Source organism: Streptopelia decaocto, assembly GCF_964273445.1.
Source record: "Streptopelia decaocto genome assembly, chromosome: 3".
Taxonomy (NCBI): Eukaryota; Metazoa; Chordata; class Aves; order Columbiformes; family Columbidae; genus Streptopelia; species Streptopelia decaocto.
The window spans coordinates 104,613,278-104,901,635 of NC_138656.1; the positions used below are offsets into that span (position 1 = coordinate 104,613,278).

General features: G+C 41.4%; 6 protein-coding genes across 13 annotated transcripts; 3 read left to right on the forward strand and 3 right to left on the reverse strand.

Annotated features, from left to right (window-relative positions):
- The first annotated feature begins 1,206 nt into the window (after positions 1–1,206).
- On the forward strand, positions 1,207–91,104 carry ASAP2 (ArfGAP with SH3 domain, ankyrin repeat and PH domain 2). 3 transcript variants are annotated; one of them, XM_082047512.1, is made up of 28 exons: positions 1,207–1,488; positions 25,072–25,144; positions 29,045–29,190; positions 36,474–36,548; positions 37,872–37,921; positions 48,456–48,585; positions 50,687–50,772; positions 51,684–51,759; positions 52,253–52,339; positions 57,773–57,876; positions 57,988–58,057; positions 63,384–63,471; positions 65,426–65,474; positions 65,584–65,750; positions 67,059–67,192; positions 67,920–68,014; positions 69,727–69,916; positions 70,361–70,446; positions 70,657–70,772; positions 71,251–71,318; positions 72,247–72,360; positions 76,043–76,298; positions 78,718–78,879; positions 79,784–79,952; positions 81,612–81,679; positions 83,411–83,523; positions 87,347–87,469; positions 88,475–91,104. In XM_082047512.1, the coding sequence occupies exons 1-28, from the start codon at positions 1,363–1,365 to the stop codon at positions 88,547–88,549; spliced, it is 3,096 nt and encodes a 1,031-aa protein (XP_081903638.1). In that variant the 5' UTR covers positions 1,207–1,362; the 3' UTR covers positions 88,550–91,104. The 3 variants fall into 3 exon arrangements, with proteins under 3 accessions (XP_081903638.1, XP_081903639.1, XP_081903640.1); XM_082047513.1 differs by having other exon boundaries at positions 70,361–70,395; XM_082047514.1 differs by lacking the exon at positions 78,718–78,879.
- A 284-nt stretch (positions 91,105–91,388) lies between these two features.
- Positions 91,389–100,133, reverse strand: ITGB1BP1 (integrin subunit beta 1 binding protein 1). Of its 6 annotated transcripts, none has more exons than XM_082047521.1 (8): positions 100,098–100,112; positions 97,955–98,055; positions 97,359–97,514; positions 96,990–97,068; positions 96,612–96,748; positions 95,320–95,412; positions 92,481–92,630; positions 91,389–91,759 (listed from the first exon to the last, which is right to left on the reverse strand). In XM_082047521.1, the coding sequence occupies exons 6-8, from the start codon at positions 95,365–95,367 to the stop codon at positions 91,688–91,690; spliced, it is 270 nt and encodes an 89-aa protein (XP_081903647.1). In that variant the 5' UTR covers positions 95,368–95,412; positions 96,612–96,748; positions 96,990–97,068; positions 97,359–97,514; positions 97,955–98,055; positions 100,098–100,112; the 3' UTR covers positions 91,389–91,687. The 6 variants fall into 6 exon arrangements, with proteins under 6 accessions (XP_081903647.1, XP_081903648.1, XP_081903646.1 ...); XM_082047522.1 differs by lacking the exon at positions 100,098–100,112 and adding an exon at positions 100,064–100,081 and having other exon boundaries at positions 95,320–95,408; XM_082047520.1 differs by lacking the exon at positions 100,098–100,112 and adding an exon at positions 100,064–100,081.
- Positions 100,125–120,183, forward strand: CPSF3 (cleavage and polyadenylation specific factor 3). Its single transcript, XM_082047516.1, has 18 exons — positions 100,125–100,267; positions 101,458–101,521; positions 102,156–102,253; positions 103,176–103,304; positions 104,257–104,434; positions 106,031–106,120; positions 107,159–107,309; positions 109,568–109,743; positions 110,127–110,285; positions 111,024–111,170; positions 111,660–111,812; positions 112,299–112,407; positions 113,156–113,254; positions 114,331–114,425; positions 114,986–115,073; positions 118,329–118,398; positions 119,009–119,105; positions 119,880–120,183. Exons 1-18 carry the CDS (start codon positions 100,197–100,199, stop codon positions 119,979–119,981), a joined length of 2,076 nt encoding a protein of 691 aa, XP_081903642.1. The 5' UTR covers positions 100,125–100,196; the 3' UTR covers positions 119,982–120,183.
- An 812-nt stretch (positions 120,184–120,995) lies between these two features.
- IAH1 (isoamyl acetate hydrolyzing esterase 1 (putative)) lies at positions 120,996–127,717 on the forward strand. The gene is made up of 6 exons (XM_082050010.1): positions 120,996–121,253; positions 122,763–122,815; positions 123,241–123,389; positions 124,009–124,170; positions 126,372–126,490; positions 127,462–127,717. Exons 1-6 carry the CDS (start codon positions 121,173–121,175, stop codon positions 127,627–127,629), a joined length of 732 nt encoding a protein of 243 aa, XP_081906136.1. The 5' UTR covers positions 120,996–121,172; the 3' UTR covers positions 127,630–127,717.
- Positions 127,718–129,550: 1,833 nt separating this feature from the next.
- On the reverse strand, positions 129,551–165,465 carry ADAM17 (ADAM metallopeptidase domain 17). Its single transcript, XM_082047908.1, has 19 exons — positions 165,187–165,465; positions 152,873–153,005; positions 151,286–151,419; positions 150,345–150,433; positions 148,279–148,447; positions 147,417–147,547; positions 145,581–145,670; positions 144,375–144,488; positions 143,699–143,843; positions 143,083–143,171; positions 140,820–140,972; positions 139,768–139,967; positions 138,676–138,779; positions 137,873–138,007; positions 136,659–136,789; positions 135,541–135,619; positions 134,307–134,395; positions 133,578–133,634; positions 129,551–131,842 (listed from the first exon to the last, which is right to left on the reverse strand). The coding sequence occupies exons 1-19, from the start codon at positions 165,281–165,283 to the stop codon at positions 131,492–131,494; spliced, it is 2,490 nt and encodes an 829-aa protein (XP_081904034.1). The 5' UTR covers positions 165,284–165,465; the 3' UTR covers positions 129,551–131,491.
- A 24,519-nt stretch (positions 165,466–189,984) lies between these two features.
- YWHAQ (tyrosine 3-monooxygenase/tryptophan 5-monooxygenase activation protein theta) lies at positions 189,985–212,534 on the reverse strand. Its single transcript, XM_082047594.1, has 6 exons — positions 212,376–212,534; positions 210,852–211,236; positions 195,145–195,268; positions 192,598–192,761; positions 192,131–192,226; positions 189,985–191,058 (listed from the first exon to the last, which is right to left on the reverse strand). The coding sequence occupies exons 2-6, from the start codon at positions 211,143–211,145 to the stop codon at positions 190,999–191,001; spliced, it is 738 nt and encodes a 245-aa protein (XP_081903720.1). The 5' UTR covers positions 211,146–211,236; positions 212,376–212,534; the 3' UTR covers positions 189,985–190,998.
- Positions 212,535–288,358: the final 75,824 nt, after the last annotated feature.

A 288,358-nucleotide genomic window follows, 5' to 3' on the forward strand; every position in this document is an offset into this window, starting at 1 on the left:
TACAACCAATAAAATAAATATAGTTGACAAGCTTCGTTGTTCATGTTAAAGAACTATATGTAAGAGTAACAACGATTGCAAAGGGCTGTAACATCCGGGCAGGCCTGCAGTTATTTACTTGGACATCTAACAAACTGCAGCAAAGAGTACCTGCTTACTCATCTGAATTCCCTGGGGAGTTTTAAATCACAGTAATAAAGAATCACTTATAGAAAGTCAGTAACTGTATCACCAGAGAGTAGTGAAAGAGCCACAGAAGAGTTCCTGGGCCAAAATAAGAGCCTTCCAAAGCTTTCCGCACTAACAGGCTGGAAGTCCTCAGGGCTTTGAGGCCAAGAGAAACCACCACCATGGATCCCGTCCCAGAGCCCGCACCATGGCCACTTGGTGACAACCTTCCTGCTGCATCAGGCACAGCCGCCACTGCTGGGGCTGAGTTCTGCACTTTCTGCCTCAGTTAATCCTTGTGGCTCTACACTAAAGAACAAAGCGTCTCCTCTGATAACAACACTTCCTCTTCCAGTACAAAAAAAGCTTTCTAAGAATTTAGATATAAATGCTACTTAGCCTAAAAGTATTTTTGCACGGACCTCTTGGGAATGACAGCATTTCTCAACTTTGTCTCCCTTGAAACGAGGCAGCAAACTCATAAAAGAGATTAAACTGTCAAAGTATAGATTATGAACTGTGAGGGAAGAGACTGTCCCTGGCAACCTTGGGCAGCGACGGAGGGGACAGTGCAAAGACCTGTCCTGTGGGCTTCACCCGTCCCTCCTGGCATCAGGCAGGCATCGCACCTCACCTTCTCCTGCCCTTGGGTGTCCGTGTTGTCGTTAAACGTGTTGTCTTAATTACACGGCCGGGTTTGTTCTGGCCGTCCCTGGGATTATCCGGCCACGCTGTCCCCCACCCCGACGTCGGGAAGGAGGGGCCGCCATCTTCTCAGGGCGGGCGCCGGGGGGCGAGTGCGCGGCCTCAGGTCTGGTCCGGGCGTGCGGAGGCTGAGGCGGGGGTCATGCGGCCGCGCCTCGGCCCGCCCCCGCCCTGCGAGCGTGTGTGAGGGAGAAAGCGAGAGGGAGGGCGGGGTGTGGAGGCAGCTCCCGCCACTCGCCGCTGGGCGTGTGCCCGGCCCCCGGTGCTGCGTGACCGCGCGGGGAGGAGTGTGGGTGCGGGGAATTTCCTTGTGTGGCGGCGGAGGAACAACACCGCTCCAGACGGCGGGACTGCGAGGAGGGCGCTGCCGCCGCCCGTTGCCGAGCGATGTGAGGGGGGAGCCCCCTGGGCCCTCCCCTCCCCCCGGAGCCGCCTGCTTTCCCCCCTTCCCCTCTCCCCTCCCCTCGCCCCACTCATCCCCGCCCCGCCATGCCGGACCAGATCTCCGTGTCGGAATTCGTGTCCGAGACCAATGAGGATTACAAGTCACCTACCGCCTCCAACTTCACCACCCGGATGGCCCAGTGCAGGAACACGGTGGCGGCCATCGAGGAGGTGAGCCCCGGGAGGGGAGGCGGGGAGCGGGCTGCGCAGCCCCCTCCGGCCTGGCTGCCCGCCGCGGCGGCAGAGAACAAGGCGCTACCGGCGCTGGCTCCTGCCGCTCCCTTCCCCGCCCGGCCCCGAGGAGCGCCCTCGGCTGCCGCTGGGGGGAAATGGGGCTGGCCCGGGTGGAGAGGGGGAAGAAAAGGAGACGGGGGGAAGGGCTGGGGCGCTGCTGCCCCCGGCCCGCGGGTTCGTGCTCCGCCCGTGTCCCCGCTCCGAGCTCGCCGCTCAGCGCACGGCGGGGCAGGGGCGCCGGCCGCCACCAGCCCCGCTTCTCTCAGCCCGGGGGCAGGGGAGCCCGAACCCTCGTTTCTCTCTCATCCTGGCGCCCGAGGGTCCCCTAGCCAGCCGGTTCCGCCCGCCCGTTCTCCCTCCTACCTGGGGGGGGAACTTGAACTCTCCAGCTCCCCGCCTTGTGCCCTCTGCAGCGACACCTGAGCCGTCTCGGCTCCGCCAGCTGCCGTGTGGGGCTGGGGCCCTGGTGGTGCGGGAGGCTGGAGTGTCCTTTCCCCGGTGGGTGGGTGTGGGTGTGTGTGTGTCTGCTTCCTAGCGCAGGTGGGATTTAATCTGGTCTCCAGTCACCACACACGGAAATTAAAGCACCCTTCTCCCCCGCCCCCCGGCATATGATTTAAGGTGGCCTTCCCCCGGGAACCGCATCTTCAGGGTCGGGAGGTGATGCCGGCCCTTCCCGGAGCGGCGAGGACCCGGCGGCGCGGTATGAGCCGCCCCTCGGTGCGCGGGAGCCCGGGCCGCCGCTGGTTCGCCGCCTCTTGGGCAGCGGGGACTTGGTGTGAGCCGCTTTTGTCTGGCGAAGAGAGGTGTTCGGTGTTCTTTCTTTAAAAGATACTCGAAACGTGCCGTTGAACCTGATGGTGAGAGCCCTCCCTAGCACGGAGGGTGGCTGCCAGCACTGGGGATTGAGAGGGAGGCTCTTTTCCCTCCTGTTTCGAGTCAGAGGGAAATCTGGGACAGGTCTGAACACAGTGAGAACACATTCCACATCCCAGTCATACATTCACAATGAGATGAGAAGCGTCTGTGTATCTTGATTCCTCTAGCAGCTTCTCAGAATTAACTTGTGGGAGGGGGGGAGCCTTACTTGTGATGCAGATTCATTTGCTCCGTCTACCTGTTACATCAGATCTTACAGTGTTGATTTCTTTTGCAATAAGCATATATTTTAAAAAGAGCCTCTTCAGCAAAAAAGAATCTTGTCAGTAGTTGATGTCTTTTCTTACAAAAGAGGTGCCACTAGCAATGGATTATTAACCTGTTTTAAGTGAACAAAACCCAGGTTAGGTGTTTAAACACCCTTTTCAAGATTTTCCTGTTTTGCCAGTTCCCAATACCACTAAAGCAAGGAGTTGAAGTCAAAATAATCTGTACAGACAGAATTACTGTTTTGTTCCTGAGGTAATTTTCTTCCCTGTAAGATTGCACTTAAATGCCTGGGTTTAATTATACCTTATTAACCCGATAGTGTAACAATTGTGTATCAAATGCAACTTTTTCTTACAGAATATTTAGAACAGTGAATTATTTTAGTTGTAAGATAGAGCTGCCTAATAATTCACTAGATAAAATAGAAGGTAGTGTAAGCATATGGGTCAAAAGCAGTTTTGCTAGATTTAGATTTTTTTTTATTACAAGCCTCACAAAAACTGGTCTTAGCTTCAATTTCTCAAGCTGTATAGTTGCAAAAGTGTCATATCGTTTCTCAGAAAAAAACCCATTTTTTTCATTTTCCTGTTTAATGATAAAATAATTCTATATGATGGCATGAAATTTAAAACGTATGTATTTTAAGGTCTTTTAAAGATTCATCTCAAGAAATTGTGTCTCAAAAACCTTTTTTTTGACATTAGGAGAAGGATATGCATTTAAAAATTTGAATATAGTGGATTCATTTCTTGTTTAAACTGCTTGGCATTTGTTTTTGTCAGTTCTCTCGTACACTGCTGTTTTATTTTTAAATAAACTTGATCAGTATGTTAAATCTTTTGTTTGTATCTCTGCATATTTCAGATATTAGACACTGTCTGCTAGCTTAGGTACAAAAATTATCTTTTATTATAATGATGATAAAGAATGTTCCCAGTGTCTTATAGGTCTAAATAAAGTTTGCAAGGCAGGAGATGAGAGATTGCACTGGCTATACCTGTTCTTAATAGTATCGATCTATCTAGCACTTTTGGCAAAATATCAGCAGTTGCTCTCTGTGCTGCTGTACTAAAACCTGTGTTGAAGTGAGTACTTAATTTTTTTTTCTTTGTGATTTATCAAGGGCAACAAACAAATTTGCATGATTTCAAAACGGAAATATTTTTTCAGACTTAGGCGCCTTTGGTTTGGAAATACTTGGTTCCTTTAAACATGATGTGCCTGGTCTTTCAGGTTAAATGTGATCCTTTGATAAAAAGCAGTCTACAAATTGTGTAACAGAGAAGTCAGTGCTCAGCACATCTTGTCTAAAAGGCTAGGCAAGAATCAGTTAACTAGCTTGTTATGAGCGAAGTAAGACTTAGTAGAGAATGTGCCTATTATAAAAATGTACAGGTAACACAAAGAACCTATTTGCGTTTCCAGTGTCGCAAGTATAGTGAAGCGTCAGTTCCCAGTGCGTGCTGCTCTGTTGCAGTAGACAGTACAGTGCTGAAAACTAGGAGGCCTGGCTGTGTGTGATTTAGGGAATGTGTTGCTCAAAACACTTAACAGGTAAGTTGAAGCCACTCTGGCTGCTGGCTTTCTGTATGCATTGACTTTAACAAGTGACTGTAAGAGCTGGTTTATTAACTGAAGACACTAAAGTTTTCATTTTCCAGGATATTGTGTACATGTATTAAATCAACAAACCAACTGGTTAATATTAAGACTTTGAGGATGTCTCTTAACTGCTTTTCCCAGCAGATTTGTTTCTGGAACGGGCTGTGCAGCTGCCTGCATGAAGCCAGCTTGAGTCTCCCAAGCCTGACCCTCCCTCGGAAGCAGAGGCAGAGGGGGGAGCAGTGTAAAAGCACAGGAGGTGGGGGCTGCTGTGGCTTGTCAGCTTGGGCTCAGCTTTGTGCAAACACAGCTGTTTCCACATCCCAATGGGAAGTCTTTTGCACTTATCGTTAACGCTGTTGGCTACCAGTTTTGTAATTGTCTTAGTTCATTAGCAGGTATCTAATAGTGTCTTAAAAGTTTAGTTAATGAGGCCTTGCTTTCAGTGATGGAGTGGAAAGAGCTTGTTAAGTGAGGAAATCAATAAGATGTTGGACGATTATAAGTTTATAATGTACCGATATGTCTCTGTGGGCAATGGTATTACCTTAAATCAGTGTTTTCTGAACTTGGATTAACTGACCTCTGTCAGTTGCAGAATATGGTTGAGTTTTAGTATCAGTTGAACATAGTATGAGTTTTACTGTTGTATGTGATTGTGCACACCAGTTACAGACTGTGGATCATGGCCTGTGAGATCACCAAAAGTGCCTGCATTGCAGTTTAGGAGCTGGTGCCTATTCAAACACTTGGAGAAAGAGAAGCTGATCCTTTGCTCTCAGTAGTGGAAAAGGGATTAGGAAAGGCATGCTCATGGAACACAACATGATTTCAAAGGAAAAGGAATCATGTAATTTCTGCATTGTTCTCAGATGAGGATGTTGCTTAGCAAAATGTTTGGCATCTTTAGCTTCTGCTAAAGCAAAATTAAAAGTGAGCAGTAGATGTCACAGGCCCTTACAGGTTACTGTTTAATCCTTGCATGTATGATAGTGACTAAGATTAAACAAGTTTTAATTGATGGAGTGCAGAGCATAGTCACACGATTGGGGGAGGGGTTGCTTGAAATCAGTAATCTAGTCTGGCAAATGCAGTCTGTTTAGTTGACTCTTTCTATTAAAGCTCCTAGAATCTAAAAACATGTGGTGACCATTCTTAAGCTATGAACACCTAAAAATTCTGATTTTAGTACTGCTATTTATACTATATATATACACACTATATAATATATATATTATATATTTATACTGCTAGTATCTTAGTATTACTACTAAGATACACTTCTATCTTTTATGTGTTCTAAGTTAAATAAAATAGTTCCTAAACTGTAATAGTACCTGCAAAGTGGTTCTAATAACTGTGGTCATTAAAGATTTTTAGAAATTATTTTATGGAGTGATTTAATGAATAGAATCCAAGTATCCCACTTTCTTTTGAAGCATGAATTAAGTTATAAATAATGGAACTGAAGCCCATAAAAATCTTACATATTTATTTCTATTCTACCTGTTTGTTGTGGTCCAGTACTTCAGGACCAAGAAAGAAGGGCGGGAGGCTGTTGTGCAGGCTACAGAGAGTAGCAGACGGTTCATGTGCTGAAGACATTTCAGTCTAACTTGGGACTGGAGGTGCACAGTTTAGTCCACCTACTTATGCTTCACTGCATGTGCAGATTTCCCTACAAAGCAAAGAGAATGGAAACACTGAGAAAAGTTTAATAGGTTACTGGAACGCCCTCCCCAGCACAGTAACGTTTGCTACTGGGGTGAATGTGTTGTAGGAAGTAGACAGGATGAATGTATGGTGGAAAGATGTAAAACATGCAACCAAAAGAAACAATATATTGATACCAAAGATGGCCTTAGTTCTCTGGATAGAAAGAGATTTTAATTTTAGGAGTCTATTTAAAAGACTCTCTCCAAGAATTTCTGTAAAATCTGTGAAATAAGTGTTAAAGCCATAACTTGTAATTTCAGGTCTCCACCTGCATTTGTTCTATAGGCGTCTATTCCATTACTATTGCACCTCAATGATTCTGTTATTTTATAGTTGGGTTTTTTTTTGTAATTTCCAATCCTAGGAATGTGGCATGTCATTTCTCATTTCAGTATCAAGTCCTTCCCTTCCTCAGGAACGGTAACAACTTCTCGCCACCTACTGTAATCCCACAAGTTTTCAGCTGGCTTGGAAGGGTGTGAGGGATAGATGCCTATGGGATTTCATTCCCTCCTGTAAAAATTCTGTGATTCTCTGTTCCATTTTGATTCTGCAAAGCTAATGAGGATGAGATGTAATAACAGCTTGGATGCATGCATATGCGTGTGTGTTTTTAAAATCTATACTTTCCCCATCATATGTGTTTCGCTTGTTAGGTCTTTAGGATCAGCATCCTGTCTTCTTGTACTACATGATTGTGACTTGCTTTTGAAACCTGTGTGAAGAAGGTGTTTTCATATACTTTGAAAAGCAGTAGGAAATGTCATATATTGTAGTGTTTTCTGGGTAATTCTACTACTATTATTTGTATATTTCCTTTTGATAATATGTATCTTTGTGCCCACTATAATGTGCTCTTTGGTAGAAAATATTTACATGCTTTTCTTACCTTGTTACTGAATACGGTTCCATAAATACATGTTGACTAAAACATGTTTTGTGTTCCACTTCTTCCTTTCTGGAATCGTGATTCTCTGTCATCGGCATCCAAAGAGGTTTCTGGAAAAGTCATTATGACACAAATGGCATGAGGATTTCAAAAGGAGTGTGGGAAATTTTTTTCTTTTTGAGAGGAATATAAAGGATGGAAGTTGCAGTAATACAGGAGGTCTTCAGCTGGAGCTTTGTGCATATTTTAAAATACAGAATTTAAACCTTAAACCTTTAAAGCACAAACAATGTGCAGTCAGTTAAAACAATTTCAAACCATTTAAGTAGATTGCTGTGCACCTTACCTTGGTGCATCGATGATTCATCTGTTTCCTATTAGCAAATGCCCCTATTTCCCTTAGGAGGATCAATGGAAAATACGTACATTTCTAAAGTATTTTACTAACTGTGGCTTTTGTCTTTTGATTTTTTTTCCCTAATGCCACTGCATTTCTCAGAACCATCTTATCTGGATTTAGTGTACTTCATGCTGATGCTAAAAGAGAGTAGGTGTGGAAAAAATTCTGCTGAAGTTTAACTCATTTCCGCTTCCCGTTCTTGTCTTCATATTGTTCTCTGTGTACCATATTTTACAGCAGTGGTAGGTAAAGGTGAGGTTTTTGTTTTGAAAGGTGTTATGAAATCACAGGACAAAAGCCTAATCCCTGCTCCAAAGTGCTTACAGTGCACATGTCAAGTGGACGTGGCTGAATAATACAGGTGGAAGAATCCAAGAGGACTTGGTGCACCTGACCAGTGCACTGTGTTTGCAGCTGGACCACTGTGGTTTCTTTCTGTTCATATGCATTAGAGTAGGGGTTCTTCAGCATTTTAGTTCAACTCTTAAATCTTTTATTTTTTATAATTTGTGCCTTCTAGATGTGTATGTATATACATGTGTATATATATTACATACAACCATTCCCTGTCTAAACTGCTGTACCCCAGCTTCTGAGCCTCACTCTTAACAGCCCACACCACTGTTGGCGGCGTTTCCTCAGAAACACATAACATTTGCACCTGAAGCTCCAGAAAAGTTTGGCCTAGCCCTATTTAGGTTATCTCTTCCCTCTGTTGTCTTGGGTATCAAGCATCTCTATACTTTCTCGATGTTTACAGTCTCCTTATCTCTTGTAATTTCTTGAAACTCCTTTGCTACAGAGGTTATTGGTGCTTTACCTTCCTCCATGGAGCCCCCAGCCTTGCACCCTCTACAGCAGCCTTGGCTCAGCCCTGCCCATGGTCCTAGAGCCATGGCTGGGGCTCTGGTGGGTTCTGTGCCAAGCTGGGCTGTCTCTCGTGGATGGGTCAGTGGCAAGAGTCTTCACTTGCCCTCAGCCCTCACTAGCTCTAAATAAACATTATATTCTTCATGAAATTGCTAGAAAAAAGAGACATTCTCCAGGTAAAATCTTTCTGCAGGTTCTCCAGCTGTGGAGATACCTTCCATCCTCACTCCATTCTATGTTTAGTCATGTGTATAGCTCAGAAGAGTTTGTGGATGCTATAAAACCTAAATGTTGGTAGGATAAGTACCAAATAAGTGTTGGTAGGAAAACATGAAGGTGTGATTTTTAAAAAAATTGAAATAGGTGTTATTGACCAGCCTTAGTCTGATTGGAGGGAGGGGAGTTATGAGTGAACAAGAGATGGTTGGTGTTGCCTGCTAATAAGTTAATAAGTGTTAGAATCAAAGACTTATATTTGATGCAAATGAGGGTGCTGTTTAAAAGTATAGAGAGAGAGATTCATAGCATAGAACACAAACTGAAAGGTTTAGTGTCATGAGTGGATGTGACTGAGATAGACTGTGTTTGTCAAGGCCAGACTATTGAAGTAATCAAGGTTAAATCATGAGATCATGGATAAAAACCTTAGCTTAGAGTGAAAAGCTTTATTTTAGAGAGACTGTGCAGAAGGAAGGGATCTGCATGGTTGATGATAGACAGGTTTCAGTTTAAGAGAACCTGTTGGTTGTGGTCTGATAAAGCAGGCTGTCTGCTGATATTGCAAGCATGGAGGAAGAGTGCAAGAGGAATAAATAAGAGCTGTTTTCAGCCACATTATGGTCAAGCATCTGTGATGACAAGCCAAGATGTTGACTTTTACAGAAGGAAGCAGAAGCTAATGTGAGAATTGCTGGTTTAAAGGCAGGAATCAAGTGGATGGGATTGGAAACAAGTGAAGCACTTGTTGAATGGTTGAGGCCCAATTCATTGTGTACTGAAAACAAAACAAAGAAATTAAAAGCCAGAACAAGGCAAAACAAGCAAAAAAAGTTATATTTATGGAAAAATCATTAAACTGAAAAGTGGCAAGGTCAGCGGAACTGAAGAGTTTTTGTACTAAAGCATGAAGACTGTTTGTGAAATATCCCAAGAAAGGGGAAAACGGTGGGGAAAAACTACAGACTTTAAACACCCCAAGAAGAATCTCACAAATGAGCAGAGCCTGTCAGAAATGGGAAGAAAAAGCCAGATAGAGGAAAGCTTGGCACTAAAGAGTATGTGTAAAGATAAAAGACAAATTTGCAGAAGTCAAGTTTCTTTAGAAATGACAGCAGGTAGTAAAGAAAATAAAAACACTCTTTAAACATAGAATTGTGAGGAGAAGAAGAAAGGATAATACACAGTTAGAATGTAGTAATTGTTAAAGATAATGTCAGTATTGCCAAATCTAAATGAATGCTCTGCTGCAGTTTTCGAGCTTAAAGTATGGGAGAAGGTAGAATGGATAGTGGGAATAGAGATTCAAGTAAGCAAAACAATAAACAAACTGTGAGCTTACAGCACTGTTTGTTGGGGCTGGTTAACTTATTTTCCAGGATTCTGAAAGAACTAGGATGGTAACTAGCAAGTACTCTGTACAAATCCTCTGAAGACTAGGATGACACCTGATTTAAGCACAGAGGGTTAAAAAGGCGAGGATGGAGAGAAGTATTTACAGCTAGTGAAAATGATTGCAATGGATGCAAAATGCAGACCATGATTGTTTAGTTGAGGAGAGATGTTCTGACTCAGATTGTAAGTATCCCTGGATGAGTGGCAGTCTAGCAAAGTAACGAGTGTCCCTTTGTGCTTTCAGAAATGCTTGTGCTTGAAAAATACTATAAACAAGTATTTACAGCAACTGCCACTAATATGCAAGAAGATGGTATTTTCACATTTGCTTTCATTTTTTAAGTTGTGCAAGTCAGATGTGCAAGAACTTCACATCAGGAGAAATCGCATCCCTCCTTCTTTACTCTTGCATCGATGCTAGCAATTCCTTATGGAAATACAGAGTTAATGAGAATCATGCTTGTAAAGCTGTATTGGGTGATTACACCCAGGTTCCATGGAAAGTTAAAATCTTTACTTTGGTCCATTTTAATTCAGATAGGTTGGTTGGTTGGTTGGTTTGGTTTTTCTTCCCTTAAACCCAGCTGGAAAATATAGATCAATTTATGGGACAAACAGAAGTTTGATGTTTGTAAGTACTGATTATATTGCCAGCTGATGTTTCTCCTTTTTTTTTTTTCCCTAGCCTTTTCCCCACACAATCTCACATTTATTAGCACCAAGCTCAAACTCTTCTGTATGCAAAATGCTTACTGAATGCAATTGCTCTCGGCTGGGACAGAGACATAAGCTAGAACCATATTAGATATGAGATTAAGATGACCACCAGCTTCTTTTATTTGGACTAAATCCAGAGTTCTTGCAAGAAGTTTACCTCAATGTAGGGAACAAGGGGAAGAGTAAATTTGGTTAGGAAACAACAAAAACTGGGAATACAAGAAAAATCAAGCCTCAGAAAGTGGTAGACAGCTGAAATGTTTAAGAGGTAATATAAGGATCAGTCAAAAGTGCAAGAAAATGGAATCTGAATTAAAGACAATCTGGGTGTTGAGGGAGTCATCCAGAGGCGTGAGGAGTGGGAGGTCAGGAATTAGCAAATAAGCAGAAGCATTAAGGAGGGGATAAGGAAATGCATAAAAATTCTAAGGAAGTTCAGAGGAATCAGAGCTGACAGGAACTGCAAAGGAAGAGGCAGTGAGGCCATGTTCATGCAGGAAGCAGGATGAAAATGGCAGGCAGAGAATGTGTGTCGAGGGTTTTGATTGCGGGGTGACAATAAAACCATGGCAGATGTATTGTTAACCTCCTGTCTCCCCCCCACTTCCCCCTTTTTCCCCTCCCTCTCCCCCCTTCCCACTAAGGACAGGCGATCGGGAGGGAAAGAAGGACAGAGAGAAGAGAGTTGGAAAAATTAAAAATGTTTTACTAGTGCTACTAATAAGAATAGAGAAAATAATACAAAATATATAAAACCTATCTTGAAAGTCTCAGCAACTGCAGAGCTGGCACCCAAAGTCCTGGATTGGACTCTGCAGCCAACTGGAGCTGGATTCAGTCTCTCACTAGGCCTCAGTTCGCAGGGACGACTAGCAAGTCCCTCTCCTAATGTCGGCCATAAGCAAAAGGGGAAAAGAAGGGACGAGATCCTCGTGATCTCCCACTTTTGTATGAAGTATTCACATGAATGGAATGTTATACACAGTTGGTCAGTTTCTTGGTCACCTGTTTCTCGTTGCCCCTCTTGCGAGATGTCCATCCATGCTTATCAATAACTGCAATCCATTGCTATGTTTACTAAAACATGTATCTGGTTCTCCAGGAAAATGCAGCTAATATGAAGGCTTTAGCTGACAGGCAAAATTCACTAAAAGAGAAACTTGTTTTTTAACCAAACCAGCACAACATGGAAGGAGGGCTAGTGTGAAAAGGATTAGCACAGTAAGGAGGCAGGGAGGGAAACAGGGAAAGAAAGGGTGGTGATGGAGGAAACTGCATAAGGATGGTATCATAGCTACCTCCTACCCTGTATTTTAGGAGAGTGGAAGGAGAGTTCTGCATGTTATATATCTAGAAAATAGGAAGTATGAAGTGTTATGCAGACTTTATTAGCCATTGTGCATGTCTCAATTTTATTTGGAAAGATAATAAATTCTGTCCCACAAGTTAAATTATCTTAATGGAGGAACTGAGGTACAGCACTGTAGCTGAATAGCTGTGTTGTGAGCAGTGCTGCTTTACAGGAAATAAGCTTTGGTAGTGCAATTCAGTACTTCTCATCTAGAGTAGCAGGCTTTGTTTTCAAGTGAGTAGGTGTTGAACAGAATTTGAAAAATTTGCCTCTTCATATATGTAAACTCTGTTTCACAAAAATATTTACTATGGAAGCGACATATTGTACAGTGAAGTGTATTTCTTTGGAGCATATTCTTTAAGAGGTGGCTGTAAAAGTTAATGTGAAAAAACCTATAACATAAATTCTAGCATCTGACTTGTTAAACTAAGAAGAAATAGAGAATTGAGAGCGAAGGCTGAAACTCGGTGCCTCATTGTCCCTGAGCAGTGTGGTGTATAGAACCACCTGCTGTTTGTGGACCCCTCAGCTATCCCTGATTAAAGATCAGATTATCAATGTAGTTCTAGTCTGAAATCTATAATTCTGTCTAGGCATTATGCTAAGTATGTGTGTAGATACATCAAAACAGCTGAAGTGATTAGAGCTGAACAAATTACTTTTACGTTCCTGAAAGCTTTGTTCTACATTTAGAAGGCATATAGGAAGGGAAAAAAAGTAGTGAAGTGATGTAAATATTGATACGGATTATTTTCTCATGTTTTATGGTTTATGTGCTTTGTTAGTGAAAGATTTCTTTCCTAGGATATGCAATTTTGAGGAAACTTAGACTGTATTCTGGAGAAGTCAACTTAGAAATAAATGCTTTTACTAATCATTTTAAGCCCCTTCAATCAAACAGGATTACTGTTGGGCTATAGTAATAGGAATGGAAATTTCCTCAGCACATGCAAGCACAGAGCCTCTGCTCTGTTGTCACATGCAAAACATGCAGTATAGAGTCTTGCAAAGCACATGTTTTTAATCATTTGTTTGTTTTCCAGAACTGTAGGTGTATGTTACACAACAACAGAAAAAATACCAGCAGAGTCCTCCTACACTTCTTGCTCCATGTAGACTAGATGCTAGCTGCACTGAAGAGAGTAGCATTGAACGAGCAATGAAGTAGTAAATCTTTTGGAAGCTGCTTTTTCTTTGGTTTTGTTCATTGTTTTGTTTAGTTAATTGTCTTCTGTTCTTAACTGCTCTGGTTGTGGATGGTGAGCTTTTCATGTAAGTATTTGCAGTCAGTTTTCTCTGTGCTGGTGATGAAGTGACAGTATTGACCATTACCTTCCCTGTCCCCCAAGCCATATGGAAGTGGCGATGGTGCAAGGACACATGGTGTTTGGTTACGTATAGATTCAGGTGTTTGTTTCTTCATTTGCAGTCAGTTGATTCACTAGCCATTTCCTGTTTCTTTTAAGAACACAACCAAAGTGCTGATAGGCTTGAACCTGCTTCTCTGTTCTAAACTACCTCAATTTTAAATGCAGAAGTTGTTCTGTGCTTTGTTGTAGGTAGCAGCTGTGTATGAGTTTATCTTCCTAATGCTCAGTGACATAGGGAAGTACTGTTTACTCCATGTTATAGGTATGCTCTATGTATGTGAACTCCCTAATTATTTTGACAAGGTCACCCTGGGGGGAAAGCTTTTATTTTTACATCAAATATGATGTAAATGGGTGTTTATCTCCTGTTTGGTACACCAATAATTGTGTGACTTAGGATTCACTTACACTTCTAGGAAGCTGTCCTTAGTGACAGGAGTGCCTGAACAGTTGATTTCAGTTGTACTTCAAGCTGTTGATGTTCCAGCAGAATTTAAGATAATTGTTTTCAAGATTCCACTAGTATGGCACGTAAAATGAATATGACAGTTTGGATGCATTCTTTTATTGAAAAACAAATTCCCAAGTGGAAATTCTTAGAGTAATATGTTTATGCATTTATACAACAAGAACTCCAGGTCTTTACCGATAGCTACAGCATGACAGTCCATCAACAAAATGAAATTAATGCAATTCCTTTTTTCCATTTAACCAAAAGAGGAAGATACTGATGTTATCAAATGTTTGATTGCCATAAGTTGGCTTATCTTATATTTGCATTAGCTGCTGTTAATTATGCCATCACACAGTTACTGTTTAATTGGGAAAAAATTGATTAATACCAGGACACCATGCAGAGATTTTCAAAGGTGCTATACTGAATTGTAGAGAGGTTGGAGTGAAAATCACAGGCTGAAATCTGGAAGCCACTATAGAACAGGAGTAATTTTTACAGTGTTGCAAGAGAAAATGAGTTGTTTCATTTGACACTGGGCTTCCAGGTGAAAACTAGCAAATGAAATGGAAAGGTTAACTGTACAAAATATTTTAAATTGTAAAAGGTAAAAACTTTACATTGAAGAGAACTAAGCTGTAGTAATTAATATGCCACCAGTGTTATAGGTAAATGCCTTTCATAAATTTCTGCCCTAATAATAGAGAGGTGATGTCTGATGTATTGCTTTACCTCTGCTAATCCTAATTTTGACAGCTGGTTCAGTGTTTCCCTAGGAATATGTGGTACATTTGAGGTGATTTGTCTCTTCTGGTGTCCCCTCTAGTTACCTGTCATTCTTTGTTATGGGAGTATGGTGTCCTAAAAGTTCCAGGTGTGTCATGAACTAGATAAAGTTTGTGTGCCTTCTATTCCCTTTCAGAGTGGCCATCTCATATATGTTTGCCAAAGATGTTTTTTAATACAGATTTTATTATTTTTTCTGTTAAGAGGCTCCCAGAGGCCTGTTAAGGCAGAGGTTTGATTGTGCTACATTACTGTAATTACTGTAGACTCTTCTTTTCTTGGTTTATTTCTAGTCCCTAGAATTACTGGATAAATAAAGAAGATAAATGAAGAAAAAGTCAAAGGAGTGTTGGATGGGGAGGGATAGGTCATTTTATGGCATCCAGTTATCTGTGCACTCACTACAAAAGTCTTCATTTTTAGGATAGAGTAAATGCACCATATATAGGGAAAAATACTATTTAGTTTTTCATCATTTTGTAGAAATTGCAACTGGGACACCTGCCTGGTTCAAGCAGAGGGTTTGAAGACTACTAAAACCAAATTAGACTGTTGATGTGGGAACTTTTCCGTGTCTGGAAAATGTTTCATTTGTTGATTACTCCCATAAATAACTAAAAATTCTCTATTCAAAAAGCTTGTCGTATGCAGAATAAAAGGGTATTATGTTCTGCAAAGATTAATTCTTGTTGGCTCTGATGGTGTATGGAAGGATTTAATACTAGGGAAAAGAGTACTGAACTGAGAAATCTGCAGAAGGAAAATCCCATCAACCCAGCTCATGGTAAATGCTGTTGAGTGATATGGAGTGAGGATCAGCCTCTCCCAGCAGCTGGGCTCCCAGCCATGAAGGGCTTTGACAATGCTGATAGCAGACAAATGCAAAAACATGAAGCTAGAGAAAAGTCTCCTGCAGGCTGAGGACCAGAGAATTTTGACACGGGTGAAAGGATGCTAAAGTCTCCTTGGCTGTTCGAGTCAGTTTCATTCAGACTTTGTCTTGTTATCTGTGTTACTTTTTTTAACATAGTGATATATCTTAGGATGTTGAAGCATGTGATAATAAATACATGGAAATGGGTATTAAGAATTGGCTAGAACAATTGGAAAACTAAACAATAATTAAATAATAATGGAATTTTATTTACACAGTCTTTGTTTAAAAATGGGCACTGTAAATAGTAAGTGCATCAAGTCTGTTGCATTGCTTATGAGATCTGTATTTAAAGTCTAGTCATCTTGTCTTTGAAAGCAGATAACTGCAATGTTGGTAGTGAAATTACGAAAAGAGAAGGAAAATATATTTCTCAGTATTAAAATTGGTTAATTCAGGAGGTGGATGTGTTCTGGAGAAATAGTTTGCATAAGTAGCCTCCATTCTTTTCTCTTAGGCAAGAGATTTTGTTACACAAAAATGCTTGATGTCTGTCCCCTGGCTTAAGTATCTGTTGCATTTCCAACTTTAGGTAGGGAGCGACGCATTTGGAGGGTGAATGATTAATACACAGACATAGCACCTTTTTGTTCAGTGCGTAACAGTGTCATGTAGTGACTTGTATTAATGATGGAACATTTTGTAGGCTCTTCAAGTGAACCGCTGATTTGGGGTTTTTCTTTACTGATGGAAGTGCTTTTGTAGAGAATTCTGATTTTTAGGCATCGCTTCTTTCTTTTAATAAAAAATGAATCATTGTACAAAGTCATCATGCTCAAGTGTGTTTGTGTATACAACATACAGCAGTGTCAAATTTTCTCATATTTTACTTTTGCAACAGAGCTCCCTTTTACTTACAAGTATTAATTTCCCAAAGCAGTGGTAGTACCTCGTTGCACTGTGCATACCCTTAGCTGTATGCACAGTAGTTTAGAGCCAAAACGTTTACTACATTTTTCTGCCACATAGACCAGTGCTTGTTCAAGCAGATTGCCTTGGCATTGGGCCCTCAAGAACCACAAACCCAGATGCTGGAGAAATAATGCTTTTGTGGAAAGGGACTTTGCAGAGAAAATTCTGCCACAAACGTTGTCCTTTTTATTGCTTATATGTCTTTGTACTTTCACAATCTCTTAAGCAGACAGGTCTCAAGCTTAAGAGCTTATTTATACAAATTAACTGTCATAGCTACTGTAGAATGTAATATTCTGAAGCATTTCTTGACATGCACACTCCAAATAAAGTAATTACCCAAAATTAAAGTTTTTAATATTATTTTTCTTCTAGAATATGTTCAGAGGCTGGAATGCCTTGCCACAGACTATACCTATGAGTTTTTTTTCCACCCTTTGTGTCAGTCCCTCCCTGAGTGTGCCAGATGATCAGTGGATGGAAACTGGAGAGGATTTAGAAAAGAAACTGATACATGAAGGGAGGAAATGAAGACATAACAGTAGGAGAATGGAAAGAGGATTTTGGAGGGGGATAACAGAATTTAGGAAGTTTTTTACTACCATCTGTAACTGAAAAGTGGATTGAGGCCAGCAGTTCATTTCTAACAGAAAAAGAACAAACTGAGGTAGAATGTCTGTGGATATCTCTGATCTTTTGAGTCAGAGAGGATTAATTACAGAAAGTATCAGATCACCTGTAAAGATACACAAGAAAAGCCAAGCGGTTGTGCTCGCTGGGTATGAGTATTCAAAACAGTTGCTGTTGTCACTGTTTAAACAAGACCAGTCCAGTGAGGCACTAGGGCTGATTCTTGCTCTGCTGTCTCTACAGCAATTTTTTGATCACTTCTCCTTTCCTTACTAACTGACCAAGTTTCTTCTTGCGTCCTTTTGTTTTTGGGAAGGCTGTTCCTATTTGTGTTCAGCATCTGCAGCAGCTGGCATTATTACTTCTCCTGAAATACTGGAATGGGTGAAGTACAGAAGAATTTATGGCTATTGAGTAGCCTGATATTTTAATGCAAATTGCTGAAATTGAGAGTGAGATTAGTTTTGAAGATATAATGGTTAAGATAATTGTTTGTATAGGATGTAATGTAAATCTATTAATATTTTATTTGTATGTTTGTCAGTTAGATGTTCAGTGTGGGGAAGAACACACAGCTTCCTGTCTCCAGGATTATTTTTCAAAAGACTTGAGGATTTATTTCCCAAAATTTTAAAAAGGTTCACTTGAGACTGTTCACAAATTCAGACCCTGTTCTGTGAATACTTTCACCAAAAACTCTAACCAAATAACCCAAAATGTGAAATAGTTAATTTTAGCCTTTCTAAAATGAAACTGCTTTGGGTAAGAAGAAAGGAATGTATTGGAGACTTTAAACTGTTTTAAATTAAAAAAAAAAAAAAAAATAGAGCAAAGCCGATGGCCGCCCCCTTCCCCTTCCCCCTCGCTGCTCCCACAGTGTCGCACGGGCAAGAAGGATCTCAGACTGAGCTCTGAGAACTCAAGTTCTATTTTTTTCTTTCCCTTGGCTGGGGTTAGAAAACTTGGGCTTCTTGTTTCTCTTGAGAGCAGCCTGGTGGGCCATGTGGTGTTTCTGGTTGAGAGTCTCTCAGTCTTTTCTTTTTAAACTGATTGCTGGAAATGGGGGAGATTATCCTGGGGAAGGATGTGTCTGTGCTTTGCTTTGTTTGTTGCCCTAAACATCTGCTGTTGGCCACTACCAGTAGAGGATATCAGGTTAAAAGGAATGTTGATCTGACCCAGTATGGCTATTTTTCTGTTCCTCTACAGATAAAAATTGATTTTCTGGGCCACAAAAAAATACGGCACTGGTGTAAGGACACTTGGATAAGATAAAGATCCAGACTTCTGCTCTAAGTTTGTCACAAAGGATGTTTAATGAATGTCAAACCACTAAGAGCATGGGGACTCTTCAGTTATGGTACTACTGCCCTGCTTTTCCCCAAACACTTTGGTTCTGTAAAAGGTGCCAAAATCATCTTCAGGATGTTCAGTTACTCATTTTCTGTCTTCCTGCTTTTTTTTCTTCTCCCAATTAAATATGATAAAAATAGAACAGTTTGTTTTCCCCTCACTCCACTGAAAAGAGCAAGTAATACATTCATTTTTTGTGCCGTATTAAACGTATTAAATATATTTATTAAGTTGAGCCAATACTGCTTCCAAAAGAAAGAAGCCTGTATATTGCACAGATCTGTTTAGACAATGTAAATTTTAGGTTGACACTAGTTTTGAAGTTGTTTTTTCTTTTTTTTTTTTTTTTGAAAGCAGCAATGAAATGTTTGAACATTGTATTTCCCAGTGGGCTTAAATCTTTATAGGCAATGTGAAATGGACTTGAACAGCTGCATTATTATTATTATTTTAAAGTGTCAGGGCATACAAAGTAGGATGTAAGAATAACATTTCAGGAGGTTTCAGTAGCTACAGACTGATTTCTTCCTGGTAAGATGGGTTTGGTTCTAATGAGCTGACATGTTTTATTGTTCAGAATAGAAACCTTTGAAGCAGTTAAAATGGAAATTGGCCTTTGGCAAGTGAAACTGGACCTTGTTCCTGCATGAGGAAAAAAAACCTTTGCTACTGATCACTGGTAGTTGAGTCTTTAGTGCTCATTTTAAAAGCTGAGTTTTCTTCTGTTTATTTTGGTGTGTTTGTCCCCCTCCCTGGTATACTTATTACAGACGTGTTTGTTGCTAAATTCTCACCAGGCATATGAAACTTGACAATATTTTGTGTAATGATTTGAATCACTTTTCCTACACTCTGTATGGGTCTGAGAAATGCATTTACTTCATTATTGGAATTTTGGAATTTTCAGCCTGCGGCACCCCAAATACCTAATGCTCGTATTACTGAATACCTTGTGAAAAATACATTAGCAGTGTGTCCCAAGCACATTTGTGATGGATGCCAAAATGTTATCCTTATCTTGCTAGGAAAAAGACCCATGATTTACAATTTCAAAAAATTTTGCATATTGCAGGTAATTCTAGAGTTGAGGTTTTTGTGGTATATTTGATAATGCACAGTAACTGCACAGAGAGAGAAACTGATAATACAGCAAGGAAAATGAAAAATTACAGATTTTTTAAGCATAGCAAATAAACACAGATTTCTTTTGTAATCATTTTCACAGTGTTGCCTCAGGTTGTAAGGTAAAACAATTTTAAAACTAAATTATGTTTCTATGCCATGTTAAGAGAGATTAGCAATGCATTTTGAAGAAGAATAAAGATATGAGCACCAGGTTTGATAATAAATTTCCTAACATTCATGTATTTTAATCCAATATTGCCATTTATTAAAAAGCCTTGAAATCCATGTCAAGAGAGCAACATCAATACAAGGTTGATCCTAGCATATTTCTTTTACACTTGTCAAACAAGTGATCTCTATGATCTCTAGATGCACTCAGCAACACCCCATAGATTCTGATATAAAAAGTAACTTAATTTTTTTTTTCAGAACATTGACGTTGGAAGTCACATAAAAGTAAATGAACACAGGAACAAGACATAAATACTGTGTTCAGAAAAATATTGCACTGAAAAGGGAACGGTCAAGAAGGTCACTTTTGAGTTTGTTTCAGTTCACGCTGCATAGCACCACTTGTAGAATAATGTAGCTTCTTTTCCAATGTACTGTATAGAATTCATTTTTTTTTTTCCCCTAAATCAAAGCTATATTTACTGTTTTTAACAAGAAGGAAGCCTGAGCGCTCATCAGTATATATGCTGAGTGGGACTATGAAAATGATTTATGTAGCTTTGACTACAGTGCACTGAAATAAACATATGCCAAAATAAACAGTCTTGCAATAGAGTTTTTTTGAGTCAAAACTATAAGCATTACGTGGAGGACAAAGTGATCCCACCATCTGAATTACATGGTCACTTTTCTTCTGGTTCAGAGGTTTACTGGACATTTTAAGTGGGTGAAAATAAATGCTAAAATATGCAACATCAGAAGCCATTTTAAATTTCACTGGTTCTGACCCTGTACTGGAAGTGCAGAGAGCAGTTGAATTAGGGGAGGGTAGTGTTTTGGCATGTGTGTGTGCGCATCAGTGTAATGTGTGTGTATTTATGAAACAATCAGGATTAAATATTCAAAGTATAATAAAGCTACAGCTGTATTTAAACTGATCTGTGAGTGCTAAGATCTGGACAAAGAAAAGAATGGAAAAATATGAAGAACAGTACTAAAGACAAAGAGCTAACATTTTCAAATTTGATGCTGAAATGATTCCTTTGAAACACTAGTTGTGAGTAGGCACCAATGTCTACCAGTTAAACGAAGGCGAAGTCCCTGTCCCCATTTTTGGTCTATAAGCAAGACTAAAATACAGTATTAAAGATATTAAGTTTTTCAGTATTTTGTCCATTCATCTGTAGGCATACATAGCATTGCAATTGTTAATGCAGCATCATCAAAAGATTTCACAAAGGAATGGAGGACTAGAAGAAAGCTCCTACAGGAGGAAGTTTAGTTTGCTAACACCATAGGAAACAACATAAAACAACAAATGATCTTTTATTAATTCATTCAGGTCTCTCTTAAAATGCCTAGAGGTCTGTTACCCTTTATCTCCTGTTCAGAAAGCTTTCCAGAACTGGATTTGTTTTTCCCAATTTCTAGTCATAGTTTGTTCAGGTACAGCTTTTACTCAGCTGTTCTTATGCTGCTGCTTTTTTTTTTTTTTTTTTAATAGCTGAAATGTATAAATGTATCTTGGTGTTCATCCTTTTTTTCTTTGTTGTTACCATGAAGAAGTAGTTAAGTAGGACCCTTTCCATTCGGGAGGCGGGAGGCTGCAGCCTGTGTGTCAGGGTAACTGAACAAGCACAGAGAACGGGCACTCAGTGCCCTGATATCCAAGCAAAATCCTATTGATAATCAATCCCCCAGTTAATAGCTGAAACACTTTGGGTGACTGTGGATCATTTCAGGATTTATTATTTTTTTTAATTTAAGCATTTTGTGCTTTCTTTTTATTTGCTTTTGTGTAATGGGCACATTCCAATTCCCTCTAGCTCTCTGCTTGAGCTAGCCAATTTTACACCTTATACCCAGTAATCTAATTACAAAACCAGAGCGGTTTAAGAAAGACTTTTTGTTCATCCCATACTTCAGTACTGGTGAATGAAAGCGACACCTACATTGCTTCCCATTTTGTGTGTGTAATTTTTCCGTAAGTGTTTATCAGAGTCAAAGATCCAGTGGTTCTGAGAAACATGTGAAATGTCAAGACCAGCATTTTGGACCTACACCTTTTTGGCATTTCAAAGAGTATGTAGCACTCAGTGGCTTTTGTTTGTTTCCTTGTCTTTGGTAGAGGGAAATCTCCTGTATCTTAATGTTTTTGTTTTTCATGGCTATACACTTTGGCACCCTGTGGTGGTTCTGCAGTCACCTGGTAAGCCAAACCCTTTTATTCTCCTTAGTTTTTTTTCTGACTGATCTCCCAGTTCGTATTTGTATTTTTCCCTTGGATACACAACTTTGCAGTCTTCACTGTTGAATTTCTTCCTTTTCTCATTAATCACATCAATGAATTGAATCAAAACACTCTTATTTTAAAAGAATGAAACACAGAAACACAGATTATGTTTGTGAAAGTTTGTCTATTTTTCTAATTACAATATTCTTTTAGGTTTTATATGCAATTATAATTGCATGGAGTATTGACTGTCACAAATTATTTTAATTCCTTTTTTTTTCTTTTTTTTGACTGGGAGAGGGAAGAAGTAAGTTGGGTCCATATTGCCTTGATACAAAGGTAGAATACTTTGCTATTGGGATAATTTTTCTCTGTATTTCATGGCTTTGTAGTGGATCATCTACCTGAACAGAAGCTAAGCTGAGTCCTCAGCTAGCAAAGTCAGTGTTAGTTGAGGTGGTATTTAGCCTGCTTCCATCATATATTCGTTCCCTGAATGTTTCTCAGACTCAGTGTGCACTATCACCATAAAAATGTGGTACCACTTCCCAAACTGAATTTTAAATGCCTATTCTATTGTGGTGAATGAATATCTGAAGAAATCCTGTGATGAACGTAATGCTAAGGGTTAAAAAGACCCCAACAAAATGTATCTGGTAGAGACAACAGCGTAGTAAAAGTGTTCGCCACACTCACACAGCTACAGAGTTCTTGTTCAGAAATAGCCCTGGAGGTTTCTTTAGCCGGAGCACCCAGGTATGTTGGTCCTCCCACTCGTTCCTGGTTTTCCCATCATCTTTTCCGTCGGGTTGTGTTGTATCAAGGGGCCGCCTGGTAGCCAGAGTTGGAAGGCTGACCCAGCTAAAAAGTATGTGTATATATATAATTTTTTCTTTTTTTCTTCCCTTGCATCGTTACAGACACAGATTGTTTTTCTCCTGTGATTTACCATGTGTCCCCGCAAACACTCGTTCTGGCCCAGCTGAGAAAGCTGGCAGGGGAAGAAGGGAGAGCCCAAGGGAGCCTGACCTGCCTGGTCTGTCCATGTTCACCACATTACAGCTTTAAGTTTTGCTTGTTCTTGTTCTCTTTCTCAGTGCTGTCTGTGGTTTTTTGTTTGTTTTTTTCCTGTCGTCCTTGTTTTGGACTTTTATGTCTACCACCTTGCTAAGATAGTAGGTGCTTGAATTGTCACTGGTGTGCCAAGGACATAAGCTGTCATTTCAGTTGGACCCTGGTTATGCTGTGCCTGTTGGGTTGGCTCTTCCACTGCTGAATCCCAGTGAAAGTGGGAGCTGGTTGAGAGAAGTTGCAAAACAAAATGATGGCTTTGGTTGAGGAAGAGGACTTAAAGATTTTCCCTTGCTGAGAGTCTGTGCTTTCTGACTGACGCAGTCACGAGCCAGAAGATTTTATGAATCTAGAGGGTCCTTGACCGCAGTAGCACAAATGGTTTGTAATTCATCCAATGCACTTATCCTCCCAACACTTCTTTTTTCTTCTCTCTCTCCCCCAAACTGAGGTGCAGAGATTTAATAATTTATCAGCTACACATACAGATCTGAGACTTAGCTGTGAACTAAATCTGTGACTTTTAAGTGTCTGGTCAGCCTTCTCTTTGGACTGTTATTTGCAATGCTTGCAGCTGGACACATTCCTTTTGCTTTGTTTCCAAGAGGGTAATTGCGCTTTGATGCAGTCATTGATGAAATTATCATTCCTCTGTAGTCAGCTGATCAGATGGTGCTTTTCTGAGGTTATTTTTAGAAAACACTGAATATACAATGAGGGAGTTTACTTTGTGTACTCCCATCCAGACAGGTGACTAATTTAACCTTTGAGATTGCACTGTGTACTCGTTTGTTACAGCAATTCAGATTGCAGTAGAGGGTGAATAGAGCTCTGTGTGACTTTTATGGAGCTCTTGGTGTTTTCTTTCTCCTTCTTCTGTATTTCAGAATTGCAGGTGAAAAGGCCTCTGCACTTCTTCTGCTAATATGTGAACTATAAAGATGCTGGAGGTAAAACTTCCCATGGATATAGCAGTACCATGACACTTTGTTAATGTTAAGGCAACATCTAAATCTATTTGTTTCCACAGAACACTGCAAAGATTTTGTTCAGCTATTTGTGGTCTGAATGGATTCAGTTTAAGAATACTCCCACAAATACGAGCGATAATACCTCTTTTTGCATTCAGTATGTTAAAGTAATTGGATAGGGTCTCAGGGACTGACTTTCTGCATAATTTCTCTTAACAAATTATTAACAATGGAACAATGGTAGGTCAGATGTGTAGCTGCTGCATTTCACTGAAATATTTTTCATTAAAACTGGCATTAGTTTGGTACTTTTTGTTTGCTTTTTTTAGCATGTATCATGCTAAACAGCTCTTGCAGTAACATAATTAATAGTGTTTGGTATTGTTCTTCAGTGTGGTCGAAAGACATCACCATCTCAGGAACTCATACTTTTTTTTTTTTGTAGTCTCACAAAGGTGCGGTGGTTTTTTTGTTGTTGTTGTGTGGTTGGTTTTTTTTTAATCATTTGTGTAACTATAATTCTGCTTCGCCATTCTGGAACAGTTGTACATTTTCGGGTCAGCCCATATTTCACTTCAGTAATTGAAATGATTGCCCGCTTCCACTTCTTTCTTTGAAACAAATTGGATATAATTGCTTGAGTATTGTGGACAGGATTTAAACTTGAATTTTATGTTGTATTGGTGAAAGCTTTGCCTAGTGATAAAATGTGTGAAAGATATTAGAGAGATATGCAATTTATTTTGTTCAGCATAGCAGTGAGAAAGTTCATATGCTTGGGAGTGCAATTAATTAAGTTAACCAGAAAAATTGAAATTAAATTCCATTTTTAATATTCTGCCTGGGGAAGTGATATTGCTTGTTTCTTCAGCAGTGTTAGAACATATGATGGGTTGAAACTGTTTTAACCTTCTTTAATAATTTAACATAGTAAGGAGATACTGTGTAAATAGTTACGTTTTAGATGGTGCTGGGAATACGTGATGCTGGTTACCAGCAGAAGAGGGAAGATGTACTCCTGTGGACAAGGGGACAGAATAGGTTGTATTGGATGAGTGTGAGAGCAACTGGCAAGTAATTTATTAATCACAGAAATAAATTTAACTAACGTAATAATGCTATAATTACAGAAGGTTTCCAGGGCACAGGTTTGCCAGAGGACAATCGAGTGTTTAACTTTTAATTTTTCTCTTTTGTTTTAGGCTCTCGATGTTGACCGCACTGTTCTCTATAAAATGAAGAAATCTGTCAAAGCCATAAACATATCTGGTCTGGGTAAGTACATAATAATTCCTGGTAGTTTATATTGGCAAAATTGGAGGATTTAAACAGTCAGTCATCTTACCCATATAATTCTCTCCGATTCAGTAACTCTGAGAAGAGAAAAATGTATGTTTTAAACAGCCATCTTGAACTAGCTACTTGATCACGAGCTCAGTAAGGATGAAATCTCAGCAGGCAGCTGAAGCTGTAATATTCAGCTGGTGTGCTGCTACTGAGTGTGCAAACTGTGCCAGGTCTGGGCTACCTGCTCCTTCTGGCACCCTTGGTGCTTGGCAGATCCCTAAATTAGTTTTTTAGTTCATATAAAGCTGCATATGCAGTGAAATCAACTTAACTGGGATTAGATGAGCACCTGAAATGGGAAGGCTTATGTGTCATTGAGAGCTGAGGGCATGGGAGGGGTGAAATGACTCTCCTTGGCAGCAACATTGGCTCTGCTGCTTTGTGAAACTTCACCTTTCCTGGTGGCTTCCAGTTACGTATAGTGAGAACTTCATGACAAGAGAGGGCTGATGAACTGCAATTCTTTTGTTGTCATGATGCACATAGTCAGATATTTCTTTTGCAATGCTGATAAAAATACAGAGAACTATTGCTGTATGTATTTTTATATGTGTGCCAATCTCATGGAGTTTTGTGTGTTTATCTTCTTTGAAAAAATAACTGAAGCTTTTGTTTTTGTGGATCAGCATTTTGTGAATAAGAAACAGCATTTGTTTTTGTTGATAAGAAACATCATTTTGTTGGCTTTTGTTCTCACTTTGCAGTTCATAGCAATTAGAGCCAACAAAACCTATATTGTATGCAAAACAGGCCTGGCGACCTTGGAGAGCCACCAGTATCTGACAGAACTTGTGGGCATGTTGGTGTTCAGATATAAGGTTATAACAAGAACTGCTGTTGCGGTATAATTCTTATCAGCTAATTGAAAGTAAGTTCGTTCTTGCCTAACCTAGTGAAGCTGTTATCTTTGGATCATGGAGGGTCCAATTTGAGGTTCATCTGGAGCTGTGTCATCTGTTACATATTTATTTGGCAGCCTTTCTTCTGAATTTTTTTTTCTTATATAATTTTTGAGTGCTTTACTCTGCCTCATAATCAGTGTACTTGTTAGAGCACTGTAGTAAATCACTACAGTTTTTGCATAAAATCAGTACCTTGCCTAGTATTTAAATTAATGCTGCCCAATATTGACAATAAAGAGGCATTTAGAGGCATTTGTATTCTGCCAGCAGAAATATCACTAACCCTGCCACATGCTAGCCCTTGGGGTTTCTTTTGAGGAAGAAAAACCCCTGTGGCCTTGCACTCTTAAGAACACAGCTACTGGATTTTTAATATAGGTCCCGTGACTATTAAGTAGTTGTGTTTTGGCTTTCTTTTTTAATGTGTGAATTTAGAAACCATTATGGAGGATTAGATAGTGAGTCCAGTGTGTACAAAATTTAGTTTCTTACTTAAAAAAAAGCCTCTAAACCCTCAAATAAACCTGTTTTGGATTTCTTTTTTTAATAGATTCCAAACCTTTTGCTTGTAAGAAAACTTTTAAAATCCATCAGTAAGAAACCATAGGACAGGGAGAGTATTTTGGAGGGTTCCATGAAAAAGTACCATTTTGTGTTCTTCAGAAGCACTTGCGAAGTACTAGCTCAGCTAATGGTATTGCTGCAATAACTACCATCAGGATTATGGGGAGTGTTTCAGAACTGCTCTTGAGCTGCTGGTTTGTTGGCATTGTTTAATGGGCTGCATAGATCCAGAAGAACAATCCCTAGGATGCTGGGCAATAGCAAACTCTTGGGGATGCTGTACGGAATAGCAAGCTTTTGTTTTCTAAGGTAAAATTCAGCGTGGTTCAGCTACTGATTGCACACCTAACTGCAACAGTTAATGGTAGTGGCCTTTTCACCTGGTTTTCATGTTGTGGCAGCTTTCTCTTCTTGCTGTATGAATTGTGTCCTGACCTTCACCCTTGCCTGGGTTCACATACACTAAGCTGGATGCAGGAAGCAATCTGAATGCAGAAAGCAGTATGGAAATAATTCACTTTACTGAGTAGCTATGTGAACTAGAGGAGTTGTGACCTGCCACATGCTGTCTGTGCCAGTTTGTTTATCACATCACGTGATAGTATTAGCTGAACATTCTTACTAAATCCTGCAGCGCAAGTGGCAAAAAGTTTCCTAAGTGCTCAGCCCCTGCTGTTGATGCTGAGGAAAAATAAATACAGTTCAGTGCTAGGACTTAGTTTTTAACCTGAATGGCTGTATAAAAACTGTCTTTTACAGGCTGCAAATTCAAGTGCTCAAGGTAGAAACTTGTAGAATTGACGCTGTTTGTGTAACTTCAGTTCTACATGTACATTATGACTGTTTTTAATTCCACAGTATTATACCACCACTCCAGAGGGGTTCAGTGTAATATGTTGGAAATTGAAGAAAATTTGTAGCTACTTGAGAAACAAAGTTCTTGAATTTCTGTCCAAATAGGCTTATTGTTAAGTTATAGCATGCTAGATTTAGTGAACTGGGTATTTAACTAATGGATAGAAATTTCGTGAAACAACATTGCATTAAGAATCCTTTGGATTTTCAGTGTGTTGGTGTCTACAGACGGGCTTGAAATTAAACTGGATCATTGCTTGTTTGAACAGACTAATCCTCTCTAAATAATCTTCAGGGTTTATGCTGGTCTCATGTAATGACCAAGAAAGGATCTTTGTTCTTATTAATGCATAATCTGTTTTCTAGGGTGTGTTTTTTTTCCCCGACTTCCTTTGAAGTGTTAGAAATTGGCCACAGCTAGAATAAGAGCTATGCAAAATGAACTTTCTCAGGTGCCAATGCAGTGTGCTTTGCCCATGTGCTCAAGCGTTACATGGTCACTAAGCTTGAGTTCAGGAAGACTTTTGGTTTTATTCCACAGATCAAATTGACAGTGACTTTTTATGCCTGTCTCCACAAGTAAGTAGTCTGGTGTCTTAGGAGTGAATCAGTAGGTTGAAGTAGTTAAGACTTAGGCCCCTCAGGTTTCCCTTATATTTGAATCAGGGGAACTTGCTGTAGGCCTAGATCTTATCTCATTCCCTGGGTTGAATAACCCCACAACATGTGCAGCTGAGGCTTTCTGAAGGGCAGAAGCATTGGGTGTGTGCTGGATGACTTGCGCTGGTGCAGCCTGCACCATGATTCAGAACCTGATGTCTCCATTAAGCACTGGATCACTTCTGGAGCAGAGCTGCTGGTTTTGTTGTCTCGGAAAGGAATCTACTTGTTGTGAACCAAAAGTGCTTTGAGAACTGAACTGGGCTGTGGTAAACGCAGGCTGCTAGAATTTGCTTCAGATCCTCCCTGTTGCTCTGAATTGGAGAGCTGACATAGGTGCAGGTTTTGTCCTCACCTGTAGTGTTGTTTGTAGTTCCATTTCGTAAGATGGCCCAAGAGTCTTATTTGATCTATTGTCTTCTATTGCAGAGATCTGGGACTCTGCCAACACACTCAGGCTCCTCTGTTTCTTTGTTCAGCACACAGTTAAAATTAGAGTCAATAAAATACTCTAAAAGTTCATTGTAGGAGGTATGTGGTCTCTGGTATGGTGCAGAAATATTGCGGGTCTTTCTGGAGTGGGTACCTGTCAGATGATTGTCTTGTCTTGGTGACACATTGTCCTTCGTACAGCATGTGGATAGATACACCTAAACCAGAATTAGTGAGGTACATCATACTTCTGGCATACCAGTGTTAAAATACCAATAATAAATGTTTATTGTATGAAGTAAACATTTTTAGAAAGAAATCTTTTTTTTTTTTTTTTTAAAGAAACAAAACTCAATTGTAATTTCAATTACATTTTATCTACTGATGATATTTTCATGTTTTGCTTTTTTTGAAGCTCATGTGGAAAATGAAGAACAGTACACACAAGCACTGGAGAAATTCGGAGGCAACTGTGTTTGCAGGGATGACCCAGATTTGGGAACAGCATTTTTAAAATTTTCTGTGTTTACAAAGGAATTAACTGCACTCTTCAAAAATTTGGTAAGAATTACTTAAGAAAAACATGTCAAAATTTTAAGACTATTACAAAGCCTATATTTCTGAATTATAACAGCTCTTTGTGTTGAAGACAACTTGTGTTTTAGCAACCACTGTTCTTGAAAAAATTCTTGGCCTAGGAAGATGTCTCATGCCCTGGCTTTTCCCCTTGCAACACTCCAAACTAAAAAAATGCAAAAAAAAAAAACCACCCAAAAAACAAAACAAAGGAAAACAAAAAAACCAAACCACTACAAAAAAAACCAAACAAACCCCTCTTCTAACAATTCTCACATCTTAAAGGTTCTCACAATAAAGTAGTTATAACAAGTATTATAAAACACACATATTAATGTGCTTTAAAATTGTGAAACCTGCAAAACCCAGCTTGGTTTTACTTTACCCAATGTTGCTTTTACTTCATGTTTTCACACTTCCTGTTTGTCTTTATAAAGGGAGATTTTAGTGCCCCTGGAAGGGAGAGTCTCTTGCTTCTGAGGGGAGAGAGTCAGGAAAACAGAATCAAACATAAGGCTATAATGACAATGGTGTCCACTGGGGACCAATCCTGCAACTGAAGCCAGTAAGGCTTAAAAGCACCCTTCAGTGAGTCAAATGGGATGGAGCCAAATGGAGTAACAGGAGTTTTAGTTATGAATGGAGAATTTTCAGCCTCAATTTCACATTAATCAGAGGGCACAAAAAGAGCAGATTCTGACTACATCCTCCTAGCTACAGCATTCCTGTGTCTGAATAAGCCCCAAACTTACTTGAAACCACAGAACTCTGAAACCAGAGGCTACAAAGGGGACATGACCCAGATTCCTACAAGCATTTAAAAGTCTGTGCTTGATGAAATCAATGAGATGGAGACACATCAAATGCTTTTGTGAGTCCAGACCAAATGTCTGTAGTTTGCAGCCAGCTGGTCGTAATCAGTTCTTTGGGGAATGTTTCCAGCTAATGGGATTGAGGGCAGTCCCATTCACTCCCTGGTGCTGTCCTCTCTTTTTACCCAGTTATGATATTGATGGGAGAGAATCTAGTCCCAGATGTATATGTCAGTGGTGAAATGTATTTCATATTGGTCCTATTGATTTGAATATCTCTGGATGTAGAAATACTATCAGAAGAGGCATCTTTATTGAATGTCAGTCAGTAGTCCTGGGTCTACCATATAGAGGTCGACTGCTCATGTGGAAGGGGAAATAGAATGGGTCTTCTAATTCATACCTTCTGTTGCCTAAAAAAACGTTCTCTATTATGAATTAATTGCAATATGGTGACTTCATTAAAGAAATGGATCTGGGGAATGTGATGTTTAGATGGTTTTAAAAAGCAATCTACTAAAAACTGCACCCCGTCCCCAGAAAAACCTTTTAATTTATTCTATTTCAAAAAGACTTTTAAAAGCTAAAAAATGTTGCAGTTTTAAAAAAAAAAATCTTAACTATCTGTTCTCTTAAAAACAGCAATGACTATCTTTTCAAAATGTTTCAGACAAGAACAACTTTTCTTCCAGGAACTGGAAAGGGGAAAATATGTATATATATATATATATATATATATTTGTAGGAAGTGAGATGTGTGTTTTTATTACCTTTTCTTATCCATGTAGGTGTTCTGTGTGTATTCTCCAAGGAATATTTCTAAAACTTCTTGGTCTGTACTGCTTTTTCACTAACAACTATGTATTGTTGCTTCAATTTGTTCCTATAAGAAGAGGATATATCATGAGATAGGAGCAGAGTCTGATTTTCTGTGTTTCTGAAGCGAATAATAATTTTGCATGGACATTAATGTAATTTTTTTTCTTTATTGCAATAGCATAGGCACTTTCTCTCTCATTTAGTACTGTCCAGTGAAGGCCAGGTCTCTGTAAGGTTCTGCTCTTCCCTAAAATGCTTCATATTGTTGAAGTTTGAAGTTTGAAGTTTTTTGTTGTCTCCTGACTAGTAGAGGAAAACTGAAAAAACAGCAGAACCTAAGGGTCCTTGAGTTTGGTGTCTCTCTAGGAAAATATTTTCCTCCAGAAAGAAATACGTATGAAAAAAGACCTAAACTTCATTATTACTTGAAAATACCATATTTATTAAAAAAAAATCTAGAACTATAAAAGAATTATTAAACAAAATTAAAGTTTTATGTAACTTTGCCTTTTGGAAATTAATTGACAGAGGTCTAGTTTTCTAAGAGGTTATAAGAGCATTGACTAGTGTAAAAAAAGTCCTGTACAGTAATTGGAAACAATTTGGGGTGCTATTTTCCTACAGTCATATAAGAAACAAGCCACATGCAGTTTCACAGTGTGATGAAGTATCAAAGTCTTCAAGCATGTTGGCAGTAAGAACATCCCTCTCCTCTGGTGTTTCCTTGTAGCACCCAACGTATTTTGGTTTTAAATAGTTTAATAAAAAATGTAGCCATGGACATACAACCTGCTGCTGTTAAAAATACATTCTGAAAGATACTATTTTTAAATAGACCTACGCCTGGAGTTTCATGGGGAGCTGAATTTCCACTGAAGATTTTAGCTGAAACGAGCAGGGAATGTGCAAGGAAGTGAGAGGACATGTTCAGACTGGAACAGATGCCAAAGCTGTTAACACTGGCAAAGCTTTAGGGCTACTGTCAAGTTTTGCTTTGTCATATATTTTGCTTTTGTTTCTAGAAGCTGATGTGTTCTGTCAGCTCTTAGCCTGGGTGGCATTTAGAGCTGTAGCTCACAAGTGCTTCTGCAAAAAGATTTTCTTTAAAATTGTTTTTAGTAAGGTAAAGGAAAGCTATTATAGAATTCTTCTACTTCAACATCTGTTTTCTCTAACATTTTTAAAGGTTTCCAATAACACTTTGATGTTTTTGTGGACTTATCAAGGCATCAGTGTTTTAAAATATTTCATTAACATCTGAAGCTTTTTTCCTTGGAATCCAATTATTCAATTGTAAACTATTCAAGTTAAAGTTCAGGTCTTGGGGTTTTATACATGTTTTGCTAAGCTTTTTTATGTGTGCACTTCTAAACAGTGCATAAATCTCAAAAAATCTTTGAAGAATTTTGATTCTTCACATTTGAAGTGAATTCTAGAACACTTTTAGGAGGAGTAAATGGATATTTTTTATGTATCAGGGTCTCATAATTTAACTTTAGCCTTTCTAACACATTGTTTTGATCAGTTTATGATACACTGGGAGTATTTTTTCTCTTGCAATAGCTCCAACACCAAGCTACAAATTTTCATTCAGCCTCTTTTGGATTAGAAATATTTTTAAGGAGATTGATGAATCAGTGTGGGGTTTTTGGCTAGTGAATTATCAAAAAACACTAGAGGGTTTTTCAGAGGTAACATGGTACTTTTTGCGGCATGTACAGTATTGCTTCTTGATGGTAATCTTGGTGCTAATTCCTGGCAGAATGGTGGCACCCACAGTGCTTAGGTGGGTTAGTTCTGTATGTCACTTACAGTGTTAATTACTCTGTCTTCACAATAAATCTAATGCCAAGTTATGAAGGTGTGAGTATTAATGTGAACAATGTTAGGACAAGGAAAGGCTCATTTCAATGTGTTTGCACTTCAAATATTTTTTTCCTTTTAATCCTATCCTTAGACCGTTAAGCCAAAAAGAAATAAAATCTGTCATTGCTTGTCATCTTTGTCAGCACTCCTTCAAAAGGGATTTGATCTGTGAAGATGAAGTAGCTATTTAACAAATTCAATTTTCTGTATTTGTTGTTCTACATACTCTTTGCCCTTTCTTTTTTGTTTATTTAAATTTAAAGCTCATGAAACATGCTGGAATCTGATGTTTCCACTCTGTGGAAGGTAACTGGGAGTAAGAGGCTCCATGTGAGAAGTTTTTCTATTAATAATCCTTGGATTATTATAGCCAGGAAAAATGGAAGAATAATGATAATATTTTTCTGACTGTATGCTTCTGTTTTACTTCATCATTTAAATGTAGGAAGGAGATTTGCTTAAATGTAAAAGGTAACAAATAACAAAACCGAAGGAAATAACTTTTCCGTATGATATATAATAAACATGCATATATAATAAACTTTAAATTATTACATACATATATAATAAGCTTAAGAATTTTACTTATGGGATAATAGGTCAAGCTGAGGTTTTAAAAAAATGTTTGGTGCTTGAACCTTCACAAGCATGTTTTGTTTGGAAGGAATCAGCTAAGTGCGTGAAAAAAAGCTACAGACATACATATTTGAGGTTGGAGTATTATATACGAAACTTAATGATTTAAGTTGTCTTGTTTCAGATGGTATGCTTCAGGAGAGGTTGGTTTAATGGTGAGAGAAAAAAAAAGTGAGAGTACTCTTTGATTTACACATGTGAAGAAATAAACCAAGATGTAATAATTTCTCCTTAGTGGCATGGGTTCAGCTCCACCTGGAATCTTATCTTTATTTCTTTGCCAAAAGATATTGATCCAGCTGGAAGAAATTCAGAGGACGGTAACAAGAAATGGTCAGGGTTTGAATAAATTGTTCTGTGAAGGAAGCTTACAAGAGTTGGAAGTGCACGGTTTGGCTCACAAATAACTGTGTTATTGTGGAAGAGGAAAATGATAAATTGCATATAAATGGGATCTCACTGAAAAATATTAGATGAAGTGTCCCAGAGAAAGTGGGAGAAGCTTACCACTCAGGTGTTTAACCTAGATTAGAAAATGTACAATTGGGAGTTCTCCTCCTCTGGCAAGGAAGATGGGCTGGAATAACCTCAAGTCTCTTTCTTCCTATGCTTTTAAAATTCTATTCTTTATGCTTTTAAAAATACCCTTAAACATGTATTTCCTGACATTTTGTGCTTGCGCTTCCTAACAGAGAAGTTCCCAGCCTGTAGTTTGTGTAGCAGGGGTGGTCCAGGGGCTGTTTCTGAACCGGACGTGGTGGCAACACCTGATACCTGGTGTGAAGGCTTTTTCTGGGCACTTCGTAGCGTTCAGCTGCTGCTTTGCTGGAGTCACTTTTCCCACAAGGGTGGTGGCTCATGTCCCACCTCGGCTGCTGGGACACCCCACCGGGCAGGGGGCGAGGGCAGCGGAAAGCCAGCGCTTGTCCTTGCTTGCCAGAGGGAGGGACGGAAGTTTGTGCTACAAATCTTTGTCACGTGATTTTCTGAAGCCTTGGGGTTAGATGCTAAAAGCTCCAAGTTGAGACAAACAAACATCTCATCTACAGCGGATGTTCTGATTTCCACTTGCTCCCTGCTGTGTTGATTGCCCTGCTGAAGCTCACATCACTGGGAAAACTTTTGGAAAGTATTCAATCCAATAGTACTTACCATAAAAAAATGAAAATAACTTAAACACTGATTTGTCAGCAGGCAGTGCTGCTGTCACTTGTGCATAGCTGAGCTCATTGGCGGTCGAGAAGCCCACAGCTTCCCGCATGGACTACATCTAGAATTTGGTAATGGCAATAGGAGGCATATCATACACTGTTCAACTGCTTGAATTTTAGTTTAAATAACAAATGTTTTAAGGTCCACTCTGTTTATTTGCATGCTAAGAAAACTTTTTTTTTTGCTTGGATTTAGGAAACAACAAAACCTATTAAAGTATTGCAGGCACCAGTATCCAAAGCTGTTCTGAGAAAGACTAATCAAAATAAACAGGAGGACTGGCAAATGAAGAACTTCAGTGTTTAGCCATAGGCTCTTAAACTACTTGAAAATCTCTTTCCCCTTCACAAATGTTGGCTTGCCCGTTGTCTCTGCCATCGCTTCTGGCAGCTGCGTGTTTGTTGATGTTTGTGTTCTCTCTCCTGCTATTTCTTCTTCCTCTTCTCTGAGCTTTCTCCCACTCAAAGTTTTAATTTATGACCCTGCCTCTGTCATCTTATCTTGTTGGAAGCTGTCAGAGGAAAGTGCAAGTCTGCCAAAGCAGCGGTGTTGGAAGTGGAAACCAGGTCAACTGTTGGGTTTTTTCTTTTTTAAAAACATACGAAACTTGGTAGTGTTCCTCTGACACAGGATGAGCTCAATTACTGGGAAGCTTTCCTGCACCTTTGTGCATGTCACTTTTAAAAGAATTTTTTAAAACATAAAATAGTCAAAATGAGACAGTTATTAATATATACATTTTAGGTGCCTGTATACACACAAAGTAGGAACTGCAGCATATTAATGCTTGTCTGCGTGCCAAAAATGGGTCTATATTTTTAGATAGTTCAGCTTCTCAAGAAAGCGGAAAAACATGTAAGATCTTTTTCTGTATATTGCTTGCTGGTTTATAAATATGAGCAAGTATGATTCATCTAACTAGGTTAATAATGACAAGTTCATGCATTATGTATGTTTACATTTGTTACAAATAAAACAGGAGCATAGCGAATACAATAGACTGATAGTAATATGCAGATGGCAGCACACAGAAGGAATTTATTTGAAGAACCAAACGTTGGCCAAACTTTTTAAAAGAGTGTTGGGCTTTTTCTCCTCTTTTTAAAGTTGCTTTGGACTTTCAGGCCCCATGACTTGAAATTCTAGGAAGCACCCAGAACTGTTTTGGAGGCTGATTGATATTTACATTAATATGTCTGGGATGGTGCTTGAGGGTTGACATTTTTTCTTTTCTGACTTAAGGAGAAAGCAGTTGCCTTGAGTCTGCTGTTGGGAAATACTTTATTTTTGCATTGTGCCTATTTATCTGGATTTGAAGAATAATTAAATGGAGGCTATGAAAGTATCGATCCTTAGGTTAGATCTTTTGACTGCATTACTTCTGTATTACTTCTTAAGAATACATGGAAAATATTGGCTTTTTTACAGGCCAGTGTTCTTTGTCTTAAAAACTGCTGTCGGAGTAAGATGCCGTGTATTGTGAGAACAGCAGATGTGTTTTATGGAATAGGTCTGAAGCCTGGAGAAGAAACAAGATTAATTTAAAATATGCTGATGAACTTAAAATATATAAATGCTGGAAAATCACAATAATTGTTTTCATAGGATTTAAACACTGAAATCAGACAATGTAAAATTAATGGTCCCATTTTGCATTAACTGTTGGATGAGATATTTATCATCAGCTGTAACTCAGCAGGTTGCCTGCTGTCTTGCGTGAAAGTGTTTCCAGAGTCAGCTTAATTAACTCATGTTGCCTCCATCTTTGATTACTGGCCATACTGATAAAAATCTTCATGAAGCAGTGTTAGGAAAATAATATATAAGATTTCCTTGTAAAACTTTCTGAAATGTGTGAATTGAGAGAATGTACGTTCTGCTTTAAAATATATTGAATGTTTCATTGTAATTTTCTTGTTATAGATTCAGAATATGAACAACATAATCACTTTCCCATTGGACAGTTTGCTGAAGGGAGATCTGAAAGGAGTAAAAGGGGTATGTTTATCTTCTTATATATATATAATTATTGTTGGTGTAATTAATACAGTTAGCTAATGTATTAATCTTATCTGATGGGAAGCATGGGATACTGAAGTAATGTGTTCGCTTAATAAGCAAGAGAATTTTTTTGTTGTTAATTGAGTCATCCCTTCTGTTTGTGGTTTCACATACAGAGTGCTCTTGACTGTGTATACAAAACAACATTTGAGAAGCTTTAAAAATAGCCCTGAGGTATAGAAGATAAACAGTTAAAGAGGTGTAAGAATTATTAATTTAGAAATATTTATTTAGTAGAGCGAGGGTAGTACTTTCTTTAGTACTTTCTTTAAAAGGATTATTTTTAACATATTTATTTAGCATTCTAAAATTAGCTGGAACTGTATGGATTATTAAGAAAGATACATCAGACTGCATGAGCATAAGGTTTTTCTTAACAAAGCTGAAATGTATTTGTGCCCTGAGGATATTTCCTTTTTGAAATAATAACAACTTAGGACTCAAATGATGGTATGTTTATAATAAATTTCAAAGCCTGTAGCCAACAAACTTACTTGGCTTGTGCTTCGTTTACTACTGAACAAACAGAAAGCGACTGGCAGCTATTGTTCTAGGACACTGAAGGAAGGAAAATGTACACAGACTAAATATGGTCTCTGTAAATTACTGGAGGATGAAGAGATTATTAGTGTGATAGGCTTATTATCTTTGTGTTCCTTGCTTGCCATATTTAACTCCTATTGTTCTTTTCTATATCAGAATAGATAGATTTATTACAATACAGTGTTGCCCCATGTTCCTGACTTAAGAAACTCATCAAATGCTATTTTAATTTTATAATTGTTGAGATAATTAGCAGAAATGTAGGAATTAGTTCCTAATCTGTAGTTGCGAAGTTTTTCCAGCATCTGACAGTTAATGGTATTATTTTGGAGTTGGCTGATTTCTGAACTCCAGAACTCACAGCTCAGGACAGGTGCTGCTCTCCAGTGGAGCCAGAGCTGGAATGATGAGAAAACAGCTGATTAATTGCATAGTGGGCTCTTGGGATGACATGTGGTTATACCTTTTAAGGAGTAAAATGGAGCTGTAAAAAGCATCCTAGAAATGCTTTTAAAAACATGACTGTGCTAATTCTGTGTACAAGCTTGTTTTTCCTGTGTGCAAGATTGCTTTTACACAATCCTTAGGTGAGCTGTTGAAGAAAGAGGAGAGTCCCTTATTCTAGTAGGTGCTACAGATGGCCGAGGTGCGTCCTCATCATTAGATCCACAGTATTTTCCATGTAAACAATGTAACTGTATTTTTTTTTCTTGACAGGACCTGAAAAAACCCTTTGATAAAGCTTGGAAGGACTATGAAACAAAAGTGTATGTATCTTTTAAATTTTCATTTAAAAGGGAAGTATAACTGAAATGTGTAAAAGTCATTGTTTAATGTTAAGGTCCCAGACAGAGTTCTAGCTGAGAAGCTGAGCTTTTTTTTTTTGTTGTTCTTTAAAACCTGGACCTGTGTGAAAGCACAAGTGCATGGACACAATCATTTCAAATTCTGTAATATACAACTTATTTAATGGGTAAATTGTTTTTTGTGTCTATGGGTGCCGTGACAGTTAGTGTCTGCAGTAGACCTCTTTGCTTAATGAATTCCAAGTAACAAGCATAATCTCCCAGTGCACATTTATCCACTGTATATTCTTCCATTTCAATTAAGAAAGTTTTGCTTTAATTGGGAAATAATTTTTTAAAATTTTTTAATAGGATCCATATTACTGCCTTGTAACCTACTACACATTAAATCCACTTTCCTGCCTTCCTCTGCTTTTGGAGGACACTATTATACAAAAGGAAAAGTTAGCCACCCTGTGTTTTCATCCTTAAAAGTGCAGCAACATAATTGTACTTGATGTCCTTTTAAGTATTTGTTGTTGTTGTTTTCTTTTCCTCATCAGTGACTAATTCACTATAATTAGCAAGTTTCCTTAGTCAGAAGAGCACAGAAGAAATTATATACTTCATGCCTAAGTGTTTTCAAATGTCTTAACAAATTATATCAATAATATGCAAGTCAAAATTTAGTTCTGGATTTGTTAGCCTACAACCCTCTTCATGACTCTGTCATGTCTCTGGCTCTGGTGCATCTTATGAGATGATGCCCAGTAGGAAAACCTTGTTTGATGCTGAGCCTTTGGCACAACAAGCTGCTAAGGCTGCTGAGGGTGTGAGTTTGCTACTACCGTTCCAAAACTGCCCATGGTTCTGGATCAATCCAGATTTAGTAAATCAGATTTAATTAGCGTGGTAGATTTAAAGATATGGATATTTTCTGTATTTCATGCCAAGGTTGGATGGCCTCAGCAGGTGTCTTGTGCACTGGGAATGGCTGAACACCTATATGAGTCTTGTCAACCGTGGCTCATGTTACATGTTCAGCTCAATTTACTATAAGCCACTTGTTTGACGGTGTCTAATGCAAAGTATAAAGAGCTATAAAATGAGTTTTCATAACAATTTTGTGTCAAGCTAAATGAATCAAATGAGTCAACAAAACTCAGCACCTAAAATCAAACATCATGGATTTTGGTACTTCTTAACTCTTCAAGTGGTTTAGTGTCCTACAGCAGGAATAGTTATTTCCTGGGCTAACAGAGTAAATTTTATCAGCACAGCTGATAGTCTCCAAATTACAATTTCTTAGTGAGTTTTATTCTTTATTCCAGTATTACCTGGGTTGTTACAGTTGGTTGAGTTTCATGTCACATATCCAGCATTTTTGATCTTCTGAGATCGAGTGCCACATATTGGACCCTGCTGATGCAAGTCCCGAAGAATCACATACCATGACACTTTTTAGCATAAATAGCTTGCAGATCCCCAGCTACCTATGTTGGCTGAGAAACTAGCAACGATTTTTTCGTTTTTTTAATTGCACAAAGGTGTAGGGATTCTGTAGTGTCCGCTGAGTTGGCCCATCTGAAGCTGTGTGCAGAGTCTTCAGAAATTATTTCTGCAGGTGGCTTGCTCAAAAAAGCAACAAGTTTAACAAGTTAGCTAGGCCTCATTATTCTTTTGGCGAATATAAATGAAAATGGTCTAATGTACTGCTTTCCAGGCTCAGTTTGTGAGGAAGACCTGAGTGGCTTTTGTTTTTTGAAACTGCCTAGCTAGAGCTGCATTTTGGTAACTAGACATTCTGAAATGTTAAGATAAACCTCCAGTCTGACAATCAGAATTCTTGGAAGGTTGTGATGGCTCTGGTGTTTCATGTTCTTAATACCAGTGAACAGACTCACTTTGTGCTGTGCCAGTTACTGGCTGTTGAAGTAATGAAGATTTCTAATCATTGCACATGGCAGCAGTTGATCTCTGAGGATGGGCCATAAAGAACAATCCGGTAATTTAGTCTGCTGTTCTCCACCTGTGCTTGATTGCGGATCTGAAAGCTTGTTTACTTACGTATAACTTATTCATACTGACATCCGACAAAGTTTGTGTGCAGAATTTAAAATACATTCTGCACACTGCTGGAACATACAACAAGAACACTGTTACTACTGGACCAAGAGCTCTGATGCTTCTAGAATTTCTGATAGAATATTCACCAGGATGAATATGTTGCAATGATGTAAAGATTTGTACTTTGATTCTCAGTTTGGTCTTAGCAGGTTGTCTGTTTCAGTGTCAGGTACTCCAGAAATATTTCCGTTTAAACTTAGTTAAGTATTAGAGTAGTAAAAATGTGCGTAGAAGATATATTTGGATCTGTATATTTGGCAATTCTGATATAAGAACAGTAGATACCTGGGAATGTTGTTGTGTATGTTATTTCATTTAGGACCTGAAAATGTGATGTTGATGTGTTTTTTTTCTACCTGTGGGATTGCTTGTATAATACCATGAGATTGGCTTTTCCTTTTAACCAACAGTCCATTAGAAAGCCTACTTTATGGCTTTGCTTTCAAACAAGACACTTGTTTTTTGATCCGAAGCAGAACCAGGTTATTTTTTCCTAGTGTAAGGAGATAACCTCTTTCCATGTTATCTCTGTACTTTCTGCAAGATTTTTTTCACAAGTGAAGCACAGCTCCTTGACAATGCTTACTTCTAAGCCACTTATGTGTCAAGTTATTCAACATGCAAAAACTGAAGGCAGCACATGTTCATCAAGAAATTCTTTCAGATCTATTACCATTTTCTCTGATATTTCCAAGTGGTGGGCTGGTACAGTTGCTACACACTCTAGTTTTCTTCTTTTTTAAGCGGTTAGATGAAAGCTTCACATCAGTATTCTAGAGTTTAAAGCTCTTAGTCTAACTTGTTGGACTCCTTCACTTTGATCAAGACCAAAGGATCATCTGCTTGAGGCTTGGGATAGGGAGCCTAGGAATTCTATGTACAGGGAAATTCTTTAAAACAAGGGGTGCTTTTTGTGTGTGTGTGGTTTTACAACGCCAGAAATTACGTATTGTGGCTTAAGTTTGCCAGTCAGGGAATATTGCTTTTCATAGCAAACTGCGTCACTTTTATGAAGGAGCAGACCAACTGTCCATAGTTCTGTCAGACTGGAGCTTCCCCAATACCCCCACCCCTGCAAGGAGGACTGTGGGATTTGTCAGCCCCCCTTGTGCGTAAGATGGGTTCCCGGATCAGTTGAGCTGTTACCAGCTGTCACTGTTCAGCGTTGGTCTTTACAAATCAGACATGGGAAGTTTAGATGTGATTTTTAAGCTAGGGTGAGAATATTCATTTGAGCCTGAATCTGTTCAGGTCAGCTTTACCATCTACTAGATTTTGAACACAGGAAAACAGTGAGGTTTTTCTGGGTTGCTGTTAAGTATGCCACTGAGATTTCTTGAGATAATTGTTTTTATTCTGTGGCTGTCCCAAATGGATCTGAACTTCTTTTAGCTGTGCATGTTGGTCATCTGTAGCAGTGCGTGGATGCAGAGTCATCTAAGGACTCTTAATTACAAACTGAATTTCTTTGTTGTAATATCTTCACAGTGTCTGCCTTAACAAGGGGCAAAGGGACTGGGAGAGGTAACCTCAGTCTCACCTACAGTCTGCATTGCCAAAAGGGGATGGTGGATGTAGGTGTTGGTAGACAGAGGTTTGCTCAGCCTTCTGCAATCTGTTACCTTAGGTGAGTGCTTGTTTGGACTGTGCCTAAAACCAGTCCTAGGTTTACGCTTAGTTAGCTATCTTTTCCTGTGCTATTTCCTCAAATATGTGAGTATCTCTTTTTATTCTGCTCTTTGTCTGCATATCCCTCTGTATCATATGCTTAGAATCACACCATTCATCTGCATTTCCTAGTCACAAGTACAGACCTGTGAAGCTAAGTGCCAGATATCAGAGTGGTATTTTTGTAGTCTATGGAGAAGTGTCTTCATCCTGATTTCTGTCTCTGTAGGCTGTCTTTATAAGGAAGAATTGGAGCTTATTTGCCGCAATATCTCATCTCTCTTACTTGCACCTTTGTGATTACATACCAGCTGCTAATATATCCAAGTGTGACCTATTTGAAAAGAAATTCAGTTAAAAATTTTGATGTGTCTAATCTTGTTTGGGAGAGTGATGTTAAGACCCATTTTTATGCTCTTGGATCACCACCCATCAATGTTGATTATATGCAACTTCTTCACCCTGTAGCTACCTAACATCTCGGAGTATTTTCCTGAAGATCACCGTAGCTGAAGTAAGTGAGGGAGCCTGGATCAATTTTTCTTTATACCTTGGGAATGTTCTTGAATAAGAGAGTAAGAGGAGCAAGTAACCCGTAGCTTTATGCCAGCCTACCTCAGTCAAAAATTGGGAGCATCCTGAGGTGACATTCATCAATAATTCATCTTTTCTCACCACCAGTCATTAACATGCTTCAGTTGAAGCTACAAAGATTTTTAAAGCTTTAGAGTAGTTAAAAGCAGCGCATTTCTCTGAGGACCTCAGTTCCAGTCCTTGTTTCCCATACACAAGCTGGGCGGTGCTGCCTGGCACCGCAGCACCACAGTGGGACTGGTCTGTCTGTGTCCTTTGGGTAGAACTGGTGCAGACTGGGCTGTTCTTGTTATGAGGTGATCGTACTTAAACACTAATGGCAGAGGCGCCGGGGGAGCATATGGGGAGGGAGTACACATGTCATACAAACTGCTCATTCTCCCAGCAGGCAGACCGTATTCAACAAGGCAGCGAGCCAGATTTCACCCACATTCTTCAGTTTAATAGGTCCTGTTGTGGTGGATTTTGAGGTAAAGACATTCTGTCAATTTTGCACAGGAAATAGAAGCTTAAACTTACTGAAGCGTATTATTTACTCATTTTTTAGTTGAACAGTAGTGTCTGTATTCCAGACATAAGCCTGTCTTTCCTGAAAAGAAATGTTAATTTTTTAAATCAAAGTGCCTTATTTTTAGGCCTGTAAATATATGTTATCTTCAGAAGTTCTCAGCTAATAAGTGTTGTGCTAATGCTATGAAACAAATGCTAATGAAAACTAACAAGCTTTTCCTGGGAAGGCTGACTCCCTCTCCTCCTTTGCTATTCTTTTAAAAGCTGGGTATGAGGTCTATTATGCACAACTGAGTGAGGAGAACAAGTTGTTCCAATGTGCTGATGGGATTATAAAATCAAAGCAGTAGGCTGAGGTACTTTACGTTACTGTGCAGAAACACAAGCGCTCATACCAAGATATAACTCTATCATTAATTATTTGTTTCTGAACCATTTGAAGTCAATGGAAGAATGAACAAATTCTTATTACAGTCTTCTGTAAAGATATCTGCATAGTTATTTGATTAACTGATTCTGTTTCCAGTTTGGTAAACTCTTTTTAAAAAAAAAAATATTAAAAAATTATCTGAAAATTCTGCAAGCTTTTCTCAAATTACTTCTTCAGAGCTCTAACTTGACTAAGTAGATCATTGATATTCATAGGTTGTAGGTATTTTTGCCATGTTTCCTTTTAAAGCATGTATATAAGACAAAGTGGAGGTCACATTTTGGAAAAAGTGGCATAGAATGAAAGTGCTAAACAAGACAGCTTTAATATAGAATCATAGTATAGAATCATAGAATCGTTTAGGTTGGAAAAGGCCCTTCAGAACATCGAGTCCAACCATTAACCTAACACTGCCAAGCACACCAGTAAACCATGTCCCTAAGCACCACATCAACATGTATTTTAAACACCTCCAGGGATGGTGATTAAACCACTTCCACACCCCTGGGTAGTTTGTTCGAATGCTTGATAATCCTTTCAATTCAGAAATTTTTCCTAATATCTGATCTAAACCTCCCCTGGCACAACTGGAGGCCATTTCCTCTCATTGTATGGCTTGTTACTTGGGAGAAGAGATGGATACCCACCTTGCTACAACCTCCTTTCAGGCAGTTGTAGGCAGCAATAAGGTCTCCCCTCAGCCTGCTTTTTCTTCAGGCTAAACAGCCCCGGTTCCCTCAGCCAGTTCTCATCAAACTTGTGCTCCAGACCCCTCACCAGCTTCATCGCCTCCTCTGCACTCTCTTCAGCACCTCAATGTCTTTCTTGTTGTGAGGGGCCAAAACTGAACATGGGATTTGAGGCGGGGCCTCACCTGAGCTGAGTACAGGGGGATGATCACCTCCCTAATCCTGCTGGCCACACTATTTCTGATACAAGCCAGGATGCTGTTGGCCTTTTTGGCCACCTGGGCACACTGCTGGCTCATGTTCAGCTGGCTGTCAATCAACACCCCCAGATCCCTTTCTGCCAGGTAGCTTTCCAGCCACTCTTTGCTGAGCCTGTGGCGCTGCCTGGAGTTGTTGTGACCCAAGTGCAGGATCCAGCACTTGGCCTTGTTGAACCTCATACAATTGGCCTCAGCCCAACAATCCAGCCTGTCAAGATCCCTCCATATGGCCTTCCTACCCTCCAGCAGATCAACATTCCCACCCAGCTTGGCATCATCTGCAAACTTACTAAGGGTGCACTCAATCCCCTTGTCCAGATCATTGATAAAGAGATTAAACAGAACTGTCCCCAATGCTGAGCCCTGAGGAGCACCACTTGTGACCAACCACCAGCTGGATTTGACTCCACTCACTACAACTCTTTGGGCTCAGCCCTCCAGCCAGTTTTTACCCAGCAGAGTTCACCCATCCAAGCCATGAGGAGCCAGTTTCTCCAGGAGAATGCTGTGGGAAACAGTGTCAAAAGTTTTACTGAAGTCCAGGTAAACAACATCCACAATATACTGCTTTGAGCCTGAGATTCCATATTAAGTATTTTTATTTTGAAAGAGATTACCTGCAAATTAAATGGAGAAGGTTTGAATGAATCTGCAGGTAACTGAATTAATCTATTTTGAATTAATCTGCATCCTAAAGTGCAGGATGAGTGAAAGCAAAAAGCATTCCAGCATTTCCAAAGGAATAAGGTGACTTCTTCATTCAGAACTTGGGTGATCAGAGAGTCATGCTTCACTGTCAGCCTTGGCAGACAGTAGGATAAAATAAGCTGGAGGTTGTTTCATTGAAGGGCTAGGGTGCCAGAGCTGAAGTTGGAGAGTCAGGCTGAAAAGGAAGACTAGACAAAGAAAGGATATTTGAAATGCAAATGTATACTGTTATTTTGTCAAACAAAATAGCCCTTGGAAGCACTCCATTTTCCAGAATGCTCCCCATTCAAGTCTGTGTCTGCCAGGTGCTGTTCTCAGTCTCTACACCTTCTCATGTCAGCAGCCAGACCCAGCCTGGCTCACTGCTGGCTGGGGAAGGGCAGGAAGAAAGAGTTGCTGCCCAGCCACTTCATTGCTGCAGGTACCCAGGATGTTCTAGCTGTTTACCTTTGTTTGCTGGCTAAAAATAGATACCAGTCTTTGGCATGTTAAACAGTAAAATAGGTCCTGTGCTTTTTGAAGTTTAAAAAAATAAAAACGCCTACTTTATTTATTTGTACCACGATCTGTATGAGAAAATTGATTTCTTTGAAATACAAATCAAAATTTGTATTGAAAAACAGTTGCTTTTCAATTTGGAGCTGTAAAAACAGTCATATAGTGGAAACTGAACAGACAAGACCATTTATTTTGTATGTGATCGACTTTTTGGTTGTACTTCAGCTTTACTTGTCTGTTGCAGAAATCTGATCTCACTGCGTATTAGTCATGTGCAGCTGTGTAGTAAATGGACTTAAGTGTGCTCAGATTCTAATCTTAGTCAGCAAAATCTATATATGTGATATGTGCTGCATGAGCTTCAGGAACAGCAGCTTTACAATACACTTGCTTCCTTCTTATTCCTTCAAGAGGATTTTTGTAGACTTTTTCCAATTTTCATATTAATTTTGCTTCACTGATCTGCCTAGAAAACCCAAATACCCTGCGATATTTGGAAGTCCCACAGTGGTGCATTGTAGAACTGTCTTTGCCAGAAGGATTTGGTTAATGCCACGTGAGATAAGGTGAGTTGGCCCTTGCATGTGGACAGGAACCAGGCCAACCTTTAGCACTCAGATTTGCCTGCAACCCTGCTTTATGGGATTTCTTTGTTTCCCTAGAAACAAAGCACCCTGTAGTATCAATTAGATAGGAGGCAGCATATTACTGTAGTCAAACAACAGGTTAAATTCTGAATTGTGAAGTTGAAAATGTAGTTAGAGATTAAAAGTATAAATAATACGGAAATGGAAATATGAAATGCTCCATCATATATCTCTGGTACTTGTCACCGAGAGATGGTTTGTGGTTTTTTTGGAAAGCACCTCAGAAGATTTTGAAGCCACTGAGCCGGAAGCTCCAGCAAACAGCTTCAAGGATGTCTTATTTCTCTGAATTACTTGGTAGATGCAGGTGTGCTTTGGTCTTGGTTTAACTACTTTTTGCCTGTGGACTGTGGTTTATCCTTTAAAGAGTAGAAAGGACTCTTTCACCAAAATACAACTCTTTCTTTAAAAGGAATTCAGCTTCTTAAAACAATGTATGCTGTAATTTTGTGCATAATGTTTGACTCTTTGGCAGTATTAGTTGTCTTTTGCTTTAACTAGCATTTGGAGACACCTTATGACATGTTAATAAACTCTTAAAATTTTAGAGGTGGTTATGTCATCCTATGTTTGAGTATTATTCTCTGTAAATAGTGAAAATAGAAAGCAATAGCAATTGATAGTTATTAGACTTGACTCACATTTCAGTGAGTTCTCTGGCCTCATGAATTGTTGACGTGGAATTTGAGAGAATTAAAACCGTCCTGGATCTTTTCTCTGAGGTTGGACATTTTTAGAACTATCAAGTATGACATAACGTAAACTCTCCTGTGTGTGTGCTGGAATGGAGCTGTGTATTTGTCGTTTTCTGTGAATCTTTTTCTAATGGTTTATCTTCCTTGTTCACAGTTGATGTCTGGTTAATTCTTGTGTTTGGACTCTGTATTCCGTGGCTATAAATGACGTAATTGGCAGTAAGTGGGTAAGCTTTGATTGAAAACAGAACATTCTGGAATTGAGGTTTTATTCAGTCAGGTGAAGGCTTTCAGAATATTTATGTCAAAGGAGAGGAGCTTCTCTCTGAAGGTCCACTGCTGGTGGGACACAATGGGCTGAGAAGGGGTGCACTGCTGCTGGACGTGTTGGCTGCTGGAACACGGCACCAGCTGGCTCTGCCGTGCCTGCCAGTACCGAGAGCACAGGGAAGCTTTTTGAATTGCTGTTCAAAATATTTCCCTGTGGAAATGTTGCAGGATGGGATTAATGGGATTAATTCTAGTTTTCCCTTGCTGCTTGAGGTGTAAGGGAGGCAGTTCCTCATCCTTGAGACGTGTAAGTACAGAATGTGTTGTTAACTGGGAGTCCTCAGACCATCATTTTTCCAGACGCTGTTAGGGTAATGTTAACATCAGGTTAAGAGAGCACTTGGGACATGTCATCTTTTCAGAGAGAGAGCTGAGAGACACTTGACTGCCCACGCGGAGGTAGGACTGTGCGGGTGCTATTTGTTCCCCTCGTCTGCTTCCTGTATTCCTGTGTAATGCTTCCTCCTGTTCAAAAGCAGTTCAGCATTTCCTCAGGAAGCTCTTTCCAGAATTTTCAGCTTCTAAACGGTACAAGTGGCAAACTAAAAGTATTTCTCCAAAAAGTAAACACCTTCATGTATTTTCATTTATTAATAATCTTTTATTTTCATGTCAGGCTTGTCTAACTGAGTAGTATAATTATGCTACTCCCTTTAGGAATAATACGGGAAATAGCTGTAAAAAAATATGCAAGTGTGTTTAGGGGAGTTATACTGTATGGCAGGCATTGATTATTCATTTATATTCTGCAGAAGAACCTGTTTTATTCAGAGCTTTTGGAAAATGTTCATGGAAACTTTTAGGGAATTAGGACAGCTGGTCTAGCAGACTTTGAAGTCTGCAACGCAGCCGGCTGGCCGGTATTCCCGGTGCCAACTGGCTCAGTAGCAAGTAGAGATGGCAACTGTGATTTTTGGCTTAGGAAACCCTGTATATATAGAAGATGACTTGATGACAGGCAAGACTCAATAAATCTGGTGACAGAATTGAACTCTGTTAACCAGTATTTGGTCAGTTGGCAATAAACATCCCCCTGCATTTTCAATTAAAATTCATTATTTTGTTTCTGGATTTTTTTTCTTCAATGCAAGAACGTAGTATCTCCTTCTCATTTAGTATCTTCTTTTGGAATAGCTGTCAGGACATTATTTTAACAAATGATAGAATTACATTTCAGCTACTGTATGTCATTGCTGATCTTTAGTCATTGTCAAATTTCAAATGAAATGTCATCTGGAAGTAAGTCATACGTAAAGCTGCAAGAGTTTGGCTCTGCATCTGTCAGTAGACTTTTTGAATAATCAGATTTCCTGAGAGGCTGTGGATTTCTCACTTCATTGACTGATTCTTTGCCTTATAGTACAAAAATAGAGAAGGAGAAAAAAGAGCATGCTAAGCTGCATGGGATGATCCGGACAGAAATAAGTGGAGCTGAAATTGCAGAAGAGATGGAGAAAGAAAGAAGGTTCTTCCAGTTACAGATGTGTGAGGTAAGATTCAATGTGAAATTCATATTGTTCTACTATTATTTTTAGGAAAATTATGGAAAACGCAATTGTTTAATGGCAACTATGATGTTAAAGGGAAATGCCAGGTTTATTAGTGGACGCCATTTGCTAAAATACATTTTTCTTATCCTGATCTGCTAGCTTAGCAGGAAATTTAGATATTTTCTAATTTCACTTAACAAGTAAAATGTAGAATAAATAAATAATGCAAAGCTCAGTTAAACACAAAGAGATTATAATGAATAAGCCTTTACACTACTACTTTGCTGGAAGTTATTTTAAGCCCTAGATCATTCCCTGAATTGTTCCCTGTGCTGACAGCTGTTGCGTTATTATGAGGAGAGACTCCAGTCTAGCACACTGCTGGGCTGGTGCTGAAAAAGAAGTGTTAAGGATGGAATCCAGCCATCTTTCAAGATGTTTCAGAATGTTTCTACTTTGAAATCTTTGTGATTTTGCAGTATGTTAAATCTGATGTGAATATTTTTGGTTCAATTAGTTTAAGTGCCTGTCAGGTTTCGAGGTTGAGAATTCAAGTTGCTGTGTTTGTTCTTTCCATGCATTAACTAATAAATAATCCATGAGTGTTTCTTCTGTTTGATGATTAGAGCTAATTTGACTCATATGCCAATGGAGCTTAACAGCAGTTGTCCTGAATACCACTTTTAGTAACAGCGTGCACTGATACTTACTGGAAAAGCTTCACATTCCTATGCCAGTCAGACTAAAGTATTCAAAACTGGTGAAGGGATTTGAGTACCCAATAAACATATGGATGTTGCCTGCGAATTGCTCAACTGTTTCCTTCCTAAGAAAGAACCAGGAACAGATGCGTCTCTTCCTGTGTCACAGTAAAGGAGGAGTTGACTTTAGTCAGTTGTAGTGGTAATAAAATGCAGGGTGAAGTCTGTGAAACGGAATCAAGCTACCTTAAATGTGGAATAGCTGAAGTGTATCCTGTATTTCTTCTGATTTTTGGGAAAAGAAGTTTATACCTGGTTACCTCTGACTGGTCATAAAAGGGGACTTTGTTTTGGTTTTGTTAGTAAATCAGAAGGGAGACATACTGAAGTTGTATCATAAGTACAGGCTAGTTCTCTATAAATTGTGAAAGTGAACCAAATACTAGATGCCTAGAGTTCCATTTTAAACTAACAGGAGCTAGAGAGATGATTCTTCCACACATCCACATTTAGACTAATCTTCTTGTCACCTGAACCAGCATAAAAAGCTCCAACATTGAAAACTGGCACCTGGGTACTGCTTTATTTTACTGGGTTGAAAACATTTAGGATGTACTGCAGGTAGGGGAAAACCAGACGCATCACAGCATTAGTTAGAAGACGTTCACTCCCTTGCTTGGTGGTCATTGCCTAAGCAGGAGTTAAAAATTGTTATCATTGAATGGACAGTTAAGAACTCCTGTAAATATTTGGTCAATCTTACTTCTGCTTGCATGGCTGACATCTTTTGTGCTATGGCATTTAGGGGAGGCACTGTCACTTAAAATGGACTTTGATTGTGCCTAATGCGAAAGAACATTAATTACACTTTTAGCTTGACAGCAGATTTGTCAAATCTCTTGCTAAACTGTAATTTGCTGTAATTACCATGTATAAGGAATTGATAGAGAAAGAAATAGATTCAGAAAGCAGATTTAAAAAATGGTTAAAATAATCCCTCACTTTTTTGAGTAAACTGCTTTCTTCCTTAATGACATCTGTTTAGCAGTGAATTTAACAACTAGTGAAATAGATACCTAGATGCGCTGTTAGGTTTAAGAATGGGTTCCTAAATGTACTACATGAACCATTTTATGCTTCCTTTAACACAGACTTTCACTAGGAGCCAGTAGTTTTAACAATTTGAACTAATCATAGTGAAGTGTACTTACAGGGTGTCAGAAATCAGCAGTGACAATTGCTTTTGTGATTAACCCTTGAGGCCACTGTTTGATGCATTCTCTTTTAGGTCTTCTGAATCTGCAACTCTTTAAGCTTGTTGAAATATAACTAAAAATAAAATATTTTTAAAATACTGTAGTGGTAATAATTCCTTTCTTTTGTGAATTACTGTTTAACAGTACCTGCTGAAAGTCAATGAAATCAAGATTAAAAAAGGAGTGGACTTACTTCAGAACTTGATCAAGTATTTTCATGCTCAGTGCAAGTATGTTGTAATTTTCTTTATGTCTACACAATAACTGGAGCAATGTTTTGTTTCAAACTATTGACATCATCGTAACAGTTTTCTAGATTTCTCAAAATATATCTAAGATTAAACTGTTCTTGCTGATGTCTTTTGACAAATCACTTTTGTCATGGACTAGTCATTGTTTTTGTTATTGTATTCCAAAACAAGTGATGAGGTTGAGTTAGTCCCATAGAGGAGTGCTACACAATAATTTGGCATATATTTCATAAACTGTTCTTGAAACCGAGCCATTAGTTTTGATGGGCTTTTTTGAGTGTATCTAGCAATAATATAAATTAATTCTGTGCTCAAGAAAACTAAATTGTATAAGCAGTGGGCTAAAAATATATTGAAGGAATCACTCTTTTTCTAATTAATTGGATGACTCGGTAATAAAACAGAGAGCTCTCATTACAATGATGTACTTTTTTATGGTAGTCTTACCGATCAATAACACAGCAATAAATTCATAGCTGTAAACTTGAAAGAGCTGCTGTTAACCTGTTTAAATCAGTAAGTTTTCATCTTAAAAGACCAGTCTGCATCTGTGTAGGTTTTTAACCTTTATAGTTGTCTTGCTTTTAAAATCTGTCTCACTTGTAGTACGCCAGTCATCTGTTCTGTCCATTTAATAAAACTTCAACAACACAAGTGCTGTGTTGTGTTCTCACTTTCATGTATGCTTCCCAGAGTGAAAACATTTTCTGTTTTCTTGTTTTCAATCAAATGTGCATTTAGTTGTGGTTTCTTTAAATTTATTTTTTAAATCCCACCTTTTTTCGTTCTCTTTTTAAGAGCAGGGAATACTTGGCATAATCTTCCTTTGCAACTTTTAAAACAGGAAATACTAAGTAAAGTTTAATAACACTTTGTTTTTTCTTTTTAAGTTTCTTTCAGGATGGGTTAAAAGCAGTTGAAAGTCTCAAGCCTTCAATTGAGACACTCTCGACAGATCTTTATACAGTGAGTAGCAACCTTTCACATTTGTGCTGTAAACTTAGTTTTTTACAGTCAAACTCTGACCATTTTGGTTCAGGTTGGTTGACTGTTTCAGTAGTTGGTATTTTAAGGTTTTGAATAGATTTTTGAGTAAAGTCTTGTTTTAATATCATATCCAGAATCCTTCGTTTCAGACCCCACTGTGTCAAACATTACAAAAACAGCCTTTGCTTTAAAATGTTTATTAAGTGGAAAATAAGATACGGTTTTAAATAGAACACAAGAAAGCAAGAACAGTGTGAGGCAGTATCAAAGTCTCAACCCAGCAACATCCTAGCCATTATCAAGTTTTCTGAAGATATAAAGGAAAATAAACTGATTACATTATCTTTTCCCTTGCTGTTTTAATTCTTGATTAACATTTCTCAGAAAAATGAACCAATTAAGTAGCCAGTTTGGAAGAATTGTGTTGAAAAGAAACAATGTTATTTTTAACCTGTGTTTTTCTTCCTTCAAGATTAAACAAGCACAAGATGAGGAAAGAAGACAATTAACACAGCTTAGAGATATTTTAAAATCAGCACTCCAGGTTGATCAGAAAGAGGTGAGCATGTAAGGTGGTATAACTTCGGAATACTCATTTTAATTACTTATAATGTAATGTTAGTATTTGAAATAGATTTATTTTAACTTTTATCAGCCATCTGTTTTGTTTATTCATCTTTGTTTTGATGCTGATACTGAATGTTTCTGACAACGGCAGATTTTTTTTAATGAATTCTCACTAGAAGTATGAGACTTAACTTCTTGTTACTAATATTGCAAAATACTTAAGATGATGCACTGTCTGTGAATTAACAGCCAATGCTGTCGCTGGTGCTCAAACTGAGAACGGAAGAACTTTGGCAGTATCAGGGAGACCCCATTAGTATGATCTTATGTCAAAATAGTATTCTAAACTGTATAAAGATTATGTAAAACTGAACTTCAAATCCCCAAACATCTCTTGGTATCATCTCCAAAAATGACAATTAAGTTTGCAGCTATGCTGCAAGACGCCACTTTTCAAACGTGCAAGAGTTGGGTCAGTCCAGCAATCTAACAAATAAGTATTTTTTTGAATTTTGGTTATGATTGCTGTTAGATTTAAGGAATCCTGGAGTAGTTTTGCCAAGTTCTTATCTGGAAGCCGCCAGCATCTTTTGTGTAATCTAATCCTAAATATTGGTTTTAGTTTTGTTTCAGATTGCTAGTGCTTCCTCTTCAAGTAAATAAATGCCAGCCAGCTTCCTCTGTGTGGCTGCTGGGCCAGGAGTAAGTGATAAATTAACCCCCTCCTCCCTTTTTAAGAGCAATCACAATAGAATAGTTTAGTCTGTAGAGCTCAGACTTCCTTGATCTTTTCCAGTCTTGCTTTCATCTTCCCATGAAGGTTATGGTGACTTCTTGCTCTTACCAGTGGCCAGATGATGGTGGTTGAGCAACCTAATCCAGTCAAAGATGTCCCCGCCCATGGCCTGGGGTTGGACTAGGTGATGTTTAAAAGTCCCTTCCAACTCAGACCATTCTGTTATCCTATGACTCTTTGAACAGTCTTCAGTGCTCTTCAACTTGAGGCGCCATTAGTTAACCATGGGAAGTTTGTGACAATGACCGTTGTGCACAAAGTCCCGTACAGTTTGCAGGCACTTTCTTAGGTTGTGTCTGGCATTTAGGACGCACTGAGGGGTGTGTTTGCTAAAAATTTCCAAATTGGAGCTCTCTGGAAGGAAGGACTAGTGATCCTGGTGGAAATGGTGACTACTTTGAATTCACTATTGGTTGCCCACTCTCAATAGCCTTTGCTGTTCAGGTTGTGTTAGCAGGCTTCCTATTGCATTCGTGTCTTTGTTCAGGAGAGGTGATAGAAGCACTTGGGTTTCATGGTTGCTGGGAATCTTGCTTCTCTATGTTTGCCTGTTTATCAGCGATGCTGATATTAAATGTATATGGAAGATGTGGTGAGCACACATCTTTTCACAAACTGAAAAATGTAAATATACACATAAATCTATTACTTGTACCGCTTTTGTTGCATTTAAAAATACAAGTGTAGAAAGTGCTTTAAGCTATATTCATTATTTATTAATTCTGCAAATTTAGGTATAGATGCTTACCCTGCAGAGCATGAGAAGTACTATAATTATTTTTAAAGTTTCTTGAAAACATCAATTAATCAGTGAGATGCCAGATAATCCTGGTGTAATTTACTGTACAACCCAGTAATATTATTCTTGTTGCACTGTAATTTCCTTTACTATAACTGATTTCTTTTTCCTTCCTGAAATGCATTTACATTTTGTGACCGAAGTCTAGGAGAGTAAGTGTTACTATGTTTTAATGACAATAGTTGGCATGATTTCCATTCAGATTTCAAGAAACTGGATTTTTTCCTCTGATCTTTTTTTCTCTTGATATGAAAAGACTGATTCTCTTTTTCCTCCTATTCTGTTTGTTGTATTACCAAAAAACAAAACAAAACAAAACAGGTGATTATTTCCTTTTTACTCTCTTTTGGGAATTAAATCCAGTTGCTTGATTTGATGTTCTTACAAGATTTTGAAGATGTGTATATGTTTAATTAAGATGGACTTGTATGAATATACATTGGCAAATATTGTTTCTTTTGTGTTTAAAAAAAACAAAACACAGACACTCATAGTGAGCCTTTTTTGTTGTGCCTGTATACAGTTTCCTCCTCCACAGAACTTACTCAAACCTGGTTTGTATTGAAACTTATTTTTGAAACATCATTGTGTGTACACCTCTGTAATTTTTAATTTTTAAACTTTTCTTTTTCAAACTGTAGATGTCCTGCAAGTTTTGGGGTCAGCCTTAGAGTTGTGTTGCCTTCACTTCCCTCTCCTGTGTCCTCCCTGAGGGCCTTACTGTAGCGGTTAGATTTGCTTCTACTTCTTCTCCATCTTTGGTAGATGTACATCTATTTAGGCCACTGCAATATAGGATACATTTTGTTTTTCTTGGTAAAAATTACAGTGGCTGTGCTATAGGAGAGGCTGCCTGTGGGGGATTCTGGCAGGTGTATCTGTTGCAGGCTCTGTGGGGCTGTAAGAGATAAGGGATGGATCTCGGAAACAACCTCCTGGCAGCGATCCTGCAAATGCAAGAGAAGCTCAGGCTCTTGGGGAACTGAAAAGGGGTTTTGGCAGCTTTATGCACAGGAATGATCCAGACAGTCTAAAATTCTGCTCTGTGGGAGCTGTGCAACGGCTAGCCAAAATCTGCTCTGTATCAGAGTTAAAGCACCTTGTGTGGAAAGTTCTGTTGTGTTCAAATAGTGGGGCCGATAAATAGGTTTTTAGAATCTCTCTTATCAGTAGTCACATACCACCTTTACAGAATACTGTTTTCACATTTCTTTCATTTTTAGCTATGCTATTCAGCTTGATTTAGAAGTCGTTTGGTCTTGGAAGAAATCCTTTCAAACCTCTTTATGGTCAGTGAAGCAATTCACTATAAATGTGCTGCAAGGAAATGACTCACCTTTTTTTTATTTGTATGCCTATCTGCATTTCAAAGCTGATAAAGTGGACAAAGTTCAGTTTCTAAGGCTGGTGTACTTGAGTCTGTTCTGATCTTGTTTTGTTCAAGAGATATTGAAAATGACAATACTCTGCACTAGGAATGTCCTATATCCTGCGGTGATGTGTGTCCTTGCATTGGTAATGTACGTTGTCACTGCTCCTCCGATGAGGCCCGTGGGTCTGACCCTGTTTTCTGTGATTTGTGCTCCTGTTAAATGCAATATGGAAACCAGAAATAAGGGAAGATCCTCTAAGGAGCCTGCATATGGAAATGACATACTGAAGTTGCCCAGAAGGATGTTAATTGTGGTGGTGATTTGTGGTAGGGGATCTCCTCTGTTAGGAACAGGGTCAGAATCATGAACTTGCCTGGCAGAGAGCTGTGGAAAGCCATCATCTGGCAATCACGTTGGACACTATTGATTTGAGTGTGGTCTGAAATGAGGATTTAAAATTGAAAATCTCCTTGTCTTGTCCTTAACTCCCTCTCATTTTTTTTAAAGATACCGTTCATAATAACGAATGTGTGGAAATACGTCAGCTACAGCAGCTTCCTCTGGGGTTGCAATGAGGCAGGAAGCTGCTGTTCTGAGCTTGCCAGGGCGGCCAAGCGCGGCAGCTGAGTGTGAACAGCAGCTGAAGGGAGGGAGATGAAATACAGCACAAAATATCCCACAAAAAAGTAGCAGCACATTCTGAAGTAATGGGAATAGTGCTATGGGCAGGTGTTGGAGGTCATCTGGAATCTTTACATCATTGAGGATGTGGAGAACTAAAATGCTTTTCCCTTAAGGGCTCTAACCTTTTTGGGAATGGAGTTCCCTTACTGACTGATGGGAGGCAGAGATCAAGGCACTGGGAGGACACAATAGGCAGTGTCAGGTCAGATTTTCTTCAGAAGTCAGTAAATGTATGTGTGCAGTGGTTCTTAATCAGTGACGAGCATTCTTTGAAAATGTTTTTCTGTTGGGCGGACAGAGTGCAAACCCAAATAATTCTGTGTAAACAGGCTGGAGAGGAATGATAAACAGACTGCTTTAAATCTGAAGGATGCTTTGTCAGGCACGGACATTTAAGTGGTGTTTTTGTAGTGCCTTTAAAAGCCTTGACTGAACGTTGTAGGCACCTGATGTGGCTTCCTAGATCCCCAGTGGAGAGACGGGTGGTGGGCAGGGGTTGCTTCTGCTGAAAAGGAGCATTCAGGAGCGCTGCAGCCTGCCCAGAGCACAGCTCCTGCTCCTCAGCATCACTGAGCTCCAGCACTTGTACGGGATGAGCCTGGAAACCTCCAGCCTGGTGGTGCGGAGTCCTGACTGCACTGAACAGGGCGGTGGGTGGGAGCTCTGTCCCTACCATCATGTTTCAGACCTGTTACGTGTTGTCATTTGTTAGGAACCTCTCCAATGCCATTACTGTTGAGGAGGATCCTGAATGGCTTTGGCTGCATTAGTAGCTTTGGTAGCAGGATGTGCTGCTGGAGCTTGTAAAGGAGCAGCATTCCATCTGAGCTGGCGTTCTCTGGGGAAGAGCACATCCAAGCGTGTTCTTAGTTGGCCTTTTTCCCCTGCTTCTATCCAGAGATGTCTTATACTGATAAAATATATGAAACTAATTGTAATTAGAGAGAAACTATCTTCTTAATTCATACTTTATAGATCACTGTACATTTTATTTTATCATGCACATACTCTGAAAACCCAAAATTATTTATCTTGTGGTCATACTTCTAGTTTATCTCAGACACAGTCTCATGTTTTTGGCAAAAGAGATTTTTTTAAATCAAATTAGTAAGTATATTTCTTAATAGCTCTTAAGTTTTTGCTTTCTTTTTTTGTTGTTGTTGTTGTTTTTGTTTCTTGCTGTACTTCTATTATCTGTCGTTTATAACAGAAGAGTTATTACATCCATAGAGCAGAGATTGTAGAAAATAATAAATATTAGACATTGTTACTGTGTGCATTGAGAAGCCCATCCCATCATGTTGCTGCTGCTAACACAGCTGGACACGTCAGATTCCTCTGTATCAGGTATTATTTTCCAAGAAGTTGGACCCTTGGCAGCAGTGGGTCCTGCATCTGCGTGGTTCTAAGAATAGTGAGAAGGGTTTAGTTAATCCTTGTCACTTCCTGTCCTGAAGTGTTTGCATAAGTTGGAAAGCCTGCTGCTCAATTAATTTTTGGGCTAAAAAAGCATATATGAAGGCAAATAGTAAAGCTAAATAAAAGCAAGTAAGAGGATTTTGACAGGTGCTGATAATGGCTACTTCTCAAATGTATTTTGTGCCCTCTGAAAAAACAAATGGATCTTGTTCTCTCTCAGTGAGGAGAAAAAAATGTGCTTAGTTTGGCCTGTAGGATTAGAGCAGGAAGGAAAGGCTCTGAAACTCATTAATTGGGGGATTTTTTTGTTGAATGTGTGGAAAGCATTACGAATTGCTGTTCTGTATATTGCAGGATTCTCAAATTCGTCAGAGTACAGCTTACAGTTTACATCAGCCTCAGGGAAACAAGGAACACGGCACTGAACGAAATGGTAGTCTGTACAAGAAAAGTGATGGGTAAGTACTTCCGGGTTCTACTGGAAAAAAGATAGATCCTAAGAGCTGAAGCAATGTAATACTATATATATTAAAAACTGAATCACTTTTTTTTTCCCCCCTTTAAACCAGAATCAGAAAAGTGTGGCAGAAGAGGAAGTGCTCAGTTAAAAATGGTTTTCTTACAATTTCCCATGGTACAGTAAGTATTTGTTTACAGTATTTTATGTACATGGTTGCTAATACAAAAAGTCAAGCTATGCTGGTCTATATTTATAATTTGGAATTAGCTAGATTCCTGATACAGCATTTTGAATATGATGGATACATTTTTTTTTTAAGGCAGTCTTTCAGAAAAATATCAAGACATACACAGTATCTAAAAATACCGCTGTTTTAATGCTCATGACTGTTAATGGGAAAAAAAGTTTTTTTTAATGACTCATTCAGTTCATATAAACTGTTTGTATTTTACCAGACTATCTAAAAATACAAATTCTAACTTCATTTTTTTGTAAAGATATGGTTGGGTGTTAACTCACCTTTTAGATATGGGTTAAACCATTTCTTGTATTTACAAGACAAATGGAGAGAATGCTGAGTCTCTTCTCTCTGATTTGCTGCCGTATGGTAATCTGTTTTGAAGGTGGCTTTCCTGGGCAGTAGCTGTTGGGGAAAATCAGCTCTGAAGGCAACTTCTGCCAGAATGACAAGCAAATTTTTCTTATTTACACTAGAAGTTTTAAATCTTTATACTTTGATATTTTGGACCTTCTACACTTGGCTTTAAACTCAGCTGGTTTTGCTTTCCCATAACCTTTCACTTTTTATGCTGCTTTTTGAAAACTTTTAAGAAAGTTTCTTAAGGCAAAAATCAACTCAATGACAGTATTTCCCATTCTTGGTCCAGTAAACAATCCTGTTTCTTCATCCTGTTATGAACCGTTCTGTTCTGCATCCTGTTGTGCCTGTTGCTATGACTACAGGTTGACCCTGGCAGCAAAAATGAATCAATCTCTCATTTGTGCATCTGACCACAAGCTGTGCAAAAACAGGCCTGCAAAGTGGAGTCCTTACTATGGCTTTGGAACTGTCCACCAGTTTATCCCTGTTCTCATTTGTGTGCGTCTGAGTGTGTCTTAGTTAGGGAAAAGTCTGAGTGTTTCCATACTGGTGTCTCCATGTGCTGTAAATGTTTTTGGCATTGGATGTCCGGTACTGGTATCAGTAGGAGAGCAGTGGGGGCAGCTCAGAGCTGGCAGAGGCTACAAAATCCACTTGTGGAGCAGAATTCTAAAGCTTTCACATGCAAGTACAGTTACTGAGTCTGTCAAGATACTGTTGTTTGTCTCTTTCTAAGCAGTCTACCAGATGGTCTAACAGTTTTAGAAGCAGTAAGTTCCCACAGAAGTCAGTGGAACTGTAGCTGGAAATCGGTTGCTAAGGTGGATACTTCAGCAATTTGGTCTTGATCTTTTTATATTACAAAAGGAAAACTATACCTTCTTGTTTTAAAATACACTCCTAAAAAGTATTTTTACTTATGCAGTTTCCCCTTGTGTATTGGTGGCAGTGTTGTGCAAAAAATTAATGCTTGTTTCATAGACATTGAAATGGGTAGACATGATTTTTGTTTCTTAAGAATTTCCTGGGCTGCTCTGAATGTCTTCTGAGACTTTTGAAGCAACAACATTGATTTCCAGGCTTTCTCAGGGTTGATATCTCCTGATGTCTAAAATATGTGTCGTTCTCTCTTCCCAGCTGTTCATCAAAATGAACCATCTCTCAGAAATTCGGTTGTCAGTTTTGTTTGCTTTATCAAATACAAATCTGTAAATGCTCTTCCTTTAAAGGCTAAGTGTTCTTCATGGATTTCTGTTCTTTGGTCATGTAGTCTCTCTTTGTGAGTGACTATTTTCTCAGTTAATTTCTAGAACGGGTATCTTGAGGCAGTTACAGATGCTGGATTCTGACTTAAACTTGCCTGCCAAGCACTTTCCTGCTATAGATGGGGAGAATGTGGTTGGTTTTCTCTCAGTGGCCCAGCTGTAACTCCGAATACGTGTGTCTGCATTGGCATATGTGCAGAAGTCAGACTTCTAGACATCTAAAAACTTCAAAGAAATTAGCATTCATAGAGCAACATGCAAGGTAATGGTTGATGGAAAAACAGACACTGCTCCTTTGTGTAATTGTTAGCAGCTGGAAATTTTCTGACATCTCGCTGACTGCCATTTGATGCGCATCAATGAAAAAACAATGATAAAAGCAGATTGAACCATGTAAATAGGAATTCCTAAGTGGTTCCAGATCAAGAAGTCACAAGGGAAAAGCTTACATTTGAGGAACCTCAGGTTCTTCTTCAAAGTTGATTTGTGTTTAAAGAGTTTAAATGGAATTTGCTGGTTGTTTGCAAAAAAGTGAATATGACAGACTCATTATTAAGGAATCTTTTTGGTGTTGTTCTTTCTTTACTGCTGGAAATTTTAATCTACCATTGTGATTAAGAGAACAATCTGAAGGCAAAAGAATCAGATTTAATCTTTTGCTTCGTAGGTAAATCACTGTGATATCCAGAAAAAAATGCACAATGAAATCAACCAACCAGTCTTTCAGTAAGCGGACTCATTTTTTTGTGCCATTTGTAAAAATCAGCTCTGTATTATGGCACTCCTCGGTATTGTCTTAGAAGTCTGACCTTTAGATTCCTACACTCACTGTTTGTTACCAGAAGAGACAAGAAATCACCTTTGGTGGATGAAGGGTTACGGTTTCTCCAGGAAGGAGCACAAGTTGATGCTGAAGTCTGCATGTAAGGCATCAGAGGCAGCAGCACATCTTTTCAGGGCGTTGGTGTGTTAATACGGATGTCTAAAAATTCACTCATAGTCTAAAATTTAATTATCAAATCAGAGATTCAATCAGGAAATGGAACCCAGAGGTTTCAAACAAATAGTGTAGGAGCAGTTACGCATTTGTTACCATTTTCTGCTTCTAGTGTCTCCTAATCCCGACAAAAGTCTCGTTCAGCCTCCAGCCTGATGTGGCTAAGGAATTTATACAGCCTTGTCTCCCTTGGACTTGAGGCTCTAACTTCTCCCCAGGCAACATCTGCCATGTGGCAGGAACGTGTTGGGGAGCCAGGTGGGGAGAGGCTGTTGTTCGGCTTTGGCCGTGGAATGAAAGTGTGAATGAGGTGGTATCAGACACGTGTAAAGTTGTCAGTTTTTTCGTACCCTTGTTAGTGCTGACTTCAGGTTAGGTCACTTAAAAGTTTTGGCATATGTTTGGATTCCAAGATCAGCACGTTGGCCCAGGATGTGGTTTAGGTTGTTGCAACCATTTCTTTGAGTTCTCATATCCTGATATGGAGTTCCTCAACTGCGTTCTCCTATCCAGAGAGATGAGTTCTGTGTATATTGGTTCTTTCTGAAGCATTTTAGTGGATCCATTTGCAATTTCATATTCATAAGTTACTTCAGTTAAGGTCCTGAATATGCTTCAGATTCAAAGTCCTGGGGCAGATGCATTCTTTCTTAATCTGAATTTATTTGATTTTTACGTTCTCATAGGGCCTGTGAGAAGGGTATAGATGAGTTGCCTAGTGGCTTGTTTACCAAATAGTTATATTGTGATTTTTGTTTGCCATTTTTTTTTGTATTTTCATTGTAGGCAGCTTCTGGACACTTCTTGGACAAACAGTTACATTAAAAATGTAAACAATGAAAACTTTAGTGCTATGACTTTTAAGTATATTTAAATGAAAACAAGAAAATGGGCCTAAACTGGCATTTTCAAGGTGTATTCTTATATGCTTCTAGTTACAAAGAGCTCTTGTCGATAGGCTGAAATAATGAAAGCTGTATAGACTTTTACGACTAAAGCAATGTGTGGAATTTGAAAAGCTATTTACCAGGCAAAGAATACAATGTGGTTGTCAATTAATTGTCATCTTGCTGTTTCCAAAACCTCTCTTGGATACAATTTATTTTACATTGCCCAGCAAGTGACCTTCAGGTTTGTTGTTTCATAGCACACATGACTTTGTTATGTCTGCCGCTTCTGCTGGACAAAGCATGAACGTGATGTTTTTCAAGGACGCCATGCTGCCTTTTTTTTTTTTAAAATCACACCAAAAAGAGAAAAACAAGACCAAACCAACAAACAAAAAATGGGGGAAGGGAGAAACTTAATTGTTCCCCTTCTTATGTTTCTCCATGGTTTTGATTTTTTTTACTGGTCTTCAGATATGGTGATGTTGTTCTTTTTTTTTTTTGGCTGGCTACATCATTTTATCAGGTCGTTTCAGGGAAATCTGTGCTCTTCAGACTTGTTCTCCCTTCTTTTTTCAGTGAAATGTTTTCATCAATAAATTGAGAGGAGGTTGAGAAAATGTACATTTCTTATGATTCATGGCAAGTTAATTACATTATGTGTTAGTTCAGCTTCTTTTGATAATAGTTCTTGTTTAGATGATTAAATCTTGTTTTAGCAACTTGATTAAAATTGTTAGAATGCAATAGTAAGTGTGGTAATGTGTTTATGTATATTGCTGTCTTTATAATAGTCCTTCCTTAATGATTTTAACAAATTATTATTCAAATATTATTGTCTAGGGCAGAGCATCTCTAAATCTGTTTTGTGATTTAATGATACTAAAAGCAGAGTGAAGCTAGGTATCAACTGCAGCAGGTGCAACTGTTCCTCATGTCAAGGTTGCAAACATAACATCTTACTAGGTCCTACCCCAGGTCTGTAGGGCAGACAGGTCAAGGGAGAGAAGAGATTTGTGCAGAGATGCTGTAAAAGTCTTTGTAGTGTTCATAAGACGTTTTCCAAATGAAGTTTGCTTGTGCATTTTGTTTTTAGTAAAACATTGCCACTTTTTATTCAATAAGGAACTGAAATAGCTGAGAAGAACTTAACTAGAAAATAGGTATCATTACAGAATATATTTTGTTTCACTACATGTTTTGGTAATTAACTATCTCAGTTTAGTTTTCCAAGGCTTCTCTGTGCAAACCTCTTACTTTCTTTCATTGTTCCTTTACTGATACAAAAATTGAGCATTTGTTCTAAACTGGTTATTTAGGCTCTCTTTAAAGAAGTTAGCAGCAGTCAAAGTATTTGATTATTGAAAACGTAGATAACTATTTTTTTAAAACCAAATGTCTAAGTGGTAGAGGATTAAGTTTACATAAAATGAATTTGTCTCTTTGTACCTGATTCCTTCAGATGTGTTGCTTGTAAGGTGATCATAGTAGTGATATTTAAAGTTATTTTACCTCTCTCCACTTTCAAAATTCTAGTGTTTATACAGTGATCAGTGAACAAAATAGCCAAATATAAGAAAATGTAGTTTAGAAAACATGATGCAGAAGAGAAAAATAAAATCTGAGTACCTTAAAAATCAAGTAACAGCCATTTGTCAGGTCTTTTTGGCCAGTGGGATGTTATCCTATGGTTTTGGACTGCAGGACTCAGTCAGTAGCAATGTACTAAAATGTATGTGTTTTATCTTCAAATAGGCTAACCGACCTCCAGCAAAGCTCAATCTGTTAACCTGCCAAGTGAAAACAAACCCAGAGGAGAAAAAATGTTTTGACCTCATATCACGTAGGTTTGTTGTTCAGGTCTTTTTACTTGCAGCTAATATCAAAAGGTTTTGCATTATTTCTGCAGATGTGTCAATAATCCACTTGAACGTTTTCACAGTTGTACAATGCTTCCCTTTATAAAAAGTCCTTGTTTTTAAAGCTGACTTTACTCCTTCATTCTATATAATTTTGTGTTACGTTACAGTAGATTACCAGTATTTTTGCTCTGACATCACTCTTTATATTGAAAGTATCATAGTTGAACATCTTGGAAAGTTATGACTTCCACAGAAGATTGAAAGAGGCTTTTATACCATGACAATACTTCTTAAAATTTAAGCATAGTGGTTGCTTTGTAACTGTGAATAAAATACTGGAATTTTTTTTAGTTTTGTTATCTCATAATAGATATAAAGGTAAAATAAAGAGTCTACACATTAAAACCACCAAAACTGAATGATTTTGGGAAATGAATAGGATGAATCAAAATTGTGTAGCAGAGTGTTTTATCTGTTTTCTCACTGGAACATTTTAGTATTAAATTTATGGACTCAATAAAAATACACTACTAAAATACATACTTCAAATTATGTGGGGAGAAGAACATAAGTTCATTCCTCATTTGTCCCTTTGTCAGAAAAGAAACTTATTTTTTATTTGTAAACATAAGATGTTCTACTGATGTTAATAGACTTGTACTCATGTTTGCAATATACAGCTTTTCTATTACTGCACAGACAACTGGTTTTCCATGTTTACTTTTGCACTTACTTTCATTGTTTATGGCCATGACACAACTTGCCCAGCATCAGCTTATCACAACAGTATCTTTTGTCCCATCAGACATATGGCAAGGAAGAACTGGTCTCTTAGCCTTCTCCAGATCACTTTTTCACTTTGTTTTACTATAGAGTTTAAATACATTCCTTGTTTTTTAAAAACTGAAAATTGCTGTATCATGGCAAGATAAAAATCTCTTACTCTTTATCTAGCACTTTCCTTTCTGTCCTTCCATGTATCCTCACTCCATTAACATTTTCTGTATTTTCTGTGTGTGATCTTTTAATACCTTTTTTTTTTCTGAAAATTATTCAAACTTTAGGAGTTTTCCGCCTAAAATATCATTTTACCAGTAGCTTTACCTCCGTTCTTGTCATCAGCTATTCTAATTTTAACTCCAGCTCTGTCACCAAATTGTATCATATCTGATTTGTTTCATAGACTTAAAATGTATTATGTTTTTGTTTTAATACTACACTATGATAACAATGCTTAGAATTATGAAAATAGTAGTAAATTGAAATTTTTGACCTTGATGTAATTGAAACAGCTTGGGGCTTATTATGATTGCAGTTTGGACTTTGTGTCTGACAGGGTTGTTTTGCCATTTTTTATTACTGCAGTTTTAAGAGCTCATTTGGAAACTTTAAATATTTCTTATATACACAGATTAATATGGGCTCAATATTTTAGTCACACACTAAACACCAGGACATATCCACAAGATAGCACTTTGGCCAAAGAAATATGAGCTGCTAATAATCCATACTCTGAGTCATCCAAGGGAAGAAAAGTAAAGAAATGCAGGCCTTGCACCTGAAAATGTTCAGGACATCTGTTGCATCCTTTTGTCAGCACCCCACCCCGAGCAGAGTTTTAGACTTATGTTTACTGAGGTTATATCTAGAGCATGGAAAAATTACTGTGCTCTCCTGCTGCTTATGTGATAGAAGCAGAGCGCTGAAGAGAACAGTTTCTGTTTAAAGAGCAACAAGCCACTTTGTGTAGACATAGATATAAATGTAGATGAACTGTAGGCAGGATGTGAAACCTGCACACAGTTTCACTCCAGCCATGAGACTCGAGACCTCAGGAGTCATACCTCAATTAATTTTAGATTTTTCTGAGAGATTTCTGCAAAACCAGTTTTTCAATCTTCTTTTTAATCAGTATGTGAATTATTTGTTGTGCAGACGACAGGACGTACCACTTTCAAGCAGAGGATGAACAGGAATGTCAAATGTGAGTTGCTTTGCTAATTTCATTTTTGATACTGGTGTTCTACTGAGACCTTACCTTGAACTTTAGAAGTGCTGAAACATTTAATAGCAAAATATTACTGCCATTTTAGATGGACATCTGTGCTACAAAACAGCAAAGAGGAAGCTTTAAATAATGCATTCAAAGGAGATGATAACACAGGAGAAAATAATATTGTCCAGGAACTGACAAAAGAAATTATATCTGAAGTCCAGAGGATGACTGGAAATGATGTGTGTTGTGACTGTGGAGCACAAGGTGACTCAATTAAGCATATTTCTAATTGGTAAAAATTCTGTGTCTCGTGAGAGTATTTAAGCTGATGTTTTATGCTTTCACTTTTTTTCCTTATCTCACAAAGATTGTACACATAGTGGAATATGCTAACAATTTAATTGCACTACTTTAGTAAGATTGATTTGCTATATGCATATTGCAGTGGGGTAGAAGTTACTAAGCAGCTTATTTTTCTCCCATGTATTTTGCTAATTGTAGCTGTTGCTTATACAAATCAATTGAGCTTATTTTATTAGCCCATATTTTCTGTAAGATTTATGTAAAACTGGATAGCAGTGAGATGCTTCAAGCATTTTCCTAAGATACCTCTTTTTTTTTTTTTTTTTTTTTTTCATTACTTTACGTGACTTGGCGAATGAGCCAGGGAATATTCCTAAGACTCTGCTCATTTGGAAGAGAATGCACCTGCTGACCACTGTTTGCGATGTTGCTTTTGTTGATTGATGAATTTCTACTTTATACTCTTCAAATTATTTTTTAAAATCCTGCTGTTTCCTGTGTTCTTTTATGGTACAGAGGCACTGCAGGACTTAGTTTTTTCTGACCTGAAACTGTAGCTGAAAATATCAGATCTGAAGCTGTATGCACTTTATAAATCAATAGTAACTTCCAGCAATAGATACTGTATAAAACTATGGGAAGAGTCAATCCTGCTGTCTTTAAAGGAGAAGGTTCTAAATAGCTACTCTCAACCCTTTATCAAATAAATGAATTTCTGAGCTGTGTAAACAGAATTATTTGTCTGGAAGATGAGGGAGTGTTATAGCAAGAATGCAAAATACTAGGAGAAAAGACAAGCGAGGATAACAAAAGAAGAGGAGCCTTAGTATCTTTGAAATTGTTGAGTGAGAATCAATCCATTGAAGTGTGGTGCTATATGTGTACTTCAGAATCACTGCTACTTCACTTAGTCTAAAGTCTATACTTGAAAAAAACCCTGTAGGCATTGTTATTTTAGTTTAAACTGCACCTATACCCCCAGTTGAGAATGTGGCACCATTATATTGGTGGTGGAAAAATGCAATTCCTGAAAGCTGTGTGGAGAATGACAAACTGGACTGTTTGACCAGCAACCTTAGAGGGTGATGTCCTTTAAAAACATCCTGGTTTGTGTTTCCCAATAGAATAAATGTAAAGACATAAATTAAAAAACCTGATAATTCACATACAGGAATCTTGGTTTACAGAATTTCATTTCTATATACTACATTTTCCAGATGAAATAATTACCTGAGAAAATGTTAATTCTGTGAGTACTTTCTGTTTCAGATCCTACCTGGCTTTCAACAAATTTGGGAATTCTAACTTGCATTGAATGCTCAGGAATCCATAGAGAACTTGGTGTTCACTATTCCAGAATGCAATCACTTACATTAGATGTGCTGGGAACATCTGAACTTTTGGTAAGCAAATTGCTTTTATTAACTTAAAAATAGTACTAGAAAATATTTCCAGCACAAGTATATATTTGGCACTTTAACAATATGTTGTTGTAATTTTGAAAGTTGCCTCTGGATAAGCATAATTTAAGAAAGCCCAATTCTTCAAGTTTAAGGGAACCTCCTGGAACAGTGTCTTACTGTAAACTTTGCCTGATCTTAGAATTCAAATTGATAGAGGCTTTGTATTTTTTTGTTTCCAAGTCTTCTTACCCTTGGTTGCTTTTTAAAAGAAAACAGCTGTTTGACACATGAATATGCCTCTCAGATTAAAAATTGAAGGACTTCACAAATACTTGTCCCATTAATTATTTAGTGTAATTTTAGAAGAGAATTTTAATCCTCAAAGGAAGAAAATATATTCAGTTTTGCTACAAAAAGGTGTTGCCACATCATATCAGCTGCTCTGTGACAGTTCATGTGTGTGTTCTTACCCAGCACAAAGTATTTTGCTTTAATTGTATGACCTGGTGTCTTGATTATTCTGCAGTTGCTTGTGTATTAAATCCTAGCTGAAAACTGACATCCAAAAAGGTACCTAATCTGTTCATGGTCACTGACATAGCGGCAGAACTAGGAATCAGAAACAAAGAGTCCCAATCCCCGTTTTCCGTTGTCCTCACCCTAGTATGTGTGTGTCCAATGACTGAACATATTTATTAAGTGAGCTGTGGATTATTTGTTTTAACAGCTTGCAAAGAATATTGGGAATGCTGGGTTTAATGAGATTATGGAATTCTGTCTGCCAGTTGATGAGATGGTCAAACCTAATCCAGGCAGTGATATGTAAGTAAAGAGCCACTACTTCTGAAAAAGGCAGGCATTTAATTTAATATTGCTAATGGGTTGTGACATTATGGTGTGCACCAGCAGGCCATTTAAGATCTATAATGGCTTGTATATAGCCTTATAGCCAAGGAGTAAACCTTTTTTTCTGATGCTTTGCATGTTTATTTTATTGAAGTTTATCTGATTGTGCCTTCCCTAAGAGTAAGGATTATTTTACCAAGTCTCTAAATTGTGATTTGTGGGACAGAAACAAATTAAATGTGACTCATTGAGAATTTTAAAGACACACAAGGGCAGGGGTTAAAAACAAAGCTATTAACTTTGTGCTATTTAAACCCAAAATAGAAATTGGAATAAGGTACACATTTTACCTGAAAGATACTGAACACCTAGTGTTTAGAAACTACACCTACCTAGGACTTAAGTCCTTAACTATGTGGAATAAAGACAGGACCTTAATTGAATTCCTTGAAAACACTGAACTGTGATGGCAGAGACACAGCAAGGACAGCTGCTTACTTGGCTGGATGCTGCTTCGTTGTGAAAGATGGTAAATGATGCAGAAACAAACCCAGAAGAACTGGCTTTGGCTGAAGCTGATTTTACATTATCTGGACTTTCACTGTTCTTACAGAACCAGTGTTAAGCCATGCAGTTTAAATAATTTTTGCCTACCACTATCAATAATAATACAGACTATTAGTAATTAAAATTACTAATAAATTTACTGAATGCTAAATCAATAGCATAAGAAGACTTCAAAAAATGGGTATTTTAAAAAATCATTTAGTTTGATACATCTGTGTATCAAGTTTGTGGTTTTTTAATGAAAAGAGAACCTGAAGACAGACACTTTTTAAAAGCAATGAAGGAATGCCATCATCTCCTTTAGGAACAAGAGCTATCTGTTGATTCGATCTATTATTATTTTGATTTTTCTCTTTTTGCCCGTTATATACCCATTTATCTAGACGATAAAGTATGGCTTTGTTAAATGTTTTCTGGGCAGCATTGTGTACAGCTGCAGAGTTGCTAAGGAGTTTTTCCCTTTGGGAGGAGCACAAGCTCCTGTCTTGCTGTGATGGCAAGAGGAGAAGTCATTTGTTCATTGGATATCAGCAGCAAAAGTGATAACTCCTGTGCTGATTCAAGTGTACTACACTTTCATCTCAGCTTAGAGCCAAAACTGAAAGCTCTACCACATCCTCCTTGTTGCGGTTCTGGTGAAGCGTTGCTTTACAGGACATACTCAGTGCTGCGAATACAGACCCAAGCCTGGGTTCTCTGTGCAGAGATGTAAGCCAGATTTTTGGATCCCAGACCTTCCATCCCTTTCCTAGCATGTGTAGGAAAACAAGTCAGGTAAACATGAACCTGCCAGGCTGCTGTTAGCAGAGCAGCGTTGTGGAGCTCTGATGTATCTTCTGTACATAGAGCTGAGTAGTCCTGAGCTCTTACTTCACACCAGTGTTCTGAGGGGAAAATTCATTGTCTGTCTTTGAACTGGATATTTGATTCATCTTCTGTAGCAACATTTCGTACTGAAAATACGAAACTGCATGTCTTGCATGCATATTTAAAAAGAAAAATTGTCATAATGGGAAATAGTCTCTCTCAGATTTTGTTTCAAATGACTTGCATGTATTTATGGAAACTGTAATGTGTATCTTCTGCTAAAAGTTATAGAAGTAAATTATATTCAATTTCAGGAATGCAAGAAAAGATTACATTACTGCTAAGTATATTGAGAGAAAATATGCAAGGAAGAAGCATGCTGACAATGCAGCTAAATTGCACGCTCTTTGTGAAGCAGTCAAATCAAGAGACATTCTTGGATTAGTCCAAGTATATGCTGATGGCGTCGATCTCACAGAAAAAATTCCACTGGCCAATGGACATGTAAGCATTGTAAATTTTCTTAGTTAAATTGTTCTAAGTGCAATATGCTTTCATTAATTAAAAAGGACTGGTTTTACTTATTTGAAGATGAGATTTGAAACACTGTCCTGAATGCTTGCCCTTTTAATGATGTAATTCAACAATAACAAAGTAAGATATTAAATAGTATAATCTAAAATTGTTTCCAAACACTATCACATTTAAATGTATTAAAACATTAAACATTAAATCATTCATTAATTTGTTTGTTTTTAACACATTCATTTTTTTACTTGAAAGGAGTGAAGGGGATGCAATAAAAGTCTTCACAAGAGATCTTTTAATGATAGCATGTCTGAATATTTTGAAATGAAATGTTTTCATTGATCTAATTTGTGTCTTAATAAAAATTCTGCTTCTATATAGTTCAGAAGAAACAAACATGTTCTTTTATTTTATTCTTAGGAGCAAGATGAAACAGCACTTCACCTTGCTGTTAGGTCAGTTGATCGAACATCCCTTCATATAGTTGACTTTTTAGTGCAGAACAGGTAGGTATATGGAAATCTATTACAATGTTATTGATAACTGCTTTTATGCTAAGGAGTAGAAATAATAAATGAACACAAATACTAAAACTAATTCTCGTGTTTGCAAATATAATTTTATTCCTGGAAAACCTTGTAACAAGAGAAATTTATTAATACAGGGTAGGAGACTAAGCTCAATCACCTTTCTTCTTCTTTCTTGCACTCCAATAGTGGCAATCTAGATAAGCAAACATGTAAAGGCAGCACAGCCCTGCATTACTGCTGCCTGACGGACAACGTGGAGTGCCTCAAACTGCTGTTGAGGGGGAAGGCTTCTATTGAAATAGGTAAAAGGGTAACATGTACTTCAGTTTCATATTTGTCACTGCTTCCAATAAGAAATCGGGAAGGTGGAATAAGTGGATTTTCTGCTCAATTTTTTATCATAATTCTGTGAATATAGTCTTCATTATATATAAAAAACAAAACAATATTCACTGTTTATTTCAAGTTTAAAACTGGCTTATCCATTACACTTGGTTTTAAAACAAATTTAGATAAGTACCAGCATTTTCAACTGATATTTTGTTTCCTAGTTATATATTGCCATTTCACGGCTATTATTCCATATATATGGTATGTTGAGTTGCTACTGCTTGTCATGTTCAGAGGGTTTGTATGAGTTGGGCCAACAAATGAAGGAAAGAGATGGATTTTAGTATGTTGGTCTAGTACTTCACCATGTACTTGTAAGTTTATCTTTAGTAATGGACATGTTAGTAGTAATGCTTATCATCGTAATTTTCTTTTCTTGATGTAATATAGCTAATGAATCCGGAGAGACACCACTTGATATAGCTAAACGCTTAAAACATACTCACTGTGAAGAGCTGGTAAGTGTCGTGTCTTTCTGTGTATTTGTGCATTTATAAGCAGACTCATCTCTGAATATATAACTGTTTACAGTTGAATATTCAACAAATGTATCCCAGATGGAATAGTTGTGTGCTTGTAAATAGCTGTATGCTTATATCAAGTTATATGCTTTTAAGAAGAAAATTATATTTATTTTTAGAGCCTCTAGAAATGCTAACTTCTTGGGGCCAGGGAATAATTCTGTTTGAGCTATTAGTCCCAGATCCACAAGTTTCTGACACTCTATTGAAATCTGATCACTGAAGTACTTTCCACGGGCGGATGCCATGGATTAAGGCCATTTTCTTGTTCCCCAGAGAAGCTATGGATGCCCCATCACTGGAAGTGCTCGGTGTCAGTTTGGATGGGGCTTTGAGCAACCTGCTCTAGGCAAAGATGTCCCTTCCTATGGCAGGCTAGGGCATGGACTAGGTGATCTTTAAAGGTCCTTTCAAACCCAAACCATTCTGTGATTCTCTGAAGAGAAGCCGGCTACCATCACTGCTTTTAGTAAGCAAGAATAATGAATTAGTGGGGTCAGGTCTTCTTGGTAAGCGAGTGTGATTCAAAAAAACTGCTGTTGCAGTTAATTTGACTTGCAATTTCTAAATCAAAGCAAATAGGATGTGGTGCTTATTGTCAGAAGATGGAGAATGGACCTACCACGGTTAATGAGAAGCCTAGTTGCTTTTGATTTATTTGTGTTGAGCTTAATTCTTTAAGCTTGCTCAGTGCAGTAACTTTCCAGATTACTGAAATCTGTTCTTAAAATAAAAATAATATTTTTATTTAGAAACCAAGGTTCCTTCTATATGGGAGGGTGGTGGGGTGGTGTTTGTTTTTAAATATGTTATTTTAAAATAAGTACTGCACATAACATGTTAACAGTCATCTTTTTTTCCTTAGCTTACTCAAGCACTGTCTGGAAGATTTAATTCTCATGTTCATGTAGAATATGAATGGCGGCTACTCCATGAAGATCTGGATGAAAGTGATGATGATGTAGATGAGAAGCTGCAGGTTTGTATCAATATATTATTATTTTTCTGTACACGTATCTGTGCAAGCGTGATGGTCATAATGATTTCAATAACACTCCGTTTTACTATAAGTATGAAGATGCTGCAAAATAAAGTTCTGTACTGAAATGTAGTAGTTTAATTTTAGTTCCTTAAATTATAGTTTGTCTTATTTTTCCTCTATAATATAAGGTATAAAACATATGACCATGTATTGATGATCAAATTATGATTAGCCAGATGTGATACCATTTTCTTAATGGAGTCAACCGTTTGTTTAAATACATCAGGGATGTTTAGATCTGCTGATCATGAAGTTAGGAAAATTGCCTTTCCAAAGAGAGCCACCTTATAGTATCTCCTCGTGTTTGTGAAACAGCTCCAGTCAACAGCTTTAATTTTGAAACAGTTTATGCATTGGCTTGTCTTAAGTGGAACTAAACTCGTGCATTAAATAGGCCACAGCAATTAATAGCAGGGTAGGGTCTTAATTCTTCATGTAAAAATATTTTTGGTTTTCTCCCCTTTCGTACCTGAAATTTCTGGTGGTGGTGTGGTGCTATTGAGTCCAGAATCACAGAATGATTGAGGGTTGGAAGGGACTTCAGGAGGTCACCTGGTCCAAGCCCCCTGCTCAAGCAAGGTTGCCTTGAGCCAGTTGCCCACATCCAGATGGCTTTTGAATATCTTCAAGGATGGTTATATTACAAGTGTTATAAAGCATTCCAGTAGTATAGGAACTTCATTGCATTTTAAAAATTAAATTCCCAGTTTGGGAACCAACTTCAGAAAGTATTTAAGTGCTTAAACATGCAGACAGGGAACAAACTACCGTATTTGATACCTGAACAACACTTCAAAATGGCTTGGATTTCTAGGGGCCAAGTAATTTGAAATGACATTTAGGCTCCTAAATACTAATGACATTCTGAAGCTTCATAATTTGAAGTATTCCTTATAAGTATTGAACATGTGTTTTTGTTCTTTTTTGTGTGTGTGCAGGATTATAATTGCTTGTGCCTTTTCTGCTTCCTTTATAAAGTGCAAGGAATACACAATAGGCTTTATATTAGTTAATCTTCAAATGTTAGCACAACCTTTTTTTTTTCTCTTGAAAGTAGCTAACAAACCCCCCTTCTTCTCTGGACAATGAAATTTGAGTTTTCTTTCTACAGGTTTTAGCTTTTTAATACTTCTTTTGCAAAGTCCCCCATCTCAGCTAGGGAATGAATTGCTAATGCTTAATTAATGATGTAAAACCAAATCTCATGTGCCGAGTTTTTCCTTTGTGTTCAGAAATATTAAAACCTGACAGTCATAGGTTCATTTTCTTTGCCTTCACAGAATGTCTTTTAAAATGCTAGACCATCAGACTACTGAATTGGCTTAATGTTTTGGAGCCTAATTTTGACATCAATAGGCTTCCTCAGTTGCAAAATGTCATTTTTCCAAGATCTTGTCTGCTTAGGATTCTTCTTCCCATGTCCTGTCTCTTTTTCCGCTATAGTTATGTACCTCTGGTGCCTGACTTGAACTAGTGCTAGCAACAAAGAACAAAAAATGTGTCACGAGCCATCAGTTTCAAAGCACAGTTACTACCTCCTCAGAATTTTCTTAAGGTTTTTCTTGAGAATCTTGGTATCTGTGCAAGAATCTGGAATCTGGGAGCTGCAAAATCCAGTTCTTCTGAGTGAGCCTTCATATTATATCCCAGTATTTATGTATTCCTATACATTGTATCACCATCCAGATAATAACAGCAGTAATGATGACCTTTTTGATAAACTATTTTCAAACTTCATTTTATTTTAGAAATTTCCATTTTTCCAGCTCTAAAACCTTTTGGGTACTTTACAACTAGATATCTAGCAAATCCCTTTCTAGGACACGCTAAAGTTGTATTTTTGATCTGGCTGTTTTCTTTTCACTTCTTTCATTGTTGCCAGTTGCCTTCTACAGTTGAGCATTCTTGTTTTGGCTGGTCCCTCAGCTCTACCTCATACAGGAAGTTCTCTGCTACTCAGCAATGAGGTGAAAGTAATGAAACTGCTACTTCAGGGCCCACTATTAATAGGCTTATACTACAGGAACTTTTGAAAGGAGATTAAAGACTATTAATCACAGGCTCGTGTCTGTGACTGCATTGAATGGGCTGGTGAGAAGTGCTGGGGCTTAGGATCACATCAGAGTTCTGTTTATAGATGTCAAGCTATTGGGCTTGTCTCTCTTTCTGGTAAAGCAATTGAAACTGAAGTTCTTCTAGTTCAGATTTTTTCATATAAAAGAGAGTCTAACGTAAAAGTAGGCTAAGGCAATCCAGCTCATTTCCGCTGCTGTCCCATGCCCCAACTGCCTGGTTCTATCTCATCTTTTGTCTCCGTTCTGGCACCCATTTGTCTCTGTATTAAGCTGTTTCAGTTTTGTAAGCCACTGAAAACCTAAATCAACAAAACAAAAATAATTTTCTGCTGGTTTAGAAAGCAGAAGCAAGTGTGGGCTGAAACAAATACCAGAACCAGGCCAGTGGAGAGGTCAGGGAATGGAGAATGTCAACCAGTGAGGAGTGAGGCTGCTAAGCCAAAGTAAAGGTAGGGATTAATGCGTCTGGCTGTCACGAACATCAGTCTGATAAATCTTTGAACTATTACGCTGTGCTGTAACATGTCTAAAGGCCCTGCATGATCAATCCAGAGTAAGCATTGAATATATTCAGAGCAAAATTGATAGCTTATTTGTGATACTGTTGGTGTAAGTCTTTATTCTGCCTAAATGCTATTACTATAAATGGTTATTTTAATTTTGTACAGGCAGTACATCAGCAATGTGTTTATCTAATACTATTTCTAAAGGTATATTTATGCTCTCTGAGCTGTGGGTTGTTACTACCCATTCCTGTATTAGCCACATGAATTTATAACTCCAGCTATTCTACTTATCAGTTGATAATATTTACTATGCTTGCTCTTGAAAACAGCAAAAATAATGCTGAGTGTGCATAGCAAGCAGATGATTTGCTGTAAATCTCAGAGACGGCTAATTAGATCTCATTTGGTAATGTGCGTGCGATGAGCAATGTCCAGTCCCACCTGCAAATTGAAATAATCCCTTGAACTTGTCTAGTAATGTTAATGAGCTAAAAAGAGCTCATGAGAAGTTTTGGCTCCTAACTGCTCGTAGGCTGAGCTACAGGTAGAACACTTAGATGCAGTTGTGTCCTGGTTATGAGATCATGATCATCTGTTTGGGATCTGACGCTGCTGAACTTCAGATGAGACTTAGGTTCTTGAGTTGTTCATTTACTTTTGAAAATACGACCTTGTATGTTTATGCAGGGAAACTTTACCTGATCCAGTGTGAGTATCTATATTGACTATCTATAGGAGTATAGTCCCATGTATATAAGGGTATAGTATTCTCTTATAAGAGTATACTACAGGAAAAACTGAGAAATTATAATTGTTTAAAAAAGCAATTCACATTTCATCTTTTTTTTTGTTAATGTGTGCAGTTACTTTGTCTTGAAGAGAGTGGAATGTAGGTTTTAGATTGCATATTAAAAGCAACATAAATGTATTTTAGAAGCCATTTTTTCGTTCTAGAAATGAATAACTTTCTATCAACTAATAAATAAAATGAGTACAACTCATGTGGTATCAGTGAGTACTTTTGTTATTGTGTTTAAGCAACCCAGTCCTAATCGGAGAGAGGACAGGCCTGTCAGCTTCTATCAACTTGGATCAAACCAACTTCAGCCTAATGTAGCGTCCTTGGCAAGAGATGCAGCGAGCATTGCTAAGGATAAGCAAAGAGGATTTATGCCAAGTATATTGCAGAACGAAACCTACGGAGCGATACTGAGCGGCAGCCCTCCTCCCCTTCAGCCCGCGGTACCTGTTACCAGTAGCGCACCTCCTCTACCTCCAAGGAATGTTGGCAAAGGTACTGACACCAGAAAATATCATTGTATGTCAGAAGAATGGGATCATAACTTTTTCTTATTATTACATTTTTAGGTTTCCTTTTACAGTTATTTTGTACAGGTAGGTATAGAAACAGTTTAATTATTACTTCATTTTATATACTTGAGGTGAATCTGCGCAGCCTTTTCTGAGTTTGATTTTCAGTAGACCTGCAAGAAAGTACACAATAGTATTTGGGAAAACACTGCCCAGGTAACCTCAATAGAGTTAAACAATTTATTAAAAGGAGGGCTGCAGTCAATTTAGTTCAGCAATTTTGTTTTGTTATATTCCATCTTTCCATACTTCTGTTTCTTGAAGGTGTTCAGTACAACGTATGATTTCTATAGCATTTGATTGCTGCGGAAAATTGTTTAAACCCTGGGAGAATGGAGAGTGTATGCAGAACATGAGAGATGTTAACCTTGCGAAGTTTTCTCTTAATAAATATGTGCTTCAGAGGTTGTTGAAATGAAAGTACAAGTGTCATGATGTGGACAACGGGATAATGTAGCAAACTGGTTGCTAATGGAAAGTGTTATTGCCAGTTATGGTCTTACCCTGATCAGCAGAGTAATGTAAAATGTGCAGGTGTCATTCCAGTTCAGAAGGGTTGTGTGCTTCCCAAACCTACCACTAAAGCTGATGCTGTGAACTTCATTCTTATCTTCATACATAATCTGTTTGGATCATATTAAAGAAGCGCAGAGAAGTCTGCATAGCTCATCTTTGTACAGTACATGTTTGGTGTGTTTCATTGTTTTAATACCTTTATTAATCCAGCAGCCTTTCATGGATGCTAAATTTATGTGAACTTAAATTCGGCAAAAATGACTCCGCAAACACATTATTTTCTATGGTGCTGTAATTCAGACTCTGTAAGAGGAGCAGGAGTGGGGAGTATTCCAGGCGCTGGTGAGCGGCCTCTGCCTTTGGGAGCGCAGTGCAGGGGTCAGAAGGCAGGACTCCACACACCGCTGATTGTGTCCGAGATGGCAAATTGAACATCTGCGTAACAGGAAAAGTCAGTTATTGGTCTCACAGGAATGGCTGCAGCATAAAAATTGGATTAAAATATGTTATTTTGGGGGGCAGAAAAACTGAAAACAATAGATCAGCATGGTATTGGGTTATTTCAAAAGTATGTATAAAACTGAACCAGGGTGGGATTCCTTTCACCTGACATTTTTGCATGAAGTCTAAACTTAATATCTAGACACTTTACCTGATGGAAAGGAATGTTTCCCCTAACAAACAGGAAAATTCACCCAAGGAGCTTGCGTTGTCTGTTTAACTGTTAGATTCTATCTCTGAATTCGTAGTAAAATTGGATAGTTAAAAAGACTGGTTTAGCCTTTGATATTATTTTAAACATAGCCAACCATACTATTTTACTCACTTTTCAAAGAGTGTCATTTTAATTTAATTCCCGACCTCAGACTTCTTGGCACCAGTGTAGTACAACTCATGCCAAGAAAGCATGCTGCCTGCCTTAGATTATTAACTTGTATTCTTTACTCTAGCAGTGTATTAGCCTATTATTTTATATTCTTAGTTAAAAGCTATAGAAGTATCCATCACTGATCTTAGATTCATGTTGATTGCTGATGTTGTTGATGTTATGCATATAGTATTATTAGTCTTTTATCATCTTCACTTTAGGCTTTTCTCCAAGTCTTCTGAGCCTTTTATCCTTTTCCCTGCAACCTAATATTTATTCATACCTTACTCTGTTTCATCTTTTCTTGGTATGATGCTCATGCGCTGAGTAGGGAGAAGTGATATTATATGTGCAAAATATTGGCTTTATGACGAAAACCTGTGGGTGTGTTTATGGAATGGGGAAGCAGCTTTTCAGCCTAAGAATGGAGTAATTTAGGAGGATCCAAAGAAGTAGTAATTTGTAACTGTTTCATGACATTATAGCTTCTTGTTTGGGTGAAATTCAGAATTGCAGTTTTTAGGTCAATTCCAAGTCAAAACTGATGTTTCGCTTTGGGTCCACAATGTCTGCTAATGATCACGTGAGAGTGAGGTCCTTTTCTTGGAGTACCTGAGCTCTCAGTCAGGGATTAAAGAAGGTACCAAGACTTGCCTTCTGTCTTCTTGTTGAGAAATTTCTGCTTTTTCAAGTGTTAACATATTTTGAAGTAATGGCTGGAGGCAAATTTTACTTAGGTAAACTGTTAGTAAGACTTCACCCAGAAACTGCTACGCGATTGATTTATTTTTTTATACCAGTCTGATTTCTGCTCTGGCATTCCAGCAGGATGGCAGTGGTTCCTATTGCTGAATGTAGTGCTCTAGCTGCACCATTTTTAAAAGCACGGGTGTGAATGTTAACACTTTGTGCTTAGGGTAAACAATAATAATAATACAGTATTTTCCTCTCTTTTTAGTTCAGCCTTCAGTTCTTGGCAGTGGTATTCAGACAATTTCTTCATCTAATGCAATGTGGAAGACAAATTCTTTAGGAGTGGAAAGTATAAGCAGGCAGAGGTCTTCATCAGATCCACCAGCTATTCATCCCCCTGTGCCGCCATTGCGTGTAACATCTACAAGTATGTTTCCACTTTCCCCTGTTTGCCCTTCTGCTGTATCTAATCATAGTGGGCTTATTTTTCCATTTCCACAACTCATGCTTCCTCTTTTGGTGACTGTAGCTTTGGCCTATCGTTCCCGTCTGGTAACTGTATGAACTGTCTTCTCTGATGCTCCAGTGAGGACTGTATGGTGCAGTGCAGGGTCAACAGGAATTATTATCTACTACTAGAGTGAAAGAGCTCCTCACTTGTATATACAGTTTTAATGCTGCATTTCTCACTGTTTGTGAAGATGGGTGTTATGTGTAGGCTTGGGGCTATGTCTCCACATTGTGCTTGATTCTTGCAGACCGTAGGAATGCAAAAAGGTGTTTTAATGCATTGCCAGCTGCTGTTGTGGTGGTTTTAATAATTCAGTAGAAATTTTAGTTAATTGTTAAACCTAACGTGAAGTTATTTAGATGTTAATCATAACAAGATTTTAAGAAAATACGTTCCTCTAAATAAAATTTCTCAGGTATTATTCACTTAGTTATTTTACCATAAAACACAAACTGAAGGCCTTGATTCAGCAAACAATATTAGCACTTTCTTAAATATATTCTGAACTACTATTTTCAAGAATGGGACTGTATTTGGTAAGAATTTTCTTTGTTTGTACTTTAATGCTTTTATGGATTGAAGTCCATATGAGCTCTCTGACCTTGACTAGGTGAAACAAAATGTAAACCTCTTCCCAAAGAGGTCCTTCTTCCAATGGAAGGATGACTGCTTTCTGTTTAACTTGTTGACTACATGTAGTAAAGCATTTGTCTTGGATGGAGGTAAATCCTGTAGCAGGAGAACATGCAGATGCAAACCTGAGAAACAAGAAGGTAAATAGAAAATTAATTCCATTTCGCTGTCTGACTTTCTTCCGTAGATGTGCTTGCTCCAGCACCACCGCCTCCCGTGGCAAAGACAGCCAGCATTATAGAAGCTTTGAACCAGCAATCTAAACAGCAGCCAGGTCCCCCACAAACAAAGCCAACCCCACCACCACTGCCCCCACAACCTCCTAGCAGAATCTCTCAAAGAAAGCCTATTACTGGGTAAGTGATGTCATTTTAGTACTTCATATACTTCATAATTTTTAGTAACTTTTCAGGGTTTTTTTTATATAACATGCAAGCTATCTCTGGAGCGTGCATACTTTTGCCAATTATGTGTTCTAGAGCATGTGAATGAAGAGAAGGCAGACACTAAGGCAGATTAGAAAGATTTCCACGGTAAAAACAAGACAGCCTAGTGATTTAAGATGTATGACTTGTAGAATATCTACAGAATGCATGATGGAAATAAGAAGCCACAAAGAATAATAATGAATAATCCTTTTGTAATTCTCATCTAGTAACAAAGAAGAGATAATGAGGTCTTCTGTCTGATTGTGTCATTTATTGTTCACATACTTTGTGCAGATTAAGCTCCATTCACTATTTTCATTCATGGTAGGAATAGAGAGACCTGGAACAGAAAATATCATTTTTAAATTTGCAGGAAACAAAGTTAGGAGGGACAAGTGTTCTGGCAAACAGGTTTATATCCAAAGCAGCCTTGAGAAACTGCAGTTGTAGTCAAGGGAGAAGAGGGGTGTCATTCAGTAAGCAACACTTAGTACTTAAGAAAAATCCACTACAAAGAAAAACGAAGCATGGAGAACAGCAGAGTATTGTTAAGCACAAGTCCTTAAGAGAAGGATCTGCAAGGACATAGTGAATCAGGAATGAAAGTAAGTCAAATGACTCATGCTATTGTGTAAGAGTCAAAAAGAAATAGTATTGTTTGATTATAGCCTGCAAAATGTGTGAATTAATCCTTCCAGTTGACTCAACATCAGTAGTGCCTCAGCTGGACTACTGTGTTCAGTTTTGGGTGTTGCAGTAAAATAAGGGTGCAAAACAGTGAGGCAGAAACCAGGGGAGATCAATAAGGTAATGAAAAGTCTAGAAAATATGACTTGTGAGAAAAGTTCAGAAGAAATAAGATTATCTTAATTTTTTTAAGAAATAAATTGTAGCATAGGTACATGTCTTCAAATATGTATGAAGTGTTGGATGATGCCATTTCTTTTTACGTCCCATGATGTTTAAGTTGTGGCAAGAATAATTTAGTTAGCCACTAGGAAAAACTTTCCAAAAGTAAGCATGGGGAAATATTGTAGTAACTTGTCTGGGAAGTTTTCGGATTCTCTGATACTGAAAATTTGGCAGAGTACAAGCCTATACAAACTTAGATAGTTATAAGACACAGGGATGTGTATGTGTATATGTGAGATAAATAATATACATGGTTGATCCTTTGTGAGTGAAAGAGCTAAACAACCTTTGACATTTGCGCTCCCTTTCTATTACTTTGATTGCAGATACCATACTGAATAAAAGGGAGAAGCAACTTGCTGAATGTACAGACTAATATGCATACATAATTTTATAGTAGCAGTGAAAGGAACTTCAGATCTTAGGAAAAAGAGTCTGCTCTACACAAATTGCAGTAATTGAACCTATATTATTATTCTGCCTTACATTTTTAATTTAAGTGCAAGTTATGATTGGTATAATCAAAATCACAGAAGCAATGTAGTAAGCAAAATAGCTGTCACCGAAATACACTGAAGACATGACAAGAATTTTATAATTTGGAAAATACTCTGTTGTTGCGGTCCAGGTTCTTGTTTGTTTTTTAAATGGATCAATTTCTGACTTTCTTCACAGGACTGAGAAGTCATCTGGCTTAACTAACAAAGGGCAGTCTAGAGGACTTGGGTCTCTACAACAAACTGGTAATTGTGGTTTAGAGATTTATTTTATTGTAATTAAGCAATTATTATAATGGCCTGAGAGAGAGTGTTTTTCTCCTTATTTACCTTGCATATTTAAATACGGTCATTACCAGCATTCTTCTTGTTACTCTTCTTGAGAGATGCCTCAAGCTCTTCTGCATGAACAGTTATCAGCCAATTAATGTAAATAATGGGACCATGTAATAAGAAACAGAATCACAGAGTGGTTGAGGTTGGGAGGAACCTCTGGAGGTCATCTGGCCCAACTCCTCTGCTCAAGCAGGGCCACCCAGAGCCAGTTGCCCAAGACCCTGTCCAGATGGCTTTTGAGGATGGAGACTCCACGACCTCTCTGGCCAATCTGGGCCAGTGCTCGGTTACTCTCATAGTAACAAAGTGTTTCCCCATGTTCATGTGGCACCTCTTGTGTTTCAGTTTGTACCCATCACCTCTGGTCCTGGCTTTCTAGCTGGGTGGCCACCAGCAGGTATTGGCACATGGGCTTGTTCATCCCCAGGTGCAGGACTTCAGACCTCCTTTTCCCCTGGTCTCTGGCACCTGGGATTCCTGAACACTGGTCTTGCTAGTAAAGACTGAGGCAAAGAAGGTGTCCAGTACCTCAGCCTTTCCTGTGTCTTATGTAACCAGATCCATTGCTCAACAATGGACCTGCATTTTCCCTAATTTTCCTTTTTTACCTATGTATTTACAGAAGATCATCTTGTTGTCTTTGGCATCCCTTGCCAGATTCAATTTTAGTTGGGCTTTAGCTTTCCTAACCTCACCTAAACCTGATTCTATACAAAGGATGCATTATGAAAACTTGAGTTAGTTTACTCTCTTGTTTGCATCTGTAATAAACAAGGTAGCAGATACACATTTTAGAACAGAAAAATGTGTACCTAGTTTGAAAATCATGTAGTGTCACTTTTAATTAAATTGCAAATCGATATTGCTCTTTTCATGATAATGAACAGAGTTCATTATTCAGAGTTCATTATTTGTTCTCTTTTCATTGTTCAAAGTAACTACTACTTCATGGTGTGAACTGTGGGCTTGTCATATGCAGGGACAGGAGTTGGCCTCAATGATCCTTGTGGGTCCCTTCCAACTCAGGACATTCTGTGATACTTTGGGACGTTACAATAATGTCTTCTCAATAAATGTCCAAAGTGAGGTTTGTTTGGGTTCTGTGGTATTGTAGTGGAATTTCTCCTACCTGGTTTCCCCTTCCACTGTATGTATTAGGTTTGTTGGTTCTTACTGGGATTCTTTTTTGTTTTCACTGGACAAACCCAGGGGGAATTTGCTAATAACTGTCTGCCATGTGTGTCAGGAGTCTCCTGTGAAGGATACAGCATCTTGATAATGATGATCTGTACTGGGAAAGAAAGGTCCTAAAAGCACAGAGTCTGTAGTGAGTGAATGAATGGGGAAATGGGAGTTTTGGTTCTGCCCTCATCTATTTTATAGGCTATTTTTCTCTTTTAGCATATCTGTAGTACTAAAAGCTTTAGGTAATTGTCTTTGAGAAAAAGGGCCTTTTTTGTAAGGAAAAGGATAGAAAAAATCTGTTCAGTTATTTACAAAGAACTATTTAAAATGGTATGCTCATGGGATATAAAAATATTTGTATCCTTTAAAGAATAATTTATTTGGTTTCAATTTGTGTCATCACTGTTACCTTTTTTTAAAAGCATGCCTAAAATGTACTTGTTTTACTTACCTTAGCAGCAGGAGAGTCGTCTTCTGTGTGCGAAATTCCAGTAACACAAACTGGTTCTACAACAAATACTTTGGCACCCATCCAGCCACCAGCACCAATGCCAAGGAAATCACAAATAGTAAGTAGAGAACGTGGATTTTGATTTTATTAAATCTTCCTTGTTCTGTCAGACACACTGTTGACATAATAGTGTATCCTGTTATGGAGAAAGTGTGAGAATCATGAAAAATACACACCCTGTATCCTCTGTTAAATATGTGCATGACTTGTACTAAATATACTAAATAGGAAAACTTTGCTTTTCTTGCATTTCTTATATAATTGTATGTTATAATAAATAAAAAGAAAAAAGAAAAATCAAAGAAAAGAAGTATGGATTCTTTATGGATTCTTTGCTTACATCCAGATGTGACTGACACAATCCACAGAATGTATGGTTTGACTTATTGAAGGTAGGTAGGCTTGATAAGTGAGTCACTTTTAGGTTGAGCTTGGCGAGTCACTTGTAGATCATATGTAACTTCATTCTTAACTTCAGTTAAGTAATAAGGGAGCTTTGGTACTTTTATAATGGAAGTAGGTACAGTTTTTCACACATGTAGATCAAATGGCTTCAGAGAAGACTAGTAGGAATCAAGCTCAAAACAAAACAAATTGCTTCTTTGTGCAGTTGGTTCTCTTTGCATCTCTTTGTCACACATTCACTGGGTGACAGGAGAGAAATCACATCTGACTTGTGACATCCCCAGCCAGAAGGTGACTGAAGAGTGAAGGGGAAGACTGAAAGTATTGTATACATTTCTTCTTCTCCTCCAGCCTTCAAATGATTGTTAGAAAAGAGATACTGAATTTATATGGACTCTTGATTGAGGACTCTTGATTAGATTGTGTGGCCTTTTTATACTCATATTTATTATTTATAATCTAGGGCCATGAATGGCCACACACACATTAGTGTCAATACCTGTATTTTTATACTGGTGTAGGTGAAGGGATGTATTTCCAGATGTCAGTCGAGCTGCTGCATTATGTGTAGTTGAGCTGGGTCTTTGGTCCTTGTCCTGATTTCATGTTGCTGTCTTGTGCAATAGACATAAAACATCCATATGCTTGCTCATGACAGTATTTCTCTGCAGTGAGCAAATCACAATGTAGAGTCCATACTTTGTGAGGTGCTGTGTGTGACTAGGTCTGGGCTGCTTCATGCTTTACATTCTGTGTAGCAGTGTGATTCAGTAGGTAAATAACAGAGTTAGGACACGTGCTGTTCCTGGCTCTATGACTATCTTATTAATGGGCTCTAAAGACATCCCTTCATCCATTTTTTCCTTGACTGTGTCTACTGAAATAGTAACTCTCTGGGACAGGCTTGCGTATGCTTAGTGCTCCTGTTAGCTCTTTCTCATCTGATAATGCTGAAAAGCCACAGAGACGTCTGGAGTTCATTTTACATTAGTTGGGGGTAAAAAAATTTCTGTTCCTGCTTCCCCACACTCTTGTTCAACCAAGTTACTGTCTGTCTTGCATCAAAATGACTTTAATGTTTTAGACCACAATAAAATTAAATGGTCTGATTAGTGTAAAATGGAATGTCTGTTCCTATTGCTTACATGCACCAAGGGAATTGCCATATTTACTCTGTGAAGCTGTTGAACCCTGATCACAGTTTCTGTTGTTTGTGTTGGGATTCAGGTGTGGGTACTGGCTATATCCTTTCAACACATCTGTCAGTTCTGGAACGGGTCCTTTCCTGGCTTTCTGTATAAATTACGTTGTAGTAGTTCTCTGTGTTGTGCTCTCCTTCCTCATTTTATGGGACATATTGCTTTACTTATGAGTGAATGGGGTATCCTGGCTGTTTTTTAGGAACAGTCACAGTGTCTCCACAATTTAATATTAATTGCACATAGTATGAAGAACAAATTTGACTTTCCAGATATCTCTAAGGCTTCAGTAGGGTGAATTTTGTGGGACTGAGAAAATCAGCTGGATTATTTTCTTCTGTCATAAGAGAAGGGAAACCTGGCTCAGGGAGTGTGTGCTAGTTAAGGTGCTTTAGCTAAATCAATCTAGCTAAAGCATCTTAGATCAGATTTAGTCAAGGGCCCCTCAGCTAAAGAGCTTTAGCTAGATCAGTCTAGCTAAAGTGCTTTGGCTAAATCGCTGCATTTAGCCTTATACTCCAGTCTTTTTTTCTAAGTCTTTACCCTGCTGGCGAATCCAGAGGCCAGCTGAGATTTAGGAAATGATTGCGGAAGTGCTTCTTGAGTAAAGAAAAAAAAGGGCTAGTTGTACATGCACATCTAGCCAGTGGCTTATCTCCTATATAGTGCATTTGCTCAATAGCCTGTTTTTCAGATGGAAATTCCTGATGCATATTTCTTTTTTTTTTTTTTTTAATGTATATTTTAGATTTTTGAAACCATATTGAAGATACTTAGGAAACTTTCTTGGAAGATACTACTCTTCTGGGAATGAGATCTATTTTAATTTCCTTGCCTTCTAAACAACAAGAAATACCTGTAATTACTGCACTTTGAAGTTAGTAATTGTGTCGCTGTTACACTGATGTGAAGCTTTTCCCTCTTGACGTAAAAGGTGTTTGTGGTTCAAACTGGAACTTGCCTGAGATGGAGCATGTGGTGCAATGGCTGCGCTGCCGTGCAGGGCTGCTGGCTCAGGGCTGTGCCCCACAGGCAGAGCCGAAGGGTGTGTGCCTGCTCTGCACTGTCAGGGGGTTTTATACTGAAATGCAAATGGATGCTTACAGAGGAGCACAACAATCATGGTACGGCCCTCCTTCCCCATCCACATCCCACTTTTTCTGCATGGCTCTCAGCTCGGACAAATTGGCACATGAAGAGGCTGTTGGGCAGTACTGTCCTCAGCAGAACCTTTTGCTGGTGGAGAGCAGACTTGCGGATGGAGTCTCTTCTCCTCTCACAAGCTCCTGCTATATGGCTGACCTGACTAGAGACTGGGACCAGTTTCTGGGGGACTTCAGGATGGTGATGAGACCTTCTTTTCCTCATCCCATCTGGAGCCTCTGTCCCAAACACCCACTGCATTAGCAGATGTCTTTTGAATTAAATGGCACTTATAGCTCTGCTCTGGCATCTTAGGGAAGAAGAGAGATTTTTGCTGGCGGTGGGTGGGCAAACTGGGGCAAAGGGTGGTAGAAAGCTTAAGCTCTGCTTCCAGGTCCTGTGCCTCTCCACTCCTTGCGTGGAAATGCTATGTAGGCAGCATTGTTGTTGGTCTGCAACAGAGAATGAGGAGGCTGCAAATAAATGCAGCAGCAGGCAGGGTTGCACTGACAGAGGTGTGAGATTAGGATGGTGGATACTGTGATGCCGGAGCAAAACAACATCGCTTCAAATAGAACGCAGTGAGGATTGGAGTCTCTCTGCGATACTGGAATATTGCGACTCCTTACTAAACTCTCCTATTGGAAGAGCTGACAAACCAGTTCTATAGCTGGTGGTCCTCAAAGTGCTAGAGAGAGGCAGAGGACGTTTTGGAGGGTTGAACGCTGCTGAAATGGGTTTAGCAAATAAGGAAGGGGCGTATTGGCAGGTGGCTCAGGCCTCTTTCTGATATCGCTGGTGCTGTTTTGCTTGCTGCATAGCACTTGATCTTGATCACCCCATCTTCTGAATTAAATCATACTTGCTGCAGTGATGCAGAGCTCTTGAAGACAGGTTTGGGTGGGCCAGCATGGAAGATTGCTAAGGGAGAGCTGGGCCATGTTGGTGGTGCAGTGGTTCTGAAAGCCTTTGGATGCCTGGAGCATGAGCACCCAGCATTAAAGTTGTAGCTGAACTCTAACCTATGAAAAATAATGGTTGGAATCAGTTCTGGAGCTTTCTCTAGATCAACTCCAAGTCTAATCTATCTCTTCCATGCTGTGTTATTTACATATACTTATTTTTGTATTTCAGTCAAAAACTAAACCCAAGAGAGTAAAAGCAATTTACAACTGTGTAGCTGATAACCCAGACGAGCTAACTTTTTCAGAAGGAGATATTATTGTAGTCGATGGTGAAGAAGATCAGGAGTGGTGGGTGAGTACTTTGCATTTTCCATCAGCACTGTGAAAGAAATAAATGAAATCTAGAGGTTGACAGTGACTTCAGAAGATCCCCCACTGGGTTTCCAAATGACAGGAAAAGTTTCATCTAATGGGAACTTGATTCCAGAAATGTATTTTGTTTGCAAAGCAAACTTCAAAGAAGTCTTCGGCTTTTCTCATTCAGAAAATAAAAAAAAAAAAAAATCAATCATGTTAGGGTTTACACTGTACAGGGGACACGGTCTGATTGATGCAGGAAATTCGGGGGGGGGGGTGTCAGCACTTTAAGAATCTGCTACTATTTCATCTGCTTTGAAGATGCTGTGTGGTGGGCCTCAGAAGACAACTTGATATTGTCCTAACGTTTCAGCTGACTGAGATTGAGAAATGCTTGATTTAAGCTGGGAAACCATCTCAACTATTTACATTCCAGAGTCTCATCAGCTGAAGCAAAGTCTTGGAAGATTGTTATGCATGAACACACTGCCTTACTCTGTTAGCTAGCAAAGAATAGAACTTCAAATTGCATCTAAATTGACAACAATGCTGTATAAATACAAATAGGTTCTTGTAAAACCTCAATTTGTTGAAGCTTGATCTATGCTGTTACCTTTCAGTGATTGTTAAGAGGGGGAAGCAGAAGGAACTTAAGAAAGGCAGAATATGGGCTTCCAGGCATTGCAGAATGTGCTGAAAAGATGCAGCAGTGGTACTGCATTAAGAGGTGGTACCTTCAAAGAACTGGATAAAACAGAGTTTGAAAAAAAAAACAAACAAACAAAACAGAAAAAAGGCTGTAGCTGAATAACAAAATCTACCTTGTGGGACTGAATTTTCTGATAGTGTTTCCCATTGGCAAAAGAAAAAGAACACCACTGCAGAAAAGATGTAGGGAGAGGCTCATCGTACTACAGGCAAGGAGGTCACTGGGGTTAATTTTAGTGATACTGAAATGGCCTTTTTGAGATTAACTTGAAAATTATCTGGACTCTTGCAGATTGGTCATATTGATGGAGATCCCAGTCGGAAAGGAGCTTTCCCTGTATCATTTGTGCACTTTATTGTTGATTAAGTTGCTACTGATAAGTGGAGACATTTCTCATTTCCAGCGGTCACAGAAATAAGTTTTGCTCTGTTTCATTTCATCTACCTATGTGCAGACACCTTGCCAGAGCACTGCCCAAGTCCTAGGTACTGTAGCTTACTTTTTTATTGCCATCACTCTGATTTTTGGGACTTCTAAAACTTTTTTCTATGTGAAAACTTCTCACAAGCAGTTTACACTTAAAAAAAACAAAAAAACAACTCTTCCTGTATTTTTCAAGGTGAACTGAAAAGCTTTAAAAATCACAATCCATGTAAGTGTGTGAACATCACATCATCATGAATGTTCTTATCAATCAATTCACTGTAGTTTTGTTCTGCCTTTTGTAACACGACAATCCTACAGTTCAGTGTTGCGTCCCCAGTCAAATTGTGTGTATCCAACAGGGCAGTGAATTTATCCAGTTCTCGATAGCGTTTCAAGTGTTGGAACCAAACCATGCAAGCTGCTGCGTAGTTCTGAATTGGACTCACTCAGCATCTTGCCATGCTGGCTGTCATCCAGGATGTCAACAGTTACAGAAGAAACTATTTTAATCGAGTGTCTTTGGCCAGGTAAAAGTGAAAAAGTATTTCAGTTTACCACAGGAGAAACTTCTTTCTTTCTTTCAGAATGGATGTAGATATTTGCTTACAGGTATCTGAAATCTGTGTTAGTTGTTGAACTTTCTAGTTCTAATTTTGTGAGCTTGAGACTGTTTCATTTTTCTATGCTGCACGCGTGTAGAACCTGTTTTTTGAATGTTCTTTACATATGTTACATCCGTTTTGGTCATTTAATGTGACTACTGCTGGTTACCTAAACTATGGCAATATTATCGAGTTACTCCATTAACTCAAGGACATGAAAGCTGCACTTCCTGAAATGTACTTAACTATGATGATGGATTGCAGAGCATTTCTTACATTCTTCTCATTATAGTTGTTTAGACTTTGTTTTTAAATTCTTGAATTTTCTTAAACCATCCAGCAGTGTGTTCACAGGGAACACATCTGGTGGAACATTTAGAAAAACATCCTTGGTCAATCAGGTATCTGACACCTCACAAATACACTACATTGTTCTGTTTTGTAAAATCTTGTGTGCCACTACCTTGCAAGCAATTCTAGTTTGCTGACTCACTCTGTATTTATATAATATATCCACATATATGGTAGCTACACTGTTGTTAAATTTGTTTCAATAATTTGTGAACAAAGGCTAGGCCATGGGTGGTTCCCAGTTGGCTCACAGAACACCAATACAAATCTGGCGTCGTTTTGATGTTTGTATATTGTGAAATTGTACCAGTTTTTGCTTATGCCACAGGAAACAACTGATGGCATAGGATAAGAAAAATCAATGTCTAGGTCACATTGGCTTTGATCACGTTTTGTGAATATCGTATCTCTAGTTTTATCAAGAGAACTTTGAATTTCTGACAAATGGTGTTTAAATAGGCCATTTCATATTGAACGGAATGAAAAACAGGCCAGCACCATATACGCTTATTGGAGAAAAAAATCACATTGCATTAGTGCTGGAAGAGCAACACTGATCTTGCCTTGGATCGCCTTCCCAAAATGGTACAGTGAGTTGACAGCCTCTCCGACGGGTACAGCCACATATACACACAACTTTCATTTTCTAGATGCTGTTGCTGCAGTATAAATGGGAACAAACTGGAATGTTTCAAGATATTTTTGTTGCAAGTTGAAGCAAATTAGTCTGTATTTTCAAAGTTCCCAGTAAAATGATAGAGTAATAGTTTAGCACTAGTTTTATTCACTGATATGTTCAGTTTGCAACACTATTTTGTATGTTTCTATCCCTGATAGAGTCTAGAGAGTAAATGGGCATATTATTTTGCACAGATCTCCTAATGTACAGTATTTTTAACACAGAATCTTATAGTGTATGTAACAACGATGCAAATTTTCCTTGAGTTCTGCTAGAAGAGGAACACACTTTGAAATGTCACATCCTTCTTCACTGGTCACTTAGGAACTAGGAAACCTGTAGAATACAACTTAATAGCACTAACAGTGCAGACAGATAAAATCTCGAGGACCATTAAAGAGCAGCTAAGCAGAATTTACCCCTGGATTTTCAATGTTTCTCCAAGTTTGCTGCTCTGGCAGAGGAAAAATAAATTCTAGAGCCTGTAGATATCTATTTATAATATAAAATTAAGAATTTTTAAGTCCAAAATTTTGGCGTATCTCATACAACTTTTCAAATCTGATTAAAATAATGACTAAAAAGCCTGTTAATAGACAGACTATTAGGTTGCTGTGTTAACTGTTTAAAAAGGAGCAAGTGACACTTAAAATGCAGCTTAGAATGCTATGAGATGTATAATATTCAATTCAGTTGTTTTTATTTTGTTTAGTTGCAGAGCAACTGTATATATTGTATAACCTAAAATCAACTCTTATTTTCAATGTCCTGGATGCAGTGATTTATAATTAGAGCATGATTAATAAATTTTACTCTTGTTAACCAGTCAAATGTCTGGAAAAATAAAACTACTTTTAAAATCACTTTGGCTACTTCTCTTCTCTTACTCAGCATTACTTAAGCAGTGTTCTTTTCAATGTGTAAAATGAGAAATGCAGACAAGTAGCACATGAGCAAAAGAAAATATGTACATCTCAGGGATTTTTAGTTGAACGTAGAAACTGCATGGATGGCAAACCTAGGCTTAAATTAGAGGTGTAAAGCACCGAATGACTACATATTATCACTCTGCTCGTTATTTTGTTCTGGTATCTATGTTCAGCAGAACTGGAATCCACATGAACAAATTGTTTTTTTCAGACAAAAATAGAAGCAAGTGTCAGTTTTATTTTACATTTCTACAATATTGACATTAATATACAAAACACGATTTAGGAAAAAAAAATATGTTAAATATAAAATTTTGTACTGTCCTGGAAATGGAAGATGGAATAATTTCTTCAAGTCATGGTTGGGGAACGATCAAGTACCATGTGCAAGGTTGTGTGGCTCTTTTTTGCACAGCAAGTCTTTGCTGGGTTTGTGCGGCTACAGCCAGTCCGTGAATCACAGAGCAGCCCACACAAAGGCCTCTTGTACTACACAGTCATGTGCTGCTGAAGAAAATCAGGACTTCTCCGACATTAAAACTGAATCAAAGGCTGTCGATAAGACTTTGCAAATAGCTTGTGCTTGTTCCTAAAAAAAACCAAACCCAAACACACAAATTAACACTTGCTGAAGAACGCCCAAACGCCTCAAGACTTACTTAAAGCAGAATGCGACCTTTATCATTCTTTTGGCAGAGACATGCAAAATGGAGCAGCACAAATGAGATTCAATTTGATTTCTGTGGTCTGCAATGACATGTGGGAAGCTGTTTTAAATGAGCTCTTTTGAAACAAGTCGGAGTTGTTAGCTTTCATCACAGCATGACATTAGCACTTAAAGTCAGCTCATGTGTACCCCCAGTGCTGCTAAGGGTGTGTCATATCATAGTATCTTGACATTGAATTCTCCTGCTCCTAAGGGATCCCTTATAAACATGAATGCATGCTCTGCTACCAGAATTCTTACTCAATCCCTCTCTGCTTTGTCCAATCTTTTGAAGTTTTTGTCTTTGCAAACAGAGGATTGTCCTTAGCAGCTCCGATAGCATGTTTTAGATTGCAAAGAGCTTTTTCAGGCATAGACACTCAGTGGCAATTTTAGGGAATGTAGGTATTTTTCCTCAAAAATGATCAAATGTACCCAGCAGGGCTTTTCTCCCCTCCTCAGCCAGGGCACATTTATCCTCTTTTTCATTAGGAGCAATCCCCCTTCTGCCAAAAAGCCTTCACAAGGGCCTTGGGTTTTAGAATTTCCCTTTGCAATCAAACTACCGATACCTAAATTAAATACTGTAAACATAAACTCTTACCAAACTATTGCACTGATATACCCAGAGGCTGCATTCTTCAGAGGCTGCATCTGTTGTCTTCAAAGCCAGTAAACTTTTTCCTGCTCCCAGACCATCATCATAGCAGACCATCCGTACAATTAAATAGAGAGCATGCCTATGTAACACATCCTGAAACCGTGTGGCAAATAAAAGTTACTCTGCAACAGCTACTCCAGTTTTCCACCTGTTTCGATTCTTACAAAAGAATACTTCAGATTTATTTACAGGAGAAAAGTATTCCTTGGTAAAACTGTAATTTTCAAGTGAGAGTTTAGTCAACATTTTAAAAAGTAAGTGGTGGTTTAACACAATTTTAGCTTTAATTTTTGCTTCTATTTTAGAATTGCATTCATATGTGGACTATATTCCTGGCCATACTACAAAAGCACATATTCATTTCCCACCTATCCTCATCTGCTCTCTGTGAGGAGGCCGGGTGGTGCACTCTGGGGTCGCTCAAAGCAACTTTTTGCTTTTCCAGTATTTTTGCAGACAATCCCATCTCGTTTCTGGGAAGGGTACAGAGGAGACAACTGTTCCCAGGAGAGGGTACAGACAAGGTTAGTTGCTTTGGGAGTGGGGAGAGTGGCCATGTGGATATAGCCAGACCACTTGTGGCCTGAGCCACCAGTCTGGGAGACTTCTCCTCCCCACCCCACTTGAAGGGTTTCACCAGAGTCCCAACAGTTCTGATCCTGGCCATTCCAAAAAGGGATTGCTTGATCTCGTCCAGTACAAGGTCTCTGCAGACCTACCCTATGCAAAGGCTTCCTTCTCAAGCTGCCCTACACAACCAATATAATTCATCTCATTTATTCCAGTCAAACCACCTCAAGGGTCTTATGACTTCAGGACAGCTCTTTTTCTAAGTTTATGGCATCAAACGCCTTGTCCCTATCAGTAGCTGAAGGGTCAAAAGAAACATCCACTTCAATACAGAAACTGTAAAAGCAGACATGGAGCTTAATGCCTGCTATGAAACCCTTGAGAGAGGGCCCTCCACCAGAGCTCATAAGGCCATATCTCCATCCCTGGCATTTGCTTGGCCATTGCTCACAGTTATTCACACCCTCACCAACTATCAATCACACCACACTGAAGGCAGCTGGAGCCAGCGTGGGACTGGATCAACCCTCCAGTCTCTGTATGAAAGATGCCAAGATTTCCCCCCAATTTACTTCTAACTTTTTAGAGTTACTTGCTTGAAACTTGCTACAGTGTTAATGTAGTTGAGAGAGAAATCAGATGGACAAACTGTGCCATACATGTACATATATATAATGTACAAATTAATGCCAACTGAACGTAAAGAAGGTCTAAGCCTCAGTGGGACCTCTGTGAATAATTTGCCATTGGTTTCTAGTGGTTGCATCCACAAACAAATGAAACACACCAGTAAATTACATATCTACATATTTCAGTCACTAGTGACAAGATTTCTCAAGTGTTGGCTAAAATCTATGAGGAAAAACTTTGTATCCTGCAAAGGTATCGTCTACAAAGCACAGAATTCTCACCTTTTCCCCAAAGTCATAAAAGACTGTATTCTTTGTATGAATGCAGAGAAAACCTTTCCATCTTGGAACTCTAGGAAAAGAGTTAGGTGGGCTAACACACTAAAGGACAAATTAAATGTCACCAGTAACACAGATGCAAGAAGCCAGAATTTGGGAACAGAATGCAATGCAATAAAATGCCAGTGCAAGCTAGCTTATCACAGAAGGCTTTATCAGCTTGTGCATGCTTTCAGCTTGGAGCCAGAAAAAAGATGGATAAAAGTCTTCAAATTACCTATTTGATCTTTATCACAGTACAAAGGAATTTAAGTAATAGTATAATCTATGTTCTTAATGAGAATTAAGAATTTAGGAGAAGAGCAAAAACAGAACGTAAAAGAATTCAAAGTTTGAGTAACAACTACTACACTTCCTCCCAGGCATTAGAAACAAGTGGTTTATTTTCTGAAGGGACTAAAGGAAACTTTTTGTCTTTCTTCAGAGTATTCAGCTATTGAGCAATGCTCACTGTTCTCATGCACGAGGCTTTTATGAGCAGGCATTGCTGGGTTGTTGATGGGTCATGACTTCATAAGGCCAAGTATTTATGGTATCTGGGGCTCTGAGGGCAACCAGAAGGAAACCACATGGCTGCAATACAAAGCGACACAAAGGCAACTGGAGGGCCCTAGAGAAGAGACCGGATTTTTATTTTTAGAAAGAAAGCTACTTGAAGTGCACTAAAGGAAAATAAACTACACGTAGGAAATGATGCAAACAAAACCTAGGCTTGATCAATAGAGTGAACTCATGAGGCTTTAATGCTGGAGTGAACTCACACTCTTGGATTATGAGTGCAAGGCTGGAACTTTAAAGAGGAAAACAACTCAGGTATCCCTGAAAAAAAACAAACATTGTTTTTTCCTCTCCACGATAACATCAACAGGAACTGCATTACTAACTCAGGCTGAGGAACCTGTGGGCTTGGCCACCAGTCATGTTACTTTTCCATGTGAGAGAATGGCAGGACAGCCACAGAAACAGGAAGGTGTGCCCAAAAAGCAAAAAGGCTTGCCTTTTGTCTGGTGCTCTGTCTCAAAAGGAAAGGATTTTTGTCATAATTCCAAACAGGAAAATACAGAAAGCCCTGAGGAGATACGACATGAAGCAGTGCTGCTGTGAGAGCTTTCTGGTGGTTGGTTTGTTTTACTTTTGCTTAGAGCCAGGAGTGACATTTTGGTCACACAGATCATCTACCAGAGAAATTAATGAAAGCCCTTTTCAACCCTCGCCAAAAAGACAGTTAGCTGTGAATCACTTACATACTGATCAGATGTTGAAACTTTAATGCCGTATTTGGAAACTCCCATAATAAACTCCTCTTCACTTGGAACAAAAGGTAACTTTCCATCTTGCTTTGGAGGGAAACAAACAAAAGCCTTTAGTGCAGCCAGAAGAACATGAACAACGAAGATACATAATAAAAAATGTGTTTATGTGTGTTTCAGTCTACTGGATCAGCAATGTCACTAATGCTGCTCATGTCTTGCTGTGGGGAGTCTGCCTGCCACTCCTGCACTTGTCCGATCGCATAACTTTATGTGAAACACATTCAGAGGAGGTTCAGACTAAATACTAGGCAGCATTTCTTTATCAAGAAGATGGTCAGATACTGAAACAAGTTTCCTAAATAGGTGGTTGATGGCCCAAGGCTGTCAGTGTTTAAGAGGCTTTTGGACAATGCCCTTAACAACTTACTTTAACTTTTGGTCAGCCCTGAACTGGTCAAGCAGTGTGAATAGATGATCCTTGCAGGTCCCTTCCAACTGAAATTTCTACCCTATCCTATCCTATTCTATTCCAAGATTCCGGAAAGGAATTTATCATCCCAGGGGGCAGTTTGGCCCTGTGGTCAAATCAGATGGGCTGAAAAATAATGCATGCCCTGTCATGCTGTGCTGATCTGGGTGATCTACGTTCCACACTGGCACCTGTTTTGTAAAAACAGTATTAGCATATATTCAGATAATTGAGATGTCAAGTTGCTATAAGATAAACAGACATTCTGTGCTTTTAAAGATATAAATGATCAGCTTCCTAATGAGAATAACCAGTTGTGGCTTTTAGTACAAAAATAATTACAAGCAACCACAGTTCGGCAAGGATGACCCAATATTACTCAGGTTCCTTGGTCACAGGTTCGTAAGTGATGATAAACAGACACGTGACATTTTCCTTTATGGGAAAACTCCTACAGGACTGAGGAAATCTGAAGGAGAAATTATTTTCCGGCTACTAATCCTACCAGTGCTGAAGACAAGACAACAACTTTCAACTGGATACGTGTTCAGTAACGACTCATGAAAAGGGCCTTCAATCTGAGCCTGCTTCTTCAGAACACATTTTTGGGCGGATCTTCTCCAGTTACTCAATAGGATGGAACTGAGCGTGACAGCTTTTGAGATTTATAGTTTAATGTTTTTTAAGGTAAGCTACTTTATTCTAGTAAGTCTAAAATTTACCAAGTTGACAGCTCACGTGATAATATGAAAGAAACACGCCTAAGTTTAAGATGTTCTGGTGTTGTTTGTATTGTCTCTTGTAACCCACTTACCTGTGCAACGTCTATGTAATTTATCAAGTCCAATGGCCCTTCGAGACTTTTGCTTTCACTAGATTTCAATTTTTCAATGGCACCAACATATTTAACTCTGAATTCTGCACACGTATCAGAATTACTATTGCTTTGTCCTGCAACAAAATAAAACAAAGCAATTCTGAAGAATTCCAGAACTTCAAAAACAGGGACTTCATCCTAGATGAATCATTAATAATACTTTAGAAGCCTAGAAGTATGCATGTAATAGTCAGCAGGCTAATAGATTCGCTTGCAGTTATTAAAGGTACATATTTTAATCTTTTCCATTTTCTGCTCTTTTATACAAACACACATCAAGTTAATCCTGCTCCATGCACTGGATGGATTACATACCTGAACTTTTTGTGGAGTCTGTATCTAGACTAGCCACAGTACTAGACCTGGAAAGTCCCCCAAGACTGGAATCTACAGACTAAGAGAAAAAACAGTATCATCAGAAAGTTACTGAGAACATAATAACAATTCACTTTTAGATGTCCTGCCTCGACTCTTTTTTTTTTTTAAAATAAACTAGTGTTTATGTTCTAATTACTTAAGCAGCACTGCAAAACGGGAAGAAAAAAACATCACCAGCTATTTCTTTCGTAAAGTTATCTTTCTGGTTCAATGCAGATTAGACTGACATAAATTCAGCAGGAACCATTGAGAAGTCCACAAATATTTTGAAAAGAGGAGGAAATAAAAGAAAAAGAGAAAATGAACCTTAAAGTTATGTCCAGACTTTTCTGGTATTGCATCTTAACTTGAAGAAATTGACAACTACATGCTTGTCACCAATGCTTGAAATAACATAGCAGTGCAAGGGAAGTGAAACGGCACCTTGGAAAATCCAGAATATTCAACTGATCATTCCAAAACCTATCAGACAAAATGGACACATTATTCAAAATGAAGAACACTTTTTAGAGATACTGAGTAACCAACTAGTACTGAAGAATATATTCATGCTTGGTACCTAGCACCAGGCACCTTCTTGAAGACAATATCTATCACTACAGAACAAACGTTATGACTTTTTCCTCCAAACCTTACTATGTGCTGCCAGAAACTCTTGTGTTCGTGGGCTTCGCTATGGAAGCAATTGAGCATTCATCTCAGAATATAAGGGCTTTACAATGGATAGTGGTTCTTAACTCTCGTAACACAATCCGAGGAATTGTAGTAGAAAGTTCTCCCTGTGGAACATGGCATTTTATGGAAATCACATCCTAACATCAATGTAACTGAACCACTGAACTGTCAACTTGTAACAAATGAAAGCGCTTCCATAAACAGAGATTACACCAAATTCAGCTTACCTTGCTTTTAGTACTGATTTCACTGCTTTGTGAGCTGCTGCTACTGTGTCGTTTTTTTCCTTTTCTAAACATTTTTTCATAATTGGATCAAGGAAGATCTTCTAGGTAGGAAAAATAAAAATTAAAGCTGTCAGATCATCAAGGGAAGGAGTTCTTGGCAAACACCAGAATCACTGTGTCCAAAGCAGACAAAAACTAGAAACTCATAAAGGACTCTGAGAACAGCAGTAGTAATGCTCCTCTGGTGCTCTTCATGTGTGACTGAGGAAAGTCCCTCAAGCTCTCTGTTAAAACTTCACCATCCTTCTGATTCATCAACAAAATGCTACTACCAACTTTACAGACTGTTGCAAAGATCAGTTTCTAATGCATATAAAGATACGAATTTAGAAACAAAGCAAAATTTAGAGTTTGTATTTCCACTTAAAAGCATTAGATGAATTTTATTTGAAACTACAACCTGAATTTCCTACAAAGTGCATCCAATGCACTCCCTGCTCCAAAGACCATGCTTCCATTAAAAAACAAACAACTACTTCTGAAGAACTATTGATTGTAATAGTCCTAGGAGCAGCCATAACTAATTCACATGCTCCTGAAAATTAAAACAAGAAGCATGTTACATTTACTGCCTTAGAGCTGAGTTTCTGAGAGTATTCTAGAAGCATTTTCCCTCTATCTGCCCTACTACTTCAATTGCTTCACTTAACATTTGGCCAGACAGCGTCAAGAAACGGGATGCTGGCTCCCAGCCAGTGAGTGCTGAAAGCTTATTTCCCAGCTTCAGAGAGGGATGATTTTAATTACAGAGCTTCAGAAATTTTGAGCAGGTGGAAGAAAGAGGACGAAGTCTAGACAACAGTCTATTTAAGACAGCTCACACTGCAGAAAATAATGGAAGATGCACAAGAAGGATCACAGAATCACAGAATGTTAGGGATTGGAATGGACCTCGAAAGATCATCCAGTCCAATCCCCCTGCTGGAGCAGGAACACCCAGATGAGGTTACACAGGAAGGTGTCCAGGCAGGTTTTGAATGTCTCCAGAGAAGGAGACTCCACAACCCCCCTGGGCAGCCTGTTCCAGTGCTCTGGCACCCTCACTGAGAAGAAGTTTCTTCTCATATTTAAGTGGACCCTGTGTTCCAGTTTGTACCCACTGCCCCTTGCCCAATCATTGGTTGTCACCGAGAAGAGCCTGGCTCCATCCTCGTGACACTCACCCTTCACATATTGTAAACATGAATGAGGTCACCCCTCAGTCTCCTCCAAGCTAAAGAGAAGCAGCTCCCTCAGCCTTTCCTCATAACGGAGATGTTCCACTCCCTTAATCATCTTTGTTGCCCTACGCTGGACTCTCTCCAGCAGTTCCCTGTCCTTCCTGAACTGAGGGGCCCAGAACTGGACACAATATTCCAGATGTGGTCTCACCAGGGCAGGGTAGAGGGGAAGGAGCACCTCTCTGGACCTACTAACCACCCCCCTTCTAATACACCCCAGGATGCCATTGGCCTTCCTGGCCACAAGGGCACAGTGCTGGCTTAGATCTGTGATGCAATGCTGGTTACAGTCCCCTCGCTGCTGCTGTGCCTGTCATTGAGCAAACCCTCGGTCCCTGGCAGACCCCAGGCCGCCCTCGGCGACAGGCAAATGGTGTCACCCGCACCCCCGGGGCTCCTCCCGGGCACCAGCTCGGCTCCGGCAGCCCCTCCTGCAGAGCAGCAGCCGCCACAACGCGGGCAGACCCGCTGGGTGCACCGGTAGTTAACAGACACCACTAACTTTTAAAATACGTCAGACGATCACGGAGCTCTCAGCATCTCCTGATTTGGCACCACTGTCCGGGGCTGCTTTTCTCCTTCCTGTTTTTACCCCCAGCCCAAACCATAAACCTGATGAATGACAGAACGATAAATCCGCTTCCCGCAGAAAGGCGGAGGCCCCGGAGGCCGCGGCCCTGTCACGGGAGGCAGCGCCCAGCGCCGGCTCGGCCGAGCGCCCCTCTACAGCCCCCCGCCCCTTCCTTCCCGGGAACGCTTCCCGGCAGCCCCGTCCTCACAGCGCCGCTGCCGGGACCTCAGCGCCCCCAGCACCCGGGCGCGGCCTCACCCGGCAGCGCCGCTCGCTCCCGCCGCTCCCTCACCTCAGCTGCGGCCCGCATGCGCCCTTCCGCTTCCGGGTCGCGGGGAGGAAGCGGAAGCGAGAGGCGGCCGGGTCCGGTAACGGCGGGGCGCGGGGCATCATGTCGGTGAAGCGGAAAGCCGAGGCCCTGATCCCGGCCGAGGAGAGCGACCAGCTGCTCATCCGGCCCCTGTGAGCGCCCGCGGCGGGAGCCGCGCCTCGGGCCTGCGGGCGGGGGGCGGCGGGGGCCGGCGGGCGGAGCCCCGGCCTGCGGGGCGGGGGTTGCGTGTCCCTGGCCGGGGCTGTGTTATCGCGACAGGCGAGGCGGGAGCGTTGCAGTCCCGGGCCGCCGGGTGGATTTTTCCCCCTCCTGGTTTTCCGTCCCTCGCTTCTCCAACGAGCAGTGGTCCTGCTCGGTCTGACAGGTTGTGTCTTTTCCCTGTGCAAAACTAAAGTGTTGTCGGAGCAAAATAACAGAGCAGAGCCACGAAGGTGATTAAGGGAGGGGAGCATCTCCCTTATGAGGAAAGGCTGAGGGAGCTGCTTCTCTTTAGCTTGAAGGAGACTGAGGGGTGACTTCATTAATGTTTACAAATATGTAAAGAGTGAGTGTCACGAGGATGGAGCCAGGCTCTTCTCGGTAACAACCAGTAATAGGACAAGAGGCAGTGGGTTCAAACTGGAACACAGGGTCCACTTAAATATGAGAAGAAACTTCTTCTCAGTGAGGGTGCCAGAGCACTGGAACAGGCTGCCCATGGGGGTTGTGGAGTCTCCTTCTCTGGAGGCATTCAAAACCCACCTGGACACCTTCCTGTGTAACATCATCTAGGTGTTCCTGCTCCGGCAGGGGGGTTGGACTGGATGATCTTTCGAGGTCCCTTCCAATCCCTGACATTCTGTGATTCTGTGAAATACTTAATTTCTTGACGTTTGCACTTCGACAGCATTGTGGGGTTTGTAGTGTTTTAAGTTCAATTTGCACTGGCATCTTTACTAGAGAAAAAATTCAAGGTGTTTCTGGTAGCATCGCCAGACTTTTCTGGGAAACTTGAGGATGTTCCTTAAAGCTTATTCAGCCCCCGGTAATTTGTTATTGAAGTAAGTGTTCCATTCATTAAACATCTCAATACTTTGAGACTCGAGTACACAGACATGCAATACAAACCAGAAGAGACCAAAACAATTCCCCCAAACATATCCTTTTTATTTTTACTGCATTAAATAGGGTCTCATTTCGACTGAGAGAAATATAGCTGTTCGGTTACATTAAATATCTGAGTTTAAAAGGACTGTGCCTTCATTATTTCTACACAGAAAAATAATTACAGCTACACGGGTTGCGTTGTTTTAATACTGATGACTTTGACATCCTTTTGCAGCGGTGCTGGCCAAGAAGTAGGAAGGTCATGCATTATTCTGGAGTTTAAAGGAAGAAAAATAATGGTAATTATTGCATTAATGTATTTGTATGCCCTCTCATTATGGTAGTTCAGATCATAAAAAGATGTGAGGGGTTAAATTCAGCTTCCACACTGAAATCAGCCACTGTGCTAGAAGTGGCGCGTTTTATAGCATATATGCTTGTAGGTGTTACAGAGGGATGCCCCGTCAAATAAATCCATATCCCCAAACAAATGCATGTTTCTGAAGTGTGGATTGTAAAATTTACACATATTAATTTTCAGTGGAAAGTAAGGCTAATGTTTACCAACGCTTACGTGTAAACGCTCACCTATAAACACATACATGTTCTCTTTTCCTTTTCCAGCTGTCTTCTCAGATGGTGGCTGAAATAACGTGTACACACTGGTTCTCTGTGTTCAGGTGTTGTTGACATGTGAATGAAGACCTGAATAAATACCAAATTGTAAACAAAGACTGGGAGCTTTTGAAAGGTGTTCAGTTTCCCAGTGGAGAGAAGTCATTTAGATAGAATCTCAATCAGCGTTTAAGGAAAAAATACATTTTTTGCATCACGCTAAGAGCTACCAGTCACTAGTAAATCTATTTCAGACCAAAATGGAAGAGGATTTTTTATATGTTCTGTTAGGAGCTTTAACTTTCTTTCATTTTTCAGCTTGATTGTGGAATCCATCCTGGACTGGAAGGAATGGATGCTCTTCCTTACATTGATTTGATAGATCCTGCTGAGATTGATCTCCTCCTAATTAGTCAGTAAGTTTCACCTAGAAGAACCAATATACTGAGGTCGTGGTCTGAGCTATGTTCACTTGTAGGTTATTAAGAGAGGCTGAAAATAGGACTTACACAGATGGTAATGGCATGGCAAAATTTTAGTTTCCAGCTTTTTTAAAATTAAGGATGTTCAGTCATTTGATATTACAGCTCTCTTCTGAGCTTGCCGTGATATCTGGCATTTTTGTAACCTGGCCTGCTTTGGTACCATTGTGACAGCTTCTAGAAGGGGCTTTCTGTGTAAAGACTGCTGAAATGTATTGGTTGGGGTTTGACTATTGGCTTTGAATGAAAAAGGTTCTGGGAGACCTAAGCAAGCTTTGAATATGGTTTAAATACTACTTGGTGGCTGCAAGACGAGAGGCAATTCTAAATTATTATTTAGCCACTCATAACTGTGTCTCTGTAAAGTCCTGAGTTCTTGTCGTATGTGCTTGTTCTACCTCTCTTTCAAAAGTGCTTCCTTAAGATAGGTCAAACTAGAAGTGTAGCCAAATAATTTTATTTTAGTAGTTCATGTTTTAATCCACAGTGTCCAACATGCAAACTTATGATCATGTTTGTTAGATTTCTTGTATCTTTGACATCTATTGTCTTCCTGGTTCCTGTTATTTTTCTCCCTCTAAATTTATGTGTAAATTACAAAAAAAATAATTCTGCGATTATATGGGTCGAACCTTTGCAATTAATGGAGAATTTCATGTATTGCTTTTACATTTTGTTGGTTGTGTTTCTAGTCACTAGGGTACAGAATAGAGACCAACAAAGTTAACAATAAACGTTAAAAATTCTGTTTCTGGTTTTCATGCTCTTGTGTGAAGTAGTGAATTACATGATATATATTATATGTTCGTGTTGTGTAATGTTAATGTATTAATCGGATTTGTGTGTCTATTTTAAGTTTCCATTTAGATCACTGTGGGGCTTTACCGTGGTTTTTGCAGAAAACAAGTTTTAAGGGAAGGACATTTATGACTCATGCCACAAAAGCTATTTATAAATGGCTTCTTTCAGACTGTGTCAAAGTCAGGTAAGCTGACACATTGGTTGTCTCTTCAACTTCTGAATTATTTCACCTTTATATCTAATAAGGAACTTAAGATGAAGCCGCCAAAGGTGGCTGGATGAACCTGGGTGTTGCCACAAGTAGCAACATTATACACAGGTTAAACTTACTGAACCATTTTGCTATGTCATGGATAATGTGCCTCTCAAATAATTTCCTATTTAAAAAAAAAATCTTTCCCATCGTTCTTTTCATTTGCCTTATTTGGACCTTTTATAGTATCCCTTTTTTCCCTGTCTGTTTCTCTTAAGACACTCTTTTGTTCTCATGCTTTTCAATGTGTATTTATTCTTGAGCTTCACAGAAGTAGTGAATTTTAAGCCCCTAAGGATACAAATCACTCTTCAGGACAAGGTCAGATTAAATATTAAATATACAAAGAGTGTTCTGTTACATACAGGTTGTTGGGGTTTTTTTCTCTCTTTTGTTTCTTTTTTTTTTCCTTGTGTTACATGCCATGACACATCTTTTCTATGTGAGCGCAATGGTCCTGAGCGCATCTTGGCTCAGGAGGTTCTCGCTTGGGTCAGAAACCTGATCAACAGTTCTCTTGTAACTTGTTTGTTCTGGGCTAACGGGAAGAGTGTGGTTAGTCTGGGTTTTGGGGACTGTTACCAGCTAAGGGGGAGATCTCTCTGCAGGGCTGGGAAACTACTGGTACTTTTAGACAAATACAGAGCAGATTCCAGACTGAAAAGGCAATTCTAGCATGGCGTTTGAAAAGAAAGATGCTTTAACTCTGCTTACGTGAACTACATTACAGTAGCTAGACATGATTTCTGACACAGGAGATGCAGCGTTACTGAAGGGAAGTCTTGCTCTCAGTGGGAGATAATCCAGGAAGTGTTTTTTCCAGCTGTTACATAGTCTAAGCTGGTCAAATGAGCTGATATTTAGCCATTTCACTTATATCCAGTAATATATCAGCGGATGACATGCTATACACAGAGACAGACCTTGAAGAAAGCATGGACAAGATTGAGACCATCAACTTCCATGAAGTGAAAGAGGTGGCAGGAATCAAATTCTGGTGTTACCACGCGGGCCACGTTCTGGGAGCAGCCATGTTCATGATTGAAATAGCTGGTGTGAAGGTATTTTCTTTTTATTACGAAGTTGAAATCAAGCCTGAGTTCTAATGTAATCACGATTATTGTCTGTTAAGCCCCACCAGTGTGGCTGGAGCTGTCAAATTAACTTGGACTCAAGCCAAGGCATGAGGCCTTGGCCAGAGTGTGTATTTTCTGATTGATTATCACTAGCGACTGATGTGTATTGAACCAGGTGGGATGTTTGGATTTTACCGGAGTGAGTTACAAATCAGACTTAGAACTAGTAATCATGTAGTTTTTCTTGTTGGTCTGCTGAGAGGTAGCCAATAGCTGAGGCAGCCTTATGGAAGTTACATCTTAGTAAAATCTATTAACAGATGTTTGGGTTTGTAAATCTGATTTACCATATCTGCCTGTCTTGAGTGCTTAAGTGGCATTGGGCAAAGTATGTGAGTTGTAATTTTCTCGTAACGCTCTTATGCTAAAGTACCTAAAGAAATAGGATTATTATTAATTTTAGGCACAGAGGGATAAAATAAATCATCATGTCATCACAGGCAGCACTGTGTCAAAACCAGGTACTTGTAACTAATCTCATGAATTGGAGTTCAGCAGGATAATCACAGCCCAAGGAAAGTTTCGTACAGCCTTGAAGAGGAAAGAGAGATGGTGGTCCTGAGGCTTGCTGTCCAGTAGGACTTTGTTCATGGTTAATAATGATTGAGAATTTTAAAAGTTTAAAGTTAAACCAACCAGAAGTAAAACTGAATTTATAGTTATTACAGTAAATTTAGATACCTTACTGCCTTTTTTTTTCTGATTAAGGCATGATGAAGAGTTTCTTTGCTTATTACGCATGACTCAAATGGATTGGGTTTTAATATCCATTATTTTCTTTAATTCCCTGTGAGGCAAATGAGGAATGTGATAGTAGGTTACCTGTAGACCAGTTTATCTGCCATTACTGACCATATGTTTTGTTATTATTCGCATTTTCATCAATGGAATGATGAAGTAAAAAATGTTCCGTTTCGAAACCATCACAGATTGCTGCATTCTACCCTGAAATTAAGAATCCATTAAAAGTTACTAACAGTTACAACTACTTCTTGGTGTAATGGGGAACATGATCATTTCATTTGGAAAATATGCTACATTACAGGCTTTTTTTTTTAGTATCAGAAAATCCTAGAAGACTATTTAATAAGTAATTTTATTGGATTATTTATTATATTTGCATTCTGATATATAAATGCAGTTTCATCTACTTTTTACTTCCACTTAGGACCCACTCAGTTATTACATCTTAGTGGTCAGCACATGTATGCACAAGGCTGCAAATGGCACCTTTATATTCCAAATGAAGAATAAAATCTTCATAATTTTTTACCTAGTTCTGTTGGAATTACGGTACTGCTTGAAATACCTTTACTTACTGTGGTTAAAATATTTGCATTGTAGTACTATTGACCTAATATTGTAAGCACTGTCCACATCAGAAGAGTCTCTAGTTAAAGTACAAGTGACCTTTTTATCATAAATTCCTTAAAACCATCTTTGTTCAAAGAATATCATTCCTATGCAAAAGCTTTTTAAGGACCTGTGGTCAGAATAACTGCTTCTCTTTGTCTCCAATAGCTTTTATATACAGGTGATTTCTCAAGACAGGAAGACAGACATCTGATGGCAGCTGAGATTCCCAATATTAAACCTGATATTCTTATAATTGTAAGTTTTACAAAAATATTTATTTATATTAGTAGTTAAATATGTATAGGGGCATTACTTATTTAAAGCTAAGATGAAATGAGAAAGGCAGTGGAGATTTAATGGTAGTACATAATTTGTGTTAAATATTCAACTGCTTGAGTGTTTAGAACACTCCAACATTTGTTTTCTCTGTATTAAAGTCTAATTTTTGTTTTATTATTCTTCTGATGAAGTTCCTTAAGCCTTTACACAAACCTTTTCAAGATGGGAAATTTATTAGGTTTCGACTTGTGTTTGCTAGATGTGTTGTACAAACCCCAGTATCTTTCTTTAGTGGATCCTCACCTACTTCCGACTATGTTGAGAAGCTGTCCAGGTGGAGGTGACCTGAGTGTGATTCCATATTTTTGTTTTGTTTTGCTTTGCTTTCTGAGCAAAATGTTTTTATTCTCAATTAGTGTTTGGAAAATCAGAAGCTCAGGGGAAATGTTAAAAGTAACAGTTTTATCTAGAAACAAACAGTGAGATCTTTCAGAGTGACACTTAAAATGATTTTCTTTATTGTGTTCCATCTAACTGCTTTCTGTAACTGATCATTTCATTTTAAGTCACATCAAAATCTTGTATTTTGTGTCATTCCTATGTTTCAGGCTACGTGTTTCTAAACTGTGGCACTAGTGAGCCATGTTAATGTGATAACCCCTTCGTCAAAGCAGTAGCAGCATTTCCAGTTAGGAAAATAAGTGTGTTAAATTTGAAACCTCTTAAAAGCAGCATAAAATTTAATTTCTGTTTTTTTTTTTTTTTTTTTAATAACAGGATCTGTCTTTCCAGATTGCTGGGAGGGATTGGGGGGGGGGGAATTTTGATTATTTGTCTTGATGGATGTGGTTATGGACATTTAGGGGAGGATTTGATTTTTCCCTTTATCTCCCTCCTTTCCCCACCATGTTAACCCCAGTATGTTTTTCTGCATTGTCTTGTTGGATTCAGAGGAGAAGATCGAGAATTAGTCTCTATGGCAGTACTTTCAATGTTCAGTTTCTCTCTACGTAGGAATCCACGTATGGTACTCATATTCATGAAAAAAGGGAAGAGCGAGAGGCACGATTCTGCAATACCGTTCATGACATTGTAAATAGAGGAGGTAGAGGTCTTATTCCTGTGTTTGCCCTGGGTCGAGCGCAGGAGCTACTTTTAATTTTAGGTACGTACCTTCCCAGCTCCTCTTAATAAAAAACACATAATGTTAAATGAGAATGTTTTCATGTGCAGACTTTCAGATGTAATGATTTTTTTTAACAACTCTTCAGCTATTTTCCAGCATGTTAATTACCTGAGAATATATAACGCATGTGTGTTCAAATGGAAAAAATCCAATAAACCAAGCAAATCATTTCTGCTTTGTGAGGTAGGACAAAGACCTAGAAAGGAAAGGGTAGTGGCATGGTAATATGTGCTTGACTTTTGCATCACGTTGAACCAGGATTTCAGCAAAAAGGGTCTACTATTACAGATGGAACAGTGAGCAATCACAACAACTGTTCTATTTCAACTGTAATGCTGAAAAAAGATATTTTTTATTCCAAAGTTTCACTATCTTTGTCCTTTAATTCACAAACCTATATGAAGAAGTCTTTATAGGGAAAGCTGAGAAGACCATTACAGACACTTGTAGCATTCCTAAACTCTTAATGATAATGGGAAAGCAAATCAGGCTTTGTTAAGAAGAGCAAGGAGGGAGGAATTATAACAAGCCACTTCATATAAAATATATAGGTAGTTGTTACAAGCTAATTCAAGTAAAACAGATGTTAAATAAATTATTTCCAGGCTTCTTTGCTTCCTTTTAGTGCATTTAATCTGTACTACGTTACATGATTTTTTACTAATCTTTTTGTTCATGCAAATGCCAGCAAGATCAAAAGATAACTATCTTAAAATTAAAATACTTATTTTTAGGGGTGTTGAATCTAAAGTGTTACCTAAATACTTGAAATTCTTCTCTCTTTCCATTTCAGTTTTGCCAGACATTAAAAACTAGTTTGTTTTGAAAACATGTTACTGGTCTATTCACATGTTAATAAGCAATTTGGATCTAGGCATGGGGTAGCACTCGATGTTGTAGGGTTATTTACTACTTATCATTGATTGAGGGTTTTTTTATTTTGTAGAGGAGATGAAACCTGAACATTTCAAATCTCGTGTGCCATTAGTTTGTAATTTGTGGGCCTCTCCTTACTGTGTGTGGATATTAAAGTGAATTTCTAAAGAGAAGCTTGAAAATACATCTAGTAAAGCTAGACATGCAATTGGATGCTTAATTAGGTAGAAAATGCAATTGCATCTCACATGCCTTTACAATTGAGCCCACAGGCTTCTGTGTTTGTTTTTCTTCTTTCCATAAGTGTATGACAAAAAGGCCTCAAAATACTGTGTTTCTATAGAAAATTGTGATGATGGTTGCGGTCTTGTAATGTCACTCTACATCCTGCTATAGATTATCTTTTATTTGCTGTTGCCACCTTACACTGACCTTATTAGGATAGTCCTGGCCGTGTGTCTCTGACATGTTCTGAAAAGCCTGGTCTGCAAATCAAAAATGTTAGGTTAAAGCCTTATCGTTTTAAATGTACAAATACAGCCAAAAGAGTGTACGTCTCTTTTTGGATGATTGTTCCTCACTTATGGAATAGAAATGTTTTAGACTAGCAGAACTGTAGCCAAGTGGGAAAACAAATAAGTTCTATTTACATAGCTGCATTCAGATCTCTTCTTTGTGTTCAGTAAAAGTCATAGCTACTGTTCATCAGTGATAAAATAAGTTGTGGTTAGTGGAGGCTTTTTTCCTGTTTTTTTTTGTTTCGGTTAAGCTTGTAAGATATAACTTGGTGATATGCCAGAAGCCAGGCTTGATAACTGGGTGATCCCTTCACGCCTTGAACTCTGTGGGCTTGTTTTACAGAACTTTGATATCGTGAATTCTCACCAGCACATCTATGTGCAGATGTCACTAGCTGTTAGGTGTATAATTGATATTTGACAGAGACATTTTAGCTTTATTGAAGTGATGTGGCAAAACTTGCATTGCTGTAAATGTGCATTTTTTATTGTGTAATATAATGTATACTTTATTCCTTGTAGCTGAAGTTGGTGATTCTTTGGTATTTGACCTGTCAAAAATACTTGAAGTTCTTCTTGTTTGTTTGCCTGTTTGTTTGTACCAGTTGTATACATTTTTTTAGGTGCTGATTGTTTTTTCTTTAGTAGTACAGATGAAAAAGAGTCTGTGATTGTAGTTTTCTGTAATAAAAATGAAAAAAACACTGCTAAATCTGTTCTACAAGAAGTATTAACATTTCTGAGAAGCACGTGTTTTGGAGATAATGCTGTGGGCACAGTCGTGTGGTTGTTTGGCGTTTGGTTTTTTCTTTTTTTCTTTGTCATTGTTTTTGGTTTTTTTAGATGAATACTGGCAGAATCATCCTGAACTCCATGATATCCCTATATACTATGCCTCCTCTTTGGCAAAGAAATGTATGTCGGTTTATCAGACATATGTCAATGCCATGAATGACAAAATCCGCAAGCAAATTAACATCAACAATCCATTTGTTTTCAAGCATATTAGTAATCTGAAGGTAAGCTTGAGATTAAGGTTGTCTTACAAAAGAGGAAGAGTGACAGAGGAGTTCATATTTGCTGGATAGTCTCCCCATTCACTGTCCTAATAGATTGATTAGGTACAAGTTTACATCAGAGTTATCTGCTATTCCAAAGTTTAGAGGGCTGGTTGAGGGGAGCTTCTGCCCCAACTTTTCTTCCACTAGAGATCCCTATGCTTATAGTTTGATCCTTAGGGGTATCAGTAGGAGGAACTTTCCTGCAAAGGGCACTTTTTAGGAGGGTGGGGTATAATCTGTGAACACAGGGCTCTACTTGCATGTTTTTCAAGGGTGTAATGATGCTGTCCTTCATTTCAGTGAGTTGTGGTGACGGATATTCTTGCTGTTTGCCCATTTAGAGTATGGATCATTTTGATGATATTGGCCCCAGTATTGTGATGGCTTCCCCAGGTATGATGCAGAGTGGCTTGTCCAGAGAGTTGTTTGAGAGCTGGTGCACAGATAAGAGAAACGGAGTCATTATAGCAGGGTACTGCGTGGAAGGAACGCTTGCTAAGGTGAGTTGCTAATGTACCAGAGTAGTATTCATGCTATGTTTAGAAAGAATTGGCCAATAGCAGGTCTCTTTATTTAGATTTATTGAGAAGATGCATAATTATGTAGTCAGAACTAATTGCTTCTGGCTAATACTAATGAAAAGTACAGAAATTTGCATGTGGCCATTTCCAGTGATGTTATACAAAATAATCTTTTCTAGGAGCAGTTATCTTGTCACAAGAAAGAATGATCGATACTTTTCTCCATCTTTACACCCACCATTTAACTTTTGGAGAGGGGAGCCCTAACCCTAATTCTAGAGGACTCAATATTAAATCTAACACTACTTACCTGTCAAGAGATCATACTGCCTTGCACATGTTTTCCTCTTTCAGGTTGTAGAAAATGAATTCCTTCCTTCTGAGTTCCTGCACCTAAGGGCAAACAGAGCATCTAGGTTTGCCTTTAGGGACAGAAATCACACACTTGTTATAATTTCAATGCAAATTTGAGAGAAATGTATCTGGAAGAAGAATGAACTCTGAGATCTGTTGGGGATGCAAACAATGAAATGGTGTGTTTTGTGCATGCTGTTTTCATTTGTGAGTGTGTGTTTTGTGAAATTTGAGAGATTTTTTCAGTTCTTTACATTTAGCCTGGCTGCCAATATTAAATTGCTTTTTAAAGTGTAAAGCAGTGGTTATATGGCATCTGTAGCAGGCTTTTAATTTTTTATTTAAATTGCTCTTTTTTTCTAGCACGTCATGTCTGAACCTGAAGAGATCACAACTATGTCAGGCCAGAAGCTCCCAATGAAGATGTCTGTGGATTACATTTCTTTCTCTGCTCACACAGATTATCAACAAACTAGTGAATTTATCCGGGCCCTGAAACCTCCACATGTGGTTAGTATGCCTGCTGCCCATTCCTCCAGAGTGGAGTTTATCAAACCAGTTCACAGCCTTGAATCATCAAGGCAAGTACTGGTTTTTAGCCATAGCCAGCATCCCTAAGCTTTGAATAACAAAAGGTGGAGATTTTAATCAATTTTCATTGTGTTACCTTAGCAAAGTAAAGATGAACTTGCTCTCAACTGTCTGCACGTGGGATATCTGGGGATGACTTTCAAGAAAGCAGTATGATCCATAACCTGGGTTTTTCTACTAATACTCAGGGTTGTGAAACCCAGGCCTTTGAATAATGCATAGAATTCAAAGACAATCATAGAACTGCATGTAGTATAACTGAGCTAATGTTTCATACATTGTGATCTCATGAAGTTACATTTTTATGAAGATGAGGTACAGGATGGCAGTTTTCTTGGATAATTTGCTTACTAAACATGTCTGTTTGGACAAGCAACTTCTGCTAAAAGCAAAACTGTATTTCTACAGATTTTAGTTCATGGTGAGCAGAATGAAATGGCCAGATTGAAGGCAGCGCTGATACGGGAATATGAGGATAATGACGAAGTTCATATAGAAGTTCATAATCCTAGGAATACTGAAGCTGTGACATTAAACTTCAGAGGAGAAAAACTTGCCAAGGTATAAAATTAATATTATCTCTACAATGGTATTTTCCTTTGGGATAAAAGCAACACTTTTTCTTTCAAGCCTCTATTTTTAATTGGTTTTGGATTGTGTATGTTTTCCAGGGACTCAAAGTATATGAATGTTTTGGGTTTAGTGTTGTATTTGGGGGTCAGTTTGTGGGGGGTTGTTTTTTTATGGGGTTGGGGTTTTTTATTGTTGGGTTTTTTGTTTGGTTTTGTGGGTTTTGTTGTTGTTGTTTTGTTTTGGGGTTTTTTGTGTTGTGTTTGTTTTTTTCCCTTTCTTGGTTTTTTTGCTGTTCACTCCTCCAGCCTTTTGTTATAGCTCAGAATGTTTGTTGGTTACTCTGACTTCCCTTTATTTTCAGAGTTAATTTTATAGAATGTTTCATTTTTCTGAGAAAACTATATTTCATCTCCATAGTTAAGCGATGAATATTAAAGATCGCATTGTTACAGTATGTGTGTTTTTTCTTTCCAGGTGATGGGATCTTTAGCAGATAAGAAACCAGAGCAAGGACAGAGAATTTCTGGAATCCTAGTTAAAAGAAATTTTAACTATCATATCCTTTCTCCCTGTGACCTCTCCAGTAAGTAAAGACAGTAACGTGCTCACTAGGTAATTGAAACTTACTGTATCCTCCCTCTTCTCTCATAAAAACACATATGGTAGTGGGTTTTTTTCTGTAATTTTGTGTTTGATAAGTAAATAGTGAACATCTTAGTTTTAGTTTGGTGTAGTCTTGCCAAAAATTCTGAACTGTTGGAGTGAGAAGCAAGGCATTTGATTCTTTGTCCACTGAAGTTTAAAAAAATAATTTCTGTAAAAGAAAAGAAAGAAAATTCCATTCCCCTTATAGTTACTTAAAACTCTTCCTCTGTATGACTAGGCATAAAACATGCCAGCGAGAACAGAAAAGCACCTGGATCAATTGTCCTGCTAGTTTCTCAAATGTCATTAGTTTTTAATGTAAAAAGCTAGAGTACAGTGAAAATATTGTGTATCGTTCCTGTGATGTTTATTACTAAATAAATTGATCTGTTCTTAAAATGGAAGAATAATTAAATGGAGTAGTAATGTCAGAAGAGCTTGGGGGAAAGCAATTCTACTGTCCTAGTTCACTGTTTGCCTTTAATGGGTGTGATAAAGTAACAAGCTTTTGCTGTTTTCCTAACAAGGATGTTATTTATCTTAAAACAGACCCTCCACCCTCCTCTTTACAAACTGTCCTTTTCAACCCTCTGTCTTGAATGCATTGATGCCATTATTTATCTATACTGACAATTTTATTTTTTGGGAAGCAAATTTTTAATACATACTTTTAACAATTCTTTCAGATTATACAGACTTGGCGATGAGCACTGTAACACAGACACAAGCCATTCCATATACTGGCCCTTTTAATCTGCTTTACTATCAGCTACAGAAACTTACCGGTGTGTATTTGGAAAGACACGTTCATTCTTTGTAGTGGTCAACTTTTAAAACAATGTAGAGTCTTCAGAGGTCTTCTGACTGGAAACTTCTTTGCCACTAACTGAAGTGCCACAGTTTGTTTCATATTTTACAACTTTGATTAGCTTATGCACACTCATGAGTGTGACACATCCGTTTTGGGGGATTCTACTGTAGTTGTGCTACAAATCATAAGTATATAGTAATAAAGAGCCTAGGCTGATGTTTGTCTCCTGTCAGCCCCCAAAGTGAGTGCCAGAGGCTCTCGGATGCAAAATTTTGTAATTGATGTTTTATCTCCAGCCTGAAAATAGAATGGGTAATGCCATCCAATTAAAAACAAAACCTCTGTCCTCCTTTGGGACAGCCAGCCTCTTTTGTCCCTCCCCGAGAGGCAAGAATCTGACTTTGTTGGCTTTTTCTGAGTCAGGAGCCATTTAAATCTGCCACTAGTGTGATTCCCTGTGCTTCTGTCTGGCTTTCTTAAAGCTTTGTTGGAGCAGCTCCTGTCACAGTTCACTAAAGGCTCACACACTTTGCAGGATCCCTTCCCAGATTTAAAGCTGAGGATTTGTTTTTTCTTCTGTAGTGTCAGAATCTAATTCATGTCACTAGTGAAGAGAGAAGTTTAGTTGGTGCTCAGGTCTCATAGCCTGAGCGCTACCTGCACACAAATACTTTTGTTTTATCCTCTGTGCTTATGCAAACTATGGGTTACCCTTTAAGGGGTGCAAATGGAGCACTAAGTTTCTCATTTGTTTTCTTTTTCATTGGTGTACACATGTCAGTGTATTAAGCCAGTTAACTATGAGAATTCAAAACAAGTAAAATGGCCAATATTACATATTAATATTAAAAAACTCCAGCTAGGCAGACCAAAGAAAATAGTTTTGTCAGGCAAGGGAAGAGAGTGTGCACTTAGACTTAAAAATGAAATATAAGCAGTTGTGGTGATGCTCACAGCGTTCTTAAAATGACCTGTGTTCTTATGCAGATAAAATTAGTGTTGTTCCCAGTATAATTTTACCCTTGCTAACCATTTGTTATCACTTCTTAGGTGATGTAGAAGAAATAGAAATCCAACAAAAACCAGCCTTGAAGGTTTTCAAAAATATCACTGTGATCCAGGAACCAGGCATGGTGGTCCTTGAGGTGGGCATTGGTGGGGGAGGAAGAAGTATTTTGTTGTCCAGTTTCTGCAAAATAGTATTGGATAGATGCTGTGCAGAATTAAATATTTTACGTGGTTTTCTGTTGGTTGACAAGTAGAATGAAAGTTAGAACAGGGTTCCCCTTGAGCTGTGGTCCTGTGTTGATGGATGCTGTTTCATTTAGCCACTACTAGTTTCTTTTTTGCCGTGACTCAAGAGTATTATGGCAGATTTGGTACCCTTTTTTATTTGGCAGATAGTAATTAAAAATAATGTCAAATGGAGTTCCCTCCTTCCCCCAGATAGTTGTGATAATTAATGACTATTTCATAAATGTGTTGAGAAACATTCAAAAGCTTGAGTTTTTCATGGGAAGTTACTGGAACATACCAGGTTAAAAATAGTTTGGTGTAAAATGTGTGACAGTCATTTGAAGCTAGAATTCAGAGAAAAATAGGAGAATGGAATTTATCTCACATTGTTTTTATGTTTCATTATTCATTCAGCCCAAATAATGGGCTCAAATTATGAATTTTTGTTGTTTTGTTTTTTATGTTACAGTGGGTTGCAAATCCTGCTAATGATATGTATGCAGACACCGTGACAACAGTGATACTGGAAGTTCAGTCAAATCCCAAAATACAGAAAGGTAGGAAGTTTAGTGTATGCTTATTTAACTGAGGCATTTCTTCTTATTTGTTTATATCACACTTATTTTTTATATCACACTTAGAGGGATATAATGCCTTGCAATAGATGACAATCCCACTATTACACTTCCTGTCCGTATGAAACTTTTTAGGGAGTAATGTTTGCTACTTAAAAACAGAATTACAACTTGGTCTTCATTATTTGTAACACATTAACTGAAACTTTCTCTTACATGGCAGATGGTAGCTGACTTGGAAAATATTACCTTATTTAAAATAAGTTAAATATTACTCGCTTTAGATATTTGAGTGTAAACAATTTATGATATCTCATTTAAATATTTCAGTTCCTCATTTGGAAGTTATGATTACCATTCATGAGTGGTATTCCTATGACCGTACATCAGAAAGAGTTTGGTAAACACTGCTGAAAAAAAGTCAGATTAATTTCACAGTTACACTTATGCAGCCCTGTAACCACATCGTATTATTGGGTAGTGACAGCATCATCAGGTACTGGGTTTGACGTTGCTGTTCAAGAATCACAGCAATGTTGTTTGGATTATTAGTGATGGTAGTTTGTATTTTTTGTTGCACCATTTCGCTTTGAACATGCTTGTCACTGTGCTAAGAATCTGAAGCACCTATTGAATATGGGATTTGCCACAGAGGATAAATGTTGGCAGTTTGGCAACACAGTAGCACAGATAATTTATGAAAATAAAATAAGGGATCATTTTTCTATTTCCTAAGGTTTGAAATCACTTCTTTGCCACTGCCTGCATCATTATTTGGAATATATGTTATTATTTTACTTACAAAGATCTTAGTAAATTCTACTTTTGTGTACCATTGCTCACCTAGTGACATAAGTGACAGTTGTGTGTATCCATCTTAGAGCATTATTCATCTCCAGTTTGGATGTGGTCAGGTGAGCAGAACCCAAAATTCTATTCCCTGGCTGTTATATGAAAGTAATGTGATTTGGGATTTTTTTTAATATATTACTCAGCAAAAGGACAATATGAGTAGTGATCATATTAAATTAATCCCAAGTCACACCTTAAAAAATTAAAATAAGCTGTGGCTGTAATGCCCAGCACCTAAGTTCTGTGCCCTTAAATAGGGGAGGGGTGGCACAGTGACCTTTGTGCCTGTTTTTAATTTGTGTGGAAAACAGGGTGGTGGGGAGGAGGGGATGAGCCCCTTCTGCCGCGACACCAGGACACGGCTGAGGTGTGCACGGGTGCACCTGAGCCCCGGAGACCTCAAAGCAACCTGGCATCTGAGATCCTGGGCTCTACCTATCGTCCCTTTGGCCTCTTTTAACCCATTCTGTGATCACCCTCCTTTGAAACAGTTCCAATGGTAACAATTCTGTCCTGTTCAGCACCTTCTGAGCTTATCTAAGGGTTTTTCATGTCATTCTGTATCAGATTTTCTACTGAAGCCTGATGGTCTAGGTTTGTTTTTAAAATAACTGATGTTTTTCAATTATTGGAGACTGATAGTGAGGAGTCTGGCTCGATCTGTCTCTTACAAATTTGCAAGAATTACAGTAGATTTTTCTTTCCCAACAAGCATGGAAAGCACTAGAGACATATGGACAAACCTTCCCTGGATTTTTCCTCCTGTCTTTTTATTATTTATTTTGTAATTACATATAAAATAGCAGTCACTGTTTGATAGGTGTTTAGCCCCACACCTGAGTCAAGAAATCTGTTATAAATTCTTTCTCCCAAGTTTAGAAATTCACATGGCAGTTGTTCTTTTGTTTTAGGAGAAAGCTTCTCCAGTCCCCCTGATCTAAGCAAGTTCAGTGTCATTTTCTTATCTTGGTTGTGATCATTTTCAGTATATATCAGCCCTTCTAGCCACACCCTCGTGTTCTGTTCTACTGAAACTAAACAAAACCAGAAAAATTTACTTTTTTTATAGTACTTTGACCTCCTTCTCCCACCCCCCATCTTTTTTGATATGGCTGGAAAAGAAATCTTGTACTGTTTTGTTATTTTTTATTGCAATTTCTGACTTGGCCTGACTTTTGGTAGTCCCCAGTTTATCTGTACAGTCTGCTAGTGACAATATCTAGCTATTTTTCCCCTGTAATTAATTCCTCTTTCTATTTTTATATGCCTTTTTGAATTATGTCTCACATTGTTTCATGGTGCTGATTCTATCAGCTAATCTCAGGTGTGGCTACTTGCAGGATTTTTTCCCTTTATTTGTTGTTTTGTTTTGGTTTTTTTTAACACATTCCAAATACTTCTTGCACTTGTGTATTTTAGAGTACGCTGACAGAACCGCAAGTGATTGTATTTAAATATCTGAAGTTACTGTTGCTTACTTGAGCATGTGCCCACTCTTACCTCATTTCCAATAGAAAATTGATTAGCTTAGTACATTCGGTCACTGCACCTATGTAAGTGATAGTAGATTTTTAAGATGCGCCTGCTTGATCTCTTGCAATTATTAAGTTCTTCAAAGAATTTCTAAGTTATTCTAACTACAATTGTGTTCAGTTCTCTGAACTCTTCAGATTATTTAGAAATCTTGAAAACCAGTTTTTAAAAATCCTAGTTGCAGATCTGTTTTATTTGTTCGTCAGTGAAGCGGGTAGTGGTTTTCACAACTAGCTCTTCCTATAGACTCCTTACTCCTTTAGTGATCAAATACTTCAATTTTGAAAAGCAAATTACTTGTTTTAAACTATTTCTTTATCTTAAAACCAAGTATGAAACCAGTATCATTATTTTTATTTCAAACTCTGTATCCTAAAACAGATTCCAGAAATGTCTGTCCCTGTTACTACTGCTCACATTTCTGTGCAGTTTTACTTCATTTCTGCTCTGTGTGCTTCTGGCCTCCGTGATGTAGTATTTTCCTATAAAAATAGAAAATTGAGGGATTATTAAAAAATTATGAAAATGGATTATTTTCACTTTTAAGTAAATGAAATGTGAGCAGTAATGAGCATTAACAACAAAAAGGAGAACTGAGACATGAGAATCAGACTTGCAAAGTTGTCTATTTTAAAATGTGATAAGTACAAGGAATATAAATTTTAAATGCATGTACTTCCTTGACTTTTCCATCTTTTTTAATACATTTTTATAACATGTTTAAACATATATATGTCTGCTATAGCTCTTAGTTTTTTATCATGAAAGTGAATTAGGAACCAGATTGTATCCATTAGCCTATTTTTCCTCCTAGCAAATGCCTGTGAAAGTAAAATGACTTTTCCTTTTCAGCTGCAGTACATAAAATTTCCAAAACTGTAGATATGGATGTGTATAGGAAGAGAATGGAGATCATGCTTCAGTAAGTTGGCATATATTTTTCTAAAGGAAAATGATCATTGTTAATCATGTAAATACAATAATTTTAGTATAATACAGGTCAAAGATACAGTTACTTAAAAGTACTTCATGCAAATGTAATTCAGTCCAATTTCTCTGAAGGTCAGAAATGGACTGAAGAAAGAGGTACCGTAAAAAAAGTTCTCAGCATCATTAAGATGTTAAATAAAGGGGCCAGTTATTTCTTCCAGAAACACATTTTTAATTTGTCTCCCAAAATTATGCTCTGAATTCTTATGAAAATACTATTTTGGATCACTTGTCTTTTAAAGCTTTCTCTGGTGTGTGTTCTGTTATTTAGGTAGAACTCTTACCTTTTTAAAATCAAAGGGATCTTTCCCTTCAGTTATGATAAGATTTCTTTTTTTTTTGGTAAAATACTTACTGTTATGTGACACCCACTCATAATAATTTAGATTGGTATTTTTTAATTGTATCTGAGTGGTTTCAGTAGTAATTGCTGAAAGGAGATACTCTGCTAACAAAATGCCTTTGGAAGCCTAAGGTTAATAGAAAGAAAAACATAATTTTGCTGTTTGGCCGCGTCTGACACGCATAGATCTTTGTTTTAGGGACATGTTTGGAGAAGACTGCGTGAGTTCAAAAGACGGCTCCGTCCTGAGCGTCACGGTGGATGGGAAGACGGCAAACGTTTCCCTGGACACGCGGGTACGTACCACAAAGCGCTTTTGGGTGTAGCAGAGGTGAGTCTCCAGTCCAGTACACGATGCTGCCCCGAATATTGTGTGCCTGTTTGCTGAGGAAATGGTGGTGTATTTGGTATCAAAACAGCTTGAGCTGTTTTGCCAGAGAGTTCTCTTCATTAAAAAAAAATGCTAGCAATGTTTATGTAGCAAATACTGCAGATTTGAAAGAAAATCCAGTAGTTTTCAGCAGCGCTCTGCTTGTACAAAAATGAAGAAAGATTGTAGAGGAGAAAATGATTCAACACACAATTTTTAGTGCTCTTAAAAGGTAGGCTCTGGTCTGAATAACTGAACAATCACAGAGCACAAATGGTGCTAATAGGGTTTTTTTTGTCATCTTCATGCTTTTGTAGCTAAATTGAAAGCCTGAAATACTCGCAAAAAGAAATACTTTATTAATTTACTAGCTAAATTGAGAATTGGATGTCATGCATGTCAGAAGGCTGCTTTAAGAAGCTATCACACCTAGTTATTCAAACAATGTGGTACTCCAAAGACTGGTTAAAACAGTGTCCTTAATCGTTTTAATGTATTGACTTTCTGTTGTTATTAATAACATATTCAAACTATATATTATATACTCACTATCCACAGTAGTAATGTGTTCCACTAGAGTCATCCTCAGATGCTCTCCTCTTTTTCTGCATGACTGCTTTGTCCTTTCCCCATTCTTCACGTGCTGAAAAGGAATATGAAGTGCTGGCTGTTGTAACGTGCTCTGGTTTTCTGTTCGCAGACAGTTGAGTGTGAGCCAGGAAGCGAAGATGACGAATCCCTTCGTGAAATGGTAGAACTGGCTGCGCAGAGGCTTTACGATGCCCTCAGCCCAGTGTGCTGACCTCTGCAGATACCATCAGAACAATCTTTTAAATGTTCCATTTACTTGGACTATTTTTTTAAGAGTAAATTTTTTTCTTCAGCAAGTCAACCATATCAGTTCTGTGACTGTGAAACTGCCGGGTTATTTCAAGTAATGGATGAGCAACCTTCTAGCAACTATATTTGTGCATATAGATGATAATAAAGTCAGGCAAACTATGTATATGTTCTTTTGTCTTGTATATATACAAGAATTAAGAAAAAAATTCTTAGCCTAAATGTAGAATTACAAAAATTAAAGTGAGAAAGTCTTATATTTTTGAAGATTAATGACCAGCTGGAGGATAAATTCAATGTTTTAGGTTTGTATATGCTCAGAATCAAGCTTCTATGTAAATTTTGTTCCTACCAGGGAAGCAATTACCTGCATGCTGCGATCTGCTTTTGTCTGCATTTAAAATGGAATCCATGTTGGCTTACTGGGGTTAACTGGAGCTTTGAAACTGTACATGGACTAGATGAACAAACCCACCTCCAAGTGTCAATGTCTCCCGTCGCTGTTTCTGTGACAGTCAGCGCCCACGGGCCCTGTCGCTGGTGAAACGGGATCAGAACGGAGAGGAGAATTTAAAATACTAATGATACACCACGTCAGCTGGGGCTGGTGCCAAGCAGTAAATCACGCTGAAAAGCGTCCACAGAAAGTGAGTTTTCTACAAAAGGACTTTCTCTTGTAGGCCAACTTTTCTTCATTTCTCAGCAGATTAAATTGGCACCCAATAATCTTATAGCTTTCCTCCCCAAATTGTATGTCATTGGCAAACCGAGAATGAAGTCTTTTAAAGGACATAATTGCCTTTTTTAAAACAAAACAAAAATCCCGAAGTATCTCATTGGAACAGATAAGCTGCTTATTTTTGAACTGATGCATGTTTTTTGCTGTCTGTTCAGGCCGGGGTGACGCTGTGTGATGTTACCCGGCCGCTGCCCCGGCCGCCCGCAGGGGGGCGCGCTTCACTCCCCGCAATCAGCCTTTTAAAGAGGGGGGAAGGAATAGAACCCCGGCGGTGCTGGAACCTGGGGCCGGTTTTTGCCGTGGGGGAAGGAGGAGCCTCCCCTCCCTCCCCAGCCGCAGCGGCCCCGCTTCCCGCCGCAGAGGAAGCGCCGCGGCCGCCTCTCCCCGCTCCCCGGCGGACGTCCGGCCGCCGCCATGGCGCTGGCGGAGGCGGGAGCCCGCGGGCGGCACCTGCTCTGGCCCCGCGTCGTCCTCTTCGGAGACTCCATCACTGAGGTACCGGCCGTGCGGTTCCGCCCGGAGCTCCAGAGCCCCGTGAACATCCGTGTTCCTCGTACCGGGAGCGCCCTTCCCCGGGCCTCGGGAGGAGCGTGTGGACGGCGGCGACCGCCCCGTGAGCCGCTCTGCTCAGGGGCTGCCCCGGGGCCGCCATGGGGCCCGCCGTGAGGGGGCGGGAAGGAGCCCGTGGGACGGGATGGCAGCCCGGCGGTCACGGTCCCGCTGCATCTCCCACCGCAGCGTTCCTGGAGCTTCCGGCCTGATGCTCTTTTGTGAGATTTAGAGCTTTAGACTTAAGGTTCCCGTGTGGTGGTTTGTTGGCAGTGGTGTTTCCCAGCCCGCTGTCTGTCTGTCTGTCCCAGCCCTGTCCCCGCTGCTGGGGCAGCCCCCCCGTGTGCCGCTCCCTGCGCGACATCCCCGCCCCGACACGCTGCACCGGTGTGACCCCGGGGCAGGACCAGCTCCCCCTGTTCGCTCTGGGTGCCCGCGTCCCGCTGCACGGCGCGCTGCTGCGGTGCAGAAGGATTCGGCTGGAAACAAAGGTTGTGTTTAATGAGATATTGGTTGTCTGAACCAACTCACTGTGCAGCGCTGAGAACAAGTGGGGCGTTGTAACGGGGGTGGTGCAGGACGAGGGATTGTTTTTTCCACAATTAGGAGAGGTAGGTATCGAACTGCAGGCCAAAGCAGCGTGTGGGGAGAGGGTTTTTCAGAGGTGCTCTCCAGAATGAAGGCACAGTGAAATGGTCTTAGAAATAAAGTACAAAATGGGGAAAAGCCTCATCAGCCAAAATGAAACCACAGCCTGCCAGCTGTCAGGCTTGGTTACAAAGGGACCGCAGGGTCTGTCCCTCTGCAGGTACAGTCCTGTGGAACCATTGAATAGTTGGGGTCGGAAGGGACCTTCAAAGGCCATCTAGTCCAACCCCCTGCAATGAGCAGGGACATCTTCGACTAGATCAGGTTGCTCAGAGCCCCATCCAGCCTGGCCTTGAATGTCTCCAGGGATGGGGCATCCACCACCTCTCTGGCCAGTGTTTCACCACCCTCACTGTCAAAAATTCGTTCCTCATGTCTAACCTGAATCTCTCCTTTAGTTTAAAACCGTCACCCCTTGTCCTATCGCACCAGGCCCTGCTAAAAAAATCTGTCCCCATCTTTCTTATAGGCCCCTTCTAAGCAGTGAAAACCCCAGAGCTTTATTTTACACTTTGCTTGGGTAAGATTTGGACATAAATGACACCTGGCGATTGAGCCGTCAGTGAAGTTCTATCTTCAACATTGCGGGTGGCTCGGCGTGTTGGCTCTGGCGCGGGTGGTGCGTTCGGGCAGCGCCGGGGCTGTCGGGCCCTGCGGGGACAGCGGCTGGGCGGGAGGGAGGACGCGCTGCCGCAGCGGCGCCAGGGCCCGCGCACAGAAAGCCTTTGAGACAGGAGGGTGCCAGGGCTGGGACTGAGCTGCGGGGCCAGTTCTGCAGCGAAGGTCTGACGTGTTCCTTGCCCGCAGCATTCCTTCCAGGGAGGCGGCTGGGGGGCGTTCGTGTCGGAGAGGCTGGTCAGGTAAGAGCTTACATTTCAACCGTTGTTTCTGGCATGCAAGAAGTCATGCAGCTTTTCTAAAAGCAAACCAACACAAGTTAATGAAATGAAATAATGTATATTTATTTATTAACATCGATGCTTTTGTTGAAGTGGAACTGCCATAGTGGTAACCCGCCCAATACTGGCGCGTGTTTCTTTCCACTTAAAGCTGAAAGAAAAAAATCCTTAGTGATCATCGAGATCGTTGTTCTGGTTTCATAGTGTAAGTGACAGGTGACACATGCGGTCTATGCGTGCCCTTTCAGAACATAAAGTCATAATCCCACCAAAACCTGCCATATCTCATTGTTTCTGAGAGGGACAGGGCAGGTATCCTGACAGAATGGTTCAGACTTTCCCAGGTTTTGTTCTGGTGTTCGTTTTGATATGTGTTTCTGTTTCAGAAAGTGTGATGTTGTGAACCGTGGATTCTCCGGGTACAACACCAGATGGGCTAAACTGATCCTTCCAAGGCTGATCACTAAAAGTACTGGTGCTGAGAGCACTGTTGCAGTTACTATCTTCTTTGGAGCCAATGACAGTGCTTTGAAAGGTACCGTCACGTGTTTGGGTTTTTTTTAATCCCATGACCTGTTCTCTTAGTAGTGTTACAGAGTTTAGCAGAAAACTCAGAACATTACACAGATTTTTGATTCCACTTCTGTATGAATGGGTTGCTTTCTTTTAATTTTCACAGTGGATTGTTTTCAATCATTTTATTAATATTTAAACCATGCAGTGCCTTCTATTTCTCTCTCTCTCACCAAGTTTTAATATTAAAAGTAAATTTCAAAGTGCTCAAGAATTAGTCATATATCCATCACCTAAAACTGGAGTTGGGCATTTAGCTGATTTTTCTGCCCTTAAAGCAGCCTGATAGTTCTTGACAGATGACTTGAGGAAATGAGTGAAGGTAGACCTTGGATTATCTTTAAGATAAGCATGGCAGCGTGCAGAGCTGGGCTAATCAAAACGATACCATCAGTGCACAGAGGACTGACTGTACGTGATTTTTCCAGAATTTTCTCTGCATCCAAGAGAGTGAAAAATCTTAGTTTTTGTTCCAGGTGAGATTTGATACGGAGTTGTAAGAGAGAGCATCTTAAAAATGTCGTGTAACAAATCTGTAAGCAGTTTAACATCGCGGCTGCCTGTGCTCCATCCCCTGACAGATCTGAACCCCAAGCAACACGTTCCTCTGGAGGAATATGCCGAGAACTTAAAGAGCATGATACAGTATCTGAAGTCAGTAGACATTACTGAAGACAGGATTATTTTGATAACGCCGCCACCTCTTCATGAACCAACTTGGGAAAAGGAATGTCTTGCCAAAGGTAAAAAAATGATACGGATGGTGGAATTTCTGCATTTTACTGGCAGAGTGTAAGTCACTCATCCCAGGCTGGCAAATGATTCAGCTTTGTGCTTGTGCCAGACTGCAGTTGTGTTCTTTGAGCTGATGGAAGAGGGCTGGTGGCTGTTGTGCTAAACAGCTTTAGGATAAGCTCGTGGAGTAACTACTGACTAATTAGAAGCATCCTTTCAAAAGTCTTGATTGATCTGTTTGTGCATAAAACTGACAGAAGTGGCTGCCCTTTGAGAACGCAGGTTTTGCCGAGATGTCCTAGGCAGACTACGTCATGTGCTGCTCGCTTCCAAAATAACATGAACAATGGAAGAAATTTTGGCTGCGTGTGCCTTAGAAAATGTAATAGTCACAGCATATTTCACATCTATTTGGATAAGCAGTAATAACCGAGCCAGGTTTATTTTAAATTAAACCACCAAACAATAGAGAATATAATATTCTAAGGATGCTAATAGAAGTACCTGAAAAAGAAGCAAGAGGTGATTAAATTACTTCTCATTATGTTGTTCAAGCTAACTGTAAAAATGGAGACATAACAGCACCGCTCACTTCGTGTTCCTCAGCTGGTGGAAATTGCCATAATCCCACTGACTCCAGCAGCGACAGTTCCACCTCCGCAGAGCGTGTCCTCCTTTCCACTGGGACAGCTTGTCCACTTCTTGCAGGTTTATTATGAAAGACTTTTGAGTTTGATTCAGGTGAATACAGAGCTGTCACCTTAGTGTTTGCAGGGTTTTCTCTAACACAGGTGGTATTGTGTGGCCTGAGTCGTGTACTCAATCAAAGCGGTCACATTTTGAAGATGACCTCATATTTAAACTGCATTAACTTAGACTATGTTGTTGCATGACTTTGCATTGGGGGGCTTTGGTGTGTGGCAGCGATCACTGTGCAAAACAGATTTTGGACTGTGTGGTCTTTCATCCAGCAGGGTAGTTTTTTATATTTAATTTGGAAAAGGAGAGAAAGTCCTAGAGTAATACTCAGAAATTGTGTAAGACAGTAGCAGCTGTAGCGGGTCAGATCAAACATGTGGACGTATTGTCCTTTTGAAGATCTCTTAGGTGAGCACACCATGAATGCTGCTTATCTGGCTCCTAGCTATCAAACAACACTTGAAAAATGTTGTTAATTCATTTATGTTGTAAAGCTCTCCTTTTTTTATGGGGCAGGGAGGGAGGAAGTTTGCATTTACAGAGTTGAATCTGTCTAAAGGAAGTTGCTGTCCATGGATGGAACAAAAGACCAGGCGATCTCAGACCGTGGACCACAAATGAAGTATTGTGAGCCCAGTAAGCAGCAATATCAGATCACCTACCCTCTGTCAGCATCCAGCAGAAATGTTCTGCTTATTTCTGGTTTTGTCAGATAGATACCAGAGCAAAGGAGAGATGTGCAACATGAGGGTGATGATGTTCACAGGAACATTCATCCAGGTGTGAAAAGAGGCATGAAAAACTCGGCTTGCAAATGAGAGCACTGTGGGAGACAGAGTCAAAGCCCTCACTGAGGTCAGAGCTGCTCTTTGTTGTCTGCACAGAAGGCAGTGACGTTGGTGACAGAATGTCAGGGATTGGAAAGGACCTCGAAAGATCATCCAGTCCAATCCCCCTGCTGGAGTAGGAACACCCAGATGAGGTTACACAGGAATGTGTCCAGGCAGGTTTTGAATGTCTCCAGCATAGGAGACTCCACAACCCCCCTGGGCAGCCTGTTCCTGTGCTCTGTCACCCTCACTGAGAAGAAGTTTCTTCTCAAATTTAGATGGATCTGTGTTCCAGATTATACCCATTGCCCCTTGTCTCATCATTGGTTGTCACCGAGAAGAGCCTGGCTCCATCCTCGTGATGCTCACTCTTCACAGATTTATAAACATTAATAAGGTCACCCCTCAGTCTCCTCCAAACTAAAGAGCCCCAGCTCCCTCAGCCTCTCTTCATAAGGGAGATGCTCCACTCCCTTAATCATCTTTGTGGCTCTATCTCATGGCATCTTTGTGGCCAGGCTATAGGTTGCAGCCACTTCAATTGAGATGTGTCAGCTTTGGTTTGTAAATGGTTGTTTCTGTGGGTGTAACAAACTGATAGGCACCATGGACCACAGAAGACAGAAATGGAGCTGTATGAGCCACCATTGCTAAATGCTTGCTTTGTTTCCCATTGACAGGTGACAAATTAAATCGCCACAATGCCACCACCGGGGAATATGCCCAGGCCTGTGTTCAGGCAGCTATGGACTGTGGAACGGATGTAATTGACCTTTGGACATTGATGCAAAAAGATGGGGTATGATGTCATGAGGAGAACTGTCATGAATTGTGAAATGCATCATTTAGCATAGAGGAACCCATAGTGCTGTGTTATCACTGAAATGATACAAAATTTATCCAAATTGCACTTTGGGGAAGGAAAAAAAATAATCCAGAGTGCTTCATAGTGGGCTGTGAAAAATAAAGCTTAATACAGCCTGGCTACTATAGTTGGTTAGCAATGTTCCCTGGGTACATTGCACATAAATAACCTTTTGTTTGGACTTTGAATCGTGGAATAGTTGAGGTTGGAAGGGGCCTCTGGAGATACCTGGTCCAGCGCACTGCATGGTGCTGCGGTAACTTCAGTGCACGGGTACCTCGGTGGTGCCTCTGACCAAATACCCAAACCCATCCATGTGCTGGAGATTGCAAGTTTTTCCATAACTCCGGTTCAGACTCTGAAGCTGCTCTCCCTCCTGCACTCGCTGCTGCAGGAGACTGGGCAGCAGTGCAGTGAGGCTTCAGTGTTCTGTTTGCATCACTTAATCCCGTGATCTTTTCCTGCTGAATACCAGTGACTTCGGCCATCAGAATATTCTCTTAATATTTTAGTATCACAGTATCACAGTATGTTTGGGATTGGAAGGGACCTCAAAAGATCATCTAGTCCAATCCCCCTGCTGGAGCAGGAACACCTAGGTGAGGTCGCACAGGAACATGTCCAGGCGGGTTTTGAACGTCTCCAGAGAAGGAGACTCCACAACCTCCCTGGGCAGCCTGTTCCAGTGCTCTGTCACCCTCACTGAGAAGAAGTTTCTTCTCAAATTTAAGTACAGATGGTGAAGACCAAAACCAGTGTGTGTGTGTGTATATATATATATATATATATATATATATATACACATATACCACAGCTGGCTTCAAAAAACTTACTTAAAAATTACTGAAAACCTTCTAGTAGCAACTAGGCAATACATTAATACATGGTTTTAACCTCCCCTGTAGGATTTCTCTTCCTACTTGTCTGATGGTCTTCATTTATCAACACAAGGCAACAGCTTTCTAGCAGCACAACTTTGGTCACGCCTGGAAAAAAAACTGTCAGCTTTTCGGACTCTGCTCCCTTACTGGCGCGACGTGGACCACGCCGACCCCGCGGCCAGCCTGCTGTGAGACGCCCAGCAGCACACTGGGCAGGCCCTGCCCATACTCTTCTGTGTCCCCTCTCCCTGGCCTGTGGGAGAATAAAGATGAGACCACATTGAGAGTGCCATGGCGTGGTTTGTGCTGCTTGTGCAGCATTTTCCTTGGAAGACTTGGAGGAAAACGACAGTCCCAGCTGCCCTGTGTCCAAGGGACAGAGGCTACCCTGAGCTTTGGGGCCTACCGCTTGCTTAGTACCATCTACGAGCTTTAATCGCCCAGGAGCTGTAAGAGGCAGCATCATGGAGTTTGTCAAGAGCCATTAATGTCAGTGCACATTAATTTATTTGGATGTAACATAGCAGTAAAAGCAGTTATCTGAGCTTAACAAGGCTTTTAAAAGTGAAATACTGTAGCTCAGAGCAGGGGCTTAAAGTTTAACTTATTCTGGCACCAGCAGCAGTTCTTTATGCCTGGCTCTTGCACGTAGACACATTATAAAGCAGTGCCTGTTTTTTTTGACAACATAAAATGTGATGCCCATGCTTATTTTGAGAGGCTTGGATCTTGAAGAAGGGTCTGCGTCACTGTTGACAAAGCTGCACCATGGCATTTGACATCAAGTTCAAGCTTTGGTATTCAGCCATAATTTATAGAATTCATAGAATCATAGAAAACCAGGTTGGAAGGGACCTCAAAGATCATCTAGTCCAATCTTTCTTGGCAAAAGCACGGTCTAGGCAAGATGGCTCAGCACCCTGTCCCAACGAAACTTCAAAGTGTCCAAGGTTGGGGAATCCACCACTTCCCTGAGGAGATGGAATAACAGGTGATTGTTCTCAGCATGAAAAATTCGCCCCCTTGTGTCCAATTGGAATCTCCCCACAAGTCACTTGTACCCACTGTCCCCATCATCCCAATCATGTGATTCCTTATAAAAAAAAGGGAGCCTGCATCTTCTTTGTAGCCACCCTTTAAATACTGATATAACAGATGCTTTTGGCCAAGAGAACACGATTATACTACAAAACTACCTTTACAAACTGCAAAGAAAAAGCTCTGAAACCTAGATGAAATTCAGCAAGCACAGGAAAAAAGTGGTTTGAGAAATAATTAGCAAGCCAAGCAGATGGCATCAGAAATGAGCACACTACCAGACCACTGATTAAGAACAAATAAATAGTATATCACTGTAAATAAAACCCTTCCATAATTCCAGGCTGTATTAAGCTACATTGGCACAAACCTGATGAGGCCAGTACTGGTGTGTTTTTTATGCACTGGGGGAGACAGAGACTGAGGAGATCATGAAGATGTCCAGTGGTGTTAGTACCATGAGGCCACCTTTGCTTTGTTAAATAACAGTTGGCCAAGACCTGTCATCTACTATAGAAGAGTGTTATAAACTGGAACACATTTTTCATATGCCTGGAGCTAGACCAGAAGCTAGTTTGGTTTATAAATATTTATGAATATCAAATTGGACTGGCCTTTCTGTAATAAATGCTTACAGTAAAGACTGCCTGAAGAGCAGCAGGGGCTCCCTGGGGGTCTTCGTGCACAAGATGTTACGAACAAACTGTGCAAGTGCCAGTTCTGTAGTTTCTGGAATAGAGCTCATATTGGGGGATGCACTCCCCGATTCCTAAGGCTGGCCCCAAACATGTTTTCCTGCTCCCAAGTGCCTGCCACTGCCTGGTTTTCATCTGGGAAGTAACCACCTTAGTGCCAAGAACATGTACTTAGGCATTTGCTACCTGAGAAGGCATTTGAGCACTCGCCCATACCTTAAATATGAATTTCACCCTCAGAACCAACTGTAATCCCCAGGACACCTGGTGACCCAGGAGGACACAGGGCAGCCCCACAGGCGCAGGGCTGCACTGCGGGTGCTCCAGGTCTGCCCCCCAGCAGCCGAGGGGAGCAGCGAGAGAGAACGAGCTGGACTTCTAACTTGGGGTTTGGCAACTGAAGAATTCAGATCTTTCAGAAAAGGACTTCACAGAAACAGCTCTTGTTTAACTATTTTTTTTTAATATAAAAAGTTCTTATTGTATTGGGAATTAAATTAACTCTTCACACACATACTTTGCACTGAATCAAAAAAAAAAAAAAAAAAGAAAACCCAAATAAACAAAACCCCAAACAAAGTTCAAAACCAGTATATAAAACTCAATACCTAGTCGGATAGGAACACTATAAGGCACACGTTCAAGTATTAGTGTAACAAGTATCCTTGGTGGGGAACAGGGGTGGGTTCCCCACATCCTTTCGGCACAGGTTTGGTTCCTTTTCCTCACATGTAAAACTACGAAGGCTCCGCTGCTGCGGTTCCCCTGAGACTGGGCACAGGCTTCCCACCGTTAAAAGGGTTCTACCCCGGTCGTGTTTTATGTCAGTTTTCTCAACAGATTATTATGGGAGAAAACAGCTGCAGAATTCAGATGCTGCTTTACTGTCACTACAGCTGCGCTGTGACCCCGCCGTGTCAGTCCATCTGCTAAAACTAAAGCAAGGCTCAGGTGCCAGCCCCAGCTCACCTTACCGCATCTCCAGGCCTACCAGAGGACACCATTCAATGACCAAATTGTAACAGCAGGTTGTTCTGCCTGCGTGGGGATCTGAATCCATGAAGTCTCCTCCTTATACTTGCTCTGTAAGTTTAACAAAGGTTTATTTATTTTTTTATTAAATTCACCATTGTTTTGAAACAAATGCTCCCCACTGCAATGGAGTAAATTTTTCCCCTCCCATTAATTTATGCAGTAGGAGCTTCCAAAGGCCACACAGACCTGAAAACCAAGGCTCAGCTCTTTGAACATCTCAACAATAGCGTTACCTATTTCAAAATAACATTTGGAGAAACATTTCTGCACTGAAACAACCACTGTAAAAAGCTGGTTAGAACGGCCCTCACCCACAGAAATGATTTCTCCATTTAGACCTCTTTCTCCTACCAGACACCTGTGGCACACCAGCCTCTCACCGCAGAGCGGGGAACTCCCAGAGAAAGCCCTTCTCTGCAAGGAAGACACAAAGACAAGACAACCTCACTGTGAGAGGCAAAAGAGTTTCATGCTAGAGGAGCATCTCCATGCGTCATGTGAGGCAGAGGTGTCAAACTCATTTGCATCGGGGCCACATCAACCTCGCAGTCTCCTTCCAAGGACCAAATGTAGTTTTAGGACCATATAACTGTAACTACTCCTACATTTATACATTCAGCCTTTGGAAGGTGACTGCGAGGCTGATGTGGCCCCGGTGAACAGGAGTTCAGCGCCCCTGATGTAAGGTCTAACAACCTCTGTATGACCCTTCTATTTCGTTAGAAGCTGCGTATCTTGAACTTCTTTGTTCTGATTATGCATCTCCATTTAATGCTTTTATCCATTTCATTACTCTCATTTTGTTCTCAAGGCATCTGTTTAGACTTTTACTTACATGTACCTTAAATTACTAAATAATCTACTCTACATGGAACACACTGCAGTGTTTTCATTTTGTTTTTAAAAGCCCCTTAATTTTATCAGACTACAAAATATTAAATTATAAAAAAGGCTGATATACACAATCCAATATCCAGCAGGATATTTGGTTTTGCACCACAGGTTGAAGGAAATGTTAAAGGTCAAGGAAATAGAAAAACAAAACCAAAAAGCTTCAAAAACAAGCCAGTTTTAGTTTGTATTTTCCTTTTTAAAAGATATAATGCTCTAATAAATGTAATTTAAGGAAGGTCATACACATGACCAGCATCTGCAGTAGGTCACTTCCTTATTTCTCCCGCTCCCTCACAAAAATATATATACATATATTTATATTTATATAAATGAAATGGTTTTAGATCCTTATTTTGCAGACACAAGTCATACGTTTAGGAGGCAGCAAGACACTAGCATTCTGTCTCTTTGCTGTCCACGCGGTTCTGGCGCTGTAGTTTAAAGGACGAAGCTTTCTCGCTCCTAATGACAGGATGGTCTGTCAAGTCCTCGAAAGATTTGGCAGCTGAGCTGCTATTTGGGAAAGGGTCCTTCTCAAACCCGTCCTCGTCAATGTGCGAGTCGGTGCTTGGGTCCTCCTGAATAGTGTCCATTCTTTGGTGGTCCTGTTTGGGCGCGGCGGGCACAGCGGGCACAGCGGTGATGGGCTGCAGTGGCTGGTGCCGGCTCGTCGACTGCGCCGCTGGGAAGGGCTTGATGATTCGCACAGAGGCAGAATCCAGGCTGCTGAGCATCTCCACGTTCTGCAAGACACGAGCAGCCATGTCACGGGGGAAAAGCAACCAGGTTCTAGTCCTGAGTTCAGCTTTTGCACTATTTTCAAGGGGAACAGACAACAGGCACCTTCTGAGGGGCACCCACACTTGTTACTTACACTTACTTCAGAGCAAGGGAACACCCAAGAGAAGTAATTATTTGTTTTTTCTTCAAGAAATCCATTTAGGCTAAGCACTAAAGGCAGAAAGGCCTTTTTATCTCTGCTTGTTCCTTCATCATATAAAGCACCATGAGCAATGGCCTCACGGGACAGAGCTGACAGCTCAGCCCCACCTCCCCTGGGCCCAGCACAAACCTGGGACTGGAAACACAGCGTTAGGCCAGATGACACTGAGCTCAGTGCAGGGAAACAACCAAAGTTACAGCTTGTGCCACTGCCCCAATCTACAGACTTCCCTTGTTCCATGTGCAACAAGCTGCACTGAACGCAGGGTCAGAGACTGGAGGGACCACTGCGATCACACCCAGATTCTGTAGCCCAGAGAAAGTTAAATTGCATTGATTGCTGCTGCTATTTGAGAATGGTTTGGAAGATAGCCAGAGATTTCTGAGCATAAAAAAGTCCCCACGAACCTGAGCAAATGCTAACGCTGGGCAGGATGAGAGGTTTACCTGCTACCAAGTACACCACTTCCTAACTGCTCAATCCTCAGCAGAACCAAAAGATGCAAGATTTGTTCGTTGAACTGTTGCTGGTGCAAGGAGACCATTAACTATACACCTGTGCTCTGCTGCTACACCTGCGTCGGGGATTTTATTGATCCAATTCAGGTATAAAGCTTTAAGGTGACTTTTCTTATGGCAATCAAGACCAGCTACGGGGGACTCAAACTAAGATCACCCTCAGGTACATCAGAGCAGGTGACAATCCGCCTCTGCAGTCTTTGACCGCTTCCCCAATGCTCGTACAGGAGCTCTGCAAGGCTTTTTTCCCACTCCCATTACTAAATGACATTTCCTGAATGGAATGTTTCAGTCAGTAATAGGAATCAGGCTGTCAAAGCACTGAGCAGGATACTCAAAACTATGTCAGAAGGCACCCTGTGCTGGACCGTAATTAAAATTTATCTAGGCACTTTTTTGCTCTTCCCCTCTCCCAAATCAGTGTCTCCAAGTTGAGAAGTGTCACTGACAGGTCCCAGCACCCTGAGGCCAGCTCTCCCATAAGCAACTGGAAGGCTTTAGCACACCTGGCCACTAGAAGCTGACTCCTGCAAGCAACCACTCTGCAGCAAAGACACCACATTTTGCAGAGATTTTTCTGCAGCGTCACCCTGCTGAGCCATGTGCTTCGCTGACACTGCTTGGCTGGGAACAAGCAGTCTGGGGTTGGAGCTGCTGACTGACGCGTGCCAAGGGGAGCCCGTACACAGGCACCTGCTGCTCCACAGGGCAGAGCCATCTCCCGCCCCACGAGCTGCGGCTGCTCTGAGGAGCTGCTCTGTCAGCAAGGCCAAGGCACAGATCTCACAGGAAGGAATCAGACCCTGCCAAGCTGCGGTGCTTGGTAGATGCAACACAGGCTTGTTCAAGAAAACAGTTTCCCCTCAAATTGATTCATCCATCTACAGCGTGAGGCATGGGGCTCCAGGTCTGTCTGCTATCGCTTCTTTGATAAACACCCTGCGCACACCTTAGGTTCAGATTTTCTAAAATAAACGGGGCAGTGTTCTGGCAATTCACATCCAGATAGCAACTTACACTGGGGCAAAACAGGGACTTGGTATTCTCCTCATACTGCTTGTCCAATTTCTTGTCCTATTGGAAAAAACAAACAAACAAACAAAAGCAAAACAAAACACACACACACACAAAATAAGAAAGTTAGTTTCCCAATCTGAGGTTCCTGTCCCCACTTCTCTGCAGGGACACAAGAGAGCGTGGAGCTCTTTTCCCTTCCCCTACCTCCCAGGCCTTCCCATCCATCCCAGGGGTGCCCGTGGGCGCAGGAACTCTCTGCTCTGACCCCACACTGCTGTCAGCACCATGCCACTGGTCCACCCTCTCCGTTGCCGTCAGCTTGGTCTATTTACCCATCCACCCAAGCTCAACTAAGACCACTTTCTGCCCTGGCTCTCCCCACAAAATGTGGGTGTCTTATTTCCTAGCAGGGCTTGAAAAAAACTTTGACTCTAATGGAAGTTACCAAAATTATACTTGGGTAGAACCAGGGAGGCAGAGGAAGAAAATCTGCCAAGGAAAGAATGGGAAGGGCTCCAGAGAACAGCCACAGGAGCACTGGGTCTGCCAGAGCCTGGCAGGAGTTTTGTCTATTGAAGGAGCAGTAAGTCTTGCATGTGCTGGGGTCCCCCCTGGGGTTTGCTAAAAGCTTCCCAGCCCCTTCTCCCACAGACATCTGCCATTTCATAAAGAAAGGGTGTTTTACAGCTCAATCCAACAGAGCAGGCATCTCAAAGACAGCTGACTCACCACGCAGTGCACAAGGATGCTGAGAGGAATCCAAAAGAGCAAGGAGAAGACGAGCACAGAGCCCACTATATTGTCCGCTAGGAACTTGCCTGTGAAATCAGTTCAAATCTGTTAGTTACCTACCAAATACAGTTTCGTGAGCACACACATCTGTCCTCATCCTGCAGCCACTGCTCATGCAAGCCAAGCCACACAACTGCTGCAGGACTATGCACAGACAAAAGAAATTATACAATTTCTGAAAAAGATGTTAGCAATAACAGGGTTTTTTTTTCCCTCTGTTCTTCTCTGATGACAAATACTAACAAGCTGTAACATTTTATAGAGCTGACTGGGAACCAGCTATATTGAGTTAGCCAAGCTGCCCTCTCGATTATCCAAGATACACTGTGAGTCTGTTACCAAATTCAGATTCTATAGTCAAGAGATAACTACCTGCCTCCACAAACAAGGTATACGAATATCAAAGAGACACAAACTGCCTCTACCTGAGCAGGCTAAATAGCTTTAACAATTACCTAAGAAACAAGTTTTTGACCCTGGAACTAAAGACTGAAAGCCCCAAGCCCAGATAATTACACTGTGTAAGCACAGCATTACCGTGAGCATATGGAGTTACCCAGTCATTGTCCAGCACCAGCTGTTTAACAGGTTTGGGATGGTTCCAGTAACACAGAGTGAGACCCTGGGGGTTGCACCGAGGGGCTGCCTGCTCAGGTTGCACGGGGGCATCGGCACCAAGGAGCCCCATGCACAGTCGCTGGGCAGTGACTCCGGACAGGCACACAGCCTGAGGCGCGTGACCGCAGCGGTTTGCTTAAATAAGGGAGAAATTAAGTTTCCCTTTCCCAGTCTGTTGACATTCAAATGCCACTGAGGCCCCTTTATACTACGCTAAATCTGGCTGACCTCTAAAATGACTTTTCTCTAATTGACCTACTTTGTGGTATTCAGACAAGAAGCTATCACCTCCTTTACAAACTTGGAAGATGCCTAGAAAATAACAGAGTGGAAATATGCAAAATTATCTGCCAGGTCACTATTGTCAAACTTCAGGGGAAAAAAAGAATATAGAGAGATACATATATATATATATATATATGAAACACAGCTACTAGCTACCCTTGCATACAGGTTCAGGTGAATAGAAACAGCCGACTTACTTCCCTCTGAGGCTTTAGAGGTTCATGTCATGAACTAACAAAACCCCAATGGATATGGTTACGTCTCTTACCAAAAGTATTGATGCTGAGTTGGTCGATGAAATCCCAAAATCGTTCAATCACATCCTGTACTTGCTTCTCGCATTTACCCTGCAAAAGTAAAGACTTATTTACAAAACGATCTTACGCTATCTAAGCATAAGATGGAGAGGGAAGAAGACAAAGATTATGATGAGATAATAACTACAGACACAGCAGCACCTGGCTCACATTCAGAACACAGGTTTACACTCATGCCCAGTAGCACCAGTCCATTTTGACTGCCTTAATTTTTGGCAAAAGTTTCAATTCTATTGCTGTCTAAAACAGATGGAATTTTAATATCCAAAATACGCAAAAACTGCCCCACCCTCACTCTGTGTTAGGGGACACGAAGCTGAAGTTTCTGGAGAGGTTTAAGCACCAGAAGGCTCAGCTCCCTCTACCCACCAAGAAGGCAGCAGCTCTCAGGAGCCCAAGGTTACAGACACATTTACTCACAGATCTGGCTGTGCTGGTTTAACACAGCACATCATCAGCCTTTCAGTTTTGCTGGCAGAAGGGCTGAGGCATGTCCTCCCAAATTCACTTCTGCCAACACCCAGTTTAGCTTCAGTCCTTGGGGTCTGCAGCTGACATGACTGTCCGTGCAGCTGTACCATGGATACGGTCACCGAGAGCCCGCAACCCACCAGTCTCCGTGCCATGGGCTCGCTGTCCCATCAGACACTGCCAGCCAGATCTTCATCCCACTGCTCCCTGGCCTGCACTATTTTAGTGAAAATTAATCAGGCTAACATGAACAACTGAAATAGCAAGCACTGCAAAGCCAGCTGAGCTTACAGCTCATTCACCTCCCCTGCACAAACTGCCGGTTGGCTGAGCTGTGGGGAGCAGCAGAAGAGGCAAAAAGCAACAGCAGAAGGTAACGGCTTCACCTTGCACGGGTCTCTGCAGAACTAACTGTCATCTGCAGTCTCAGACACCCATTAATATTTACCCCGTGGAGAGGCACTTACACAGTATCACCCTGCTCAGCAGCATGTTAAGCTTTGGCTTCTCTCTACCAGCACAGCCCTCGTCACAGAGGCCTCAAACATCCCGCCACAGCAGTAGAGCATGCAGCACGCTGACTTCTGGGAAAACTTACGTTTGTATCACAGAAGCCCACGGTGCAAGGCTTCCCCTTCCGCAGGAACAGGAACTGGTCGTTAGCATCGACATACGGGATGCACCTATCCTGCTCGTCCCGGCAGCACACCTTGCAGGAATTATCTGTTTCTGTAATTTAGAATAATTTTGGTTGGAAGAGATTCTCAAGATCATCAGCTCCAACTGTTAACCCAACACGGCCATTAAATGATGTCCCTAAGAACCTCATCTCCACATCTTTTAAACCCCTCCAGGGATGAATAACAAAGCAACAAACTCATTCCTCGGCAGCACCAAGAGTCACCTGCAATCCATAACCAGGCGGACGCAAAGCCCCATGTGTCCCCTGGCTGGCCGTGTTCCTGCCCAGCTTCCTCCTGGGGAAGGCAGGACTGTGCAAGTCACCTGGTTTCAGGCACACTGATGACCAAGCCTGAGACTCAATCAGATGCCCTGAGCCACACGAGGGGACACAGTGGGACCAAGCTCTCCAGGCTGATACCTCAACACCACAGGAATCAACAGGTAGAAGAGGTTCCAAACACATCCAAGACACAGATTTAAATATTTCTTGGACTTGGGTCCTCTAGGCACCCCTCTCCTTGGCTATGCCCTCACCTCAAATGGTGGGGCTCAGAGCAGTTCCCTGTGCTGTCCTGTGGAGCTTTCCTCCTGGTCCCAGTGGCTTCACCAGATTAAAGAGCAGGGATGAGAGCAAGTGAACAACCAAGCTTAGACAGAAATATATGACAGATGGGTTTGCAGTACCAGGGGACCAGACTCGGGGATTCTGTGTTTTCATGACACCTTAACCTCTTTGAAATCTTTCTTTAACCACTTGTTGTTGGAGGCCACCACTCCTCTGCCAGATGCCCAGTCCAGAGGTTGGTTTGGATCTCTTTATAATCAGAGAACAGCCAGACTTTCCCTCCCATCTGCCTGCAGCAGGAGATGGAAGGTGGGAGAGTGCCCTCCCCTTTCACTGAGGTGCCAGACCATCAAGTCTCATTTCAATGTCTTCAAACCCAGACCACCAGACGACATTTACATTCCTTTTCCAAACAGAAAACACCAGCCCTGAAAAAACAACAGTTTAAACTTCTTCAGCAACCAGAAACTCTTCCTTCCAACAGGCAACCCTACAGCGAGGCCAGCGCTCTGTGAGGAGCAGAGCTGAAGCAATGCATTTCAGTTCAGTCCCACGTCACCCACCGTTGCACGCACACGACCGGAGGTTCTTCTCCCTCTCGCAGAAAGGGACGCACTCCCCATCCTTGCACTTCCCCATGTCCACACAGACTGTGTCGTCTGGAGCATTCCCTGGAGGAGGGCACTCACTGCTGTTCCCTGCAGATGGAGGTCAACGGGGTGGGAGAACTGTGTTAGAGTGAAGGGCAGAAGGAAAAAGGGCAATAAAGGCCATCCGGACTCATCCAGGGGAGCCCCAATAGCTTGTTCTTGGCGTTCATCTGCAGGCTGCCTGCCAGCTCCTCCCAGAGGCAGCAGTGGCTTTGGAGGCTTTCAATAACTGAGGTGACCAAGGAGCAGGCAGCAGAGCCTGGGGGCACCAGCCGCAAAGCAGCAGCAGCTCTGACTTGACTCTTTGCCTCCAGGAAAGATTAGGAGGAGGAAGCAAACAAGCGGGGGAGTGAAGGGGAATTGCAGTAATTTCACCCTTTCTATGGCAAGATTCAGCTCATTCTTGTTCCCTCACAGTGACACGCCCTGTTCTGCTTTTTTTTTTTTTAAGGGAAAGAAAGAGGGGGAAAAAAAAACAATTTAAAAAAAAAAATCAACATTTTTCATATTTTTCATGTTCTACTGGGCAGTAAATCACCAAGTGACTCCTGAACTACAATGAAACTCATTATAGGGCAATTTCGTGATGCTTAACTGGTCTCTAAAATTACATGTACCGGATGAATAAAGGGCACTAGTTTGAAAGCAGATTGAACAGGACACTGAGCCTGGAGCGCTTGGCTGGTTGACGTAAAGGGGACAGAACCGTGTCCTACCAGTGCAAAAAGACTCTCCTTTGCAAGTGGCATTTATGGCTTCCTGGCATTTCTTCTGTGCACTTTCAAACTGGCAGCCTTTACAGCAGGGACTGTTCCGATCACTGTGGAAAGATCAAAATGAAAGGAAGAACTATTAAAGAATTTTTTTTTTTAAAGAAGTACAAGCATGACACAGCTAGCAAAAACACATTTATTGGAAAAAGAAGCACTGCTTCTTGGAGATTGACTCACTGATTCAAAACCATTGCCCTCTCTGCCCCCTCCCACAACCACCTTTCCACACACCCACTCACTCTTCATTTCCCAAAGGTAAAAGCATGTAGAAAGTACAACGTATTGAGATAAAACACAGGATCTTTACATTTATTCAAGGCACTTGGATCCCCTTGTCACTTGCTGTGCAACTTCGGAGAAGATCTTGCACTGTTTTCTTCCCCACATATCTTTTCTCTACTACTCTTTATTCTGCACTCTCTTTGTCTCTGTTCTGCATGTAATGCAAGACCCTTCATACAAACACAGTCATTAAAGAATTAAAAAAATTCTTCGAGTTGCACAACCCCTCTACTGCTACATGGTGGGGAGAGCTGAACTCTGAAAAACCAGGATGGACATCACATTGCAACAGTACCAGGAACACCGCAAAGATCAAGAACAGAAAGAGAACTCATTCAGTGCAGTCACTGTGTTGTCTGCTCAAACACATTTTGCAGCACTCTTGAAAATACCAGTACGTGATTCCAGTTTAAAGCCACCTTGCAATGCAAGCAAAAAATTGTATTTGCACAGGACATTTTTAATATTGAGTGCGTCATTGTGCTCTTAAATATAAAAACAACCACCACTTTCAATCCTGTAGCTCTTGGCACCTCCCAGAAAAAGTAACAGAATGCTATAAAAGTTAATGTATGCAAACAGTGCATGCACATAGCAGCCTTTGCTGAAATCCTTTACTGTCTTCAGCTCCCATGTTTAGCCTTAAAGCCAAGGAACAGGTACGTCTGTGACACTGCAGGTGGCAATAGGAGCTTTCAGCCTGGCCCATTTTTCTCTCTTGTGTAAGAGAAGTTGCAGATTGTGTCCCCTTACCTGCACTTGGCACCATCTTTCAGCTTACAGTCTGCAGAGCAGCAGGGATCAGCCTGCTGGTACAAGAGGCCAGGATCGCATTCCTCCCCTTCATCCACCCTGGAGTTCCCGCACACTTTGTTGTTGCGCTCTTTGAAGCACTCCTGGGCCTTGATCTCTATGGTCCTATGGATGGATTTTTTGCTGCAGCTTGAGAACATCTAGAGAATCACGAGAGGAAAGAGCAGCACTGAGGAATGAGCCTTTCTGCCAACAAGGCACCTAAAACAGTCTCAACCTCCTTTCACCTCCAAATTCTAGTGTCTCAGGAATCAGTCATTCCCTCTGTACTGCCAGCTCCGATACCTTGGAAAAATTCTAGGATGGGAAAGTAATGATTGGGTCCGTAAAGGACAGTACAAGGTGACAATGCAGGGACACCCACATGCAGTCTCGTTCAGGGTCACAGAGCCAACTCCAGCTTTCCCACAGCCCCAGGAGCAGCAGCAACCGTCCCCGGGAAGGGCTGAGAAGTTGTAGCAATGGGGAGAGCCCACACCGCTGCTCGGCAGCAGGGCCAGGCAGGAGCCACAACAAGTCAGACCAGACTGCACACCAGTCATACCCCTGATGATCTTGATTTCTCATCAGAACAAGCACAGCCCCAAGTGCCCGCTGCCAGTGCCAGCTGCTGGGAGCACCACAGCCATGGCACCTGGCAGTCCCTCCCCAACTGTAAGAGCTCCCAGCCACCCCAACACTGCCTGGTACTGAACGACATGTATTTGCCTCTTGCTGATGACTTGCTTTAACGAATGTGTGGCCAGAGCTCATTACAACAACTAATTAAAAAAGCACCTGGACATGCCATGAACTCCAGGTGACAAGCAGAATTCAAATATGAGTTTATCTTGCAGAGAACCCAACAGCATGCCAGTTATGTTTTCTTCTTATGGCTAATCCATTACATTCCTGACCGTTTCAAGCTACAGGAATCATTAACTAAATAGACTTTCCATGCAAAGGGTCACTGACCATAGCAGAAACCTGGACGGAAAACTATGCAACTATACCTTGTTGTTTTCATGATCTCCACTGACAGCAATTGGATACATAACGTATTTCCCTCCCTGGTCTTCAGTGGGGGCACATTCCGGCAGACTATCAGGATCATGCTCTGCTCCAAAGTTATGTCCGAGTTCATGCGTCGTAACCAGGTCAGCCTCCTTTTCCGAACATGAAAAAAGCAATGATGAAAAAAGTTAGACCGAGGATGACAGGACAGGAGATCCCAGCTACTTCCAGGCCACCAGCAATTCTACGATACACTGAGATGGAAAAGGATTTCTCTATGAACAATTTTTTTTTTTTTTAAAAAAAGAAGTAAGGAACTGAAGGCAAATCAAATCACAGTCCTTTACCAAAGGCAAGTTTCAGGACTAGGTCTGAATACTAAACCACTGCTGAAGGCAAAATGCTGTCCCAGAATACTGATTCAATCTTGTTTTCAATACAATGTAGATACCTAAAATATCAAAATTTGCTTTTAAATAGCTGGAAGGCATAAAAAGTTGAAACAAAAAACAACCCAAACAAAACCAAGCAACTATAATTAGCCAATCTCTTGTTTACCATATCTTACCACTAGAATTATTTCTTCTAAATGGATGATGACATTAGAGTGCTGACTAAGCTCTTCTGTTGCATTATTACTAGGAAAGACATGTACAACTGTGGCCCAACAGGGATGGATTTCCAACATCATTATGCAAGATGGGACTCTCTGTGCTGTGGATCCTGAACGGGCTTTGCCTCACTGCGTGCCTGCCCACAGTGCCTTGCTCAGCAGCTGCTGTCGCACTCACAAGGTGACAGCCACAAATAAAACTGGAATAAAAGTTAACCACAAGGAACCGAGCAGTTCATGGCAGAGAGAATGAAGTTTGATGAGCCAACTGTCTTTTCTGATGCTGTGCAGGGGAAGAACCAAGCACTGCAAGAAGCAGCAGCGGTGCCCAGTGCAGGCACGGCTAATGTGAGAGCCAGAGACAGGAGAGCTGCCCAGAAGCACTTCTGCGCTTCACCATGTTTAATTTGGGGAAGGGGTTTAAGGTTTTTTCTTTGTTTAAACCCAAGTGGACACCACGCAGCACTTTCCCTGTGAAATCAATCTGTAATGCTCCCGCTGCCTCATCCCAAGCTCTGCGCCTGCCACTGGAAGACAGCAAATTCCATTTCTTTTGTAATCCAAGGCAGAACTCCAGCTTGGAGACTAAACAACAAATGCAAATAGCATGGCAACGGCTTGAGTTCTTTGTCAACATCCCTCTACACAAAGCTTCACTGTCTTTTTTCCTAGCTTCTTGACAGCTTCTGTGCCAAGTTTTAGCCCACACATCAATTATGAATTCCCTTTATTGTCAGGCTACAGAAAAGCACAGCTGAAAAGTCAGCAGAAGTCAGCAAAAGAGAAATATGCCCAACTGCAAAGATTTGGTAGATGCAAACACATGCACTGCCTTGGTATCCATTGAGACACTGCTCATATTCAGGCCCTTATGTATTTACTATCTCATCAAGCATGAAAAAAAAAAATCCAGACAGCATCAATTTACATTACACTTAGTATTAGCAGTAATAAGCCCTGTCTATTATACTGTTCTCTGCTCTGCTTGTTCAGGACACACAGAAAAATCAGGGCAGATGAATTCCATTAAAAGGCTTAGACTAAACCTCCTACTTTCCCTCCTTTATCTTGCAATTGGAACAGACCAAGCATACACAATCGCACATCCACATGTTGGAGGTGTATGTAATAGCAAACACATTACTTTTTTTCTTCTTTGAAGCAGCAGAGTAATTTTATTCTTATTATAAGGCTACCTGTTGTATAATACTGCTTGTTCTGTTCAAGGGTTTGTTTTTGGTTTGTCTGATGAGGTTGGTTTTCTTTTGTTTTGTTTTTCAAGCAAAGTACAGTTAAACTCATCTTTAGACATCAAAATCCTGTTTATATGTGGACAACTACAGCTCTTACTAGACACTAGCTATGTTTCCTCATTCCCGTTGTGCAGTGAATTCAACCTTGAGTTCCATTCAGTGGCAACTCCCCTTGCCAGCAAGAACAAAAACAATGGTTTTGTGACCCACGTCCTGTCCCAGGGATGTGACTCAATTGGGAAACCAGCAGTTTGTTTCCAAGCGAACACGGGAGCTTGTCAAAATCCAGAGGCACACAGGAGCAATCTGAATGAGCAGTCCAGGGGCACACAACACCATCACACACACACACGTACACAGAAAGTTCACGCTCCGCAGAGCAGGAAACTCTCCTACCTTTGTGAGGATGGTCTTCCCATAGTTCTTGGTGCTGGTTAAGCCACTGTTCAGATAGATGTCCTTCTTTGCAATTTGACTATAATAAGCTATAGAAGTGAGAAAGTAAAATAAAAACTGACAAATATTTTTCTGGGTTTCATGTCTTTTTAAGGGAGAGAAGAATCCTTGCTTGGGGAAACAAACAGCTTTACTGTTCTCACAGGCTCACCAGTAAGACCCTGCCATTTGCAAGTTTTTGGAGTGGGGAATCTTTCAAGCTCAGCACCAGCAGCTCACATATCACAATAAAGGGGAAGACATAAGAAATTTCCAAGAAAAAAGCGTGTGTCATTCCAGAACCGCTGCAAGATGCGCCCACACAAAGCAGCCCTTAGTCTAGGGCTTGCTTCAGCCAGCTTGTTCACACCAGAGAGCTTAGTGACTTTTATCCTTCCCTCCCTTCTTTTTCCAGCTCCAGCCAAGAAAATGCCCATCTATTCTATCCAAAAAACAAATACTAGAGTCTAGGCAAAAAACACATCATGCTCCATGAAAGCTGGAGAAGATGATTAAACACATGTAACATAAATTAACTTTCAACCCACAACTGGGACAGAAGAAAAAGAAGCCTTGCCTTTAGGACAAATGCCACCATGGCTGTTAGGTCTAGGAGAGCCAACATAGGCCAGTCCAAGCGTTCCCATGTCAAAATCTTGATACGTGAAGAGATGAGCAAGGCACACGTGAGCTGCTTTCTCAGCAATATCAAAGCTAAATTGCTTTAAAGAAAAAAAAAAAAGGTCAGATCTTTCTAAGACACTTCACAGTGCATGTTACAAGTCTATAGATAAGAACAGCTATCTAATGAGCCAGATAAGCATCTTCTAGATCTGGTTAAGTCACAAAATGCAGCTGGTTAGCTGTCCTACAGAGCTGTAGAAAATTAAATGAATACTCGAGTACACTGTATGCATTCATTTACATAACTTGTCTATTCATTTCCCCTTTTCACAGAGAGAGGAAAACCAAGTGCTATAATTTGATGAGGTCACCAGGCAACCAGTCTCAGGGTCAGACATCAGAACTGCCTTTCTGACTCAGGCCACATATTAATAATTCTAATTGGTGTGTGCTCTGTAGTTATGCAATGGAGCCCTTTACCACGGGCTACAGGGCATATCAGCCAGTTTGACTTTGTATAACATCTACACGTCACGCAAAGGAAGCAGAGGAGTTTCATCTGTTACTACAGAGCAGCAGAATGAGTAATTCTCTGTAACACCAGTGATTTTTCAAGGGTTACAACCTACCTCTAGCAGCATTTTCACATCCCAGGCATCTTTCTTATCATCTGGGTAACTTTTTGCCATATTGTAATGCTTTTCTCCAGGTTTTACAGCATGTGGCTCATTGTGGATGAGAATCTACATTTCAAAAAGGGCAACAACAATGTAGATAAATTTTGATCAATTTTACAGCTACAGAAAAGCTTTCAATGTAATCTTAAATGTCTCAACAGATCTGCAAGAAGAAAAATTCAGACTCAGCATGCTTCCAATATTAACTTTTCAGCCTTTGCTAGCTAAGATACACTGACTACACACAGGCAACTACACAACCCATTTTACAGAGCAACATCAACAGTTTTCTATGTAATACTCTGTTTTGAGATGCATGTTACTCTACCAAAAAAGACTACCCAAACACAACCAGGATTTACTCCTTGTATAGACAACACCAAACCATTTCAGAGTTCTAGCTAACCAAAACATATTTTAAAGGATTGTTACTTTTCCAGTAACCTAGAACTAGTGCATCGTGTCCTCTGCCCTCCCTGCCCAAATAATCCTCTGTCCTTGTTCCTGCAGACCTTTTTCCAGGAAAGGGCCTCTAGCTTGTACCATGAGACCCTGTGCTCCACATCATAGCTCTTGCAGTACTCCAAGCCAAAGGATTCCTCTTCCTTTTAATGACCTTTCCTGGATTCTGTGCACTAACTTTGAGGAGCCACCATATAAATTGTAGTCACTGCACCTCCTGTGGTCACCCTATACCCATCTCTACACTATCATGACATTGTGATGTCTAAGGGGAGTTATTAAAGCTTTTCGGGCAGGATTTGTGCTTTTTCATCTGTGTTCGGGGTCCACTCAGGCTTTGTAAGCTAAGCACCAGTCATAGACACACACATTAAATATGTGTGTAACAGTATGTCTGAGAGAAACAAGAATTGCTCACATTCTGGAAAAAACACCTTTAAATTGAAGCTTAATATAGAAAGATTCTTCCTGCAAACTCCCATCTCAAAAGCTGCAATGAACTGAAAATGGGCACACTGTGTCAAATCATTACCACCACCTCTGGAAAGATGCTATTTCACCATGCTCCTGGTTAGAGTTAATAATGTGGGATTTGATTATTTTAGCTCTAATCCAGACAAATAATCAGAAACCCTAACATACAAAACATGTTCTTATCCTTTAAATTAAAAATGCTTTGCATAGTTCAGCAAATACCTGCTCTATCTGTATGCCGTACCCATTGAAGGCTCCATTGTCCCAGGAAGTATTTCGGTAGATGTCATCTACTCTGTCTATCAATTCAATCTATGTAGAAACAAAAATAAGCTATTTAGTTCCGAGCTTTCATGTAATTAAGTTCAAGACACTCAGAGAAGCTGCAACATACTTATCTAGGAACATTCACTTCAAATTAAAACTGAACCTCACATAACATAACAGACGTACTCACCGATCCAAAAACAACAGCATGTGGATCCAAAGAGAGTTATCAAATATCTCTGAAAATTTTCCGTCATAAAAAAGCAGTACAAACTTTCCCATTTATCACTTTCATTTGTGTAGTAGAAGAATGGTAATATTAAGAACAAGACATTTTGGGAAATGCTTTGTTCATACACTAGTTTTCCAGGTTCCTTTGAGGGGAAGGGCAGAGGAGGGAGTTGTGTTTACTGACGCTTAACTAGCTTAACTGACCCCTGAGCCTGCTTCCCTTTTGCAGCCAAAACCCTATTATTTTCCTCATTATGGTTCACCCACAAGGTTCCAGAGTGTCTCTCTTCAGTGCTCACTATCAACACCTCCCTTTTCAAGCTGTTCTCATCTTCTTAAAAATCACCTTCTGCTAAATATAAACCATCAAACTTGCTCACAATGGGAAGTAACATTCAGAACCCCTGGGTAGTAGTTTATGCTTTAGTTTTCCAGCCACTGTGCTGTTTACAGTACACATCTGCCCAGGAAACACAAGGGTAGGTGAGCCTGGAAGAGTCATGTGTCACACGCAGAGATAAGAGCATCTCTGCTAATGCAGGAATTGAGGCTCTGTTACCTGGGGAGTGTAAACATTTCTGGGGACAGAAAGGTCAAAAAGCCAAAAGCAGAAGGGAGTGATTGGCATGTCAAAGATTCAGGCTCAGAAAAAGACTCTTGATAAACAACAGGCCTCCAAAATCAGTTTCATCTGGTTTTATCTTGAATCTCCAAACCTACAGTCTCCACTGCTGCTTAAAGGCTGTGGGCAGGTGTTTTATTTCACAAAAACTTGTCAGGTAGAGAATCCCATTGTACTGGTTTTGGCTTGTAATCAGTACATGTTATAGAGCCCTGCTTTCCTGAGGATGGCTGAACACCTGCCTGCTCATGGGAAGCAGGGAATTAATTCCTTATTTTGCTTTACCTATTAAGCTGTTTTCACCTCAACCCGTGAGCTGTCTCACCTTTACCCTCCTGATTCTCTCCTCCAGCCCACCGGGGAGGAGTGGGCGAGTGGCTGTGTGGGGCTGAGCTGCCTGCCAGAGTTAACCGCAACACCCATGTACAACCAAACAAATTGTTTACAGCGCCTGCTTCAATTTTATTGTTCTGGACAGAGAATCCTGGAAGAATTTGGGGAAAACAAACAAACAAACCAACCCCACACAAACCCAAAACGCTATACAAGTTGTTTTTGCTTCTCACATGAGCTTTAAAAATGCTTGAACTTTAAAGATGCTTGGATCATTTGGAGTAGAATTCAAAATCCAGGAGATTCTAAAGCTCTGACTGAAAGAAACAAATTTCTTAGGCAGAAAATAGCACAGCCACAAGAAGTGCATGAAGGGAAGGGACTGGTTTATAAATGAAACTTGAAGACTACCTAACTACAGTATCACCATTAGAAAAATATTTTTAAAGCATGATTTAACACTTCTCCAGGTTAAAAGCATACACAACCATGAAGTGAATACATATACTGTAGAAAAGTAGTATAATCTGTTGTTTTAAGTACTGAATCACTCTTTTTTTTACTCCATTTACTCCAGTAAATTATAACAGAGTACATTTACTTACCAAATAGTTTATAGTAGTACTTTCTTCCCCACGGCCCATATACTTGAAAAAACGATGATCTGCCACTACCAACATCTTGCACGTGTTTTTGGAGTTCTCTGTAACGGCTCTTTTCTTCCGATGGACGCTTGCTAATGTGAACATTTTAAATATAATTAAATACACATTCCGTAAAACTGCCACTGCTGTGTTTATTATCCTTATTTAAAACACGAACATGAGTTTAGTTGAATTTTTGGGGGGAGAATGGAGATGTTTAGTTTTGGGGGTCTGTTGTTGTATTTTTTTATGGTAACTATTCTTAAATTTTGTCTTCATAATGGTCCTCAAACTTATTGTAAAGAAAGGAACCTATAGTAGCAAAATTGAGTTATTCAACAGTTATTCAAGTTCAGAGAAGGGCAATGAAGCTGATAAAGGGTCTGGAGCACAAGTCTTATGAGGAGCAGCTGAAGGAACTTGGAGCTGTTTAGCCTGGAGAAAAGAAGGTTGAGGGGAGACCTTATTGCTGCCTACAGCTACCTGAAAGGAGGTTGTAGCATGGAGGGGGTTGGTCTCTTCTCCCAAGTAGCAAGTGATAGAATGAGAGGAAATGGCCTCAAGTTTTGCCAGGGAAGGTTCAGACTGGATATTAGGAAAAAACTATTCACAGAAAGGGTTGAGCATTGGAACAGGCTGCCCAGGGAAGTGGCAGAGTCACCATCCCTGGAGATGTTTAAAAGATATGTAGATAAAGTTCTCAGGGACATGGTTTAATGCCAGTGTTGGGTTAACTGTTGGACTCAATGACCTTGAGGGTCTCTTCCAACCAAAATTATTCATTTCAAATATGCTGCTCTCCCAAAGTACAGACAACACTCACCTTCATTTTGTGTCCTCTCTTCCAGTCCTTTTGGCAACAGTTCTTCTTCGTTCAGCTTTAAATAACCACACACTTTGGGGGACTGCAATCTTGAGACATCTTTAATATCTTCAGATCTGTAGACTAGTAGTCTTTCATCTTGCACATCATCTACAAATCTCCACAGTGGCTGACAGCACAAGAACAGAAATGCAATTAGATAGGAACACAGTGAATGCGAAGACCTAAGTCTATATAAGTAAAAAATTATATTTATTACCACCAAATCTCCAGTTTTATGTGTACACACACACAAATACCTTAGACCACAATAATTTCACCCACAGCAATACTGATACAACACCCCTGAGAAAGCCAACTGATTTCAACTCTTTCATGCTGCACAGATATCCAAAAAACTAAAATAATCTCAACAGAGCAGCAGCCGCCACCTGACAAGGCTGTAGAAGAGACAAAATTTTTCTTCCTTTCCAGACCACGAGCAAGGGGAGGAAGCACCTCAGGCTTCTCCACTCCCTCCGTAACAGTCTGAAGACAGGCACAGCCAGGGAGGAGATGCTTAGGCGATGCTAACAAATGCACAGGAGCTGGCAGGTAACACACGATATCTAAGTGCACAGCAGAATGCAGTCTTCACAGCAGAAGGCAGGCTCTTCAACATGCAACAGCTACACAAGTCACTTATAAGCATGAAAATTTCTCCAAAAGCAAAGAAAACAAGAAAACCACGAAGTCACACAGTTTTCCAAATTCCCATAGAAGATGCATACTGATGATATTTTTTTTTTTAACCAACGCTATTATTTAGCGTACTGTGCTTTTTGTTCATGCCAAAAAGGCCCTGCAATGCAAAGGCTGTGCTGGCCCTGCAGCCCTGTGTCTACACTGGGAAATTAAGGGCACATGTTCCGTGTCCTAGGTCAAGGCGTAAGGAACCAGGGGTTTATATGAAGGTCCACAGCCTTTCTGAACATTGCAAGAGGACCGTGAAAGCAAAGGAAGGCAATGACCGAGAGGCTTTGGCCGCGCTGCCTTTTGGGAATGGTCTACGGCACACACGGTCTCTGTCTGCACACGGGCATTATCTGATCCAGGGCTGGTGTGGGGCCAAAGCTGACGCTGGGATGCCAACAGCTCAGCAGTGTGGGCAAGCTGGAGCCTCCGAGCCACTGCCCGTCCTTCTTTAGCTGTACAGACACAGTCAGTGAGGAGCTAAGGGGCTGGCAGCCTGGGGAACTGAGATGTGCTTACATTGCTTCAGACCACAAACACAAAAATGCTTTAAACCACAACCAAGTGGCTACTATCTGCTCTTAAGGCAAAACACAAGCACCGCAGTTTGGGTATTCCAACCACATTTTCATACTTTACCATGACTGGATTTCTCCAGTTTACCCATAATTCTGCATATTCTTGGGTTTGAAGACAATTGCAATATCCATATAACACTCAGCTGTAATTACTATTATTCAGCTATTCTAATACAGCTTGTGTCTGGGAATATACTGCACTGAACAACTCATTAGGATAGTCTCTAATTATATACTTGCTGAATATTTCTTTTAAACCAATAGTTAAGATAACACAAGCAATGAAAACAGTGAAAAACAGAAACAAGGAAGCAGAGAAAAATACCAGATTTTGAAATAAAGCTCTAAGAATGGGAAAAATTCCAAGACACAGACATAGCCAAAATTTCAGAAAGCTCAACAGACCTCAGCTCTGCTCAGATGGCAGCAGTTTGTTATTCTAGAGGATATGATCAACACTAATTACTAACGTTATACCATTTCTGTTTCTAAAACCCTTGCCTGTTTAAAGCATACCTTCTCCATGATGTATCTAAAACATGCAAATACCAGAGAATGTCATTCGCTAATAAAACTCAACACTTGCGAAAGTCAAATTGGTTTCACATTTCTCTCCCTCCTCCCTACTCACACCAAAACCACCACCACCAAGTCTATTCTGAGCTACAGAGCTGTCAATGTGACTAGCTAGAAAGAGAAATACTCACAGAGAAAAGAGATGATTGTTTGAATATTGCTTTCAACAGCAAAGCGTACCTCTATATTGTATTCTTCTCCATCAGTATTGATTCTTACTGTAAAGTCCTCATTCCCAATATGTGCCACAACCTTGGAATTATGCTCTCCTTTAACATAAGCAAGGAAAAATAAATTAATTCAGCTTTATTTGCATCCACTTCCACAAAGATGCTGTTTGTCTGGGGTCTTTTTAACTGCTTTTAATCTTCAAGCTAGATTACCTTCCTCAGTCCCTAAGAACACTATACTGTCCCGTCCAAAGAAAAAGTGAAATGAACTAGCACTCCCCCCACCTTAACTTCTCAATGGTCATAGTCATCAAGCCTCAGAATTCATTGATGGTTTTGCAGAAGGTGTTGCATTCTAGTGGAAAAGACTTCCACCACATCACAAAGGCTGTGTAAAATTCAGAACAACTTAGCAAAAGCATCAGTGTTGGACTAAAGTGGAGCAAGAGATCCCTTCTTTACAGAAAAGTACTCTGCAAACAACCATCTAAAAGTCTTTTAATACAACAATTTGGGCAATACTGTATCACCACTAACTATAATATCCGAGCTGTGTGTTCTGGGACAAGGAACATTCAAGTCCTACATTCCAGTTGGAATTAAAGCCACCATCATTATTTAAACAACAAAAAAAAACCAAACGTCACAAGCTGCTGCTTGAGTAAATTATACCTTTGTGTTCTGCCAAATTAAACAGAAGAGTCCTATCTTAGAACCTTGGTGCAATAGCTCAAAAAAACCCCAACAGCCTTCAAACCAAAAAAAAAAAAATCCCCCAAAACCCACCACAAGAATTCCACAAAAACAAAACCAGAAAACCCAAGGGGCATGATAATTAAGTGTACTTGTTTATTTGATAAAAATGAGGACAATACACCATTTACTTTGGCCAAGAGACTCGTGCAAAGCTGTGATTTCTCAGCACTGACACACAGTCTAGTCCATACTAACCAACGACATGTCCAGTGAAAAAGTCCTGCCATTGAACACGATACTCCTTTTCCTTGCCTTCACCATCCACAATTAATGCTTGAAATTTTTCTGAAAAGTGTTCAGCAGTTGCAGTTAAGTATAATTTAAAGTGCCTGTAAAAGAATTTACTTACATTTACTTTTAAGCAAAGTATACACATAACAGATACATCCAGCCTCCACTTTATTGATAGTCCAAAATAATTTAGAAGGCATTAATTCTGATAAGCAGGCTACAAAAACATATACTGTGTAATTCATAACTGTAAATATTTTCAGAGTGAAAAATGTTTAACTTAAAAAGTAGAAAATAAACCCCAAAATCCAAAACAGTCACAGTTTGCTCATGATGCACCTTCTCCATTTGCAGTAAAGCAAAACCAGTAACTGGTAACTATTTGACGAAAATCAGACCAAGGAATTTGTTAATCTATTTTAAATTAAATTACCTTAAGGTTCTTATTTTCTGAAATAATACAGTCAGAAGACCATAAACAGACATCTGAACTTTGTAGATTTTTATGATATATCATCACAAAACCTGAAGACTATCCCAAGAAGTAAGTAAAGAACCTTCTCTGGAAGGAGCTCATGTACTCTTGGTTTATGTGGGCTTTGGGTCAAAGATTTTTGCTATGCCACTCTACAATTATTCTGTAATTATCATTGGCAGTATTGCAACCTCACCATAAAGTTAGGGTATATGATGCAGTGCAAAGCAGGGACAGACAGGCATTTGATCCCATTAACCTTTTATATTTGCTACTTACAAATCACCCCCTCCAAACATTTAGGGATTAAAAAAACATGCCCAACAACTTGCATGACAGCTGTAGTTGTGGATGACAGATGGGGAAGGCACATGAGACCACAGCAGACAAAGATGTCAGATGAACAAAATCAGCCTACACTTGTTAATACAAAGCATTATTCTTTCTCACCCTGCTCCCCCATTTCAGATTCACAATTTCAGTACTCAAATACCTGTAAGGCACTTTTTTGACACTCACAATAAAATCCCTACAACCTTCATGCCTGCTCTTTTCTACTTCTCCTTCCTCTTTCACCTGTGCTTCTATTTCCTGTCTGATTAAAAAAAAATATTAAAATAAGTGTTCTATTGAATGGGACATTTACGCTAAGTATGAAAAGGATTAAACCTCCATGAAAAACCTACAGTAAATCTCTTGGGCAACATACCACACACACTCCCCAAACTGAAGGCAGAGATTTTCAAGAACCAGAGGACAGTCAAGAAGTACAACAACGTTGCCAGAAGAGGTGTAAGTGGGATTCAACCCTATCAGTGGAAGTAATCTACATTAAAGTAATGAGCAAAGCAAAAGAAATCTGAAATCACTGCCACTTCAGCAGAGTAATACAATGCAACTTATTTTTCCGTTTCCTCTGAGCCTCTCTGAAGTCATATAACCATGGAGACCACTAACTGAGAAGAACTGGCCAGTCATGACAGGAAACAAGACAAGTATTACTGGGTTTGGAACTGTGCATTATTCATCACAAACTGAAGGAAAACATGCTATTTCGTTGCTTATGATTTAATTACCTCTGCAGGGCTGAAAAACTTAAGAGCCTCTCTACATGCGTCTCTGGCTGGAGGTCCCTCTTCTTCAGTGAGTGTTGCTGGATGCTCGACTGAGAGAGGATGTCATAGTTGGAAAGCATGGACTCAACTGCATCTGGAAGAACAAAAACAAACATTTTAGTTTCAAGAGACTCTCCACCAATACACACACAAAACAGAGCCTCTTAATTCAATGGCAAGACCACAGTTTGCTCTAATTTTAGGGTAACTATTGTACATTTCTGTTAAGGTGCATTTTGTGTAGGCAAGTAGCAATTATAGTGCGAGACGAGGCACGATCTGAGAGATGCAAACAAACAATTTAGTTCACTTCTTATAGCAATTTTTGAGCAACAAACTCATCACTTCTACTGCCACAGCTGTGCAAAGCCAATGCCCTCCCTGGCTGCCCCTGGAAAATAAATGGGGGAGAAAGTCCCCAGTCCTCAGGAGTCAATCACTCTCCTCCTCACCTGCTGGTCTCCATCTGAGTCTGAGAAAGAAAATAATCTAATTTTGGAAACTTCTACCAAATTCACTGCAGAACAGGACTGCATTTATTACCTTTCTGCCCAACAGTAGCCAGAAAACAGATGCCTGTGTAGCATAATCAATTAGAAATAACTGAGGCACCTCATATTAGGCACCTCCGGATATCGTGGTTTCCCAATACCATACCAGTACACAAAACTCCTTTGATTTCCCAACTCAGAACATGAAAACTTGTTCGGAGGAGAGAGAGAAACAGCCTGAACACCTGTGGGGAGCTGCACGCAAATTCAGGTCAATATTCTGCTGATGCTTCCACCATTAACAAGTGCACAATGCCAGCTGCAAGCAGCGTTGGACTCTTGCTGCTAAAGCCTCCTGCTGCTTCGTCGGCATCGCTTTGCCAGGAGCGCCCACCCACACTCCTCCTCTCCAGAGCACCCACCACCCAGCAGCACACCTGACAACCACCTTTGCTACCATGAGTGCTCATCAACTCGTTTACTATTTATAGCCCTAAATAATGGCCCTTATCCCCACCTTCCTTCTCTGCCAGATGTGTTCACTCTTTCCACTGCACCAAATGAGGAGTCAGCTGTGTTTTGTTACAGGAAGCAGAAGTGCTCATCCAGTCATTCTTTATTTAAAAAACAAACAAACAAAACACACCACTCCTTTTTTTACCCCCCATTTCCAGTTGTGCTTCTAAATCAGACAGGATAGCTGCAAAAGTGGGCTTTCACCAGCAAAGACAGCCTTCCACTTCTCCAGAGCCCCTGATCACGACCTTACACCACCCAGCCAAGTAACCTCATGTGTTTTATTGGACTTTTAAGTAAGGAGCACCACTAGTAAGCTGAGTTTTACTGGCTCTTGTGCAACAAGCTGAGACTGCCAACTTGAAATCCAGACTGGTATAGCTCCTGATTTATTTTTTTAAACCTGACACTCAGTACCATCATTTATCCCCAAATACATCCCTCTAAAGCCCAAGAAAGCCCTTAAGAACAGGCATGGTTTGGGCCAAGGCAAGCACCTTGCTTTTTCTTTTGCAAGGGGCTGGGTGGGGAGAAATAACCACCAGCATATATGCACACAGGTGCTTGTGTACGCTGGAGGTGAGGGAGCTGCAGAAGTAAAGATGACCCTCAGAGCCTTCTTGGCCCCGATCAGACCTCCTGGCAAAGTGACGGACGGGTGACAGGGCTGCCTCCTACGGCAGCAGCCACCCAGCAGCGCCCCAGGCTCTCCCTCCCCGGCTGCCGCTCCCTGGCCGTTGAGCAACACGGGAAGGGCTGAACAGTTGCAATTTCCTGATTTCTGTTTACAACCCACAGGTCGAGAGCACCTGCAATCGATTACCATGCGTTTCAGGTGATATGCAAAGGTAAGTTTCTACCAACTTCCATCATGTTGTGGGTTTTTTGCCCCCATTCCGTGCCCAGCTGCTGCACATGGGGCAGTGCATGAATCCTTAGCCTGCTGCATGCTGCAGAGCTGGTTCACTGAGCCACGCAGCAAGCAAACCCCTAAACACCCCCGAAACATCCCTTTTCATTACTTATGGTCTGGTAATGGCCCTCATACAGAAACACCAGAGAGGAAGGTATGGAAAATAAATTCTGAAAAAAGCCCCAACTCATTCCACTGTCTAGTCCTCAACTCTTTTAATTAAACCTGAGATTCTTTCAACACACTCCACTAGAGCAGACCCCTCAATTAAGGTCAATGTTGATATGTGGGATTGCAAACGTTGCTTCATGTGGTATGTGGGCCATGAATCAGGAGAGGTGTGGTACCACCGCTGCGCTGCTTGGGGACTTGCCGACACCAGGACATGTCAAGCACAAGGTCTGCCCGAGAGGCACAACCCAGCTGCAAACATTGCTCCTCCTGCCCCCTTCCACCTCTGCTTGCAAAATACAGCCCAGAACCAGGGGAAGGTCCTGCCAAAGAGCAAGATGCAGCTGCCACTACAGCCAGACAAAATCTCGGTTTCATGGCAAGAAAACTCAAAAGTCTGCTAAAGAAATTAGATATTTTTTTATTTGGTAGGCAAGGAGCACTTCAGAAGTCCTGCTCCACTGCAATGCACACAAACACCCTCCTGGAAATGCCCCACAGAGACATGAGAAGGGTAGCAAGAACAAGACTTACTGAGTTGGTAAAGATGACTAAGATGATTCTGTTAAAGTAACAAATTAAACACAGGACACTCCTAGTTCCTGTAACCCTGAAACAAGAATGCACTTGTTTGTATTTCCTCTTACCCTTCCTAAATTTGTTTGCTTTTAATTTTACTTGAGAAATAACTGAAGACTTAAGACACACTGCTGCTAGACATAAATCCGTGAACTAATTCAGGTATCAGATGGATGTGGAAAAAACATATTGGCAACACTCAAACCAAATTTTTTCTGTAAAATTTACGAACTGAAAAATGAGTCCATAGTCATGGCTTATTGAAAATAAAAGATGAACTGTCATTATTTTAAACAAAATGCAGAACTGTACGGAGTCCAACTGTACAGCAGTCTGTGGATGGGAGCCACAGCAAGCATATACTTGACTAATCTTTGTTCAAGTTTAATAATCTTTCTGGCATTCCTTCCTCATTATCTTCACTACGGTCCAAGACCCATTCCCCATGGGCTTCAAGAGCCAACTCAGCTCTTCCCAAACCATTTTCCTGAATTTCCTTCCCTTCCAGCCCCTCCTAGATTTCTACATTCCTCTCTCTTTTGAGAAGGACACCTTAATTTAATCCTGTTATCCCAAACATTTCTTTATGATCACCAGCCTTCACCTCACTGCACCTTCTCCCCTGAGTGGGGGGACCTCACCAGAACATACACATCTCAGGTAAGAGAAACAGGGAAGGAACATCAGTGACAAAGATGACACCCTAAAGTCCTCAAGAAGAAACCCACAGCAGTGACTTTACTGCTGCCCCCAGCTTTGAACTCACCAATTTCCTCCTTTTCTTCCACCTTGTTTCAAGGCTAAAAGCCTAATGACACTAGACTTGGCAACTTAGAAGACACAGGAAAGTTTCTTATAGAATAAGTAAATGATGGGCCAGTACGCGTTGCAGCTGGCTACTCCAACAGCGAAGAGCTCAAGAACATGGTGGGCAACAGCTTAGCTCACCGAGTTGAAGGCCGCACCATATTTTTTAAAAGAGGAGGCTTCTCTTCAAGTGCTCAGCTACCAATTCAAATACCAAGGGCATCCTTCTCCAACCAGCTCTGCCATCATAAGCAGAACAGTGAATTCCCATGATCTCACATCCAGTCTACTGCCCCAAAAGCAGCAAGGAAATGTGGCAACTCAACCATTTCATAAGCATTCTTTTGAACTGCTTTATTTATAGAAAGGTTAAGCCTATCTAGAAGCATGAAGTTTTAATCTAGAAGATACAAACACAAGATCCAACAATATTTAAAAATATTACTTTCAGGATTTAAAAATGACCACAACAGCATCAGAGGGGTTTACAGGCATCATTGCAGTTATTGCTCCAGCCATCCCAAAGGGAATAAAAGCAGAAATAAATATTCTGTCAGAAGGCACTAGAATGAGATGACAAACATACAGAGTATCACTAGAGGAAGCACGGCAAACAGGCCTGGGGAGGAGTTTTCTGTGTGACTGTTAAATCATCGTCATTGCCAAGTCTGAAAAAGGCCTCCAGCCTGTATAATGTGTGGCACTCATTGATTCTAACCTCAGCGCTGATCACAAGCTGGTTTTCAATGGATATCAAATGCTTCACAAAAGCTTGTGAGCAGCTAACTAATAACCATTTTTCTGATAGAGCTGAGGAGTGACTTAATGGTTGAAGGGCTCCATATACTTCATTGTTATTATTTTTTTAATTATTCTTCAAATTAAGTTCCTCTTCATACATAAAAATATTTTAATTAAAGTAACCAAATATAGTAACTTCAAATATAATTCACAGCCCCAGTCAGAATTTGGACCAGGAAACACAGACTGGAGTCTTTCCAACCTTAACCATGTGAGCAAGTCGCCATCACCCTACATAAAACAGCTGCCCTCATGTTTGTGGTAACAGCCGGATACCAGCTGCGATATTGTGGGATCGTTTGGAGCACCATTCCAGGGAGTGCTAACAGAGAAGGTCAATATATTCATACCTCAATGTATTCCTATCTCAACTGGGCACACAAACGGTCTTCACCAGGCAGGAGGTGCTGCAGCCATGCCCACATGTGCATGGGTACCTTCTCTGAACAGTTTACGCTGCATTTAGGAGACTGTTGATGAAGAGGACACATTGAGAAGATCCATCTGTGGGAAAGCTGTTCCGTAACAGCTCGTAACACGTGCTGTTACATCCTTCTCCAGTACATCTGGTACAGAGTCATTGCCAAAGACGGAAAACTAAGTGAATTGAAACACTTATCCCACGCTAAACAGCCCATGCTTTTAACAGTTTAGATAAATTGTGTTTACTTGTTTCCAGCAAAGAGTGGCTGCTGTTTTGCTTATTGAATATCCGCGAACAGAAGAACTTGTGTGAGAAACACGTTCAAAGCAAGAACTGAATTTATGTCAGCCTGCTTATAAACTGTAGAAGGACAAAGGTTTACACTGTTTAATCACATTTCTAGACAAACCTGTTAGTAAGAATGGCCAGTCACATCAGCATTGCTAAATGTTTTAAAGGGCATGTTTTTGACTCGGTCCCAGCTGCACCAAACTTGCTAAACCACGTGAGAAAACAAGGTGCCCGAATTCAGTTAGTCACAAGGCAGCACAGACAAAGCCTCGGGGTACGGTTACACAGACCTCGCACTGGGAGGTGAGGCAGGCTGCCGATTTACTGTCTACCAGCTACTTCATGATATATTTTTCCTGCAGTTACACAGGGTAAACTACTCTGTACTTACCACATGTTGAGAAGTGCCCAGTGATAGATCACAGTTTTTTCCCTATAGTAAAATAGACATATGTTTCTAGACAGTGCAAATATTTCCTTAAGGGTGCAAATTCTGTCTAACAGAAGCTGTACAGATAATTAAACTGCTCTTTCTGGTAGCTTTACATACAGCTGAATACCCTCAATGGCTACTACATGTTAGTTCACTTTCAACCTTGCAAATTTTCTCCTTCACTAAAACGAAGCTTAAATAGGGACCAGTGAGGAAAAATATTTATTCTGTCAGCCCTACGTTATTTAGTAACTCAGTCTGTTCTATTAGTGAAAGCAGAAAGCACTCTTGAGGAAAAAAAGAATGCAATATCCTGCTCAAATATCAACATTATAAAAAATAAGGAAGCGCCCTGAGTTAATATCCTCACATTCAAAGTGAAACAAGGGCAATACAGTCTCATCTTGAACCAGAACAGCATCATATGACTCAATGCACCAAAAAAAAAAAAAAATCCCCTAAAAATCACATGTCTTCATATATCCTGCAGACAAGATCAGCCAAGTCACAGGATGTAGTCTTCTCTGGAAAGAGATCATCTGTCTGGCTCTCAAAAGCTGTCAGCCTCACTACTGTGCTTGGACACCACACCACAAGATCCTGCTGTGTCACGAAATAATTGAGTGGAGCTGATTCTAGATAGAGACTAATAACTGTCTGGGCTACACTCCTGAGACCAACCCCTTCTCCCCATTCGACTGCATCCCTTCTCCTTGTGGTTATGACTTTGGACTCACTCAGACCACGACCTTCCAAAATTCAAGGCGTGTCACAGGTACTGCGGGGCAGAACTTTCCAATTTCAGTAACAGTCTGAAAGGTGAGAAAGGAAAACAGGGAATGCAAGGGCAACTGTGTTCTTTTTCAACACCTCAGTAATTATGGATCAGCATCGAGTGGGTGGCAGCTACAGGTGCCTCCCTGTGTAACACAGCCCCCTTCCCTTCCACCTCCTAGACCGTGTACCAACCTAGGTTAAAAATGCAAGTACCGGGGAGGAAAAAAATGTACAAATAATTCATATTAAGAGCAGCACAGGAAGACAAGGATGGATACTGAGAAGAGATGCAGGGCACAAGTTACAAACATGGCCTAAAAGCACACAAGCTGCCGTCTGGCAAGCAGTACGGTCACATATACTGCAAGAATAAAAGACATCAGGAAGCCCATCAGAGCCATCGAGAGGGTTGCCTGATATGCGCAAAACAAGCAAGTTGGATTGCAGCAAATGAAATCTGCAGAACAGAACAGCAGAATGTACTGCTCTTTGTTTAAGAAACCTGGTTCTTGGTTAACCTTTTATTACACACAGCAAAGGGCCTTCCTTCGTCAGTCTGGGAAACAGGCAAACTCAGACTCCTGCAGTTTCTAATCAAACTGGGGGGGAGGGAAGGGGAATCAATCTGTTTGTAACAGAAGTTAAATGTAAACTTCTATCTCAGAGATAAATCTCTACTGACTACTAAACGCATAATTAAATCCTGGTGTAACGTTAGAGCGCAACCAGGAGAACTCTGGCTGGGTTTGTTTCCATGCTTGGCCCTTCCCGCCACGGAGCAGAAAACTACACTGGGCTTCTGCATACACACACAGAAATTCCAGAGTAGCAGAAGCACGAAACCGAGATGAGTCACTACTGCTATCAGCAATGAACAGCAGGGGGGAGTTGTCTGTTTTTACAATGAGGGGATAAGAAAATAAATCCACCCCACATCTTGAATGCAAACAAGAATTTTACTCTTTGGCTGCTTTGAGGTCAGACCAAATTGGCACTATTGAAAACCAAACTCACACTGAGCACTTGATTATGTTCCCACTACAAAAATATTGCAATAGTTAAGGGTAATTCTTAATAATTAGAATTTAATCTAGTGTTGACATTCTTCACTTTCTTGACTTTGAGTACTTTTCTCAGGAATTACTTTTACCACTTTGTTGTTGTTGTTGTTAGAAATTGAAACACTGACTGATTCATATGAACAAAAGAGAATAATCCTGAGAAAAATACTTTAAAACCTTGATATTAAGTACCTCCATAGAACAGACCACCAATCCACAACACAAAAATCACACTTATTATTTGCACTCAGTAAGGCCATGTCAACATGAAGTATTTGCTGCTTATATGGAAACAAAATGTACAGAGGACTCTATTACCCAGCTTGTAATACCACCTACGGAAACACCACATCTACAAATTCCTGCAATTATTTTGAAATAATCCTGCAGCATCCCAGGCAGGTGTCACACAATGCTATTAGGCTTTGCATTCTCAGATTCCTCTCCACATGGGACATGGTGAGATATACACTCAACCTTCAGCTTGGAGTCAAAGTGCAAAACCATCTCAATCCAAAATAATAATCTTGCTTCAAAGGATATTAACATGGGATAAGAAACAGTAAGAAAAATTACAGACTACAGTATGAAAATTAGTAATTTGGCCCTTACCTAGGTCTTGCCTTAGCCCAACATATCCTTCAGTCCAGAAGGACAGAGTTCAATCTTGCATAAGGATTTTGTCACTAGTTATCTCACTGCACACTCAACACTGAGCTCAACTTCCAGTCCCTTAACTCTTCGTCAGCCGGTTAAATTCCTGGCTCTATGGACTTCAGGGGCTGTGAAGCACAATGCAAAACTCACTGCAAATGATCTTATGCTGCCCTCTGTACCACTCAGATACCTCAATTCATTCATCAACATTATCATTTGGGTTTCTTTCACTCAAGAACTTTTAAACTATAGTATTTTGATATGCATTGTAGGTTTCTACTAAACCGTTTATAAGGGGTGTGGGGGGGCGAGTGCATCCTCTACAAATGAGTCATTTCTTCAGGCAATGCAGTTTGGTTTGAGGTCTGCCTGGTATCTGAGCAGCGTGGAAGAAAAACAATTCAAGCCCAGGTTACCTGCCTCAGATTTTAGTAGCGCAATATAGCATGTAGGAAAAGAACACCATTCAAATAAGCTCTTCCTATCCTGGGCAGATGATATATCTTATTTCTTTTCGTTCCCTGACTAGCTTGTGATAAAAAGGTCTAATTCAAAACAGATAACAGTGGCGTATAAGTCACATTTTACATATAGACTCTATTGTGGGCAATCCTGGATACATGCGGCTTAGTGGCAGCACCCTACTACTACCGCTGTGCTGTTAAACAGATTCAAGCTGTTATTTAGATATACATATACACATATATATGTGTATATATTCAATAGCACTGACACTGGGTATTTACACTGCTGTTCTTTTCAAGTACATTAAGCCCTGTTATCATTCAGATATGTCTGAGCTCCAAGACAAACAGCATTAATATTTAATAGTTATAAAAGGTTATCTTCAGAGATACACAGCTGAGAATTTTTTTCTAAGTTAACATTAATTTTTCAGAGGAAAAACTATAGTAACAGTCATTGTCTGGACTAACAGAGTCACACTTCTCCCAGAAATTAATCCCTGCTGTCAGTGTTATTAAAAAGAGCATTGTTTCCGGGTCATCTAAAGGCAACAAACTGGGGTTGATGTCATCCCTCACCTTGAGTACAAGAACTACCACCCCGCAGCACACGGGGCAAGTACATGGACAGTCACAGTGTGAACTAGGCCAGGGAGTGGACTCCACAAACAGAAAACACCTGAACGCAGACATTCAACCCCTCGATGGGAAAAAAGAAGCTATTAGCTCCCAGGCAGCTTAGCGCCATGAATGTGCTCACAGGAATGGGGAAGGGATCAGAAAGCTGAGGCTACGATTGTGGCAGTCCCAATTTAGATCAGTTTAGATGCTGGAGCACCACACCCTACGATTACTTCAGCTGAGAAATGTTCTGAAATTATGCACATCACATCTTTTTATCTTCTTATTCTATTCTTCGTCAAATTCTATTTTTCACTGTGTAATCATTTTTTCCTTCCTGAAAAGCTGAACTTTTAGAGAAAGAGGCAAGAAAGTTCTTAATAGAAATCACAAAATGGTAATCCTTGAAACTTCCTTAAAGATACTGCTTGCCAGAAATCTAATTTCAGTTCACAAAACTCAAGCTCTGTGGTTAAACAGAGCTCTCAAAATAGCAAAGTTGAAGTTATTAGAAGGAAAATATGATATTTCAGAAAACCAAGCTGTATGTAAAATGAGGACAACAGAACTCCAACAAAAGCTGAAGATACAACCAGAGTAGGCAAAGATATTTTGAAGAGCAGCTTGTAAAAGGCATAAAGCTAATACTTGAAATAGATTTTATTGTATCAAAAGAAACAACCAAATAATCAGAGGGCTTGTAAAACAAGCAAGCTGCAAAGATGACCCCAAGAATAGATCTTAAAGGTCAGTACCAAAAAGTAAGAAAACAATTGACCTTAACATTCACTGCAGAGACTCAAAAGATCCCTGAAAGCTTCTCTTGACAGGATTAATCTAGAGACCTGCCTCCAGGACTCGAGAAAAATGGGGTTTAGGGCAAGGCAAGGAAATGGGTGGTAAGTCAACAGGTCATGAATGTATTAACCCAATAGCTACAAAGCACTGAAAAAACTAAATTGGTCAACTACTAATTGTGGTGTGCAAGTACAGTGCCACTGGTCTTGCTGCAGGTGGCCTGAAAGGTGGTGAGAGCAGGAGCAGTTTCCATCCCAGGTATCATCGAGGTGCCTAATCAACAACTATGCTCCACGTCCCCACCTGACAAACAAGTAATAATGAGAGTGTGAATTACTAGACCTGTGGCTAAATAAGATACTAGGGACCTAGTGTGTCATCTGTATCAGCATTCTGAAAGAATTAACCGTGTGGATAAATGTAAGACACTCAAGGGAGCACACCTGGATTTTTCAAGCTCCCTCACAAAATGCTTCTATATATATTTAGTTTATTGAATTACAGAACAAAATGTTTGATGAAATTCAGTGTGTGGAAAGACACGAGGAAAATAAATCCTCACAATATCTATGCAAAGTATTTCAGTATAGTTATTACCACGTTAAAAAAAAAAAGTGTAACTATTGAACAACAAAAAAAGGCCAAAAAACTACTCAAAAATAAAACAAAACCAAAAGCATTCATCACTATACATCCATGGTACCTTTGTATCACACACTGCCTTGCAGTCCTTGTCATACATCTCAAATAAATAAAAATCTGATACAAATAGAAAGTGCATAGACAAAAGTAACAAAAGGCCAATAAAGTAATAATTTTTTTCCCATATTAAGAACTATTATATAGACTAGGATTTCCCAAACAAAAAAAGGGGGGGGATTACAGAGACAAATTACATACATCTGTCAGTCACTAAAAGTGTGAACAGAATTAATCATTCTTCCATACTGACCATTTCTGACAACAGAAATTGTCAAAGTTTAGAAATAAAAGAGTTCTTCCTCCATGCAGTATTTAATAAAATCGAAGAGCTCATAGTGGTACAGAGGCCAAGAATACAAAAGCGATCAGATAAAGATTACACAAATTCATAGCAGCTATGTCCTTTAGAAGGCATAAAAATCTGACATCCCAAGGTGCAACCTCTGTTTGAGGAGCTCCCTGACCTGCCTGACACTGAAGGCCCACACTCTGTCTGTTCTGTTTCTGTTACACTTCCATCCACCGCTCAACCCCGTCCTTCCCAGCTTCCTGCAGGCACCGGCTGCTGAGCGCTGCACAACAGCACCACGAGTGCACCTTAGGTGCAGGTGAGCAGGACAGAGGCACAGCCTGGACATCCGTGGGGAAACCTGCTGAGGGAGCTGAGCAAAGAATCGAGACTTGACACAGTTGCCACCAGCCATGGTAACTGCAGACGAGACAGCTGACTGGGTCAGACATGACCATGGCCTCTCATAAGAGCTCCTCTGCCACTTCAATGATATGCTTTTGCTTATCGAACAGAAGTTTGTCACTTCTTCACTCTTAAATAAAAGTTTAGATGCAAAACTTAAGTTTACAGAAGTTAAATAAAGCAACAGTTCTCCTCCATGTTAAGCTTTCTACAAGTCACATTCAGACCCAACAGCTCCAGGCTCTCTCTGCAGTGGTGACTCTCCAGACAGAACTGTGAAGGGAATCCATTTATATGATTATCTTGCCTTAATATAACCCAAACTCCTGTGAGGAAAACTCTTCAGCAGCACTCGAGTGTGAAGACAAAGTGGCCTCCACAACCCCTGCAGAGAGCAACAAGCCCCAAACGCCACCCAGCAGCGGTGCCTTCAGCTGAAGGGGGATCAGCCCCACACCGGGAGGGGTCGGGGCCTCCAGGGTCCCCCGTGGCCCGGGCGCTCCCCAGCGCACACCCACCCACCCAGGGCAGGCCGGGGAGCAGGAGCAGCCTTTGCTCATCGCCACGGGCCGGCCTGCAGGTGGGTGCTCAGCCAGGCCACAGGGGGCTCGGCTCCTTCCCGTGCCCCACACTCCTCTCCTCATCCCCCCACTGCTACCCCTTGGCAGAGGCGGGTGTCCCCCCACATGGATGTGGTCTCTCTCTATCCCCCCCTCAACTCGGCAGTGGTCTCTCCCCATACCCCACACACTACCCCACCAGTACTCCATAGCAGAGGCGGGTGTGCCCCTCTCCCCCCGACCCGCAGCAGTGGTGTCTCCCCAGTTTCCCCCTCCACTACCCCTCAGTACTCTCTCCCTCACCCCACTGTTCCCTTTCGGTAGCTGGGAGCCCCTCTCCTACCCCCGCCCCTCGGCGGTGGTCTCTCCATTCCCCCCCGCCCCTAGGCAGTGGTCTCTCCCCACCCCACCGCTGCCCCTCAGCACAGCCGACCGTGCCCCTTTCCCCTCGCCGCGCAGCAGTGGTCTCTCCCTCAGCCCCCCCCGCGGTGCCGTGGTCCCGCCCTGCCCCTCACCGTAGCGCTGCCGGCGCGGCGGGCGCCCCAGCGCCTCCAGCCCGCTTGGCCCCCACAGCAACACTAGGGCAGGGACCAGCCACAGTCGGAGCCTCATGGTCCGGACGCGGCTCCCTCCTGCACCGTCCGCCCGCTCGTTCACATCCGGTCGAAAAAAACTTGGCGCTCCGCCCGCCCCGCGGCCCCTCGCACCGCGCCGGGCCCGCCGCCCTGCTGGGCCCGCACCCGGAAGCGCGGCGACTGCGCGCGCGGTGCATTGTGGGTGCGGACGGGGCCGCCATGTTGGGCAGCGGGGGCGGGAGGCGAGGCTTGGCCGGGGCCTGGTCCGGCGGGGTGGCCGTGGGGACAGCCCGCCCGCAGGGCGGGCACTGCGGGTGCGCTGTGACGGCAGCGGGCCTTGCGTACAGCATTCCTTCTACCAAAGGCGCTTCTCTCTCGGGGCATCCTCACCGCGGCTCCCTTACAGGTCTCCTGGAGGGGGAACAGGCGGCCCGTCCCCCTGGGAGGGGAGGGGGTTCGTGTCTCCGCAGTCCCTCGTCAGGGTGATACCGGCCGTGGGCGGGTCTCCGCTCTCACATCCTTTCACGCACAGCGGTGTCTCATACATTGTTGTTTGCAACTCGCAGGACATGTCTCCTCTCAGTACACGCGAGTGACTTCAGTAGAAAACGTTACAAGGTTTTGTGCAGTTTTCTTGGCACAATTGGGGATTGTCTGTGGCACCGGCTACAGATAATGAATGATGAGTCCCTGAGTCTCCTGTTCACAAGTAGCGTGCCTTATTGCGATGAGAAGGTGTGCAGGTGTTACCTGTGTTACGGCTGTGCTGTATGACAGTCAGTGTCTTATGAAATCTGCTTGATCTTGTGTCTATTTGCCGGTGCCTCTAGCAAAGATGGTTGCAAATGGTGTACTCAGCAAAAATGGAGGAAACCTTCAGCATTGCCCATCCTGCTTTTTGCCACGCTGTTCATTAGTTAACCTGAAGCACTTAAATAGCAGTAGCACGAGTAAGGAGTCCTTATTCAATTTTTTTCATAAGACACATTGCTTAAACCTTGAGTGTGTGTCTCCCGGTTTCTTGTCACCAAAGATGGGAAGATTATAAGAGGCCAAACAGCTGGTGAAGCTTCCAGCACATCCATTTTGATTTTCCAATGGTTTGCATCTATTGACTCCCTAGATCAGTGGTAGTGTCTTCTTCCTTAGCAGCTCTCAGTGTATCTGTCTCCTCCAGATGTTTGTCCAGTTGACCCTCTACTGCTTGTAAACTTGTAGCATCCATACCATCATGCCGCAGAGAGTTCCAGAGAGTAATCACATATATGAGGAATCACTTTCTCTGCTTTCAACGGGACGTTTCCTGACACCATGTGATAACCCTTGCTTCTTGCTTTGGAAAGGACAGTGTATGATTTTATTGTCTCTAAGCCAGTCGTCCCTGTATAGTGTCTATGAGATCTCCTTTCAGTCTGACAAGGCTTCTCTTACAAACTGACAAGTCCAAGTGAAATTTAGTTGTTCTTTCAATGGAAGGTATTTGTTGCTGCCCTATGAACTTTTCTGATTTTACTATTCCTGTTTGTGGTGGTGGGACTGGAACTGCACTCAGGGTTCAAGATAGGAGCATACATTGGATTTGTAAAGTGGTGCAACAATATCCTCTGTCTTGTTCTCAGTATTGTTCCTAATATTTCTAACATTCAGTGTGCTATTGATCTCCACTGAGCTGCCATTGAACTACAAATGGCATTAAATTTCCAAGATCTCACCCCTGAAGTGTAATGGTCAGTTCAGACACCGTTACTCTCCATGTCATGTAGAGCTGTGTCTTCCCCACGTGCGTTACTTTGCACCTGTCTGTAGTCACAATCACCGTTGTACTGACAGTCACTGAAGGCTGAATTCTGTTGCCCATATGTGGGTGTCCAGTGCTATTTCAGGTGACATGGGGTGTCTCACCAATGCTTCAGCAGAGCATAGGTCTCTATTAGGTCCTGAGCTAGGACCACTGTCTCCCATATTGTAGAGCCTGAGTAACTGAGCCCGAGCATTGAAAGGTCTTTCTGCAATTCTTTGCAGCCACACCTTATCTTTCCTTCCATGAATAACATGATATCATCAGCAAGCTTTGTCTCGTCACTCCTCACGTCCTTATTCAAATTACAAACAAGCACAGGGATGTGAAGTTGCATTAGTGAGTTTCTTTCACTGTCAAAACTGACTGTTTACTCCCAGCCTGTTTCCTATCTTTTAACCTCATTTTAGTCCATGCAGGGATCTTCTCTCTTATCCCATGGTTGCATAGTGTCCTGAGGAGCCTTTGGCAAAAAAGTATTGAAAGTCATTCAGAAATCTCAGCATACTGTATCTTTCCAGTCCCTCTTATCCAAATGCTTGCTGACAACTTCAGAAAATGTCATACCTAGTTTATAAGGCAAGATTCTCTTTGCAAAAGCAATGTTCACAAAACCTGTGTTGACCTTTCCCTGGTAAATCATATCTGTCCATGTATGCGTTAATTCTGGTTGCTACTAATCTGTGCAGAACATATGTCAATTTTAATGGTAGTAGTTCTCCAGCTTTCCCCTCAAAGCTTTTTTTTAAAATAATGTAACATTTGATGCAATCCAGTCCTTACATGCCAAGGAAATTTTAAGGAAGAATTTACACCTCAGTTAGAATTTCAGTTATTGCATCATCGAGTTTCTTGGATGAACACCAGCTAGTCTTGAGAATCTTTTACTGATTGTTTTGTCTACTCTTAATTCATGAACATTTTTTTAAGTCAACATTTCAATTTGAAACAGATCGGAGAGATGGCAGATGATGAAGTGATCCAGCAGAGGAACACAGACACTGGAAGCGCTGTTATGTTTTCCTCTATGGCTCTATCACATCCAAGTGCTGCTTTAATACCCAGTTCAGTTGGTGGCTATGCTAAGTTTATTGAAATCCTCTCGCACCCTCTCAAAAGTGATTTATTATTGAGTTTTATGCCTTTTATAACTCCTTTGATACAATTCAGGAGTTCTATGGTAATCTTCTGAGCTTTTTTTTTTTTCCAAGTGAAAAGTCTTATTTTGGTCAGTCTTCCTGTGTGTGGAATTAATTCATACTTGTGCTTATTCTAATTACCTCTTTCTGTATGTTTTTAGATATAGTATACCCATTCTGAAGTATATAATATACCCCTTTCCTCTGCTTATGTCTTAATTCTAGTGACTTTCCAGTTTTCTGACCTCAGCCGAGTGCAGAGTTGAGATTTCGGGGAGTAGGTGCTCTACCAGCTGTCCAAGATGTCTTTCCAAAGTAGTAACAACTAAACAAGTGGTCATCACTGTATTTGGTGAAGGTTATACTTGGCATTTATAAACTTTAATTTCCATTTGCCATTTTATCAGATGTCATTTAATATTGTGGGACCTTTCTGCAACTCTTAGAATTGACTTGAGACAGAACTTTTTGGAGCAGCTGTGTTTTATTCTGCAAGCTATTCATCCATATTTTCAGATCACATATTGAACAGCAGAGGTCCCAGTACAGATACATTTTTTTGTTGATGGGTGGACTTTCTTATCTCTCACTGTTTTGTAACTTGTCAAAGCAAGATACAGAAAGCCAGGTAAAAGCTTTCTTTTTTTGTTACCACTTGAATTTTCCCACTGAATATGTTTGTTTCTGTCATTTACTTCTTATCTCACAAGGACACCTTAACAATAAAAGATAATTGCTTTTAAATATTTTTCGAGTTATTGACTGTTTGTGATTTGTATTTTGAGAGAGCCCTTCACAATGGAGTTATTAGATTAAGGTGTTTAGACAATATAATAGCAAAACAGTAAAAAGCAATTAGGAAAAGTGTAATTGATTTAGCAATGTTGTTTACTCCACAGTAAAAAAAATAATTTCTTTTGTATCAGTAGATTAGTTCAATGGCATGTCTGGGTGTGATTCTTTTTAAATTTATTCATACAAATGTATCTTGTGTCCAGTATGAGAAGACTTTAGGAATGTGTTGATACCCAGAATTGATAGGAATTCATTCTTCTCCAATTAAGGAGTTTCAGCCATTTTATTGATGTGATTAGGGCCTAAACAAGGATATGATAAATACATAGGATATTATTAGAAATTAATGGAAAGCAGCATGTAGTGTGTTTTGGTGAGGAATAGCACAAGTGCAGCACATTGAATAAAATAAAAAAAGAAAATAATTCAATACATACAGCTAGTAAAAAGTGTTTTCCTGTGTTAACAGTAAAAGCTAAGGTGCAGAGACAGCTGACTGGACAGCTAACCCTGTTCACAAGAAGAGCTCCTAGAAGAGCAATATTTGATAAAAGAGGTTATCCCCCTAACCAGAGTGATTCCTGAAATATAGAGTTTAATAATTTGCTTAGAAAGGACGGTAGGGTTTGTGGCAGGCCCTGGAGGAGGATGGAGGATATACCTTTGTTTTGTGAATGTTTGAATAGTACATGATGCCCCGAGGAAAGTGGCCTGATCTTGGTTCTTGAGCTGCAGAGATAAGCAGAGCCCCACCCATGTGGGAGACGGTCGCTGCGTGAAGCTGCATATTTTCCCATGGGAATTATTTGAATCCCTGTTACTTGTGGCTTTTGAATCTAAGTTGGGTAAAGTCCTGGGAAGTGTGGTGTCTTATACTGAGCATTCTTCCTTTGGGAGGAGGATGGAATGAATGAGTTCATGAGTCTCTTCCATTTTCATGATCATCTGCAAAATAATTCCGTAAAAGCTGCTGGGAGTTTCTCAAAGTACAATAACCTCCAAAACCCGAAAAAAACCCAACAAACCAACAGCAAACCATCATCCATGGTCGTGTAACACAAGGAAGGCTTTGTGTTTGTTTAAGACCAGAGAACATGGGGCCTAACATCAAGAACAGCTCTGGAACAGTGAACAGACAAGAAGACTGGTATGTTTAGGTCATGATCACCGAGGTTAAGTCTTCTCCCTCTCCTGACTGAGACTGTTCTGATAAATGGGATCTGGACTCCTGTGGCATACCAGTTCTGTATTGTTAAAGAAAAAAATGTAGAGGTTTCTAGAATCCCCTTCTTTGTCTCCTTTTTCTTTTTTGTTTTCTCCTCTCTTCTCTTCCATGTCTGTCTTTCGCCAACTTGTCTGACTTAGTCTCCTCTCTTTTATCTCCATAGAAGTTTTTTCCCATACCGCCTTTCATCACTCCAAAGGCCTCACCCTCACTTCGTGCTCTTTGGCCCGTTGTCACTTTCTAAGTATGTATAACAGCATTCCACGTTAACGATCCAGCAGTTTACGGTATTAACAGTCTTTTCCCGCTATTTCTCCTACCTACTCAGCAAGACAGAAACTTGGCTACGACTCCTGAAATATTCCATCATTTTCTGGCTACAGGGAACTTCCGTGGTCTTCCGAGACTACACTAATACCCTGCAACTGGACTAGCTTATCTGCTGTGCTAATTTTGAAATCTGCTATTACTACAATGTATGGGAAAGTTGAGAGGCCAACATGAGAGAGCTTTTTAAAGGCAGAAGCAACCTGAATTTGTTCTTCCTAATTGTATGTGTTCCCCATAATTATAATAACACATAATGCTTTTCTTCCCTGAAGCATATCAAAGCTAATCTTCCTAGGGAGGGAACACATTCTTGTGAAGTTACTTCCTGTTACAGTCTGTTTTAAATCCACAAAGAAAATTATTTGGCCCTACTTTCTGACACAAAGTGGTCCCTGTTTCTAATATCTGCCAGGAGATGGTGCTGCCAGTCTTCCATCTGTTCCTTTCCAGTTCTTAGGAAAGGTGGCACCTCTTTATGTAGAACTCCATGTATAAATAATGAAGATACTTCTGCCATCTGACTGGTTCACTTTTGTCCTAATAGGGATCTTAAGGGAAACAGAAAACACCTTTCTATATTTAAAGCTTGCCACTATCTTAGAACTGGACATACCTACTCAAGGTCGGTAATACGCCACTGACAACGCCGTTCAGGAGTTTTCCTGAGTTTTCTAGTGCTCTGTGACAGGATGCTGAATGTAAACCACTCATCTTTTATGATTTACTGGGTAGTTTCCACACCTGCCTTTCTCACCTTTACAGACATCTCTGGATGTACCCTGGCAAGGTGGTTCACACTTTCACAGGCATCCCAGCCCTGTTCAGAGAACCAGAGCTTTGACACTGTTTTAAATGGAAGCAGGAAGGGGTTTTAAATCTCATCCTAAATCACTTTCGGCAATTGAGGCAATTCTCTTAGCATCAATGCTGATGTAAACAGGTCCCGTGGCCCCTGGTTCCACTGTGCACACCTCTCAGAATTTGTCCTGAGAAGACCTTGCAATGTGTAATGGAGTGATGTATTCTGTTCTGTTTGATCATTGCGAGAGCTTATTTGTAATTTTTAATCTACTGTCAGCACTGGGGTTACATTTGTAAATATGTATACATGTCATAGAGCAACATTCTTCCTTTTAAGTTCAAAGGATCCATTTTTTGGCTTTGTTTGGTGTCAGATATTCTTTTCACGGGTGTAATTGTTTGGTAACACTCATGGCTACAGTAAAGAAAAAAAAAAAAGGAATAAAAAAAAAAGAACTGTCTGACCTAATTTCAATTTCATCAGTATTGTAATATTCTGCTTCTAAAATACATCCTGGTGATTTAACATATATCCTAGTGATTTCTCTTACACACAGAACAGCTGTCACAGACACTGGTAAAAATTAACATCTCTGCTACCAATCTCCTGCTTTTCAAATGACATCAGATATTTTTGTTGGTTCTCTTCTCTCCTAAGAAAAAGCTTCTCTGATTTGAAATAGAATAGAAGAGAATCTAAGTATTCCATAAGATAAAATGTACTTCTTCTGGGCAATATTTTTGATCAGGCTAATAGATCTCCAGGAAGTATTGTTAATGTGAAGGCAGCCTTTGGGAAGCAATGAAATGTGGGGTAGTCTCCAGCTGTACTATTTTGATTTATGAGACACAGAGGGAACCAATTGCCAATATACTCCAGCGACTCAAGCAAAACTTGGCAGCTGGACAACTGAACATCTACTGAACTGAGGGGGAAAAAAAAAAATATATATATATATATAAGTTTTAACTGATTCAGTTTGCACACAATTGGATTTGGAAAAATCTGCTGGGAATCTACCTTATGCTCTCTGCTTTGGCCATGTATTTGTGTGTATGGATATGTAGCTGTGTTTATATATACACATGAAAAATCCACGTATAGGCTTAGAACTGTATGGGAAACTCTTTTGAGCAAACGCTGAAATCAGTGTTCAGTGGCTTCACAAGTGAGGTGTTTTCTCATGAGTGAGAGTTGCAAGATGGAACTCCTGTTTGTTGTTTGGGTTTTTCTGTAGTTTGTTTTGAGGTTGTTAGTTTGTGTGTTTTGTCTCTTTGTTTTGGTTGGTTGGTTTGGGGGTTGTTTGTGGTTTGATTTTTGGTTGGTTGGTTTGGGGATTTTGTTTGTGGTTTTGTTTGTTTGTTTTCACAGAATCACAGAATCACAGAATGTTAGGGATTGGAAGGGACCTCAAAAGATCATCCAGTCCAATCCCCCTGCCAGAGCAGGAACACCCAGATGAGGTTACACAGGAAGGTGTCCAGACAGGTTTTGAATGTCTCCAGAGTAGGAGACTCCACAATCTCCCTGGGCAGCCTGTTCCAGTGCTCTGGCACCCTCACTGAGAAGAAGTTTCTTCTCAAATTTAAATGGAACATCTTGTGTTCCAGTTTGAACCCATTACCCCTTGTCCTATCATTGGTTGTCACCAAGAAGAGCCTGGCTCCATCCTTGTGACACTCACCCTTTATATATTTGTAAACATGAATGAGGTCACCCCTCAGTCTCCTCTTCTCCAAGCTAAAGAGACCCAGCTCCCTCAGCCTTTCCTCATAGGGAGATGCTCCACTCCCTTAATCATCTTCGTTGCCTTGTTTTCTCACAAGCTGTATTGGAAATATGGGATTTAAGTGTAAATGGGGACCTAAACATTCTATGAAAAATAAATGTCTTGAATGCTGTACAATCTACATTACAAAGAAACAGAAAAAGAGTGGGCTAGGGAGAGACTGTGCTGGAATGGATTAATGCCATCTAGAGTTTTTTGGCAAGATCTCCAATAGAGAGAAATTCATGGAATACATGGAAGGTAGCACTAGATTTTGCATGGTATTCCCCATTAGAGCTGTAGTACACCACACTTGTGAACGTGGCATTGCTGAGGGCTGCTCGAAAAGAGAACAAATGATTCAGCCAAGCAAGTAAGACCATGCATCTTCCTTGGGTTCTGCGGTGAACGCAGGAGCACAGAGCCTCTTGCAGAATCAGGTGCTCTTGAAAAAGATCTGCTGTGATGGGATCTTGAAGTGATTCTTCTCCTGTACAATGAGAAGTTGTGTGTCTGTCTTAATGCTTCTCTGGGTACCACCTTGAAAGACATAATGGAAGGACAAGACCAGGACAAGACCAGGACAAGAGGAAGAAGAAATTCTGATCTCCTGTAGCGACCTGGAGGCTTTGCAGCAGAAGCCTGGGACAGATTTACCCTCACTTGTGCAACTGTCTGAATGAACCCATGCACCCCAGAACTGTAGGAATGCAGGCAGCTTTTTGCTGAGCTGATGCAGCCCTCAGTGTCAACAAGCTATCAACATGTTCAGAGGTTTCATTCTCCTTATTTGTTTTTGACCTGGTCAACTCATTAGTATCTGAGCAACATACGTGTTAAGCATTAGTGCTCCAAGCTGGCAAGTATTTCACACTCTGAATAAGTGTGACTGCACTGAGGGGCAAGTCTGGATCCAACTCCTCACAGGTCTTTCTCAGACAAAACAGTCCTGCTGCCTATGTGAGTGAGACCAAGGGAATTTATTTTAAAGTCACTTATATGCCAAGAAAAGTTCCCCAAATGCCTTGGGTTTATGAACACTATACCAAAATCTTCGCATGACCAGGATCCACACATGCCATCTATTTCCAAAGAGAAAAGGAAAGCTCTGTGGGAGCAGGCTGCGTCAGGGACACCAGCTCACCACTGCAGAACGGGTCTGTGCGTGTCTTTGACTTGCAGGCAACCTACCCATGTCAGGCAGGGGAGCTCCAGCTGGCTCACGTCATCCAGCAGCTGGCGTTCAGCTTACCCACACTGGCCATCTTCGTGATGGAGCTTTGATGCAGGAGCCACCCTTGAACTGCTTAAGACCTACATGTGATTGAAGAGTCACCTGCCCATCAGCCGATATTTCAACCATTATTTGTATATGTCTTTGTATTTATATGCCTTTGATCTCTCATTTTCATGGTGCCGCATTTCTATCTCCACTGCAGGCCTTTCAGTTCCGTATGCAGAAGATGTGACTCATACAATTGCCACTCCCCAGCCCTACTTGATTACACCCCTCTGAGGTGTTCTCACCAGCCAGATCTGATATGGGACACACAACAGGAAGACAAAGAGAAGCGTACTGCAAAGTACACTTCTGCCTTGGGACAGTGCTGCTGGAAGGCGTGTTCCCCTGCTACAGCTGTGCAGACTCTCATCCTTCTGGAGATTTGATTGGAAGTATACTCTGCATAGTGGTTGTAAAAAACCTCTCGAGAGATCTGCCCTCTGGGTCAGCAAATAAACCACTGAGCTGGCTTATTCATTGAGCTGTGACTTAGATTGCACTGGTAATGCAGCTGTGCCATCACAAGGCACTTGGGAGCACTTCAGTGATTCTGTAATCACAAATGTCAGACTAGGTCGGTAGTCTCCAAATAGTTTGGGCCACGGGAGTGTAGTCAACTCTCAGAACTTACTGTACCCAGTTATTAAAATTCTACCTCAAAACATGTTTTTATATGGCTCTGCAGAGCACATACCAGTGGCTCATGGGGCACAGTAAGGAAACCACTGGCCAAAATACTTCTTCAACTGTAGGTAACTCAAGGTACCTCCATAGAAGTGGGGAAACCTTTGGCTAAGTCTCTTTACCTTTTTGTGTGTGAATTAGTTTTCCAGTGGTAGAGTGTGGATACCGATATACGTTAAGTATGCAATATAAGCGCCAAGTATTCATAGTTATTAAACACCTGCTGACCTAAAGCACCAGTTTAAAAGAACTGGGAAATAACCTGAAAATAAGCACAATGCTAGACCCATTTTTTAAGTTATTATCTTAGAGAGAAGAGATAATTTTCTTTATGAAAAGCAAGATTGATACCTAGAGCTCCTGTTTCTCATGTGACTGCATACTGTTAATGGTGAGGAGCTGGTAGGCAGGAAGTTTCTACGGTCCCTAAAGCAGCAAGCACAGGCACAGAGTTAACTGCAAATCTGGGACAGAACTCATACTCTGTTATCACTCTTTTAATGTTTTTGATCTCAAAAACTTTATATTTATATTTAACTAGAGATGTTAATATGGCTGTTGGTAAATGAAAGTATTTTTGCACTTGAGGGAAAAGATAATAAAGGGAGCGTTTGAGTGAATGTCTGTTCTGGGCAAATGCCTGTTAGTTAAGATAGTAGGTAAACAGCACTGTAATCAAAGGACTCAAACTCTTTTGAAGTTGCTGAGGAAGTGTGTGACAAATATCATCAAGAATGCAGTTCAAAGGATACAGTTCATATCTCTAAGACACACACAGAAGACCTGATTCTGATCTTATGCTACTTGTATACCTGGCTTCAGCTGAATAAAACTTATTCTACTGTCAGAAACCAGCAGTAGGTAACTGGTCGTGCCAGGGCAAAGGAGGACTCTGAAACAGGCCATAAGGAGGGTCTTGAAAGTTGAGGAGGTCAACAAAGTGACCAAGAAAATGTTTAAGAGAAAAAAAAATAAAACTCTCTAATGCCATCAGAGTTTTTGCTCTTGCAGTTGTTCCTTTAATACCTCCTTCTCCTCTGCCTTTCTTTTTTCCTTTGAACTTCATGAAAACTGTCCTAGTTTGACCAATTAAAAGGTGCTGAATATGGTTTGTCATTGTATGTGTTTGTAATGTAATTGTATTGAACTCTTGGGTACATGCACAGTTTATTTCATTGGCTGGTTGTTTTTTTTTCACAAATTTGTGTTCTTCACAAATAGGGGAAACAAAAAGGAGGGAAAGGTGTGAACAGATATGCAGAATCAAGGTCTGCAGTTGTTCCCATTCCTGGGTTGTCTGGAAGACTCCCCAGAGACAGCTGGTTGAGAAAAACCAAACAGGGGTTGTAACACTTGTGATGGAACATCATGGGCCTCCCCTTGCCTTTTACATGGGAGTTGGTGTTCTCGATACAGCCTCTCAGGCAGCCGTGTCTGCGTCACAAAGCCCCTAAACTCCTAAAATGATGGTCGTCTCTGTTGGGTGTCTTCAGCAGGGTCACAGACTGATGGACGCACAGGCAGCACCTTCCAGTGGTGCTCACAGGGGCCTTGCTGGAGGACTCATTTTCTGATAGGAACTGGTAAGTTTATCACATGGTCCCCTGCAAATTAAACCATCCTTTTGGTCCAAAAGCCTTGTCTGTCTTTTGATGAGAAAACATCACTGGATTCAGTGTATGCAAGGATTTGTTGCTACTTTTTTGATGCAATTATACTGAGATGCAAGAAAACATCACTTCTCGGGACCTTTTACAAACACTAAAGTGATTAGAACAAAATTAAACGAGTTGAATTTTAGTGTGTTGCTTTTGGACATGTTTTCTCATTTACCACAACTGATACAAATCCAGGTGTCCCTTGAGAATGCAGATTATTGGCTTTTATTAGTACCTGGGTAATAGCAGTCTAAAGTGTAATTCACCAAGCCCTGCTCTTCAGAATGCAATGATAGTTCACCGAGAATAAAAACACCAGCACTGACTATACAAACATATTTGTACTTATCAGCTTTTTGCAATAAGGAGTCTAAAGTAAAAATAAGATAGTATAAAAATGAAAGCAGTTAAGGTCTTGAGAGAAAAACCGCTAAATTGCTGTTTATGTAAGATGAAATAGGCATAGTGGCTGAGTTTTAACACATGATAAATCTAATGTAGCTGTTTGTTAGTGGATTAGTGAGAACAACTGACTGTGTTAATGTTTTTAATGCTATGTAGAGTATTAGGACTATTTAGCATTAAGTGTGTTTCAAAGACAAGGCCCTGAGGACCCTGTAACTTTGAAGTTGGACCTGCTCTAAGAGTTGAACCAGGTGATTTCCAGAGGTCCTTTCCAGCCTGAATGATTTTATGGCTCTAAAGTGTTAGTGAAACTAAGCTGCTTTTGTAAAATATTTGCCCTGTTAGTGGCTGACAACGTTGTCTAATGATAAGAGCAACGCAAGTGTAATGTTAAGCTATAAAAAGTTATAATCAGTAGCGTATAAAAACATTAACCGACATCTGTATTTTATAAATGCATATGAAATTTGTTCGATATAGAGCACAGTTTAAATATGTGATGTTTTTGTAAGATCTCTAAATGTATATTACTTGTCTTGCTCCTATTAATGCAAAGATATTGTGTATATGATAGTAAATAAACCTAAGCAGTTTTTTTTGTATTCTATGAGTTTATTTGACTTCTACATTGTTGTTTTTACTGTGCAAGCCTCTAGTATTTCCTATGATAACTTAACCAATGTTCAAATGAGCTATTTGAAAAGTTAAATTTAATTAAAGAGTAGGTATTTAACTGGCTATTCTTATATAAGTCTACAAGAATATACAGAAAATAGGAGTTTTATCTGTCTCTAAGGATTTATATTTCTATTTCTGTTTTTCCAAACAACACTTCTAGTAATTACTGTATCAAATGTGGTTTCTAAATAGTTTTCACCTAAGATGCCATAATGAAACTAATGTATTTGGTACAAAATTTTAAGTTTAACAACATTTTTCTGTCCCCCTTTGAGTCCAGAAATATGAGTTATGCCAAGGTATGAGTCTCTCAGAGGACTGCAGACTTACAGCTGACGATGTGTAGTTACTGGCAGGGGTTCAGCTGAGGACCTTAGTAACCAAAAGCTGTTACCATCTGATTATAACTAATTTCCAAAATAAAACGAGTCAGTCTTCTGCAAGCAGACATGGTCACATCTCAGAAATAAATATATATAGACAAATACATATAAAATATATACAATATAATATTTAGAAATAAAATAGATATTTCAGTATACACCCACAGCACAACTGAAACTAGTTGGCGTACTACTTATTATTTTGCCACCCTTTTACTTCCCACAAATTTGGTGCATCTTTTAGGTTATAATTTTAAAGTGGGGATTCCAAATGCTCTTGACTTCTCAACTGAGATAAATAGAAGTCTTGCCCTAGATTGTTTCATTTTAATCAGTTAAACTCTTTTAGTGAATTACTTCTCTGTGGGTAATTATCAGATCATCTTGTTTGTTGTATTAATCCCGTATTCTCCTATTTCCTTGATTACAGGCATCAGAACCAGGACATTTCATTCTGGAACACTACAGAAACAGCCTCCCACACAGTAAAGCATGGGAAGACTGGAAACAAGGTTTGTCTTTTGATGCTTAAAATTGTTTTTTAACCCTAAACCCAACTGCAAATGTAGGAAGACATTTGGATAATACAGAATACATGAAAACTGGAGTAAGACACATTTGCTTACCATGCCAGTGTTCTTCTAGGGTGTCATTTGGATTGATAGGTCTGCTAAGGATATGAAGGCCCTTTCCTTGGCGAATAATGTAATTTTTATCTTTTAGATATAACTACTCTTTGGGTGCAATTTACTTTTGAGTGTTGGGAGCTTTCACTACTGGAAAATATTACTCCTAAAGAGATTTTTACCATGCAGCCGTAATGGGTGTGAATCTGGTATCACTTACTTTAAGCCAACATAAACATTATGAGACCAGACTCAGAATCCAGTGAAAGCCAGACAAATAAACCTGCCTTGCATCTGACAAATAGCGGTGTCCAAAAAGACCTCGTACTCAGGTTTTTGTTATGTTTCCACATTAGTCCAACATAATTTGCATTGCCATGGGGAGCGGAAGTTCTCCTGATCTCCCATGCATTTCACTTCTTGCAGAACCAGGCTGATGTGGGTCAGCACATGACTAGGGAACTGATAAATGAAAGGTGTCCATCATCATGTTCTGGTTTGTATTCAAGCTGCCTGAGAAGAGAAGGCTTCGGGGAAACCTTATTGCGGCCTTTCAGTACTTAAAAGGGGCCTATAAGAAAGATGGGACAGAATCTTTAGCAGGGCCTGTTACGACAGGACAAGGGGTGAGGGTTTTAAAATAAAGGAGGGGAGATTCAGGCTGGACAGGAGGAACAAATTTTTTACAATGAGGATAGTGAAACACTGGCCCAGGTTGCCCAGAGAGGTGGTAGATGTCCCATCCCTGGAGACATTCAAGGCCAGGCTGGACAGGGCTCCGAGCAACCTGATCTAGTTGAAGATGTCCCTGCTCATTGCAGGGGGGTTGGACTAGATGAGCTTTGAAGGTCCCTTCCAACCCAATCATTCTATGATTTCTCCTACAGGAGGCACTAGGGACCAGAACAGATGATGCAGCCGAATGTTTCAAAGTCAGTATGGATTTATGTGGGACTAAACGGATGACATAACTATGGCCTCAGAGGGATCCTCCAAACATGTACCCAGTGCAGGAACTGGTTGTCAGCCCAGGTGGACAGGCTGCCACTGGAGCCTTGTACCGCAGCAATTCCCATTTAACAAACAGTCCTCAGACACCACTGGCAGCGAGGATGAATCAGCGTAGCTTTTGTATTGCTCTAATTTGTAAGGCTCAGACTGATACGTTTCACCCCACAACATTGTTTAAAAGCAACATGTTGTGGTTTTAAGCCAAGGATCTTTGAAATAAGAAAACAAGTAAACAAATTACTAATAGCAAATAAGAGTTTTGGGAGTGGGTGGATGCAAGTGAATATGAGAGCTGAGTGACAAGGAAGAAAAACAAAGAAAAATACATCAAATTACATCTACTAGTTACTTTTGTTTCAGTCAGTTAGGTCTCTGAGGCATTTTGCCTGAACAGCAACCATCTCTCTATTCCATTTGTAAAAGGAAAACATGGAAAAACTTCACAAGTCAAGGGAAAAAACAAGCAGTGACAGACAGGAAATATGCTGTTAAATGTAGGATTTTGAATTTGTGGTCATTTCTTCCACAAAGGGCCGTCAGTAGTCAGACATTCCTCATTTCTAAATGCTAAACTTTCTTCATTATCAGAGTACTTATTAACCAGTAAGATTTGTATGATCCCCATGCTTTTGTTTATTTATATTTTTTTAAGAGCTTGAAGTTTTTTTTTTGTCCTCATTGTCTGTTTTAGAAATTGGGATTGCTCTGCACAGAAAAATACTTTAGGAAGAGGAATACAGAGCATGGAAAACAATTGACGTCCCTGTACCTTGTCCTTGTCTCTGGCTGCACAGGTGGCAGGTGGAAAGAGCTCTTCCTTTGGCCCACGGGAGGAGAAAAGAGCCGATCACCAGTGCCAGAGGAACACAGGACCGGTCCAACCTTTTACATCCAAGTAAGCATGTAGTAGACGTCAACTTCAGAAGGCTCCACAAAACATTTGGTCCATAAATCTGGGCTACAAAACAGGTTTTCAACATCCTGTAACACAAAATACCTACAGAAAAAAGACTGAAAGCCATGACTATTAAAAAAAAAGAGAAAAGTTTAATTCTTCTAAAACGGATTTGAGAGGCCAAGTCCTCCTGGGCCTCAGCTGGCCTGGTCAGCATCCATCTCGTGTTTGCAGATCACACTGTGAGGAATCCCAAGGGTGAACCTCCACTTTCAGACAATAGGGTGGTTTTGTATAGTTTTGCATCAAAACAACAAAGGTGTATAATACACTGGTCAGTGTATTCTGCTTTTTGAAGTCCTTCTTCTTGTACACTCTCACCTCTCTTCAGCTAGACCTAAGTCTTTCTAAGTGCGTTCTTGTAATCCGTTCTCATCTTAATCCTTCATTCAGGATTCTTTGGCAGGTGATTGTGTTTGTAGGTATAACATGAATAACGGAGAATGATATAGATGCGATACATGAGGTGGAAATAAAATTTCATGTACAAATTCTCCAGCGTGAGGATATGCTAATAACATATATTTCAAAGACATGCCCAATGGTAATGGTGTACGTTATCTGAATGCTGATTCCAAAATTCTTAATATCCCAGATAAGATCTGACACTGCAAGGCCACAGGCTCCCTGGCTGAGGGAAGAGCAGTCGGTCAGCAAGAAGCTGAGTGAAGAAGTGATGGGGAAGGAAAAACTTGCAAGTGGTCAGGGAAGATTTTACTTGCCAAAAGAAAGAAAAAGAAATAAAAGAAAAAACTAATTCTTTGGATCACAACAGCCAGCTCATGGCCAATTTATGAACAGCAGCAAAAAGCTGTCTTAACACCAGTTTAACTAACAATGCAGGCAGTGATTTCACACCCTGGTGTGAGTTGGCACAGCCAGCCCAGGGCATTTGTGTACAAGGCAAGATAATGTAGAAGCAGTGAGTGTAGTGCTGCACTTCCAAAATCTCATTGTGGATGCGTTGTGTGGGATATTACTAAAACATAGAGCATATTACCCCTGCAACTCCTCTGAGCTGTTCTTCTCAAATCTTGCTTATATTCACCCATCAGCTGCATCAAGCAGATGTCTCATGCAGCTGAGAAAGCCGTTCTGAATTCCAGGCAGAGCAGATGGCAAGTCAGTTCTGAAGGTTTCCCCTAAAAGACCGGCATAAACATAGAAGATTGTATGGTGTTCAATTAATCAGTGCTTACAAGATGATGGAATGAAGAATAGCAGGCTTTCTTTGTTACGCTGGGAGATACGTTTTCCATATTTTTGTATCCTTATTGTCAGTCATGTGCTCGCATGACTAGCTGGGGAATCAGGGACAGCTCTAATGGAAAAGAGAAATTAGGTCATCTGGTCCATCCTCACTGCCAGGGCATGACTGTTCCCTGCAGTGTATCACTTCCCACACAGTTATCTTTCCAACTGTCTTCTGTAAGATGGAAATGCAATTCAAACTCCCATTTGGCTATGACTACCAGAGCTTTTGAGGACTTTTTATTTGGACAAAAATGCTTACTGGGAGACTCAGAGCTAACAATTTTAAATGTATTTCAAAGAAAAAATAGAAAAGCAAATCTCAGAATCTGATTCTCAGTAAGAAGTTTTTAATAGAAAAATTGTGCAATATTTGGGATAATTGAGCACACTGTTTTCATTCAGACAGGAAATTGTTTCTATGACTCAATTCTACAAATTAAACAATAGGTTTCCTGCTAAAGAATCAAATGGCTAGTTCAGAAAGTAGTTTTTAGGAAGCGGCCAGTACTCGTGATGCTCTGAGCAGACTCTCCTCAGGAGCCGCGGCACTAGTGCTGACTGCAGGTATTCCAGGTTGCCTTCAAGTGCTTGGATCCCTATCCTTCAGCAGAACATCTCAACGTGCAGGCACACAGGCTCTACAGAGCAAGACTGGTTTATTAAGTAAAAATAGATGAACAAAGGCAAATGGAAAACAGTGATAGGGCCTACAAGTAAGGAAATAGCAAACTGCTCCCCTTTCGGCAGCTTCATTAAATCTGCAAATTAATCCACACAAAATTTTCCTTTTGTCTTAAGCAAACTGGACTCAAAGCTACAAACAGATGACATGGTCATTCCATCTCTACTCTAAACCCAGAAGTCATTGCCAAGTTCTTATCATGCTACTTATCTTTTAAAGTACATGAGAGCACTTTGTGTTTCTTTCTTTTACATAAATAATGCTTGACCTTGTGTTAATTTTAAAGGGCTTTAGGGCTTTTACCCCATGTTTTTAGGTGGTTATTGAAGCACCCAGCTAGTTACCATAGGTGGTCAAAAAGTCATCATTCATGAAAGCAGGGTCAGCATTTCAGGTGCAGGGTCTTTGGTATATGACTTTTCTGGATGCTTGTGTATGTAATACCCTCCACAGCAAGGTTGTGAAGCTTTGCTGTAATAAAAATACTGATTAGATCCACTCTGACATGACAGTTTTCGTTGGTTTTCTTGAAGTAACAGGTTTCTAGACTCCATTTACTGAGGAAAGATGTGATTATTAACAGAACAACATACTAAATTACAGTGCTTTTGTGGGTGTAGCAATTTCATCCTGTTACAGAAAACCAAAGCCCATCCCAGCATTACAAACCCAGTAAACAGTCAACTTGTTTGCTTTTACAATGTTTTTCCTGCTGCACTGTTTAATTCTAGTGATTTATTAATTAGTAATGAGGCCCGCCTAGTTGTCTCAACAAGTGAAATTTAGAGAGTCAAGGAATAAAATATGAAGTTCCAGGATGCTGATATTGTTGATATTACATTTGTATATAATGGTATTAGATTTGTATCTGCCTGGGGGGAAAAAAATAAAGAAAAGTTTGCTATGCTACATTTAGAAGGCTTGAACATGTTTTAAAAATCGAAGTATCTTTGGCAAGAATGATTCACCCTTTCTCCTCTGGTTCTAATTGGACAAAATAGTATTTGTAGTTGACCCAATAATCAAGACAGAGAGATAAGTAACATTTCCTGTCAGTAACTAACAACTTTCTCTTTTACAACAGTGAAGGAACAAGTGAGCTGCCTTCACAAAGAGCAGCCATTTGGAAAAAGAAAAGAAAATGTTTATTAATTTCAAATGTCTGTGCCCAGGCTGTTAAATATCATTCTGTTGGGCAATGACAATTTAGAGACTCCTTCTTCCTCAGCTTTTTTTATTCCTTTTGCTATATAGATTCTGTGCACACACAAACGAAAATGCTCTCCTTGTCTACCAAATAATAATTGACAAAATACCACTTTAACTATTGCAGACCATCTACAAACAGAATCCCCACTCAAATTGTCAACACTGAGCAAAATGACGTGCAGCATCAGGACCTCCCTCTGAAAACAGGTTCCAGTTACAGGTCTGTCCAAACTCTGCAATTGCTCCCATCCGTGCACACGGTTCCTGGAGCACTCTGAGCTATTAATCCAAGATTTCTCTCTGTGCATCCCTCCCGACAGCTGATTGCTCACTGGGTTTTAGCCAGTAAGCAGCACTGACACAAAAACAAGTGGGTATGAACTGGCTGAGAGTAAGCTTTTTATTTGGATTTCTAGCTATCAGCAGGGTGAGGACCTGGCACAGGCTTCCAGTAGCGAAGGAAGAAAATAACCCAAATACAAGACCTGTGTAGTGAGTGGGATGTGATGATCTAGGGGGTCTCCTCCAGTCTTATTTTAAGTACTTAAACCACAGCATACAGTGCCCCACTTTGAAGCAAAACTCACTAATTGGTTAAGTTGGCACATTAAGGCTTTCTTCTCTATAGGAACCATTTATGTTATTACTATCAATATTTTCTGTTATTTGTCAAAGCTGCTGTTTTTGAACCACATTCTACAGCTCCACCAGAGGTAACCATATGCCTTTCATACAGAACAACACATAAATGTATCACCTTGTTGCTTGTAGAAAACTGGAGTGCCACATACATTGGGTAATAAACATCTTTTCAGCCTTGACACAGAAGAGACCTTCATGTCTCTGCACATCCATGCGTCATTGTGTGTTTAAAGTGACAAGATATTTTAAGTTCTTTCCACTTTAGAGGTAATAATGAAGCAGTATGTTTGCATTCAGTACCACTCTGATCTGCGGGCTCTCTTCCTTTTTTATCCTCTTTCCTTACAGTGCACTTGCAGCAGCAATCATCCACCTGTATCTTCTCCCCTCCAGGGTCTTACACATCTTGCACTTGGGTGCAGAGACAGAATGGTTGGTGTTGGAGGAGACCTCTGTAGATCATCTAGTCCAACCCACCTGCTAAAGCAGGTTCACCAGAGCAGATGGCACAGAATGTGTCCAGGCGGGTCTTGAACATCTCCAGGGAAGGAGACTCCACAACCTCTCTGGGCAGCCTGTTCCAGTGCTCTGGCACCATCAAAGGAGTTTCTCCTTGTGTTTAGATGGAACCTCCTGTGCTTCAGGCTGTGCCCATTGCCCCTCATCTTACCCTTGGGCACCACTGAAAGGAGTCTGGTTCCATCCTCTTGACACCCACCCTTGAGATATTTATAAACATTAATAAGATCCCCTCTCAGCCTTCTCTTCTCCAGGCTGAAGAGACCCAGGTCTCTCAGTCTTTCCTAATAGAAAGACGCTCCAGACCCCCTAACCATCTTCATAGCCCTCTGCTGGACTACCTCCAGTAATTCCTTGACCATCTTCTCCTATAAGTATTTTCAAGGTGCAAGATCTTAGAACCACTCATGCCTTCAAGAACAGCATCTCTTCAGCAATCACACAGCGTGCCCAGCCCTTGCTCTGATCCTAGAGGGACAGGGGAGAAGGGAAGGGCAAGGCAAGGACAGCTGGAGCAGACCAGGAGAGTGAGTGGAAAACTAGAAACATATTTGTAGGAACAGAAGTTTTATGGAGTAGTTCTGAACTCAGTTGGTAAGATGGAACAGCAAAAATGTGGATTCAGTTAAGCTGCCTCTAGCTGTAGAACCACAGTACACAAACTCCTCTAGCGATGCTTAGGTACCACTTGAGAAGCGCATCCTGCTTCTCCCACTGATAAAAATCTCAACCCTCTCTCAAGCACAAAGCTCAACAGCAACAAACTGGCATGAGAGTAACAGAGTTTCCACTTAACACAATATTTACTGAGTACTAACATTTATTTAATGCATTTGGGCATGGCTACATATTACCATATACAGGATGTTTCAAAAAGATGGACCCAATTTCAATGCCATAGTGACTTCAAATTGGGTCCAGTTTTTTGAAACACCCTGTGCTTCGAGGCCTCAGAATAACAACATTTTGCATGGGTACCTCTAAAACTAATGCTGTTTGCTTAAAATCCTTCTTAAGACCTGATCAATGAAAATTGAGTTATATTCTCAAGGTCCTCTATTTAAACTGATTAATTCTAACATTAAAGGTGAATTAAGTGATTAATAAAGTTCACCAAGTACTGAAATGTTTTAAATCAGATAGCAAGAACTTCTTCAGACCGTTTATTCCAATCAAATTAGCTGTATAAATGGAATTTAATCCTCTTACACACTGAAACCAATGGAAATTACACCAACAGAGCAAAACCGGCTTTTTATGCCAGTCTGGATTTTTCAGAAGTGATGAGAGAGCAGCAAAGCCTTGATTCTGCCATTTCATAAATTAGCCCCAAAGCATCCTGTTGCCTCCCCTTTCACATTGGCATAATTTGTTCTGTGAGTAGAAACTTAAATATTTCTAATCTAAACTTAACTGAGCCGATTCACACATCCTGTGCTGCACAGGCTAGAGTATATCTAATACACGCACAAAATCTCTTTGGAAGACTGAGTTATGTGAAGAATGTTCTCAGCTACAGCTTTGTTATTGCTGTCACTGCTGAGACCAAACTTTATCAGTCCCTGGCCGTAAGACATCAGGAGCTTTCCTTGGAGAGTTCAATTTAAGTAATTTAGAGCACAGAAACAAACTTGTCCCTCTCCTTTTCCTCCCTCTCTTACAGGGCCGTAACAAATCCCTTTTTATGGCTTTCAACAGATTTATGACAAATCTCAAATACCCAGCATCTGCTCATCAATAACAAGATCAGCAGCAATACATAATTTGAAACCAATGCCTAAAAAAACCCCACCCTTCTTCCCCCAAACAGGTTTTAGAAACTGTCCTTTTGTTTCCAGAAGTAGAGGGATTTTACAATGATGATGACAACAGCAGGAAGGAGCATTTAACTAAGCGAAGAGATTGAACAACTGAGAATACCATGGGCGATAAAAGAGCTCATGAGCCACTTCTAATGGCATTTACAGAATCTCAGCTCAGGGATTCCTACACTCATGTCAACTCACAGATCCTACACTACAGACAAACTTCCCTTAAACAAGTTTGCATATACAGAAATTTAAGTTTTATAGTACTTGATCACATAGTTTGAGGCCACACTTCATTATCAGAGTGTACTTGTGCCTGTTTATCGATTTAAGGATTCTGGCGGACGGTGACAAAGACATTCCTCTAGCAAGTTGGAGCCTCTGCAGCATAGTGGAAATATCATGGCAGCGATCCAAAGCTGGTACTAACATTTCACCCTTCCCACACTGGCATTTTATTCATCTGAAAGCAGGCCAAGCTGTAATGGCTGGAGCTTTCACCAGTCGCGTCATCCAGCTCCGCTCACACAAAAGAGGGCAGGCAGTTCTTGTTACAAAAGTCTGGGATTTCATTTGCAGCAGTGGGATCTCGGGGTTGTAGTCTTTCAGTAGTATCGGGACCAAGGTTCAAAGTTTGTCCTTTCCTCTATATGATCTATTGGCCAATTTACCCTCTTGGTTTGATACGGGAGATGATTTTAGGTGGCATCAGACCCTTTCTCAGACATATTTAGGATATTACTATTACTCTGGAAAAAAAAATCAACATTTCTGCGGACCCAAACTTACTCCGGTCTCTTTACACTGATTTGTACTGCACAAGAAATAAAAATCAGGTGCAAAGCTGCAAGTGCTCTATCAGTTTTACAGAATCATAAAACAATTTGTCTCCGGGTATAACAAGTACCCTGCTAACAAACCCAGAATACTGCAGCTGGACCTGGAGAAGAGGAAAACTGTGTTTATTGACATTACTCATTTCAGCAAAGATCCTGAGAAATTAAGTACAAAACTTCATGTTTTGCTGCTGAACTGAATTATAACACTAATACCTCAAAAGAAAGTGGCTTAGTGTGATGTACCATCTCTACTACCAGCACCTATCTAGCAGAAAAGTGAGAACTTTGTTGTTAATATTCTGAAAATACTAAGTTGAAATGATTAATGCACTACTGTGAAATTTGTTGTGGAGATGAAGATAATAACACCGTCCCCCAGAATTTACCGCATACGGCCACATTGAACAGATGAAAATCCCGCCCTTAAAGCAGACACTACTGTTGTACTGAGGTGTCTTAGACTGTGCTGTGAATTTTATGTCCGGCTTGCAAAGGGTGAGCACAGTCCGGAACAGGAGGTGTCAGCCTGTCCCGTGTTTCCCAAGCTGTGGGGCAGGTCCTTGGGCGAGGTGGGGCAGCACAGAAGTGCAAATGATCACCGGGAGCTGGAAACCACCATACCGCATGCATGCACCCAATTAGCCTGAGTGTTGTACTAATAATGGAATTTAAATGGGACTGGGGGACTAGGCAAAGTCATTTAGGGAATTATGGTCTATTCCTTTTTCATACCATCAACCTATTCCCCTACACCTATCATTCCCTTCCCCTTCCAAAACAATACATATTTGGCCAAATTGTAAAAGTAACAGTGAGGAAAGATGATGCTGCATTCATTGTTATTGAAGTTCAAGAGCTGATGTTGCAGCTTCAATACTAATTTTTTGTGCAAAATGTAGATGCAATAAACAATGCAAGCTACAATTTGCCCAGCTTGGTAGACATTAGAAAGAACACTTAATAAATTAAGCTATAATCTAGATACAGGGCCCAGTTACTGTTCCTCTGAGGAAAACTGACAACTCTCTTGAAAAGCTGCAAACGGAATGAAAGGAGAACAGCATTAGCTGACAAGGTAGTGCAAGCTAAGACCGTTCTCCAGAAGATTGCAAGGCAAGCAAACTCCTAAATGAGCTGACAAAGCTGACTGCTAACATGTCAGTACCGACACGTCTGTACTACAGAATGAGACCACCTAGGAGTTAAAAACCTTTATGAAACAAATAAAGAATCAATAAGAACTGTATTGGGGAGGGGAAGAAATTATGAAACCAATACACCAATTAAGAAGCATATGAGTTTATGTAGAATCCTGCCACACAATACTTTGACAGCAATTCAAAGTGACTGCATGAAGAAAATGGAATTGATACATTTTTTTTTTCTTTTTAAAGCAATGCATGTCAATTGAAGCACATAAACTGAACAGTTTTATTGTAGGAACACTCATTGTGCACATTCAAAGAATGAACAAAAACATGGAAGGTGGAAGATGTACCATCGGAAGCCTGCAAGGACTAGTAATACGTCCTTTTTCATCATGTCATATCCTGTCTAGGCAGGACACTAATAGGAGTTAAATAGTTCCAAAAACCCACCAACATGGGAAACTAAGAGGTAGAGGTTTAAGAAATAACTCTTAAATGCTCTAAGGGGGAGAAAGGGGAAGAGAAACAAAAAAAAGCAGAGCAATGTATTACTACTAAAAGCTCCAAAAATTGGGGACAACAGTAATATTAAAAGCAGTCTAAGAACAACAGAAAGCAGGTTATGATGTGGCAGCACACAAACTAATGTTCTAGAGCAGGACAAATTCCTCTGCATTTCTAAACATGTAGCCGGAATACTGTAATAATAATGATGACCATCAGTGAAAAAATGCAACATGAGGAGAGATCGGAGAACTTAGTGAAATTACCAAAGAAAAAGGTATCATTTAGATAAGATTTGATTTGCTAGCCATGGAAGAATATCAAGAAATTGGCTACTTTTTCTTAGGTCATTATTCAGGTGAAGCCATTAGCTCAAGTAGATTTAGTTATTGAGAAGTCCACATGTCAGGTTAACTGAAAAATTATCCAGGATATTTTCATAAAATGCAGTGTTCAAATACGAAGTCAGTTCATTTAAGAGCAGACTTTTAAAAGTATGCACTAGATTTGAGAAAGACACTTTGAGCACAAGTTACTTACATTTAAGTTTAGCCCTTAAGTGATTACAGGGAATTGTTACAAGTCAACAGTAAGTGGTTTATAAAATGTAATTTTATTTAATGTTACTTTGCTGTTACAGAGGGCATAACATTTTCACAAGGCTTTTTTGGGACTACAATCAATGATTAGCAACACACAATAGTGGTCCAAACTCTCTAAATAACAATCACTGGACAAACTTGACACCTTCTCACATGTGCACAAACCTGCATGGAAAAGTACTAAATTTTATACTTGGACATGTGAACTTCAATTGGTTTTCCCATTCCAGTGTATTAAGAAATGACATGCACTTTAGTCCGCCAAAAAGCACTGCCTGTACTCCGGCAGTAACATGCTGCTTCTAATACATAGTAAAGTGAATACCAGAACTACGAAGGCAGGAGTGTAAGTGAACTTTTATTGGGAAGGGATATCAACTTAAACAGCAGCAACTGAAGATTAAGAGAAGCTCCTGTTGTTGAACACACAAGCTTCTGTATTACATGATACAGGAAGCAACTCAATTTGTCACTTTCCAAACTAGAAATGCTCAGCTTGATCTGGCCCAATACTTCCATGTTCCTACTGAAAAGAATACACAGTAGCGTGTGAAAGTCAATTATGGAAAGGAAACCCTGCAGAATAAGAAGGGAATGTGGAGAATTAAAAGCTAGGTGGAACACTCTTTAGTTGCAATTAACTACATTTTCATATCTTACTGTAATACAAAACACATTCAACTGGCAGGAACTGGTTCAGATTTGTTTTTAAATACCAGGTACACTTTAGTCTGCTACATAAGTGTTTGGAAGTTACTTATGTTTATATGAAATGAAGCTATTAATACTTTTCTACAGCAGTAACCGCACACCAGGAAGGCCAGGACAAACACAAATCAAGGAATGGAGTTTTCCCAAAGCTGCAGTGTGAAAAGACTATAAATTGATTTCCATACACATGGATGGGTTTTCTTTGCTATAGGAAATCCAAGTGGAGCTATAAGGAATGGAGACGTGTAAAAAGGTTTCTTGAGAAGGAAAGGGAGAATGACGCCCCACGTGCAGTTTAGTTTTCTGCACCTTCTGCAGCATCACATTCTTCTCCTGCACTGTCTGATGTCCATAACTAGAAAGAAAAGAAAAAGTGTCAGCTTTCAGAAGTTCAGCTTTACTTCCAAAAAGGGACAACTACTGACTGTATAGAAATGATAACGAGTTAGACTCAAGGATGTCTACAAAGTACCAGTGCACTGGAGCTGTACAGCCCTGGCTTCCAGTACTTGGTCAGAGAGAGGCAACTGGAAACAGTTCCCCATGCGCAGGGCACAACCAGCCATGCACCTCGGGTATTAGAGGCCGAGCAGACAGTGTTCTGACCAGGCCCAGACGGGTGTGCTCAACAGCGAGCTATGTCACCCATCCTAGATCATTCGACAAGTCTGAATGGTAGTGTCATAGGCACCATCAATTTCAAAAGCTGCAGTCTGAATCCTGAAAGTGGAAATTACCACTTTCGTTATTGAAGCTAAGAATTTTATAGTGCTAATAAAAGACATTTTTACTGAAGGAATATTGCAAAATAATAAATGTTGCTGTAACCTTAAACGCAGTGAATATCCAGAGAGGATAATGCCTAAAAAATTGCGTTAGTTACATGTTTTAATAGAACTTAGTGCTTCCATTAAGCAATTGTTTAAACGGTTAATCATTGTAATACATGCTCAAACATGAACGGATTTTATTCTTAATGTATTGAAATTCCGGATCTTTTCTTTTAAATGAAAATCGGGAAAATGAATAAAGCAAGTTGCACTGGATGTACAACAGGAAAGGTGTTTTGTTTCTAAGGAGGTCACCAAAAAGTCTGAGTAAGCATCCCTGACAGATCCTCGGCTACTATTTTTCAACTCCTTGTTTTATCTTGCATGTTAAAGATAGCCTTCTCCTCCTCCACTGAAAAGGGCAGCAAACAATGAAGAATGTGAACTATCTAAGCTAGATTACACAGCATGAAGCCGCCGACATCAACTTACACTACATTCGAACTACGTTATGAAAATGTATAGCAGCGCAAGTAGCCCAAATCAGTGCTATGTTTTGTGCTAGAGCAAAATAAAGGGTTTATTCCATGACAAATTCAGTCCAACTAAGCTAATACATGGTTACAGAACCAGACAGCACATGAAAAGGCAACTTACTGTTAGGTTGTCTCTAAGCAACTGCATGATGAGAGTACTGTCTTTGTATGAGTCTTCGTTCAGTGTATCAAGTTCTGCAATAGCCTCATCAAACGCCTAGAATAATTAAACCATCTTTAGTCTTTCTGTTAACTGATCATTAAACAACCAGAAGCTAAACCCATTAGTAAAGGTAGCTTAAAAAAAAAAAGCAACATTACAGCAGTTCAGGTCATTAACTTCTATTTAAAACAGAAGCATAATAAAGGCATAATAAAAGCTTGTCATGATGCTGAAAATTTAAGTCACATTGTAAATACAAACTGCTTGTACCCCATTAATCCCACTAACAATATGAGCTTGGAAACTAGATCCATTAAATAGGATCATTTCCTGCATAAACTCTAGGAAATAATAGTTCATATTATTTTGAGCATAAACTCTCTTCTACTGTCCCTGCAGGCATACAGAAGAAAAAAGTAACTTACTGTCTTTGCCAGTGTGCAGGCAAGCTCAGGATTGTTGAGAATCTCATAATAAAATACAGAGAAGTTAAGAGCTAGACCCAAGCGAATTGGATGTGTTGGCTGCATCTCCTTCTTGCTGATATCAAATGCCTCCTGATAAGCTCCCTGTGAGTTTTCTATTGTTTCTGTTAAAAGAATGAGAAACATTAAGGTTTTGGCTTAAGATAGGACTACTTAAAGTACTTCACCAGTAGGACACTGAACAGTCCTCTGTTTAAGCCCACTCTTAGCAAATCACTGCACTTACTTTAATCAAGGTAATGACTTTAAACCCACTTCAAGTACAGCTGCCACAATGACAAAACACAGGGAGCAAATTAAGCTACTATAGAGCAAAGGTATTCAGAGAGATACACAGAAGTTAGTCAATTCAAACATCCAAGATAACTATATTACTTCAATGGCCTTTGATGCTTTAAGTAAAAAAAAAAAAATGGCCCTACTACTTCTTGAGGAAGTTTGGAAGGCACGTCCTGCATGTTCCTGACAAACTGAAAGTCTGCCTCCAAAAATTAAGTGTAGAAGGGTCAAGATAAAAAAAAAAAAACAAACAAGGTTGTGCCCAAAATAATTGGGAGAAAGACCACAGAGAAAAGCGGTTACCAGGCCAGGGTGAGTACTTTAAGAGTGCTACATACAGTCTATTCCAGATTGTCTTGTGGTAGATAATCAAAGGGCCAACAGCCGCCCTAAAGATGCCTGCAGAATGGAATGAGACTGCAGAAAAAAAGCCATTGTCAGAGCTCAGAATACAGCTCTCCAAGGGAGCTAATGCCATAATTGCTCTAGAACGTGCTGGAAAAAAGAGTTTGGTAAGTAAAATCTGTTAAGTATTCAGAAGAGTCACAACACACACTTGGGTTTTCACAGTTCACACTGTAAGGAGTGCTAATGCCTAATTTTTGTTGAAAACAGGTGGAAAAAGGCAAAAAAACCCTAGCAAACACAGCAAATAGATTAGCTTGTAAGTATATAAAATATATTTGAAGCTGAGAAAGTGAATAGATGCTTAGAGGCAGAACTTCAGAAAAGCTTCAGGTAGAACTCCTAGAAGTTTGTGAGAAGTCAAGCACAAAATATATGTGTGGTGTTACGCATAAGCTGTAACTTCCCAGGAAAACACTGAAATCTGCTAATAAGGTTGTCACTCCCTCTTCTCCAGTAAGCACCCGTATCAGCCTGCATATCACTTCAAATTCCATCTTTTTAGCCAAGACAAGCAGGTATTTCTCTGCTCAGACAAGCCCATGTATTTATAACTACTGCTTGAGACAAAATATAAACCAGATTATCTTTGTGAAAGCTAAAGACAAGTTGTCTCTACTACACTTGGACCTGCTGTTGTCATTCAAATCAGGCAAAGGGTTAAGAATTCCTGAAAGCAACGCATCAATGCAAAGACTTTTCCTCCATTTTGTATATTTTCATCTTTCAACTTAAATGCTCTTACAATACACAGAGACTAACAAAGCCTTTATTTAAGTGACAATCAGCTCTGTCCTCCCACTTTGCAATTCAATTGGTTTAAACCAGCCAACACTGCCAGATGCTGACCATGCGCAACCCAAAGGGACAGTCCCTGCAGCGCTCCGCCCGCTCCAACAGTCCATCTCCCTTCTGTGTCCAATCACCATTCCAGGGCTAATTTTAGTCTATTATGTAGAAATGTATCACTAGTTTTTGCCACACTAAGAGTTTTTAACATCGCAACAGTACCCGGGCACCTTGCAAGACAGTTCTAATACTTAATTCAATACATCCTCTGAGCAGAGATTTAAAATCTTCCCTAGGTGAGCTTCCTGAGGAACTCAGAACCATCTATGCACATGTTCTAACTTCCAGGAATGTTCTACATTCTCAGGACGCCCAGTAAAGGATGTCAGCTGTAAAGTTTTCCAGGCCTTTTGTGCTGGATCCAAAGGGCAAACTAAAATTACAGGAACAGTATTATTCCAGTGAATATCACAACCACTTCAAGAGTGCAGCTCACACTTCTTTGGATAGTGTACTGACCTACTAATTCTGTTGCTTCTTTATAAACTTAGGTAACTACAATGAAGTCTGCTTCACACTGATATAGTTAAAACTTATAGATCAACAGGACTCCATCATGGAGTAAAAAAAGTTATAGAGATCTGTTTACTTTTCCTCACCAACTTTATTTTAGTAAAGAAATACAAATAAATACATTAAATATGTTAGTAGACCTTCACCTAAATTCTTGTCCAGAAATCCTCAATAAGCATTATGGAATGACTATTCAGAAATTTAGGACAGATGACAGGAACACCAGCTAAAATTCCATGGCATACTATGCTTAATGTCTATTTAGAATTTTACTCTCCATTTGCATGAACACTGGAGATTTCCAATTGAAATGTAGTTTTTCCCACTCAGCTAACTCAGGTGAATTCAGAACAAGTCACTTGCACGCGCTTGTTCCCTTGCTCAGGGCTGAAAACTGAAGTTCATTGGCTATTAAAAGGCTGAAGACCACAAGGTACTTACGTTTTCTGTCATCACCACATGCAACTTCAGCAAGGTATCGGAAGTAGTCTCCCTTCATCTTCAGGTAGAATACCTTGCTCTCTGGATTAGTTGCATTAGCTATTAAATATTTGTCCAACAGCTCCTGAAATAACAACAACAGAAGACATTGAAATATCAGATACACTGTTGCATTTAAGTTCAATGTAGTTTTCAAAGAATCACAGAATAGTTTGGGTTGGAAGGGACCTTCAAAGCTCATCTAGTCCAACCCCCCTGCAATGAGCAGGGACATCTTCGACTAAATCAGGTTGCTTAGAGCCCCATCCAGCCTGGCCTTGAATGTCTCCAGGGATGGGGCATCGACCACCTCTCTGGACAACCTGGACCAGTGTTTAACCACCCTCATTGTAAAAAATTTCTTCCTCATGGCCTCTCTCCAGAAAGTTTAGATGGACTCAAATGTTTGCTAGAAGAAAAAAAAAAGTTTAAGAGCATTTTGGATAGATGCACGCTTATTTAAACAAACTATGTAAAGGCATAAAGCTAGAGAGTGCATTGAGATGATCAGTCAAACACATCTGATCAGACAACAGAAAAAGTACCAAGAAAAGGTTTACTACTGTGTAGTTTCAGGACCAAGTTTAGTTTCAGGATATGCACTTTCATTTCAAAAACATTGTTGCAAATAAGTAAGCTTTTACCGGAAAAATGAAACTTCATGCAGAATGTATCAAAGCTATTTATAAATAAGAACTAATTCCCACTTCACAGGAAAAAAAAGAAAAACAACTCTGCTATTTTTTTGTGTAAGTTGCGTTGATTAGACTTGTGATAAGGACTCTCCAGCTCACCTACCAGAGAGCACCAAGGACTCCAACCCATGTAGCTGGTAGCCAGCCCCACCAAACCGCGCCAGCCCTTGGCTGGGCAGTAACCCCCGCTCCTTTGTGTTCGCTGCTCCTGGAGAGCTGCACAGAGCTCCCACGCTCCCTGAGCTGCTGCTCACAGCTGCCCCTGCTCACAGCTCTCCTACCTGATCACCAGAGGGACAGGGAAAGGTTTACAAGCCTCCGGCAAGAGGAGATAAGTCTCTCTCCAAGGCTGCAAGGCCTCCTAGCACTTCTGAGAGAGGGGTGAAGGTGAAGGAGAGAAGAGGCACAGGATTCTACCCCAGGAAAGGGGGAACTTCAGAGAGCTGATGAGGAGAACAGCTCCTGGCTGACCTCCTTGTCCCTGAGCCCCAGCCAGTTCACCCAGTTCACTACCACAGCCCACCCATGTTCTCTGGAGTTGACAAAAGATATGAATAAGTTCCAACACACTCAAGGAAACCCCATGATACTGAGCGCAACTTTACACTAAGAATTTCAGTGATAAAGATCTGCATTCAGTTACCTGGAAAATAAACAGGTCATAAAAGCAGTAGAAAGTTTCCACCAAGCCTGCAAACCGTAGCTAGTTAAGTAAGATTTCTGTTACAGGAACGTGTATCCAAATTCACGAAGCAGCTACGAATAAGATGTTTAAGGAACTGTAAGCTTTCAGGGCAAAAACCCTTAGCATTTTAATTAGCGACTGCAGCACTATAATCAAAACGAGCTAATTTTAGACACAAATCTACTCCCTATGCATACCATCATACCATTATTACTTCCTTTAATAATCAACAGTAGCACGGCAATCCAGCTGAAAGCATTTACTCATTCCAAGTCCATTTGAGGTGTTGGCAACTATTCTAAACCGACACTTGTAGTCGGGTACTTCCAATTGGGTGAAAAAAGCATTTTTGCATCCACACAGCGTGCTTAGCACGGATGCAATACTGCACACAGCTCCACAGACATGTTCCCTTCAGAGATCCCCACACCGAGGCATTAAGAACCAGTAAAGGGTTACAAGAGTTCTTATTACCACCCCAGAGAAAGCAGTGGGAGGGTAAGATGATACCGAGCCTGACATACCCTTCCACTTACCAAATCAGAAACAGACATTTTTAGGACTTTCTGTAAGGCTAGAAAACCACTGCCAAAGACTAGACACTGGTTACTATGGCATAGGGATAAGTAGGGGATTTATCTAATGGTGTAACAGTGAAGTATGCCAGGGCTTGAGCAAGCATTTGAATGGTACACCTCACTGGTGTTATGGAAAAAGCAGCAACACCTTAGGTATATTTTAAAACAAGAGTTAAGACATAGTAGGCAGAGTGATAATACAATCCCATATTAATAACTTATTTTGCATGAGTGATTCCCATGTTACAAAGAGTTATTCCCACCCTACAGGTTTCTGCAATGAGTAAAACTTCACATTTTGGCTCAGTGTTTTCCTGATGCTTTTCTCCCATGACAGATGTCAACGCCAGCCACAACAGCACAATGCTACACAAACCAGTTTCAAGTCTCAGAGATGATAATCCAGTAATCTTAAATTTAACACCAAAGTTACATTTCACAAGAAACTGCCCAGAATGATGAAAGTTGACATGTAATACACCCAAGTTTAGAAAGGTTCCTTAAATCAGTCACGATCAAAGAGTAACTACCAGCCTCTAAAGCAATCCTAAGGCTGGGATTGCATTAAACAGCAGAGATCTGATTTATCCATGTACTCAGATGTGAAAAACCATGCTAGTCTAAAAATCACTGACCAGACAAAAACACATTGTATAGGATTTAAAAACCAAATATTTGACAAAACTATCTTCATCCTGAAGGTGCTGCCTCCAATACACAGGGTTGAAAACTAGTGGTTTAGTGCACATTTCTAAGAAACTTAGAGAAAAAAAGTGGTTGCTGGGAGTCAACTATAGTTTTTCAGACAGCCGGGAGTGGGTTACATACACTGTGTTATTTCCCAGGCACCCCTCAGCCAGAGGAGCTGAGCTGCCCTGTCAGCAGCTCCCACTCCCCGTTCCTCTCCAGGGCCCCAATCCTACCACAGCACATGGTACAGCAGAGATCTGCGCCTCTGCCAGTCAGGGTGGAACATCCTCGTTCTGGACTTTATGTACCCGGTTTGGGTTTTTAGTAGCCTTAAGTGGAACAAGATCTCATTTAGGATCAGGTAGGATAGAACGGAATATAAACAGGGTTTGAGTAAAACTAATTATTTATCTAGCCATGTGTTATCTTTCAAATCAATAATGTATTTGGTACATTTAGTGAGCCATTCATCTCAGGACATCATCATCGTTTCTTGGACGGCATCTTGCCCTCCCTCTAACAGACAAAATTTTGGCGGGGCAGTGAGAGCAGGCAGCACAGTAAGCTCAATGATTTACTTCACTGTATTGTGAGTCAGTAATAGCCAGGATAACTCAAGATTTCCAACATCTGTTCTCTGTCTTTCCCCACTTGGGCTTTCCACCTTTCCATCTGACAGCAGGCAGCCAGGAATCCTCATCTGAAACATCAGCTGACAGGAAGCAAAATGAACAGAGGCAGCCTGAGCAATGAAGCAGACCTCAGCTAACCTCCGAATTCATGATGATAAATTTCACCTAAAGAGTGACAGGCACTGCCACAGGTGGGATTCTGTGATGAAGTCAGCTAACACAGCAGACTGCCATCCATGTTCACACGCACCAGACATGCCCACCACCTCTTTTTTGGTCAGAGAAATTTATGTATCAAAATACAGTTCCCACCATCATAAAGAATTGCAACAGTTGTTACCACCTTCTAAACCAAGACATGAACAACCAGCAACTACATGCTCTACAATGCCAAACACGCCTCAGATGCTGCCATGAAAAGACACAAGATGTTCAAGCTGCTGGCCTGCCCTGGTGACCCCCAAAACGACGAGCAGTAGGAAGACGCAGGAACCAAAGCTCTGTCCTTAAGCTGGTCCCTTCATATCCTGGTGCAGCTCCATTAGAGCAGTTTGCACTCTGACACTCTGTGGTTGGTATCTGCTGCTGCCCCCACACCGACAGGCTTTTCTCAAGTGGTACACAGGTCCTCCTGTAGCGTGACAGGTTTCCCCACCCACTTCTCATTAGTGTTGCTCATCCATCTCAATTTATTTCTACCTTCACAGTGTGCTAACACTCTTGCCATCCTAATAGCATCATATTCTCATATATGATATTCTTTCCCCTCCTACAGGAGATGGACTTATTTATTTATCTATTAAAGAAATGTCAGCAACAATGGGCTACCAGTCCCTGGACAAGATCCACATCTGCCTGAAGAAGTGATGGGGAGCAGCCTATGGACCTGGCATCAGTCTACTTCCTCGCCCTTTAAAGCTGAAATTCTGTTTTCTTTAATTTTTCCTCTCCATTGGCAGACTTACTCATTTCCATGCCAAGAGAAAGTTACATTTCAATTGTGGTTTTGGATCCCTTTCCAGTTCCACGTTTGTTCTTTCCCAACTGAGTACCTGTCCATTCTTAGTCTCTTTTCCCCTCTGCTTAAGCAGGAACAAGGGCTGGACACGTGGCTGTAGCATTAGACCACTGCAATTAACCTGAGCATTGTCTGCTTTCAACACTTCCCCATTATTTCAGCTTTATGAAAGGCAAGTCCTAAAGCAATATACCAGACGTATCTTCACTTGAAGTGCCTGATGCAGACAAAGCAGTTCCCTGAAGACACAGCGCCTTCATAGTTATTTGCTGAGTGTGCATCCAGCCAGCTTCTTAGATCCACCGTGCGCATATCCATCCCCTCCAATTCACGTACTGGTCCCACTCCACATGTGCTGTTACCTGTTTTCAGGACAAGCCCTTCTTTTAAAAGCTGACAATAAAGCACGAAGTCCCACCAACCTCTCCCCATCTAAGCCTATTTTAAAAGGCAAGACTGACAGAGACATCAAGTTCAACCACAACATACACTAAATACTTTCTGTACTATTTAACTACGTGGTAGGTTCAAGTGGCAGAAAAATACCACCACTATCTGATCTGTGCTGTTCTCTCTTCCCACTTATTCAGCTATAAAAAAAACTGACAAAGATGAATTGAAAGGAAAAAAAATTGAATATCAAATTGACCTTTGAGCTGCCTTCAGCACTTCTGCCATTTAGAATTGGACTTCAGTAAGAAAAGCAAATACATAATTCTCGGCATAAATTCCAACACCATTAGGTAATAGATATATTCTTCACATTTATCCGTTCAATACCAGAGGATGAACATGAACCAGGTCAGCTCCCGAGATTATCTACTGATCACAAGTAGTCTAAGGTCAATTTTCAAAGGAAGCTACAGATATATCACATGCCTAGGTACAGACAAAAGTTCTCAATGTGTTAAAGTGAAGTAACTCAAAATATTTCCAAAGCCACCATTACTCAGATGTCGACACTTATGACATGTTTGGGTCATATCACCAGCACCAAGTTATTTAATGTTATGATATCAAAAGACCGATCTACATTGCCATTTGCATTTCTCACCAACTTAGTATGGTGTATCATTACTGTTATTCCACCAGAAGGAAAAAAAGTAAATACAAAAGCAACCATCATAAGCAGCAATGCTCTCCAGAAGATTGCCCCAAAAATACAAACTGGTTAAGTTGCTGCATGATCTTTAGCAAGGTGTGTGCTGATGTTCAAAAATGCTGGCACAGAGTTTTGTGAATAAAGTCAATATAAAGTTGAATTTTCAAGTCTGACTGTTTCAGCAATATTCTTGAGCCTAAAAGGCCCACACATCTTACTTCAAGTTGTTTAAAACAAACCATCTTTCATCTTGTAGGCATACAATTTTAAATGCTTTTCTTTAAAAGCAAACATCGTAACAGTTTGTGGGAAATAAACTGTATTTGCAGATTTTAGTAATTTAAGGGAAAGTCCTTTGCTGGACTTTAACTCATATGACACAAAAAACATCTAGAAAAAAGAATATGCAATAGTATTATTCCTTTCTTATACAAGATCAAGCTAATCAATATCAGTGCATTTAATATAAAAATATTTTATATTCTTCCTCACCCCATGATGGAAAAAATTCAATGATAAATCAGCTATTCAGAACCTCTCTGCTGTCCAAGTGATGGTCAGATCTGCCAGCAGAGGAGGTGCTACCATTCCACGGATTGTCACAGATGTTTCAGAGACCAGATTAAGTTCTTTTGCCATTTCCTAGGTGTTCCTTCCCTTCCTGAGGTGACACTGAATGTTCCCTATTTTGAGCTTTTAAGTGCTTTCTTGTGTTTTTTTTTTTTTTTTTTTTTTTTTTAGGGTGTATTGAAGCTAGCCACCAGAACAGATATTACATGGGTGACAGCAAGGAACTCTGACTACTTAACGTTGTACTTGCTCATAACAGCACACACTTTTTGGCCAAACCCCACAGAACTAAATGGTCACATGCAAGTGAAGACCATGTTTCGAAACAAACCTATTTTGAGACAAGGTTCCTTAAAAATAATGCACATGCACAGAGTGTAAGTCCACAGCACTTCTTTTAGCAAGTTAACTCACCACCCTGTACATGGATTCAACGTCACAGTCTCATCTAGAAGCTGAGCAGCTTGCACCCAACAGACACTCTGCAGTGTGTGACACTACAGAAATTCAGCCAGAGCTGCAGCGTGCAGAATATTTGGAAAAATTCTTCAGTCTCAAGTATTTCTGAAGGTCCATCCAGCTCCTATATGAGAAAAATGACCTACAAGCAGCATACAGGGAAATGGTTTCCACCCTAACTGTAGTCAAAAAGTAAAGCTAAGAAGTTGGTGAGGCAGCTCAGAACAACACATTCCCTTAATACTAACTGTTAAATGATAATTTAAACACATTAGATGTTCCAAAGTGTTTGACAGCACAGATGATCGGTGTAGGCTCAGACCTTTCAATAAGGCTTCTACTCTCAAATGACTGCCTGCTTTAATAGTCTAGTAAATTGGCATTAAGACTTCTCGACTATTTCAAGTATAATCAGTCATTCCAAAGTCCACAGTATGACTCACTGCAACTTAGGTGTGTTTTAACATTCAGTGGTTGTTTTCTTGACAGGAAAGGGAGAGTCCCCTGCTGCAACAGTAAGATCACTTTACTTTCAAAAGTGTAATTCAGCAGAAGTAAGTTCTTCATCCTTCTGGATTCAAGCTCTATTAATCAACTCTTTTTGGAAGAACATTAGTCTTCATATAGACCTCTTAAGACCATTAGTATTTCAGTTTATACATTGAGGAAAATATGTGTGCGCCTTTCCAGAAATGGCATGGCCTTAAGATAACCTGATGAAACACTGTCAAAAGCAGAGACAAACGTACCTGGCATGGAAACGGAGGGGGTGACCTAATTTGTCTTTTCCATTTGGATCTGAGTCTTGGTCTACATAGTTTTAAAAACTGGCAGTCAATATTTAGGATTGGCCCTGAATGAAGTATCTGGAATCGCACTTAACAGACGCATTGGAAGCCTGAGCTGCAGCACATCTGCCCACACTATTCCCACCTGGGGCTGAGATTAATTTCATCTAGAATTTACATTCACCAGTTACATTTCTCCTAAAACAGAAGTTAGAAAGTTCTGTGGTCCCCAAAGCACTATGTAAGGCAGGAACTAGAAGTCTGTGGAAATGCAAGTTCTCATTTATATAGATTTTCAGACAAAAGAATTTAAATAAATAAAAATCAACAAACCAGTGCAAGTCAAAGAATTATTCAAGTTTTTACAGAAAAGCCTGAAGTTTTCAAGTTTCCCTGTGCCAAATGTAGAAATGAGTCTTCAAACAAAAGTAATTACCCTTTTTAATAACTACAATTTTTTGCTGAAGTAATGGCCATACAACACAGCCAAAGGCTTTCAAGAAAATTTTCTTGGTATCAAACAGATTTATCTCAAATTGATTCTACCTAACGTTCCTCCATAGTTGCATTTTCTGTATTTCTAATACCTGAAAATGTTATTTTCCTCTTAGTAAACATGCATTATTGACATCAAACTCTTCAGAATCCTGACTGCCTACAGTTTCTTCCAGCATCCTCCATTTGTGATCTTCTGTAATACAATAGAATCAAACAAAGAAGTCTAAATTTGCATTTTAAAATATTTCTATGCTCTGCAGCTACCAAAGCCCTGAAGGTATGATTAAATGATTGACTGAGATATATCTAGACTAACAATACTCAAAATGAAGGAGTTATGTGAGTTTAAGGTACTCTGCCCTCGTTCAAATAAATTATTTTAAAGCCAGCCTTTCAACTCTGGAGGGCCTAGAAGTTTCACTTGCCCCAGTTCTGCTCTGTTCAGGAGACCTAGATAAGAGGTTTGTGAACCCCCAAATCCAAAAAGGTAATGAAACAGATGCACTTTCTTCCCATCGCTTAGTGCAGCTGGAAGAGCCTTTTGCACTGCTCGACTTCACCTTGAAGGAAACCCAGCAATTATTTCATTCACTGTATTAGGAATGTGCCAATAATTTGTTATTCTGCAAATGAGACAACCTACAACAATAAAGTCACAAAAACTACAAGTCAACGTTTTGGATAACCTTGTTATAACAATTTCTCATAGCAAGTGAAACTTGACTTTCTTGCTAAGGCCCTGCTACCTACTTTCATTTAAAAATATTCTGCTTACAAGAATCTTACAAAATGTATTCAACTTCAGAACAGAACTTCCCACAGAAGTTTTATCCAGGAAATATGAGGCTGGCAGTCTGATAAGAATGTATGTAGTATATTCAGAAAATTTATTATCAGGGCAAATGGTAAGTTTTTCGTTTCCAGAGCCTAACATGACTCCTATATCCATCTACTTTAGTTTATGGACCACATAAATTAAAGGACAGAATAAGTGTTGCTAGAACAAAGAATCAACTTTTATAAATGTTAGAAACTGGCAAATCAAACCCTTGATTTCTTTAACAAAGTAAAAGAAAGTAATAAGCAAAATCACAGCTAATTCGGGTCTTTACATCTGGTGTTTTGGTGGGTGCACATATGTGTGATGGGTTTCACAGGATGTGAAACTCTGCACTTAAATTATTTTTACTGACTCCTATGTCTAAGTGCCCAGCACACATTAACCGTTATTCAGATGTACAGAGTGAATTAGCAAATTACAAGCTTACAAGTCAGCTCTATGCTCAACTGGAATGTTCTGATGTTGGTTCTGACAACCTGGGAAGCAGAAAGGACAAGGAGGAACCTGTAACCATCAGGCCAATGAACTCGGTAGAGATATATGGACTAAGTGCCTCTAATGTAGTGTTCAAGAACACTTGTACTTACCTTACCTAGTTAGTCCATGACACAATCAGCTTCAAGTTTATCGTCAAGTACAAAAGCACTTAAACAGTAACTAACATCTAGGGGCACTAGGCCATCATTCTCAAAAACAAAATGTATAAAACTAAAAAAGGGACAAGAACTACACAAATAAGAAAACACTGATTAATCAAGCACACACCTTCACCTACCGATCTCACAAAGAAATTATATCCATGCACTTTTACCAGCTCCCCCCCGCCATTTACCTCACTTCCCACAAATCAGGTATCTCCCATCACTGAAAACAGAATACTACGCTTTTGCATCCATGCAGAAATTGGTACAAACTACTGCTTTAAGAAGGCGCTGAACAACCCCAATCTGTGCCATCATAAAGAAATCAACCACTAATAAATCTTCGAGCTCGACTGTGTTCTTTCTTCATCAAGTTCTGTCTCTCTGATACACAGCCTTCTACATTTTACTTCAAAAAGGTATTGAACATATTAGTATCTAAGGTAGCAGAAATGCCTGCGAGACAACTGTCTAGCAGGTAAGCATGATGGTGATTTACAAAATCTGTTAAAAGCTTCACTACATTAGCAGAAAAATGGAATTTGTGTCTTTGTTGTCAAGTTCCACCTAGTGGGTACATCCTCCTTTCTCAAGGCCACCAAACCAGTAACCATGTACATTTAAAATTATTAAATTTCCTCGAATACAAGTGGACTGACAGATAGATGGAGCTTTAATAGCCCTGACTACAATCAGACTAGTTAATCTATAGCTTAACCTCATCAAAAAATTGATATTGACACTGGAGACAGATGAGGCTTTGGCCACCCCATTCTCAACAGCTGGTCACCTGTATCAGTATTACCATCTCCTACTTGCAGTGACTCCACATCCTGCTTCTCACAGGATGTTAACATTCAGGACAGACCTTGCAGAGCTGGTAGGAGCTATGACTTTGCAGAAGCGCAATTCTCTGGTGGTCATTTCTTTAACTTTTAAGAATAAAGAAGACATTTATATTCAGGTTTTTCTACTTCCAACAGACCTAAGTTAACCCTATTCTCAGTTTTACCTCAAGATGGAGATACCCATGCAAATCCAATCAGTGATCTAAACTCATCCCAGTAGCTTCTGAAAAAGAAAAATGACACCACACACACAAATAACATAATGGCACGAGTTTTCAGAACCTCAGACTGAAAGAATACCTTGCTGCCGTTTGCTTTACTAGCTTGCTTGCACATTTTAGAAATTCAGCATCCAGTTGCAGATGGAGGGGGCAGCAAGCAATGACTGCATGGGAATGGAGGCCTCAGCTACCAGCAGAATTCTTCAAACTACTTTTAGTTGGGCTTTAACAGTTTTCAGCCACCTCAAGAACCTCAGTGCATTCTAGGATTTGCTTCTGCAAGTGCCAGTCCTTTCTTAGAAAATGATTCAGTTTTTCTTGCATAAAAGTGTAGTACTGCAGCAGCAGAAGACAACCAAGGGCAAAAACTGATGTAAGAGAAGTTAGAACTATGAATAAGTCAAGTTCAGATAGTGAATTTAAATTTAAGTTTCACGCATATTAAACTAGAAAAGATTAACGCATTAAGTTCCACAATTCTTATCATTACTGTGTTGAACATTTGCTCGAAGTTGTGCTAAGAACACCGAAGAGAATCAACTCTCTCCCCACATATTACATTTCATCAAATAGATGACTTATTCAAAATTACCACATTAATTTAATATTCATTCCACAATTCTGGATTTGCCAAGAGGCAACGTTCCCAACCTAAGGTCTGGCTTTGAGTCATGAAGCAGCTAGTCCTTTTAGTCTTACTTTAAAAGGATGAGTCAATAGCATTTGCTTTCAATTTACGAAAGGTAAAGAAAGTGATAATTGAAATGTCGTCCACTGAAAACAGGAAAGCAGAGAAAAAGGATTCACAAGACATGAAAATCTAGTAAATTGTTCATAGAGCAGCATCAAGAGGATGCTTACTGAATCTGCCAAATTTCTGCATGTAAATAAAAATAAAGATTTCCATCTTCGGTAGGTCAAAGGTAAAAGTAGGGAAAAAACAGGGCTATGGTCAAAGCTTATTCATCATCTGACATGAGATACTTTAATTGACATGAGGAATCTATCTGCTGCTGCAAGAAAATACCAACTTCACTTTCAATGAAGCTATGAACCTGTGGTGTTGAAAAAAGCTGCTTTGAACCTTACTTTCTAGTATGGAGATTTTTTTTTGTTTAAGCGGTTAACCTTAGAACAACATCTACAAAAATTGATAAAAATCAGCAATAGACATACATTTTTGCTCTTGTTTTTATTAGCATTTATTGTTTCTTAATTACGCAAAGCAGAAGTAGTAGTAACACTGCAACCTTGAGGGGGGAGGAAGGAAGGAAGGAAAGGGGAGCTGGCAAGAGCAGCACACTAATACATGCTTTCAACAATTAACACTGCAATCTCACAGAAGATCAAATGTTTACAAGCATCCTCTCAACCTTGAGACAGTAAAAACTGAAATAAGATACACCTTACAGCTCACGACTATTTCATTGCAGGCACTGCTGCACGGTACAGAAAAGAATCCACAGCACAAGTCATGTTACTGTTGGTCCATTTTTAAACGTTCATGATGCCCTTGCTCATTTCTAGAAAACCAGACAGAGTGCACTCTAAAGCTGTTCACAGAGGACACTAAAAATAGATGTTTGGAAACAACTGAAAAGCCTCCTATATGTAAGTTTTCTAAGCAAAAGCTTAAAAACATATTAAAATAAGCTTTTAAGTTGCAGCTAGAGACATGAGGAGTAAGCAACCACCAAGATACAATTGTTTCCAAGCCCAATGATTTTAGCCACTGCACCTTCATAAAGTTTTAAACTGTGGGCAGGTAGTTACCAAATCTCATCTCTACTGGTTTGTGAAGAGCTTCAACAACATCGGAACCTAGAAACTCCACATATGCAGAGTCCTACAAATAATACATGGAAAAACCCTCAAGTTGCAGGTGGAGACTGAACTGCTCCCAGGCCAAGGGCTGGTGTCCCTCCTTCACACTATTTCGCTCCAAAGAATGAAGGAGATTGAATGGAACATGAGTTATCACTATGCAGAGGGACTGAGGCTCTCTGAAAACCCAGCAACTGGATCTGCTCCCCCAAAGAAGTTTCAATTCAAAAGTTACCTTTTTAGAAAATTTGATGTCACTGAACAGCAGGGTATATATACAACCAAGCATTAGTCTTGTACATTCCATCTTCAAAGTTTTACATGTTATTTCACTAATTACATGAAAGTTGCTGCTGCACCCATCCCTTCTATGTTATCTATTATCCCTGTCTTGAAATCACTCAGAGAATAAAAAGAAACATGAACTTCGTGCTCAGAGTATATGAAACAACATAGTCCAACTTTACCTTGAAAAAACAGTTAAGTTGCCAACCTATTTCTTTATTCAAGGACAAGAGAGTTTCAAGAACAGTTTCAACTATGATTCATAAGGGGTGATTCAACATTAATTTTCTACGTTGTCAAAGAATTAGTCAATCAATACAGGGACTTCAATAAAACCTCCTAGTGTACCTTTCAAATAAAAGATTCACACAAGATGTTTGACAAAGTCATATCATTTCTTCATTAAAGAGCTACTCCCAGAAAAAAGGCTGGGCATTTAAATTAACAGTTAAAAAGGGTTCAGATCACATCAACCCCTACGTGCAAGATAGGCGGTTAAAGAAATGTCTTCACCCCTTGGCACGATGGAATATCTCACTGTGACCACTGATGGTGGTTGTATGCTAATTAAATGATTAGTAAAAGTTTTATTTTTATGTATGTATGTATGTATGTATGTAGGTATATATACCTATATAGATATCTCAAGATAATAACCACTAGAATACATACATCCAAAATTAAGTTCCTTATCAAACCATGCCCTAAAACAACACCGTACAGGCTTGAAGCATTCTTTACACGAAAAAAAGTAAATGCAGATCTAGTGTGGTTGCCTTTTAAAAATCAAAAATTACCAGTAGTTTGTAATGCTAGCACAAGTATTGCCAAATGAAGGTTCCTATAACAGCAGATATACTTCACTTTGAAAAGCTCTGCCAAACCAGTAATAAAAAAAAAAGGCTTTTGAAAAAAAACTGTTAGTAGTATGACTAACAGCAGTCACACTCCACCCAACGCATCCACCCTTGCTAAATCCAATTACTCCAGATGACAAGCAACCTTTCCATACTACTTGCCAGCAGTTGTTTCAGTTTAGCTGCCTTCCTAGAATTCAAAAAGCATCTCTGAGATTCACCTTAAGAGATCTAAAAAAACTACTAGCAGTTACTGTAGTATTAGTAAAGAAAAAATTATCAAAGGACAAGTCAAAAACACTTTGTGGCTCAGCTTTAGGAAACCTGTCCTTTGTAGTGCCTGCACATTGTGAGTTCCAACAGCTCAGCTGCTGACTCACGGGTCATAGGAGTGGTAGCTGGAGGAGGAAAAGGAGAGAAGCAGAACAGAACATAACTGGACATGGCCCTAGAAGGAAGAATGAAAAAAAAATAAACCAAACAAAATCGGAAGGCCTGCAGCTGATAGCTTGCATCTCCTGCCAAAGGAAGGCACACCTTGGCCAGCAGCGCAGAGGAGGAAAAGCAGGCACAGCTGTAGGTTTTGGTCCTCACTACCGCCTGTTGCCTTCCAGGCCATCGCTGAGAACAGAGAAAGACTGGAATGCAGGCACAAAATTGTCTAGCACAGGAAGATCTTGCTCTTCCTACATCAGCAGTTTGCATTAGCATGGCTACCAGGCTACCTGCTGTCCACCATTTGATGAGACTGGAATAATTTCAGTATAGACACTGCATGAAATGGCTCGCTGCCTTTATCATCCAGACATGTTCAATCCCTCTGTGGAAGCATGAGCTCCCTGTCAAAATGGCAAAGGAACCAAAGTGAGATTTTATGCCTTTTATACTTTCTCCTTAGGAACTAGATTTGGTAGAAGGACAAAGGGAGATTAAGAAGTCTGAAGAGTGACCTTTATGTTGAGGTCCCAAGACATTATTCCTAAAGTGGGACGCTGAGTAGAGGAGATCGAGAGCAGTGACAACAGGACAAGTGCTGGCACTGAATCACACAACTCTTGTCACAGGAAACAGGAACCAGCCCCCTAAACAAGTCACATAATTTTCACAAAGGGGAAAGTTTTACAACTTAACTACACTTATGAGTTAAAGGAATTAACTCAACTAAGCTAATAGATTTCCAAATGATTTTTCAAGCAAAGGTTACTCATTTTGACTGATTTAGAGGAAGAAAAAAAAAAAAATCTGGGTGGCAGGCAACATGCAAGGAAACATATAGGTATTTTCAGAACCACCCAAAGAGGTACTCCCTTGTATGTGAGCCAGAACACCTAATCAAGAAGCAAATTCAGTTACTTCCAAACCAGTAAGCTTTAAATTCAGGTCTCTGAAAACAATCTAGGATACATTTACCTCAAAATTATTTATTTCTTTGTAGACTTGCTTCTTCCTGTTCTCATGTTAGCAATACTGAACACATACAAAAGAAGTGTAACAAAGAGGAGCAAATAAACCGCTGAAGATTACCCGCCACACAATTACTATTGCATTACGGACATGCAGCTTCCTGCAGCCACAACTCCCTGGTCACGTAGAACAGGGTCCAGCAGCCTCCACGCTGCTGACACGCGTCTCTTCAGCTCCCACTACAGTGCAGCGCGGTTTCGCTATCGATAGCATCTGGAATTCTGCTGCTTGTACAGAAATGTACTCCTGGGCTTTGATGCATGCTTGGGGTGTCACGCCTGTCTTCACACCTTGGTTTTACATTATTCCATAATTACTGCAACTTCACCTTTAAGATTGCCCTGAGAAGTCAGTTTGGATCTGACAGAACCCATTTCTACATATCTTAATTTCCCATCTTCCACGTAGGTGTCTTATTTTATAAAATCATATTTTATATTAAAATAATCCTCAAAACGTCTCTTAAAGACCCCTTGAGAGTATTTTTCTTCACGAGAAGTAAACGAAGTGCACACCCAGTTACTTTAAAAGCCTTAACAGGTTATTAGCTCTTGTCTAAAGAAATAAAGGGGTTTTCTCATTTTCTTTTCAGCTTATCTTATAGATAACCTTACTAACCACAGCAAAACAAGCATGAGGCTAAATTCCTTGCATCTCTGCAACTACCTCACGGAATACTGCATACGGATCGCCCCATCCAAAAATGTACTCCAAATATACCCTCAAAATCGAGCATGTACCTCAAATACCTCTACACATATGGGGCCCAGACCATAGTGCTGATGATCTTCATCCTCATAGTAACCCACACAACAGTTGCAGAAGTTACTGCACTGACTTCCCCTATCCAAGAATAATAGTTCACATTATATTCCCCAGTCAAGTTCCCAGTCTTATTCTCCAGTACAGAAGCACAAATTATCTTAAAAGAATACAATAAAACACAAAAGAAAAAAGGAAGTCCCCACTTACCAACACAGTGGTGCAGATGGACCTGAGCTCAGACTCCACCTTCTCCCGATAGTCCTTGATAAGCTGCATCTTCTTGTCACTGGTGTCTGTCTTCTGCTCAATGCTAGAGATGACCCTCCAGGCAGAGCGCCGCCCCCCCACCACGTTCTTGTAGGCTACTGAGAGCAGGTTGCGCTCCTCGTTGGACAGCTCGGCACCTTGCTCAGTTACTGCCTTCATGCAGGTGGCCATATCATCGTAGCGCTCAGCTTGCTCAGCCAGCTTGGCTTTCTGGATCAACTCGGTTTTATCCATGGTGGCTGGCAGTGGGGCAGGAGCAGTATAGTAGCAGAGGCAGGAGAAGCTGGCGATGTCACACTATCAAAGCAAGAATGCACCTCACGACCTGCCCGAAAGAAGACGGTAACCATGACGCTGGCATAAAGCACTACATAACATGATCTTACACCGCTCCTCGCAACCCACCAAAAAAATCAGGGATTGCAGCGAGCCCCACCTTCCCTTCCCCATCTTCAGGTGCTTCCCATGGCAAGACAGAATGCAGCATCCTGCCCTTCCATGCAGGGTCATGGGGTGGCACTTATCTCAAGGGTCCCCCTCATGGGAAAGCATGGCCTAGAAACCCAGCTGGGGAAGGCACGCTCAGCGCCAGCCAAGGGACAGCAGACTGCACACCAAGCGCTGGAAATAGCTATTTTTCCATCAGCGCGGACTTTCCGTCCTCACACTGCTTTCCTTCCTTGCCTTACGTGAACATACTAACATATTGTCTACCGGCGGCCTGGAGGAGGACACGCCGCCACCAGCCAGCCTGGGGACCCTTGTCCAAAGCCCCGTGTGCCACAAGCCGTGCAAGCAAGAGCTGAAGAAAGGTGGATACCCAAGCCAGGACAAGCGGGGAAAGAACAAATGATAAAGGATCGAGCCGAGTTCGCACCAGGGGAGGCACATAAGGGGCTGTAACCAACGGGCTGGCCGAGCGCGCCCGGGATCCGCCTCCCTCGGGCGCCCGCGCTCCGAGCGGGGCCGGGGGAGCCCGGGGCGGGGCGGCCCGGGGACAGCCCGGCGGCACAGGCCGCTTCGCCTCCTGGCGGCGGGGCGCGGCGGGGCCCGGGCCTGCCCGTCTCCCCCCGGCGGCTGCGGCGGGAGTGGCCGCAGCTCCGGCCTCGGAACGCCGACCCTCGCCGCGGCGGCCCTGCACTGCCGGTGGGGGAGTGCGGCGGCCGGCAGTGGGTGGGGTCTCGGCCACGGCGAGGGCGGGGGCCAGGGGCGGCCGCGTCCCCAGGGACGGCGGGGGACGCGGGGCCGGATGGCGGCCGGCGCTGCCCCCGCGGCGGCAGGGCGGAAAGAGGAAGCCGGCGGCCCCGCCGGCTGCGAAATGGCGGCGCTGGATGGCTGCGCCTCCCGCTCCCCGGGGCTGCCGAGCGCTCCACGCCGCGATCACAAAATGGAGGACGCGGCGGCAGCAGCTGGCAGCGGCCGAGCGGAGCGGCGCCCGCCGCCGGGACGCGGCACCGCGCTCACCTGAGTCCGCTGCGCTAGGCCGGGCCGCGGGCGCCACCCGATCGGCTGCCTCGCTCGGGGCTGTGGCGGAGAGAAAGAGCCGCTCCCGTCTCCGCCGAGAGCCAGCGCTAAAGGGCGTTGGCACAGGCAAGCCTACCCGCTGCTCAGCCCGCGCCCACGCGGCCAATCGCAGCCTGGCCTGCGAGTCCGGCTCCGCCCCCCCGCGCCCAAACAGCCAATCCGAGCAGAGCGCGCTGCCGCGGGGGCGAGCGCAGGCAGGGCACAAGCTCGGTTGGCCCGTGGGCTGCGGCTGGGGCCACGGGGTTTCCTCCAATTAGATCCAGGGTGAGATGACGTCACTGTCGCCATGGTGATGCTGCTACAACCCCCCCCGCCCCCCTTCCCCGGCAGCGCGGCCCAGGCGCGGGAGGGAGCGCCCCGGGGGAAGGCGCCGGCCGAGGCGCTGCCGGCGGCGGGGCGGAGGGGGCGAAGAGACCTCAGCGCGTACGTCGGCGGCCTTACACCGCCCGCAGGGGCAGCGGCCGCTCTTCCGCCTGCCGGTGGCCGCGCCCTCGGCCCGCCCCTCCCCTCGGCCGCCGGCGGGCGGGAGCTCTGGCAGGAGCCGGGCGGGGAGCCCGGGCCGGCAGCCGCGAGTGGAGTGGGTACGTCCGGTGCCGGCCGCGGGGCTGATGCGGAGCGGACCGGCAGTTCCCAGCCCGCCTGCCCGCGGCCGGAGCTCGGCGCGGCCTGTCCTGTCCCTGCTGTGCCCCGGCCCGGGGGGGCGGCAGGAATTTCATACTCTGCTCCTGACACGGTTTTTTTTAATTTCCCAATGGCCGGTTCTGAAAAGCCATTTTCAAGCGAGGGTGTCAGCGCTCGGCCCCTGGGACAGGGGTGACAGGAAAGCGTTCCTGGAGAGTCCACATTCCCGAGGCCCTGTGCGGGGGGAGGCAAGAATTTCAGATGAACAACAGTCAATATATTCACTTTTCCCCCTCCCCCTCTTGATTGCACCTTTATTTTCAAGAGGCCAGAGATAAGATGGACACAGACTCGAATTTTAAGCCCATACTAGGACATACAGGTAATAAAATGTTATCCGTCAATTAGCAGATCAACACGAGGCGCCTAATGCTGTGGGTATGTCCCAAACACTGTCTGAGTGGGTGCAGGGTTGTGTCTGCACTCACGTTGCCCGGCTCCCAGAGCACACGGTGGGTTTGTGCTGTTTGTCCCAGCGTTCAGCATACAAACCCCAGGCATGGGATCAATGCATTGGGTCTGTCAGGGCTCAGTCTAGTTGGGGTTCTCTGGTGTCTTTGTGCAGTACTGAGTGTCTGCATGAAGGGATGAGATTCCTCACCTTTGCTTTCAGCATCACCAAATATAGTCATGCTGAGGAACTTCAGCATCCAGATGGGATGATGAATTCTCTTAATCAACCCCAGGATGTTATTGTCTCAACTCATAAAGCTCTTGATCTGTGTTTGGACTGGGACTGGGATTATGTACGTGGAAACTTCACCTATGCTGTGAACAAGTCATTCTCTTTGTCATTAGAGTTTGGGAAGCATTCTGTTATAAAAAAGGATCCGTTGGTAATACCCTTTTCAAAGTTAATGAAACTCTTTCTGAAAGCATTATGGAAATTTATTACCGTACCCCAGAAATTACTGTCTTGGTAACTTGCTACCGTTTAGATTGCCTTTTTAATCTTCTTTGTCAGTAGGATACTCTGTCATTGTCACCAAAGTCCTGAATTATTATCTTCATTTATACGTTAAAGAAAGACTAAAATTGACCAATTGTGCAACAAAACCTTTTTTGATTAACATCATGTCTCCATCAGAGATAAAACTAACCATTCCACCTGTATGGCATGGATGAGCAGATTTTATTTGAGGAAGGACAGCTGATCTAACCAAGGCCACCCCCTCAAAAATGGGGAGGACATTAGGATTAGCCTCATGCAATTTAAATCACATCTCCCACCTACTGAGAAGTTGCATTAAGAAGCACAGAAGCACCTTAAAGTTGGGAAGTGCTGGGCACAGCAAATCTGTGTGCACAGAGCTGTGAGATGAATCCAGACTTAACCACATGCGTGATGTAGAGTCTGATACGCTTGTGCAGAGCAGCTGCGTGGCCTGAGCGTCCGGCTTCAGAGCTACAGCGAGCGGCAGCTGCGCGCTTTGTGGGTTTGGATCCTGTGGGCTTATGTGCCTTAAGGCTGCACTGTGATATGTTTTTTAATCACAAAGCCGTAATCTTGTTTTCCCAGAGGAACCCTATTGCTAAGTAGGAATGTTGTTCTTTCAGGAGCTTTTAGGAGAGCAGGCTCAAATAATTTGTTGTGTTTAGTTTAGCAAAATAAAGGTTAAGAGGAGATTTCATGTTGTCTCGAAAGGAGGGTAGATGACATGGATGTAGAATTGTTATTTAAATGGAAGACAAATGTGTGTAAAATGGGTGTTAATTAATTTAGACCATGAATTAGAAGATTCGGAATTTTCAGAGCAATGAGGCTGTGTAAAAACTTCCCAATGCTGAGAGCAGAAAGCCCAGCCGCTTGGAGAGTGGAGCCTGATCAATTTGTAAAAGTGCTCATGTGATGTAGTTGCCTGAGTAGCAGGAGACTAAACTCCAGAAGCTTTCCAATTCTATGTTTTCAATTTAATGTTTCTTTTATTGCTTATTCCATGTAATGAAGAGTTTACTGCATAGCATTATCCTTCACTGAATAAAAAAAAAATTAATTTCCTTTAGAGCGTTTCAGGAGTGCTATCATCCTACTAAGCATTAATGACTTTACCCTTGTCACACCATTATGAAATGGTTGGCATTATTTTGTCTTGTATCCAGGAAATGAAAAATATCAACATTTCTGGATACCTATATGGAGAAATGTAAGACCTTAATTTCCAGAGGGCTAAGTACTAAATCACAGAGCTTCATTTCCAGGGTGGTAAATGCTTTATGCTACTCAGCATGTACTGAAAGTCCACCTACCACTGACTTCAGATGCACCTACTCACATTCAGCATCTTAGCAGCTCACACCACAAATTACTCAATTGAGGTGTGGGAGAAAAGTGAGGATTAATGCAAGTTCCTTAGACTTACATGTGAACTTTAGGACAGAGTTAGAATCCAGTTTTCTAGACACTCAGTTATTTGTCGTAACTGCAAGAGTCTCCTTTCTTTTTTTCAAGCAGAACCTGTCTCCTCCATCACATGCTTTTCATCTCTGCAGCAAATAAGGTAGAGATGGTGCAGCCAGCAGATTCCTTCCCAACAGTCTGCACAACAGCTACGTGGCAAGTCAAGGTAGAATCTCACAGAAGAGGCACATAGCACAGTGAATTAAGGAAAACACACAAACCAAGAACCCCCAAAGCAGACTTCTGTCACGGGATTTACACTAGCTGCCACTGAACATCAGTATGACTGAGCTCTTTGGGTCCACAGCATATTCCTGTACTGTGTGAAATAGCTGTGTCATGGATAGTGGTAGAAAAACTCACGCATTTTGTGTCCTGCCTTGAGTGGGATAGAGATTCTTTACAACTAGTCTCGTGTCTATTTGCTTCATGGTGAGGGAAAATAGTTCTAAAGGCCCTGTGTTCTGGCAGTTACAGGACTTTTCTCATTTGCTCCCAAGCTACTTCTTGCCCTCCTCTTTGCCTTATTATCTGCACCTTAATTTACATTGCTATCCCATCTCCTCCCCTTCTGCATCCTGCCCTCTGCTCACCTCCTGCCCATATACTCCCCACCTTGTTCCCTGCGCTATTATTCTTTCTGTAGTTGTACCCCCTGCCCTTCTTCTCTGTTCCCAACTTGTAGAGAAACTTCTGGGCAGAGAAGGGGACTTGCTTAGGAAGACTGAACACTTAGCAGTCTTATGTGAGAGTTGGAGTCTTAAGGAGATACTGCCAGCAAATTTTTAGATGTCGACTGAGCATACTAAAATTACGTTTTCTCATTAGGTTTTTCATATTTGGGTAATTTTCCATGAAACCAGCAAAATGCTTAACTTCCAACTGACCAACTTCTTGATAAGTTTAAGTGTGCCACTCTGGTGGTTATAGGTGTTGAAGTTCTTCAACAAAATGGTAAAAAAGTTTGGTAGTCTGGGCAAAACTGGAATTGCTTCTGGTTTTCTCTGTGAGAAACAACTAAACTCTTCTAGCTGAAACAGGAAAAAACATTCTAATTGTGTTCATATAGACTGATCTGTATTTAAGCCTTTGGAGAGGGACTAAAAGGTAAGCTACAGCTTCCCTAGATAAAGTAAGGTATTACATAGATTTGTTTATGTCACACTTGGTTTGGGGACTCAGGAATGAAGGGATAAGAGGATATTTTGTTCCCCTATTCTATTTGATGTTCATGTTGTGAAGATGTTAGAGGTTGGCATGACTGCTGTTCTACTTACATTAAAAATAGAAAGTCGCCCATGTAACAGGCTAAGGCATCATCAGAGTCCAGTAAGTAATAGATTAATGCGAACTAGTGGGATCAAGCTCTTTAAACGTTATTTAGCCTGATTCTATATTATATCTGTGTGGAAGGCCACAAGACTTCTTAAATTTTTGAAAATACTTGCATGGCTTGTTCATTACTGGGATAAACTAACCGTTTCAGGGAGGACAAGCCTCTGAAGGAAGTTGTTGAGCGTGTAGCTAAGGATGGGTGCTGTTTCACTCAAACTGTTTTCTTCTGGTGGGAGAAGAGGAATCAGGGGATACCTGGGTTAGGAAGAAGACTGCCAGCATGAGAGAGTGGTACCCAAACCTCAGTTTTGCTGCTAAGTGCCATTTGTCTGGTTTAACTCACTGCAGGATAAGTGTATCTGCATGCTGGGAGTATTTTAGTCTTTGCTGATGAAGGATGGTCTTGATGAATATTGATATCTGCTGCAGGTTAAATGCTGCTGTAGTCTGAAACACTGGAACAGCTGCTGATCATGCTTGGTAGTAAAATCTCAGCCTTTGACACTTTTTCTTCCCTCCTACCACTACAGTAGTTGATGTCAAATTCTACTCCTCTTTCTGGGGGTGCAATATGCATCACCGTCTTGCACTTCACAGTGTTTCTCTGCATCCTTTCCTGTGGCATATGGTTCTAAAGAGTGGAAAAGGCTCTGGTGAGCAGAACCTAACCTGTGTTCTCTGGGTTGAGCTGTCTCCCTACCTCAGACAGCTTTCCTTTCCTCCTGTTGGCCTGTGAGGGAGGGAGGATGCTGGCTAAACAGAACCTTTCCCTTCTTTATGCTCTTAGCATTAAAAATACAGGTTTGTCAGTTCTGGTCCTAGGCAGGTCCAGCGAACCTCTTGTGAAGTGGCCTCAAAGCCCCAGGACCTCACTGTGCTGCAGCTGCCAAGGGAGGCTGGTGGTGGAGTCCCTTGGGAGATTCCTCTCCAGGAGCACCATGCACTGGTCTAGTTGGACAGAAAGTATTTGCAGATCTCTCTTGGGCCTCTCCTTTTCCCTGGATCTGTCCCAGCAATTATGACTTGCAAGTGGGAGGACAGAGGAGACAGCTGGAGCTAAATGCTATCCCTGAAAGTTGAGGTGTGTCTTTTTTATGCAAATGAAACAAATAGCCTTTTATTGGCTTTTCTTCCGTTAAATGCAACTTGCTCTGCCAAAACATGATAAAGGGCAAACAGGAATGGCAGAAGTCACTGCGATTGTCAAGTAAATTTTATCCTCCTGAGGTGTTTCCTATCAGGAGGCAAAAGTGGGGCCCCTAGAATTAAGATAAATGCAGCTAATTTCCCTTTGATGGTGATTTGATTATTCTTTCATTACAAGTAACTAGTTCCCTTTTCTAATTATATGTCTTACTTTTATCTAAGAAAAATTACCCAGTTTATGGGAGTGGACCATTAAAGTCGCTCATCCATGAACAGTTTATTGTGATGTTATGAGATTTCTGTTTTCAGAAAATGTCTATATTGCAATGGATATGTATAGATTTTTGGCTCTTCTGCTGTTTTGCCAATGGTCATGATAAATGCGAAAGCAGGTAGTGGGAATGGATGTGCAAGGCAAAAAAGAAATGCAGAGGGCACGGAGTGCAAACCCTGCACACATTTAGCATGTCTTTAAGGGACTGAGAGGTATTGGAGGGGAAGGGCGTACTGGGGAACAAGACAGAAATATGTAAATGTGCACTGGTACTTGGTTTCATCAGCTGGTTGTTCAGTACATTCAGGGCAAGCTCTGCCTGTTATGCCTTTGATCTCTGCACTTCTTGCTTTTTTACCTCTATCTTCTTCTCCTTCCCCTGCAGCTGTCATATGAGAACAGTACCCGAATGGGAGAAGGGAGATCAGTGAACCAGATTGCACAGCGGGGGCTGGAGAGGGGGCATTGGAGGTGTACTTAGGAGCATGGGGAGGTTGTGAGAAAGCCTCAGGTCCCACAGGCGGGTTGCTGCAGGACACTCTGTTTAGTTTATCTAAACTGGTGTAGCTGTCATGGGCTAGGGATGTCACAGGAAAAGCTGGTGCATATGTAGTATCCCTTACTAGATCAATTAACAGATGGAAGAACAGACAAGCATTTGATCTGAAAACACCCAGTGTAGTTTCTCTGTGTAATCTAAACATACTTTTCTGTTCTATGCCATATAATATTAATGCTGATGGGTATTTGAAGGTCAAGTGCTTGTCTATACGGGGATACTGAAGGGTAAACGAATCATGAATAATTATACCTGCACACTGTAGGTAAGCTGGGGTAATTCCCCACATGGAAACTCCATTCTAGGAAGAAAAGCACTTTTATTCTGAAGTATAGTGCCTGCTAAGGGAGCAATAACAACAAACTATAATTATCAGATTATTTCCAGTGTAAACAAACCGTAAGAATGAAGGAAGGAAAGGGAGAGGACAGAAAAGACAGAGCTGGAAAGAAGGCAATCAAGCAGTTAACCAGAGATATCTGTGGGAAGATGTGATATAACTGTCCTTCCTCATGTGAACTTTATAGCCTAAAATTAACCTTGTAGAAAGTCTCAGAAGTTTGTTTAAAGCTAAGGTATTTTTTCAGACTCAGTTTTGAAGAGTTCTTGTTCTTCCATTGGCTCAACATGGCAGTAGGATGTGTATGTGTTGAATTTTTCCTTACAACTTGTAATGACAAGGTTCTTGGTTATGAGTTTAATTAGGACGGAGTACTGTCTTCCTTGTACAAAGATCAGAAATCTGAGGACTATAAAAAGTGTGTGTTAAATCTGTAGCTAGTTATGATTACATACCTGGTACACCATTAATAATGATTTATATATAGAATGAAATAATCCTTCAGTGGAAGAAGACGATGGCATATGCATATATATATATATGTACATTTGTACATATTTTAGACTGAAGTGCTCTTTGGCAATCCAGGAACAGGACACTGTACATGGCAGTTAACATACTGCATCTTTGCTTTACCAAAATATTTATCACTGTTGTACTTAGCTGCCATCATTACAAGCAAGCTGCTTAATGATGGCCTGTGATAACGCAAATTGTATCATTTAATTACTTGCATTAATGTTGTAGGAAGCCTCAGATCCACACGATGAATGTCTGTGGAGCTACAAGCAAGGGAAAAAAGCTTCAAACTAGTGAAAGAGGTATCTAGGCAAGGGGTTGCCTCCTTACCAATGGGAGGTTTTGCCTTCTGGAGAAACCTAAATGAGAGAGACATGCCCCCCTTTCCCTCATCATGTTCTTCTGCTAATGAGAGAGCAGAACTTACAATGCTTACAACATACAGCCCAAAAAAGAGCAAGCTCACATGCTGCTGTGTTGGTAGGTAATGCCATGTCTGCAGTGGGAGATACTTCGGAATGGAGAGGTTCACATGTGGTCCTGATCCATGGATGGGTACAGGAGGAGTTTAGTCTGAAGGTGCTGGACGTTCATGACGTTAAACAGTGGTGCTGGAAGGAGTTTTCAGATCTAATTTCCATGTATTTGAACACTGGAGACTTTCAAATAGAACACACAGAAAAACTGTAATTATGACCCAGTATTTATTTCATTCTATTTCTTTATGGGATTCCTCCCAGGGCAGCTAAATGGCCCCTGTTCTTCTCAAGTTATTCTTGTTTGTATAACCTTCAGTAAAGTGTTTATGGAAGGTTAGATGTTATTGTTATATAGTTAACATTGCCCCCCTTCTTAAGAACTGGCAATTCTATGAATTGATCTAATTTATTTAAGTTTAAATACAATGTTTCTGTTAATCTTTGCCTGTGCTTAAAAGCCATGCATGGATCGCTAAAATAATAAGATAATTGAGGGGAAAGCTTTAGTATAAAATGTTATGTTAAATGTATCAAATATTTGATGAACATTTTTTCCTGTTATCAAAGATTATCACCTTTCGTAACTATTTTATGCAAATGTTTGCCTGGAGAAATGGTGTCTTATTTTCCTGGGTATGATATTGGAGGAGTATTGGTGGGCCCATTTGCTTTATTGTTCCCATGCTGCTGTCATCAGAGCTGGGTAGGAGATGAATGTCCTGCTCTGTCAAACTTCAGGAATACAGACTTCTTACCCAGCAGAAGAAGGCTGCCGAATTTTTCTCATGAAAAAAGAAATCATGTATCAATGGTGTGAATGAAAGCACTCGCCTGGTATGTGAGATCTCTTTTCAAGGTTCCATTTTGCCATTTTTTAATTCATTGGGTTATTTTAAATGTGGAGTGATGTCTCCTGTCTTTTCTTTATCTCCAACACAAGAAACTTTTCAAAGTAGGAGTTTTGTTGATCATTAATTTTCCAGCAGCCTTTCCTCGTGTTTCAGCAGATAACTCTGGACGAGGACCAGCTGTTGTTTCCTGGCCTCAGCCCAAAGTTTCCCCTGAAAATAAATACATAAAATCTCCATACTTCCCATACTATGTTCATAACATAGAAGAAATGTCTGGCTATACAATATCATGCAGAAAGCTAAGCTTTTGATATTAGTTGTAAGTAGGTTTGCCTTCTTAGCATGCATAGTTTACAAAAAATGTGGCTGTTATTGTGGCTGTTGTACTATCCCGTACTGGAATTTGTATTGGAATAATAAAAAATGAAAAAGTGCTGTGTGAGAAGAGAACCTGGAAAGTCGTTTTCCTAGAACATATCAGAAGCAAACTTTTTATGAACAAACTAATAAAATTCATCCTTCTCAAAGCAACAGTCAATGCCTCTTTCTTAAAAACCATCAAAATCTGTGCCTGGCACACATTGTTTCCCCAAATATGATATATATCCTATATATATCATATATATTTTGTCCAATGTGCCAAATGCATCAGATTTTGCTTCATGAAAGGCAGTTTTTGGTGCCCTTCTCTCTATATCCTCTCTCTCTTTTTAATTCTTTTAGATGGAGGGTGGCATGAACGATATGTCTCAAGCCTGAAATTTCTGCTTGAAATGGTGTCAGTGGGACACCACACAAAGCACTGTGCTTCAGAGTTGGTATCATAATGGGCCAACTTTTTCTTTAGACCAGCACCCTGTTGTGTTGAGGTTTTTTGAACTATAAGATAGTGCCACCATTTTACATAGCTCGTCTCGATTTCGAATATTTTTGTAAGAAAATGATCCTTTGGTAAAGGTGATCGGAGTTGAGATTCTTCAGAAAAATCTTAAATGAAAAAGGTTATGTTCATATGAGAGGATTGTAACTGATGGCTTGGCAGCTGTCCAGATAATATTTAGGCATGGTGGGGACAAACAGAGTCAATATAGTAGTGATGTGGAATAACGAAGACTTTATACAATGAGTAATCATTTGAGAAATAATTAATTCTCCAGCTTTATGATAAGTTTACAGAGGAATCAAGAATCCCTTTTGGAGTCTTATGGAATGCTTTAATTGAGTAATTAGAACTTTCATTGGATATTTAGTGAATATTTATTTATTTTTATAGAATCATACAATCATAGAATGGTTTTGCTTGGAAGGGGCCTTCAAAGATCATCTAGTTCCACCCTCCCTGGACCATGATCAGGAACACCTTCCACTAGACCAGGTTGCTCAAAGCCCCATCCAACCCGACCTTGAACATGTCCAGGGATGGGGCATCCACAGCTCCTCTGGGCAGCATGTGCCAGTGCCTCACCACCCTCACAGTCAAGAATTTCTTACTGTACAAGTTTCATACTGTATAAAGTATTATTTGTTAGGGGGCTGAATTCTCTTGATTTTTCCACTTATACATCATATACTTTCATCAAAGTGATACTTTTTCAGGTGGAGAGGAATATTCTGTATTGATGATGTAATTGGTTTTATTGTTATTCTTGGCACACAGACGTTTAATTTGTTTGAATGAACAGTAGTTGCAGGGCCTGATAAGTAGAATGATTGTCATCAAGAGTAATTTAGCGCTTGGCTTTCACAGAACACAAACTCCCTTTGATTCACATCAAAGGATAAGGCCAGATTGTCATCTGGTGTAAATCAGAGAAAAATGCTGCCTGTTGTGCATGTGTGTCTTTTGTATTTAATTAATTGCTTGAAGATTTTTCTTATAAGCCCATTGTAGGACTTGTACAATCGCGTTTAGTCCATCCTTGCTTCTGAAATTCTTGTATTATACCTCCATGGTCACTTTCAGTTTCTTGTATAACTTTGTGATGGGAGACTTAAAACTGAACGCTGCTTGCGAGGCGAGACTATATTGATTTGACAGTGGTTTAAAGCTTTTGAGACTTTTCTCAGTCCAGTGCTTCCTCATATTCTGTCAGCTTTTAGAGTGATGCTGGACATTGTGAAAATGTTCTTATTTTGCTGACCTTATCAATACTTAAATGATTTCAAGACTGTATTTGGTAACACACAGTTTCCTCTGTTTTATGTTGTCCTTTCAACCAGCATTTATTGGGTCTGTAGGCAGTTTTTTCACCAGCTTATCGCAGGTTTCTGTTTTGATTGTTGAATAACATTCTGTCACTTGTAAACCTGCCCTGCTCACTCTCTTTTCCAGATCATTAGTCAGGACATTGAGCAGTAGCCTGCATCTTTAGGCACTGTGCAGTTAATCTTTGGCCTGAGTGAAAAGTCAAACCTGTATTCCCACTTTTTTTGTCTATATCAGTGACAAAGGCAGAACTTGATGCAGCTGACAAGGCAGCTAAAAAAATCTTCTTGTCCCTGTAGACTTTAGCATAGGTTGAAGTTTGAACCAGTTTGGGTGAAAAATTATGCTGGGAGCAGCTGTGGTGGCATCAGAATCTCAGGGTGGTTCCAAGAACCCAGGAGGAGCTATAGGAGTGGAGCCCATGGGTGAGTGTTTGCTATGGAGCCATGCACTTGTTATCTGGGGTCCAAGCAGCCCATTCTGCTCCAGCTGGCAGCTGATGGCTGGGATGGGAGGTGAGGTCTGGGCTGAGGTGATGGGCACGTTCTGCTCTCTGCAAGGTGCACAAGCCTGGCTGGTGCTGGGAGATTGCACCCAGCAGACGCGGTTGCGCTGGGATCAGTGTAAGGCGCTCTGTACTCTTTCTGCTCTTTCTTTCTTTCTTGTCGTGACCAGAAAGATGTATTTCTGCACAGAGCTTGTCAGCACTGTGGCTCATTCAACAAGCATGGGGTAATATGGAAGTCCACAATCCCTGGAAATTCTGTTCTCTTTGCTATGTTACATTCCCAATGCTTTAACACAGAATGACTAAATCCTGGCAGCTTTTACATTCCCAAATGATTACCTGGCTCCTGCTCAGCTATGGGCTCTCCACTCCTCTCATGCTGCTGAAATATTGATGCTGCTTCATTGCAAAAGAGCTACTTAATGCCCATGTTTAAGTACACGAGCCTGATGTGAGACATTCCCTCATCTCATCCCTTGGATGCACGTAGGCAGCTTGCAGCGGGAATAGCTTGGGGTGCAGCGGGAGAGAATGTGTGAGCCGATGGGGAGAACTGGGATCAGATATCAAAACACCAGGATAGGAGTCCCAGCTGAGAAATCTGAACAAAAAGAAGTGTTTCATTAGTTGGAAGGATGTGGTTATGTCTAGTCCAATTTGGCAGGGAAAATCCACTTACTTTTCAACATTTCGCTAAAGCAGCTTCTGAGGGAGTCGTTCCTGCAGGCCTGTTTGCCCTCTCAGGTTTGTCTTTAATTATGAACAGTAGAAGCATGCTGGGGGTGCCTTTGGGAAGGCAGTACGAGGGATGCTGGAAGGCTCTGTGCTTGTTCACTGAAGCACAAGAGCAAATTCTGTGCACGTTTCAAGGCAGGAGCAAGCCCGGTTGGCTGCGTCTGCCTCCAATGCTGCAATCATACCTTATGATTCACTCACACTGCCTGCAGAAGTGTAGCCTGAACCTCCTATATCCCAGCCTCAGTACCTCTTAAGCCTGAGTTTGTCTTTGTTTAACACAAAATCCCAGTGTCTTAGAGTATCCCAGCAAGATCCCAGTAGGACTTTTGGTGCTAGTACAGGCACTTTGTTACTGGTGAAAATGACTCTTCTCCTGGCATCAGATTTGGTTTCTCGACCCTGTATCACATTGACAAGGGTTTGTCAGACTGTGCTTAGCTAGAAGTATCAGGTGCTCCTATTTTGCTGCTAAATTATGTGCTGCTAAGTTTATAGCAGACATTCTGGTGCTAGTCCCTAAATACAAGACTTTGTACTCCATGATCTTCAGTTTTATCCTGCCTGTTTTACTCCTAGCCCACCTGTATAATACTCTGATCTTCCTCTGCATTGACACAGCCTTTGAATCTTGTGATTTGCTCTGGTTTCATTAGCATGTTTTAATTTTCTTGTGCCAAGTTTGTTAATGAAAGTACTAAATAAGATCAGTTCCAAGGTCCCAAGCTTGAAGAAGCCTTAATTGGTTGTGCAGGGTACATTTTGTAGATAAACAAAGGACACAGCACAGATTCTCACGGGAGCAAATCAGCCTAATCCTGATGACTTCTGTAGAGTTATTCTGGTTATTTAGAAGATGCTGCTTCATTTCAGTCTTTTGTCCAGCACACAGATAGCAAAACAGTTCCTTGTCTATGGCCTGAGTAGCTTTACGAGGACAATGAAATATGATTTGGAAGAAGCATGGTTGGGTGGATCACACTGATATTGAGGTGGAGGCAGGACAGAAATACTGGTGTCTTACTCCTGAGTGCATTTTGCAGCAACTTTTTAAGGAAAAAAAAAAGCGAGAGCGTCTTGTGTAGATGTGGCAAGAGGCAGTTGATACATGAGCCAAACGCCCTGAATAGCCAGATAAAGAGCCTCACAGAAATGCAGTGTGTTTGGGGGCACAGAGTCAGAAATGTGTTGTGCTCCTGGCAGGACTCAAAACAGCCACTTGCAAATAACAGATTTGTCTTTGCATAAAGAATTAGCCAAACGTATTGCATGTCTTCTTGTGTATACAATACCATTGCCGTGATTCAATGTGTACCTTTTACCTTATGTTGTGCACAGAATTAATTGCACTTCATGTGGAATGGGAAGATATTGTCAATGATTTTTTTAATAAATAGCAAGGAGTACATAAAACTAAACATTGAGAGACAAAAAAAATACTAACCATCTGAAAAGCAGTTAGGAGTATTAAACACCATGGTCTCCAGGAGGGTCGTCTGCCCCTGCGTGATCCCCAAGAGCTGTTGTTCTGCAGTGTATCAGCCTTTTTCCCGCCCTCTTCTAGCTCTCTTCTCTTTATTATACCGAAGCTCTGGGGAAACATAAAGGAGAAGAACAAGAAGCTATTTTGGAGCTTACAGGCATTAACCTAGTGCAGATGTCCCTTTACCTTTTCCACAGGTTTGGCTCTTCATTCTGACAGACTCTTTCCAGACCTAAACAAACCTGAAGTTACAAGGATTTAATCTTCCCATCTTTTTGCTGGTCTCCTGGGCCTGTAGTATAAAGGCAGTGCTTTTCCAGTAACTCAAGGAGAAATTTATTAAACACAGCATGGATTTTAAGATATCCAGGGAAGGAGCAGGAGGGTAGAAGGCTGTTAACTGGAGAGAGGCTTCAGGGGTGTGTGTCTCTGTTAGGAGGGTTGATGGCTGGTTTTGGTACAGGGTAGTTAAGTACATGAGAGGCAAACTAGTAACTGGTCACCTTTAGGGCTGTCTGCACTTTGAAGGGTGTTGCTGTCAAGCATGTTGCCAGCAGGCAAAATCGCTTGCTTATTTTATGAGAGTAAGGACAGGAGGAAACAGACATCCAGTTGCCCCAGAATACTGGCCCCAGACTAGCTGCGAGCACGCTGCCTCCCAGTACAAGTGGCACCAGAGAAGTGTGTCGATGCACAGTCTCCATGCTAAGGGAGAGCACTACTTTTGACAGAAGTTCATTTAATTCTGCTGGGTAAGCATGAAGTACACTGCAAAATGACAGAAAAGCTGCAGAAAATTCCCTATAGCAACTGTCAGAATGGCTTTCGTTTGGCAAGTGTCTGCATAACCTGAGCTCAGCAATTTCCCTCATAACAATAATTTATGCTGGCTCAAAGCTGAGGGCATCAATTAAACTGCAATTAAACAGCAACATGTCTCTGGAAGTTTTTTCCCCATTGTTTAGTAAGCACTGTTAGAGTAAAAGAACTTTTCCTTCCAATTGATGTGGTTTTCCTTCAGCTGTGGATTTTTTTTGACGGGTGTAATGCCCTATCATCTGAGCAATCATCTCAGTGGAGGAGGAGGCAACAAGCTTTGCGATGGATGTGGAAGGGCGTTCTGGGGGGATGCAGCAGATTCTTGTTGTCTGCAGTCTTATTTGTTTTGAAGAGAGGTATTTTTATCATATCTGAACATGTGCTGTGTAATGTATCATCTGATATCCTTTGGAATGGTTCCTTTCCAGTTTATAAGGTAGAGCAGTGCTCCAGCTGGGGTTCAGAGAAAACCAGAGCTGTCAGGTCTTCAGTAACAGTATGGAGTAGTGGGCCATGTTATAATACCTTTTATTGATGCCCTGGTACCATTCCCGCAGCCTAGCTCTATTTCCTTTATTTTTATCATAGTGAGGGTCTAAACTAGCATTGCACCTCTCATCTGCTGTAGTTCCATGGTTGTACCAGTCCTTAGGCTTGAGCAGCTCATTGAGTGCACTGGAGAAGGAATCACCATTCCCAGCTGGACACAGTTATTATTCTTTATTGTGTATTGAGTGTTCACCTCAATGCTGTTAAACTCACAGCAAGCTTGTGAAATGCACTATACGTAACTCCTTTCCCTCTCACATCCATCCAGCTGTAGTTAGGCATGGAAAGGGAAAGACAAAAAGCCCTCTCTTGGCTCATCCCTTACTGTAGATCACTTTTGTTGCATTTTCCCGCATTCTTTGCATTCTTTTGCAGTTGGAGCTGGGTCTGGAGTGAAAACCAGACAGACCAGGAGCCTCCTGCAAAGCCACAGGCCTGGGGCACAGAGATGAACCTTAGCGGACGGTCACCTGCAGGAGAAGAGGGACTGTGACTTCTGGAGCATTGTGCTCCTTCCACTGAAGTATTAGGGATCTTTGTCTGCAAAGGAGAGGGAGCATCGGGGACAAGCATCTTCTGTCCAAATCTAGCCCTTTTCAATGACAGAGAGAGGAAAAGTTCCCTCTCTCTGGTGAAAAAGCAGGACCAACAGTAGATTTGGTCCTTGAACTTGGGACATTGTATTACCTACCTTCCCACATGAATTTTAGCATTTGTGTTCCCCCAAATCTGGGCAGAAGCTTCCTACCCCACTTTCAGGAGGATGTGACACACATTTTAAGGTACACTACAGGAAGTACGCCCTGTATGTACAGTAACAGACTAATTCCCATTTTGATTGCAAGATTTCACTGCCAAATATTTAGGAGTAGCTTGGTTCCTATGGTAATGCAGGTATATGTATGCCAGGATGGATCTGCTTCAAATGGTGTTTGATTTCTCCAAGCATTTGTCTTTTGAAGCATTTGCCTTCCTTTGTGCTGCCCAGCAAAGAACAGCTTGAGAAACCACAGCTACCTGCCCCAAGCCAGCTTCTGAGCTGAAAGGAGGAATATGGCCAAAACACTGCATCCTACCATTAGGGAAAATAAAGCTGGGAATGTTGCTTTTTTCCTGCTCAAAGAAAGCGAAGAGAAACAGAAGCCTCACAGCCTTTTGTATCAACCTAATTGAATAAAAAATGAAGGACATCGAGTAATCTGGACTTTATAGCTGAAACCTAATCTCTGTCAAGGCATTTCTGGGATGTGCATCGTACTTGTTAAAGGCATTATAATCCCAGTAACAGAACTTGCACGCTAATTTGTGCTGCCCTTGCCACAAAGTACCCTGGCGATTTTACTTCTGTCTTCATTCTGCATGGTGAGGGAGGCTGAGCCCCCATGCAGACTTGCAGTGAGAGAGTGTCTGCCTCACCCGCATGTGTCAGTTAGCTGTCAAGAGACATATAAGCAACTTAAGACAATAATTTAAGGTGGAGTCCTGTGTTTTCAAGCATTTCTGTGCATCAAGCAGTGATGATCTGCTCATAGTATCTTCAAAAACTCCCATCACTTTGTCATCGTGACCGTACTGGGTGCATCCCTGTAGGTGTGCGGTTACTGCTGCATTTGTTTATTTAGTCCCTTCCATGCCTCCATCCCAGCCCTTTCCAGAGTTACAGAAGCTGGGGAAGGCATTAGGATCTTTCTAATGAAGAAGTGTTTGGAGCATAACACAGAACTGCATTTGTGCACACAGGAGAGCTTTGCTCAGCCTGAGCAGCTGCAGGTACAGGAGGCTGTTGGACACAGCCCCTGTTCTCCTCAGCTTCCACTGCACGGATGTCGCTTGTGTGCTGCTAATAACCTCCATCTCAAAGTAGTATCATGTTTCTCTCATGGAGTTTTTCAAGCTCTGCCTGATTCATAAATTAGATTTAACCCCTGCTTCAAGCACTGCTTGAGAGCTTGTTAAGACTGAACATTAAACATCTAAGTTATTTTCCAACACTTCCTTTAATTTCTTTCCTTTTGCACTTAATGCAGCATCTTCCTTTTCTTTAAGGTCCGTTTCCTTCCCTGTTTTTAGGGTGTATGCCCACACAATGATTGAGATTACTGTGTGACAGATATTTAAAATATTTAAATTGCAAGTCAAAGACTGATTTATAACTCATCATTACAGCTGAAATAATTAGAAACCATGAAGTACTGCTTGAGCCTTGGGCCTGAAACACTGCTCAGCTCCTTTTCATGTTTCACAAGTTCAGCTTTCACCCACAGATCTAAAGTTCCTAAATGTTACAACTGCCTTGGTTTATGAAAAATATGAAGGTTGTATTAACAGATGACATGCAGTTTAGACTTTTAATTCCTTGTTAAATACCTCAAAAGCATCATCAAAGTCAGTGGGAGCTGGGTGCTTACTCAGGTGCACTGACTGATGGACCCTGATGCCAGGAAGGAAAGCGAAGCCAGGGCAAGCCACAAGTGAAGCACGTTTCACTCTCCAGATCATTTTAGCAGGTCCTTTCCTAGGGCACAAGTTGTTTACAACAAAGGAAATATTACAACTTAAAACACAGTCCCCAGGGGGCACTTCCCTGTCTCCATTAACTGGAGGAAATAAGGCACAACTTCCATGTGAACTAAGAAACTGCTTCCTAACGTGCCACACGGACCTGAGGTAGGTGGAAATGCTGACACCGCCCCTAGGCTGCTGCTCTATCTTTTAAAAAGCTGCAGCATTTGTTAACACATGTGAGCTCCCAGACACTGAGATCTAAAAAAGCAATGCAATGCTTTTGAAGATCCCACCAGGCACCTTCTTCAATCTAAAGGTCACGTATTGCTATGATGTGTCTTGAAATAAGAAGAGGAATCCTTCTTGACAATTTCAAAGTGGTGTTGCACACTGATACAGATATGCTGCTCCATTTATAATGTGGATCGTTTCCCACCAGTTGCAAACTAGAGCTCTGCTTTGTGGAGATGCTTCACGAGCCCATGAAGCACTTTGGCTTCGGTGGCAGCTGGGGCTGATGTCATCTTGTGAGGGGCTCTCAGCAGTTTGCAGGAGCAGTTTTCAAGGGGACAGCAGGTCTTTCTGTTCCTCTGGATTATAAATTGTGTCCTTAGGTTAGTCTCTATGTTCAGAGTTGTGTTACTGAAAAGGTTAATATTTTATCAATGCAGTTGTCTGCATCCCAGTTTTGAGGACAACAATATTTCAGAAGCGCTCAGCATCCATGATTCCCAGGCTTCTGGCAGTTCTGAGTTACAATGTATATATTTAACTATGATATTCATCCTGCATTGCTTTGGCAGACCATGAAATATTTTTTAATAAATCTCTTTCATTAACAATAGGTCAAGTTAAGTTGCAGTGCTTTTTACACCAAATATTTTGTTCAGAACCTGCTTTTGACAAATGCTAAACGATTTGAAGGAAGGAGACATCTTCCATCCCTTCTAAGATAATCGTCAAGCTGCCAGTCTTATGAGAAGACTACAAGGGAATCCTACACCTGGACTTGTGGCAGCTGTGGGTCTGAGCAAGGTGCTCACACCAGGCCAGGCCATGGCAGCAGGACCCTCACCTAAAGGAAACATCAAAAATATACCAGTTAAAATAGTCTTGCAGAATGGTGCCCAGCTCTAATCAGCAGAGGCAAGTGAAAACAACAGGAAAAACTGGTAAAAGCTTGAGAAGGATTCTCCAAAGGTGGTGGTTTTGAAATCTGCCCTTATATAACTTGTTGAAGTCACCAAATATGAACTAGGTCCAGCAAACTCATTCAATTTTTTATTCTATAAATAGTTTCCTCTCTCCAGTGGCATGAGTTTAAGGCTTGATAGTGGTTTGGCAGTTTCCAGGGAAAAGTCTGAACGGTCTGCCAATTCGCAGCGAGGGAGGAGCGCAGCGATGGTGAAACGCCCTGCGACTCATTCCCACCGGAGCATACTGACTTAAGGTTTGAACTTAACCCCTTTGAGGTATTCAACACATCTGATTATTTGGAAAACATAAGAAAATGCAAACCTGAGGGGAAGCTGCCTTCCCCAGTGCCCTGCTGGCCAGCCCGACCCAGCGCTGGAGCCTCCGCCTCTGTTCACGGGGCTTCAGCACCGCGGCAGCAGATCCCTGCTGGTTTATGCACACCACGTTCTGCAGTTTTTCAAACAGGAGAAAAGCACCCACAATGTGTTGTGTGCTTTTTAAAATTTTTTTTTCATGGTTATCCCTTATGAATTGCTTTCCCAGCTCAGTTCTCTGTTGCTAACTGGAAATTCAGAGTTAAAAGAGGCAGAACTGGAGTTGCTACAGAAGCCAGGCAGGAAAGAGAAAACAATGGCTTGCATAAAAACCATTCTCCAGACAGAAACAGATAACGAGGCTGAGAGGGATGAAGAGGGATCCATGAGCTCAGTCACTGTCTGGGAAGCTGTTTTGGGAAGGTTTGGGAGGTGGGCAAGCTGAATTGTGAGTGTAGGAGCCCCGTAGTGAGGGAGAGAGCTGGGGGCTGCCGGGGTGTGTTGCCGGGAAGCTGGAGCCGGAGGGAGACGGCGTGAGCGATGCTGCTCCTACCATCCCTGAGGATGAGCAAACGCGACTTGCCTGGGCAGGGAACAGAGAGGATACATGTAGGTAAGGGAATATGCTGGGAGAAGCATGTGTGTGCCTGGGGGGCTATACCTTTGCCATGTGTCACTTCTGTTTTTTGGTGGGGATGAAAAAAAAGGATTATTAGGGAAGCTGCAGATTCATAGCAATCAACTGGCAGAAAGCAAACCTTTTTCTGGGAGAGCTGAAGTAGGTGTAGTTGGTCACAGCTTCATGTGAGCCTTAGCACACCCTCCCAGGAGAGGAGGGAACTGAGCCCTTCTGCTCAATGAGCATCTCTGCTGAGACTCCAGCAGGGAGGACAGAGTCTGTGGCCCAGGAGTCACAACAGGACCAAATTCTCATTTATTACCTACTGTCTTTAGTCTTCAGTTCAAAAATTGTACAAACTCATCCGAGTCATCCCCAACTCTGCTGTGGATCCTCTGCTCAGCAGAGGCCCCGGAGGGAGGTGGACCCACTCCAGTTGCAGATCTGTTTTGTGTCACTGGCACAACCCTGCATGCAAAACAAATACACTGAGGGGTCTGTACTCTGGCCTGACCTCAAAGCACCTCTGTGCACAGCCTGTGCTTTCCTGCACAACAGGGAGAGCTGTGGGGCTGATGCTCTTTCCCACCGCCACTGCAGATGCAGCCAGCCCTTTTCTTTCAGCATTGTACCCTGCCCAAACAAGAAAGGGGGGAATATCCACTCCAGGAGACACCTGAGAGGATCAAATGAAGAGAAAGGAAGCTCTCAAGAGTCTCCTTATGGGAGTTTTTCATGGGTGCCCCTGCCATGACAGGACTGGAATTCACTCCTCAGTAAGTCACAATACCAATGCTCACCTCCCACGGTTTTGTGTGGGTTTGACTGTGTCCTCATGCAGTAGCATGGCCCAGGTGATCCACACAATATGTCAATTATCCTGGCTCTTCTTCCTGGTTCCAAAAGTGTTTTGCTGTTGTGTTTCAGTCTCCCTGTGCTTTTGCCCTAGGATCTCACCTCTCCTTAACAGTGTTTTCTACTCCAGGGTAGGGCATTCTTATGGTACTCTAGCGTTCAGGTCTCCATCCATGTTGTGGGGCACCTGTATGATGCCTGTGGAAATAGCATTGGCATCGCAGCTGGCCCAGGTTTTACCTGCTGCCCCTTGCCTGCCATGGGTGCCCTGCGTGCCCCATGTGCGGTGTAAGGCTGGGCAGGGAGAAAAGGTCTTCTCCAAAGGCAGCGTCCCGCATTGCTGTGGTACAGTCCTTGGGCAGGCATTTCCACTTCACATAGAAAGTGCAGTCCCTGTTCTTAAATATCTTAAGAGTGAGGTGTTTTCCATTCATATGGAAGGATCATCTGAGATCCTTCACCATTTGCTTTTTCTCATTTCCAGTTATTGTGCAGAGAAGAACAGTTTTTTCCTTTTAAGAAGATAAGGAGTATGTATGTTGTTAATGAACAAATGTGTTATATATTTCATCAAGGAAAGTGTTTTAACAAGCACTCCTGGTTTCAGGCACTATTTACTTAGGATAGCTTAGGTGAAAAGTGTTGCTCAAGGGAACATGTGATATTCTTATGCCAAGACAATCATAGAATCAAATGTCTCTCAGCCTGTCATTACATTTACTTGGCCATGGCCCTGATCAGAAGAGTAGTGAAACTTGTTCATAAATGGACATTTGTATCAGTGACCCGATGAAAGCCCGGAGTCGCAGACTTTAAAGATTGTGCATGGCACTATTTTGCATAAGTTGGGCTGTTAATATACTGTCTACATTTTTATGCAAATAATTAAAACTTGTCATATGTACTGTCCCTTGCATGTGTAATGGAACCTGGTCCTACCAAAGGCGGGGTTGAACTTCACAAACACTTAGGTTTAGATTCTCATTTGGGGTAAATTGTGTTTGATACATTGACTTCATTGTGCCTGTATTTGAGATGTCTTCATGGGAGTTAATTGTGGTTTGGGCTGTGTTTAGACATTTACATATGACTTAAGTTATGCTATTTACATACAGAGTATAGTATGTAGGAATACAGTATGCTCTTTGTAGTCTGATAAATTGCCAGTGAGCTTGTAGGTCTGATGCAACCTATCTGTGATCAGGGACAGCTGAATCAGGGATTGAAAATGAGCTGTCAGAGATGTCGTGAAACCAGGCTCGGCACACAGTGCCAGCTCATCTAACCTTTGGCTGCAGGGGGAAGAGGCAGGTTCACGTTTTCTGTTCTCCCATGGTTTAGTATCTAAAATGACTCCATTAGTGCCTGAAAAAAAGATTCATAAAAAGCAATCTGTTTCCATATTCTGTTTCAGCCATTAATCAAATAGTATTCTGCAAGGATTACAGTTCTGTAGAGTAAGTGGTTTGACATCAAATAATTTTGTTGTAAGTTGTGAAGTAAAAAGGGGAGAAAGAAAATTTCTGTTATTTTTTCTTTACCAAAAACTGTTGTCCTCCTTCTCGGCCGTACAGAGACGATAACTCAGACACAATGGGCTTGTTTCCCTCTCACACACAGCACCACAAATCAATAACTCTACTACAGTCAGGACGCATCTGCATGGGAAGTCAGACCACTGTAATTATAGATATATTGCTGCAGTTATGTCGTATAATCTCCCATGCGGATCCTCTTATTGCAGGATAAAGAGTGGCTTTTCTCAGCCTAGTTTAAACTACCTCTTAAGAAACATCAACTGTGTTGAAAATGGCCATGGTTCATATTGGAAGAGAAATGCTCACATGGGGAATTAGGCTGCCAGCGTGATTAATTAAATTCACACCTTCCTTTATACTGGTGTAATTCCCCTTATCCATGGTTAGTGTCAGGTTCAAGACAGTGTTAATCCTTCTTGCAGCCTTTTTAAACTTCTGTTGAGAGTGCTGCTAATGAGCCACCCCAACAGGGAACCTTATTTCTGACATTTTAACAGAAAGGTCCTTTCTGCTGCTGCATCGGGGCTGCGCAAAGCCACAAGTCACTGGTGGAATCATGTCCCTCAGACCTCAAAGGAGTGGATGGTGTCCAGTAAACATTACTGTTCCCATTTTTACATCTTTTTTTTTATTTGTACTTGGTACAAAACCATGAAATCTTGGCCCCACTGATGCCAATGGCAGAAACTGGATACAGTTGGAGCGGGACAGGTGTTTGCCCAGCGACCACAGAGCAGTTCTCCAGGGGTTACCTTTGTCTCAGTTCTCAGCCCCGGGCTCACTCCTTCTTCTAAAAGAATTAGTGAATTCAGTAAATCTTCTCCCCTGAGACAGGTTAGTTTTATCAGCTCCAATTTCTCTAGGATGCAACCGTATGCACAGAAACTTGCTCAAGCCTGTGCAGGAAGGCTGAGCTTGGGCTGGTAATAAGGACTGATTTTTAGCCCCAGGGCTGTTTCTCCTGGTTGTTTGTCATGACCTGCTACACCTTAGAAACCAGAATGATCTCCCTTCCATTTCTCAATCTGACTGGCATAAAAGATGCCATATTGTCAAATATTATAGTCAGCAGTCTTGGTGCCAGCAGGGCTGTTCTTCAGTAAATCTCCGTTGGCTGGCAGGACACCGTGCACTCTCCCATCGGTGGTGACCTGCCCTGCAGACCGAACGGTGAGGAGAACCCGCTCTTGGCTGTTGGTAGTGCTTGCATTTCTGGTGAGTTGATGATTTTTTATTTTGTTTAAAGACAAATTGAAATAAAATGGGTACTCTTCATGTAATTATGAAGTATACATGCTCCTGGTTTTATGCCATCTAGAAAATTAAATCCTGTGGTTTTGCTTTGGTGTTTGCAAACCTTTGAAAACCTAGGTTAGAAAGAAGTGCAAAATGTCTTTTAAAGCTGCTGAAAACACTCTGAGTAAAGATGAACCAAGAAATACCTTCTGCCTTCCAACTTGATTATATGAAAGTTCAATGACTGAAATCTGAGTTCAGAACTCTGCTTTCTGCGTCCTAGTATTTCTATTTTTTTTAAGGAAAAGTGTGTTAAATCATACTGTCACCGTGCCAATTTTGCTGAGTGTCTTACTATATGTAAAAAACATTAAAACTTGAATCCCACTTTCTCCACAGCAAAGTGCACAGAAATCCCCTTCTGCTCTCTTTAGTGGAGCACAGCACATGGTACCTGTGCAGGGATGGCCCCAGCTTAGAAACGATGCCTTATGTATGGATCACAGCTCAGTGGGCACTGACATGTAAAATCAGGGGTGTTCTTTGTCTCTCTCCTGATACAGCTTTCTCTCACCTGAAGCTATAGAAGGTGAGGCAGGCTGGAGCATATTCTTTGCATCACTTTCAGAACACAGCTCAACATTTTTTGTGACAGCTACAGAGCAGTTTCCCATATAAGAAGATTCCACTCCAGCTTGCATCCACACCAGAACAGTTTCTGTGATCAGACCTGCTCCTCTTTGTGAGCCTCTAGCAAGCTTAAGACCCCATAACTCTGCAAATAGAGTCCGAAGGTCTTGCTGCATGATGGCTGATCTGTAAATGTGATGATGAATATTTATGGTGCAATATGGGATTTTTCTTTAGCTGTGATTTTTCAGGAACTAACTCAACATTGTGCAACCAGCTCTACAAGTCCTTAGGAGTGTGTCCCTATCCGCTCCAAACTCAGATGAGCTTCTTTGACCCTGTCTTCACTGATAACAGCACACAGCAGGGATGGGGACGATACAGACCTGAAGCATGAACATACTGCACTCTTTCTGGGGAGAAGGAAAAACGTCACAGCTGAAGGATGTTCATCACTTCTGCATGTTACTGCATGGATGGATGATATACAGGAATGTACAACACTGTGCCTTTCCCTACAGTTTGTGTCTGTTCCTTTTCCCTTGAGGGATTCTTACATACTAGACCTGCTTTTAAGTCATTTTGTTGACCTGATCTGTTTGGCATGCAGCGGTGATACTGCTGATGTGAGTCACTCCCGCGGGATGAGGTAATGCTGCCGATGGCTCCCCTGCGCGCTGGGCTGGCGGCGGCTGCTCTCCCCGCAGGAGCCGTGATCCAGAGACCGTGCCGCTGATCGAGGGGGCTGTTCATCCTTCCAGACCTCACTCTTGCAGGAGGCTACTACGGTTTCCTATTCTTCATTAAATTGACTAACCCCGTTTCTTCAGGCTTTCTTTATGCTGCCAGTCCCTGTACATCCTGCAGGCAAATGCCACAGCCTGGCTTTGCCAGTTAATGGTGGCACAGACCAGCAAATCAAGGTTTCCTTCTTACACTGAGTGTGACTATCTCTCCTGTGCAAAATGTCCACCCTGCCCTCTCTACAGGTTGTCAGCTCCCACCACGCACTAGGAGCAGGTCTTCACCAGTGGCAGCTCCACATGTCACCTTGCTCCATGGCAGCTGGGTGTCCCTTCTCCCTTGGGGGTCCACATGCTGCCTCGGCTTCCTGCAAGCACCTGTCTATGCCTGCGTCCCTCTGCATCCTTCTGCATCTCTCTGTGTCCCCCTGCACATCTGGGTGGCCAGAGTGAGGTGCTGGGCCAGTGAGCAACCTCCCGCTCCTCGACTCCACACAGCAGGAACCAACCAAATCTGATGAAACAAGGCTTGCTGGGCACTGTGCCTTCTCTGTTTGCTCAAAGACCAGTAGCGGTGTCTGCCCTATATATTTAATTATTTTGCTCCTGTCTCAAGTGCCATTCACCTGGAACAGGCAGGTTTTCCTCTGGTGCAGCAGTGTGAGCTGGCAAAGAGATTGTGCATCTGAGGGACATGCCCAGGTGCTCAGACAGACTAAGAAGCATGCAGTTTTATTTATTCTTTAAATGTATATTTTATATTATACGTGTTATAAAATATATTTTTATTTTAGATTATTCCTGGCTCTCTTCCCCTCTGGTTGGGTGCAATCCTCTCTGGCAGGATCGTAGAATCACAGAATAGTTTGGGTTGGAAGGGACCTTCAAAGCTCATCTAGTCCAACCCCCTGCAATGAGCAGGGACATCTTCAACTAGATCAGGTTGCTCAGAGCCCCGTCCAGCCTGGGCTTGAATGTCTCCAGGGATGGGGCATCGACCACCTCTCTGGGCAACCTGGGCCAGTGTTTCACCATCCTCATTGTAAAAAATTTCTTCCTCGTGTCTAGCCTGAATCTCCACTCTTTTAGTTTAAAACCATTACTCCTTACCCTGTCGCCACAGGCCCTGCTAAAGGACCTGTCCCCAGCATCAGTATCTGCAGTGGGATGTCCCTGTCCCAGGGACCGCAGAACATGCCATGGACCTCGTAGCTGATCAGTTCTTATCTGCTCTCCCGAAGCTGACAAAAGCAGGCATAAAACTATAAAGTGAACATAAACTTGGTATTATCTGATCCTACTAATTCTATGTAAATGTCATTATGTGTTGGTGTCAGATCTATAATGTACACATACCAGTGGTTTATCTCTTATTCCACAAATCTGACATTGATGATTACAGAACAACAGCCACAAGTTCTCATAAAGAACTGGTCTTCACCAGGACTGATGGCTGCAGGAGATGGTGCTGGTGATGTTCTGCGATATGAAGGTCAATCAAAACGATGTAACTTTTGGCACCTCAGGGGACTGAATTAGTTTTTCAGAAGTTTCCCGTCGTTGCAAACAGTAATTTATCTCGGTGAGTGCTGCCGCCATTGCATCCTTCATGTTCCACTGCTGTTTACTACTGCTATTTTCAAAAGAGATTGATATGATGGAAATTTGTGCGGTTACATGTTCCCGTATGCCTAAATCTTCCAGTGCATAAAAAAAGCAGGAGTTTTTTTTTAAGATGGTGCCTCTTTGAATGAAGTGGGTACTGTTGTGTTCTCATAGGAGGATGCAGCCATGGGGTACCAGTGGTCTACGAAATACCTGCACCCCTCCCAGATTGTTCAGAAATTACCCGCTAGATTTTAGCAGAATGCTAAAGAAGCTGAAGCAACACTCACTAGCCTTTAAACCTCTAATTTAAGTGGAGAAACGTCCTGTAAAAGCCGTGAAATTCCACATCTAGCTTTATAATATAAACACCCACATTCACTCGAGAGCAGTGGTACTTGCTTGTCTGAAGTCTTCAGATATCTTATGCATGCTGTGACATTTCCCTTCCATTTAATGGCATTAATCCTACGCTGGGATTGCCTTGGCCTGTTGCTGGAACACTCTTCTGCCCAGCCTTTTGCTAAAGTTGAACAAATGAATACTTTGTGGTATGCAAAACTTGCCATTTGGGTATTACTTTGCTACACGGTTTTCCCTTAAATTCCAGCACCACTTTTCTCTGTCCCTCTGTTTTGTGCATTACTTTCCCCGTAGCGCGAGCCCATCTGCATTTAGTTGGATGAGTGGGAACTGTGGGCACGCAACAGTACATGATCCCTTCTATTACATAATTAAATTGCCATAATGTATATGACTGAGGAATATGTCTGAACAAGTTGCTATGAATCATACATTTTTCAGCCTGAAACTGCCCTATTTAGCATTTGTTAATCATTTCACTGTTCCTACATTTTGAAGGAAAGCTTCCCTTTGCTTCAACTCCAAAGACAAAAAAGATGGAAAGGGTGAAGCACGTTTCCATCTTAGTTATTCTAGTGAAACACGAACATAAGGTAAATTACGCCATGTGCAGTGAGATCAGAATCTGGCACAGTGTCTCTGTGCCTCATGATAAGAAGTTTCTGCAGTCCCAACCTACTGAACTGTCAGTAAGAGCAAGCAAGTAGATGGGTAATAGTTGTAGTTCAATATCTCAAATATTTTTTGGGCACAGATCTGCAGGGCAAATAGATGCTTTTTGGTCCTTAAATCTGTGATTTCCTTGTCCTACCAGTTGCCATTTGATTAAAAAAAAAAAAAATAAAAAAAAAATAATCCTGTTCTTGTCTTTAGCAGGATCCTGCTCTGAGCAAAATCCATCTTGTCTTTATCAGGAGCTCTGTCTGATCAGAGAACAAGGATCCTGCCAAAAACATGGGAGAGATTTCGCTAGAACAAATGTAAGAAGTCAGCGGTAAAGGAAAAAAAGGCCAACGTTTGCTTATTTACTCTGTGTAAAACTTCATCTTCACTGGAGTCGATTTAGCTTTCACCACGCAGCTCAGAGCAGAACTTGACTCTCGCCTGCCTGAGGTTTTCCAGTCCAGTTGGAGTTTACACTCAGCAGACGAGGCAGCTGAACTGGTGTGTCTGGAGGGCAGGAGCAGGCGTGTGTCAAAAGTGACACATACCACTCCATTAAAGAAATCTGCCCAGTTAGGAGTCCCAGCCACAGCTCCCTTTGGGGAGGCAGTGGGTCCAGTGGGCCCGTGTGTTTCCCCAGCGGCAGCCGGGGAGCTGCCCTGCCCTGGCATCGCTGGCATCGCCCACCCAGCGGGTCTCTGTGGGCTCTCGCTGGTTCTCCCACAAAAAGTCAGTATCAACAGGCAACCTGTTTCAGACCGGAGACTTGCTTTACTGTGGATTTTGGTGATTCACAATCCTTCCTTTGTTTCTACTCTATTTCTGCTGTGTCAACCGCTGCACAGTGGCTGCGTCTAAGGGACACCTTATTACCATGCAGAATTTTGTATTGAATGAGTAATCGAACCTCTGCAATATATGTTAGAGTCAGGCTTGCAAAACCTCTGGTGTAGCAAACAGGCTCATTGCCATACAAAGGCAATGCAGAGTGCAGTCCTGCCCTGCACAGGGGCAAAGTATTGAATGCACATGTTTTGATGAGAATTCAATGTTCTCTGTCTTGCAAAATGTACTCACAGCACTGCCTGCACAGGTCCAGCCTCTTTTTCCACGATGCCACACAGCATGAGTGCATGATGCGGATGCCATATTATTTCTCCGGGTTTCACAAAGCAGAAAGAAGTAGCAGTTTGTAAGAGGAGGGGACTCTTTGTCATGCAGATTAAAGCTCTTGCATTCATACATGCAGAGACTTTCTTGGCACAGTCTGTGGTCTTTCTGCAGCTTTTCTTCTTCGATTAGAAGATTCAACAACGTTATTTCTGTTCCCATCTTGATATAGGTGTCTAGCTTGAACTTACATTTTATTCAGAGACTAAATTAACTGCACAATGGTTCTATTTATAAAAGATTTACTATAGACCACAATTAGAAAAATATAGGTGCTGTGAAAGAGAGTGATCACGCTTTGCTCTCAGTGGTTATGACAATATTTTCGTCTTGCACAGCATATGGTTGTGATCCCAGGGCTGTAGGACACCTTGTAAACATTAAGTACAAATATAATGTCCTGACTTTTAGGCTGTCTGTACTGGATAATAAAAATAGAAAATGTTCTTACCTCGCATAGCAAACTCAAGCTGGTCACTTGTGTGTAAAATGCTAATAGTGACAAGGCAGGGTTGTACCCACCTTGAGACAGTTAATGAAAGGAAATCCCTGCTGGAAGCTGGTGGTGGGAATGGCCTTCTCCAACTACACAGAAATAAATGTGACCCATATCTTGCCTCCCAGGGATTTTCCGTTTCAACGTAGTTGTTTGGATATATATGCTGTCAGATACCCTGACCCTCACAGACTTTAGCCAAAGCTGAGAGCACTCATCACTACTGAACACATCAGACTCTAAGGACCCAAATTTCAGGGGTGGTCAAACATCCTAAAGGTTCAGCACCTCGAAGATGGTAAGTACTATGGAATATCTGGCAGAATATGACCCTGCAGGTCAGTGTCACAAGCAGGACAACCCCGGAGGTCAGTCCTGCCTCCTAGTCCCACACTCAGCCCATGCACCAACTCCATTGCTCCGTCTCCCACTGCAGTAGTGATCGCTTGGACATCTACTCTGTACAACAGTGTTTCCTTAGAATTGTAACACATAAAAATACAGAGGAGGGTAGTCAGAGCTTTTTCTTCTGTAGAGCTCTTTCAAGCTATTTCAAAAACAAGGCCTAGATGTAATTTCAATGTGCACAAAATTGCACAAACTACTAAAATAAAATAATAAAACTCACCCTATATGAACGATGTTCATGTGCATCAGCAACATCCACTGCACCCTATCCTTTGAACACAAGAATCTGCTACAGATTTGGCTTTGTGGTTGCAAAAGTAAAGAAAATGGCTAGTGCTTTTTCTTGGCAAATATTATTGAACTTTTAAATAAATATTTTCCGATAACTTCTCCAGTGGAAATTAAGCAAATGCCTGTCAAGGAGTGCTCTGGGTCTCCAAGCTCGTGAACTTTACAAACAAAAGCATTCAGCACTTTGCTTTGATTCCCAGTACAGGCTTTTCACCCTGATAGGCCAGATACCAGATTTCTGGGTGTTGTCTTAACCGCTTTTTCTCAGGAAATTCATTAATTTCCATCTCATACTAATCGCTTCAAGTTGACCTTCAGTTTAGAACAAGAAGTACTGAGCAGAGAAGTCATGCTTTACTTTTTGAGATGAAGGATCGCTTCATAATGTGACATTTTATTTATTGTAGTGCAAAACACTATTTAACTCTTTCTAGAGGAGGATACTTCTGCATTTCTCCTCACTTTTACAGCTCCTGAGCAGTTCAGGGAAGGAATAAATGAGAAGGAACTGCAGAAACTAGGAGCCATCATTTTCCCTACTGTGTGTCTTTCAGTTTTTAGAACATTGAATTGCCTGCTGAAAAAGGACTTGAACAAGACGTGCAAGTAGGTGCTGTTGAAACATTATGGCACCAGTTTAAGTGCCCAAATCCTAAGTCAAATGGTTACCTGGCTTCTGCAGTCTTTAACAGAAGAACAAACAACCAATTAGCCAAGGGCCCCAGCATTAGAAAACTGGCCCGGATCATTGTCGGCTTCAAATCTCTTCTCAGAAAACTGAAGGCAAAACCATGCTCATTTAGAAGGCATTTGTAGTCAGCATTTTATTCCAGTCAAATATTTCTTTAATTATTTCAAAGTATGTCTATCTATTTTTGTCACTACTGATCAACCAAAACAAATCAATTTGTGTACTAAATTAAAGAACTTCCCATTGAATCAAACTAGTTTTAGTGAGACTCTTATTTTTAACTCACAGTACAGCTAAAACACCTGCATTGTAGCAGATAATAGTTCCTCTTGCTTAAGATGCACAGATGTCCTGAAATGCAAAAGGATAAAGATTTGAGGGGACTTATCTTGTAGGTTCAAATAACAGTTATTTTACTGGGTATTTGTGGTTTTTTTTTTAAGTAATGGAAAGAAAAATAAACCAAGAGAACATTATTTTGTATTAAAGGTGAGAGATCTAATCCAAACTTTGTGAAATGCAGTGATTTTGCTCTGTGTTGAGTGAGCACTGGACCGAGTGCCAGGCTGTTTGCTGCAAAACGCAGCATTTTGTGAAGGTGATCCCAACCCGACAGCTTGGTTCGGTGCTGGAGCTGGATCAGTACACCAAACTATTTTGCTGATGATGGATGGGGGTCATGATCCCGTTTCCTTTGCTTTTCCAGGCTGCAGTTGGGAGCTGCTGGGTTGAGTGGGAGAGCTCTGATGACGGTGAGCATCTTTCCGCGGAGGCACCGGTATCCGCGGTGCGGTGGCGCGGGGGGCTGGGACGGGCAGGGGAGCCCCGCTGGCACTCCGGGGGTGCCACCCTAAGGACATGGGCATCCTCAGCAGGTGTCACGCAGCAGGTCTGAGAACTAAACAAATGGACAGTTGTGCAATTTCATGTGGTTTCAAGGCACATTCATGCAATTTTTTTTATAATCTAATTTGCTTACTTGTAACTGGCTTGCTAACAGCTGTAAATGGTCTTTAAAAACAATATGAATTTTGTACTGCTGAAAGGTAGCTGTGGTGACTGAAGTTATTGCTCCTGCTTAAGGGAATGATCAGCAAAAACCTTCCCTGCGCAGTGCTGGCAGCCTGCCTCATCTCTGGCCAGCAGGAGAACTGCCTTTGAAGTATGAGGATGAGTTACTTGGAAAGAGTGTGGGACTCCTCAGAGTCTCATCTCACCTCAGGTTTATTGCACAGGCAGTGGACTGGAAAGATTGTTAACGCCGACTGAATATTCTGGGATCGGTGTGGCTGATCTGCAGGCTCCAAGGCTTGCTTGCACCATGCTGGGATGTTCAGGTCCTTGTTATGCGCTGCATTACCTTTTCTAGTGTGAAGCTTGTTAACTAGAAAAAGCAATTTATTAAGTCTAAAGCTGATCATGGTTCAGACTGAAGGAAAGCTTCAGCTCCCCAGATTGTGAAGATCTATCATATGCTACATTCAGTACATAACCCATCGTGTCCTGCAGACTGTGCACTTACAAGCAAGCACTAGGTCCACAGGTTTCACCCTACTCCAAAGAGCAGACCCTAAAAAAAGCTTATGAGTAGTTGTGAACCAGCACAGGAATGCCAGGCATGGGCATGGCTGAGTCCTGCCTGTACTTAGACACTGGGACTTCTGACCAAATGTGTCCAAGGACAAAGATGATCTTGTTGGGTCACCTGCAGGCTGCAAATCTGGGAGCAAATAATGCAGTGAATCCCCAGACAGACCCTTATATGTTGTCTGCCCTCTAGAGAGGGCTCATAAAGCTTTAATAAAGTCTTTTGAAGGGCCATGGTTTCCCCTACAGTGGTGCAAAGCTGCTCCCTTTGCAGCCCCCCATCGGTTCCTGCTCTCCAGCTGGGGCTGAGGGCTGGTCTCCTGGTGACTCCATTTTTTGGTACTTCAGTTATTTTATCTGCTCAATGAGCAAGTGGTGTCTGCCTGTCCCTCCTTGTCACAGACCATGGAAAGCACATGAGTACAGAGAGCTGGATTCAGAGCACCAGACGGCCGGTCTGTGAGTGGGAGCCCTCCCGTACCTGCCCCGGGGGAGATGGGCAGGACACGAGCGAGTCTGCACAGTGATGCTCAAGGGGCTGAATTCCACCAGTGTTTGTATTTTGGGTTGACTGACAGTGGTATCCGAGACGAAAACTGTGATTAAACCTTGTGTCTGACACTGCAAAATAATGTCTGTGTACAGAAGTGAAAGCAAAGACAACCTTTCCTGAGACTCTCTAGTTGTAATTCTATTTGGAACAGCAGAAAGGGAAGAAAAATAATTTCATTGCTGTTTTCTTTTTATTTAATGGAAGTCCTCCATTGAAGGACATTATCACAACAGTGATTGGACAGTGGAAGTGAGTTGAAGCTGAAAGACCAGGTGCTCAGGTGGTGTAAAATGGCTCTAGCTTTGTGAAAATCAGTGGAGCTTCATTGTTTTACCCTTTACGATCTGATTCATAAGCTGCGACACCTTGTCTTCTGTTTCTAACTGCTAAAATCAATTTTTCTCTTAAATAACACTTCTAGGGTGTTATCAAAGAACTTTAGCTAAATTAAACAAACAGAAAATTAAAACCTTGTGACCTAACAGATTTAGTGCTCTGACTTATCTTAATTCAGTCTTTGTGCAGTATACTTTGAGGAAATGATATAACATGAAGCTAGGGGAGAGGATTGTAAATAAAAAAAACTCTGTATCACATTACTAGCAATTCTTAGTCTCTTTTTTTAAAACAAACAAACAAACAAAAAACAACAACACACACATACACAAATCCACAAACACTTTTATTTTTAAATGCAACTATGTGATACAAACCCTCCTTGTTTGCTGATATGGCAGCCCTGGGATAACAGCTTACCTAATGCATTGCTTGTTTTTTTTCCCAGACCACATCTGTCACATCCCATCAGCACTGTGAGGTGCTTTCTGTCCCCTTCCCCACCTGGTTCAGTTGTGGTCAGCAGCTCATGGGGAGGAGATGGAAGCTCTCCAAGCCTGGCAGCACTCTTGCTTGCTCCTGGCCCCTTGCCCAACAACCATGACATCTCCTTTGGTCTCATACTCACGGAGTTTGGCATTCCTGTAGATTATTCCCCTCTGTCCTACGTTTGCTTGACATTCCCTGGTTTTTCCCTCGGTGTCTCAGGTGAGGTCAGAGGACTGGCTGTGATGGTCCTCAGCACATCGCAGGCAGGAGACCTCATCACACAGAGCAGGCGAGTCTCTCTTATACTCTGTGTTAATGTCCCAAGCAGGGTTCTGCTGTCAGCCTGTTTGTCTCATCATCTTACCCCCAGATGATCATTGTCTTCAGCAAAACTTGGCTGGGCTATGGCTATGATGCTGTGCCAGGCCATCCCTTCAAAATGCATATGGCAGCACTTAAAAAAAAAAGTAACAGAAAGAGATTAATAGATTTGATACTCCAATTTTTCCTGAGAATCTAGTAAGCAAACCTAGACTTAAGGGTCTCAGCATACCCTGCACAATTTGGAGTGGTTCACAGAATGTCAGGGATTGGAAGGCACCTCGAAAGATCATCTAGTCCAATCCCCCTGCCGGAGCAGGAACACCCAGATGAGGTTACACAGGAAGGTGTCCAGGCAGGTTTTGAATGTCTCCAGAGAAGGAGACTCCACAACCTCCCTGGGCAGCCTGTTCCAGTGTCTGCCACCCTCACTGTGAAGAAGTTTCTTCTCAAATTTAAGTGGAACCTCTTGTGTTCCAGTTTGAACCCATTACCCCTTGTCCTATCATTGGTTGTCACTGAGAAGAGCCTGGCTCCATCCTCGTGACACTCACCCTTTACATATTTATAAATGTTAACGAGGTCACCCCTCAGCCTCCTCCAGGCTGAAGAGCCCCAGTTCCCTCAGCCTTTCCTCATAAGAGAGATACTCCACTCCCTTAATCATCTTTGTTCTAATAACAAAAATAATAATTGCAAAAGTGCAGACAACCACTTTTGGGCCAGGTGAACCCCAGAAGCCCCTTCCAGCCTCAGCCATTCTGCCAACCTGCACTGAGAATCTGGTACCACGCAGTTGCAGAAATGCAGTCGCAACCTCCATGTAGCAATAGCTCACAGACGTCTTGATCTTCGGTCAGGGTAAATGAAGCGGCTGTGCTGAGGAGGACCATGATCTCTGGAGCAGGTGGGTTCCCAAGCTGAGATGGTGCTGCATAGGATGCCAGCACCTACCCTGCGTTGTACAGAGACTTTGCTTTCCCCTTCCCTTCGCCTGAGATATTTGGGACTGTTTGTTTCCTTCCTGTGTACAGATGATGTCACTGCAATCCCCATGACATCATCTTCCAGGTGAGTGTCTGATGCAGAGGGGCAGGAGGAGCAAGGCTTGCTTGTGCCATACCGGTCCCACTGGGTCTGCTGCCAGCAAGGCTTGGGAGCACTGATGCAGAGTGAAAGTGTCAGCAGCCCTCATAAAAATTTGATGTAGCACTTTTTAAACTTCACCATCCTGAATGCAAAGATCAAGAAGGAATTGAACCCACTGGCAGATGAAATGATAAGGCTGGAGACAAATGAATTTGAACATTGTCAGATTTATTTCTATGGTACTTTTAATTAAAGACTAAGTAAATAAATAAATAAGATTTCATGTAATTGCTGGCCAATATTAAAAAAAAATCTTGGCTCTTGACCCTGGGAAACCATCTGTCTTACACTTAGCAGGAGTTTGCACCCAAGTAATATTTTCTTTTTTTTTTCTTTCTTTGGTCTGCTTGTAGTATGAGTTATTCCTTACCCTGGATTTCTTCCATCTCTGCCTCTTGTCAGGCTGAGACAGTCGCATATGTCAGGTTTCAGCAGGCAGCAGGCTGCCTGCCCAGGTAGCACATTTAATGAAAATTCTCTTTTCCCATCCAAGCAAACCAGTTATCATCCCGCATGTGTACAGAAAAGGTGTAATAGTCTCCCAGGCCAAGAGCTGTCTCATCAGTGACAGACCCCTGACGAAGGGCTGCCAGGGACAGCGATGTGCTCATGAGTGTCCTGTCCTGCCCAGGTCCTGAGGATTTACTGTGCTTGCTGACATGTCTGTGAACATCCCCTTCATTTCTGTTTCCTACTTCAATATATTATTCTTGTTGTCACACAAAATCAGGCAAGCTATTAGTACCACAACTGAACTGTAAAGTGCATCTATGTTTGTATTAATATATGTGGACAACTAGAAAACCATGACCCTTAAATTTCTTTCCTTCTTCATTTTTTTTTTTTTATTTTTCCAATTTTTCTCTTCTCCAGAGCTGCCCCAGACCTTAGAGAAAGGATTTCTTCCTCAGGAATTTAAGAGGTGAGACTCAAAACTCATTCTATTGAGTTGACTGACTTTAGCGTGCTGGGTTTGAACATTATTCATCTTTCTTCAGTTTTTAAGATGGAAGACCAGGAGCTGCTCTAATAAAGGACATGTCCTTGGCACCAGGACAGCCCTTACTGCAATGAGGTGTCCGCTCCTGGAAGGGCAGGAATTACCTTCCTCATTGCAGGTGTTCTAGGGCAGGGAGAGAGCTGGAACAACTTCTGAGCTAAAAGTCGCAAGATATTAATGATAAGGAAAGGGGGGAGTGAGGTAGTTTTTTTTTCTTTCTAATGTCATTGTTTGTGAAGATGAATGGTTAGCAATTCTCAAGGATGATGCACGCTCTGTTTGCAGGGATGTGGCAGTAGGACACTGGTCAGGAAGGCGACCCTGCTGGGATATGGCATGGTGACCCAAGTCCTCGCCAGTCCCATGGGTGTTCACAGCCCTGCAGCCTCATGGCAGAAGCTTTCAAGCACTGTGGGGCATGTGGGGCCACATGGGAGGGACAGCAAAGTCTGGAGCTTACCAGCTTGATTGTGTAGATGACTCCTGGTCTTACCTCTCCTTGTCTTTCCAGGTTTTGCATCAATCATCTAAGGAGCTCGGCTGTTACTGCAGTTGTGGCAGCTGCTCTAAAAGAAGATGAAATAAAGCCATGTCACTGTGATCTAGTTCAAAGCTGGATTATTAGTTCTTGTCAAAGTGTTTGATGCAAGGGTGGTTGCATTCCCTGTGGCAGCCTGACACAGAATGACTCCAATGTGAGCTTTGTCCAGCTTAGTCCCACTATAATGTTTCAGATTCTTTTATCCCAATTAAAAACATTAGGTACTGAAAACACAGTCCAGCCATAATCCAGTCCAACCATACTGAAGCTCAGCCAGCTGGCTCATAAAACTGCAGTTCAGAGGTCAGAAAGACTCATCAGAAATAACTTAAGGGTATGAGAAGAAAGAGGTAGAAGTGGAGGAAACTAAGTCATGAAATGCAAACTGCAGAATGATTTCTACTTTCCAGTAACCCTTCAAATAGGGCAAAGATGCTGTGGTGCCAGCAGAAGAAACCTCTGCAGAGCAACAAGTCCAAGCACTGCTTGGGCAGAGTCACAGAAGTCTGTGTTCAGTGCAGTTCTGAGTATCCAAGTGTTCTGAGTCTCCAAGGATGGAGACTCCACAAATGCTCTGATCAACCTGTTCCAGTGTTCAGCCAGCCTTAAGTAAAAAAAAGGCTTTATCTTATGCTTGTACAGAATTTCCTGTGTTTCAGTTTGTGCCTGTTGGCTCTGACACTGGGCACCATGGCAAAGAGTCTGGCTCCATGATCTTTATTCCCTCCCCATCACGTATTTAAAGACATTGATAAGATTCTGCAGAGCCTTCTCTTTTCCAGGCTCAACAGCCCAAGCTCTCTCAGCCTCCCCTCGTGTAGCAAGTGGTCCAGTCCCTTCATCACCTTTGTGGCCTTCACTGGACTTGCTCCAGGATGTCCATGTCTCCCTTGTACTGGGGAGACTCTCAGCTTCCAGGTTCTGTAACAGCAGGATGTTTTTTGTCAAAAAATCCTCTACATGCTGTCAAATAATAAATAGGCATTTTTCAGCACAGTAATTTTTGAAATCAATTATATCACAGGCAATGCCATTTCTGTCTTAAATATAACTTCTGTGTAGGAGTGGAAAGGTGTCTGTATAACGGCAGCACTGGGATGCACAACTGCACATAGGTATTTCATGGTTTTGTAGACTGTATATCTGTACACAAATAACCAAAGTGCTAATAATAGGTGCAAGGAAATAGAGGATGTTTGGAAACCTGCATAATTTTGACAGAGCAGAGAGTATTTTTTTCTCTGGCCATGTGCTTTATCACCCTAGCCCATTATAGTTACCCTTGAATAGACTTTGATCTTTTACAAATGTACTTGATACTCAAATTATTTGGCTAATGGTTGAGTAAATACTTTTCCTCCTAGAATTTGCTCATGTTTCCCAGGATAATCCATTGCTCATGCTGCAGGAACAGTCACCCCTCTCATACAATATGATTTTTGCTTTCTGAGCATACAACTCACAATTCATTCATGCATTTCAGCTTGGCCAATTAGCAATTTCCTGCAAGCTACATGATCAATGTCTGTATCCTGAAGTATTTATGATACTTTTCCTACGGATGCGTTAGCAAAATGTTACTTCGTAGAAACATTAATCAAAAGTGAACAAAGTATTTTGTGTGTCATCTAAGCATCAAATGGTGGAAATGGGATAGGATCTAAGCATTAAGTACCTGTCAAAGCTGTATGAGCTCTCTTTTATTGCAAAACAAAGGGTTGCTGGCTGTGCGATGACTCCCAGCTCAGCCCGACCAGGGCAGCCCCGGAGCTCTGGCACAGAGGATCCCAGCACTGCTTTGTGGTCAACAGCCACCAGTTCTTCCCTCAGCCTCACCAGCCTCATCAAAGTCAGGCTTTTCGGTGGTCCCTTATAACAACACAGATATAATGACTTTAATAGTTATTCCAGTGTTTGTGTTTTTTGTTTTTTGTTTTTTTTTTTTTTTTTTTTTTTTTTTTCCCAGTACAGAAGGCAGATAATATCTGTACCTAGCAAGACTATTTGTATTTAAAGACTAGTCTCATGGTATTTTTGAACTTACGTGTACAAAGGAGAAGGTTTACTCCTGAAAAATATCACTGTTATGATACTGAAGGGCGGCACTAAAATGTAGCCACCTTTGAAAGAAAAAGGATAGGGCTTCTCAGTGGTCAGGGTAAGGAAGGAGGAAAGGGGTTGGTCCTATTTCATTATATGACCTGGAATAACCAATTCAATATCTTGGTGGGCAGAGGTGTCCTGTGGAGTCTCTTCTGTGGAAATCTGTAAATCTCTTCATTTCCATCTTTGTGTTAGAGAGAAGAATTCAACTAACTTCAGTTTTCATCTTCTTTAAAATGAAGATATGGTTGCACTATGTCAATTAAAGACTTGATCTTTTGTAAATGTATTTGGGATGTTAAAAGCCTGGTACAAAAACACAGACTTATGATTTGTGTATTCATCTAGCACCCAGTACAGAGAGATGTGGGTGTGTCGCTTGTAGCCCAAGGTGCTGCATTATACAAATAATGATCACTCATAAACGTATTACTCATGCAGTTTAAACTGTATTGACATAACAGCTCCTTGGTATAGCCACTTTTTTTTTTTTTTTTCCCTGTTGTAATTATATCACTGTAGTTAAAATGACTAAACACTTAGACACTTAGGCCCAGCTTCAGAGGTGTTGCAAATTTAAGTGAAATTTTATGGATACTTTGATGAAGTCAAATGATAAGCAGTTACTACTATGAATAAAACAAGAATATTTGTTCATATTTGGCTTAGTATAGGATCTAAACAAAGACTCCAGAGTTATGTGTTGGAGATTGAATTCTTGTTTCCTTCCTTGTTTTTCATGCCATCATGCTTCCCCTGAACTGGGTGAGGATCCCAGCAATGCCCTTGTGTTGTTTTGAACTTTCCAGCTCCCACTGGCACCTCATTACATAGCACAAAGCAATTTGTTTCCATTAAAAAGGACATTAAGGTGATGTAGCTGAAATTGTTTTGTGACCTAAATCTATACAATTTGTTGCTCTTGAGCAATTCAGCTCATCTTCCATTACCACAGACTGACATCAACAAACCATTTCATCTTCCAAGCCTGTCACATCAAGTATTTTTTACAGCATGGTTATAACTTCATTTCAGAAAGTGACTGTGACAAAGAAGGGACTGCATTAGATCCAGCGTCAATAGCAATCTGATTTGCTTCTCAGAAATTTCATTAGCCAAAAATAAATTAGAAAGTGACATGTGTACAGCATAAGTAGTTCCAAACCATTGAGAAGGGAAGCCCTTTGACAAAGCAATGCAGTTTCTTGTGCGTGCGCCAGCAGAAGCACCCTTGACCACTGATGCCTTCTTAATGGTGCCATGACCATTGCTGATCCTGTTCTCTCTGCTCTTACCAGCTGCAGGAAAATCTTTGTTTTCAGACCCAAAACGGGGATACAAGAATCCCTGTCAAGGGGGCTGCTTCTCAAGTGACTGGATAAACTCCGTTTTTAAATAACAGGAGATTAAAAACCAATGAAAGCAGTGACATCGAGTGAGAGGGCTGCAGGCTTTGGTGGGGGCAGTGTGAGGAAGAGCCTCAGTGCCCAGCACCATGCAAGGGCTGCTGATGGGTTTGATGGGTCTGAGGGCACTGGAAGAGACTGAGACAATTGTATTCAGCTTCTCTATGCTTTCATTAACATAGTACATCATTTCTACTGCCTCTCTGCCCACTAGACAACTCTCTTGCCTTTTTTAACCACATCGAGTGCTTACGGTGCATTGCACTGGTTGCTCCAAAGTCACAGTTCTTCTTAGGGCTGGTCTACCTTGCTTGGGTCAGACCAACTTTGTATTTGACTGCCTTTAAAAGCCTTGCTTAGAAAATCTCAGTTTACTATGTGATCAGGATCTTTCTGTCCTCTACAACATTTTCTGTATTTGAAATTTTACCAACAGAGATTTTGTGTCTTACAGATAATGGATAAATCTTTTTGAGGGGTACCAAGCTCCTGCTAATCTTCCTAAGATCCCATAGATAACAAATCTGTTTGATAGAGAAAATACTTTTTGAGATGTTTATTAGGCACTTCCTAATCCACTTAATGCTTTATTAACATTGTATACTGATAATTAATAATCAGAATGCCAATATGGTGCTCAGAAAAAAAAAAAAAAAAGTTAAAATCTATTATGTCTTTGCAGTTATAAAATAAACACATAATCTCATCAAAAAAAGAAATCTTCTCTTTGGCAGGTCTTATCTTCCATAATTTTATTTCTACTCTTGCCCTTTATCAGCTTTTTTATGCTTTTGTCTAATACAGAATCACAGAATCGACTGGGTTGGAAAAGACCTCAGAGATCATCAAGTCCAACCCTTGGCCCAATTCCAGTCCATTGACTAGATCATGGCACTAAGTGCCATGTCCAATCTCAGTTTAACAACCTCCAGGGACGGCGAGTCCACCACCTCCCTGGGCAGCCATTCCAATGCCTGACCACTCTCTCTGTAAAGAATTTCTTTCTAATATCCAGCCTAAATTTCCCCTGGCAGAGTTTAAGCCCATGCCCCCTTGTCCTATTGCTGAATGCCTGGGAGAAGAGACCCATCCCCACCTGGCTATAACTTCCCTTCAGGTAGTTATAGAGAGTGATGAGGTCACCTCTAAGCCTTCTCTTCTCCAGACTAAACAACCCCAGCTCCCTCAGTCTCTCCCCATACCACAGCTAACTGTCCTTCAGTCATTGGAGGAGTGCTAACCTGCTATTTTTGAACTTGGTGCTACAACAGCCCCCTCCTAGACGTCACAACTTGCTCAGGAAACTGATGTTTATTCAACAGCACCATCAGAGTGAACATTGCAGCTTTTTATTGTCGTCTGTCCTGTCAGCTATGACTTTTTCTTCCAAAAACTTAGTTTTCTTTATAAATTTCCTACATTTTAGAATATTGGATTTGGATACCACAGAAGGCACCCCGAGGTTAGTTTAAGGGACGGGGCAGGGCAGGGCAGGGTAAATATCTAATTGATGTCTTCCTTATGTTGTTTACTGACATTTAAAGGGCATTTCAGCTGTGCCCGTGTGGTGACACAGTGTTGGCACTAGCACCTGTGGGACAGGAGAGCGTCCTTGTGGACACTGCACAGCCTCACTCCAGCACAGCAAACCAGACCCTGCTCTCACTGGTTTTACCATCAGTAGGGTCAGTATTTCTTGAACTTGTTGAAAGTACAGATTATTTTGGCTCATTTGTCTAGGTACGACTCCCCTCAGCCCAACCCCCCATCCTCCCCTCCGGATTAACAGCCAAACTCTATGTTTCTGTTCAGAGCCATGCTGACAATAGATGAGCACTTCCATTTAAAGTTACTAACCCTGCTTAACACATAGCTTGCGTTCACACACTGCAGATGCTCCAAAACCATGCCTAACACCTGTTCATGCATTCTCAGATGAGGCAGCAGCAGTTCAGAATAAGAAACTTGTCTCATTTCTGTATGAAGTGTCTATACTGCCAACTACTTTCAACTGCTAGCAGGTGCTTGCAAAACCATGGTGAAGAGGAAGATGAAGTGTTTGTACCTGCAGAAAGTAAATGCTATCTGTCTTTTTTTCTCAGACCCTGAGAGGTCTGAGCAACTGCCCTTCCTCTGTAGAGACATGGGTTGTGCACCTTGCAGATGGACCCTGGCAAGTGGAAGGAGTGGTCGAGACCCATTTCAGGAGTTAAGCTTATAGCTCACTTTTGCGCAAATTTGGGCAACACAGCATAAAGGAAGCCTATGAGAAGGCCTTGCACAGTAGCCCTCAGCAGGGATTTTGCTGGTTATCCCCAGGTGCACAGAGGCTGGCATGTGGCAAATGGGCTGAGAGTGAGAAGAAATGTACAGGAGAAAGTAACAAAGTTCTTTACAAGTTCAAGTACCAAAAAAGGCCTTTTCTTGTTTGTTTGCTTTTGTTTTCCAACATATAACAAACAAATCTTGTCTTGTTATCACAATTAATAAAATATAATGTTCTTTTTGTATGTTTTTGTTCATTTAATCCTCCACTGCATTAAGCACACTACAGGCACTACACACTACTGACTTTTTAATTAAGACCGCTGCCAGTCAGGACCAGCTCTGCATTGCAGAGACTAGGTGGCTGGTTGGTCAGCAGGTTGACTCTGCCCATGTCCAGAAGGAGACATAAACATTGTTCAGGCCATAGACTGTTGTGAATCAAAAGATGTCAAGACAAGCAAGAAGATAACAATTTTTCACTGTTGCCATAGAAATGCTCTGGTTAAAGAAGCACCTGTTTCTTCTGTGACCTGGGTTAGCACACCCTTGTGTCATTTAGTCCCCTGTGAGTTTGACTTACATTTCTGCTTGGTTTCATTGCTGCATCCTTGCACCTCTGACAAAACTACAGAATGATATTTAGAACTATGAAACAGCTAAAGCACAGAAAATACAAGGTGGCTGCTAGTGGATGCTTAGGGAAGGCCACAGAAGTACTAAAGGTGTAAGAGAACTTCCCCAGGAGGCTTTGCCAAGGAACTCCTGAGCCATGTATGAAATGTTTGTGACCCTTGATATATTGTCTCTTCCATCAATTTTTCTATTAATTGTCTGAACCTTTAGAGTTGTGATACCCACCAATATCATGTAGCAGTGAGTTCCCTGGTTTAATGACACAGTGTGCGCATCTTTGGTTTTCAAACCTGCCACTAGAAACTTTTAGGTGAGGTCCCCTTTTTTATTATGAGATATTGAATAATTATGCCTTGTTAACCTTCCCTGTATGCCTCATGACTTTATGAACCCTAATTTATATTCCTCATGGCCATCTCTTCCTTAGGCTGAAAATCCCTTATGTCTCAGGTTGTTCCCTACATAGAAGGATCACCCTTGCCCTCTGTCTTTGCACTTTTTCTACTACTACTGTATCATTTTGGAAAGAGATGCCAATGCTCTGCCCTGTAGACATGTATGATAAGGCACACCACCATTATGATTTCTGCTTTTTTCTTGATTTTGTTTCTAATATTTCCTAATATGAAAATTGGCCTTTTAAAACTGCTCCTGAACTTTGGGTAGACAGTTTAACAGACCTAGGTAAGATCTCTTTCCTGAGTGGTAACAACCAGGTCAAAGCCCACCACTGAGTACATAGAGTTACAATTGTCTTTCAAGAATGCATTATTCCACATTTATCAATATCACGTTTCACATGTCTGTCATCCAGCCACGTAGTATTGCAAGATTGTCCTACAATTCCATGCAGTCAGTGTTTGATATTATTGCTCTGAATCAGTTCATATCACCAGCATTCTCTGTTTGTCACTTTTCCAGACCATTTATGAAGGTCTTGTCATTCAATCCATACGATGCATATTATCTAAGCTCTGGAAGAGATCCCTGTGGGACTTCACTGGTAATCATCCATGCCCAAGAATACTCTGGAGGCATTCAAGACCTGCCTGGACGCCTTCCTGTGTAACCTCATCTAGGTGTTCCTGCTCCGGCAGGGGGATTGGACTAGAGGATCTTTCGAGGTCCCTTCCAATCCCCAACATGATTCTGTGATTCTGTAATACCAAGAATACTGCCTGCCTATTCCTACCTATGTTTTTCTGTCTTTTAATGGTGATTTGCTCCTGAAGGCACTTCATGAAGTTTATGAGGAGACTAGCTTGCAGGCTTACCCATGGAGAATGAGGCTTGTTAGTGAGTATTAGGCAAAATGCACCTTGTCTACTCTCCGCAGGAGAAGACAAATAGGTCAGCTACATGAGATATTACTCATGCATTACAGAGGCCAGGCTTCCTGTAGCAGAACATCACCATGGGATGAAATAGCAAAGTGCAGGAAGCCGGAGACCTTGAGAGATTTGATATTTAACTGTTTGAACAAAAAGGGATGGCCATGAAATGTTTGTGGCTGCTTGTTGGAGCTCTTCTGGCCCCATTATACAAGACCTATCAGAAGAAGATTTGAATGTACATTAAATGTACATTAAACTCCTGCAGGCTGATTCCTGAGTATACATTGACCAACAGTTGGCCAGATGCCTGGGAGATGCCTGGACACTTATGTTCCCAGTGCTGGCAATGCTGTACACCACACTGCTTTTGCAATGAGAAGGGGAAGATTTCATCAGGAGAGGTTGAAGATGGCGCTAGGTTATGTACGAGTCTGCTATAGGGAGCTTAGAGGTGCTTCCAAAAGAGCAAAGAAACAGGCAGTGCCACCTGCAATGACGTGAGGCAACATTAACTCACAGTTGCAGAAGCACTTATCACCATGGTTGTTGTTTTTTTTCTCCATGGCTCCCAGGGCTGAGTGAAGAGCACATGTCTGCCCAGGACCACTCCCATCCTAGGACCCTGTGTGTTGGTGCAAATTGCCCTCTTTACTTTCTAGTGGCACTACAGGGAATAGCAAGTTTTCACTGTGTTTCCCTTCAGAGCCAAAAATTGGAGAGGTTAAGTCCTTTAATTTTCTCTTGATGTGTCTAATTTTCTTTACACAGTCTGACTCACGCTGTAGTGCCTTTATGCCCTCTTGAGAATGTGGAGAAGCTGCCTCATACAAATACCTCTTGTTAACAAACATAATAGTTCATGTTCAGTGAACAGTGAATAGTTCAGAGGTCTTTGAATAGGTAATTCCATTATCTGGTGGTGGTAATGAATCATCCTTGCTTATGGAATCCTATTTGCCTATACGGCACTTTATGTTCCAGCCAGCATCACATTCTGATATAAGAAATTTGCTAATGAGCACTAAGACAGAGATAAAGCAATCACTACTAAGAGAAAGTGGTCATGATATTTGTCTTGTAATAATAACATAATTTTTAAGGACATCATAATGCAATGAACACCAACTGTTTCATTTGGTAATAATCTGTAGGACTTCTGATCCTGTGATGACTGTTGGGTTATTGCTGAGCTGCACTGATGCTGTAATCTGATAGGTAAGTCTCTGCTCCAGCTGTGCCAAGTCTCGATGGACTCAGGGTCTTCCTGCTCCAGAGCTGACCTATGAAGACAGAACTGGAGGCCAAGCACAGTCAAAGCTAAGGGAGGTGCTACAGAAAGCAGTGTCACCATTGCTTTTCCTTCTGTAGGCCTGCTCAAGTGTGTTTGAGAACATAAACTCCTCACCAGTGTGGGTCACAAGAAGTGCATGCTCATAAGAAGGAGAAGGGTTTCACTTTCAATTATACTCTGTGATGAAATGAGGACTGGAGGCTACATGGTTGGGTGGGCCTTGTGACACCCAATCCCAATTTGGAAAATTCAGCCTGCAACCATAAGGAATAGAAAACTTATTAAAAAAAAAGAAAAAAAAATGGAAAGCATAAATGCTGCCCAACCCGACCAGGGTACAAATAAGCTGTACAGGCTGCGCTGATCCACACCCTGCTGTTTTGTGGGCCTGGTGTTTACAAATGCAAACAGTGAAGGTACTCCCTGAGGTGAGGCTGGTTTCCTGAAGCCTGGAGAGTCAGCCCAGAGCAACCCAGCTCATGTGGGCTTGTTGGCTTTTAGAGGCCACCAAACATCACTACTGGGCCACAACTCCCTGCACCCGTGATATTTGCCCCTCAATTTCTACAATGCGACACCTCCCACACTTCTTCCTTGACCCTGGATTTGCATCCCTGGCATCCTCCATGTCCCTGACCCCCCCATGACTGCAATAGCCACTCTCCATCACTCTCCAGACATGACAACATCCAGCTTCCCACTCGCTTGTCCCTTGGGCAGGCCAAAATGAAATGGAGACAGATTGGCCACTGGCTAGCAGTATATATGTGCCACTTGGCCAGCCAAATGGTACTTGTTGTCACCAGCCAGGAGCCTAAATCTGGGTCCCTGCAGCCTGATGGGACACCTGGCTGCTCCTCATGGCCTCTGGAGGGGCCACACAGCTCCTGCTCCCCCTCAGCAGCTGTGGGGCTGAGCAAGTCGCCTCATGGACTGTATATTATACAGATTTTGTCCTAGTTTCTCTCTCTGATGCTGCCTGGTTGCTATCTGGGAGAGGGCTGGGCATGGTCAGGAGTTTATTTTGGTCACTGGTAGTCCTTCTGCCAGGGGAGGGAAGAAATTTAATTTTTAAGAGTCCCAGTGGATGTATAACCTTGAAGAGAGATGCTAAGAAGTTAAATGAATTTTGTAATCTACTGCTGACAAATCTAAAAGCCTTCCAGTAGAAAATAGCCCTGCTGAGACAGTATAAACATATGTGTCTCCCCACTCTTGGCTTGTTGCACCAAAGACTTCCAAAAAATGAGGTATTTTTTCTGATCCCATTAATGTTTCCTACTAATTCTGTGTATGATACCGAAACAAACTGGATTTTAGTAGGGGACTGCATCAAGGAATAGATGATCTTTCATGAACAAGCATCTTATTTTCAAGTAAATATCTGAAATAAAACAAGAGGAGGCAACTGACCCATGAGCAGGCCTGTCTTTGCTTGGTAATGCTTTTTGTAAGACAGTAGTAGATCCTTAGCACAGGGGATTTGGAAACTGGTTTAGAAATGGTGCTTGGCTGTTACCAAACCAGTATTTACATCTCTGAACCTATGGGTTTCAGTGCAAACTCTGACAGAGAGCCAGCACACATGGGCTCTGACTTGGGCTTCAGAAGATGTGCAATGCTGTCAGGCAAGTGCAGTGATCTTTGACCAAGCTAAAAAGCAGGAACGTAGAGAAATAAAAAGCTTTCATTTGTGTGTTGAAGCACAGTCAGTGAGAAAGCTCAACTTGCAGTTGAAACCCTCCAAAGGATAACATTACAGAAATATTTTTTATCAAACATGTTCATAGCAAGAAGAATTTGGATTTAGTAGCTGAGCTCATTTAATGCAAACTAAATTTCCTTGTGTAGGATGGTTTGTGTTCCTTGGTATTCAGTACATTATTCAAGGAAGGTAGCTTCATCTGGTGACACTGTTATGGTATCAAGGTAGCATGACATGAAGCATACATAATGTTTTCAAGCTGCAAAAAAGAAGGCTTTGCAGAAATGTGTTCTGCAGACTGAGAGGTGTTATGTTTCCAAATGACGGCAAACATGTAGGATTTATTGCACTGACCTTCACTTTCTGGTGCACCTGGTATCCATGAAGGTTTGTATCAGCGAGTGGGTTAACTGTTTTTCCCTCTAGGGAGAACCACAAAGATCCCGTGCTGAGGAGCAGCCTTGGGGAAGCCCCAGGGCTAAGCCCTCCCTGGCATGGGGCAGTTTTCTCATGAGCTGGTCTGAGCAGATGAAAAGAATTCCCACCTCAAAAATTTCTCCTGTCTTTTTGGAGGGCCAGGTGGCTATTTCCTCTCTAACACAAACATTCAGTTAATACAGGCTTTTAAATGCAGCCTTAGCTTTTCATATCCTGTCTTGGAAACTGCCTTGGGAATATCTAAAAGGTCCCAGATTTTCATTTCTTTATGACAAGCTGTTTTTTATTTTAAACAGCAAGAATGTCTTTGTGCATGAAAAATTTGCTTGGCAACTGCCAATACCAAGCAGTTCTGAGGAAGCTGTGTTCAATGTAAAGCTACAGGGCAAGTGAGTGTGAATTATCCTACAGATGCCATTTTTTTTTCTGAAAGTAAATGGTACTAACTCATGGTCAACATTGTGTGATATGCTGCAAATGAATTTATGCCAAGTGCTATTTTGCATCTCCCTCTGACTTTGACATAACTGGCTGCTGTTGGACATCAGCTTTAGAAAATAGAATTTGAAGGGATCTTGAAATGCTTTCTGATCTACCTTCCTGCTCCAAGACAGGATCAGCTCTACTTGACAAAATGCTGGCAAACATTTCAAGACAAAAGATCATTTGGGGTCAACCATGCCCAATTAGGTAATCAAATCTGGCTTGGATATGCCATCACCCATATATATTTTGTGAGTACAGCTTAGGCATTCATGCTTCAGTGTAGTCTAGCACAGGCATGGTCATGGAGTGACCTGTTAAATCCTTCCTCTAGAAGTGCTGTGCTAGTCTGAGCTGTCCTGGCTATGGGTGAGAAGAGCAGAGTTACTCTGCAAGTGCTCTTTGATGCTCAGAGCAGCTGGGTGCTCGTCTAGTGACCAGTGAGATCCTGCTCTGCCACCTCATCCCTCTTCTGAAGGCACGATGGTCACTTTGCCGTTGGATCTAGAGAAGTGTGTCCTATGGTGGTTAAGATTTTCCAGGCAGCATTTTTAAACTATTTATACAAACATTATTTCCTGGGCCAGTGATGTTGACATGTGAATATAAATGTCCCATGGGTGAGTCTGAACGTTGTCACTGAAACACTGATGCTCAGACGTGGTTTGATCCTTGCATCTAGGAGGTGCCATCAACATCTGCTGTAATGGCAGCAAAATGACCATGAGTTTATATTATTAGGCAAGGTCTGTGTCAAACAGTGCCTGGAAACAAGAGCTGTTTCTAACTCTGCTGTGACTGTCTCACGTTGGCCCCCATTTATATTCTGTTCCTGTCCTGCTGTTTGTAAGAGGAGAATAATAATGTGTGTCAGCCACTAAAAGCTGGTGCTAGATGTAAGCAAATGAAATACAAAAAGCATCACATGTAAAGCCACAAGTGAAAAGCTCTCTACAAATGCTGTCAACTTATCATTGCATTGCTCAGATAACAGCAGTACAATTATCTCTGTGCTGATGTATCTGGTGTTTGGTTCTCAGAGATATTCTTATGTAAGTGAAAGTAAATCTCTGAAATTGCACATAGATTTATTTTCCATTTAGCTACTTCTCCAGGTAGTGGCCCATCAATGTTCAGCTGAGTAGCACAAGAGCACCCTGCAGATAACCCTCCTACACCAGAGATCAGCTTGTTTTCAAAGTGCTTGCAGGTTTTAATCTGAGCCAAAACATATGATTGATGCTCCATGTTTTAAAGAGTCAAACTAATGCCTTATGATTCACCTATGATTTATAAGTAAGTACTTGCACTGATATAATGACGGGATCACTTGATGACTCATGCGTGATTTAACGTGTGTGCAAAGTTCCCGTGTGTGTCACTTGGTGAAACCTGAGGCTGAACCGGTGAGTTCACTGCATCAGCCGTGTCCTCAGGCAGGTTCCCCGAAACGCCTGCTGAAGAGTAGCAGAGAGGCCAAGGCTGCCCTCTTCTCCCATGCAACCTGTCCTCTCCCAGGTCCAGGCAGGTGTGATGCATATGGCAGAGGCACAGTGACATGTTCTCCCAGGTTTTGTTGTTGCAATTTGTCTTCTCCAACAGAAAATTGCTATAGCAACCTCACTGCTGCTCAAGTCCTCTCATTTCCTATTTATTCTCAAACACAAATGCAAACTGTGGCTGCTCCAAACACTTACCTATTCAAGCCATTAAAAACTTCAGATGACAGAGTGTGCAGAGAAACGTGATCAGTCCAGAGTGAGAGATGACCCGGCAAGGCCTCGTTTACATGCAAATTTTGTATTTGAAATTTAGCAAGGAGATGGTAGTTTTCATTGATGTTATAGTTTTCTGATCGAATACACTAGACTTTTCTGGTCATGGTAGGCTGACACCTGGTGGTGCTGCTCAGGGAGGGAGGATGCTGAGCCCTTGGCTGCCTTCTTGGGTGCTGCAACATGTCCAGGGCTGGGGGAGGTGGATCTGCTAAAATGAAACATTTATCAAACGGCAGTTTGCTGTAAACCTTTGCAAGGTACAAGAAGTTTGTGCATCACCTGAGAGGATGCTAGCTCAACAGGAAGGCAAAGAGGCAAAAATCAAACAAATAAAAGTCCCTGAGAAAGTATGACCACAATTCCCATTCCCAGCAGAGTTTGCCACCAGAAATGCACCCCTGGGCAACAACAGGTCCACCAGATTGCCAAGTGGTAACAGAACATCTTCACCCGCCCCTTATTTTTTTAAAGACTTAAGATGAGTACTAAAATGTTCGGTTTCTTTCAGTTCCCTGTTACTTTTAAGACACATTTATGTGGGAATTGGAAGGAAAGAATCACCATGAGGATCTTCTATGAAAGGTCCCTGAAGCTTCTGAACAGATTCTGCTTTAGGGATGCCTGGTCACACTGGGTTATGCAAAATGGCACCTGCTTGCTTCCTGAAACACCAGGTCTTGTTTTCTGTTTGAAAGAACAGCTTTTCACTGGAAAAAGAGTAACTACAGTGTTTCAGAGGGAAAGGTTTGTGTCTCCTCTGTCCTCAGAGAGTTTCTACCCTGGCGTATCTCCTGGTACAATCTAAGTAACAGCCCTGAGAAGGGACATCGCAGATCAGCTTCTGATCTGATGTTGATTGAAAACTCATCATTTCCAGCTTGGGCTGCCTAAGAATCTCTCTATATAAAATATTTTCCTGGCCCTGCCACACAGCATGAATTTGGAGAAATAATTTGAATTGTCTATGCCTGCCTTTCCATGTACGCAAAGTGAGGATAAGAGGAATTAATAATTTGTTGGGGTTTATGAGATTCATTATAATAATACTTCGAGATCTGATTAATGGGACAGAGTTCAAGCATTTGTTGTTTTCTTTGGCTCAAGTTTCTCCCTGTAAAAACAGTCACGGTGGTCATGCTCTAAAACTGTTTGTGTGAGAGATTTGATGCAAACCCCTAGAAGGAAATCGGGAGCCATGGAAGGAAAACACAGACAACTGCCTGGGGGGGGAAGAGGCTTTCCTGCAGAGGTGAGTCAGTTCCAGGGGAGAAGGACAGCTGCATCCGAAAATAACAGCTCCAGAAAACAGACCCGCGCCATTGTGTCGAGAGCATCGTCCACCTGAGGAAGATGTTGGGTTTCATTTGCGAGTTTCTTCTCTGCTTTATTCATCAAGCAGGTTTCTCATCTGCACTGAATGTGATCAGACCTGTGTTGGTGTTTTTGGAGTCCATGTTAATCTGGACTTTGAAAAATACCCTGACGATGTTTGTCTCCTGGTCCACAGGCAATTCAAAGTGAGCCTGAGGAAGGAATTTATTGCCAGGGTCAACTTCTGTTTCCTCACAATTCTTGAATGGAAGTTGGTTAACACGCATTTGTTTTCAGATTCATGTATTTTTCCCTAATTACTGTGTCATATTTAGGCTGATTATATCAAACTCAGAATATTCAGATTTGTCTTAGACTTCGGATAATGTTGGTAACAAGCATCTGTCTAGTTTTTCTACAGTGACATTGCTGTTGAAGGGCTTCTTCATCCTTTGTGACTCCATAAGTGGAATGTTATTCTGAACTACTAATCCCTAGCAAGTTTAAAACAAAATCTTAACTAATGGGTGTGCTTGTTAAGTAGAGAAATGGGTCCCTTTAAAATCCAGATGTTTTCAGTGAAAGGAGGATGACAACATTTTCATATTAACAAGTTGGTAAAGTCTAAGAAGCAAAGTCTAATAATACCAGGACTGTTACTTGCACAGGAGTCTGAAAGCAGAAGAGAGTCAGAAATTATCCCCCATGCAGAGAACTGGCCCTGCCATTTTACCTACTTTTGTCTGTCTCAGGAAGAGAGGGAGGAAGGAGATCTTCAGACAAGAGAAAGTAGCGCCTGTCTCGCCTGTGAGACTCCCCACCTGAAACCCTCATGCAGCTGCTGGCCTGCAGGGAGCTGGCTGGCTTGCTGACCATGCCAGCCTCCATGCAGCATCCCTCCAAGGACCAGGACACATGCCAGCCTCCCTCCAGCATCCTCCCAGGGACCAGGGTGCATGCTAGCCTCCCTCCAGCATCGTCCCAGGGACCAGGGTGCACGCCAGCCTCCCTCCAGCATCCTCCAGGGACCAGGGTACATGCCAGCCTTCCTCCAGCATCCTCCCAGGGACCAGGACACATGCCAGCCTCCCTCCAGCATCCTCCCAGGGACCAGGGTACATGCCAGCCTTCCTCCAGCATCCCCTCAGGGACCAGGACACATGCCAGCCTCCCTCCAGCATCCTCCCAGGGGCCTGGGAGGAGCTCCTGGGGAGTCACAGCTTCATGTGCCACAGCAGCGTCTTCCAACTTGTACAAATGTCAGGATACATGAGCCAGGGCCGTGACATTTTTGGCCAGGCTGGAGCCTGGTGTGTCCCATGTCCTGTAGGGAAGGAAAGCATGAGAGGCCAGAAAGAGCTCTGTCTCAGATGACTTCAAAGAATTCAGCTCAGAAGGAAACAGAGCCTTCTGCAGGTGGCCTCAACTCTCCTCCTCATCCTGACTAATGTCAGAGTGATACAGTAGGAGCATCCCTGTACTGTTCAGCATCTCTGTGCTCACTTGTTTTCAGTTAGAGACCAGATTCTCTACACCACGACCAAATTTAAAGTAATTCCACCTGCTTTTGTACTCAAAACATGGCTTGAAAAAGTTGTTTTTCTCCTTGATGTGCCCATGTAATGCTTGGTATTACTGCTAGTAAGAATGTGGCATGGGTACCTTATCTGTCAGAACACAGTAGTCTGTTCAGCCCATCTTACTGGATTTACACTGTGTAGTTGCTTATGGGCAGCTATTGCTCATCTAATATCTCGCCGTAGCAATTGCCCAGTCTATTGCAAATGTCCATCTAGAGAAGGACTGTATCAGATGATATTGACATCATATTAAGTGTAAATGTGCTTTGTGACACATGTAAATTTTTAAAGTAGTTAAGTAGAGAAAAATACGTACTAAATATTTCCAGGAATTTGTTGAGTGACAGTCTGTGTGCTTTGAGCTTTACTGCAGATAATTTTAATAGCATCTCATTGTAATAAGCTATTTATCAATTGGGAATAGCCAGTAATGGCTTCAGTGGAAATGAGGGTTGGGTTTGATAATGCTAAAAGTTTAATGTTGAAACACGTCTCTACCTGATCTACAAGATAAGTGCTGCTTTCTGCCCAGGTCCTCTTTGTGGACTCCGTTATCTCTGGGCTTGGTTTCTTGACATTGATTTAACTTTTATTTAGCTTATCTTCCCTATGTTCTAGGAGGGACTGACAAAAGGCTTTTTCTCATTTAAAGAAACAAACAAAAAAATCAGAATAATCTGTTGTTGTCTCAGATGCACAGCTGCTTAATACATAGCTTAATGTTTTTTATTAGTCAATAGTAATAAATGAAAAGGTAGTATACCTAGAGGGAAAAAAGAGGTTGTTCATGCAACAGCTGTACCAACCTAGGTCCACACTATTGAACATGGCGGTGGGTTTGTGGGAGCTGGGTGATGCAGGGCACTGGCACCTCGACACAGCTGCTCACTCCAGTTCTACTGGTCTGAACCCAGTTTGTGCTGCACGCTTTGAGATGTGGTTCCTCCGTGCAGCCCAGCGGCTGGCAGGTGTTTAAATGTCAAACCAACAGCAGAATGGGCTGGATTTTTTTGTTGGCAGAGTTGAATGCTATGTAGAAAGGACTGTGAATGCCCGTGGGCAGAGCAGCCCCTGATGGCAGGTTCAAGGGGCCATGTGAGACACAGAGAATGGGCAGGGACCTCAGTGCCACTTGCCATTTCCCTCCCATGCTTTCACTGTCAAATCCAATCCTGTCTTCAAACTCACTGGGGTTTTTCCCCACCCTGCTCCCCTGAGATGCCTTTCCAGACCCTCCCTGCTCTAATGGGCCAAAATTGCCTTTTCATTTTCAGTCTGAAACCGTTCCTGAGCAGAGGAGCCCATTTGCTCTTGCAGCACAACTGCTAACACCAGCCTGGCCGTCCCCTATCTTAACATCCACGTCCCTAACATTTGCTGCACTAATGGAGACCACTATCATCCCCACTCTTTCCCTAATTTATTAGGCTAAATCAAGCTTATTTGCCTCATGTCAGCCAGGCTTTCCCCCCCCATTCATCCCCAGAGCCCTTCTCCAAGTCTGGTCCACTTTGGACTCCTATAGGACAGCCTGTCCTTCTGCTGGGCTGGCACTGCCTCATCTTCAATGTCATTAGCTTACTTCTGCATTTCATGCCAACGTAATTCCTTAATATATTAAATAATTCTGGCTCCAAGACAGTAAAACCAAAGAAGCCCCATTGCTTGAACTGTGAAGTTTTGTAGACCAAGCAAGGACAGAGCCAGCCCTGATGCTGTGAATCCAGGTAACCTCATTGATTTCAGTCAGTTTATACTACTTTAAGCCTGTGATATTTCGTCAAATTTACGTGTTGCATTTTTAAGAACAAACTTGAATTGGGATCTTCATGCAGAAATTATCTGAACATCTGTTCATTTTAAGTTAACCTCCACCCATAATCTCTCAGGACCTTGAAATCACAGGTCAGAGCACACAGGTAGGGACAAATCACTTCTCAGGCAGCAAACAGGAACTGTGACAGTCAAAGGCAGATCTTTCTGTGGTGAAAATCAAGGTATCTGCTGAAGCTGAGGACACCATACACAGCTCTTGGCTTCTACTGTGAGGTTAAATCCAATTGTTCACAAACAATCAGAGTGCAAGGAGGTAAAATTAGAAAGAACATGTCTATGAAGTGACAGTAAAAGCCAGCCTAGGATGTTCCCCAGGAAGCCAGTCTGAAAATCTGTATTGGAAATTTTGTCTGAGTATTGTTCTGCTGACAGCCCTGTTTCAAGGTCTCCATAATTGCTCTGGAAAGATCTTGGATCCAAGCCCTGTGGGAGACCACAGTGCATTCAGTAATGAAAGAGGTTTGCAGTTTAAAACCCCTGTAATATGAAAGAAAGAACAGTTCCGTAAGCAGAAATTCTTGAAGTGTGGGGTGGAAGGGTCAAGTGAAGACCCTGCTGAGCTACTTCTCCAAGAAAAAGTTGTTAAGTATACTACAGAGTCACTTCTAGCCTGGCCTCAGTTTTCCATACGTTAGTGACTAATTTCCTAATGTGAATAAATATGGGATTTCCAGGCATGTTGCAGCAGCACATCCCTTTCTTGGGAATTCCTGGCAAAAAAGCCCCAAAGGGGTGAGGCCACCTGCCCAGATAAAAATTCTGGTGTAGGATGGTTCACAGAGGAGATACCACTGATTTGGGTTAGTCTGCCTTAAAACCTCACTCACACACTGATAGCTGTGATCTGTTGAGATCTTTCTGGTGACTTGCAGTTTTAAGTGCTTTTGCTAGCTTTGAAACCTTGAAAAATAAATGCAGCCAAAAGGGAGCGAATACTCACTGTGAGGAAGAGATCATGATGCCAGTTTCTCTCATATGAGATATTAGAGAATCACAGTGAGGTTGGTTTTGGTGGGGAACACAGGACAACCCTTTGGGACCTAGGGTTTTCCAGGAGGTGGCTGCATGCTTGCTTTGTACTCATATACTCGTGATGCCACCCCTTGCCCGGGGCACAGGACTGTGTGTGCACATGCGTGTGCACGTGGTGGAAGTGATGGGGGTCAGAGCAGGCTGAGCTCTGCTCTGGTGCTGCCCACTTGCACCAGCACCTCAATGTCTTTCTTGTAGTGAGGAGCAGTATTCGAGGTGGGGCCTCACTAGTGCCCAGTACAGGGGGATGATCACCTCCCTAGTCCTGCTGGCCACACTATTCCTGATACACGCCAGGATGCTGTTGGACTTTTTGGCCACCTGGGCCACCGCTGGCTCATGTTCAGCTGGCTGTCAATTAACAGCCCCAAATCATTTTCCACCGGCCAGTTTACAAGCCACTCTTCACTGAGCCTGTGGCGCTGCCTGGGGTTGTTGTGACCCAGGTGCAGGACCCGGCACTTGGCCTTGTTGAACCTCATACAATTGGCCTCAGCCCAACGATCCAGCCTGTTGAGATCCTTCCGTATGGCCTTCCTACCCTCCAGCAGATCAACGCTCCCACCCAGCTTGGCGTCATCTGCAAACTTACCAAGGTGCACTCAATCCCCTTGTCCAGGGATAAAGTGATTAAACAGAACTGTCCCTATTACTGAGCCCTGGGGAACACCACTTGTTACTGGCCACCAACTGGATTTAACTCCCTTCACCACAACTCTTTGGGCCCAGTCATCCAGCCAGTTTTTTACCCAGCAAAGAGTTCACCCACCCAGGCCATGAGCTGCCAGCTTCTCCAGGAGAATGCTGTGGGAAATTATGCCAAAGGCTTAACTAAAGTCTAAGCAGACAACATCCACACCCTTCTCCTCGTCCACTAAGCTTTCTCTGAAGTTCCTTAGAGAGGATTTGACTTCCTTTCCCTACCAAGGTTTTAATTTTCTTTGAGTAGGTTGTCTCCCCGCTTGTGAGGACCCCACAGGCCACCAACCAGTTTACACACATACAATAATGTTTAAAACCATCGTTTCAAATTGCACGTTTGAAAAAGGGTTCTCAGAAATGTGTAATCCTAATATAATGAAACTGTTAAGACACACAGAGCTCTGCATATGTGGGGATGTTGACACTGGGATTTTGGGAGATGTGTTATTATGGGTGGTGCCTGATGTACTGTCTGGAAAAGGTGGGAGAAGAACTAAATCCTCTTCCTGATATCTCAAAAGCAGAGCAAGAATAAAAGCACACCATCATGGTATGAACAATTCTGAAAGTAGACTTGGTTGAACTACTTATTATACAATGTATTCAGCACATACTTACTTCTCTTCTGGATAGTATGTAGTCCCTGAATCAGCTATGATTTTCCCTAATTGTATTCACCAGCCCTTGTTAAGCAGATTGAACGAATGACAATTTTTTAGCCTCCTGGCTTTCCAAAGTGTTTCCCTCAATTACGTCTAGTACAAGGCCATTCCCTAGCACAGTGGCATATTTACCTGCAATTTAGCATCTGTCCCTGGTATTTTTACAGCTATAGCAAGAAGATAAACTCTTAATAAGCAGAAAATGTTGTTCTGCTAAAACCAGTGAAACACCAGGACTTGCAAATGTGACTTTAATACCTAGCAATTGTTTGAAACTGCTCTGAGCAGTTTTTTTCAAAATCTCTTAAACCCTCTCCACATTAAAATTACTCTACATGAGTACTGTACTTGAAATGCATAGATTATCCAAGGTGATTATTTACTTGCAAAGCCTTGACAGCAGCCAGGGAGGGAACCAGAAATACTCTGCATCTCTCCAGGCCAAGAATGTGGATTTTCTTGCTGTACATCCCAAATTCTCCCACGTTATCTCATGATTCGGTTGCCTGATGCAAGAGTTTGCAATTACAGCTTTGCTGATTAGCTACCCAAGTTGTGTGTTGTGGTTTCTAGGCTTCACATGCAATTTTGACAAACACGTGGATTTCACAAATTCACTTTTGAAGAGCATTTTGCTGTCTTATTTGTGAGCCTTCCTGCCGATAAACCCCAACTACCTGAACATGAAAGCCACCTGGAAGCCAAGATGCAAGAGCCAGTGACAGGGTAAAGCAAGACTCAGTCTTCCTATTAAAAAACATTCAGTGATTTGCTTAGCAGAGGTGACGACCTCAGCGCAGAAAGGATGCTCCAAACAAGATATGTCTGAGTGCCAATAAGCTTGAGACACCATCAACCCAGACCCTCAGTTTCCATCACCTTGGACCAGAAACAGGCTTCTAGCAGGTGCTGCCTCCTGTCAGGGGGTTAACACTTCACGAATGAAGCTGTAACTAAACAGCAGAGGAAGGTTCCTACTATTTGTGCCTGCAGCCAAAATAATCTCTGCCGGACGATGCCAGCTCAGCTGGAGGAAAGGCCCCGGGGGCTGACATGGGCTCTGCTTCCTGTTTTTCTCTTCGCAGAGTAAACGGTTTTCTAAGGTCTCCAGAGATGGGCCTGAACCAAAACCTCTGATCTAAGCATCCTTGAACTTTTGGCAAGTTTGGATTAACTTCTGGATGCAGAGATTGCAGATCAGTTGTATTTTTAATAGCATTTATCCTCAGAAGGCTCTGCCTGTCCTCCCTGCACCACACCCCACACTGACCAACGAGTGCGGCTGTACCTGTGAGCTAACACGAAATGTTAAAAGGAGATGATAAGCCTCAGCTTACCAAGCAGCTGTGCATTATTCATTTTCCATTGTGCGTTATATGAATTACAAAAGTGTGTCTGTGTGAGTGAGCTCTGTTGTTGGCAAACCCTGGTTACACTGTGGGAGTGTGCTGGAGAATCAGCGGGTCCTTCCTGCCTCCCCTTTGTAGCTTCTTCCAGCAGTGGGTGAAACATCAATAACACATTTTAGCATTTAAACAGTAATTTCTCCTAAAAATCTTGGTTTTACTAAATTCCATTAGTCTTCCTCCCCTCCCCCCTTTATTTTTTTAGACGTTTGATTTAGGGGATAAAATGTTTATAAATTTAGATCTCAAAATTGAGACAGAAACTTGAACTAAAATTGAACTAAACTACCAGGGTTTGTGTTAGCATTTACTGCTCTCCCAAGAAATAGCATGAGTCTGTGGAACCACATCGTTAAGCCATGTACCATAACTTCTCAGCCACAATTTATGTGATTTTCAGTTAGCCTTTTGCTCCCAGTGATCACTAAATACTGATTATTAAAACATGAATTAAGGTCATTATAGTTACCCTCAGAGCCTCATGGAAAAGGACCACCTTGATAAATCCACCCTCGTTTTTCAAGCCCTTTATCCTGAAAAGGGACATATTTTTCCTCTTAGAAAATAGGGCTCAGATAGCCATTTTAAATCTATTTTGTCTTATTAGTGGTTTCTGTGGGCTGAGATGTTGAGGTTGGTGTCTGCTGTGTGATCTCACACATGTCCCATCGGATGCCACTTATGTAGGCATGAACATGAACCCCACAGAGAGTGGTGTGGGCAATTGGGGGTTTTGTCCATGCCAGCTAACGTGCTGTGGAAAACTCCTTCCATTTATAATTTTGGCCACATGTCTCATAGAAACATTCAGCACTGCTTCTGATGATGCCAAACAGTGCCTTGGGAAGGCCACATGTCAAATCCAGGTTCCTAGCTGAGACTGCTGGTGTCAGATGATGCTTGCTTCCAGTTTGCTCATCCTTTTCCAATTACAGCCCTGAAGTGTGCAGGTGAGGTTTTGGCATCCTCTTGCCTCCATACGCACAGCGCCACTCTGTATTTCCATAAACTATGCCTAAGGGGTCGCCAAAAGGGTAGGCAAGTTCCTGGGTGCAGTCTCAGCAGTGCTTTCATGCTGTTGTGATGTCTTCCCACAGAGCTCAGGGAGAAACAACTTCTGAGCCAAGGGAAAACAGGGAGCTGGGGCCTCCGTCTGTAGCCTCCCTGTGTAAGTGGGGCTTTCTACCTATTAAAACACCAATACTATTCCATCAAAGTAGAAGAGAGTTCCTCCACTAGCTAATGTGCTATTACTTATTAATGTAAAACCACCACTGTGCTGGTTAGTGAATTATCTATCTTCCTGCAGCCAGTTTTTATCCATCTCACAGGGTTTACTTGCACGTTAGGCTTTGTTGTCTGGGCATGGCCCTGTGCAGCACAACCTGCGGTTGAGCACCATGTCCTGGAGTAGGGACAGTGTAGGACCAAGTCTGGACATCTTACCACCGCAAACATTTCCCCATGGATGAACTGCAGAGCCTGCAGAGGACACAGGAATACAGCCACAGAAAATCACTTGTGGGAACCCCAGAGCAAAACTTTTACGTCTTTTGAAGGAGATCTGCTTTTCCTCTGACTACATGCACTGTGTTGGGGTTGGGTATCCTAAGAATATTTCGCTGCTGCTGAACAAATTGGGGAGACCAAAGGCTGAAGAGATGGATACTTTTGAGAGAATAGTCATGGCTCAAAATTCTCCACTTAACAGCTGCCACAGTGCAGGCTGCTCCTTATAGTCACTTACCCAACTTTATTAATTTTAACTCAAAAATCACTGTTTCCCCCAAAAACCTGAAAGCTGTAGGGTGTTCCTATACATCACATTTTCTCTCTTGCCAATGAAAGGCTAGCAAAGGTAGTTTCTACATTAATGCAAAGGTAACATTAAAGACAAAAGCACAAGCAGAAAAAACATTAGTTAACTCATAAAGAAAAACCTTCTAGCTATAACTACCAAATCTGCCCTCTGATCCAAGGTGGCATTTCCTTCTGGACTAGGAGAAAGCAGGGGTTATTTTTTCTCATGCTTTGTGTGATTCCACATGCTTATTTTGATATTCTGATTAATTACCACACATGAAAATGGGTCTCATCCTCCCAATGTTACCTGGAAGCTATTATCATCATCAGAAGGGAAACTGCCTCCTAAGTAAAAGCATTAGGCATATAGATAATGGCTTTTAGCTTTCTGTTTCCCAAATGCTCTCTGTCCCTGTGGGGGTTTCATAAATCACCCTCTCCAGAGCTGCTCTCAAGCTGGTCCTTGCAATCAGATGTGCACAGAGCTTTTGAAAGCTATGATGCAGAGAACTGTCCATCCCACTTGTAGGAGGGATGATATTGTGGTCTCTTGGTGGGAGTTCATACATGACTGGATGGGGAAGGTTTGTGCCTCCAGCAAAACGGAGCATCCATAGTCTGGGAGATCCTCTCCTGAAGCCACATCAGCCAATGCTTTTCTGAGGTCAGGAAGCATCTCTGAGGACAAAGTCAGTGGTGGGCATGAAGTCTGCTGTTTCCAGCAAAGGCCATCTTGCAAGGAAGAATGGTGGCATGGGAAGGAGCATGTGGCTGCTTTGGTGATGCCCAAAAGCTCCAATGAAGCCATAGTGTTAATTAAATTTCTGGAATTAATTAACTGAATCTCTTCTGTTTGGAGCCTACCTTCACCTCTCCTCAGCAGAAGTGAAGTGAGACCTAGGTCTGTTCCTGTCTCCTACTACTTTAAAGGGCTTCTGTGGGAAGTGCTCCTGCCCATATCCCAGACCAACAACCATGTCCTTCAGTCTTCAGGTCATCTCCTCTCACACATTGTTTAACCTCTTCCTGACCCATGCTGCCATGGGAATGTTCTTGTCTCACTCTGGCGTCACTGCTGTTCCAACACAGCCGTTCTGCCCCAGTATGGAGGTCTGGATCATGCCCAGTTCTGCAGTGAGTCCCATGTGGGTCGTGTTGAATTGCTTCATATTATTTTTGTTACGTACTGGCATACTGATCCAGCAAAACACCCTGCCAATGTATACCATAGGAAAGTCTTTAGAAAGCTAGCAAGAACTAAAAATCCTTACTGAAGAATTCTGTGGTGCAACTCAAAGAGCTTCCATCATTATGTTGGTACTTTCCCATATAGCAATGTATTTCTTCATGTATATGATGTTAGTATTGCCCTTCTGCAGTCTTTCAGAGTAAGGCGATGCGAGGGTTAATTAGCCCAAACATGCAGTTTATTTAGGAAATGGCAAATGTTTCTTCATATAGGAGCTAAATATCATTAGCTGCAGTAATTGGAAGAAGGTACCATTTTTTGTCAACTAACCAAAATAAACAGATTATTGCTTTGACTTTGATACAGCTCATGATTTTGCAAGGATTAAATTACAGGTGGTTCAGACTGCCACCTATAAAATCCAAGTAAAATCCAGCTAAAATCCAGGTTGGTAGCATGTTCCTGCCACCAGAGGTGTATAGCTGCATGGCTGTGACCCTGCCACCACCCTACCCAGACCAGGAGTCCATGCATTTACAGAGGGCTGGAAATGGAGATGAAAAATCAGGTTCTTCTTCTTCCACATTGCCCACTCTTCCTAAAGCCATTGACAGGATGAATTCACATCCCTTTTCTAGTCACTAGTAAAATGGTCCTGCTGAAATAATTAAATAAAAATGTGCTTTTCCCTCTCTACTACCATTACCAGTTTGAGGGCACCCCATTCACATGGGCTTTTTCCCATCTCTTGGCACCCATTTCAGGGGACACCCAGGCCATGGTGCAGCTGTGTGCTCATTCCCCAGCACTGGCTGCAGGGAGTTCGAGGAATCAAATCCCAAACCCTCTTGAGTGAGGACAGAAATACCCATTTCATGCTCTCATTTAAATATTAAAACACCAAATGAGTTCTCTCCCAGTTCCTTCCTCTTTTTGGATGATTTTCAGACAGGAAATGCTAAGCTGTAAACAACTTTTTTTTTTTTTTTCAGCATTAGCACACTTCATAAATGGTTATTCTGGCTTCACTGTGGCAGGTTTTATTGTGTGATAGGCTGACAATGAGATAATGCTCTGCCCTAGAGCTTCCATGTTCCATAGGTAGAATTTGCACATCCAGAAAAATAAAGAACTCCAGAACACCAACTGAGGAAGAACATTCTGTACAGGAAATTTTGACCCATCTCCCTTCCTTGGTTTGCAAGGTCACTCTCTTGACCTTTCAGCCTTGGTCAGCTGCTGCTCCCACATCTCCTAAGCCATTCACTTGACCCTGAAGACCTGTGTCCATCTGCTTCACCCATACCTGTGGTCCCAGGTGATGAAAGCAGAGGAAGGCTGTCTCTGGAGCAAGACGTTTCCTTGCCTGAGACAGGGTCTAATGCTGTAGACCCAGACAAGGGGATCAGTGCTTGTGCAGGCAAAAAAATAAACTACAGGCAAAGCCTGACATTACATCTCATGAGAAGGTGGTTTTGACTTATCCATTATTTAATCATAACTTTAAGGTGGGAGCAGATCTAATAAGAGACAGCTTATTGCCTTTTATTACTGCTTCCTTACCTCAGGTAACCATCTTTCCTGACAGTTTATTTTGATATTTAACCATGCATACACACTCAAGGGACCCATCTCGCTGTAGCATCCGAGCTTTTGGTACCACCCTGAAAGCCAAGGATGTGGGTAGGCTGTGCTATGTGGGCATGCAGGGGGCTGCCCCAGGCCCCCCAGCTCATTGATGGCTCATTTCCCCCATGTACCTGCCCTCTCCACCAGCAAAGAGGTCAAAACCTTCCTCATGTCCTCGCACCAGGGCACCAAGGAGGACACGTCCTGTGGCACTGAGAGCAGCAGAGCACCTTGCCACATTTTTCTAGCCCTATAGAATGAAATAAATCTCTGAGGCTGAAGGGAGGGGCTGAGCCTTTCCAAGGAAAAGTCAGCACAAAAACCAGCTCAGAGCTGGGTAAAAACCCCAGACCTTCCTCAGATAAAGCCAGATTTGAGCTTCCTTAGGTATGAAGTGCAAAAAAAAAAACAAATACAGTTTTACAAAGAAGTTAGGAAAAGAGAAAGGCGTGACATCATAGCTGGACAACTATTTCTACTTCACTAAAATATTTCTACTTGGATGAAAATATGTAGAAAACTTTGCTAAACTCAAATATAATAGATTATTCTTCAGAATGTTGTTGGTTAGGAAATCCATTTAATATGTGAAAATAAACACTTTTTCTCCAGAGGCATGGCAATTTTATATGTGCATTCCATATTTTCAGTTTGTGGTGTGTGTTTTGTTTGTTTGTTTTTCCCCAAAACAGGTGTGAGTGCATGTGTGCACAGTTATAACTCTGCAGGTGTTAATGGCCATCACTGAGAGGGGAACGTTCCATAAAATTACAGTTCTTATTAAGGTAATGATGGGTCCAAGCCAGCAGAAAGAGCAGCCAAATGCCTTTAGGTATTAAAACCAGCTGCAGACAGGGACCTAATGAAGGCATTAGGGTACCTGGCCAGAGCAGAGATAAATCAGCTGAATTAACAAGAGCTTTTCTGGTAACAAAAGCAGAGCAGGTGCTGGCAGGGTCCTTCCTGCAGGCATGGGGCTAAGCAGCCCCGAAGGAAGCAGAGTGATGGGGCTCCTTGCAGTGCTCCCTCATGCTCAGTGGGGGAAAACAAGGAAAAGACCTTTTTTCTGGTTTGAAGAATATATCCAATTTCCACCATCTACTCACCTGTCTGGAAAGACTCCTTCCAGCCTTAAGTTTTGGCTGAGGATGCACTACGGTGCCCATGCGAGGCTGTGCGGGCTGCACACATGGTGATAAGGATCAATTGGGAAGGCAGGAGAGGAATAAATAACCCCAACCATAGCACTGGCCTGCAGCCAGCAACTCACTGGAGCCTGCCAAGCCCCAAACCAGTTCAAAGAGCCACTGATCACGTAGACAATCTGGTCCACCTGCTGGCTGCTTCCTCCTCCTCCTCTCTGCCACTTGTGGTTCAGGAGCTGCTGACATCCATCTCCACTGCTCCTGGTCAGAGACATTTGGCCAACATCAGCTAAATGTGAAAAAAAAACCCACCTGGATTCCAGTGTTTGGCTGGAAGAAGAATGCTTATCCACTGGGAATGGGACAATCCATGGCTTTTCAGCATATGACAGAACCCTTAGCACAAGCCTGGGATGGAGGACTTGGAAACTGCATGGTTGCGGATGCAGTTTGTTTTGCAGTGCTCCACCTGTGTGCCTTTTACTGTTTCTCTCTGAATCCTGCAAAATGTCGTCCAGGTAACTAGGTAACTAATGCACAGGAGTTTATAAACTGCTGTCTTTAAAACATTTCAAAATTAGCTTTTCCACAGTCCAGATGGTGGATCATGAAAGCTAAATGGCATGGTATAAAGATTTTATTGGAACTTGTGAGGGATGATCTGAATAGCTTACTTGCCCTTCTTCCCTCCATGAGTAATGCATCTGTTGAAGCCTGTGCCATGAAAACTTTGCATCCCACCACCTCGTATTTCCTGTGTGCGTGTGTGTACATATAATTACTAAATGACACCAGATAATATTGAAAGAAAATCTCACCAAGCCACAATTTATGTTGATGCTGTCTTGAATATGCAGTTAACTCTCTGTTTCCTTCCTTTACGCTGACTTTTGCTTAAGTATTTTCATCTCCTGAAGGTCCAGGTCCCCCTCTGAGGTAAAGCAGTGGTTTGATGATTGTGTTGTGGGTCTGGTCCCTGTTAGGTCCCTTTCCCAAGGGACCCCCAGACATAAGCACTGAGACCACAGAGCTCTAGAGTGAGCTGTCAGGCTGGGACCAGAAACCCTGGCTTGAACCAGGGCTCAAGCTCTACTAGGCCTTGCTGCCTTCTTGCAAAGCTTCTTCCCATCCACCACAATAATCAAAACTCCTCCCAGCAAAACAGCTTCTTCTAAGGAGTCCTGAAGCTCTCTTGTGGCATTCATATTCACATCTCTCTTTTTTGAAAATAATATACCCCATCTTTTATCATTTTATTTTGCAAATAAAATCACAGATGACCAAGGTAGGGCAGAGCAGTACTGGCAAGACAGTGGCAGTGGCCAGCATGGGCTAAGAGCAGGGCAGCAGCAGGTTTAGCTCTGTGCTGGCCAGCAGCTGGCACAATGGAAACCTGGACTTCTCTGGTTCTCCAAATACCTCCATGAGAGACGTGTTGATGAACAGTGAAGCATGCCTGTTTGGGAAACGGTTTGTAACCCTACTACAAGAAAGATCTCTGGGATAGAGTCCGCACAAGGACGCTCAAGCACAAAATAGCCAACCCTCTCTTTGCTATGTCCATTGGCATCAAGGTTGGGGCAACGCAGGTGGAGCATCTTCTTGAAGCTCTGCATCTTCTTAAAGGAGAAAGATGAGAGCAGTGAGCAGCCCAGTGCAGAACAGGATAGAGTGTTGCTTCTAAAAGTGTGGATCGTGCCTGAGAATGGGAAGAAAACAGTGTGAGTAAGTGCAAGGGTGCATAAAGCAGGGAACATTGGACACTGGGCTTTTCCAGCAGGCAAGGAACCTGATTTTGTGTCTCCGATGGAAGGAGAATCACAGAATAGTTTGGGTTGGAAAGTACCTTCAAAAGTCATCTAATCCCATTGCCCTGCAATGAGCAGGGACATCTTCAACTAGATCACATTGCTCAGAGCCCCGTCCAGTCTGGCCTTGAATGTTTCCAGAGATGGGGGATCTACCACCTCTCTGGGCAACCTGGGCCAGTGTTTTACTGCCCTCACTGTAAAAATTTTCAGAGCTGAGGTGTACGGCACCCATGAGCACGTTGCAGCAAGTCTGATTTCCCTCCCGTCCGCTCCAGCAGCAGCACTGGGGCAGGGACTTGTGCCTACAGCAATGTAGTAAGAGATGTGATTCACCACAGCTGGTGCCAACAGGAGGCACAGAGTCTAACAGCCAGAGATTTACGTCACTGGCATCAGAGGTAGTTATCACTAGTTATGCAGTGCCCAGAAATTCTTATATATTCTTTTATGCTTACTATGAGAGAGTTTTGTTTTTGGTTTTTCTTCTTTTCAATATTCCACATAGTGCCAGCATTTATGGATAGATGAAATAAAAGTCTATTTGGTCAAACAGCTTGTCAAGGCCACACGTACTTGGCCAGATTTAATCGGAAGTGGAAAAAGCAAAGAGCCCTGTGCTGCTCATCCACCCTGGCCCCCAGGGTATCTGTATGATGAGAAGATGCCTTCACAAAGTTTTCAGTACAGCTCAGCCACAAATGTGGATTTTTTTATGGTGATTCTCCAAGGCTGGGCAGCCAAGGCTGTGGCTTGGGACCTCTCACACCACAGGGGATGTTTGTCCCTTCCCTGTGTATGAGCCATATCAGAAAGTATGGCTTCAGCTTCGTTTTCAGTCCCCACTACACGGTATCCATGGAAACAAGGATGACTTTCCCATCCCTTTCTGGGGAAGGCACGGTATTCACTGCAATACAGTCTCTTCTAAAATTTTGCAAAATAGCTCCACAGGGTGACTGTTTTTTATCCAAAACCCTGTGGTACAGTTGGTTGGAGGAACTGAGCCCCTTTTAACCCTCCCGTGCAACGTGGCATTTCTCAGCGCTGCTGAGGATCCTGCTTTTCACTGGATTTCATGGGAGGGGTGGGCAGCCAGAACCCCACACGGACACTGGACCCCTTCCAAAGCTCCAGGGGATGGAGGGAGGTGGTGGTGGTGGAGCGGGCGGGGGCAGGATAAGGCTGTGGGGGAAGGCAAAGAGACAAAATACTCACCTGGCTTCAGTAGCAGGGTTGTTTTGGGTGCATTGGTGCTAAAGATGTTATGTTTGGCAGGTGTTGTTGCCCATAAGTATGTGACACTGGGGGTCTAACAGGGAACTCTTTTTCTGCCTAGAGATGGGAAAAAAAAAAAAGGAGGAGGCTGTATCCCAGTGCTCCACAATGGGACATCAACAGCAACTCAACAGAATAAAGCAAAGGCTTGAAAAATGAACATTTGTTCTCTCCATATTCTCTGCAATGTCACTAACACAACATTGCAGACAAGACCAGCATTAAATCAGGCCCACAGTATTGAAACCTAGAGTCTGTAAGCATTTAATTGCTTAGTACCATTCATTTTTGAAAGAAAAGACCTCCATTTGAAATAATGTAGTTACAGAAAGCATTTCGAAGAGCTGAGTATAACAGAAGTAATGTCATGTTAAACATCTCTCTAACCTTGCTTCACCATTCAATATGAGCGAAATAAATTTGCAAGACCATTTCGTCTACATTCCTTCTCCATGTATCCAGTTTTCCATATCAGGAAAAAAAAAAAAAATTAAACAGGTTTTTCTTCTCTTCCAAGTCCTGCTTTTTTCCCAAAGGTTTCTGTCTCTCAATTTGCTCCTGATCTACTTGCATTTGTGCCTCTGTGTTGAATTTTTGTGGCAATCACAGAACAGGGGTCTTGTAACCAGACATAGCCTAGCCCAGATTTTCGAAGCCATCAGATGCTTCGCTTCTATTAATAAGAAAAGGGATTTATGCACCCAAACAACGTGGAGAGATTTGGCCCCTTCATCATTCTGTGCACAGTGAATGAAGGAGGACTTACTTTGGCTCGTTTGCTTTCCCAACAATTTGTTATTCTCATTTCCTAAAGATATCTGCTGCTCTACCTGCAGGTCTTTCTGCTCCAGCTGCCAGAGCCGGTGCTACTATCTCCAGCTCTCAGCATCTGGGAAGTGCTACCAAAACCAGCTGGGGTCTGGTGGGCAACAGGGATATAGGGTGGACAGGGGATGTTTCTGGGCATGTGGGGGCTGTGGCTCAATGGCTGCAAGCTCAGCCAGTGGTGGCATCAGCCCTGCAAGAGGGGAGTGGGATGGAGAGGCCAGCAGGCTCCATGACCCCAGGGCAGGATGTGACCCGCTGGCTCTGGGTACCTGAGCTTCCACCACCCCTTTTGTAGCACCGCTGCCAGCAGCCACCACAAAGTTAATATTACAGTCCCTCCTGATGGGAATCTGCTTTTCTGTGAAGTGTCACATCCATCAGCCGTGCAAAAATAAGGAAGCTTAAAAAGAGATCATGTGCTCAGGTTCCTGTGAAACCACCTCTGATGGCAAGTTTCTAGGTGGGACCTTCCTCTCTGAGGCGCTGCTTAATGAAACTTTAACCCCACTGCCTCTCAGCCACACTCTCACGAAACAAAAGGCGGACTGCCTGGGTGTGAACACACAACCTTGCTTTGCCAGCGCAGCCACGTGCGTCCGGCAGCGCAGCTGAGATTCCCCCAGCGCTCAGTGGGTTCTCAGCTCTCCCCAGGACCTCAGCTGCAGGTGAGGAGGGACATGGGGGAAGAGATTCACCATTTCTGATGCTCTTTGCGGGCAAGGCCATCCCCAGTGAGTGACATCACACTGTGAACCCAGCTGTAAAGTTTTGCCCCACCCTGAAGATTTTGTGGGTAATTTTCATAGACCTGGTAGCTCACAACAACAAAGCACATCAAGGAATGGGAGACAACACCAAAACCGCTGAAATCCCCACTTCTCTCTAAAGCAGGATTTCTTCTGCACAAAACTCCTTATATTGCGTCTGACATGGGATTCAGCAGCCAGACAGTAGTACAAAGAGGCTAGACTTGATGTTTGTTTGGTGTCTACACAGAGTCCATGGAAACGTGGTGGAAGAGGATTTTTTTTCCCTGTTCAAAGCTTTACCTGCTGGTGAGTCACTGGAGGGCTGGCTGAAGGAGTGCATTGTGCATAATTATTTGGAAAAGCAATCTGGTATGGTAAGTGCTGTCACAAAACATGCAATTAATAATATACAGAAGGACAAAACACAGCATAAATGCTTTAGAGGGTACCTTGCCTCATTTAATATCCCCCATCGCAGTCTTAACCAAGAGGCAAGGAAGATGTGGGACTCAATGTGTGCTTCCCAAGCACAGTCCGAGGTGCTTCCCAAGCACGAGAAAAGCTGTGGTGCAATAGCCAGGAGGGAGCAGCTGCTTCAGTCCTTCCCCGTTCCCTGTCCCTGGAGCAGGACAGATCCGTCTCTCCCAGTGAGCACTGGGAGGTGTGAAGTGACAGATGCAGAGATTTGGGATCAAAGGTGCTCTGTCTCTCTCTGATAACCAAGAACGTAAATGCAAAGGAGTCTTTGCCTTCTGTCACCTTCTCTCCTGAGGAGCTGCAGGAAAGCAACATGTAAGTGGAAGATGCACAGTCATCTACATTTTCCTGTGCCTGGGGCATCTCTACAGCACAAAGCAAATGCTCTATTGGTTTTCTCTGACTGGGAGTCTTGTCCCTGCCAGGGCAGCACAGCGGGACAGCATCCCTCAGCAAACCCTCTTTGGCCAGATGCTTGCTGGTGCGGTAGTGCTGGTGATCTCTTGAGTGCTAATTCTGTAAGAAATAAACAGTATTTTGGTTTCAACTAGCAGCAGAAACATAAAGGCAGGTAATAACCCATAAATATAAAAATTAATAAAATGTCAGCCTTTCAGATAGCCTTAGCTGGTCATACGCAGCTGCCTCAACCATGGTCTGATGCCTCTTCTCCCCATGCAGGGATCCAGGTGTCTTGTGGTACAGCATCTTTTTGGACTGTGGGTCCGAACACATTACCTTCCCCAGCAAGGGTGTGCTCAGAGTCATAACAAGAGCTGGTGTGAATTTGTCTCTTCTTCTCTCCCCTGATTTATACACCTTACCAAGGGCTCCCCCATCCTGAGGCCAGAGGTACTTTTCCCTCCCTTCCACCTGGGAAAGTCTGGCTGTCTGAAAACCAAGCCCAGGACTGGTGGCAGACTGAAAACCAAGAAGGGGAAAAGGGAAAGCGGAGGCTGTGGCTCTGGTGCAGCACAGTCTGGGAAGGCGATGGCCCAGAGCACCAAGAAGCTTGATGCAGTTGAGGATTTTGCATCTCAGGTGCTTTGCTGGTGTAGTGAGAGTTAAGATCCAGGTGAAAACAGTTGTTTCCAGTGCAATTCAATTTGCTAATAAAAGTGCCCTTTTTTTCCTAAAATGCTGGGTGCCTTAAACCTCCAGGGAAGACACCAGGTTGGCAGGATTGTGAGCTCTCTCCCTGCCCCCTGTGGTTTGTTTGCAGAGCCGTACTCCAAGGGAGAGTAGCTCTGTCCCAGATGTGGAGCTGGGAATGGCTGGGAGTCACCATTTATTTTTCAATCAGTGGAGTGTTGCCAGCTTCACATCAAAAAAGAAGAAAAGAACGTGAGTCCATTCGTGACAAAGGTTGGTTGCTGGTGAGTTGCAGTGGAGGATGGATGTAGAAGGATGAGGATATGCAGAAGGAGGTTTCAATGGCATTTGATGGGGAGTGGATGGAGACCACACACAACATCATTTCTCCAAGATCCCATTGCTGAAATGGGCATGAAGGCTTTTCCTAAGCCTCCCAGGGCATTGCAATTCCACTACATCAGCTCTGCATTATCTGCTGTGGTGCAATATGTGGCTAAAGTACTGCCAGACACCCTGCGTGTACCTCAGTGGTGAACAAACCCTCAGAGACTCTCTCTCAGAGCCTGGGACCTCAATTTGGACAGCCCTTACCCCTGTGAGGAGCCCCATGGCATGGGGAGGATTCCTGTGCACGCCGGTCCTGCTCTGGATGGGAGAATCCTGCAGCCCAGCACATCGCCAGCAAGAAAAATGTTAGCAGGGTTTGTTTCCCTCATCGCCACACAGAGAGTTTACATTGTTTGTTAAGGCAGGTTCTTCAACCATACATTTCTTTCACTCAGTGCTTTCATAAATAGCTTCAAGTGGCCTTTTGGCAGGTTGCTGCTGCTCTACATTTGCTAGGAAATGGCTCAGTCCACCTTGTAGGTGTCCTCCTTCAGCCAAGCATCCCTGGGAGGAGGTCAAAGCCCCCGCCCACACGCTCCAGCAGCGATGTGCACCAACCAGTCGGCTTTGCTCCAGGTTTTTCAGGGCAGCCATGGCACATCCCACTAGCCTGCTGGTTGCTGGACAGTATTAGCTGTACTGAGTTGTGCTCAGCCTCTGAGGGCCTCCAAGGCTCGTGTTTCACAATGGTATCTCCAGCCAAATTAAAGGGCAACGCAACCTGCTGCCAGGTGCTGGCTACCTATCAGCAAAGGCCTATGGGGACAAAAGGCTGAGAACCTGTAGCCTAAGCTGCTTAAGAGAAATTAGGATGTCTCTGGTTCTCTACTGTAATAATAATAGAGAAGAGCAGGAGTGGGTCTTGCAGCAGCAGCGCAAGAATTGCCAGTGCTTGTCTGTCAAAGCCTGACTGGCTGGTAGCAGCACAATGTACCGAATAAAATGCCAGTCCTTAGGGCTCCTCTGAGCCCTGGCAAACAAAACAAAATCCCTGCAAGTGCAGAACAACACCCACGCCACAATGAGCAACTTTGAATGAGGAGAAAACTCTCAGAGAGCTCAGCTACGAGTGCAGCTGGATGTACGGCTGCAGCGTCAGGGGCTGCTGGAGCAGACAAACACGGCTGCTACTGGCTCAACCAGCCTGGAGTTTGATGGAGTAACAGCTGTGAGTGTTTCTTGCAGGAATAGCAGGGCACTGGCAGGACGGGGGAATATCGTCAGTGCCCTGAGGCAGAGAACTGAGTGGAGATTTCCCTTGGGGCCTCAGTGTGTGAAAAACGTCTCCCCATCCATATCACATACATCTTTGCAGCCGTTGGTAACCAAGGGGCAGTGGGGATCGTGTTCTTTCTATCAAGAAGGGTTCAAGGACAACGTCCAGGCGGGCTCCTGCCAGTGCTTCCCAGCAAACCATGTCCCATAGTTTGAGGGGCATAGGGGTTTTGATTGATAGAAAACACAACACATCAGTTGTCCAGGCAGTTCGAGTTGCTATGCTGTAAAATTCAGCAAGCAGAAGCTGCACCAAGTTTGCATCCCTACGGGCATGCTCAGGATCACGCAGCAAAGGAGAGGAGCAGAGCGATCTCTGGGTGCAGGGCTGTGCCCACGGGGGCACCGCGTCCTCCCCGCACCATCAGTCGTGTGTCATCTTCAGGAATGAGCAGGAAAATAAACACACAGGAACTGCTAACCGGTGCTGCAACAAAGCCGTGAAATAAAAGGTCTGGTGACCTGAAAGAGAGATTATTGGAGGAAGATTTTATTGTAAGTGGCAAAGAAAGTCTGGTGTAGGATAGAGGGTTCAAATCCTATCTCCATCCACCTACGTCTGGAGCTATTCCTGTAACACACATTAGGGTTTCACTCTCGAGCACATTAGGAGAAGAAAACAAATTGCAATAAATCATTATGCTGGCCCTGTAATCAATGCCTTACCAAGGCAATTCCTCTGTGGATCATCTCCTCCAACAGAAGGTCAGCAGTGTCTAGATGCCAGGTCTGCAAAGTCCCTATTAATCCCAGGAGTTATAGACTGTGCCTAAGTATTATTTGCTCTTCTTAGTTAATGAGGTTATAATTAGAAACTGAAAATCCTACCACTGGTTAAACAAGCCAGTGCTGGATGGTTCGCAGCTCCCAGCAAGTGAGGGAGATGCTTTATTTGGAGGGTTATACACCAAGTCGTTCAGCAAAGCCCTGGGCTTGTGTCCATCAGAGGGAAGCCCAGCATCACTGCTTGAGAGAAAGGCATCTTTTTCTTCTTTTTCAAACATTTTTGTTTATGTTTCTCTTGCTACAGGGGAGGTGTGCAGGTGCATGTGCTGCCATTTCAGTGGTAGGTATCCTGTTGCCCATGCACTGGGCTGTCTGAATCCCCTACTTGCACTCTGTGCATTGCCCTTGGTCTCTCTTCTTCATCATTTTTGCTACCATGAGGTTTTTTTTTTACCTTTCCCAACCTTCATTCAAGGAGCTTTCTCCCCTTGGGTTTTGAAGGTGACTTGATTCTTTTTGTAAGACTTGAAAAATGGATAGAGCCCCCTACCCATCAAAGAGAGAGGGATATCAGAGGGGGTCCCAGCATGGAGACCCCAGCTTCAGCCTTCTGCTGAGACTCCAGCAATGCTGCAAGTGTCCTTGTGTGCTGGTGCCTGGGGGCTGCTGCCTGACCCACCCTGCTCAGGGTTGTCTTTAACCCTTGTTCTGCACAATCTACATGGCTGTGCAGGGAACGGGGGGGGTGCAGGGTCCCAAAAAGGCTCCAATAGAACTGTGCCAGCTCATGCCACTTGTGAGTCATCTGGGAACCGCTGATGTGAAGTGGATGGTGCAACGTGCTCCTTCACCAAGCACTAACCGTGGGGTCACTGCTGATTCAGAGGTGACGTTTGAGGGCTGGGAGTCACACCTGCCATGCAAGAGATCCTACTGATGACAGCGGGCAGGCTGCCAGCTCCTGCCCTTGAGATGGAGAGCGTGGTGACACACAAACAGGGCAATAATGCAGATAGCACCCGCACTGATGTCAAAGGGCTACATCAGCGATGCTTGAGGGAGAGTTGTCTCAGTGATGCAAACAAAAACCACCTTCCCTGGAAGATAATGCAGATCTGAGTTGAGATTGCAGAGATGCTGTTCTGCTTTATTGAATTGGTCAAACATTTAACCTAATTTTTCATTTTCCAGACCACACATGTCCCATAAGAATTTAAATATTGTCAAGGAGCTAATGCTATATCTGATGTTTAAATATAGCCTCCTGGTAGCTGATAAGAAAATAGAGGAATAAGTAAATTTACAAGGCACATTTCAGTGAAGACATTTTTAGAAGTCTCAAAAACAGAGCAAAGCAAAAATACTTTGTGAGCAAAATGAGGGACACCAGGGTTGAACCTGGAGTGTCTGATCCTGGACTGAGGCGGTTATGGAGGAAAATAAGTGTTTTGTTCTATACAAAGTAAGCTCTGTTATGATCTGGACCAGAGCAAATATCAATCCACAGTCTTGCTTCCATGCTGTGAACACTCCTTGGGTTCACTGGGCATCAACTGAGGATCCTGAGCGGGATCTGGTACCCAGAGTTGCCAAGACTTCGTGTTCGGTGGGATGCTCCCCATACCTGGTGTTTTTTCCTAATTCTCCAGCATCAGGGTGGTGTGAGGGGGTCATGCCTCAGTTTCCCCAGAGTTTCTACCCCTGGGTTCCAAGGGAAAAGTCCTGTGCACCCGGAGTGCCCTGCAGTAGCAGGTCCTTATGGCTGGACATGGTTTTGCCAAGTTTTAACTCAGATCCAGTGTTCCCAGAGTCAGCTCCTCTGCTTCCCTGGCTGGCAGTGCAGCTCCTCGGCATCCAGCTCTGGTCACATCAGGTCATACCTCCCCTGCACATTTCTGGCCGGCCAGGACTTTGGCTATTTTTTTTTCCAGATGCATTATTCTGCAGTGACACTGAGTAACTGCTTCAAGTTGAATGCGCAAGATCCCATCTGCAGATTTAACAGTTACCCAGAAGTTTAGTTAGTCACTTGAGGACAAGGAGATGTTTTAACGACGTTCCCCTTGTTTCTTAAAATGCACTTGTTGTTCTGCAGCTTTTTTTTTGCCACACAGCTGTCATTAGCAGGAGTTTGCTGTGGGCTTCCCAACACATCTTTCTCAGATGGCCTCTTTCCCCAGGAGCATTTCAGGTGCTATTGAAGGTGAGGGACACGTGGACATGCACGAGGAGCACGTGGGAAGTGGCCAGAAGGGCAGTGGGGGATCATTTTCTGCATCCGCCAAAAGCAACGCTCCCCTCTGTGTTTACAGGAAGAAGATGAGAAAGGATTTGGGTTTTCCATGTATTTGGGGGGCTACAATTTGTGTTCAAGGCTGTAGCAGTTTACCAAAATTTCAGCATCTAGAGTGCTTTTGCTGCTGTTGCTGGAAAGCTTGGAGGGTTGTGCAGCATCCCCACCAGCTTGAAGTGGAAACTGAAAAAAATGTATTTTGGTAGTAGGTAGGAACCAGTGTGGCAGGGCTGGCATGGGCCTGGGGGCTGTATTGCATGGGCCTTCCCTGTTGTGGATTTTTGGTGTTGGATTTGAGGGTCTGGTCTGTCTCTCTGTCTGCTTTCGGTTGGCATGGAGAGCTTTTAAGCTAATCAAGAACTGTATTTCATAATGCCTGATGCTGAGAAGAAAATTTGTATCAAAATAAGTTCCCCATCTCAGATCTTTCCAATGGGCTCTACAGAGGCAAGAAGCCCAGAAGGTTTTCCTAATTCTCATAGAGGCTCTTGAATGGATCCTAGGGCTTTGTTTTCCTTTCAGCAAGGAGGAGGCACCAAACCTGACACAGCTTTGCAGAGATGCTTGAGCTCCAGAGATGAAAAGTGCTATTTTGTCTCTGTTTTGACTTTTTGTTATATTCACTGGCAAGATTCCTGTAATTATTTTGCTTTGTTTGTTTTCAATCTAAATTTAGTGTCCTGTGTTTGTGAGTGATCTGCAATTAGAAAATGATGTAGCTGTGGCAGTGGAGAAAAGGGACCATATTAGTATGGTGGGTGATGTCTTCTTCTCCCAGTAAACAACATGTAGGAAAATACAGTTAGGCCTCTGTATTCCTGCCTGCTTCTTTGCTGATAAAACATGGCTATTGATGATAGGGCTATTGATAGAGGTTGGCTCTGAACTGCTTCACAGATTTCAGCAATGTGCTCCTCAGCTTGCTCCTTCCACCTGGCCCCCGCGATGGCCCGTGTGCATCTCACATCCCGCATCCCGTATCCCACATCCCGCACCCCTCTCCCAGCTGCCTACAAGGTGTTTGCAGACTTCGCTTGCTGTTGCAGTGGTATTCAAGTAAGAAAAGGAAAGCATTTCATATTGACAGTGTC

Bases quoted from the DNA above. Each gene is read 5' to 3' on its own strand.
- ASAP2 (XM_082047512.1), top strand. From the start codon at position 1,363: ATGCCGGACCAGATCTCCGTGTCGGAATTCGTGTCCGAGACCAATGAG. The intron at 50,773-51,683 runs GTATGTTGTAAT...TTTCTTTTTAAG, and splicing joins TATTTTCATGCTCAGTGCAA to TTTCTTTCAGGATGGGTTAA. The intron at 72,361-76,042 runs GTTTGTATCAAT...ATTGTGTTTAAG, and splicing joins ATGTAGATGAGAAGCTGCAG to CAACCCAGTCCTAATCGGAG.
- ITGB1BP1 (XM_082047518.1), bottom strand. From the start codon at position 98,026: ATGTTTAGAAAAGGAAAAAAACGACACAGTAGCAGCAGCTCACAAAGC. The intron at 95,413-96,611 runs GTAAGTGGGTTA...TTCCCTCCAAAG, and splicing joins ATTACATAGACGTTGCACAG to CAAGATGGAAAGTTACCTTT. The intron at 91,760-92,480 runs GTAAGAGTTTAT...GGTTTTTTTTAG, and splicing joins TATATCAGTGCAATAGTTTG to GAACAAGCACAAGCTATTTG.
- YWHAQ (XM_082047594.1), bottom strand. From the start codon at position 211,145: ATGGATAAAACCGAGTTGATCCAGAAAGCCAAGCTGGCTGAGCAAGCT. The intron at 192,762-195,144 runs GTAAGTACCTTG...TTCTTTTAACAG, and splicing joins ATGTGGTGATGACAGAAAAC to AAACAATAGAAAACTCACAG. The intron at 191,059-192,130 runs GTAAGTTGCCTT...TTTTCTTTCTAG, and splicing joins TGCTTAGAGACAACCTAACA to TTATGGACATCAGACAGTGC.
- CPSF3 (XM_082047516.1), top strand. From the start codon at position 100,197: ATGTCGGTGAAGCGGAAAGCCGAGGCCCTGATCCCGGCCGAGGAGAGC. The intron at 102,254-103,175 runs GTAAGTTTCACC...GTCTATTTTAAG, and splicing joins GATCTCCTCCTAATTAGTCA to TTTCCATTTAGATCACTGTG. The intron at 118,399-119,008 runs GTAAGTTGGCAT...TCTTTGTTTTAG, and splicing joins AGAATGGAGATCATGCTTCA to GGACATGTTTGGAGAAGACT.
- IAH1 (XM_082050010.1), top strand. From the start codon at position 121,173: ATGGCGCTGGCGGAGGCGGGAGCCCGCGGGCGGCACCTGCTCTGGCCC. The intron at 122,816-123,240 runs GTAAGAGCTTAC...TTTCTGTTTCAG, and splicing joins GTGTCGGAGAGGCTGGTCAG to AAAGTGTGATGTTGTGAACC. The intron at 124,171-126,371 runs GTAAAAAAATGA...TCCCATTGACAG, and splicing joins AAAGGAATGTCTTGCCAAAG to GTGACAAATTAAATCGCCAC.
- ADAM17 (XM_082047908.1), bottom strand. From the start codon at position 165,283: ATGAGGCTCCGACTGTGGCTGGTCCCTGCCCTAGTGTTGCTGTGGGGG. The intron at 143,844-144,374 runs GTAGGTTGTAAC...TTTTCTTTAAAG, and splicing joins ATGTGAAAATGCTGCTAGAG to CAATTTAGCTTTGATATTGC. The intron at 139,968-140,819 runs GTATAGTTGCAT...GTGATTCTCTAG, and splicing joins GAGATCATGAAAACAACAAG to ATGTTCTCAAGCTGCAGCAA.